The sequence below is a fragment of the Coloeus monedula genome, assembly GCF_965178545.1.
Source record: "Coloeus monedula genome assembly, chromosome: 9".
Lineage (NCBI taxonomy): Eukaryota > Metazoa > Chordata > Aves > Passeriformes > Corvidae > Coloeus > Coloeus monedula.
The window spans coordinates 30,693,836-30,977,845 of record NC_138789.1 but is presented as its reverse complement, the minus strand read 5'-3'; the positions used below and the strand labels follow the sequence as shown (position 1 = coordinate 30,977,845).

Below are 284,010 nucleotides of genomic sequence, written 5' to 3'. Positions count from 1 at the left end.
CGAGGGCAGCGCTCCTTGGGCATCCCGGGGTCGCTGAGCCGGCCGTGCCTAGGCTCATCCTGGGGTCGGAAGCTGGCGTGGATGGGGGCAGCTGGCTCAGGGTGACAGGGATTTGTCACGACACAGCGACTGATGCGATTTTTCCACCCGGGGGAGCAAGCAAGCCACTAAAGATCATGGAATTTGTTAGGCCGGAAAAGCCCTCTGGGACCACCGAGCCCAACCATTCCCTGGCACTGCCCAGGCCACCACTGCCCCGTGTCCCCAAGTGCCACATCCACAGGGCTCTGAAATCCCTCCGGCGTGGGCACCCCGGGCAGCTGTGACAAATGCCACACACGGCTGGCACCGCGGCTGAGCCCACCTGCCTCGGGGGTGCTGTAGAGGAAGGGGGGGCTCCAGGCGCTCCAGGGGCTGTGGGCGGTGCTGAGCCGGCACCTGACCTGGAACACGAACTGGGTGTCGCTCTGCAGCTCGTGATGCCAGCGGGGGCCCTCCTGTGCCACGCTGTGGCCCAGCTCCACCTGCAAGGCAAGCACGGGGTGCTGGGGAGGCGGGACCCAGCGGGTCCCCACTGCCACCGCCACCCCCCGGCACGGGGGAGGTCACCGCCTCCCTCGTCCCCACGGGCAGGGATGGGCAGGAGCCACCCTGTCCCCTCAGTGCCACACTGCGGGGCACAGCCAGAGCCCCCAGCCGGCTGCCACGCTGGGATTCTGCCAGCGCGGAGATTTTGGGGGCTCCTGTGGGAGCGGGGATCCAGGCTCAGCCCCTGCCGGCACCAGGGGTGTTTCCGAAGGGGCTCAGGTGGAGCTGCCCCAGTGTAGTTTTGTTTGGGGTGTGCGTTGAGCATCCCGGAGGATTTTGTGCCTTGTCCTTGCCGAGCAGGACATTTGGGAATATTTGGAATTCTGTCCCTTTGCTTAAAAGGCTGAGACAGCCCTGCCCACGAGGCCGTCTCCTCTCTCAGGTGGCATCAGCTCTCCCGCCCCCCCCCCCAGAGTGGGGGCTGCCTGTGGCCGGGGGTGCTCATTCCCCACCAGCACTGGAGAAAAGGGGTGAGTTTTGAATGACCCCAAATATTCCCATTGCCCACGGGGGTCTCCAGCGGGAACGGGTCTTGCACCTCTTTAACGGGGGCAGGTTGTGCGTGTGGGGGGAGGTCTGGGGGGTCCCGGGGGTCTCACATGCCACGTTGGGGTGCCCGTGGCTCTGTGCCTCTCCTCGCAGTGCACGTTCTGCAGCTGCGTCCGGCTCCTCCAGCGGGTGGTGGTGCTGGGAGGGGACGTCTCTGTCGTCTCGGCGCCGATGACCACGGGCAGGGCGGGGACCACTGTGGGGAGAGACGGGAATGGGTGGGGTGAGGGCTGTCCTTGTGCTCAGGGGGGTCCCCAAAGTGACACTGCAGGGCAGTGTGGGTGGCCATGCACAGCCCCAGCACACGCCGTGCTGCTCACGGATGGATGGAGGGAAGGACGGACATACCGAGCTCCTGCAGGCTGAGGTGCCGAGGCGCCGAGCGGGCAGTGCCCAGCGCGTTGCTGGCCTGCACCCACACCGAGTAGTGGCTCGCATTGTGCAGCTCTCTCAGCAGCACAGGTGAGTCTGCAGGGAAGGTCTTTTCTTCCTCCTCATCCTCATCATCCGCCAGCCTGGGAAGCAGAAGGCAGCCCCGTCAGTGCCCATCCCAGCACCACACACCCGCTGGCACGGCCACCCCGGCTCCTGAGGTGTCACAGCTCATGACCAGGGCATGGCCATCCCCCAACCCGGGGTTTGTCACCCCTAAAGCAAACTGGAAAGTCATTCCCTTCTGTTCTGACACCCCTGCTGGGGATTTGTGTTTTCCCGGTGGGAAGGGAACTTTCTCCTTCCTTTCTGGCTGTGTGGTTCAGTTTAGTCCCAAGCGAATTTAGGCAGGAGCTTTATCTCTTCACAAAGCCTCCATATACTGGGATTTAATGTCTTGAAAACTGAGTCAGGATAACTGAGAGCCTGCCAGGCTGATGCCACGGGGATTCAGTGGTAAGGAGCATCCGGGGATGGGGTGTGGCATGCCAGGCTGGTGCCATGGGGACTTTGGGGACAGGGAGCATCCCAGGGTGGGACTGTGGCACGGCACGCAGCAGCCAGCACCTCAGCTTCAGCTTCAGGCTGGCCTTTCAGTTTTGGGTTTTGGGCAGCGTTAGGTTCACCCTCTCTATCTTGGAGAGAGTCCAAGAAGCTGGACACTGCTGCTTCCATGTGGCAGGCGCGATGGAACGTGTGCCGGGTCACCGACAGAGCTCTGACCTGCAGAACGCACCCCGCGGGGAACGCGCGGTTCTCGGGCAGGAGGTGGCAAAACGTGAGCTGTGGGAAGTGGAACTGGGCCACGGCAGCTCCGCTGCCACCCGGCGCTGCCACCCGGCGCTGCCACCCTCCCGCGCCCCCTCCCAGCCGCGCTGCCCCGGGGCCTCACCTGCGCAGGTGGAGGCTGTGCTGGGTGGGCAGGTGAGTGTCCCGTCCTGCATCCCAGGCGCACTGCAGGCACTCCGAGCCCTCGGCGATGGCGCAGCTCAGGTTGCCGGGGGGGTCCGGAGGGTCTGCGGGGGCGAGGCCGGGTGAGGGCTCGGACACCCCGGGAGGAGCCAAACGCCACCCCCTCGGAGCTTGGCACGGGCTGGGGGCACGGGGGTACTCACAGCCGGCCCGGACCTCCGCGCCGCACACCAGGCGGTGCCTGTGGTTGCTGGCACAGAGGGAGAAACAGGCGACGGTCGCGAAGGGCATCCGGAAATCGCGCAGGCGGAGCCGCACGGTGCTGTCGTCCAGGACCAGCGGGGTCTCCTCAGTGCGGCTGTAGTTGAGGAGGATGAGGAGCTGGGCCGAGGGACAGTCCAGGGCGGACCGGCAGGTGATGGAGATGTCGGAGCCCATCCGCACCACCGGCGCGGGCTCGATGCAGACGTGCCCCCTGCACTCGATGGTTGCAACACCTGCGCCAAAGCGGGTGGGCTCGGGGCGTGTCCCATGGGAGGAGGGGGTGCCCGTGGGCTGCGCTGCTCGGCAGGGAGCTGCTCTGCATCTGGAGCCTGCAGCGAGGGGATTACACCCCGGCCCGGCCACCTGGCACCCCACGGGATGGGGATAAACCAGGGGTGTCACGAGTGTTGCCGGGGAGAAATTGTTCCCTGGGAGGGTGGGCAGGCCCTGGCACAGGGTGCCCAGAGCAGCTGTGGCTGCCCCTGGATCCCTGGCAGTGTCCAAGGCCAGGCTGGATAGGATTTGGAGCAGCCTGGGATAGCAGAAGGTGTCCCTGCCCAGGGCTGGATGAGCCCCGAGGTCTCTCCCAGCCCAAACCAGGCTGTGGCTCTGTGCTGAGCTCCCCGTCTGCAGCAGCACCCTGGCCCCTGGTGACTCATCCTGGCACATCAGAAACAGCCAGATTCGCCAGTTTCACCAATTTTAGGCATTGCTCTAATGTTCAAATGACTGCAGGGAAATAACCTGCACTCTCAAGAGCTCTGATCCCCAAGATTAGGGCAGCGGAGGCGCTGCCCTTCCCTATCAGATGAAGCTCTGCAGCAGCCCCGGCTCACAGGCGCTATCAGGCTCCATCTTCCCTTCCTGGAAAGGACACAACTGCACAGGGGCTGCAAGGAGCCTGAAAATAGCCCTGGGAGCCTGGTTATGGCTCTGGGAGCCTGGATATGGCCCCGTTCCAAGGATGTGAGAGGGAAGGAGAAGGAGCTGCAGGCCGTGGGATGCCCCCCTGCAATGCTCCCCCCAAAACCCACAGCTCTGTGATTGTCCAATTCCCACTCTAAACCCCCTGCAGGCCCAGGGCACTGCTCTGGTGTCACGAGGTGGCCGTGCTGAGCCCTGTCACAGTCACTCACCTTGGCACAGGCAGCAGAGCAGGACGTGGAGCACCAAAGCCTCGCCGGACCCTGCCATGGCCTGCACTGCGGCCGCTGCCCGCGCGTGGCATAGTCTGGGGGATAAAAAATGCTGGAGCAAATCCTCCTGGAAACCAGCTCCAGCACAGGCAGGAGGACAGGGAGGAGAGGGGAGAAGGCAGTGAGGGTTTGTGACAGGGAAATCTGAGCAGCCTTCCCTTGAGAAAATGGATTTGGTGGGGCAGGGGGTGCTGCCCCTCTGCTCAGACCCATCCCAAGTGTTGGCTCCGGGTCTGGGATGCCACAGATCAGGAGAGACATGGACACTCTGGAATGAGTCCACCAGAGATGCCTGAGGGTCAGGAGCGCCTGAGAAGTGTGGAAGGGTTGGGAGAGCTGCTCAGCCTGGAGAGGAGGGGGCTCAAAGGGGACAGATCCTTGGGAATGGATGTGTGATGGGGAAGTAAAGATGAGGGAGCCAAACTCCTCCCAGCGCCGCCCAGGGACACACAGGTGGCAATGGGCTCCCACTGGAAGTCAGGGAATCCCAGCTAAATGTAAGAAAAAGCTCTTTAAAGGTGGCCAGAGTGGGGCTGCTGCCCTGAGGGCTCATCCCACAGTCTCCATCCCTGGGGGTGCTCAGACACGGTTTTATGGGATAGAAATTCCCTGCTTCCATAAGATCTTTCCCTCAGGTCCTGCCCAGGCTGAGCAATGGCTCTGCCCAGCAGTGACCCCCCAAGACAGCCCCAAAACCCCAGGCCAGGGCTTCCCACCTGTCCCCAAGGAGCCACCCTTTTCCCTGCACCCCACAGTTGCTTAAATTCTTCCCTGCTCCCTTTGCCTCTCTCCACAGCCTCCTTGGAAGCATTCCCACAATCCAGGAAAGAAAGCCCAGCCCCACCAGCCTCGTGGGACTTGGGCTGTGGGGCTGGGAGGGCTTTGCAGCAACCAAGGCACGGATGGGTGAGGTGCAGGGAAATGCAGCTCCCGGGGGGAATTTCCTCTTTTCCAAGACAAGCGTCCTCCTGGAAGCAGCCAGCATGGCACCCCCCAGCCCCTGGAGCTGGGGTGACTCCAGCCTCCCCACAAGCCTGTCTGGGGGTGGGAGATGGGCACAGAGCAGCCCTGAACCAGCCCTGACACCCCCATTCACCTGCCCGGGGCTGAACACCCAGCAAAGCCCCACACGCCATCATTTCCTTTCCCCATGCAATACCTGCAGTCAGGAAGGGCGAGTTTCCCCTGCAGGGAGGCCAGAGTCCACAGCAAAAGCTTCAAAATGCTGTTTTTCAACCCAAACCAGGCCACCAGCAAGAGCGAGTGCTTCGGTGTATCTCGTGCGGGATGAGGTGACCTGGTTTGGTTTTGGGGCTGCTCAAGTGCTCATCACGAGTGAGTCAAATTTCAAGTGCCTCCCTATTACCTGACCTACAAAGAGAAGCTGTCGGTTCCCAAGTGCCCGCGAACCTTCTGCAAGTCAGAGCAAATGAAAAAATGCAATTTGGGTCCTAAGAGAAGAGCTGAAAACTCTCAATCTGCCCAGCTCTCCGGGGGATCGCAGGCTCTGCCTCCTCTGGGAATCACATTCGTGTTTTTATTCCAATTTAGAGGCGTCTGTAAACTCCAGAGCCAAAGGAATGAGACCGTTTGGAGATGCTGGGCTTTGATCTCATCTCTGGTAAAGTCTCCTCCTGCATTAGGCTAAAGAAACGTGAATTCAATAAAGAAGGGAAAAGCTGCTCCATGGTGCCAACCCAAACCACACGGAATCTCCACTGGCGGCTGTGCCAGGAGCGGATAAACACCGGAGCAGCAGGTGAGGAGCAGGAGCTGGGATATTTTGGGGTTAAATGCGGGGGGCTGGAAGCTGGGAAAAGCAGGGGTTCCTTACCTTGGCAGTCCTCAGGACATGTGGCACCGGGAGCCTCCTCCTGCCGCTGTGGCCGGAGCTGCCGAGCATCGGCAGCGAGGGCAGTGTGGGGCTGACCTACATAGAGCACCGGAGTTTCTTTTCCAGTCTGAGTCAGCCCGTGGGGAAACCCGGCATCCCTTAGAGGAGCAGCCTCGGGGGAAGGGGCGTCTTAAAGTTCTGGCAGGATTTGGGCACTCCCCGGTAAAGCCGAATCCATCCCGAACGGATCGTTACGGTCTCGCCGCTGGGTGTGAGGCGGGAGCGCAGCGGAGAGTCCCGGCTGCTGTCGCGGAAAGAACATTTTCCTGCCGATCCCAGAGGCATGGAATGGAAAGTCCTTAAGGAGCGGGGTTGTTCTCACCAGCACTGAGTGTCACCCCCTGTGCTTGTGCTGGTCCCCAGCTCCTCCCAGGATGTTACAGGCAGGGTTGGGAGGTCCAAGGCTCCAGGGATGCTCCGGCGCTCTCCATCCCGCCGGCTCCCTCTGCTGCTCCCAAACCCCGGCTCTGCAGAGCCCGGGGCTTCCTTTTTCGTGTCGGTTGAAGAGTTAAACCTCAAAAACAGTGTTAACCTCATTAGACAGTGCAACCACAGGAAACCCCGCACTGCTCCCGCCTCTGCCTGGCAGGAGGAAATGTTGGGGAGCAGAATTCACCCCCCCGGGGCAAGGCAGAGCCTCCCTCTGCCAGCAAGCCCTGACTGCTCCGGGTTTTGGCTGATCCACGGGGACTTTTGTGGAAGTGAGAGCAAGAGGCTGCCGGCGCCACGGGGTGAAACCTCGCTGGGTGGTGTGGTTATGTAAGGTATATGATGTATGGAACCTGTGTGGTTATAGGAACGGGTGGGTTTGTGCAGTTACACACACCCTGAGCAGGACTGCGAGGGTTTCAGTGGGAATTTTAGTTTGGGGATGTCCTGGGAGTGTATAATGCACGGGGCCAGGGCTGCACAGCTGGCGCTGGGGCAGCATGGCGAGCGTGCACATCTGCAGCCAGCTCATCCCGTCTGGCCAAGGACAAGCACATCTGGGCCCGGTTGGCACATCTGGAGCCAGGGCAGCACATCTGGAGCTGGCACAGTGCGGTGGGATGTGGAGCTGCCCCAGGACAGGTGCCAGAGCCGCTCGGAGCTGCTGGCCCCTGCATTTCCCAGGCCCCGGCTGCCGTTTGGCTGAGCTGTCCTTATCTCTTCCTGAGCACTGCGAGCTGCAGCTCAGAGCCCCGCGGGCAGCAGGGGAGCAGAGCCAGGGCTCACACCGGGCTCTTTCCCACAGATTTCTCTTTCCCGTGCTCAGGAATCTCAGCTGCTGTCGCCTTCCTCTGGGGCAGCTACACTGCCCCGGCCTTCCAACCCCCATCGTGTTTGGGGTCCTCTGAGGTTTGTTCAGAAATTCCTCAGAGCCTGATGGAAACTGAGGACAGGGATAGACGGGTTCAGGGAGAAAATCCTCCCTGGGAGGGTGGGGAGGCCCTGGCGCAGGGTGCCGGAGAAGCTGTGGCTGCCCCTGGATCGCTGGAAGTGTCGAAGGCCAGGCTGGACGGGGCTTGGAGCAGCCTGGGATAGCACAAGGTGGAACAAGATGAGGTTTCTGCTCCCCGCCAACCCGAACCATTCCAGGATTCCGTGATCCTGTCTCCAGAGGTGGAAACGCCTCTCCAGCATTTGGGTGCCCTGCAGAGAGTCCCTCCCGAGGCCGGCACAGCCCAGCAGGTTCTCCCAGCACAGCCTTGGGATCCAGTGCTCCCCAGCCTGGCACAGGGGTGGGGTCAGCTCCCTTCCCCCCCAGCAGCACCCAGGTTTGGGGGCACCGTGAGCCCTCCCCGGGCTGTGCCGTGCTTTCCCCGCCGCCCCCGCGCAGCCGATAGGATCTCCCGGGCACTTCCTCGCCGTGCCGGCGCTGCCCCCGCGCCAGCTCCCCACTGCCACTGTCACTGTCACCGCCCCTGTGCCCCCTCCCTGTGCCCCGTCCCTGTGCCGGGCTCCGGAGCCCCTTTCCCCTCCCTGGGACGTGCCCGCAGAGCCGGAGCCCTCAGCAGTTTGGCACGGAGCTGGCTGTCAGATGAGATGAGGATTAACGCGGATTGATTGAACACTTGTTATCTTTGGTGGGCACGCTGGGATCCCTGCCCTGCCTCGGAGGCTGAGGGCAGCAGGAAGGAAAGGTCGGGACAGACCCGGCCCTGCTGCCAAGAGCGGGGCTCTTGTGTCACCCCCGGAGCTGTGCCCGGCACGGGGGCCACGGGGGCCACAGACACGGCACAGGCACAGCTCGCCCCCTGCTCGCCCTGCTGGCACCGCTGCGAGGCGACACCCAGATATTTGACCTTAAAATCGCCGCGGTGGCTCCGGGGCCGGGGACGCTGCCCCATGGGGGCTTCCCTGTCCCCCCCCCCAGTGAGGGTCCCGGGGGACAGGGACATTCCAGAGGGAAGGCAGGGCTGGGAATCAGTGCCGCTTGCATCAGGGCCGCTGGCACCGCGGCCCAGGCAGGATTAGGTTCCTTTGTACTGCTGGAGCAGTAAATATTCCCAAGTCCAAGCTCCGCTGAGGGTTCAGGACAGCCAGGGCTCGGTGCAGGAACAAGGAAGGTGATGCCAATGTCAAAGGGGGTTCGACTGTGATTTTTGGCCGGGGTAAAAGGACACTCGAGATATGGGAAAGTTGCTCCCGGCCTTTAAAGTCAGTTTGTCCTTCCTGTGAGCCGTGCCAGGGAACAGCCCCAGCTCCTGCCCTGCGAGTGGGGCAGTAGCAGGGACACGAATAGGCCGCGAGAAGGAAAGTTTGGGCAGAGTTTGCTTTTCCCTGCGAGGGGAAGGTGCTGCGGTGAGCCGAGCGTGCCGGGACGAGCAGCAGCTCCTGCCCACGGGGCCACGATGCCCCATTTCCCTCTGCAGGCCCTGGCTGTGCCCAGGCAGGTCACGGCAGAGAGATAATCGGGAATGACGCTCTCCAAAAGGCGCTGTTTCCTCCGTGAGCACCGCCATGGCCACGGGCAAGGAATGTCCCGCTGCTGCCTTCCCTCCTCATGCTGGGAGCGATCCCCGAAACAATCCCTGGAGGGATTTAAAAGCCGTGTGGATGGACATGGGATAGGGGTGGCCTTGGCAGTGCTGGAATGGTTGGACTCCGTGTTCTTTGAGGGCTTTTCCAACTTAAATGATCCAAGGTTCTATGGAATTGCTGCTATTTCCGAGCTGAGGCTCATCCCACATCCCCTGCACCGCCCCCCAGGCCCACCCTCCATCCCCCACACCAGCCGGTGCGGCTTTCCCGTGGCTGCAGCTTTGTCCCTCCATCCGTGTCCCGTCCCTTGGGGGGCTCCAGGACACTTTGCCCCGTGGGCTCTGAGAGCTGTGACCAGCTGGGCTCTTCTCCCTGGCCGGGATCGGGGTGATGGGAAGCAGATTCCGCAGCAGCGACGGACTGAGCTGTGCGTGTCACTCCTTGTCCCCCAGCTAAATCTGTTCTCTCCACTGCGTCCCGTAGGGCGGAGGTGTTTTTGTGCTCCAAGCTGCCTTGTTTTGGGATTTTTCCACTTGGCAGAGCATAGCCCGGAGGGGAAGATTTAATCTCTGAAAGAGAAGGGCTGGTGCCAAAATCCTGCGTGCGGGGTCACCCGAGGGCAACAGCCGGCACGGTGCCGGGCCCCCGGGGCCGCCGTGCCAGCGACAGCGGTGCCAGCACGGGTCTGACCCCCCAGTCCTGCTGTGGGGACGGGTGGAAGGACCCCTGGCCCGCTGCCCAGATAGGGGACACGCGTCTGGTGTGCCCTGGTCCCTGCAGTGCCCCCCATGCAGTGCCCGGTGCCCCCCACCTCAGGCCCCGTGTGACCTCACCTACGCGCCCCTTCCTCTCTTCATGGTCCCCCGCCAGAGCCCGGGGGGTTCCCCTCATCAGTGCCCCCCATGCCAACCTCCCGTGAGCTGCCCCCCTTGCTGTGTCCCCTATCCCAGACCCTCGGCTGCTCACCCGCATCAGTGCCCCCGCATCCCAGCCCTCCCCGTCAATGCCCCCCATCCCAGCCGCTGTGCGGTGCCCCTCCATCAATGCCCCCACCCCGGATCTCTGTTCTATGCACCCGGTCCGTGCCCCCCATCCCAGCCCCCATTCAGTCTCCCCCTCCCCGGTCTGAGCCCCCTTATCCCAGCCCCCTGTGCGATGTCCCCCTATCAATGCCCCCATACCAGCTCCCGTGCCACCACCCCATCCCAGCCCCCTGTGCCATGTCCCTCCATCCCAGCCCCCTGTGCAATGTCCCTCCATCCCAGGACCCATCCCAGCCCCCTGTACCACGTCCCCACCCCCAGCCCCCTGTGCCATGTCCCCTGTGCCGTGCCTCCATCCCAGCTCCCTCTGCCATGTCCCCTGTGCCATGTCCCTCCATCCCAGCCCCCACCCCAGCCCCCTGCGATGTCCCCCCCATCCCAGCACCCGCGGGTCTCCCCATCACTACCCCCCCACACCAGCCACCTGTGCCATGTCCCCTGTGCCGTGCCTCCACCCCAGCCCCCTGTGCCACGTCCCCTCTGCCATGTCTCCTGTGCATGTACCATGTCCCCACCCCATCCCCCTGTCCCGTGCCCCACCCCATCCCCCGGTGCCATGTCTCCTGTGCCGTACCCCCACCCCAGCCTCCACCCCAGCCCCCTGTACCGTGCCCCCTCCCCAGTCCCCTCCCCATCCCTGGTGCCGTGCCCCCTGCCCAGTCCCCTCCCCATCCCCCTGTCCCGTGCCCCCTCCCCATGCCCTGTCCCGTGCCCCCTCCCCAGTCCCCTCCCCCTCCTCTGTCCCGTGCCCCCTCCCCAGTCCCCGCCCCGGCCCCGGGGCCGCTCCCCCGGCCCTGCCGGGCCCGCCCCGCGCTGTCCCCGCGGCTGCGCGGCGCCGCCCCCGCCGCAGCCCCGCCCCAGCCATGTCGGCCCCGCGCAGACGCCCCGCGGCCGCTGCCGGGGGGGGGCCCGAGGGGGCGGCCGAGGGGGGAGCCCCCGCCGGAGCCCCCGCGCCCGGCGATGCGGAGCGGGGCATGGCGGCCCCGCCGCTCTGCCTGCGCCTGCTGGCCGCCGCCTTCTACGGCCTCAGCTCCTTCCTCATCGTCGTCGTCAACAAGAGCGTCCTCACCACCTACGGGTACGGCCGCGCCGGCGGGACCCCCCCCCCCCCCCCCGGGATCGGGATAGCCCCTCTGGGATCGGGGTACCCGCCCGGGATCGGCGTGCGGAGCCCCCCCGTGGGATGGGTATCGGGACCCCCCCCCATGCGGGACCCCGCCGCTCACCCCCTGTGTCACCCCCCCTGCCCCGGGGTCCTTCCCAGCCCTTCGCACCCCCCCTGCACCCCCTGCTTTGGGGCTGCCCCCCTCCACCCACCCCACCCTTTCCGCTCCCTGGGTGTCCCCCTGTCCCCCTGCCCGGCCCCCCCGGCTGTGGGTTCGTGGCCTCCGGGACCCCCCCGGTGCGGGTGCCCCCCCTGATTTGTGCTTTCCTCCCGCAGGTTCCCGTCCTCGCTGTGCGTGGGGCTGGGCCAGGTGAGTGGGACCCCCCCCCCGTGTCCCCGCGCCCCGTGTTTTGGGGGCCCGTGGGGTGACCCCCTGCTCTCTTGCAGATGCTGGCGACGGTGGCCGTGCTCTGGGCGGGGAAGGCGCTGCGGGTGGTCAAGTTCCCTGACCTGGACAGACACGTCCCCCGGCGGGTGAGACCCCTCCCCAGCCCCCAGCTCCCTTTTCCAGACACGCAGTTCCCCTCCTCGAGCACCCAAATCCCCTCCCAAGCACCCAGCTCCCCTCCCCAGCACCCAGCTCCCTTTTCCAGACACCCAGCTCCCCTCCCTGGGCCCCTGTCCCCAGCTCCGGGGCTCCGTGCCCACCACGGGCTCTTTGGCAGCGGGATGCCCGTGCCCGTTCCCGGCTTCCCACGGCCACGGAGCAGCTCCGGGACACGTGTGTGCGTGTGGAGGCTTCCACGGCGGGGTGGGAATAATTCCGTGTCTATATTTATCCGCGGAGGGTGCTCTGGGGAGCTCCCCGGGCGCCTCGGGTCGCTCACGGAGCCTTATCCCGCTTCTTTCCAGACATTTCCTCTACCTCTTCTGTACTTCGGGAACCAGATCACAGGACTGTTCAGCACAAAGAAACTGAAGTACGGATGGGTTTCCGGCACAGGGGGGGTTTAAGAGGGCCTTGGGGGTTTCCAGGATTGCCGCAGGGTTTTCCAGGGAGCCGCTGCCGGGCCCCGGGGCTGTGCGGGCTCTGGGTGATCCGGGCAGGAGCCGCTCGGGGCCACGCACTTCCTTCCCTGCCCACGAGGGAATGTGCCACGTGCGAGTTCCCAAATGCTTCCCGCGGGCAGGGAGGGACACGGGGCTGGCCCTCATCCGTGGGGTGAGGGTCTGGGGGCGTCCTTGGGGTCCCCCACCCTGGCAGGGTCAGATCAAAGTGGGTGTGGGAGCAATGCCATTCCCACAAGGAGCAATGCCATTCCCATAAGGGAACGGGCAGGCCAATCCGTGCTGTTTTCCAGAACCCGTATCCCTGCTCCATTTGGGATGTGGGGAGGGGGGAACACCCTTTGACCGCGCTGCCCCTTCCTCCTGCAGCCTGCCCATGTTCACCGTCCTGCGGAGGTTTTCCATCCTGTTTACGATGTTTGCCGAAGGATTCTTGCTCAAGTGAGTGTCCCCAGCCCGTGTGACAGCTCTGGGCTCAGGTTCCGGGGCTGCCTGGCCGGGGTTTGGCTCCGGGCTGGGCTGGGAGGAGGTGGGTGCAGGAGCAGCTTGTCCCGATCCCTTTCCCAAGTGTCCAGAGGGAGCTGGGAGAGAGGGATGTGCTCTGTGTGCGTGTCCAGCAGCCTGGCTGTGCCAGCCCTGGTTCCTGCAGGGACCCCAAACCACTCCCAGAGTGCCCACAGCCCCTTCCCAGGGCTGGGAGCTGCTCCGTGCCTGGCTGAGCCCTTCCCTGCCCCAGGCAGAGCTGCAGCTCTCCCTCCATAAACTCCCAACTCCTCGAGGCTGAGTTCTTTATCTTCCAAAAAATCGCAGAGATAATTGGCTAAAAATGTCTTTACTCGCAGCTCCTGCACAGCTTGGTTTGTTTGGGGTTGGTTTGGGGTTTTTTCCCCCTTTCCAGAGGAGGAAAAGCTTCTCCCTGCTCTGTTCCAAAGCCCTCAGAGTATTCCCAAGGACTGAACTGTGGCTGATGCCGTGTCCTCCTGCCTCTCTTTTCCAGGAAGAAGTTTTCCTGGAGCATTCAGATGACAGTATTTGCTATGATCTTTGGTGCATTTGTAGCTGCCAGGTGAGCTGTCCCCATTCCCACATCTCCAGAGGCTCCGTGCTAATGGGAATCGAGTTCCACAGTGTGTCCCAAGCAGAGAGGGATTAAACACCGACTTTCCCCCCTCCAGACGTGCTCTCCAGTAGGAAAGAATGTTTTCCTGACCCAAATCCCAACCCCTCCTCCCATGATTAACTTTTCCTGACAACTTGCTGGCTCCACAGAAGGTGTAAGGACTCTTCCAAGCGTTGTCCCTGTGCAGCCCAGAGCTTTAACTCCTGCTTTTTCCCTTTCCCAGTGCTGACTTGGCATTCGATCTGGAAGGATACATTTTTATCCTCATTAACGATGCCTTAACGGCTGCAAACGGTGCCTACGTGAAACAGAAGCTGGATTCAAAGGTGGGGTGACCTTCAGCTTTGGGATGTTGGGATGTTGGGCTGGGCTTGTCACCAGCTTATTCTGGGAGGGCAAAGGGGGGAGGCTCAGCCATCCCTCTCCCAAAATCTCCTGTCCAGAGCTGGAGAGGGACTTTGGGCAGGGGATGGAGGGACAGGACACAGGGAATGGCTGCCCACTGCCAGAGGGCAGGGATGGATGTGATATGGGGAATTGGGAATTCGTGGCTGGGAGGGTGATGAGACCCTGGAATGGATTTCTCAGAGCAGCTGTGGCTGCCCTTGGATCCCTGGCAGTGTCCAAGGCCAGGCTGGAGCAGCCTGGGATAGTGGAAAGTGTCCCTGCCTGTGGGACTGGATGAGCTTTAAGGTCCCTCCCAACCCAGTCCAGTCTGGGATTCCAAGATACTTAAAAATTCCCACCCTCCAGCCCCTCTGTCTCAGATAATCCCACATGGATTCAGCTCCAGGCCCAGTCCCAGCAGCAATATGAGAAAGATTTTCTGTTCCCACTCAAACCCATGGGTATTTCCCATCTCCAGGAGCTGGGGAAGTACGGTCTGCTCTACTACAATGCACTGTTCATGATCGTCCCCACCCTGGCCATTGCCTACATCACTGGAGATGCACAGAAGGTAGGATTCCCATCCCAAAATCCATGGTTTTAGTGTCACAACTGTATGGACAGCATGGGGGGGCAAGGGGTGGGGGGGTCACTGCCCCAAAGCCACCTCAGCACAAAGGAACTGAGACTTTTACGTTGGACCCAAACCCCCGGAGTTGCTCCATTCAGGCATTTTTGTAATGCCTGAGGAATGGGGAAGTGGAGAGCGAGAAGAAAACCCGAATATTATTTAAAGAAGCTGAGCATTTTCAGAATCAATAAGGTTCTTCAAACTTTTTTTCTGCCCTTCCCCTCTCGCTGGGGCAGTTTTGCTGACTTGCTGTGTGGGTTCAATTTGCTTGTGGTGCCCCATCAGAGCTGGGGTCCTGAAGATGTGAAATTATTATTATTAATAATAATAATAATAATAATATTTTACTTCTGGTCCTGTATACATTAAATTCTTCCATTATTTAAAAAAAATTTTTTTTTAATTTTATCTCTGGTCCTGTATATGTTAAGTTCTTCTTTTTATTATTGTTATTATTATTATTATGACTAATAATAATAATAATAATAATTTACCTCTGATCCTGTATACATGAAATTCTTCCATTATGATTATGATTATTATTATTATTTCTCTGGTCCTGTATACGTGAAATTCTTCCATTATTATTATTATTATTATTATTATTATTATTCCTCTGGTCCTGTATACGTGAAATTCTTCTGTTATTATTATTATTATTATTATTATTATTATTAATTGTTGTTCCTGCTATTACTACCACTACTATTATTTTTTACATTTGATTGGTATTTTTATTGCACTCACCGATGTGCAGCTGGCTCTCCTGAGCAAGAAATCCCTTTTTCCTGCCTGTTTTTTCGGCGTCCCCCTCTCCCTGTGCAGGGGATTCAGATAAATTCCCTCCTCCAAAGGCTGGAGGTGTTGCCCACCCTGTGGGTGACCCTGGGGGGCCCTGCCAGCCCCCTCTGTCCCAGCCTGGTGGCTTTGTCCCCATTAGGGGCTTGGAGCCCCGGATACGGAGCTGGGATTAGCAGCGGGTGAAGGTGGCTCAGCCCCACCCTCCGGAGCGGCTCCGAGGGCTGGATTTGGGATAAAGTGCTCATTTAGGAGCGGGAGCTGAGCCTGGGCAGGGAAACGCTGCTGTGAGCAGCCTCTGTTCAGCCTGGAGAGAGAAATGGCCTTTTTTAATTTGCTTTTCCCCTGAATAAACTCCTTTCTGCCAGGCCCGGCGCTGCTGGACAAAGATGCGCTGTGTGCCGGGGCTGCTGCCAGGAAACTCCGCCTTGGCAGCTCCAGGAAAACCCCCTTGGGAAGAGCCTGTGCCTGGGGGGGGCTGGGAGCCTTTCCTGTGCCTGTGGATCTGGGAATTCTTGTGGTTCCTTAAGAGGCATCCCAGGGAACACATCCTGCTTTGCGAGCGGTGCGCTGGGGGTGCTGAGCAAAGCCCTGCGAGGAGTTCCTGGGGGAGAAGGGGGTGGATGATCCACAGGAAGGTCCCTCCAGGGCTGGAGGTCCGTGGCCCTGTGGGAAGTGCATTCCCAGCTGCCTGGCCGGGTTCTGGGTGCTTTGGCATTCCCTGTCTGGCTGGGAAGGGAGTGAGGGAAGCAGCTCTTGCCCTGCCCTGCTCGTGGCTGAGGCTGGCAGGGCCCTCTGGGGCGCCTCTGGTCCCTCGGGAGCAGATGAGGATTCCACTCGGATTCTGGCTGTCTCCAAGGGTGGAGACTCCACCACTTCCCTGGGCAACCTGTGCACCCTCTCCAAGTGCCTGCAGACATCCAGAGGGATCCTCCTGTGTGTCCGTGTGTGCCCCTGGCTCTGTGGTCCTGTCCCTGGGCACCTCTGGAAGAGCCTGGCTCCTTCCCCTCGGCTCCCTGGGTGAGATCCTGGAGCCTGCTCCGAGCTCAGGGAGATGCTCCAGTCTCTGCAGGATCTTGGTGACCCCTCTGGACTCTCCCTGTCTGTGGCACTGCCCAGCACTGGACCCAGCACTCCAGATGCTCCAAAATCCCAGGAAAAAAGCGCTTCCCTGAAAGCCAGGCTGCCTTGAGCCGCTCTGTCAGCAGCGTCTCCGGAGGTTACACCTCCCTTGGGATGTGCTGTCTGAGTGTTTGCAGTGAAGGAATTCCAGAGTGATCCAATTCTGGGTAACAGCCAGCTGGGAGATGCCTCTCCTGGTTCCTCTGGCGTGTGAGACTCATTCCCTGCTTTTTCCAGCAGGGATGAGCTGAGTGCTGAGGCTGGAGGTGATGCCAGTGGGGACCCCCGGCCTTCCCACAGCCCCGGGATGTCACTGCAGGCTGGGAATTGGGTTGGTTTTTCCTGCTGTGAGGTGAAAGCTGATGCTGGGGGGTTGTTCCTTGTCTTGCTGGGAATTCTGTGCTTCCCGAGGGTCTGAAGCTGGTGTTTCCTGCAGGCAATGGAATACCAGGGCTGGGCAGACACGTTCTTCGTCGTGCAGTTCACGCTGTCGTGTGTGATGGGGTAAGGACTGGGATGCTGGGCTGGGAGCAGGGAAGGCGTCTCCATTCCGGAAGTTGGGAATTTTGGTGCCCTTATATTATGAAAAATTCCTAATAAATCCTCAGTCCTTATAGGGATACCATTGCTGAGAGTTGGGGGGGGGTGGGAATTATCTCCCACCTTCCTCCAGGTGGTAAAAAAGTGGTGGGATAAATACTGCTGGAGAAAGGATGGGAATGGATCATGGAATGCTGAAATGCTTTGGCTTGGGAGGGACCTTAAGCTCACCTCATTCCCTGAAGGGCAGGGACCCCTTCCATGGCCAGGGTGATGGGATGAGGGGATTCCCAAGGCGTGTCCCTGATGGTGGCTCTTTTCTGTAGGTTTATTTTGATGTATTCCACGGTTCTGTGCACTCAGTACAACTCTGCTCTTACAACTACAATAGTTGGCTGCATTAAGGTGAGTGGCATTCCCAGGAAAGCCCCTCGTTATCCCTTGGGAATTGCATTAACCCCTCATGACAGCCCCCGTGTCCTCCCCGTTCCCCGCCCTGCATTCCCGTTTCCGTAAATTCCCGTGTCTCAGGCTGTTTGTTCCTCCCATCTTGTTCCTTTGCAGAATATTTTAATAACCTATATTGGGATGTTTTTTGGAGGAGATTATATTTTTACATGGATGAACTTCATTGGTCTGAATATCAGGTAAGATTATTTATGATTTGTAAGTGAAAATTGGGGTGAAACTGAAATGATTTGACTGATTTAATGGATTTTTTTCCCCAAAAACCCCCGCATGGAATTGGGTTCTTGTGCTTGGTCCCTGCTCAGGTTGTGGGATGCTCCCAGACTTGGCTTGTTTCAAAGCCAGGAGAATCCACAGGAGTATTTTAGCAGGAAAATTTGAGTTTTCCCAGAGTGGCCAATGGAATGAAGGCAGCAAAAGAAGAATTTTTGGGGTTCTTTCACCTGGTATTATTACTCACCTTTTGGAAAAGTCTCCCTTCTGGGCTGTGCTGGGGGAGTCTTCCCATTCCTTCCCTGTCCTTCAGCAGGATCCCTTTGGGGGTGGGATGGATCCAGCCCTAGGCTGAGAAGCGTTTGGGCAGGAATGAAACAAGATACCTGGGTTTAGGAGGAAAAGTGGCAGTTTCCATGGAAATTGCAGCAGATCCTCGTCCTGTGGCCCTGGCTTTTCCTGGGGCGGGGCTGTGTGGCTGCTGCAGGAGCCGAGCTCATTCCCAACGTGTTCCCTGAATCTCTTGCAGTATTGCTGGAAGCCTGGTGTATTCCTACATCACTTTCACCGAGGAGCAAATGAACAAGGAGTCGGATGCTGGCAGCAAGATGGATATTAAAGGGAAAAGCTCCGTGTGAGCAGGGAGAGGCTTTTTTTTGGGAACCAACCTCTTCCTGTTCACTTGATCGCGGGCAGGACGTGGGAAGGGATCCGGGGCGCCTGCCAGGAGCCACGGGCATGCTCTTAATTTGCACAGCCGAGATTGCTGCCTTCACAAATCCTTGGGAAGAGAGCGGCCTGCAAGGGGAAGGATGAGCCTAATTAAGTGTGATTGGGAGGAATTAATGGGTTTCTAATCAAGCTGGGAGTCGGCAGCGGAGATGGGCACGAGCAGCGGGCAGGGCGAGAGCTGGAAGACGTTCTGCTCTGAGGGATGTGCCAGGGGTATCCCTGGCTGGATCTGCTCCGTGGGATCCGAGGATCTGCTCCTCAGTGGAGGGATGCTGGGGCTGGCTCCGTGCCCAGCCCGCTCCCTCTGGAAGGGAGGGAATGCTGTGGCACCCAGTGGTGCCCGGCTCCGAGGGTGCCAGCACCGGCATTCCCTGGAAGATGCAGGATGCTCCTGGGCTGGGCCAAAACCTCTTGGATGAATGTTCAGTGCTCTCTGGACTTCAGTTTGAGCTGTTTTCTGGTTAGTTTCTGGTTTTTTGTTCCATTAACCCACTTTTCAAGCTGGGTTTGCCCTCCTGGGCTTACCAGAGCCTTGCATTCTCCTCTGTCTTTGTGAGGCTCGGGGACATTCCCAGCAGGAAGGTTTTCCCTGCCACTGCTGAGCTCTGCAGCCTCCCTCACCTGGGGTCAGAAAGCCTTGGATTTGGGAAAGCTGCTGGCCTTACTGGGAAGATCCACCAGGGAGAAGCTGCTGGGATCACAGGAGAGCCGAGGTTGTCCCACCTGGCACAGCACATCCAGGGAATCTGCAAAGGCTGCAGCTCCCACCCCTGGAAGAGGCACAAGGACTTAAATCTTCTTTTTTGGCAAGTACAGGGGGCCCCACAATTCTTGTGTTCCATGGAATGAATCACCCTGGGTTTGTGACCCACCAAAAGAATGGGAATTTTCATGCATTGGGTGGTGGTCACTGACTTTTAAAGGTTGTTTTACCCAGCACTTCTTTCCAGGTCCCCATGGGTTGTCTTTTGGGTGAAAAAGAATTGTTTTTAAGTTCGGTTAAAAAACTTTTGGTAAAATAATGTTTTTAGAGATTTTTGTACCCAAACTGCTTCTCCAGACACTGACATTGGGGTTTTTTGGGAGATACTTGCTCCAGCTGGAACTGCTCTCGGGCAAAGCTGCATTTGTTGGAGTTTTTGGGAAGTTTTTGGATGGGAAAGAGATTTTGTGTGAGGGTGCTGCTCCAGCCTGGTGTGCAGCGAGTGAGCTGCTGCCTGCTCCAACAATTCCAGAGCCACAACTTCCCCCTTTTTTTGTGGGATTGTGTGGTCACTGTAGGGAGTTGGGGTGTTCTGGAGCAGCCCCTCAGCGGCTTCCCCCTCAGAGCACAGTAAAAAAGCGATCCCTGATTATTTTGTCTCCCAAAATTCCAGTAAAACCTCAGCTTTATCCCAGGGGAGGGAGGCTGGCAAGCCCTTCCTGCTGTGCAGAAGCCCCCCAGTCCCAGCCCAGTTGGGGTTGCTGGTCCCCGTGCTGGTTCCCAGTATCCATGTGGGGCTGGGGCCCCTCCCACCTCCTCCTTCCTCTCCTGCAGCATTCCCAAATCCCTTTTTCCCACGTGTGCTCCGACTCCGCCGTGCTGAGTTCACAGCCAGGAGGTTGATTCTGTCAGAGGGGTTTTTTTATGATTTTATGTTTGTTTTTGAATCTACTGGTTAGATTTGGAGTCCTAACAGGGAAGTATTTTTAAAGCTTATTTTGTCCATGCTGGGATCCTGCTGGATCCTAAACACTGGGAAAGCCAAGAGTTCCTCTAACAGTATTTTCTATGCTCTTAATTGACTAAAAAAATGTTTTCTATAGAGAATCTATTTACAAAATGAGCATTTTAGTGCTGAAAATCTGAATGTCAGGCTGTGGATGTGAGCAATGAGAGCAGACAGGATTTATGTGCCTCTGTATTTTTGTATTTGCTTCCAATAAACCAATGAACCAAAGCTGCTCCTGCCTCACCCCTCCCTTCCCTGAGCAGCAGGAAAAGGCTGGAGAGGATGGGTGGATAAATCAGGGATTTAGGGGGCTCTGACAACCCCCCGGTTCCAGCAGGGTGAGGAGATGTCTCCTGGGTTTCCAGCTTTGAATATTCCTTGAGAGGGGATGTGGAGGACAACCCTGTTTCTGGGGAATGAAGGAAACAGCTGGAAGTTCATCCAGAAAGGGGGGTTTGTTCCCATGGGTTTCACTGCAGAGTAACAGAGTCACTGCTGCTGCAGCAGCCTGGGGCTTCCCATCCTCTGAGCAGAACTATTCCACCCTCTGGAGCAGAAAGAGTCAGGAATTTTGGATGCAGACAGTAAGTTTAAAAATATTTTAATAAGCTTTTCCAGAATTGCAGACAGGGAAGGGGAATAAGAGGAGGGAATTACTAACAGTGCAAAATACTGTGTGGGAAAAATGTATCAAACTGATCTGTAGGGTTTGTGTGTGTGTGGACATCCTATAGCACATTGAACCCTTTGGGAAGCCCAAGGATTTCCTGTTGGATTGCATTCCCAACTGTACTGAAGTCTTGGAAAATGAAGGCAAAGTTAGCAGATTTCCAGGGTTTGAAGTAGCTTTAGTAGTGCAATGACTTTTATCGAGTTCTAGTGGCTGCCGTTTGAAACATGAACAAAGTATTGTATAAAACACCAGCATAAACAAAAGGTAAATTAGAATTAAATATTCTCCAAGTCTAGCTGAGCATTACATAGTGGATTATGGAATGTCAGGTCTCTTCTACATATCACCAAAAGAAAAAAAATAAAGGAAAGATAAACAAAGCAACATTCCTGAAAATATACACAGTGCTGGATTTCACACACGAGCCTGAGACAATTCACTGGGAAACTTTCCTATGGATTTTTGGGAAGTATTTCCAAGTTGCAACCAAAAACAAAGAGCATCAAAATAAAACTGAAAATAGGATTGTGCTTGTGTGGAACCGTCTTTGAGCCAAGGGGAAACTTTGGGGTTCTGCTCATAACCAGAGGGGAGAGTTAACAGCAACCTTTGCCTCAGGCATTAATCACTGCATTCCTTAATTAACACAGGCCTTAATTAATGAACCTCACCCAGAGCCTCTCCAGGAACAGGGCTGGCAGGAAGAGCTGGGAACAGCAGGTTCCTCCATCCATAACCCATCCACACCCCGAGGATTTGGCTCACTCCTCATCACAAAGTCCAAGGGAAGTTCAGTGGAGAAGAAACCCAATCAGCCCAACCCCTCAGCAGTGGGGTTTGGGTTCAAACATGCACTTCAAACCATTCATTTCAACTGGAACCATAAACTTGAAGAGAAAAGAACCAGTTAAGGATAAACAGCACAGCTGTGAGGAGGAGGACACAGGGTTATCCATGACACAAAGGAACAATTTTCCCGGATTTTGGCAGAGTAGAACTGGAGCTGGGCTGAAAGAAACCAAACAAAACCAAAATGAATTTGGATTTAAAATGTTCCTGGCTGATGGATGTAAATCCTACATCCACAGCTTTTCAGTGGTGCTGCTGGCACGGTGAGCATCACCCCCTCCACATTTATTTATAAGCAATTTTTGGTTTTTACACTGAAATTAGTTCTCCATAGCTCAATCTTAAATTCCTCCTCTCCCTTCTCCAAGTGAGTGCATCCCTGTGCACCAATACACAATCCCAGGATTTACTAGGTTGGGAAAGACCTTTGAGATCATCAAATCCGACCTCTGACCTGTGTGTGCTGCTCCCACTGAAGCCATCCCTGTGGTCCTCAGGAATTCCAGTCCAGCACCAGTTTCCAGCTGCATTTCCAACCAGTCCAGCCACACTCCAGCCCTTGCTGTGCTCCCTGAAACGTGGCAGGTGACAGACTGGAAATAAACCAGTGGATAATGGACGGCTGAACTTGAAGAAGGTTCAGTAAACTCCAGAATTTGGCTGCTGTGAAATTTCTCCAAGTTCCAAATAAAGTGAGGAAAGGGAGAAAGAAAGCAAGGAAATGTGTGCAATGCAAGCAGCATGCTTAACAAAAATTTAAACATCATTATTTGCCATAAAAACAAGGAAAAAAAAACCCCCACGTTTCCAAAATCATCAAATGCCTTCTAACCATTCTTATGTTAATTATTTACCAGTTTCTGGGAAGAAAATTAACACGTTGGTGATTAATTTTTAACTCCATTGGTTTGGTTTGGTTTTTTTTTGTTTGTTTTTTGTTTTGTTTTTGGTTGGGTATTTTTTTTTAGAAAAGACTTCAGCAAAATAAAAGGAAGCTGACATTAGACTCAGGGTATCAACTCTCTCATAAAAGTTTACCAACTGTACAAGGTAAGAAAATTATACAAGCTTTTGTTTTAAGAAAGGACAGTTCAATCAAGACATAAGTACTGTAAAAATCTTTCAAAGGCTACAGAGAAATCTGGAAAAATACAGAATGTATTTCTTTAGCCCAGATAAAGAATATGGAAAGACATCATTGATGTCAACAATTTTACATAGACAAACCTGACCTGGTTTATTTATTTACCTTTTAAAACTTCTATATATAAAAATAGTTGTGCTCATAACTTTCAGGATTCATGAGGGTTCCTTAATGATGGGATGACATTTTCCTCTCTCCAGCAGGAGTGGAAGTCTCTGTGCCTGCTCTGTCTTGGCTTTTCCTGTTTTATTTTCACTTCCTGCAAAGCCCCAAATGCTTTGTTCACTTGTACACTGATTAAATGCTGTATTATACATTAAATGCTGTATTAACACATTCTTTAATGTATTAGGCTGGGAGTATTTTTGCAGCAACTTTCTGTTTTGTTCCTCAAATGTTTAAGGGCCTTTTATCCCAGAACTGCAGCTGCCAGCTCTGAGAAATTCAATATTCTCCCGCTGCTTTTCAGCACTAAAAAAAACCACCAAATCATCAGATCTTTAGAGCCAACTAGAAGGTCTCAGGAAACAAACAAAAAAAAAATCTCAGATTGTTTATGGAACTGGATTTTGTAAGGTAACCCATCAACCCTGAAAATTTTAGACACCCAAAATTTACTCCAAGGAATAAAATCAGCTCCCAGCACTCAGTCATCCAAAGTTTCTAGCTCCTCCAGCTTCCCGTGGGAGTTGGCTTCCTGGAAGAACTCTGAAGCACCTGGACTCTCCTTCCCATTGCTGTTAATTCTCCTTCTTTTCAGAGGTCTTTCACTCTTTTCTTCCAGCTCAGGGTCATTCCTTGAAGCTGAATGAGCAAGTTTGGGGTCAATGGAGAGGTTTTCAGGTTCATACCCATTGGTATCCAGCTCCGTGTGAGGTGTTTTCTTCCCACTGGAAGGTCCATTCACGTGCAATCCCTCGAGCTTTGCCTCCTCTTTCCCTGGCACCTCCCCTGGGCCGTTGGCAGAGACACCTGGGTGGGAGAGAAACCCCATCAGCAAAGCACAGCAGCATCAGCAGCAACAGAACAGCCTGGGCTGGGTCAGGAAAGCAGAACCTGAACTCAAATGATTAAAAATTCACTGTTTTTCTCCTTATCCTCACTGTGGGATTGACGTGCATACAAATGACACAGGGAGTTTGTGGAAGTCCTATAGAGGAGCAGAGAATGTTCTGGAATCCCAGAACTCCAGGAGCTGCAGGTGGACTCTCCTCACCTGGGCATTTTGTGCAGTTTCCAGGTGATTTCCACACTCTGAGTGAGTCCCTGAGCTCCTCCCTCAGCTCGGCTCTCCTCGCTTTTCTTCCTGGCTGCTCTCCCATTCCCAACTCCCTTCCAAGGCCCAGGGCTGGGGGAAGAGCTCCTGAGGAGCCCCAGGGAGCTGCCCCCAGCCCAGTTCCCCCCTCAGAGGCTCAGTGTCCTGCTCAGGACCCCTCCCAGCACTGGCATTACACCTCTCCACTGGCACAGCAGGGACAGGAACTCACAAATCACAGTTAACAGGAAATTCCAGGGGGGATTTACCTTCAAGACAAGGCCCCTGCCTAAATGCAAACACGGAGGGGTTTTGAAAAAACCAGTTTTAAACTTGAAGCTGGGAAAATACTTCAACTACAACAGGCTGTTTGTGTCTGGGGGTGCTCACCTGGAGAAGGGAAGGTTTTGGGAGAGCTCAGAGCCCCTGGCAGGGCCTGAAGGGGCTCCAGGAGAGCTGCAGAGGGACTGGGGACAAGGCCTGGAGGGACAGGACCCAGGGAATGGTATTAAACTGACAAGAGGGCAGGGCTGGATGGGAGATTGGGAAGGAATTGTTCCCTGGGAGGGTGGGCAGGCCCTGGCACAGGGTGCCCAGAGCAGCTGGGGCTGCCCCTGGATCCCTGGAAGTGCCCAAGGCCAGGCTGGACATTGGGGCTTGGAACAGCCTGGGACAGTGGGAGGTGTCCCTGCCATGGCAGGGGTGGCACTGGGTGGGCTCTAAGGTCCCTCCTGACCCCGAGCAGGCTGGAGCTGTGTGACTGTGGCAGGACAGGGCCCCTCTCACCGTTCTGGTTGCTGCTGCTGGTGGTGCTGTCATCCCTCTCGGACTGGCTGGTGCTGCTGTTGGAGGCGGTGGGCGGAGGGGACGGAGCTCTGCTGGAAGCAGCACTCTCACTCTCATCCAGGAGCCGATCCATGTAATCCCTGCACAACACACACACACACTCAGCCCTGGCTGGGAAAGCTTGGTGGTACTGGGGTGGAAATAGCCCTGCACACACTGCAGGCGTGGCCAATTCTGTGGGAAAGGCTTCCCAGTGCCAGAGGGCAGGGCTGGATGGGATATTGGGAAGGAATTGTTCCCTGGGAGGGTGGGCAGGCCCTGGCACAGGGTGCCCAGAGCAGCTGGGGCTGCCCCTGGATCCCTGGCAGTGTCCAAGGCCAGGCTGGACATTGGGGCTTGGAGCAGCCTGGGACAGTGGGAGGTGTCCCTGCCCATGGCAGGGGTGGCACTGGATGGGCTTTAAATTCCCTCCCAACCCAAACCATTCCATGATTCCAAATGTTTTATGTTGTGGCTGTGCTTCCAAGGTGATCCCTTCAGGCACTAAACCCTCGCAATTTGCTGAGTCACCAAGAACAAACCATTCCAGTAAATATAAATCACATTTGTGCACAAGGACCCCAAAGGGGTAAAGTCAAAACCAAGTGAAAAACTCCAGAGTTAAAGACATTCCCATCTGTGCCAGTGATTCCAGTGCTCCAGCTTAGGTCAGGAATGGAAGACTGAAACAAAGGGAGCTGGTGGGTAAAGCCCTTGGATGTGTGGTGGGAAGGCTGGATCAGTATCTCCTCACATGTCATCATGCTGGAATTGCACCCTGAATTCCCTAATTTTTCTGCAAAATCATTCAAGAACAGACAAGTCTGATCCTTAATGACACTGCTGCTGCTGCCCCTGCACAGCCAACTGCAGGAAGAGAGGTTTGAGTGATTAACAACCAAAAATGCCTCATCTGGGGAAAAATGGAAAATAGGGGAAAAAAAAAACCCAGCAAGAGATGGGAGGAGAGGAGGAGCCAGACAGTCCCTGCCAAGCAGTTAAGAAACTCTCTGTAACATCCACAAAGTCCCAGATGGCAACTCTGGGTGTCACACAGCCCTCAGATGTTTGGAGAAACAATAATATGCCAAGGAAGGATCAACAGAGGAGCCAGGAACAAATGAGGAATGAAAATAATAGTAAAAAAGCTTGGCAAGAGGCAGTGGAAAGAGTGGGACAGCCAGATCAGAGCTTTGGAATGAAGGGCAGGAGAACAAGCTGGATCTGAGCTGGGAATGCAGCTCTGCTCACACATTCCCTCTTTCCTCAGCAAGGACGGGAATGGGAAAAGGAGTTATGGATACCCCAAATGCCCTGGGACTTGGTGTTGTGCTGGCCAGAATGACTGACAAACAATGCACCACAAATTCCACCTGAAACTTGTGGTTACTGCTTTTGTACAAAACATATTTAATTAAAACAAGCATTGAAAAGAAAAACCTATTTACATTTAAAAAGAAAAACCAACGGAATTCTAACAGAACTCAAATTGCTGCTCAATGCAAAGTGGTGGCCTTACTCCAAATAAATGTATTTTACAGATTATTTATACACACCAATGACATTTTTTACACTTTGGCTGTTTCCTGCTGCAAATTCACCTCTGAACCCCTCAGTTTTCAGCTGAGAGCAGGATGAAATACAGATTTAACCCCAGCATGACAATGAAATGATGAAATCAGGCACATCTTACGTGACCCCGGGGTGCAGGTTGTATTTTTTCTTCCCAAAACGGGTCTGCTGAGCGAAGAAATCGTAACGCTCCGACTTCTTCCACATGTAATAGAAGGCCACACATTCCCCCACGGAGCGGGTCCGCACCTGGAACAGGGGCCAAGCAAGTCCTCGTGAATTTAAAGGCACTTCTGGGCCAAAAAAAAGCCAGCATTTCGAGCAAAAAGTGTGAAATTCCATGTCAAAGCTGCTTGGATTAGTGGACACTCTTGGCTCAGAATTTCAAAGGCCCAGAAATGGAAGTTAAGGGTGTTTCTAAAAATATTGGAGATGTCATGTAAGGAACAGCTCCAGGAGGAATATTCCAAGGGTGGCCAAAGTCTCTTCAGCCCAGAGCCAGGCTCCAGGGAGGCAGCTCTTCCCACAGGAGTTTTGCAGGATTTCTGCACTTCCACAGTTACAAATTCTGGGCTCTGAGAACCAATTTGGCTGCAAATAGTGGGAAAAAATTCCTCCCTGGCACAGGGTGCCCAGAGAAGCTGTGGCTGCCCCTGGATCCATCCCTGGAAGTGTCCAAGGCCAGGCTGAAGCAAGCTGGGATAGTGGAAGTGTCCCTGCCCATGGCAGGGGGTGGAATGGGATCTTTAAGGTCCCTTTCAACCCAACCCATTTGGGGATTCTGGGATTCTACAGCTAAAAATAAAATGATTTTGTTCACTTCTTTATCAAGGAAATTAATTTATTTACAATTATATGGTTTTAAAATGTAAAAAGTGAGAATTGCACTTAGAGTTTACCTTGTTTGCCTGAATCACATGGAAATCCTTGCCATAGACTTTCAGCCCTTGTTCAAAATTCCTGCATTCCTCTTCTGTCCAAACAGATAATTCTTCTATAGGAAAATCAAAAATAAAAATGCAAGAAAGACAATATTTAATTTAAAAAGCCACTAAAAGCCAACTGAAGTGACAGAAAACATCTGGGATGAGCAGGGTCCTTTCTCCAGCTGCTGACTCCATAGGAACCACCTCCAGGAATTTCACCTTTTAGTATAATAATGGGAATTCTCCCTTCTAAGGACAAGATAGGGAAATGTGGCTGCTGGCAGGAGCTGGTTTATAGGGACTGCTATAAACTGATTATGATCTGGCCTCATTGATTCTTCAGGTCACAAGTAAATAAGGTTTAAAACAGTGGGAGAACAAAGTAATCTCATTTCTTTGATCATTGCTGCCTCGTGACGTGCCCAGGAACTCGGGAGAGGTTGGGAAGCAGCACCAACAGATCAATGTGTGGGAAAACAGCTCCTGTCTCCTTCCCTCAGTTTGTTGTTCCTCAGTTTGCTGTTTGAGTGCAGGGATCAATAACAGCACAGGAAATGCTCAAGGCTCCCACAGCACCTTTAAGATCAGGGTTTTCAATGCTGCACTTGGTAAAAGCTTTATTTGCTCCTTCCTTTAGAATGATTTCATTTTATGTCTCACATTTGCTGTGTTCACTTTGACGACTGAAAGCTCTAGAAGATCACAATAAAAACACCTACAAAATGCACAGTTGAGTTGTTAAGAAGTCATTTTCAATTTTAAGTTGCTGCTGAAGCCACAGATATTTGTATCAAGCTCTATGGACAGGAAGTGAATTTACACATCTGCTGATTCCATTCTCCCAGAGAACAATGAGAGATTCACTGAGGCTGCATTTAAATGAAGCTTAAATCAACCTTCTCAGCCTGTTGACAGCAAAACCCCAAGCCTGGGTGAGAAATAAAATGAAAATTCAGGAATATAAACTCCTTTTCAGTGCACGCTCACCTCTGGCTGCTTTGACATTAAATCTCAGCCTTCGTAATGATTCCTCAGTATCAAAATTGCACTTCACCAGTTCATACAATGCCTGGAGAGAGGAAAATCCACACATTTAACACTCCAGAGACCACCCAAATTATGCTGTGCCACAGCAGCACACTCAGAAAATCACTGATACCTGTTTAGATTAAAAATAAACTCTTGGAATGAATGCAGTGTAATTTAAGATGTATTTACTGCGTCTAAATTCCCAAATCTCTATTTACATAACAAAAATATACCCAGGCAAAGCACTGCACCTTTTTCATCCACTACACACATTTGTAAAATTGAGGTAGGGTTTTTTTTGGGTATGAAGAAAAAAAAGAATAAATGAAGAAAAAAATAAGTGTGCATTCATAGAGAATTGAAAATTTCGTAACTGAAAAATTCTGTGCCTGAGAGAATTAACTCACACAGATTTATATAGAAAATAAAGCCTTGATTTTATTTACCTTCTATTATATATTTATTTTATATAAACCAGCATTAAGCCCAAGTCAACAGTTTAATATTCACTGAGAGGTAAAAACCTCATCGTTTCTATTTCCACAAGGAGCAATAAAACCATCTCAAACACAATTTTAACTCTTGGGAGTAAAATTAAATAAAAGGATGATTAATTCTATAAAATAATCACCACACTGTGGTTGTTTTTCTATACCTGTTCATTGTCTTTAATATGGGATCCCTCAGGAATTGCATCCAGGCCTTTCTCCTCTCCTGTGCGCCTCGAGGCTTCATTTAGGAATTCTATGACTTTATCCTCTGGTAAAAAGTCAGGATTCCAGAGCAGTTGATCATCATTTTCATACACTGGATAAACCCCAGGGAGAACACAAGAAAATCAAGTGATTATTAAGACATTTATTGTCTCTGATAAACCTGAAGATCACTGGAGCACCATTAATTGGGAACACACAGGTAAAATCTCCTGGATGCAGAGATCCAAATGACTTGGATTTTGTACTTTGTACTTCAAATCCCTGGCATAGTCTGGGTTCTGGATTATAGGACTCATTCTGCAACTCCAGAATTTTAATCTCCACCTCTTCCAGAGCCTCCACAGGAGTTTGAGAGCAGGGAAGCCACAGTAAACTGAAATTAATGGAGAAACGTGGGCCAAGTGAGATATCCCCTGATTATCTCCAAGTTTTATTTTGGAAGAGCCAAGCTTTGGATTGTAGCAAAATAAAGTGAAATTCTGGCTATTAAAGCAGAAAAATATCCAGACCTTGGCTGTGGTCTCCAACAACCTTAGAAAGGTCAGCAAGAAAGGAATTTGAACATTGATTCCAAGAGGAATGCTTGGGAAAGCATGGTCAGCACAGGAAGGGAGGTACAGAGGGGTTGAGAGATGAATCTCTGCTGGGAAAAAGTATTTTAACATGGAAATAAATACAAATAAAAACCCTCAAAGGGGCAAAGAAAATGATGAAGTGCCTTGAAAAGAAAGCAGCTTCATTTCAGCCAGGATACACTTTGGGAACAGCTCCCAAGAGTTTTCTGGGAGGTTTTTCTTTCAAAGGGTACAACTCAGTTGACTCAGTTTGGCTGCTCATTCAAGAAAAAAAGAGCTCTAGGAACCCTCAGAGAATCCTGGAACGGTTTGGGTTGGAATGGACCTTAAAGCCCATCCAATTCCATGGGCAGGGACACCTTCCCCTATCCCAGCTGCTCCAAGCCCTGTCCAGCCTGGCCTTGGACACTGCCAGGGATGGGGAAGCCACAACCTCTCTGGGCAATGAGATAATTGAGTATAAAGCTGGATTCTAGGAAGGCTCCTGGTTTTGTGCTGGTTATTTAAAAACTAAATTATATAAAGCTACAGAAAATCCATCCTCATTGACCTGCAGTGGGAGCAAATTCTTAGGAATGGGCTGAATGAGCAGGAAAATTGGCTTCCTTTATGTTCACAGCTGGGTTTAAACTGGATCTGCCTTTCCTGACAGGATCCAGCCAAAGCTTCTGGTTGAGACAAGGTGAAAAATTCCTGGGGAAAAAAAAAATCTACAAAAGTAGAACTTTTTATTGCTGATTGAAGAGGTACAAAACGTGAAAATCAAAGATGCTGGTACCATTTTGCCTCTTTTAATGTGCTAATCCAGTTCCAGAAAGACAATTTCTCCATTAGCTGTTTTTTTTCCCTAAATCTGTAAGTGAAGAGGTTACAGCTTGTGTGCATCACTAAATCAGAATCCAAGGGTTCAAGAGGCATCAGGCCAGGAATAAAATCCTTCTTTTCCCCTTCCTCTCACCCTCATGAAGTACAGGATGAGCTATAATTTGAGATGGTGGCTCTAATTGTCACTCATTTATTTATTGTCCTTAGCAAGGCTCATGACACCAATCACATATTTTTTTTCTCCTAATTAGACATTAATCCCAAACAGCAATAATGGTCAAGTCTCACCTTTTTCATTCTCTTTGTATTTGCAGGTGCCAGCTGGAATTTCAGCTTGAAACATAGAGCCCACCATGATTTCCTGTTTGGAAATAAAAAGAAGTGAAGCAACCCTGAGACTTTTTGTTGGCAAACAGGAGCACGACCACATCTTTTTTCCTCCCCTCTTAAAACTTTCCTTGTTTGAAATTTAAAAATGCAAAGAACAGCTCAAAAATCTCAAACAGCTACATGGAAATGGATTTCTGATTGTTTGGGGAGGACTCAAAGACTTCTCATTATCAAAACTCTCTTATTTATGGGGAAAAACCACAGAGGATTTGGGTGCTCTACAGAGCTCAGAGTTACCCAGTAACAGATTAATTTATTATCCATGAAATACAGGCTGAATATTTACCTTTTTCCAGTCTTCTGAGGGAATATAATCTTCATCTTCTTCAGATTCCTCCTCTATTTCACTATCTACAAGAAATTTTGCAGACATTGAAGCCAAGAAGAGCAGGGGTGGCAGAGGCCTCCGAGCCCAGCAGCCTCCAGCCCTGCTCTGCTCCCTCCCTCCCTCCTTATCTCTGCCCCACCAGTGCAAGGGACACTTTTGGGGACAACATTAATGGTTCAGCAGTGACAAGATTAAAAAACGACCCACCCACATTTGGATTAAGGTACACAACAGGCTCTGAGAAGTTCAGGCACAAATAAACACATCCCTAAATCGTGTTACTACATTTAGATTTCTTCTCCTTCAGCTTTGAACGGTGCACATCCAAGTTTATTCTAAATTTGTGGGAATATTTTTGCAGGTTTCAACCCCTTTTCCATGAGCTCCTGGCTTAGTTCCTGGTGCTCTTTTCCAGCTGTCAGGGAATTTAAGGCAGATCTCAGCAGGAGGTGTGAGAAATCTGGAAGTGTGTCTTCCTGGGATTTAGGATTTAGGCACAACAGCCCTTCCAACAGATTATTTGGGATAAGGATTGCCAGGAATGTTAAGCTCTTTATGATATAGGCCAGTTGCCTTTCACAAGGTGCTGGTTTATGTACAGAATGATAGAGCAACATTAAAATTATTTATGCATCAAATGACATTTTTTACACAGCTGAAAGCTGTAAAAACCCCCCAAACCTAATGCAATACACTTGAATTAAGTTAATTCTATGCTTAAAAATAGGAATTTATTGAAGATATCTGCAGTCCTCTGCACAGCCACACATTTGTTCATTTAAATTTAAAGGTTCCGTGGCAATTCTGGAGTTAAATAAACTCCAGATTAAAAACTGCATTTCTACAAAGTCATAACTAATAAATACCAAGAGTAAGGTATGGTGAGGAACCTTTTATTTGTTCAAACACAGAACACAAGGAATTCAAATACCAAAAGTCACTTTCATTACAGAAAGGTAAAATATCTGCTGTCCCAAGCAGCTCAAAAGGTTCAGATCCCACCAGGGGAGATTCCAGGGAAATCAGAGTTGCCTGAAGGGACAGCTACAACAGTAGTGGATGCAAAATCAGTTTGTAAACAAAGTAAGAGAGAAAAAGATCAGTTCAATGCTGGCAACAGAATCAAACATGGAATTCTTGAAGCAGATTTTCTTCTTTGTGACCCCCCTCTTCATTATTTCAGGGTTAACAATTCTTGGCCTTTTCCAGATTTTACTGCTTTTCTGTTTGTGAGGAAATCTGGGTTCTATTCATAGAAAATTTCAGTTTATTTTTCCCTTCAGGTAGACTCTGAGCTCATTTGGATGAGGACAGAGCACAGGCTTTGGCAAATAACCAGAGCACACCCATTAATTTTAATCTGTAAAATTTCAAATTTCAAACTTCAATTTTCCCCCGAATTTCATCCTCTCTTCTAAGACCAGAGAACATCTCCCCTCCTCACACAGAGTCAGCAGAGCACTCAGCTAAAACCAGGACTTTTCTGCCTTTTGTTTCGAGGATAATTCCCATCAACAGCAGTGGCATGAAAAGGAAAACTCAATATTTTTAGGGATCAACATGCACTTGTGGCACAGAATACTGGCTTAACTGGAGCTGAGCTTACCAGAAGTCAGTGATACTGAGATTTATTAAACTGGACTTACTTGTATCAAAATATTTACACCGCCGAGGGCGAATGATTTCCTGGGGGTCTTGAGAAGCAACAGATGGGGCTGGGTCATCATTTGAGGACTGGGTCTCATCTTCCTGCCCTGAGGAATCTTTTATGGTCTCCTCCTGACACATGGAAAAAAATAAACAGCAGCTCAGTTATCCCTGCTAGTGAGAAATGTGATTGTGGCAATATTTTTGCCAGGATTATCAACAGATCAACCCCAAATCTCTTTTATTTGTGGCCTGTCCAGGCTGAGCCACCACAAATGTACCATTTCAACGTGTGAACACATCCTGAGGTTATTTTTTGAGCAGGATTTGAAGCAGATCAATAGGACAGCCAGACTGTAACAAATCAGAAATATGAACCCAAATTAAATCTTAATCTTTGCTTTTTTTAATCTTTGTGGTTTTCACTGGATTTCATTTCACTTTAAATTTTACTTTGGTCTTGAAAGTCCTTTCTTATGAATTTTCAGTGAAAAGAGGAGGGATTTAGATGGAAATGGTATCTGCCATAAAAATTCATGTGCATAGAGTGGTTCAATTCCACAGGAACAGCAGGGCTGGCTCGGTTCACTAAGTCAAGATCAAAAATTAGAATCAATTCCTTTACGAGGAGATAAACCACCACAGCTCTGGGAATCATTACAAGCAGAGAAAACGAAAATCATAAATATTTTTTTAACAAATATATTTTTTTTTCTACTTCAAAGCATGCTGTTTGTGTCCTTGCTGTGTTTTATGTTGCACACAGAGTGGCTGCTCGTGGCCCTGGAGCATCAGGCCCAGCACACATTGATGTGCACCTTCAGCAGCCACCAGAGCATTGTCACATGTGCAGCTTAAAGCAGATTAAAAATAGAACCCAGCTAAGTGCAGGGGAGCTAAATAGGCTGTGCAGAGATGAGCACTTGCAGGGAAAGCTTCAATGATTTATACAATTATTCCACCCCCACAGCTGCATTTTGTGCCTCGGAGCTCTGAACTCCCAGCCCAGCCGAGCCAGCTCAGGGCCCAGGCACCTAAAATCCAACTGGGATGGACTGGGGAGTGCCTGCTCCCAGTGCAGGGCTGGGATGGGATGGGATGGGCTGAACTGGGATGGGATTGGGCAGTGCCTGCTCCCAGGGCTGGGATGGGCTGAACTGGTGTGAACTGGGATGGGATTGGGCAGTGCCTGCTCCCAGTGCAGGGCTGGGATGGGCTGAACTGGTGTGAACTGGGCTGGGATTGGGGAGTGCCTGCTCCCAGTGCAGGGCTGGGATGGGATGGGCTGAACTGGTGTGAACTGGGCTGGGATTGGGGAGTGCCTGCTCCCAGTGCAGGGCTGGGATGGGATGGGCTGAACTGGTGTGAACTGGGCTGGGATTGGGGAGTGCCTGCTCCCAGTGCAGGGCTGGGATGGGCTGAACTGGTGTGAACTGGGATGGGATTGGGCAGTGCCTGCTCCCAGTGCAGGGCTGGGATGGGATAGGCTGAACTGGTGTGAACTGGGCTGGGATTGGGCAGTGCCTGCTCCCAGTGCAGGGCTGGGATGGGATGGGCTGGGCTGAACTGGGATGGGATTGGGGAGTGCCTGCTCCCAGGGCTGGGATGGGCTGAACTGGTGTGAACTGGGATGGGATTGGGGAGTGCCTGCTCCCAGTGCAGGGCTCCCAGGGCTGGGATGGGCTGAACTGGTGTGAACTGGGCTGGGATTGGGGAGTGCCTGCTCCCAGTGCAGGGCTGGGATGGGCTGAACTGGTGTGAACTGGGCTGGGATTGGGGAGTGCCTGCTCCCAGTGCAGGGCTGGGATGGGCTGAACTGGTGTGAACTGGGATGGGATTGGGCAGTGCCTGCTCCCAGTGCAGGGCTAGGATGGGATGGGCTGGGCTGAACTGGGATGGGATTGGGGAGTGCCTGCTCCCAGGGCTGGTATGGGCTGAACTGGTGCGAACTGGGATGGGATTGGGCAGTGCCTGCTCCCAGTGCAGGGCTGGGATGGGCTGAACTGGTGTGAACTGGGCTGGGACTGGGGAGTGCCTGCTCCCAGTGCAGGGCTGGGATGGGATGGGCTGAACTGGTGTGAACTGGGATGGGATTGGGGAGTGCCTGCTCCCAGTGCAGGGCTGGGATGGGATGGGCTGAACTGGTGTGAACTGGGCTGGGATTGGGGAGTGCCTGCTCCCAGTGCAGGGCTGGGATGGGCTGAACTGGTGTGAACTGGGATGGGATTGGGCAGTGCCTGCTCCCAGTGCAGGGCTGGGATGGGCTGAACTGGTGTGAAGTGGGGTGGGATTGGGCAGTGCCTGCTCCCAGTGCAGGGCTGGGATGGGCTGAACTGGTGAGAACTGGGCCAGTCCCTGAGCTGTGGCTGCTGAGGGGCAGCAAGGCACTGGCTCTGCACTGTCCCCAAGGAGGGTGAGGCCCTGCAGGGGGACAGGGGTGGCTCCTCTGCTGGGACACAGGGACAGGACAGGCAGGGCCTTAAATCAGCCACTGCAGAGCCCTGAGGACACACAAGATGGAAGTTGTACCAGGAGGGAATTAAAAGTGAGGACACAGAAGGAAGTGACACGTCAGGAGCAGCACTGAGCACGACAAAACAAACATTTGTGCCTTAGCTTGATTCTGCACAGGATTACTGATGTTGGAAAAGCCCTCCAGGATCATCCAGTCCAAGCTGTGCCCCATCCCCACCTTGTCACCAGCCCAGAGCCCTGAGTGCCACATCCAAGTGTTCCTGGGACACCTCCAGGGATGGGGACTCCAGCCCCTTCCAAAGCCTGTCCACCCTTTCCATGAGGAAATTTTCCTGAAAGAATTCTCCCTGGAAGAATTCTTCCTGCATCCTTCATGTTATGTAAGTTTCTCCCCCTCTCCAGCTTCCTGAACCTTTCCTGGTACAATCTAACAATGGATCTTCCTTTTGAACTATTCAGCCCCCACAAATAACAACCTTCTCCAGCATCTGTCAAGGGAGCCTGTAAATCCCAGGAACTTCAGTTCCTGAATCAGATGTACCATTCCTCATCTCTGTGTGGCATTCCAGGGATTCTAAAATAGGTGAAGTACCAAAAGCCCAGAATGGATCTTTTTCAAAGCCAGATTAGGTAATGAAACCTCCACTAATGCCTCAGCGTTTGTGTCGCTGACAATGCCAAGGGGTTTGTATTTTAATGGAATTCAGGATGCAGTAGTGATGGAGAAGTTACAGCTGTGCCCATGACAGGAGTCTAAATTCCAAGTAGAAGAAACTCTCCTAAAATCAGAAAATTATTTGGAGAGAACACAGAAAAGGAGTTTGAAGATGCTAAGCTCAAAATTAAACATTTTGCAAAGACACTTTGGTTCAGTTAATTCAAGTACAACCATGCTGGGAAAATACAATTTAAACGTTCAAGTTGGAAAACTTGCAGGATTTCCAACACCCAGAACCACATTTAATCCAACTCCACCCTTGTGCAGTTTCAATAATCAGCTTTTCCACCTCAAAAGAAGTGTTCAGTTGTATCTCTAAAGGTGTCTGCAGGCATTTAAAATGTCAGTGCTGAAGTTCTGAAGGCCAATTCCAATCCCTTCTTAGATGCTGCTGCATCCATGTATTTTAAATTGCCTCAGTTTGGGATGAGAGAGATGGAATTAAGAGCAATTAAGAGAAATGCAGATGGGTAAATCAGAATAAACCTTATTAGTAAAGCAAGGTTTATAAAATCAACTCTATTACAGATTAGCCTGGGATATTGAGTAGCACATGCATGCAAGCCATGAATTTACATATGCAAATGAGCACACACTTACTTTGTTTTCCCCACTGCAGCCACTGTTGTCATCGTTATCAACATCATCATCATCTTCTCCCTCCTCCTCTTCCTCCTCTTCTTCCTCCTCCTCCTCCTCCTCCTGCAGGGGCACGGTGCCATCGTAGCCGTAGCGGCTCAGCAGCTCCTGGATGGGCATGTCGCTCTCCTGGGCAACAGCCAAACAAAAACTGGGATTTAACAGGGATAATGCCACAGGAACTGCTCTACAGCATCAAGGTGAGCACTTCTCCACCAAAGAAAAACGTGGGGGGCTTTTGTGCAGGATAATTTCTTTCCCAATCCTCGATTTATTTACAGCAGACCTCCCACACCAAGGGGATCTCCACGGGGCCACAAACCCATTAAAGGGGCTTGGTTTTACCAAACACCTTCAGTACCCACAGCAAACACATTCCTTACTGGAAGATTTATTGGTATTCCCTCCACTGCCCCAAACCAGCTGGGAAAATGGTGCTATTTAGTACAAATTTGTGGGGAAAAAGGATAAAATGGGTGTCAGCAGCAAGTGCTTCACACAGACAGCTGAGATCCTGCGAGGCAGGAACCTGTCCCAGCCCAAGGCAGGAATTCCTGCAGTGACTCCAAGAATTCAGCTCCATCAGAACTTGCAATACCTGGCTGGAACATGGCATTAGATCTTCTTAGGGGGAGTTGTGCTCCAGGGACAATTCCACAGAGTTCCTCAATGTTTGAATGTAAAATTCCACCCAAACTGCACCTCTCAGTGTTCCTGTACCTCTCCTTCTTCTGGCAAGGAGGGTTTGGATGGGGTGAAGGATCACCTGATATCCAGGGAAGGACAGCAGGAATGTTTGTTTCATGTTTATTTTAAGCTGGTTGGCTACAAACCCATCCTCAGCTGGAAGCAAATCTGCGAAAATCTTAGAAAATTTTATTTAAAAATCCTTAAAAAGCTGGTCCACTCTGAAGAGACATTTCAAATTCTACTGCCACTTCTCAAATTCAGAGGCTCCCAAACTCTTACCTTTATTAATAAAAATTACTAATTGCTGGCTCTGCTAATTACTTCCTTTACTACTTTTAATCCTCAGTGTCCAGCCTTCAGGACAGTCATCCCTAAGGAGATTTTTCAGAGCAGAAACTTTCAGGGATCATTTAAAAATTCTCTCTCAAAACATCAAATCCTTTGTTTATTAATTGGAGGTGTCTGCTTGCTCTAAATAGTTTTTCTTAGTATTTAATGCACACGTTGGCTGATAATCAGATATTTTTAGTTACTGGCTGACCTTAGACTTCCTATCTTAAGGCCCTGCACTGATCTAATTCCTGGAAACATCCCAACAATCCCAATGACAAGAGTGGGGTTAGCTGTGCTCTGTAAAAAGAGTGACACGGGGGTTATCAGCACTTATTGTCTGTGTATTGTATTGTATTGTATTTTATGTTATTTCATTTCAAAGAACTAAGCCATCCTACCACTTATTTCTCTACTCTTTGGTTAAGCTTTACTCCCAGTAATGCAAATAATGTGGAATTAAATGTTCTCCCCTTCCCTCTTGACTCCTTGGTCCCCATCCTGTCAGTGCATGGGAGGAACTCTTAGAAGTGAGGAATTAATATTTTACTGACACAGACAACATGAAAGGCCTGTGGTCTTAATTAAACCTGGCAGCACAGCTAGCAGAAAAATCGTATTTTAATTATCCAAATGTCCTCCAGTACATTTTGAAAAGGAATATCCTTTCTTTAAGTGCACCTATCCTATAGACCTGAGAATTAGAAAGAACTTTTACTGGAATTTGTAGGTATTTGTGAATTATGGAACAGGAATATTACTGACCCTGCATTACCTAGGAAAGGGGGGTTTGTATTTATAATATTTTTCTCAGGTAAAGCCTCTTAACTTCAAATAGTCCATTCCAATTCCCAGAGTTCCAAGGACCAGCAACTCTCCAAGAGAAAACACAAATTGGGATTTCTGTATCGCTTCAGGGTATTGCAAAAATGGAAAAGGTTAAAAAAATCACAAGGATTATCCAAGACATTGAAATTCCTTCTGTGGAAGGAGAGTTCCAGAGCCCCAATGTCCAGCCTGGCCTTGGGCACTGCCAGGGATCCAGGGGCAGCCCCAGCTGCTCTGGGCACCCTGTGCCAGGGCCTGCCCACCCTCCCAGGGAACAATTCCTGCCCAATCTCCCATCCATCCCTGCCCTCTGGCACTGGGAAGCCATTCCCTGGGTCCTGTCCCTCCAGGCCTTGTCCCCAGTCCCTCTGCAGCTCTCCTGGAGCCCCTTCAGGCCCTGCCAGGGGCTCTGAGCTCTCCCTGGAGCCTTCTCCTCTCCAGGTGAACAATCCCAGGCCCTCAAGGACCAGCACATTCCAGACCCACCAGAGTTTAATCCATGAGCAGGAAAGATCCCAACCCTCCTCCTCCAAGGGGGAGTTTTTATGACAACCACCAAGGTTCAAAAATGCTTTTGCAAAACCCAACTGCCAGGGCTGAACTGCTCCATCAGGGACATTCCCAGCCTGGGGAAATCTGAAATAATCCAGGTAAATTTTGGGGGAAAAACACAGGATAGCATTTATCCTGAGAGCAGTTTTGAGAATTAAATGGCCTATCACCCATGTCTGAAAAAAGATAAAATTATACAAACGTAAATAATATAAATTACGTATTTATTTAATATTTACCCACAACTCGAGGTAACCACTGGATATGAGGGGATAAACTGAAGAGTTGTAATGTGGTGAAAGAATTACACAAAATATGAAGGGAAAAAAGCACATTTTCAATTTAAACCCCATGTGACACATGTGGAGCTCCATTCCTCATTTAATCGACATGAAGCATATTTAGATTCACCAACTATTTATTTATCTTTATGTTTTCCAATTAATATCAACCTAGAAATTGAAAAATGATCATTTACACTGGAAATATAGATTAAATGGAGTAAATGAATTTAAAGCCATATTGGTAGAATCACTTAAGCTAAATAGGATTTGTACATCAAATATTCATCTGTGAATCATTAATGATCTGTTCTGGAGGCCAACAAGGCCACAGACAGCATCTAAATTACTTTGCATTTATAATGAACCTACTTGGTAATTTAAGAATATTATTCCTGCCTGAGAAATAATTTAAGACAATACAGAAGTGACAGCAGAACCTGGAATTGCCAGAAAGAAATGATCATTTCCACTGGAAATATTGATTAAATGCACTAAATTAATTTAAAGTGCTATTGGCATAATCACTCATGCTAAATAGGGCTTGGATATAATTTCCTCTGCATCTTCCTTTAAATGAAGATACTCCTATGGGCTCCACTAGATTAGACAGATATTTGTATCCAAATGCACAAGAAATGTAAAATTATGAGGGTTTTGGTTTTAAATAAAAATCTACAAGCACTACTCAGGTGCAGTTGGAATACACAAGTTTAGTCAGAGGATATCTTAATTTATATTAGTTCGAAAATGCAAATCCTATAGATGCAAAAAGCAACTAACCAAGCACAGCTTTATCCATTATTAATATTTATGTGCCATTTCTTTTCCCCAGTTTTTGATAAATTTATTCAGCCCCTTTCCTCCCTCTTTATTGCTTAGCTATTCAGGGGTTTAAGGTGATTTTTTTGGACAAAACCCTGCAAGTTTTGTGTGGGTCTGCTTTGGGATTCCTTCAGGCCACCTACCCTGTTAAGATCCTCTATTTCAGATCTGAAGTTTGTTTCTCCTTCCATCATTTCCTCCTCTTCTAATGTCCGTTCATCATCAAAGTCATGCACCAGCATATCAGCTGATGGGTCAAATTCATGGTCATCAGATGTTGCTGAACCTCCTGATGGGAAACATTTCCAACAATGGTTTTAGTTACACCACGGCCTCGCAGAGCTGAATTGCTTTAGTTGCTTCTTTAGGTGACATTTGAAGCAGAATTGTGATCAGAAATTCAAATATCGTCCCTCGCTCCTTTGGCTTTGCCTCATTATTCAGGGGAATTTCCTTTGTGGGGAAGAGATCCTGGCAGGAAGGACCAGGTCCCTCTCTCTGCACATCAGGCCCTAGTTAATGCCTGGAAAATTCAATTTGTGGTCATTTAACTCTTAAATAATCACAAACCTGCCCAAATCCAGTTCTACAGGGAGTAAAAATACTCATAAAATAAAAACTCCTTCATTCTTGGGCACCTTCCTCATTTACAACTACAAAGATAAACTTATACCTTCTCCAAAATTTCCATTAACCAAGTTTCCCAGTTATGCAGTTTTTATTCCTGAGTTATTTTCCCTCATCCCTTTTTTCCCCAGTTCTTTGGTTCCATTTGGTGACAATGACAAAGCAATGAATGGATGAATGGTTTGGCAGATGTCACGCAAATACCTGAGTTTTAATCCCAACCCTGCTCATATTTCCCCCTTTTTTCCTGAGTTTTAATCCCAACCCTGCTCATATTTCCCCCTTTTTCCCTGATTTTTAATCCCAACCCTGCTCATATTTCCCCCTTTTTTCCTGAGTTTTAATCCCAACCCTGCTCCTATTTCCCCCTTTTTCCTTGATTTTTAATCCCAATCCTGCTCCTATTTCCCCCCCTTTTTCCCTGGACAATTTAAATTCCATTTTCCAAACCTTGTAGCCACACTAAGGGTGTGACAGGGAGGGGTGACTCTAAGGTTTAATTATGAAGCAATTAATTATTTCTCTGAAAGAAATAAAACCTCAAGAGGCAACAACAATGCAGCTAAAGGAACTCCTGGAAAGCTTTTCCACTCATAGGATGCCAAAACCCTTGGAAATTATTAAAAATACTTACCTGGGCTTGAAGACTCAACAGAAGGCTAAAAAAAAAACAAAAGAAAGGAAATTATTTTTGCTATGTTGAACCTGTACAAATTCAATTATTCAGCTGATACAGAGCAACTCACTGCAAAAAAATATATTTATAAATAATAATCAAATTTATAAATAAAGCACCAAGGTAAATAGTACTTTAACTTTAGCTCTGATCTAACTCCAGGTATGATTCTCCCCTTCCACAACCCAGGGAGAACCCAGATTCCACTGCCAGTGAGTCCCAGTTTAAGAGAAATTATTCTTCCCATTTGAAGCTGAGCACAAATTCCCTGTTCTACTCCAATGCAGGGACACACTTTTTAAAGGCATCCCAAATCATAATAAGAATTCCATACAGAATAAAGCAAAAATCAACTTCATCTCCAACCCAGCTGCGAGGAAAAAACAAGAAACACCACCAAAAAATCTTATTTTTGAGATAGAGAAAATGAGGCTTCCCCAATAATCCACGTAACAGAGCCCCTCTTTGACCCAAAATTTGGTAACCTGATATTTATAACCTCCACAAACAAATTCTTTCATAAAATCCTGCTTTCCCTTGCTTATCCCTTTGCCAGTCTTTAACCTCCTGGGGGGAAATTTGCATGTCAGACATTCAAAGCTCATTTGTTTTGCTAATTCAAGCAAATGTTCCAACCCTTTTCAGGTCCAGAGTGATGAAATGTTTATTTCCAAGTTAGGAAAACTGACTTTTCCCTGTGGTGCCACAGTCCCTGTCACCTCCTGCAAACTCAGATACTGTTTGGCACCATGGATATTGTTATATTAATTAACATATAATGCTGTCTTCAGGGAAAATCTTGTGCTACTATTCCAGGATTTTTTAAAGGATTTTCCTTCTCCTTGCCTCCTTCTCAACTCGGCCTAGTGACACAGCAAAGCAAAATCTACAGTTGAAAAAATCCTGTGCAATTTGAAATTCTTTTATATCAAAAGCTCTTCAAAGTGAGAAGAAAGAAACCTTCTTTGGGAAAAAAAATTCACTTACACATCTGTCTCCCTTTTGTGGGAGTCTACAATGCATAAATGAACTCAAAATATGTCCAGCATAGGAAAAATACAGAATATACACAGAATTCCTTGCCAATCTCCCATCCAGCCCTGCCCTCTGGCACTGGGAAGCCATTCCCTGGGTCCTGTCCCTCCAGGCCTTGTCCCCAGTCCCTCTGCAGCTCTCCTGGAGCCCCTTCAGGGCTCTAAGGTCTCCCCAGAGAAATTCATATGAAGTGGGTAAGCACTACAAACATTTCTGTGGATTGTTGCACAACACCAGGGGAAGTTTTGCTAATCACTACACCCAAAAAAGTCTTTATTTGCAAAGATTATCTTAACAAATTCCAGAGTCCAGTATTACTGAGCTGGAGCTGAATATCAGGATCAGCCAGCAAGGACTGATCTCTATTTGGTGTTTTGTTTGTCTGGTAAACCTGGGTAATTAATAAAATGCAATACAGAATCATTAACACAAATTAACAAAGTCTTAATGTGTTTATTGCAGCAATCATTGGTTGGAAACCAAATAAATGCAATCTTCCCAGGCCAGGAAAAAAGCCATGGAGAGCCTCCCCTTTTCTCCAGGGAAAGGGTTGGAATCAGCATCCCTGGAAGTGTTCAAAACCAGGTGGAGGTGGGAACACGGATTAGTGGTGGTGCTGATGGTTTGACTCAATGATCTTAAAACTCTTTTCCAACCTTAATTCCACAATGAAAAATTATTCCAGAAATGACTCTGCCCTCCAAGGAACAGAGCTGGATTTAAAGGCCTGGAAGGGCCTGAGGAGAATTTATTCTGAGGGATAAAATATTTTCCTTAGTAAACAATAAATTCTGCAAATGCCATCTTAGAACTCCTCTTTCTGCCCAGCCATTAAAATGTGTTGTTACTGGGAGCCCCTTACACAAATTAACACTCATTTTGCAAAGAAAAAAAACCTTTTTCCAAAACGTTCCCAGCTTCCCTGGATAATTTTTGATGTAACAGAGGAGTTTTGAGGGGGTCTCAGCTGGGAAACAGTTTATGGATTTACAAACCAGTAGTGTTAGTCTTGGCTTCCTATTGGTAATCCTTTGGGAATTCTGGCTGGTCCATGCATGCACCAGGGAGCTGATTCACCTCAGCTCCAACCTGGGAAGGGAAGTTCTGGGGAAAAGCCTCAATTCAGAAGGAAAACCAGCACAGAAACCAGGGATAACAGGAGTCCAGGGAGCCCTGACTCCAAAATCCAGCCCCAAAACCACGGCTTTGCTTTCAGCCTATAGGAAAGCAGCCTCTGGGTCTCTTCCTCCCTCCCAAGCTTTGCCAACCACATCTGCCCTGTCTGTGGATTCTCCGGTCTGCATTTCCTGGGTTTCCAGTCTGGGATGAGCTGCCAATCATTTCCTGCTTCTATTTCCAGTCTGAACCCAGTGTCACATTCCAGCTCATCTTTATTACTGGCCAGCTGCTGCCAAAAGCAGTTCCCTGACCTCCTGCCACCACTCCCGTGCCTGTGCCACCTGTGCCAGGCCCAGCCCGCGGGCCACTCCACGTGCTGGGGCAGTAGCCCCATCTCCAAGACGAATGACACCACTTTTCCAGCCTCTCCCCAAGCCAAAGGACTTTATCCCGGGCCTCCACGAGTGCAGACGTGCTGCAAACAGTCCTGAGCAGGAGTTTGAGGCTGGACACGTGGAAAAGGGAGAGCTGCAAAACCCTTCAGTGCCAGTCTGGCAGCACAGAAGGTGAAGGAGCATCCTCTGATTGAAGAGCTGTGGAAGACAATTCCTGCACGGCCTGGTGAGCCCGTCTCATTCCGTGCCTCCAAGGGGTGGTGGCTCTGGCCAGGCTAGAACAGATGGCTTTGGGGGCATTTAATTATGAAAATTTCCTGGCACTGGTTAGGGATCATATGGCTGTGTTGGCATTGGCAGATCCCAATTCCTAAGGATGGCACGACCATGGAATGGGAATTCCCGGGAAAAGGCCACCCCTGTTCTTCAGTGGCTTTTCATTTTCTGCTCAGCCATTCCCAGGGAAGCACAAAGCACGATTTTGCCTCAAGGGCACTTGTGGGAACAAAGAGCTGCTATCTATCAAAGGATAATGGGATCCAAGGCTCAGGAGAGAAAAATATGGGATACTGACAATACACAGGCAATACGCACTCCAACTGCTCTGTGAATTGCACCATCAGCAAAGGTAACAGAGAACAGTCTGCTGTGAGCTCAAAAGAATGAAAAATCATCCATGAACTCCCAGCTCATGGACAATGAGGAAAAACTCCAATGACCAAGGATTCCTGCTGCATGGATACACCGAGGAGCACATTTGCTAACACTCCAGATGAACAATTTGAAGGAAAGCCCGGCTCTGAGGGGTGAAGAAAACAAACCTCAGGTAAAGAGAAAACGGAGAGACACTGAGCCACAAACCATCAGCACTATTGGTTTGTCACTGTTTTATTCCACAGGTATTTTTGGGAGTCTCAGGAAAGACAGGCCTTTCCCAAGGTTAGGGACACTTGCAGCAACAACCAGCCAAAAGATCCCATCCAGTACATTCCCAGGGTATGGATATGGGATAGATGGGACAGATCCCATCCAGTACATTCCCAGAGTATGGATATGGAATAGATGGGACAGATCCCATCCAGTACATTCCCAGAGTATGGATATGGAATAGATGGGACAGATCCCATCCAATACATTCCCCAGGGTATAGATATGGAATACACAGACTGAACTTGGCCAGTCTCCTTCAGACACCATTTAGTGCCAAGAGGCAAATGCAGCAGGGATGTGTCAAACATGGGAACACCCACAGTGTTCCCCTAAAACAACTCCCTGGACTTTGGGATCTGTCTTACCCCATCATTTGGGATGGAAATTAAATTATCCCACGGAACTGGCATTGTGACAGTTTATTTAATGCAAGCAGCCTTCAGGAGAGAGCAGCCTTGCACAGTTTATTCCAGGCAATTCCCAGTGCCGCACGCTGGCAGGAGATGGCCGGGTCTTATTCCAAAGCTTCAGAGCTGCTTGGAATGGACTGGGATACTCCAAAGCATGAAAGCTGGAGAAGGAATGCACTGAGCTTTCTCTCTTTCCCCTACAGCAAAAACACCTGAACAGAAGGGACAGGACACTGCACAGTTTCACTTCTACCCACAAAACTGTTGTCTTGGCTGACACCTTTCACACTGTTTAACAGAAGTGATTAATAATGAAACATCTTAAAATTTGCAGAACAATCTGCAGTGGCCACAAGACAAATACAAATCCTGTTCAAATTGACTCAGTTATCTTTAACAGCTCTTGAAGTGTTACATAAAACAATTCATAACTAGAATTAAATTCTCTTCATGTTGATAGCGATATGCCTGACAAACCCATCAGTTTGTTCAGGTCTTGAACTCTGCAACAGGAAAATATCCCTAAGTTAATATACTCGCCTCTAAGTTGGCCCTGGAGAAAAGAACTGTTTAAAATAGGGAATAATATCTTTTATTCCAGAGGGAATGTGTCCCTTTCCATAAGAGGAAGGCTACAGTCCCAGCTTTCCCTCTCTCTCTGTGTTGTGTTACAAATTAACTTGTGTTAAAATATATTTTAAAAGCCTCATTTTTACCTTGGGGAGAAAAGAAGAACATATTGAAGCAAGGGAAAAAGAAAAAAACACTTCTGGTCCTCTTTTACAGTTCTACATGTGAACACTTGCACAGCCCAAACTGTAGTGACATTCCTGAAAGGGAAGCCTTTACATCCACAGATTTGTACTTTTTTAGTTTGGTGGCTAAATGAGAAACTTCCTGTCCTTCCAGAAGACAAAGATCAAGTGCAATGTTTGAATTCCCAAGATCCCAAATGTGAACATTAAAACCTTGAAGATTCTACCTCAGCAAAGGTCCCCTGGCTTGGCCATTCCCTTCTGAGGCTTGATTCCTCTATAATGAGGACTTTTCCCAGTGTTTTTCCTTGGAAGTTTTCTAGACCAGACTGGAGACAGCCCTGAGTGAGCTAAGGAAACCTCAGAGCAGAGCCTGCTGTGAGCAGGTAGGACCAGAGACCTCCTGAGCTCCCTTCCACCCCGAATTATCCCTTAATGCTGACTTTTGAGATTTTTGAGAGAGCTACGGGTGTTCAGCCTGGAGAAGGGACCTTAAATCCCACCCAGTGCCATGGCAGGGACACCTTCCACCATCCCAGGCTGCTCCCAGCCCCAATGTCCAGCCTGGCCTTGGGCACTGCCAGGGATCCAGGGGCAGCCCCAGCTGCTCTGGGCACCCTGTGCCAGGGCCTGCCCACCCTCCCAGGGAACAATTCCTTGCCAATCTCCCATCCAGCCCTGCCCTCTGGCACTGGGAAGCCATTCCCTGGGTCCTGTCCCTCCATGCCTTGTCCCCAGTCCCTCTGCAGCTCTCCTGGAGCCCCTTCAGGCCCTGCCAGGGGCTCTGAGGTGTCCAGCAGGGACAGGGCAGGACAGAGAGGTGACAGTAACGTCAGAGTGTCAGGAGAGCTGCTGATCCCCCCTTGGATCTCTGCACTGAAGGACTCAGGTCCATCCCAGCCCAAAATCCCCTCCCAAGGGGAGCACAGAGCTCTGCATTCCCGCAGACCAGGGGGAGCTGCAGCTCTTGGGGTGCCCAGTCACAGGAAGGGACAGGAAACTTCAGGATGCTGAAAGCAGGTTCTGTCCAAGGTCCCACTCCAGCACCACAGTGCAGGGATTTTCCCAAGGGACTGGGTCCTCGGAGAAGTGCTGGTGCTCCAGGCTAAGGAAGCTGCTGCAGGGAGGCAGCTGCAGCCAAGGGGAGGCTTTGGCTGACAGGACATGATGCTCCCTGCAACTCCACCAGGAGAACTTCCCATTCCAAGAGAATTATGGAGCATGACACCACAGGCAATCAGAACTCCACCAGCCCTACCTGAAGCACACAGTTCCACACTTCCCCATTTTCTATTTAACATTCATTTCCATTACAAACTTCCTTAACTTCTTGTAATAATCTAAAATACCGTGCTAAGAAAACCGGGATTCTATGGAGTGATCGGATCCTACTACAGAATTCCAGAAGAAACCGGCCACAGTCGTATGCCAGGCACCACAGGGAAACATTCATATGGACAATTTGTAACGTGAATGGATTAAGAGGGAAATATTAATGCAGCCTGGGGCTTCTGGCCACGAAAAGGCTCAAAAAGAAACAACCTTACAGCAATTCCAGCGTCTGCCTGAATCCCTCTGCTGCTTTAGGAAGGATTTGAAGTCCTGAGCTGGAAGCCCACAAACATCAATATTTTATCATATGCAAAAAATATCCACAAAACTCTCCTGTTGTGACAAAATAAACCAAGGGCCACCCTCTTTTTAAGCTTAGAAATGCAGAGTGCCATTGCATTCTCTGCAATTTCCCAGAGCTTTCCCTTGAGAGAATACAACCCGTGACTATAACCAACCACTTTGGGGTTTATTCCCTCATCAAGAAAGGGAAAAAAGAGAATTCCCAGCTCTCTACTAGGTTCACTGATACTTCAGGGGAGTATTCTACAAACACTGCTCAAAATGACATAAAAATGACCCCCAATTAGTTACAGCTACGATCAAACCAGGAAAAATATGATTGACTGATGTCAGTCCCTGATTTTAATCATGATTTAGATCAGTAGGAAACCTGGATTTAATCTATTTTGACCTTGTTCTGTATCCAGGAGCAACTCAAAAACTCTGACTGTTCAAACACCTCAGTTTGCAAACACAGTGACTGTGTGAACTTTACTACTGCTTCCTACTACACCTTAGTTCAATAAAAATACTAAGAATGCAAAAAGGTTACTAAGAACAGTTATCAGAGCATGTATTTCTTCAGCATTCTGTCCTGAAGCTGTTTCAAAATAGAAATCAGGAAGTAATTTTCAAAATATGAAAATAGAATTCAGTGACATTCCCAAAGTTTAAAATCCCTCAGCTGAAAGAAGCAGAACATTGAGAAAAAGGGAAAATTTCCCAGACAATAGGAATTTATAGATGACTTCTTAAAGCACACAATGTTAATAAAACGATTTTTTGGTGGAAAACAACTAAACTTTCAGAAACTCAAAACCATTAAAGTGGACTCAAAGGAATTAGGTTGAGGCATGTAACTGTACACTGACACCACAAGAGAAATGCTCCTGCTCCAAGACAGCTCCTGCTTCTTCCCATACTTTCTTAACACCCTAAAATGCCAATCCAGATTTTTAACCCCCCAGAAATTCATTCTGCAGAGGCAAAAATTGAAGTTCTTATTTCAGCAAGTCAGAAAATTGAAGAACCCCAGTGATGGGTGAGAAACACAAGGAGCTGCTCAGCTGCCTGCTGGAGGTTTGGGAGAAACAGGAGTGTCTGTTCCAGCATCAATCACGGGGAAGGGAATCGTGGAATCCTTTAGGTTGGAAAACATCTCCAAGACCACTCCCAGCACTGCCCAGGCCACCACTGCCCCATGTCCCCAAGTGCCACATCCACATGGCTTTTAAACCCTGCCAGGGATGGGGACTCCACCCCTGCCCTGGGCAGCTGTGCCAGGGCTGGACAGCCCTTTCCAGGAAGGAATTTCCCCAATATCCACTCTGAGCCTCCCCAGCCCAGCCTGAGGCCGTTCCCTCTCCTCCTGTCCCTGTTCCCTGCGAGCAGAGCCCGACCCCCCCGGCTGCCCCCTCCTGTCAGGGACTTGTGCAGAGCCACAAGGTCCCGCCTGAGCCTCCTGGGGCTCTGCTGATCCCCAGGGCTGGTCCTGCTGCCCCATTCCAGCTCCAGTTCCTGTGGCAACTTTCCCTCAGCTGACAGAGAGGCTTCTCCTGCAGGAAGCTTTTAGGTTCTTAGCCAGGGATGGGCCAACTCATGGAAGTTCAGGGGCATTTACACAAAAGCAGCAGGAGGAGCAGGATCTCCCCTTTCCGGACCAGTCTGAGGACCGTGACCCATAACTAAACCAGCCTGCAGTTAACTCCAAGCTACACCAACCCAAAACCAGAGATATTTTGTCCCCAACGCTCGCACCTCACCTCTGACCACACTGACCACCTTCTTTGCCATGCAGCAGCCCTGGTACTCCTCCTAATTCACTGAAGAATAATGAAAAACCCCAAACCCTCATCTTCTTCCCTTTAGTTTTCCATGTTCAGTATCCTGGCAAGTGCCTGTAGCAACCGGATTGGTGCATCCCTTCACGGAACAAAGGGAACAGCAGGAATCTGGCACTTCTGGAAATTACAGCAGGTATTGAGCTGCCTCTGTTCAACACAAAAGTCTGACCCCAGCTCTTCCAGTTTTGGGATCAGAAGATCTCATTCTCTCACTTACATTTCACTCCAACATTACAAAGGCTGAATTAACAAAAAACATTCTCTTTCAGCTGCTAATCAAGCTTTTCAGCCCCAATCTTTTCTTCTCAGAAGGCATTAAAATACTTATTTTGGAGAAAATCTGTGTGTATCAGCATTCCCTCCACCAAAACCACCCCGTAAGCAGCTTAAAGAAGGATATTGTAACACTCACAAAGCTTCAGCTGATCTTAAGTTAGAGATATTTTCCTTCCAGTTTATGCCTGGAACAAACTTCTCACATGTTGGAATATGAGGAATCACATAAAAGTAAAAAGAACCCTAACAAAGGTTATTAATCCCAAATTTAATATATATTCAAAATATATTTTTTTCCTTTGTCTGTCCTGTATTCAAATCACTTCTGCAAAAGTGAAGCAGCACTTTTGGTGAATTTAGTTTCACTTTCTGGTCTCCCTCACTGACTACCCAGGCTCAGCCCTGCCTTCTGAAGAGCCTTCCTGTCCAACTCAACAGGTTTCAGTTTTATTGGGCTTTTAAGTTGGTGTCTGTAGCTAAATCTCTACACCACAACATTTTAGGATCGTTCCTGAGTGAAGGATGAGCTCCTGTGCGTCCCTTCAGGACGGTCAGCACAAGATTTTCCACTGGGAGAGGAGGATGGGAAAGAGGGCAAGAAGCACATCAGTCTTATACCTTCCCATCCACATTTTCATCATCTGCAGCTCCTCCAGGCCGTGGTTGACACCAGAGCTATGAGGAAACGCCATGCTAAGGAGAATTCCCACTCTGCTCCCTCTGTATTTCCTAAGTTCACAGAATCCTGGAAGGAACCCTAAAACCATCCAGTTCCAACTTCTTTCCATGGGCAGGGACACAAAGCAAGCTGGGAACTGTATCCAGGACATTGCTTCTGCTTAAATCACTCAGAGTATTAATTTTTTTTTTAATTGTTACTGTTTCTCCATGCAGATGCAACAGTTGCCTGCACAACTCAGGGGCTGGGAATGAACTCCAGGTGCTGCTGCTCCTAAACTCATCCACAAGTGGATCAAAGGCTCCTCCTGGCCCTTCACCTCAAACAGAGATGCCAAAACAGGACAAGGAATTCACCTTCAAAAAAGCAAAGATGAAAACTCCTGCTCCTCTCTGAGTGTGATATCAAGACTGATACGTAGCAAAGGCCTCACCCACTGGAACAACATCCATGAAGGGAAAAGCCAAACATGCCCAGCCCCACATCCCAGTGGGATCTCCCTGCCCTGGGCAGCACAAACCCCCAGCCCTTGGTGCTGTCACTGCTGTGACGTCGACGTGAGGACGTGACACCGAGTAGGAAGTTACTCATGGCTCAGCCCCACAGGACACAGCGCCGCGAGCCCGCAGAACAGCGGGATTTAGCCCAGGATATTGGGGTGAATTAACAAAAAAATGAACAAAATGTACAAAAACTCCAGCCAAAGATCCCGAATACTCTGATACCCGGAACACAGGCCCCCACTGTCTCTCCAACTTTGTAGAAGGCAGGAGTTTAATATCCACATTTTTTGGAATCACACGGGGACCAGACCCGTGATTCCCTCTCGAGATACAAAACCACACAGGCAGGTTCTTAAAACTCCTAAGATTAGCTCAGGACGTGTTGTCCCAACAACAGGAAGACTGGTCCATTAAAGTTTTGGTTTGGGAGGAAAAAATAAAATAATTTAAGGAAAAATCCCTGTACATTCGGGAATTCCAAGGGAAGAAGCGTCATCCGTAAAATCTTCTAATCCTGACACTTCCAGCTTGCCCTGAAAGCAACACCTGTCCCACAGATTTTACTTTTCCAAAGCATACTTCCCAAATTTTCATTTCCAACACATTTGTCAACACAGAGCAGCAAACAGCCTCGAGATTGAGATCTGGGGATAATTCGGGGAAAACTTAATGGAACATCCATTCATCAGCCCTAATTCCCCTCCTCAAACGGGAAGAGCTGATCCTATTGGGATGGGCAAATCCAACCCCCACCAATCCAACACTGCCATAAAGAGGCTTTTTACACATTTCCCCATCGTTATTATATTATATCCCCATTACATCCCACAACACAACCCCCATTATCCCCAAATAACACCCCCCCACTCCCCGCAAATCCTGGGAATTCCTGCGTTTTCCACCAGAAACCTCTCCCTCCCAGGACACCGCGCTACCTTTTAAGCAACCCCCCTTTGTCTTAACGACTACAAAAAGATACTTAAAGGAAATAAAGCGATGTTTTAGCATATGCGGTCCATAAAAAAAAAAAAAAACGGGAGGCGCCGCGCTCGGTCCCGCCCGTACCCCTCAGGGGCCTTCAGCCCCCGGGACGGCCCCGTTCGGGGCCGTCCCGGGGGCTGAAGGCCCCTGAGGGGTACGGGCGGGACCGCCGGTGCCCGCGGGCCTCCGGTCCCCACAACAAACTTGCGGCCCCGCGCAACAAGTTCCCGGGCAAGCCCCCACCGCTCTCACCTCAGCCATGATCGCTGGTATTCCCGGGAAAGGGTCACATCGCCGGGAAGCGCCGCCGGGTCCCGGTGGGAGCGGCGGGAGCGGCGGGGACGGGACCGGGAGCGGCGGGGCGGGAGGGGCGTGGCCACGTTACGCACGACGTCACCGCGCACCGCGGGAAGCGGGCAGGGTGCGTGCGGCCGCTGTCAGTCAGCGGAGGCCACGCCCACCTCGCCTGTCAGTCAACGGGAGGGCACGCCCCCTCGCATGTCACATAGCGCCGGCCCGACCTGTCAATCAGGGTGGTGGCCACGCCCCCTTCGCGTCACTCAGGCACATCGCATGTCACTTGGGGTATTGGCCACGCCCTCGCTGTCACTCAAGGTACAGGCAGAGCGCCTGTGTAACTCAGGGAGCAGCCCCCATCTGTCAATCAAGGTCTAAGGCCACCTCCTTACATGTCAATCAAAGCGCAGCCCGCTCCCCACCGCCTGCCATTCAGCGCACAGGCCACGCCCCCTCGCCTGTCACCGAGAGCACACGCTCCGCCTGTCACTCACACCGCAAGGCCACGCCCCCGCCCCGCCGCGGCCCCTCATGCCCTTATATGTCATTCGGCACAAGCCACGCCCCCTCACGTGTCACTCAAGCCACCGGCCGCGCCCCCTTTGATGTCATTCACTGCCCAGGCCACGCCCCGGCCAGCGCGGAGGCTCCCGCTCGCCGCGGCCCCTCACGGTCCCGGAGGTGCCCTCCCGCCCCGCCCGCCGCCGGCACCGGCTCCACAGCATCGCCCCGCGCCGCTCTCGCTCGCCGTGCCGGTGCCGCTGCCCCCCTCCCGCCCGGCCGCCGTACTCACGCGGGGAGCCGCAGAGGCGCGGGGGGTGTCTCATCGGCCGTGAGGCGAACAGGGGGTCCTCGGGGAACGGGGGCTCCTGCTGGGCGTGAGGCCCTTGGGTGACACAATAATAACTCTAGGTTAAACACAACCCCCCCCAAAAACCACCCCAAATAAGCAGAGAAAAGATCCAAAGCCAGTGGAAATTCACCGTGTCCTCCCTGCAGCCCCGGTGCCTCACCTGCCCGGCTCAGCGCTGTCCCCGGGCCGGCGCGGGGCAGCGCCCGGCGCGCCCGTCGGGCATCGCGGCTGCTGTCACAGCGAGGACACCGCGTCCCTGGGTTGTGTTAAACGCCTCGGCCGTGCCCCTGCAGAGCCGCGCGGCTCACGCACGCCCGGCGCCTCCGCCGAGGAGCCGCATCCCCAACCCTCACACGGTCCCTGCGGGCGGTGCCGAAAGAACCCGCGGGCGCGACTTTGCTGACTCAGGGGTGAACCCTCGAGCGAGGCGCTGCAGCCCCGCGGGAACGCCGAGCCGCCGGCGGGGCGGTGTCGCGGCGGGCGCGGGCAGCGCTGGTTCGGTGACACGGGGCGGGGGCGGGACCCGAACCGGGGCCCAGGGACGGCCCGGGGCTGCGGCCGCGAGCACAGCGCGGCCCGCGCACCGCGCAGCGACCAATCGGCGGCGTCCTTGCTGGCGGCCAATCGCCGCGCCGCGTCTTGGGCAGCGTTGTCATGGTAACGGTGCGACGCCATGACGAGCCCCGCCGGGCCGCGGCCTTCGCCGTGAGTGAGCGGCCGGATCGGGCCTAAACTTCAAAGTTATTGAAATCAAAAAGGCTTCAAAGCCTTTAAAATGCCTGGGAATAGAGGATAAATTATAATACAGAATCAATTATAATAGATCATTAGTTATAATTAATGAATGGAAAAAATTCCTTTATTATAAATGGATTGCGTCCCTTAAAATGCTGAGTAATAGATAATAAATTAAAATATGTAATAAATTATATGCTATAATAAAACATAATAATAAATTATATTTAATAAATTATATACATGTCCAAAACCCTAATTATAAATGGTTTACATCCCTTAAAATAATTGGCAAGATGCAATCAATTATAATATGCAATAAATTATGTTCTATTCTAAGGCATAATAAATGAATGGTAAAAAGCCTTTATTATAAATGGTTTATATTTTAAAATGAGTGGGCAATATATAATGAATTGTAATATATAATATATTCTATAATAAATTATAAGGCATAAGAAGTTATAACAAATAAATAGTCAAAAGCCCTTATTATAAAGGGTCTAAACCTTTACAATAATTAGTAATTTATTATTATTATTAATTATAATATATAATTATTATATATTAATTATAATTAATTATTATATATATAATAAATTATAATAAATGGCTGCAGTCTTTTCTTATAAATGCTTTACATCCCTTAAAATAATTTGTGATATATAAGAAATTATAATGTCTAATACATTATATTTATATTCTATAATAAATCATAATATCTAATAAGTTATAATAAATAAAGGATAAAAAGCCTTTATTATAAACGGTTTACACCCCTTAAAATAATTGGTAATATACAATAAATTATAATATAAATTACATTCTGTAATAAGTCACAATAGATAATGAGTTATGATAGATAAATAAATGATGAAAAATGCTTTATTTTTTATATTATTACATTTATTATGAAGTGGTTTACTTGCCTTGACATAATTGGCAATGCAATCAATTATAATACATAAGAAACTGTAAGAATCCTTTACTATCAATGGTTAAAATCCTTTAAAATAATTGGTTACATATAATAAATAAATGTATAAGAAGCTGAAAAAGTTCTTTACCATAATTGGCTACATATAATAAATGATTATGTATAAGGAGCTGTAAAAATCCTTTAAAACAATTGGTTACATATAATAAATGATTATGTATAAGGAGCTGTAAAAATCCTTTATTATAAATGGTTACATATAATAAATAAATGTATAAGAAGCTGTAAAAATCCTTTAAAATAATTGGTTACATATAATAAATAAATGTATAAGAAGCTGAAAAAGTTCTTCACAATAATTGGTTACATATAATAAATGATAATGTATGAGGAGCTGTAAAAATCCTATAAAACAATTGCTTACATATAATAAATGATCATGTATAAGGAGCTGTAAAAATCCTTTATTATAAATGGTTACATATAATAAATTGTATAAGGAGCTGTAAAAATCCTTTAAAACAATTGGTTACATATAATAAATAAATGTGTAAGGAGCTGAAAAAATCCTTTAAAATAATTGGTTACATATAATAAATAAATGTAGAAGGAGCTGTAAAAATCCTTTAAAACAATTGGTTCCATATAATAAATGATCATGTAGAAGGAGCTGTAAAAATCCTTTATTATAGCTGGTTTACATCCTTTACAATAATCGGTAGCACGTAGCACATTACAATAAATTGGGAGTGATAATAAGTAAACGGTGAAACCCTTTAGCTTCAGTTGGAGACTTTCTAAGTAGAACTTTGTAGAAATGTTGCCATTTTTAGGAACACGAGGTGCCCTCCCTGGCACTGGCCCTGCAGCAGCCCCACACCTGCTCTGCAGAGATGCTGCGAGTGGGGTCAACAGTGACATTCTAACCATGGCAGCCCTTTCTATTTGATGGCCCTTTCTCTTCAGCCATCCCATCCCGCTGTGTTTAGTGCAATCCTTCCCGCCAAGGCCCTGCCTGGGTGGTTTTTCCCGGTTTTTGAAGGTCCCTGTGGGTGATTCCAGGGCAGGAGCAGGAGTGGGATGTGCCCCCCTCCTCCGCCGAGGCAGCACCGGCACCAAGGCCCTGAATTCCCGGAGAACTTCTACGGCTTCCGAGGGAAAAGCCGCGCGCAGGGGGGTCCTGGTGGGCAGCCAGGGAGCTGTGCAGGTGAGATGATCCATGAGCACCCTTGGGAAAGGTGGGAAGAGGCCAGAATCCACCTGCAGGAAAACGGCACAACCCTGGCATGGCTGGCTTGGAGCTCAAAGCTCATCCCATTGCCATGGGCAGGGACAGCTCCCACCATCCCAGGGTGCTCCAGGCTGGCCTTGGACACTTCAGGGATCCAGGGGCAGCCAGAGCTTCACAATAATTAACACTTCTAAGCTGGAATTTATTTCAGCAGTAGCACCTCCATGTCTTCACCCAAACCCCAAAGATTCCCGAAAGATACAACCTGGGAATCATTTCAACACCTCACTGACCTTCCTACACTAAAATATTTTAAATGCTGTCAATAAAAAAATGTGTAATTGTTCATCTTATTTATTTGGCTGCACTGTTAATTGGACTGGAATAGTCAGAATCAATAATTCACCCTTGGTGGTCATTATGGAATAAATGAGCTGGAAAAGCCACAGGGAGAAGCAGGACAAGTGGGTCTGGCAATGACAGGAATGGGGATTTTCCCAAAGAATCCCAGCAAACTCCAGCTGGTCTCTGCAGGAAACCCCTTCCAAGTGCCCTCCCTGTTGCTTGGGTTGGGAACACAGGGAAATTATCCTGATTATTTAAATATTTCTTCAGGTTTTTGATGATGAAGGCAAGAATGTGACACCCCACCCCCTCTTCCAGCCAGACTCAAATACTGCTGTACCCAGGCAAGAAAAGCTTTATTTTAAAGTATTTTATCTGCTTTAGTGATATTTATTAAGTGCAGCCTACCTTTTATGCAAAATTTAAAAATGCATCAATTAAAATAGCAAATTAAAATATTAAAAGTATCAGTTCTACTAACAAAATATTGTTAACATAATAAGAATTCTCTGTTTTAATATGATTTAAGCAAGTTACCTCTGTGTGATTATGTGCATCCATCTGCAAAAATTCTCTTCAACAAAAAACTTGGAGTTAAAACTCCTAAATTGTGTTTCACTACATACTTTGATTTACAAAATCCAGCACAGAGGGAAAAAAACAGTCAGTGGACTTTGGGTTGACAAACTCATTTAAGTATTGCACAGAGGGTAAATAATTATTGGTGTTTTAAATGAAAAGTCCTGAGCCACAACATTATCAAAATGCAAGAAATAATTGTAATTATTTATGATTTATAATTACAATTGTAAATACTGATTTCTGGGATGAAGTGATTGCTGGTTTTGCCATGTTTCCCAGACTGGCTCTTCCAAAGGATAATCCCAGGGGCTGGGATATCAATCAGGAGCAAATATACATTTAAAATGACTTAAAAGTACAAAATATCTCTTGAAGATAAACACTTTTTTTAGTTTTTTTGGTGACAATTTCTGCTTGTTTCTTGTCCCTGAAGGACACATGGAAGCAGCACTTGGATATCGAACTTATCGACAACTGAGTTTGGTTTAGATGAAACAGAACCTCAACAAGACCCAACTTTGAGCTTGTCTGGTAAAGAACACACCCAATAATTATAAATTTAAACCGTTCTGGGATTTATGAGACCCTGAGCCAGCCCAGGGCCTTACAGCCCTTAGAGAATTAATTTGTCTTCTCTTAATTTAGAGCAGAAAAGGTCTTGTTTGTTGCCCTGGTGTTTCAGGTGTAGAAGCAGCCCTGACAGAAGCAGAGCTGGAGCAGAGGGTGGATATTTACCTGTCAGAGACAGACACGCTCTGGATGTTGGATCTGCCAACTGCTGTGCTGTCCACGGAGGCAGAGGAAGCTGGGAGAGTTCTGTAAGTCAGCTGGCACCCGTTTCTCTGTGTGCAAAGCCTCTTGGATGAGACTCCATTTCTTACAGCTCCACGTTCTTGATGAAATTCTTACTCCCTTCCACTGAAAAATGATGGCAGGTTAGGAAAATCCAGGGATGGAGGAGGGTGATAATTAAATTTTCACGAAGACAGTAAGAAATGTCAAACTGCTGCATTGATTCTTGTGTGTAGCTTCTAATTCTTTATTAATTAAGAAGAGTTGAACATAGCAGGCAGCTCCCCTGGGTCCTCCCTGAACTACCATAACTTTGGTGGAAATGCTGAAATAAAAAAGGAGAAGTTTCCTTTTTGTCTCTTGATGCTGTGCCTTTCCCTCCTGAGTGATGGGAGCTCTGAACTCTGCATTCCCCCAAAGTTCACAGGCAGCTGGAGTAGGGATTTTTGCTGGTTTTGGGTTCTGTTCTCCACAGACCATTCCTGTTTTAGAGCAGCATCACAAAGATCAGAAAGAGCTGCTGAAACAACATCCAGCAATCCAAAAAGCTGGAAATTTAAGACATGGAAAAGCCTCTCCTGATCAACTCCTGGTTAAAGACACTGAGAATTCCAGGCAAAATTTTTCCAGGGAGTCAGCTCCCAGTGTTTCCTTTGTTTTCCAGGGAGAGGAATAAGATTTATGTGGAGATTTGCAAAGCTAAAATTGACAGTGAGTACTTTGAAGAAAAAATGGTGCAAACCATCTCTGGAGCTGCTAAAACCAAGGAGGTGCAATGTGAGACAATCACCATGGCAGAGAAAGGTAAACCTGGGCAGGATACTGAGAAAAGGGATTTTTTACTTTCATCTCTAAGCAGGAGATGTTTCCTCGACTTTCACTTCCAGAGCTTTAAGTTCAGGCAGGACAGTGTGGTTTGTAGTGGCTGTTTCTGCCCCTCCTAAATCTTGATTTTGTTGCTGGAACACTGAATCCATTGCAATAAAATCGTTATTAATGCTCCCAGAGAGCTGCTGTGCTCTGCCTGCCTCAGTGCTGTCCAGCTAATCCTCACCTCTTCCCTTGAAATAGCAAAGGACACAGTTCCCTTTCTGCCTCCTTGACTTTTCAGGTTTCTGTTTCTGTTGGCCACAATGCAAAGAAGAGAACCTGTGGCAGGAGATTTAAAACCTTGGGGAACACAGGACACCTTGGCAGGCTCAGTGCAATTCTACAGGATGTACAACCTCAGTGCTCTAAAAACCATTGTAGAGGAATCTCTGAGTTGTGCACGGGGTGAGCTTTGCCTCACTGGGGGCATTTTTGTGTGTAAGAGGCCAAAAAAATTATGGGCAAAGCTGTTCCAAACATTTTGTGTCTGTTAATGTATGTAAAACGAGGGAATAAACACCAAAAGTAGATAATAATCTGTTTTGAAAAGATATTTGCCGCTTTTTTGTGTGCCTTGAGCATCAGCAGGGCTCATTCCAACCCCTGAGCACATCAAGGCTAGGTTTGGGTGAGAGCTGGCCCTGCTCAAGGGGAGCCACACCCCAAAAAACCCCTGATGGAGCTGCAGCAATCATACAACAGGAGGAGATTTAGAGAATTTTATCTGCTTTAATGATTTGTATTAAGCACAGGCAACCTTTTTTATAAATTTGTAAAATAGGGCAATTAAAAGATGAAATGAAAATATTAAATCAAAAACATCAGTTCAAATACCAACATGTTTGGAACCAGAGCTGGTTCCAAAGCCCCCCAGCCCAGCAGTTGGGGTGGAGAGCACACAGCAAAGCTTTGCTGGGCTGTAGGACCAAAACAAGAGACCTGTGTGATGGGGAAATTCATTCCCAGGGATGATGGTGACTTCCTGGGACTTTGACAATTCACTGGATGCCTCAGAAACAGAACCTACAGAGACAGAAGAACCCACAGACACAGAAGAGAAAAGCAGCAAATCTCCCACAGCTGAAGAGCACAGTCAGGCTGTGGCTGTCCCTTCTGCCAGAGGTAACATTTTACATTGCTGCTCTGTTTTCATCCTCCTAAACAGGCACATCCCCATGATTTGTGGGGAAAACTTCCAGAAAAACACGTTTGGCCTGCCTGGAACCTGCAAGAGAGTTTGCTAAAGAACCTTGGACAGGGTTGCACTTCTCTGTACATTGCCATCAGAAATTATCTTAAATGAAGATAAATACTCGGGGGTAAGGTTTGCTGGTACTCGCTTAAATAAGCAGAAGCAAAACACCAATTGTGAAAAATTCCAGAAGTATCTGAGCAATGAAAGAAAACAAAATTAAAGCAAGAAAAAATTCATAGTGAAAGTATTTTTTTTTAATTCTCTGCTTTTTGCAGGTGGAGGAGAATTCTTATCCCTTGATTTTTCTGTGTGAAGTTTTACCATGTTCAAAGCATTTATATCCCATTTATCTCTTATCAGGCAGCACAGGCCTGTTGGACCATATGATCCTTATGGATCCATTCCACCCTGGAATATGCCATGATTCTGTGATTCAACTTCTTCCATAATCATTCCAGAAAGTGCTGTTCCTGCCAGGAGCCACGAGGGGAGAGAATGCCTTTCAGAAGCCATCTTAACATCAGAAAAGCTGAAGCAGGATTTAGTTGTCATGGAGAGGATTCTCATGGAGAATATTTTTCAGCCCAAACTTGCAGTTTATCGGCAGATTCCTGTCCTTATAGGTTTGTTCCTTGCTCAGTGCCCTCTTTCCAGCCATAAATTCCTCACTTTCCACAGAAATGCTTCACTTTTTGCTGGGTAGCTAAACCCACTCATTAAACACCTGCAGCAGACCTGGCATGCTCCAGCCCAATCCAGATGTCTGCTCTGTCCCCAGCCACTTTTAGTCACAGTTTTAGAAGTTAGGATGTCTTAACTCCTCAAATCTTCATTTCTTTTATTTTCCCCTGCAAAATATTTGCTGAAAAGGCAAATTTTTCTTCTGGTGTGAATGTCTGGAGTGGGATAAGTGAAATGTTTCTACTCAGACTCTACCACATCTGTGCATTTTAGAACCTGATGTTACCTCAGACACTGACAGGCAAGAAGGTGAAGAGGAAGAGGATGAGGAGGAAAAGAAGGATGAGAAAAAGCAAGAGGAAACATCCTTTAAATCATCAGCTTTGTCAGATGTAAATCAAAGCCCAGCAGAAGCTGCAGCTCCCAGCCTGGAGCAGCTGTGGTCATACAGGTGTGATTTAACCAGTGGTCACAGCGTGAGCAGCATGGCTTGGAACAAAGTGAACCCTGTGAGTTAAAAAATCCTTCCTGAGCTGGTCACAAACTGGGACAAGCAATTGGTGGTGGGAATAAACTCCTGACTGAGGTGTGCTTTGCTGGGAGGGATCTCAGAGAGATGCATCCAACCCCTCACTCTTGCTGCCTTAATCTACAGGTTGCACTAGGCTTTCCCTGCACATGGATCACCACGGCTTTAATTGGCTCAGAATTTCATTGATTGCTCCAGTTTGCCCTGAACAGCAATGTTAATAGACTTAGTCTGGTCTAGAATTGAAATTTAACCCCTGCTGCTAAACTTTATTATCACTGAGGGAGTTTATTTCTGATAGTTTAGACATCACATCTTTAACAGTAACCTCCTGAAAAAGCAGCATTCCTCAAAATAAGATGCACAATAACAGCACAGAAGCCAAAACTTCTTTAATCTGGTCATGTAAAGCTCAGTTTTCCCAACAGAACTCACTTATGGCCAAACAAAAATAATGAATGGAAGAAAGGTAAAAGGCAGCTGAGGATGAGAAACAGAAACCCAGTGAGGGAAAAAAAGAAAATAAAGACCATTTCATACTTTCAGTACACCAGATCTCCAGATATTAAAAAGTTTAGACACATTTAGAGACTTCAGTTTGAGAACACGGGGCAAGCAAACAGCTCCTTTTAAAGTGTGAGTTTCACAAACTACTTGTTGAGTACAGGGAAAGAAAAATTAATGGAGCTGAAGGCTAAAGACTTGCTGCTGGTTTTTACTTCTGCCTGTGGAAAGCAATGAAGGGAATTCACTGGACTGTGGAAAGCTAAAAGCCAGGAATTTGAGGTGCCCTCTGAAGCTCCTTTTACAGCCAACCTTGAGAGAGAAAACCAGAAGCATTCTTATGTACTCCATTAAATAATGCACATTAGAATATGGTTATAGAACAACGTGTATCCTGTTGCTTTATATCCTGTGTGATTCTCCCTGCATAGGACAGGAGCTTTGTTGCTCCAGACTTTGCCTTGAGAGCTGCTGTTAACACAGAGGTGCCTGTGGAAATGTCCTGCTGAGCTTCGAGTTGAACTGACATATTCCTGTTGCTCTGTGCTTGCAGGATCTCTTAGCAGTTGGTTACAGAGAGTTTGTTTCTCAGGATCAGAAGGGAGGCCTGGCTTGCTGTTGGTCACTGAAGAACCCCATGGTAACGAGCCCCTTTGTTTGCTTTTTCTGCAATGTGCTTTTCTCTGCACAATTTCTGCTTTGTTTCCCTTTTAACTGCAATTATCTACTCCTAACTTCTCACAACACGGTCAAAAAGAGAGGAAAATTTATAGATGTAACATTTACACCTCTGCAGATCCATCTGAAAAGGGATCCTTTTAAAACCGGACATTAAAAAAATATTTGGAAATCTTAGTTACAAAGTGTCCCAGTAAAAAAACTCTGATTGCCATAAATGACAACACTTCAGTTTGATTTCTTCTACAAACTTCTCTTGGCCAAAACTGTATTAGACTAATTTAAACCAGGCAGAGTCAAATTTCTGATGTATCTTTACCACATCAAATACTCTCCTGATTCCCTGCTGTCACCATAGACATTTTTAGGTATTTAGTTTGGAGCAGTAGCCTCACCTACTTTCCAGTGTCATATTTCTGCACAATCTTTTTCCTAATTTTATCAGTTGCAGCAAGAAATACAAGGAGCCAGTCAGAATAGAGAATAATTTCGGGTCGCTGTGGCCACCACCACTTGAGTTTTCCAGCAGAAATTTAGTGCCCAGTGTTAAGAAAAGAGAGGTGAATAATAACCCAACTCACAACATGGTTGCATTTCTCTCCTGGGCAGTGGCCAGAGCGCATTTTCCGCTGCGAGCACGGTGTTACTGCTGTGGATTTTTCCCTGGCAAGCCCAAATCTCTTGGCAGTTGGGATGGCCAATGGACACGTGGCCATCTACGACGTCCGGAGCCGGAACGCCGCCGCGCTGCTGGACAGCAGGTCAGGCTGGGAGCTCCCACCTGGGGCACCTCTGAGCGAGCAAACCTGGGAAAGGGACAACAAAGGAGTCCTACTCCCTCATTTTTTAAGGAATTGCAGCAAGTTACCCCACCTATCATTTCTACTCCATGTCCTAACTAGGACAATCCAACCCTGGACAACAAATCCTTACAGGAGACCAGTGGTAGCTTTTGGTGCTTTCTCTCTGATCCCTCTTGCCAAAAATGGAGAGAACATCAGAATAAGTGAGGGGTGAGCAGGAATTAAGAAGAAAATGAGAGAGGGGATGGGAGGGTGATGAAGGAAACGCCCTAAGGGCAGCTCCCAGGTCTCAGGAACTCTCCTGCAAGGTGCAGGCTGATTTCATGGTGCAGGTGTTACTGAAAGGTGGCAGCACATAAACCAGTGCCCTGAAACTGATTATCAAATATGTTTAATAAAGGAGACATTTTCCTGGAGAAAACAATCAATGCTCAGACCATTTTTTAAAAGAAAAGCTAAACACTTCTGCCATAAGACTTAATGCTCATTACAAAGTGGAAGCTTAATTATTTTTGAAATATATTGCCTTGTCTTTGCTCATATATGATTTACCACATGCATTTTTTTTTTTTTGTCCCAGTGCATCCCTAAATAAACACACAGGTCCTGTGTGGCAGCTGAGGTGGGTGGAACAGGACAGAGGTGGGACAGGAGGTGACAAGAAAGAGAGACTGATGTGTATCTCAGGAGATGGGCGAATGACCCAGTGGTTCATACAGCAAAGGCTGGATTGCTTTGGTGAGCACCTGGAACTGCTCTCTTTGATTTCAGCTGACATTCTTCACACCAGTTATCCCACAAAACATTTAAGAGCTGCTGGGCACTGCAAAGCAGCGCGAGTTCCTCACACCTGTTTGACACAACCTTTGCTCTTTGCACAGATGTGATGACAATCAAGCGAACACAAAGCAGGAAGAAAAAATTACCAGGTGAGAGAGAAAGGAAAAGTGAAGCTCCCATATCTCAACAGGCAGCTGGAATGTGCTTCGACTTCCACCCAGAGGTAGGCTCAGAAAGCCCATCCTGGCTGAAGTATTACCCAGGATAACTGCAGCAGAGGAGGGATGCTCAGCTGGAGCTGCTCTAATGGGAACTAGCCAGGGACTTGGCACTGGTATTTAAAGCCTATTAATTTTGAAATAAATTGCTTCCTAGCTACTAAGAGCTACCCCAACTGGGTGAAATGGTAGAACAAGCCCTGTCCTCCCAGCCATGCTACATTTCCTTGGACGGGTCCTGGGGCACATTCCCCTCTGTGTGTTGGCCAAGGCTGGGAGAATTTGTTCAACACCTCCCACGTCCAGGACTCAGCTGTGCTTCTCTTCATCCAGCTGAGTATTTCCTCCACAGAGCACTCAAAGAATACATGCGTTTTCCACATGGATTGCTGAAAATCCAAGATTTTCAGGAGTCAAAAGCTCCAGCATAAACTGTACATTGATGGAGAACACACCCAGCAAATGTCCAACGTTGTGGGCCCCTTTAGCCCCCCCCATACAGGAGCTCCTCCTTGGCTCTGCAGAGCACTGGCTCTGAACTCATCCAGCCCTGGCTGATTTCTGCATGAGTGATAAATTCATCCAGCCTAGGCGCCTTTTCCCTTTCTTTCAGGACACTGATATTTTTCTTGCTGGAACAGAAGAGGGCCACATCCACCTGTGCTCCTGCTCAGGCCAGGAGCAGATTCTGGGGACATACAGGGGCCATAAGGTGAGTGATACACTGTAAACAAGGACAGCAGGAACTGTTCAATTCAGTTCAAAAATGTAACAGTTTCTTTGCTTATATTTAGTAAGTATATGTGCAACAACAGAAACCTAAACTTCTTCTCTTATATTAGGAATGAATTCCCACAGCATAAAATATCACAGTCTTACAGGATTACTTTCTACACTAAAAGGATTTTTTCAAATAACTCACTAAAACTGGTACTATAAACTGGTTTAAATCTTTAGTTCTGGTTTTATTTTAAGACAGCAATCAGAAATCTGATTGGCCTGTACAGTTAAATAATCTTATCTCTGGGTAGCTCTAGAATAGATTCTGTAGCTCTACAGCAACACCAAGTTCTGTTTTGTTTCTCTCCCAGCAGGGTCCCGTGTACAAAGTTGCCTGGAATCCCTCAAGCACGGACATGTTCCTCAGCTGCTCTGCAGACTGGAGTATCCTTTTATGGCACCGGGATTCCCACACCCCTCTTTTAACTTTCACTTCTGTCACAGCTTTTGTTCATGACATCAAGTGGGCTCCAAAATCAGCCCTCATCTTCGCAGCAGTGAATGAAAGGAGGGTGGAGATTTGGGATCTGAGTGTCAGCATGTGAGTAATGACTTTTCTCAAAGAAGATTCCGAAATTTAATTGGCACACATTGTTACCTCATCGGTGTTTTTATCAGATCATTACAGCTCCGAACTTTGCTTGCTCAAACTATTGCAGTTTGAAATACTCATTGTGTAAAAGGAAATGGTAGCTCCCAGAGATTTGGGGTTAGAAGAGGAGCTGGATGCCTCATGGAGCTGATAAAGTGTAAAACTGCCCTTTTCCTGCAGAAACCATGGCAGAGCTAGAAGGAAAAATAACAAAACTGAGCTGCTTTTATAAAGATTGGATGGTCTGAAGTTGAGATGACTCAGTTACCTGTGGGCTTGTCCAGCTGGTCTGGATTTTGTGTTACTGACTGTGTGAAGCCCTGGTGGATCCAGAGCCCTGCCACATAATGCAAATTATTCATATAATGAAAATATTAACCACCACTTTCCAGGTTAGGACAGATTTTAAGCAAGCAGGATATCTTAGTTAACAGCAGCTGGGATTTTTGTTCTGGCAGAGCCCAAACCAAACACTGCCTCACTTCCCGGTTTTTGAGATAATCTAGAAGACAGAAAGTGAGATGTGCAGCTTTTCAGCTGGTAAATGCATGGTACCTGTTAATTCTTGGGTTGCAGCTTCAACCCCGTGCTCTCCTGTGCTGCCAGCCCCGAAGGGAATCTCAGCTCCATCCTCTTTGCCAAGAACGCCGAGTGCCTGCTGCTGGGGGACAGCTGTGGGCAGGTGGGAGTGTGGCAGCTGCACAACCTGGCTGCTCCCAGCACCAAGGTACGGCTGTGCTGAGGGCCAGGGCTGCCCGGGGCCGCATTCCTCAGCAAGGCAATTCTGGGAAACACCCAACTAGGGAACACTGGAATAGGTGGGATCACAATTCCAGCACCAGGCTAAAACTGAGGTGGGTCCTCTGCTGCCACACCGCTGGAAATTCATTGCCTTTTTAAACAAGACACATGTTTGCATGCTGCCAAATAGGACAGCACAAATGCAACCCAACCTGGCCTGCCAAAAAGTGGTGTTTTCCAGGACAGGTGAGCACAGCATTAACAGAATTCCGAGGAAAAACCGGCTCCTCTTCCTCTTGTTTTCCAGGTTGGTTCCTTGTGTGACATCGTGTCTCCTGCTGGAGCTGTTTAACAGTAGCTGATATCCCTTCTCCTTTGGGAAACAGCAGGAAAGACTTGCTGTAGTATGAACATAAACTGGTTATCATCCTTTTTTAATCATTAAAATTTCTCTTTGAAGCACACTGCTTAGAAACTTCTTTCAAATGCCCTAAATTTCCTCCTGAAGTTCCCTCATTGCACTATCAGTGCTCATACATGGATGGCCTTCCCTGCAATTCTGATCATGGAAAGGTCTCGGCTGTCTTTCCTCCTGGGGCCTTTATCCCTTTCTGGTTTTCCCCCAAGGTCTTTTCTCCCCGGGTTGGAAGCAGGCAGCATTTGGCTGTCTAGGCTGGCTTTTTCTGGGGGCAGAGCAGAAGAAACAGAAAAAAACCACCCAGCTGGAGAATTTTCAGGAACTTCCTGCCCACAGGAAATAGGGAGCATCTCCAGAGGAGCGATTAAGCACAAGTTGTAGCCCTGCTGCTGAGCACATCACGTATGGAAACGTGTATTTTATAGATGCAGAACATCCAGCCTCTCTCATTATCCTGACAATAAACACCCAACACTCAAACACATCACTGAATTAAGGATCATTTGTGATGCATTAACATCCACTTCCTTCTGTGTGCTGCACATCTGACAGGGGACGTGCAAACTGCTCCCGACATAAAATTCATCTTGTTGTGTTTCAGAGAAAGACACTCGTTAGGGTGAATCATTTGTTAATCATTATTATAAATCTGACCAAAATACACCCTGTATTTTCCATCCATGCCCATGACTGTTTGCTCACTGCTAAAAAACAAGCTGTAACACATCATAACCCACCCTGCACACAGTGAAAGTTAATTAACTGTAACATTATGGTGCTGCAAAACCCTTGTGGTGCTAGGAAGGGCTCAAGATCTCCAAAGTTCCTCATGTATTTTGTCCTTAAACATGGAATTTCTGACCATGTAACTGAGAAATTTCCTCCTAAACCCATTGTATTGCACGGATTTTTATGGAAACGTAAAGACACTGAAGCCAACATTAGGAACCAGTAATTCGGACCCAACCCCTGCTCCCAGAGCAGAGTGACCCAGCTCCATGTGCTGCAGGATCATGTCCTATCACTTGGCACACTGGGAATCCTGGCTGGGATACCTATATGTGCCACAAACTCCCGCTCCAGAGTGGATTTTCTCAGCAGTGCCTGGTACTGGCAGGGTTTTCCCCACAAGCATCCACAGTCACCAGCAAACAAGGTGGGGAAATGAGGAGGTGCACACATCACGGGAAGGAGTTAGCTCCCTTTTTCTTTGGGATCATCAACACAAAGACCCCAGTCAGGACTGGGCATCAGGCTGTGCAACACACCAGTGTGGGGCACACAGACACCAAACCCATTAAGCACAAATCACGTCATAAACACCCTTTTGTTCTGGCAGCACACGCATTAACTGCATCCACCTAAGCCATACCCCATAAACATGCTACACCTCAGGTGTTCCCAGTAAAGCAGCTATGTAGACCTAAGAAATCTTTAATACCTGACTGAGATCCCAAAGCACTTCAAGCATGACCAGAAACAAGCAGTTTATTTGTTTTTAGCAAACATTGTCACCCTCAGAGTGAGCTGTTACTCAGCGGAGTGGATGGACCGTCAGTATAAATGGGAAGGTTCCAGCAGAATTCCCCACTCACTCCCTTCTGCCCTGCCCACACCCAGCTGGGAAGCACCACGTTGGCAGCATGAGGGGCACGGTGCTGGCACTGGCTTGCCTCGTTCTCCTGCTCCTGGCACAGGAAGGAAAAGGGGAAGGGAACACGGTGAAGCTCTGCGGGAGAGACTTCATCAGAGCCGTGGTCTTCACGTGCGGCGGCTCACGCTGGAAGAGGCACCTCACTGAGCACCACGACCTGGGGGGTGAGTACCAATTAAAGCATCCCAGGCTCATCCCTGCCCACTGCACCTGCATCCAAGGGGATCCAAGGGGACTGGGAAGCAGCACATCCCCTGCTCCCCTCAATCCGTGCAGCACGGGCTGTGCTGGGAGGCAGCCAGCGAAGAGCTGCAACTCCTCATGTTCCCTCAGCGTGCAGCTGGTCTGGCTCAGCTTCCTGGGCTATTTCGCTAAAGAAAAATCATTTAGACCAAGCTTTTCCAAGCTCACCTGAGCGACAGGATTCAAGGCTATCACTGAAAATCTCTCTGCCATCACAGTTCAAGTGACAGTGACAAGTTTCACTGAAGTCGGTGCAAGTGTCTTACTGTGGTCTTCATTTTCCCCACCAGAAACCAGAGACTGTATTACAACTTTAAAACATTATTACTAAAACATGTTGAACAGTTACTCTGCAATTTAAGTACCTTCACGTTTCTGTGTATATTTATACTTATTAGCACATTTTTTGATACTCAGAAAATTTTGATTTGATAGTCAGAAAATTCAACATGCACTGCTAGAAATTTGTACTCTGACAGATTAAAATAAATAGAGAACAAGAAAGTAACTGAGGCAGATGACAGCAACAGAGGCTTTCTGCACTTCCTACATCTGCATTTTTGGAATATTCTTGTGTAGCAGCAGCTTTAAACAAACACAAAATTGGTAACACGGGCAACCCCCTCCATAAAGTCTGTTGAAGAACCTTGCTTCTAAGAAGTGAGAACTGCTACACCTTTACAGACTCCACAAGGCCCAGCTGTACTGATGTGTTTCAACTGCAGCTGAATTGTAATTTCTGTAGAAACACCCAGAACTTTGAAATCCTGGGTTGGATGATACCTTATTGCATTTCCTGCATTTCAGGAAACCCACAGGTCCAGCCTCTGACACAGAAAATCACAGCTTTTCCTGGAGAAGCAAATGTATCAGTGTAAGACTCAAGGCAACACGTGACTCTCTTCACTAGAAATCCCTAAACCACTGGGTTTTACCACGTTGATCACAGATTGTTCCTCACACATCTGCTCTCAGTGAGGAGTCAGTGATGTGGTGCTCCTATCAGAGAGTAACACTCAGCTCCCTGGCTGTAGGTTGGCCTGTCTTTCTAGTAAAGATAAAAAGCATAAATTACTCATCTTTCCATGACTTCTAACTTTTAGCTTCTCGCTTTCCTGTGACAGAGAGTGAAAACCCCCAGCATTTCCCACACGAGGACAAGGGTGACGCCAACTTCTCATCACACCCAGAGCAGAGGCTGGGGATCCACAGCCAAGAACCCCAGGATGTCAAACCTGAGCAAGACTTGCAAAACACCAGCAAAGTTTCTGTGCTAAACAAGCGTGAGGCAGTCGAGCTGCTCACCACATCCTGCTGCAACGTGGGCTGCAGCAGGAGAGAGATCAGCTCCCTGTGCTGAGACGCAACAGCTCGGTGTCACAGCTCCCAGGGATTAAAATAATCATGACGTAAACCTCAGTTGGTTCAGTTGTGGTCTTTAATTGTAGCTTTACCCTTTTTGGGTGTTAAATGTCACAGGGCACACCAGCAAGTGGCTTCAGGTTGTCTGCATTTCACAGTGTTTACAGTGGGTTAGAGTTAAACTTTTAGTCATGAGTACAAGTATTTCTTCCCAACTAACTACTGTTCTGGTTTCAGCCTGGCACCTAAAATGTAGTAAAATAAGCAATTTATGACAGGTTTGCTCTCTGGCTCAGGAAAATCTAACAGCAGGTTTCAGCTGGGGAAATACAGGTAGCAAAAAGTCTGGTTTCAGAATCAGAGCAAGGTCAGCCAGACCCTACCTCAGTGGGGAATGGCTGCACCGGGAGAAACTTAGGACCATCAGCCCCAAAACCAGGCAGGCAAACCCCATGGTTTATTTCCTAATCCAGATACTTCCAATCATGTTTCCTGGAGAACAGGGAAAACATTACTTACAGGGAATATTCTGAAAATATTTCTCCTACAGGAAGAGTTTTGAAAGCAGCAATCAGGTGCAAAACAACATATCACAGACATCCACTTCCCAGAGAAAATTCTGGGAAAGACCCTTATTACATTCACCTAGAGGCTCTCATTTCAAAGCAGGTTAGAGTACCTTGGTCCTTCACAGATGCTTTTAACAACAGAGACAGGAAGAGTTAGGCTGAATATTCATTTTTCCTACTGTTAAACTCGACTACCTCCCTATTCAAAATACACACCATAGACATTTGCCACAGCAAACAGCGAGGTGTTCTTGAACACAAATGAGGAAAATGTGTCAGTCCCAGGATCCCAGAGGCACCTGCTCCCGATCTGCAGGCTCTGCTCACCCAGCTGCCCAATGTGTGTCACCACCACGATCTTGTACCTGGGCACCCCCAGCTCTTTGACCCGCGCCTTAACAACCTGCAGAGAAAAACAAGGTTAATGCATACATGTTCAAAGATGGGGATGGACTTACAGCAGGGCAAGGGGGAATGGTATTAAACTGACAAGAGGGCAGGGCTGGATGGGAGATTGGGAAGGAATTGTTCCCTGGGAGGGTGGGCAGGCCCTGGCACAGGGTGCCCAGAGCAGCTGGGGCTGCCCCTGGATCCCTGGCAGTGCCCAAGGCCAGGCTGGACAGTGGGGCTGGGAGCAGCCTGGGACGGTGGAAAGTGTCCCTGCCCATGGCAAGGATGAGGCTGGATGGGCTTTGAGGTCCCTCCCAACCCAAACCAGTCTGTAAATCTATTCATTAACTCGTATATGTCTGTACTGCCCTCTGAGCAACCCTTGGGGCATCTCGACAGCCGCCTCCAGCCTTTATTGTACACCTTAGCGGTATTTTGGGGGCACATCTGGGGAGCCCCCAAGGCACCCGTCGAGGTGACACCCCTGGAAGCACACGGGGAAGCACACATCCCCACCTCCGCGATGTCCCTGGCCGCCTCCCGGCACGGCCCCGCCTCGTAGCGCTGCTCCCTCAGGGCGCTCCCCACCACATCCCTCAGGATCTCTTCCACCGCCGCCACCGGGAAGCGCCTGGCAGGCCCTGGGAGGCAAAGCTCGGGTTTATGAGGGAAGAGCCGCCGCGCTGGAGGGTTTTTGGAGGGGGCAATCGAGACCCACCCGAGCCCAGCTCGGCGGGGCTTTCCCGGCCCTGCATCGCCCTCAGCCGCGGAGAGGAGGCGGAAGGGCGGCGGCGCCGGGAGCGGGGCCCGCCCGCCGCATTCCCGTTCCCCGCCTCTATCCCGCCGCATTCCCAGCCCCCGGCATTCTCATCCTCACGGCTTCGTGTTCCTGCGGCTCCCGCGGTTCCCCATAGTTTCCACCCGTCCCTGTGTGTCCCCGCAGCCCTCACAGGTCCCCGTGGCTACCACGGGTCCCCACAGCTTCCACAGCTCCCTGCGTGTCCCCATGGCTTCCACAAAGTCCTACAGTCCCTGGTGCCCCCACAGCTCCCTGTGTGTCCCTACAGGTTCCCAAGGCTCCCGCCTGTCCCCATGTTTTCCACAGGTGCCTGTATTCCTTTACAGTCCCCAGAGGGTCCCATGGTTCCCACATATCCCTACAGGTTCCACAGGTCCCCATGGCTTCCACAGGTGCCTCTGTGTCCCTACAGTTCCCACAGGTCCCCAGAGCTCCCACGCGTCCCCACATACGCCTAAAGATCCCGTATGACCCCATGGACTCCACATGTCCCCACAGCTCCTTTATGTTCTCATGCCTCCTGAGGGTTCCTGTGAGCTCTGCAGGTCCCCATGGCCCCACAGGTTCCCACAGCCCCCCCAAATGTCCCTATGGCTCCTATGGGTCCCTATGGTGCCCGTGGGTCCCTAGAGCCCACACAGATTGCCATGATCCCTATGGATCCACACAGACCCCACGTGCCCCTACAGCCCTGACATGTCCCCATGGCCTCCATGGGTCCCTCATGCCCCCCATGCATTCCCTAAAGCTCTATCCATCCCCATGGTCCCTGTGGATCCTCATGTGTCCCCACATGCCAACCTTGACCTGTCCCCATGCTGGGACCCTGTACATAACTCCAGCAACAATGATGGGTTTTGGGGCAGGGACTCTTTTTTGGGGCAAGGGACCCTTTTCTGGGCCAGCCTTCAATCCCTCTGCTCACTCCTCTAGGTGCTCCTGCATGTGGAAGCAAAACTCACTCAGAAAAAGAAATGTTATACTTTTTTTGTTTATTTTCAAGGAAAAAAAAATAATAATCACATTTAAATTGCAACTCAATTGGGTATTTCGTGTGGTTCTTATGTATAGAATGAATAAACTTTGTTCTGACGTGGGGATTTCTTTGTCACAATGCTCTGCGTGGTAAATAATTGCATATTTGAGAGTCAGTGAAATGGGTGACGGGGAGGATGGAGGAGAGACATTTATAAAAAACAGTATTTACAAAAATGATATCCACATAGTCGTACTCTAATCTATAAGGCAAGTAACATTTAAAATATGTTGTTTCATGATTATCTTCAACAAGTCAATACAACACATTCATATTACCAGTGGTCAAATACAAAGCTTCGCTGCAGTAGTCCCTGTGCAACAAACCTGTACGTCTTTTATAGGTTTTTTTTTTCTCTGAGAACAGTAGGAAAGCAGCAAAGTTTTCATCACAGACTAAGCAGTACCTAGGCCATCTTAGACTAAAGGTATATTATATCTCATTGCACGTTTAGGCAGAAAAGGCCAGCCGTTCATTAACTTATTTAACTTAAATCTTAAAAATAGACCTGTGTATCTTCATCCACAAATATTTATAAACATTTTATACATGAGGGAGTTCATTAAATGGTCCAGGGTGATACCTGGGGATATCTGATTCACGGCTGGAGTGTCACAGTGGGGTTGTCCCACACCCTGGGCCCTCCTCCCACCAGCCTTGGGAGCTTCCCGGCACATCCCGACTCAATTCCTGGCTCAGACCACAACACATCTCCGTTTGTTTTATGTCATCCAAGCATCCAGGGGATTTCATCAACCTTAAAATGTTTGGGAGTGAAAAACCCCTTCCTGCATGGATGAGGAACCCAACAGCAGGACAGCACATCCACAGCCATTCCCGCTGTCCCACAAAACCAGGGATTTCTAAGGGAGGAACGAGATATCCCAAACACCTCACCAGCACCTGCTGAGTTCCACCACATCCTGTTTGCCCACAAACCTTTGAAGAGCATCACCACCATCAATTTGTGGCTCCAAGAACCACTGCCAGCAGCATCATCCCTCCTAAAGGGACAAGGGAAGCCAGGCAGGAGCAGGGCGTATTCCCGCAAATCTTCTCCTTGCCTTGCAGTGAAAGAAGGATTCAGGTCCTGACTGGAATAATCCTGATTATCATAAAACCTCCCCAGCTATACACAGATTAATTTCCTTGGGAAGTGGTTAGGAAAAAAGGAACAGAAGAATTCTAGCTATGAAACAAAACCTTTGAGGCAGTAATTTCTAGCCAGGAAAGTACAACAGGATGATGTTACATATTTTTGGTCATGACAAGCTTCAAAATTAAGGGGTTTGACCAAGATATTTTCACATAAAAACAATAAAAGGGTAGGGAAAAAAGTTTGACTCTCTCCTCTTAGGTAATTTAAAAATCTGTCACCTTTTCAGTGCACTCCAGCCGTTTAAAAATGCTTCTGCTGGGAGAAGGGGAGGTGGTGACTCTTTGTGGGATGCTCCTGCTGGAGGAATCTTGGAGAGCAGCACGGGAAGGGTGGCAGGGGGCTCCAGCCTTCCTTTCCCATCCCCTCTCTGCCTGGTTAAAAAGGGATGGCATTCCAACAGAAAATTCCAGAGTTTCCCACCTATGTTTGAAAAAATAATAGATAATAGATAGATAAAGCCTGAAAAGGCAGAGTGAAGACAAATTAATTTAACTGAAATACTGTATGACAACAAAAATAACGGGGGCAGTGATATTTAAGATATTTAAGAACAAATGCAGACACCAAATGAAAAACTCATTATGTGGTGATTTTTTATACTATTGAGAGATTTCATAGTTATTAAGAAATACTGTTAAAGTAGAAAACTGCTCTGAAAGGTCTCCTGTGAGGAGCACCAGAAGCTGGCTGAGAATTGTGACTGTTTGCAACAAACAGCAGAAAGGTTGCAAAAACTTGACTTCCTGCTCCTACCATGTAAACTCCCAAGTCTGAGGGTGTCCGTGGGGAAAAACCCTCCTGCTCTGTCAGTGGGACCTTGGCCCTGCAGGTGTGGGCTGCCGAATTCCCAGGGGAAAATTCCTTTGGGAGAAGTTGCTGAGGACAACGTCTAAAGGGGAAGGTGCATGGAAGTGACGGAGCTAAAGCCTTTCTGTGCATGCATCCACATATTTATTATTTAATGCCTCCTTTATTTACCCTTCTGTTTACTCGGGTGCATCCCAGTGCTGCTGAGCTCTGGGGTGCCAGGGCTGGGCAGTGCCAGAGGGCCGACCCCCTTTCCAGCCTCAGTCTGACTTGGAAAAAGCCCTGCTGGACCACATGCTGAGAAACAGAGCTGTGGTGCTTCCCTCTGGGAATGCTCCAGGGCTGGAGCCCCTCTGCTCTGGAGCCAGGCTGGCAGAGCTGGGGGTGCTCACCTGGAGAGGAGAAGGCTCCAGGGAGAGCTCCGAGCCCCTGGCAGGGCCTGAAGGGGCTCCAGGAGAGCTGCAGAGGGACTGGGGACAAGGCCTGGAGGGACAGGACCCAGGGAATGGCTTCCCAGTGCCAGAGGGCAGGGCTGGATGGGAGATTGGGAAGGAATTGTTCCCTGGGAGGGTGGGCAGGCCCTGGCACAGGGTGCCCAGAGCAGCTGGGGCTGCCCCTGGATCCCTGGCAGTGCCCAAGGCCAGGCTGGACATTGGGGCTTGGAGCAGCCTGGGACAGTGGGAGGTGTCCCTGGCCTTGGCAGGGGTGGCACTGGATGATTTTTAAGGTCCCTCCCAACCCACACCAGTCTGGGATCTGTATGAGACCAGATGGCTGCCATTTCACCTCTGCTGCCTCAGCTGCTCTCAGAGTGGGCAGGGAGCTGCAAGCAGATGAATTCCCTGAAAATACACAGATTTTCCTGCCTAAAAGCCGAGGTGAAGCCTGCAGAGCATGAATGCCCTGAACACTCCAGGGCCCTCTCTGGAGCCAGGTGCTCTCACCAAACTGCCAACAAACCCAGCTTCCCTGGGGCACGCTGAGAAAACACTGTGCCAAAAATTGGCAAGAGCAGTATAGAAAAACCTGTCCCAAATCGCTGCTTTTGGTCCCAGTGTCACAGGGTTGGTGTCACCTGCCAGTGGCTGGAGCAGGGACTGTCCCTGTGGGGCTGGCAGTGCTGGCACATCCCCCATGGGCCTGCCAGCCAGTTTGTCCCAGAAATGGGACAAAATGTCCCAGACTGTTCCCATCTCTCTCCCCAGGCCCTGAGGGCTGCGTCCCAAGAAAGCGACCTCTGTTTTGTTCGACAGCTGGAATGGGATGAGCTTGGGAGCTTTGGGTTATGGGTTTTTCTGTTTAAAAAGCATTCAAAAACCCAATGCTAATGTAAACACCTTGTCTTTCAAATGAAATATAAAGTAAAATCTCTATGTTCTGGCAATATTTACATTATAAAACTGTTCTTTTCAGGCCTATGCCGTAGATCTCTTTTGGAAGGATGGCTTTGGAACAATTGTACACACCATAAACCTGATTCTTAGGGTTTGCCCTACATTTCTGTGTCAGAAAGGGGCGAGTTACACACTTTATACAAATTTCTAGTTCAGGGGGGAAATCATTAATGGAGTGGAACACTGAGGAGCGCACTCCCAAAATCTGCCAAGATGTGGGAAGCTGCAGGAGTGAATTGTGCTTTTCCTTTCCTGCTGCTGCCTTTGTGAACACACACACAGCTCACGCCCCTATCTCAGCCTGGCAATCACCTCACACCTGAAATATCCCCACATTTCCTTCTTTTCTTTTCAGATGGGCACAGGTCTCTGTTCTCCTACATCAAACTGCGCCGTGAGCAAGCAATTCCCAACATTCCCAAGCTGTTTTCCAATGTAAATGCACCACCCCAATCCTGGCAACACTTGTGACTGTAAAATCAGCACTTTTTGTCATCTTACACATTCCCAAAGTCCCAGCACTCTGGTCAGTGGATGCTCCTGTGCTCCTCTGGGCATCTGTGTTTAATTTCACAGAGATTCCTTCATTTTTTTCTCCCAATACTGCCAAGTTCTCCCAGCCACCAAGCTCATCTCGGCAGATGCAGCACCATTAATGCCACCAACGCTCTCACCGTGTTGCCAGGAGTAGGATGAGACCAGGATCCATGGGAACGAGCAGCACACAGTGGGACACCAGCTCCCAGGGAAAACACAGAGGGATAATATTTTGTCCCCCATCCTCCAGTTTAGCACTTCCATGTGTTTTCCCATCTCCACAGGACAGCTGCTCCCAATGCTGGCGAGCTGGCTCCTGCCCTGACTGCTCTCAACAGCCCCCATGCTGCTCCTGTTCCCTGAGGAATTGTTTCCCAGTGTTTTTCCGTATGCATTTTCCTGCCTCAGTGCTAAAATAGAGAAGCAGGTGCGGCTGCAATTCCTTAAAGCATTTTCTAAACCCGTAGAGCTTTCAAAAATGGGGGGGAAAGGCAGAAAAAAGCGAGCAAAGCAACATAAAAATGCAACCGAACATCTGGAGGCGGCTCGGAAAACACATCCTTAAAGCCAGCAGTGACATTTTATGCCAGTGCTGTGAGCTCAGAGCTACCACCCAGCCTCTTTGCTGCTTCTTTCCTTATCTGTATCCCTGCAAAATACATGGACACGGGGCAGGGAAGAGCTGCTGGGATTCCAACAGGGAATCTGCAGCTGTGAGAGAACACAGGGCTGGAAAGTTGGAGTAAATACTCCTTGTAAAAGTGAGATTTTCTTCCTGGGAGACTGTCCTAGGAACCTCCACCTTTCCAATGATATTTTTTTGGAGTTAAACCAGCTAAACCTGGAGGTTGAGCTTTTTATTGATCACTGTGAGACGTACTAAGGACTGAAGGAAAATTAAATCAGCCTGTGGGTTCTACTGAACTCTCTTTTGATGAGGCACCCCCTTCATAACAGCTACCAGTATTGTATTTAAATTGTATATATTGACAAAATGTAATCTACCTCTGTAAGCATTGTGCCATTCAACAGTACTACTATTAGATTTATATACCACAGTTTAAATTACATCCATTTCATGAATGGTAAAATGCTAAAACTCAAGTGTCTAACTGCCAAAATACAGCCTTACTGGAATGAGTACAATTTACAAATACAATAATTACATTTTAAAACCATTAACAATGTTACATCTAGAAGTAAATACTGGAGGACTGGTCAAGACGGTGTTTTCCAAGGAAAAAAATGCTGAAAGTTGTCGACACTTCCAACAGAAATGTCCCGAGTGCAGGATTTAGTTCATTTTCCTTAAACTGTAATTAAAACCCGTTCCACGCACAGCAGTCCTTGGGTATTTTCCATAGCATTTTCCATTGACTTGCATAAGCTTCCATCAGTTATCCGCCAAATATTTACCTAGAAACGGGATCAGAGATCAGCTGGGGGGAGGGAGCAGCCCTGATTCCCAGGAGTTCTTGCCCACCTCCACCAGCCCTGCGGCCCACGGGAAAATCCCCGTCTTTCTCTGCAGCAATGAACACAAGGAAAAATCCTCGTTACTCTCTGCAGCAATGGGGCAAAAGCTCTTCCTGGAGATGCCCTGGAGATCCCAGCCCTTGTCTTTCATGCAGGAGCAGGGATGAGCCATGAAATCCAAGGCTCTGGTGAGTGGCAGCAGGATTTATTTCATGCAGGGGAGCTGCTGTCCCTCTGTCCCCACCCGGGGAGCTCTGGGCTTGAGCAGCAACCAAATACACAGCACCAGCATTCCCAGCATCCCGGCACAGCCAGAGGGCACCTGCAGGGACACTGCCATCCCAAAGGAGCCGCTGGTGAGGCACCCACCTGCCGCAAACCTCTTCTTGATGAGGGAGAAGCGGTACCCGGCGCCCACCAGCTCGATGTCGCAGCTGGACAAGGTGCTGCCCTCGCTGGTGAACTGCACGGCCAGCGGGGCTGGGCTGCTCGGGCCCTCCGACAGCTGGAACCGCGCCAGCAGCGACCCCACGCCTGCAATTGGAACCCCAAAGGAGACCCTGATGAGCACGGAGGGGCACTCGGAGCGTCCCAGCACCGGCACGGGCAATGGGATGCCCAAAGTGCTGCAGGCAGAGACCCCGGGGTGAAATCCCCTCATCCTCCCAGCAGGATCCGGCTTTTCACACACCCCAGAGACAGGAACAGCTTCCCACATGGAAAACCTCTTGTGGGAGCCAGCAATCCTCCCAACAGGGATGGGAGTGGGGCCTCAGCCTTCTAATACAGGGGAGCAAAGGCCTTGGCAAACCACCACATCCCAAGCGGGTGTGTGAATGCCCCTCGTGGTGCCAAGGTGGTTGGCAAGGCAGCGCTGGTGGCACACAGCCCTGCTTTTTAAGCTCCAAACTTTAAATAGCTTTGTCCCCAGCAAGCCCCAGCAGGACTCCTGGAGTGCCTGGGCTTGTGTGCTGGCACCATCAGCGGGTCAGGGTCTGACTGAAGGATTCCGAGTTAATAACGTGCATATTTGTAGGATTACCTCCATTTTCTGACTTCTGGGAGATATCAGGGATCTTCCACAATATCCTTTGCTGTTCAGCATTCCTGCAAACACATGGAGAAGAGCATTTCTGTAAGCATCGAGAAATTGCCAAGGAGTCATTTGAATTTTGCTAAAGGCTGTGGAGGTAGAGGTGGGGAGGGAACTACTCTGGTGCTGCCCTCTGGAGCAGCAATTCTCTGGGAGCTTGGATTTGGGTTTCACCTGGTGGGTTTGGCAGTGCTGGGTTGGTGTCTGGACTGGATAGTCCTAGAAGGCTTTTCCAACCAAAAGAATTCTATGATTGTATAAGCTGAGCAGGAAAATGCTGTTCTTGGATTGCAGGAGTGATAGGTAACAGGCATGGGAATGTGCCAGTGGCTATGGCAGTGACAGCCACACATCCTTCCACAGCATCCCAGAATCCCAGACTGCTTTGGTTGGAAGGGACTTTTAAAATCATCTAATCCCACCCCCTGCCATGGCAGGGACACCTTCCACTATCCCAGGTTGCTCCAAGCCCTGTCCAACCTGGCCTGGGACACTTCCAAGGATGAGGCAGCCACAGCTGCTCGGGGCACCCTGTGCCAGGGCCTATGGCAGCAATGGCTGTGCATCCCTCTAAACCCTGGATAAAGCAGCCAAAACACAAAATAAGGGCTGATACTCTGCTGCCTGCACATATTCCTTCATCTCTGACCATTTTCTTGTGGGAGTGACAAGACAAAGGGAATCAGAGTGGTGTTTCATGTTTCCTCCTACAAGAGGAGGGCAGGTTTGGGTCCCCATCGTGGCCCCAGCTCCCACCCACAGACCCTCCTGCAGCAGGATGGGAATTCCAGGCAGGGACAGGATGAGCAACGCCTACCAGACAGCAGGAGGAAGCACAGCTTGGAGTTTGGTTACTCCTCCGTCGACGGGGACGAGGAACTGGACGTTGTTTAGAGCTACCGGTGTGGTCATTGCCTCTGTATTGTATTTGTAGTCGATGCGCAGGTCAGTGCTTGCAGGGTCACACCGCCAGCTCACTGCAAGGTTTAATGGAGTAGACTGAATACCCTGGGCAGATACCTTCCAAAATGACAGAAAAAACATTTAGTTTCCATAGGGCTGAAGGGAGAAATCCCATTTTACAGACGCGGACATCGCATTTGGAGGCAATACCTTGAATTCCCACTGAATTTAGTACTGGGCTTAAAGCCAGACAACCCAGTGCCACACAGAAGGGACAGTGGGACAGCAAGCCCCCACCTCACATTAGCTCCACTCTGCACTAGGGAAACACCATTTTTTACAGCTATAATTCCCTCTGGTGTTTTGGTTTTTTTTTTTTTTTTTTTGCACGGTTTTAGCTCACAAAAAAACCCCTACCTGGTATTTGAGCATATCCACATTGTAATAGGTGGCTTGAGGTTTCTGTTCCGATACCTTCTTTAGGTGAGTCATCAGGTTTGGCATGTTGACCCAGAACTCCTTGGAGCTGGAGTCACTCTGCACGTTGTCACTGCACAGAGGGAGAATGAACCCTTTGGACAAACCCACCTGGGCAGGAGAGAGCTGTTCTACACAGCACAGGGACCACACTCCATCCCACATCCCGAGGAATATTGGCTCCCTCCCACACAGCTCTGGCTCGTCCTGATCCGTGTGTGCTGGGAGTCAGAAACCCCCATGCCCTGGGCTGATCCCGCAGTGTGGGCAGCAGGAAAGGGGGGGATTCTACCCCTCTGCCCCACTCAGGTGAGACCCCACCTGCAGAGCTGCCCCAGCCCTGGGGCCAACAAGATGTGGAGCCCAGAGGAGGCCACAGGGCTGGAGCCCCTCTGCTCTGGAGCCAGGCTGGCAGAGCTGGGGGTGCTCACCTGGAGAGGAGAAGGCTCCAGGGAGAGCTCAGAGCCCCTGGCAGGGCCTGAAGGGGCTGCAGGAGAGCTGCAGAGGGACTGGGGACAAGGCCTGGAGGGACAGGACCCAGGGAATGGCTTCCCAGTGCCAGAGGGCAGGGCTGGATGGGATCTTGGGAAGGAATTGTTCCCTGGGAGGGTGGGCAGGCCCTGGCACAGGGTGCCCAGAGCAGCTGTGGCTGCCCCTGGATCCCTGGCAGTGTCCAAGGCCAGGCTGGATGGGGCTTGGAACAACATGATCTAGTGAAATGTATCTTTGCCCACAGCAGATAGGATTGGAGCTGGATGATCCTGATGATCTATCAACCCAAACCATTCTGGGATTTTTTAAAGTATTTAAGGTCTTAAGAGTTTCCCTCCCAAAACCGAGGAAGATACTTCAGGCCAAACTGCAAACACCCTGTTTTCCTGGAATCCCGCCTTCCCCTGGAATGCTGGTGAGGGAAGGGCTTACCAGCAGAGGAGCTGGGGGTTTGGCAGGACGTGCTCCAGCCTGTTGTAGTTGAGCACGCGGAAGGTGAGCACGGCCGGAGAGGGGTTGTTGGCAAAGTGTCGGGTGATGCCCGCCGGGAAGGACAGCACCATCTCCCCCGTGATCTTCACGATGCACCTGCAGCGCCCAGCACAGAGACCCAGGGGGGAGGAGACGGGGCTCAAAATGCAGCAAGGAGGGAGGGGCTGCACCGTGGATGGTGTGGGGACAGCCCCCACTGCCCACCCGACACATCTGAGCCTCTGGTGGCCTCAGAGAGAGCAGAAACAGCAGAAGGGCTGACTGGGATATTCTTGAATATCAGTGCCCTGTTTAAAGCTTCTTATTTTTGCTGTCATTCAGTATTTCAGTGAAATGAATTTGTCTTTGGTCTGCCCTTTTGGGTTTTATCTATTAGAGGGTTTTAAAACAGGGAAAACCCTCCAAGTTTCTGTTGGAATGCCATCCCATTTTGGTCAGGGCATGGGGAGGGAAAGTGCAGCCCCCTGCCACCCTTCCTGTGCTCCTCTCTGAGATTCCTCACACCAAGTCCTCACCTCCCTTTCAAACAGGGCACCCCAGCCGTGTCCCACCCCTGGACACCCCAACACGCACATGCCGAGCCCACATCACCTCCTGTCCCCCTCCCCATCCCTCACAAAGCCTCTCCAGCACCCCCTGCCTGTCCCAACCCCAAAACTCCCCCAGGGACACCCCGACCCTGGGGGTCGGCACCTACTTGTTGGGGTCGGCCCCTTTGAAGTACGCGTTGACGGTTTCGGTGAAGGCGGCGGCCACGGGCAGGGTGTCCTGTGCCCCCATGGTGAGGGGGCTGGGCCCCCGCGACGAGCCTGCAACAGAGCAAACAGCACCCCTTGGCACCCCCGGGCACCACGGCCCCGCTCCCCGGGACTGGCAGCTCGCTGTGCCCCCCAGCCTGACTCGATGGGCAAATCATCACCAAAAAAATCCCCCAGGCTTTGGATGAGGCTTTCAAAACGTTTGGAAAATGATTTTTTCCCCCCAGCTGCCAAAAGCAAGCAAAGAAAAGGATGGAGATGGCCAGGCGGGAGCAGCATGCGGGGCCCCCGGCGCGGGGGCTGCCACACGGCAGCTTTGCATGACAGTTTTTGCAGTCGCTTTTTGGGCCCCGCAAAAAGGGGCTGGGGGTGTTCATTGTGTCACCCCCGGGGAGCTCAGGCTGCCCCTGGGGATCGGGGTGTTGGCAGTGTCCCCCTGATGTCCCCCCAAGCTCAGGGGGGTCCTGCAGTCCCCGGCACACTCTGCTCTCCTCTCCTGCCCGCTGTGCCAGGAGCATCCTTCACACCCTGCTCGTTCCACAAAACCCTCAGTGTCCGACGGGAAATCTGCAAATCATCAGCAGCCTGGAAGAACAGAGGCCCTGGCACAGGGTGCCCAGAGCAGCCGTGGATGCCCCTGGATCCCTGGCAGTGTCCAAGGCCAGCCTGGACAGGAGCCACCTAGGATGGTGGAAGCTGTCCCTGCCCATGGCAGGGCTGGAATGAGCCAAGATTTAAGGTTCCAACCAAACCAAACCATTCTCGGATTCCATGATTTGAAAAAGGGGAAAAGTTTGCTTCGGTGGCGCTGTGCATCCATGGACACTCACCAGGCTCTGAAATAATTCAGCCCTGCAGGGTCACACACGGGTTTCCCTTGGCTGGCCAGGAATTGTTGCTTCCAAAAGACATTTGAGGATGAAATCATCACTGCAGGTGCCCCTGGCATGCTGGAAACCCTCTGTGGGACCACAAGCTCTGTGCCCACCACCAAGGGGTTGGCACAGCCAAGCCCTCACCTCTTCCCAACGGAAAGCATCCAAAGATCAGCCCAGATGTACAAGGTGTTGTACCACCCCAAAGCTCCTGGAGAGGTCACTCCCTGCCCTGGCAGCGCCCTTCAGCCTCCTCTATTTCCTGCAATGCCCCTTTGGAACCTTTTTTTTCTCCCACATTCTGTACACCAGGTGAAGCACGAGGATTATTTTGCCCCAAACCAGCTAAAAAGGAACAGCAGAGGACTCCAGAGGGGCACCTTATCCAGGGACCCCCTCACTCTGTCACTGTCATCACCGGGTGGGTGGAAGCGGGGATGGATCCAGCCCGGGGTTTGCTCGGAGCGTGTGAGCCCCTGCCAGCTCCAGCCAGAGCCGTAGGAATTCCAACGCCAGCCTCGGAATGGGCAGCACCTCCACAGGCAGCGGATGAGGGGGATGCAACGCCAAGCAAAATGTGCCACGTTCCTGGTGAGCTCTTCTGCTTGGGCTATCCTCAAAAATGATCCCTTCCCTTCTTTCTCTGCTGCTTCCCATTGCTGCCCCAGTAAATAAAAGGGTTTGGGGGCAGGAAATTGGGATTTGCAACATCTCCCGGGGGGAAGCACTTCTGTCACTTCAATTACGCTTTGAGTTTGGGTGTATTAATGGGAGAAATTATGGTTTTCACCAACAAGGAGGATTCCTCACACCTTTCCAAGGCACCCGTGTGTTAATGGATAAATCCTAAGTGCTCTTTCCTAGAGGCACAGATGAAGGATTTTCCCTTCCATGGTCTAATGCAGCCTAAAAGTGTAAAAAATGGATGCAGCCACACGTGTCCCTCTCGGTCACGCATCCGAAGAGGCTCAGGGGAATCGGGGATCCCAGCTGCAGCCCGGGATGAGGATGCTCAAGGAGCGTATCCGGCTGTTCCGGGATGGGCAGCTGCAACATCTCCCCCACACACACCAGACCCATTGCCACACACGCATCCATTAATTATTAATTAATTACCCTAACGAGCCCAGAGCCTCTTGCTCCCGAAGCCACAGCCCAGGATATCCCTCAGGGATTCCCTGATGGACATCCCACTGAAGGATAGACACAGTTCCAGATGAGGGCACAGGCAGCTCCCTAAAGCCACGGGACACCAAACCCCAAAGCCCCGTGACTGAGGGGACGTGCAGGACATAGGACAGCACATTTTCTATCAATCCTTTCCAAAGACACCACTGGGAGCAAATCCTTGCTCCCCACCCAGAGCAACAACCCCTCAGAGCATCACACCCAGCCGATATCCCGGCAGCGGGATATTCCCACTGCATCCACCTGGAAATACAGATGGGATTCCAAAAACATCCACAAAGTCTGGCTGTGGAGGGGGAAACCGGAGGTGTCACCAAGCAGAGGAGCCTCAGGCTCATCTCATAGGGAAGGCACAAGGAAGGGCTTGGCAATGGAATCATCATTCCTTGGAAAAGGAAAAGCCCACTTCCCAAATGTGCAAACTCCAGCTGGGTTTAGCCTGGACCCCGCACCAGGGTATGGAATGAGGGGCAGGGGTCTCCCACACCACCACACCTTTCTCCTTGTTTCCCATCTCCTCCTTTTCCCCTGTTTCTCTGCATCTGTATGAGATTCCTTGATTCTCCAGGATGAAAAATCAGGAATACACAGGGAGATCTCATGGATCCCCTGAGCAGGCTCAGCTGGGCTGTGGGAATCTGAGTCCATCCGAGCATCAGTAACAACAAAACATCCTCATTTCTAATTATCTAAAAATCATGTGGGTGGAATTGGGGTTCTTGGTTCCTTCCACTCTTCCCTCATGAATCCATAAATTCTTCTCTTCATGGCTTCAGAGAAGAAATAAATAGTGAAAACTCAGGTTTTCGCTACAAAAGAAAAGTATAAACTATTATAAGCATTAGAATTATTTTCCAGAAACCTGAGAGACCAATCCAGTTGCTGTGGTACAACTCCACCCCAAACTTGCCTTTTCAGCTCCTGCTTCTGAAGTCTTTTTTATGAACATTTCATTTGCACAAACGACCTGATAATCATGGAGACAAAAATAAATCCACTTTATGGAGCTTTGGATCCAGCCATAAGGAGCAGACCAGCTTAATCTGCCTTATTTTTCCCTAAAAAAGGTGGAAAATGCAGTTTTGGAGTAGCCAGGGATCCCAGAACATGACTCTGCATGAGAGCATCGCCACATCTCTTTTCACACAGGAACAAACTGCCCCATGTTCATCAAGCACATGGATCTTGCCACAAAAAAAAACCCCCCAAATCCAGACAGAAAGCATGACTTCCCTTCTGGCATTCCATGCCCTGAGTTCCAGACGCCAAACTCAGCAGATCTCCTCTCACTTCCCTGCAGATGAAATTCATCTTTTTTATTTTCAAGTTGGGCTTAAATATTTAGAGATAAATCAGGAAATCCAGCGTGTGGAAGTGAGACAGCTCCTTCGTGGGCTGTGGGATGAGCCCGGAGGCAGTGCCACAGTCCTGCTTTCTCGGGATAATCCCACCCCGTGCTCCACACCATTCACACCACCAGAACCAAGAATTGCAATACAAGGCTAATATTCCAAGGCACAAGAAGACCCCCAAAGGTGGGTGTGCAGTGCTGGTGCTGGACTGAGCGAGGGGCAGGAGGAAGCACGGAGCAGGGGGAATGTGCTGCTGGAATATCCGTGCTGAGGGATAACGCAGTCCCTGCTGCCCTCAGCTCTTCCCAGAGCTCCCAGCAAGCACCTGAGAAAGGAAACCCAAGCAGGGATTTTAGCTGGAAACAGCAAAACTGCCCCAAGCACCAGGAGGAGGCAGCTCCTCCACGACCTCTCCTGGGTCTAAACTGGGAGATGCCGCTGGAGTGGGGACATCAAAGTGGGAATTGCCCAAGTGGGGACCTTGGAGCCAAGGAAAAATGAGGAAAGGAAGGACCCAACGCCCCTGGTCACCACCAGCCTGATCCCTGCCTCCTGCTGCTGCTCAGCCATCACGGTCACCTGCAGGGGTTTGCTCTACGATCCCAACAACCCGTGCCAGGCAGTGCCACCCCAGGCCACTCCTTTGCAGGAGGGGACACACTTTGGGATCACACATGGAACATTCTCCGGCACGCCCCGTGCCAGCAGCACCCCCAGCTCTGCCTGCAAGCACCACAACAGCTCCCAGATGCTTCCCTGGGGATTTGAAGCTCCTCGCCCTGCTGCAAGCGAACCTCCTACTTTTCGTTCTTGTTGAAAGGATAATGTTGGCTCAGTGCCCGCGGGATGAAACTTCCCCCAAAGCCTCGGGGGACTAGCCACTCACCCTTTGTCCCCTCTGGGATGTGACACTGCTCGGAGAAGGTGCCATCGGCCCCAAACCGAGGGTTTCCCCTCCCTGCATCCTCCCCAACGCTCCTCATCCACCAGGGACCCAAAAACCTCCAGCACCTCCAACCAAGCACCCCAGCAGCACAACCTGGCAGCAGCGCAGGGGAGGTGCTGGCAGTGCCTGCGCATTCCCAGAGCCCTTCCTGCCGAAAACTGGGATGGGAGGTGGGGAGGAGGCAGCGAAGCCGACACCCTTTGGGTTTGAATTAACCAGCCCGCTCCGGGGAACGAGCAGCTCGCGGGGAGAGTGGAGAGAAGCCCTGGTTGACAGAGTCAAGTTCCTCGGCAGCGCAAGCGGCTCCGCTCCCTGGTTTTCACCTCCGTCTGGGAACATTCGGAATGTTCGTTTGGGGTTTTGGGTTTTTGGTTTGGGGCGGAATTTTTTGGTGGTTTTTTTTTGTTGTTGTTGTTTTGGTTTTTTTTTTTTTTTTTGAAAAGGGAATGAACGAGGAACAAGAGATCAGCGGGACAAAATGCACAAATCAAATCAAAACGATTCCGGTCGGACCGACGATGTCATCTAAGTAGCCATAGCATTCCGCACGGGAAGCTCGATTGGATGGAGCCTGGAAAGCTGGATTGGATGGAGCCTCGGAAGGGAACCCCGGGAGCGAGAGAGCGAGAGCGGGGGAGAGCGAGTGGTTACCGGGCGTGCTTTGCACAACTTACCTTCGAAAGTCAAATAAAACTTTCCTCTGTCAAACCAAACGAGGGAAGGCTGTTCATTCTCTGTATGGCCAGGAGTTGAAGCGGGATGGGAAAGGTCAAGGAGAGGGAGAGAGAAGGACACAGTGTGAGTCACAGAGCAGGTCATTAATGTCGCTACGGGGAGGGGGCGGGCGCTGCAGGGCGGTCACACGTGCAGGGACAGGGGCGTGACACCCGGGCGCTGGCTTGGGAGACAAAGCGGAAAGCAAAGCTATGGAAGCCCAGATGGAAGAGTCGTTCTGCCCGCTGGGTGAGCATTTTGGAGGGGTGCTCTCGCTTTCTTTTGGCTACAGTAGAAGAGGCTTTGTCGGCTCATGCATCCGTCAGCGTGTTCTGCCTGCGCGGAGCGGGGCCAGCGCGCCCTGCGCCCCTCAGCGCCGGCGCCGCCTCCGCCAGCATTCCCGGCGGGAATGCCACCCCGCAGGGACACTCAGGGACAGTGACACGTGGCTGTTTGCTCTCGCATCTCAGGACACGACACTTGCAGAGAACCAGACACACGCACACAGAGCAGCAGACCCTAGCTGGAATCTTCCCTTTCCCGTCACAACCAGCTCCCTGCACTCCCACCGCCTCCAAAGCCACCACGCTGGAATAACTCGGGATGGGGTGTGTGTGGGGGGTGGGGAGAAACAGCTTTTTGAGCTGCTAAATGAACCTTTTGGAATTTGGGAGGTGCCAACCTTCCACCTCCGAGTCCTTTGAGTCACTGAGAAACTGTCATGCAAGGTGCTGCGAGCGGTGGGTGCCGCTCCGAAGGCGGATTTCTTGGAAAACTCCCTGCTAGTACAGTACCTGCCGGCGTTTCACTGCGCCTTTCAAACGCGGGCAGTTTGGCAATAAAAGCATCATCCTCTGATAACACAAGCAGAAGAAACGCAAAGGAAAGAAAGAAAGAAAAAAGAAAAGAAGAACACAAAAAGAATGAAAACACGGATCCCAAGTGAAACCAAGCAGTGCACTTGTATCAACGGAGAGACAGAGAGATGACGGAAGGGGCACCGACACGGGAATAAACCAGCTCCTTGCTCTGCCAGGAATTGTCCAGACTGACACGCAGCCAACGAGGAAAGCACACCAGAACAGCACGGAGGACACGGAGATGGAACAACCCTTCACGTGCTCTTGGACAAACTCCGTCGGACTTTGCCACAGGGAACGGGGAAAGCGGTGGAGACGGACTCCAACCCCAGCTGCATTGGGGTGTCCCAGACCCCCGTGACCTGCAGTGCTCCCTGATCCCAGACCTGCCCATCCCTGCACACCTCCCACCCCAGCTTCTCCTCGTTTGGGAATTAGAAGTGCTCCCTCTTCTGCTGTGGGTTTTCCTGGATGCTCGCCCAGCACCAGCGCCCGACCTTGCCTTGGTGGGGACAAGGAGATGCTTTCCCAATGCAGATCCCAAACCCTGTCTGTCCCTGCCTGTCCCCCATCCAGCTTTTCCCAAGGTTTAGGTTGGATGCCAGCTGAAAAGGTTCCTCATCCAGAGGGTGCTGGGTACTGTCCAGGCTCCCCAGGGAATGGGCACGGCCCTGAGGCTGCCAGAGCCCCAGGAGTGTTTGGACAACACTGCCAGGGATGCCCAGGGTGGGATTGTTAGGGTGTCTGTGTAGGGCAGGAATTGGATCAGTGATCCTGGTGGATCCCTTCCCACTCAGCATAATCTCCGCATGGAGCTGGAGATGCAAAATGTGGGATGCTCCTCCTGGCTGCCCCATTTGGAGCTCCCCATCAGGGGTGATCCCAGAGCCCTGATTTTGGCTCTCCTCCAAGGAAACCCCCATGGAGGGGGTGGGACCCCAGTCCGGGACCCCAGCCCAGCAGCCTCACCCCCCTTGCTCAGCATGGGGAGGTGGTTAAAACACCCAACAGCAGCTCTTGTTCCCAAAAATGTATGAGAGAAAAAAATAAATCTAAACTGAGAGCCTGAGGCACCTCGAGAGGTGGGAGCAGCCCTCAGCCCGCTCCCATCGCCCTTCCCAGCCTCCTGCAGCCCCTGGGACCATCCCTGTCCTCAGCCTGGCTGTCCCCTCCACCAAAACCACGTCCCTGTGGCCACCGTGCCCTCAGGCACCAGTCAAGGCCACTGCCAGTGCCACCAGCGGTGGCCTGTGGCACAGGGGACGCTCAGGGCTGGCTGCCCCTCGCTCCAGGTGACGCTTTCCCCAGCGAGGTGCTGTGACAGTGACAAGAGCCGGAACAGGTACGAGCACCCACAACAGCTGAGAGTGAAGCAACGACAGGATGGAGACGCAGTCGGAGACTCCAGCAACCCCACGGGGAGGGCTCGGTGCCACCGGCACCGCGGGGACAGCGCCGTCACCAGCACCTTCCAGCTGCCACAGGCGGGGTTGGTGGCAATGCCACCGCTCCCCACGGTGACAGCAGTGGCAAACGCTGCAGCCAGCACGGTGGCCGAGCGCACGGGAACTCCCGCCAGGCTGGGTTTTCCAGAGGGTTGGGAAAAAAAGACAAAGGAGGAGGGTGTTCCTGGGAGAAGATGGAGCTGCAGGAAGCGAGGGGCAAGGGGCTGGCAGCCAGGGGGTGGCAGGGATGGAGGGGGGGGAGCGCTGGCAGCAGGGATGGGGGGACAGGAGGGGACAGGAGGGGATGGAGGCGGGAGGTGTGGGGGGACCCAGCGCCTGGAGCTGGGAGCTGCCAGCCACACTCGATTCCCACTCCTTGTCTGAGCCCCGGGGTTTTGGCAAACCCCATTTTTTTCAGGACGCTCCGCCAAGAGGAAACTGCAGCGTTTGGTTCTGCTCTAGGACGTGCCAAGTGGCTGGGAAGAGACTTTTCCAAGACCCCTTTTCCTGTTACCGCTTTAAGGGGAAGTGTGAATTTAAGACATTCCAAGAGACTTAATATTCCTGGATCCCAAGGTCTGGCTTCCAGCCCCACTCCCCTCCAGGCACAAGCATCCCCTGCAAGAAAAGCTTATTTTGCCCCAATTTACAGCCCAGAACCACATTTCACATTACAATTCCCTTGACTTTCACCAAACATCCATTTCCCACAACATTTGGAAAAACTTCCCTCACAGCATCACCCTCCTGATCCATCACCCCCCTCAAATCCCTGCTAGCATTTAAAACCCTGATGAAAGCTAACGAATCCAACCCCAAAGAACGATCTAGCGAGTGAAAAGGCCTCGGGAATTACTGGAGGACGTAGGAAAGGTGAAAGAACAGCAGTGCTGTGTGTGTTTACCGACGGTGGGAGTGGTGGCTGCACTCAGGGAATTGGTGGAAGATATGGAAGAAGTACTTTCAGCACGGGCTAGAGGTGCTATCGGAGGAGGGCTGGAGGAGTGGATGGGAGGGCTAAAAGGCCTGGACTGGAGAGAAACATAAAACAACACAGAGTTAAAGCAAATCTGCACAGAAACGTTTGCATCAAACCAATAAAGTTTTGCCTGGACCCTCAGAGCCTCCTGATTGCTCCACTGGTGTCCCAGAGGAAAAACTGGAATGAGTTCTTTTGGTGCCAATGGTATTTGAGCTCGGAGCTGGGAAAACAGATTATCCCCACCATCGTGTGGGGGTGAGTGTTTGAGATTCCCACCCATCCACGCTGAGGATGGGAGCCCCCAGGAGCTGTGGGATGGATGGGATGGGCTGGGCACCGGGAAGGGAGCAGTGCCCACCAGATGCCAGCTCCCCAGGCCCTCAGGGATCCTTTGGGATCAATCCTAAAACCCTCACACCTTACCTGAAGCAGCCGGGGGCGGCAGGACAGGACACCACGGCCCAGCTGGGTCCACCGTTCCCGGGACAGCCCGATGCGCTCTGCCCCGCCCCCAGACCCTTCCCTGGGGCACATTCCCATCTCAGCCCATTCCCTGCCTCTGCCACGATTGCGGACCGCGGTTTGCCCACGGTTGGCATCACCAGGCTGGCAGAGCAGAGGCGGGCACAGCCCTTCCCACAGGGAATTCACCCCAGCGGACAAATCCTAGTAAACAATCCCCAACACACCCATCCCGGTGACCGCTCCGCTCCACTGTCTCGTTCCAGACTGGGAATGCCACCCACCACCACCCCTGGCACATCCCTGCCGTGGCCCCGGTGCCCCCCACGTACCACGTCGCTGACGGGGGGTTTGCCAGGGGGCAGCTTGGGCCGGGACGGGGGCCGGGGCGGCGGCGGCGGGGGGGTGCCACATGTGGCCAGCGGCGTTCCGGGGCGAGCCGGGGACGAGGAACCTGCAACAAACGGGAGCTGTGAGCGCCCCACGGGCTGTGCCCCCACGGGTGCCCACCCCAGAGCCCCACGAGCTCCCCGTGACCACGGCACAGCCCAGCAGCTTTGCACGGAACATTCCAGGATTGCTGATGCCCACGGGCTCCCGGCAGGGGCTGCTCAGTGCCCGGTTCCCTCAGCAAAGTTGTTATCAGAGGAGTCGTACAGCTGTCCCAAAAAAACGGGGGGCAGCGGGAATATGGTGATGGATGAACCACTGCTCCAGGGGCAGCACAACCGGGAATTAGGGATCCTCAGCACAGGGATAAAGCTTTGTCCCAGCACAGAAGGGAAAGGGTGGAAGGGGAGGGTTCTGGGATGTGCTGGGAGCAAATCTCCCACACAAATCCCAACCCTCTGGAAGAGGCTCCCAGAGGAAGGGGTGCTGATCCCAGGGCTCACATGGGCCCTGGCCCTGCTGCAAAGGGGGATTTTTGGGATCCAATGGAAATTCCAACAGGTGTTTCATGGGAGATCCAGGAGGCTGCTTCACTCCACACACAGGAATTCCTTCCAGGAGGAGTCCAGCAATGACTGGAGCTGGACAGAGCGGGCAGGGGTGGCACCAGGACATGAAGGGCAGCAGAAGTGGGAGGGAATTCAGTCCCCATTCCCAGGACAACTGACCCAGTGTTTGCCATGAACTTCCATGGAGCTCAGCAGCCCCAGGGTTGGCTCACACTGATGAGATGATGACTTAGTAATTTTCCCACTTCCAAGAGAATAATTTCCTAAATCGTTTGGGTGAGACCCAGATTAAGGAAGGAGCAAAGCTGGATTTATAGAAATGACAGGAGGTGAAGGAAAGCAGGCTCAGACAAGAGAGGGCCTGGCTTAAAGGGAGTAAATTCCAGTCCTTCCTTTGCACAAATCCAACATTCAGGCCACTTTTATTAAAAAGCCTAATTTGGCAACCAAAGCTTGAATTTTCCCCTTCCTTATCCTAATAAAAGCCTGACAAAATAGGAAAGATTGTGGGAAAATATCCTTGTGAGTGGCACAGGGAGGGTTCTGTGGCCACCAGGTAGCCAAAGCCCTGCCAGATGGTGGCTTCTGTCCAGGGAATGGGTATTTCCTAGCACCAGAAACTGACAGCATGTGGAAATGAGCACGGAATCAGAAACCTGCTGGAAGGCTGGGCTTGGAGCAGCGTGGTGTGGTGGAACGGGGCTGGAACAAGATGAGCTCTGAGATCCCTTCCAACCCCACCCTTCCACCGTGACCCTGCACAGGGCCCCAGCCCTGCCTTGGGGACACCCACGGGAGCTGAAGGCAGGAGGGGATCCTGGCATGGCTCTGCTCCCAAAAACCGGCCTTGGGAGGGTGGAAGGACAGGTGCTGGGTCTGTACCACACCCCTGGATCAGCTGCCACGGGCTGCAGCTTTTGGAGGATTTGCACCATTTTTGGGTGCCTGTGTCCACGCTTCCATTTTCCAGTTCGCTGCGCTGGGGAATGCCGAGGTGCAACAGGATGCAAAGCAGTCCAGAACTGAGCCAGGAGACAATTCCTGGGGAGAAGGGATGTGGATCTTCTGGGACAGGCTGAGCAGGGCTTCTCCATCTCATCCACTCCCACATGGGGAGCCCCAGCACATCTCCATCCTGCACTCAGCTGGGAAGGGGCTGGAGAGCAGTGCAGGATGAATCCTGGTGGTTCCTGCTGCTGGAAGCTCCTAGAGAAGGCCCAGCTCCAGCAGTGGCAGCAGCAGCTGGACACTGCAGCCCCCACAGGGCCCCCCAGCCACCCCCAAGCCAGCACAGAAAAGCCACCAGCACTGAAGCAAAGCCACACTCACAGCACCAGCCACACTCGGGGGCCCCTCCGTGGAGGTGACAAACGCCCCAGGCAGTGACACAACTTCCAAGCTCCCGTGACGAGGGTGACAGAGGTGGGATATGGAGCTGGGGAGCTGCACACCCACCCCACCACCGGTGCAGGTTCCTCAAGGCTCTGTGAGGTGATTCCCTCAAAAATCACCTCTGGTGGGTGCAGGATGGGAACACTGGGCTGAACTGGGGTCAGGCCCTAAAAGAGCAGGCTCAGGCTGCAGCTCCTCAAGCAAGGAGGGTGAGGAAACCGAGCCTCCCCGAGCTCGCTGGCCCTAATGAACATTTCTAATGAAGCAGGTGAAGGCAGGCAGAGGCAGCAGGCTCTCCCGTGGGAGAGGCTCACCCTGGAACACATCTCCCCATCCCCAGCTGAGCATCCACACCCAGAGCCAGGAAGGACCAAGCACCGCTCAGACCTGTGAATAATCGGGGTGAGAGGACTCGATTTAAAACCCCCCGGGATCCGAGGCTCGCTCAGATGATTTGCCTGAAACACTTCTATTCCCACGGAGGACAAAACTGCAGCAACAACAACCCCGCGCCCAATTTTGGGGTGCGGGGGGCGGCTCCCGGGAGCTTTGGGGAAGCCGCCCCACGGGAGCGCAGCGAGGGGCAGGGAAGGACACGGGAGGCGCGGGACACACGCTGGAAGCACGGGACGGCCGGGCACGGGCACAGCCAGGCGGGAGGGGACGGCGGCGGTCAGCACGGGCACCCCGAAGCACACCCGAGCTCTCAGCACGTACCGCTGGTGCTTCCCGTGCTGGCGCCCGGTCCGGGGGACGACACCACCGCGCGGTAGGTGGGCGGCGGAGGGGGCGGCGGGGTGGCTCTTTGGCCCGGCCCAAAATCTTTGGGAGAGGCGACCGGCTCGGCGGAATCATCCTTAAGGTGGGGCTGCTCGGAAAGCTTCTTGGGAACGTCTTCGAGCTGCAGCGGCGAGGGCAGCGGGCGGGGATGCTCGGCCGGAGCGCTGGCCGGGCTGCCCGCGGCCGCCGGCGGGGACGGCGCTTTGTCCCGGGGCGACAATTCCGGAGGCGCGTTTTCCGGGGATTGATCGGAAAAATTGACCCACTTGTCTTCCGCGGTGGCAGCAACAGATTTGGGGGACGGCACGGGGCCAAAAATGCTGTCCAAGTCATTGATGGACGGGAGTTTGTCCCGTTTGGGCTCTGCTGCTGCCTGGTCCCCTCCTGTGGTCAGAGGAGGTTTATTTTACACCGAGCATTAAGCGAGGGCTCCGCTACTCTCTACGGGCTCTACTTCTACGGGAAAGGCCCTAAAACCACCTTTTCTTATTTCTATTTATATAATTCATGGGCAAGAACGTTTCCACCACAGCCATGTGCGACATGGAATGAATCCTGCGGGATCCAGAGGCTGGAGGAGGGAGCATGCACCACGAGCCAAGAATCCCAAATCCCCCCAAACTGACAGCCTTTTTTGCCCTCTAAACCACATCACGTCCTTATCAGCAGCTCGGAGGTACCAGCAGATACCAAAGGTGTGCACTCAGCGCTCTGGCACGCCCCGCTCTCTGTCTGAATATATATTTATAAACACTCAGGTATAAATATATATATTTCAACATGCTGCTTGGACACTGCTGGAGGCTGGACATGCAGCACAGGATGCACACAGGGAATGTATTCCAGCCACAGGGAATGTTATTCCAGCCACAAGCGGGTACAGATCGGGACTTCAGAGCTCTGCTCACTGAGCCACCACACACCAGCATTCCCACCTGACTCCAGAACCACCACAGATCCGTCAGCCAAGCATTTCACATCCAGGGAAGGGAGATCCTAACACTGAAACAGCATCACCCCATCCCTGCTCCTCTCTTTTGGGGATCCATCCACAGCTCTACATTTAGGGTGGAGGGGATGAAATAGGATTTTGCTGAACCAGACCTCAGCCACTTGCTTTACAAATCCACAAGACACAGCCCAGCAAATGATCCAGCATTTGCTGCTGGGAATGGATTGATGGATGGAGATGGACACCCTGCCAGCCTGGCTGCTCCCACAGACAGGAAAATTGGGATACAGGAGCACAGATGAGGTGGTGATGGACAGAGCAGTGAGGCCAGAGCAGGGGAGCTCTTCGTGGCAAAGGAGTTTCATCCCAAGGGGCTCTGACTGCCCCCACACAGTGCCCGATCCAAAGGCACTGCCTTCCCTGCTCACATCCCGCTTTTCCATCAGCCAGCACCATGAATTATATGCTTGGAAGCAGCTGATGTCCTCCGGCTGCATCCAACACCTTTCCATCCCCGCCCTCGGGTTGTCCTTCATTCCCAGCACCATTCTCCCTCCCTGCCCCGGGCTGCAGTACCAGGGGGGCTTTTCCCACCTTTCAGTAGGAATTGGGGGGCAGGGAATGCAAGAGCAGCTCCCTGCCCCAGGCAGAGCCTGCACACCCCATTATTTCCTCAGCACAGCCCATGCAGGGCTGCTCCAGGCAAGAACAGGGCTCTGGAATTTGGGAATATATCCCAGTTCTCAGCAGGATATTAAGGCTAATCCTGCATTGCATTCCCAGAGTGACTGATCCAAAGGCAGGGATGCTGTAAAGAACATTAATTTCACCAACTTGGGAGCCAAAAAAAAATCTTTGTGCTGCTTCTACTGCAGCATCCACTGAAACACCACAGAGCTGTGGCTGCCCCTGGATCCCTGGCAGTGCCCAAGGCCAGGCTGGACATTGGGGCTTGGAGCAGCCTGGGACAGTGGGAGGTGTCCCTGCCCATGGCAGGGTGGAGCTGGATGAGCTTTACACTCCCTCCCAACCCAACCCGGTGTGGAATTCTCTGAATTCCGAGGGAAGAGGATGCACAGGGACCAAATCCGTGTCCAAAACACAGCCACAGGGACCTGTCCCTCCCTCCAGTGCCACCCCAGGCCCGGGCCGGCGCTGCCAGGGCTGTTACCGAGTGCCAGGGGCAGGGGGGAGCCGGTGCGCGGCGGCGTGGCTGGGATGTTCTTCGGGGGGAGCGGCGGAGGGGCTGGAACAGAGCACAGAGGGGAGAAGTTCAGCTGGAGAGCAGCAGGAAGCATGGAATATTCCATGGAATATGAAACAGGATTGCTGGGAAAAGGGGATAAGGCTGCGATGAGCTCCGAGCCCCGTCCGAGCCGGCCTTGGGCACTTCCAGGGCTGGAGCAGCCACAGCATCTGTGGGAATTCCAGCCCAGCCCCTCCCCACCCTCACAGCAGGAATTCCTTCCCAACATCCCATCTATCCCAGCCCTCTGGAATTGGGAAGCCATTTTCCTTGGGTTTTATGGAATTTTTTCCCCCCATTTTTACATCTCAGCCCACGCTCCTGTTTCAAACCCCTAAATTAGCACTTTAATTAAACCTGGAGCCTCTGAGGCACGGAGCTGCCTCCACCTTTCTCCCGCGCCCATCCCACGTGGATCCAGGATGTGCCTAAGGGATGGGGAATGCTGGGACTAATTAACAGTGGCTAATTAACCAGCGCTGCTTTACAGGGGCATTTCTGCGAAGGAAATGGTTCCCCAGCTGCCCCAGGCAAAGGGAGAGCTGCAATGAAAATCAGGGATTCGGGGTTGTGCAGCTCTTCCTGATGTTATCTTGGAAAAACTGGTGCTTCCAACTTTTCCAGCCAAATAACCACGGCATGAACGTGCAGGATCAGGATCCATCCCTCCATCCCGTATCAATCCCACTCCCTCCTCCAGCCCACGGTGCTGTAACCCAAGTCAAACCAAGGGGAAAAAACCAAAACAACCTCTAATTTAAAATACTATGGAATTGCACAGCCCAGATGAGGAAAACCCAAATCTTTGACCCGATTTCTGTAGGTATTAATTTAGTTTTGTTGTCACTTACTTCCAGTTGGAAAAGGTCTTGGAAGTTTTGGGGACTCTACGTTTGCGTTGACGGGCTGGGCTGACCCCCATATCTCAGGCTGGTCCAGAGCAGCTGAAAAAAAATCAAAAATAACCATTTGAAAGCAATGAAAAACCCAAACATTTCCTTCCAAACACCAAAGCACGCAGATGAGACGCTGAGGCTCTGGGAAAAGAGGGACCAGACAGTGACAGAAACCTCATTAATTAAAGACAGGGGGTTCTGTAACAGTGGATAATTAAAAGCCTGTCTGGGTTTGAAGCAGGACGTGCAATTAGTTTGACACTCATGCTGCTTGACAAACAAAACAATGCCAGGGATGGATTTGGAGGCTTTTTATGGGAAGGAAAGCATTGTACTGATGGCAAAAACGGTCCAGAATTTCAGGATAGGCAAAAAAACCAAACCCCATCAGGTACTAAAATGAAAAGAGAATTGTATTCACTGGGAATAAAGGGGGGGGGGGAATTGATATTTTTATATAGAATTGAAATTTCTTGGAGTTTTTTATGCAGAGAACTGCACACAAACATTGCTTTGATGAAAGGAATTAACTGGAGTCATTAATGACAGGACATAATGAGGCTACAAGGGCAGTGGCCACTCCCTGAGGTCCTGGAGGCTCCAGGAGGAGGAGGAGGAGGGAGGGACAACCCGCTCCAGGGGGTGAATGAGGTTGGTTTTGGGGAAAACAAGCCTTGCAAGGTCCCTGTGCTTTGGGAGAGCAGGGAAAAACCAGGTTTGGAAGGAAGCAAAGTGTCTCTGTCAAACAAACACTGTTTTGGGGGGAAAAATGCCGTTTTTGAGGTGGCATTTCCTAGGAATGGAGGCGCTTGTCCAACAGCTGCAGCCAGAATCCTGGACGGAGTTAAACTCCCCCTGCTCAAGGGTTTGATGGGGAAGTCCTGAGTTTGGATATTCTTGAGCTGTTCCCTGTCAGGATCTCTCCCAGACTTCGTAATTAACTAATTGACTTAAGCCCTTGCTCTGTTTCCATCCAACCCGAATTAACCCCGGCCCGAGGCCGCCCGGAATGTGGCCACCCATCCTTCAACCCCTGCTTCAGCTTCTTCCTCCTCCAGCAGGAGGGCTGGGAACCTGGGAATCAGGGAATTGGTGAGCTTGGAAAAGCCCTCTGAGCCCATCGAGCCCAACCATCCCCCAGCACTGCAAATTCCACCCCGACCTTGTCCCCAGGTGCCACAGCCACACGGCTTTGAGATCCCTCCAGGGACGGGGCCTCCACCCCTGCCAGGGCTGGAGAACCTTCCTGTGTCCCTGCCAGGAGATGCCACCACGGCCCCAAACTCACCACGACCCCAAACTCGCCCGCCACAGCCCCCAAACTCACCATCCAACTTCTGCTCCTCAAACGCCGACTCCAGCGGGGGCCCGAAGAGCGGGGCCAGCGCCGCCGGATCTTCCCCGCTTTTCCTGCTGTGGGATGAGACAAGAACAGAGAATCCATGAGGGTCCTTCTTGAGTTCTGACCCCATGTTCGAGGCAAACACAAATATTTTCAAGGGATTTTTCTATCCCAGACCAACGAGGAGCTGGCCAAACACAGGATTCCAGGTGGGAAAAAGGGAAAGGAGAGTGGTAGCAGCACGGTGCCAACCCTGTGGTGCCACAGCAGCTGGGGGACAGCTCAAGCTGCTTTAGGATTAGTCCAAACTTCATGGGAAAGGACCAAAAAAAAAAAAAAAAAAAAAAAAAAAAAGCCTTGAAATCTGGGCCATGCTCTGGTCCAAGACACCTTGAGTCGAACCCTGGAGCTGCACAGGGCACGTTCCCAGTGAGATTTGGGGTTATTCCATAAAAACCTGCGTGTTTGCTGTCCTGAACCAGGATATCCCCGCCAAAGGTTGGCCAGCTCTCCCTATGGATCAGGCTCAAGGTGGCTTCCAGCAGGGAATGTCCTTGGTGCTTTTGGGGGAGAACAGGGACGGACACTGAGCATCCCAACCATTGTCAGCCCCTCAGTCCTGCCAAAATCCTGAAATGGTTTTGGTTGGAAAGACCTTAAAGCCCATCCCATCCCATTCCATGGCAGGGACACCTTCCACCATCCCAGGCTCATCCAGCCTGGCCTTGGGCACTGCCAGGGATCCAGGGGCAGCCACAGCTGCTCTGGGCACCCTGTGCCAGGGCCTGCCCACCCTCCCAGGGAACAATTCCTTCCCAATATCCCATCTAACCCTTCAATCTTCCCATCAAGCACAGTGCAAGTGGGAAGGTTCCAAACCCACACTGGGATGAGGTGCCTGAACCTTGGATGATCCCCCCCAGGGCTCTGGACTGACCTGGCAGGGTCTGGCGTGGGCGTGGAGCGCCGGGGCCGCGTGATCTCCTCACCTGCAGGTGGGACAGACATGGATGAGAGTCATTCCCATTCCAGAGCATCCCCCTGGGCCCCCAGACCCCGTGGTGGCAGGGGGGTCACACCTGGTGTCCCAGCTGCCCTGCTGGGGAGGTGCTGCCAGGAAAAATCTGCTTTGAATTCAGGTTTATCGCTGGAGAGAACAGAAGCAGGGAGCTGCACTGCCACAGGTATCCTAAGGATGTCCCCCCACATCCTTCTCCAAAGAAAGGTTTTTGGGAGCCACCAGCTCTGCCAGAAAACTCACTCATTTTTCCCCACCACCCTCCAAAACACCTCCACCAACTGCAAGAACTTATTTTTTCCAGGCTGCAGGAGATACTTACTGGATAAATTCCTTTTAATCGTGCCCTGGAAGGAGAAACACAAGAATAAGTGGGATGCACAGGGCCACGAGTGCATGGCAGGTGTCACCCCAGAAGCGAGGCAGCCCAGCAGAAGGGGCAGGAGTTGTCAGAGGGGACATTTACTGGACATGGCTGAACTCCAGGGAGCAGAAAGCCCTACAGAAAACCCTACAGAAAAGTTCTGAGCCACACAAAGCCACCACTGGCAGCTCCGCCTTCGGAGTTATCCCAAGTGCCACATCCACAGGGATTTCAAACCCCCCAGGGATGGGGACTCCTCACTGCCATGGGCAGCTGTGCCAGCAGCTTGTGGAGCAAAAGCCAAATCCCCCCAACCACAGGAGCAGGGACATCCCAGAGCAAGCGGGGTCTCCGGGGGTTCTCAAGGATGCAGGTGGAGAACTCCCATCACTGAGGGCCCTTTGTGTTATCCAGGTCCCCCCATCAGCTGGGATCACACAACGGGGTGTGTGACACCACTGGCACCTGTCCCCACGCCCTGTGCCCACCCCAGAGCCCTGGCATGGGCAGGGACCCCTCCGTGGCTGCATTCCTGGGAGCGGGAGGAGTGGAGTGGGTTCTTACCGGGCTGCGCCGCTGCGGTCAGCGAGAGGGGAGAGAAGAGACACCTGGTCAGAGAGCGACAGGTCAGCACCCCAGGGTCCCCAGCAGCCACCACACCTCCCGGGGGGCTCCTTCCCCACACCTCGTGGTCACCCTGGGAGAGCCCCCAGGGCAACCCTGATCCTGGGAAATGGGGGGGATTTATTTCCTCATCACTTGGAGAAACCCCGAGGGCACCACAGATGGGATTCCTGCCTTCTCCTACCTTTGGATGCACCACGGTCCAGGTAAAACCCAGCCCCTGCACACCTTGTCCAAATTCTTGGGCCCAAACCACACCCCCAGAGCACAGTGAGAGCCAAGCCCAGCTCTATTTTTAAACATCCTATTTTAAAATGCACTAAGTCAGCCACAGAGGAAATTAAACTTCCTTCTAGAAGGGCAGGATTTGTGATTTGCTTTTGACAGTTCAGCTCTAGAGACAGGACAAGAGCACATGAGGCTGGGTTAAAATATTCCGGGAGATAAAAACGGTGTTTCTTACCGGACTTTTCCTCTAAAAGAAGGCAGAGAGAAGAAAAAAACAAAGAGAATGAGAAGGTGAGGGGTTTTTTATAAAGAGGAGCCAAAGGTTTGTGTCAGGTTAAGGACATGGCAAAGCAGAGGGACAGCAGCGCGCCAGGGTCACCCATCCACGTGGGAGACCGGAGGGAGAGGAAATATAAAACGTTTGGAAATGTGAAAGTTGTGTGTGAGCCATCTCCTGGAAAGAATTCCATTGTTTTATCATTCCAGGCCCTGCTGGCCGTTCCCAGTCAAGGCACCAGGACTCCCAGTCCAGAGGGCTGGGAACAACAGGGACTATGGACACAGCAGACACAGGCCCTGGCACAGGGTGCCCAGAGCAGCTGGGGCTGCCCCAGGATCCCTGGCAGTGCCCAAGGCCAGGCTGGACATCGGGGCCCCTTCCCAGCCCAATCCATAGGATTTAGGATCTCCCACCCCACCGCTCCCTTCCAGCAGGGATGTGGTGCCGGAGCTGGTTTGGGAGAGAAGACAAGTCCAGGACAAGGGCAGGGACCTGGCAGCAAATCCTGGAATTCCTGTGCATGCCAGACTCCTGCAGGCAGCTCCTGCCCGGGGCTCTGGAGCTTTCCTGGCCCGTGCCAGGATCCGGAGCGGCCCCGCTCCCCGGCCCATCTGCTCCCTTTGGCTCCACACGCCGGATTTGGGATCCCCACGTGCAGCAGCAGCAGCAGGGATCCTCCTGCCCAGCCTGGCAGGGGCTTTTCCCTGAGCACATCCCGCAGGGAGGCTCCGGCTCCGGCCCCAGGGATCTCTCCAAGGCACAGCAGTGGCCCAGCCCAGCAGCCCAATCCCACAGCCCAGCCCACACAGGGATCCTCCTCACCCCTTCCCAGCCTCGGCAGGAAAAGCACCACGGCAAAGAGGAGACCAAACTCAGATTTAGGGAAATGCACATTCCATAAGAACTTGGTTTTCCTATTATTATTAATAATAATTATAATATTTCAATTGTTCATTTTGATGTTGTGTTTTTCCCCCTTTTTTTATGCTTCCCAAAGTGTCCAACTGCCATTTCTAATCCTTAAATGCCAACAGAAACTCCCTGCTTGGGAAGCAGAAATAAAATCCACGGGTTTTATTTCAGCTTTGCTTTGGCTTGGAGAGTCATTCACACTTCAGATCCAGGTTATTTATAAATCATGGAAAGCTCTGTCTGGGAAGACACTAAAGCCCACACTAAAACCTCCTGAAAGCCCAGAATCCAATCTTTTCATGGCTGAACAGATTGGGATGAGCCAATGGGAATCTTAACAAGCCTCAGGAAAAGCAGAGGGGGATGGTTTTTATACCAGGATGGACTAAGGAAAAACGACCTTTCCTTCCAGGAACCTGGACTCACCTCCAGGGTGAGAAACATCCCGCTAAAATCCCATGGAAAATTCTCACAGATACTTTCCCTGGCTTGGGAATCAGGGCAAGGCCCTGAATGATGCTGATTGAAAATTCCTCTTGACTGGAAATGATTGAAATTCCCCTTTTTCCTTGTTGAAAAATGAGACGGGGGAAGGGGGGGAAATCAAGGAATAGTCCATCCTGACCTCTTTTATGAGCAGGAAAGGGAATTTTTAAGGCGTTTTGAACTGGAAACATCCTTTCGACACATCTGAGCAACACCTGCAGCCACATCCCTACGGAGCAGACCCCAGAAGAAGGATACCAAAGCCAACCAGAGCATCAGCTCCCACCACCTTTGGGATGATCCCTGTGGAGCAGCACTGCTCTGGGAGCTCTGGGAGAGTGGGAAGCAGGAATAACTCACCACGGGGGAGGGAGACAGCGCGATGTTGCCTATGGAGGCCTTGAGCTCGTCCACGGTGGCCGCGCTGCGCAGGACGTCCTTGGCCTGCAGGGGCTTGATCTTGATGTTGAACTTCTTGTGCGCCTCCTCCTCCTCCTCCGACTCGCTGGAGGAGTAGAAGTGCTTTCCTTTGGTGGGTACAGCACAGTTAAGGAAATTCCCTTCCCTGGGGAGCTGGTGGTTCCCAAATGCTGACCCCACAGGCGATCCTGTGCCGTGCCCCTGCACAGCCAGAGGATGTGGAGCTGCTGCTCCCAGGGATAACTCTGGCCCTGGGTCAGCCCAGCAGGGGTTGTATCCATGTCCGGGTTTCGTGGAATTGTTTTGGTTGGAAAAGCCCTAGGAGACAATGAGGTCCAACCATCCCCCAGCGCTGCCCCGTGTCCCCAAGTGCCACATCCACAGGGATTTTAAATCCCTCCAGGGATGGGGACTCCAGCCCCTTCCAGTTCCTGACCAGCCTTTTCCATGAAGGAATTTTCCCAATATCCAACCTAAACCTCCCCTGGAACTTGAGGCCGTTCCCTCTCCTCCTGTCCCTGTTCCCTGGGAGCAGAGCCAGACCCCTCTGGCTGCTCCCTCCTTGCTGAGAGCCAGAAGCTCCTCCCTGAGCCTCCTTTTCCCCAGGATAATCCTAGACACGGTGATCTCCATGGAGCATCCCATGGGATGCTCCCACTCCCTCATTCCATAGCAGTGAATCAAAGAATTCAAATTGCCCTCTGCTCCAGAGCCTCAGGCAATTCCCTTGGGAATTTGGCTTTATCTGTGGAGTGCCAGCTCCAAATGAAAAGCAAAAGGTGGCAATAAACAGCGATAACAATTACTAAGAAATAATAATAATGAAATAAAGAGAGCCCGTGAACGCAGCTCCTGTTCCAGGCTGTAACCCAAGAGGCAAAGCCAAAACCAAAGGATATATCCTGGTTCCTCGGGTCGGATGCTGTATCCCTCCTCATCCAGCTCAGGTGAGTTCTGGATAGGGAACAAAAAAAAGCCCAGAAGAATGAGGAATGTCAGTTCCTGGAAAGCTGGAGCAGCTCTCTCCTCCTGTGGGGAGGGATGTCCTGCACTGCCCGAGCCCTGGGGCCACATGGACCAAAGGACACCTCAGATTCCACGATTATTTTGCAGAAGGAAAGGTTTTAATCCTTTTTTATAATCCAAGGTTTTCCCTGGGTAAACTGCAACATCCCTTGGGCCAGGACAGAGCTCTCCAGAGCCACCTCATTCCTGGGAATTCTGATTGACCTGCAGGTGTGGAACTGGGATCTGGGCACAACTGATTTCACCCCAAAAGCCCCAAATCTGTGTGGGAACAGCCTGGGATTCCCATGGGATGTAGCTGGACACAGGGAAGCTCTGGGGGGCACTTACGTATCTGTCCCAGTCGATCTCCGCGTAAAATCCATTCGGGGCTCCGTTGGTTTTCTTCTGCAAGGGAAAATTCCCACGGTTTAAGTGAAGGAACCCGGAGTGCAGCGCATCCCACATGCCACTGGGTGTTATTCCACACCCCCACGCAGAGATCCAGCAGCATTCCCCATCTCTGGAATTCTCCCATAGCAGAGAGATGAGAGGAGGGAGCTTTTTGAACATTCATTAGGTGAACATCCAACATTTCTTCAGGAAAAGCGAGGGAATGGCTGTTTCTCTGTGTGCTGGGATGCTCCAGCCCTCGGGAAGAGCTGGCAGCCGTGGAAGCTCCCAATGCCAGTCAAGCAGGGAAATTTATTGGGGTAAACCCCTTCCCCAAGAAAGGGGAATCCCAGGAAGGATTCCGATCCCATTATCCCGCATGCCAGGCGTTGTGAATTCGGGATGGAGCAGTGGGAAGGGTCTGGGATGAGTCAGTCCATGCCACGGGACACCAACACACAGAGGAATTGCTGCTTTGGATTGAGGGAATTCGGCTTGGAAGCGGCTCCAGACATCTGTCACCTCTGGAATCCTTTCCTGGTTGGCTCTGGGCACCCAAACCCATCCCGAGTCCCATGGCCACCACAGCCAGTGACCAGCGAGGCCCCCGGGGCCTGGCCTTGGGCTGGGCTCATGATTTTGGGCACCTAAATGGGATAATCCAGAGGGAGCATTCCCAGCCCAGCTCCCTGCCAAGGGTCTGACGGGATGCACTCCCTGATCCCCATCTTTATTTTAAGGTGAAATTCTAAAATCTGGATTTGCTCCAGAAATAAAGCCCAGTCTGAACCCAGCACATTTTGGAATTGAACACTACAGGGCCCAGCTCTAGCAGGGACATTTCAGTCTAACACCAGGGATAAAAGCAACAATAATTATTTAAAAAAAAAAAAAAAAAAAAAACAACCCACAAACCTCTCCTTGTTTTCAGGTTAATGTAGAAAATAGAAATAGAGATTGGAAACAGCTGCTCTGGCAATTGCCCCCAAACTCCTCAGCCAGCAAATCTGGCCCAAGCCAATTAGCAGGAGTGGGAAGGAGGATGAGGGACTGGGCTTTAGCAGGACACCTGGTCCCTCTGCCCCCGGCACTCCTCAGGCCTCCCTCAGTTAATATTTTTAGAGGAAACCTGGAATTCGTCTGTTTCACATGGATTTTTACATTTCTTTTCTACATTAAACAGAAAACTCGCTGAAATGCTGATGGTGGTGGAAGGGGAGGTAGAGGTGAGGCTGGAGGAGCAGAGGGCTGGGCAATACTCACGATGCCATCCCTGTCTGGTGACCCTCTGGAAAGAACAGAGAAAGGAGCTGTGTTAGTGCCCAAACTGCACCCAATTAACCCATGGAAATCGTTTTTTAATGAATTCATAACAGCAAAACCCAGAACTGTGGCATTATCAGCACATCCGAGTCACCTGCCCCTTGTGGAGCCAACGCAAGGACACCGAACTCTTTCCCTCACATTATCAGATGAGACATTTTAGGTTTAGCAGTAAATAAAGTGCTCCTGCTGCCACTGGGGCTGGCACTGTCCCCGCCAGCTCCTGCACCCATCCCACAGCCACATCCCTGCCCCTCGTCCCTCCTTTTGCAGCAGACAAAAATCCCATCTGGAGGAATTTCCAGGCTTTAATTCCGCCACAAGGACAGACCCTCCTCTGCTGAATGGACTGGGAAACTGCTGAGGCTCCTCAGGGATCCTAATCCCCAGCTGCTTATGGGATTTGGGATTGGGGCTGGGTCACGGCAGCTCTGCAGCCACATCCTGGCACTGCCCAGAGATGCTGAGGGATTTAGGGAACACGAATGTCCATGGAATCCAGACGGGCTCCTCCACCTCCCACACATTCCCGAGTTCCCTGCGCTGCCAGGGATGTGCCACCAGCTCCCATCTGACTCGGGGCATCATGGAAACCCGCTGGGAGCTGCTTGGTCTCACTGGGAATAACGCCTTTCCTTAAAGTTTTCCAATTAACCTGTGCTTGTGTCCCATCTCTCCTATTTTAGGCTTTGTCTCGTTGCAAAAAAATCCCTGAAATCCTTCGGAAGTGGCAAAAATCCCCTCTGCTTTAATGTTTCCTCCTCACTGCGTGATCCCAGCACAGGGGTGTCACCTCCCGCTGCCGTCCCAGCTGGAATTGCTGTGGGGACCCACCCGAGGGGGAGGAAGAGCAGCAGCTCCTTCCCCACAGCAGCTCCAGGGACCCCAGCGCGGTGTCCTGGGGATGTGGTAGCCTGGCCGTGGCCGGGGGTGGCCGCAGGGTGTGGCAGATGCCACCACTCGCCCCTTCTCCCGTTCCATCCCCGCTGCCGGCAGGGATTTGGAGAGCGCCCAAAGCCCTTTGGGCCATGACCGCGCCGTGACCCCGCCGTGCTAATCACGGCTGCTGCTAATTGCGGTGTCCTCCAGGGTGGCCTCTCTGCGACCTCCCCACCACCCCCGGCGCCCTGGGATCCCTCGTGTCCCCGCCACCAGCTTCCCAATCCATGGGAACAGCGGGATGGAGCCGTGGAAATCACAGCGCTGGATAAAGGCAGCGCCCAGCCCCGGCTCCAGCGATGTTCCCTGAGGAGGAGATGCCAAGGAGCCACATTCCCACCCAGCCTGGTAACACACACAGCTGGAGCTCCTGGTGGATGGATGCCACCATCCCTGGGGACAGCAGGATGACAGCTCGGGGCTGCACATCCCTCTGTTGGGATGTGCTCCATGTGTCCCCTGTTCTGGGCCCCTCTGTGCAGCAGGACAAGCCCTGCAGAGATGCCAAGGCCACCAGGGTCACCTGGCCTGGGTCACCTTGGCCACCTCCAAAGCAATTCCCACCAGGATGTAAAAAGGCTCAGGGAAGCAAACCCAAATGGAATGAAAGGAAAAACCCCCACATTCCTGCTGGCAGACATTCAACACCTGAGCAGCGCTGCAGGAGGGGACTCCCTGCTGCCTGTCCCCTGCTGTCCCCAGGGCGTGGTGGCACAGCCCCCTTTGCCACAGCACTTTGGGACATCCACCCCAAAGCCACAGCGGTTGTGGCTGGGAACCACGGAATTGTCTGGGAACCACGGAATTGTCTGGGTTGGAAAGGCCCTCTCAGATCATCAAATCCAACCATGCCCAGAACTGCAAAGGCCACCACTGCCCCACGTCCCCAAGTGCCACATCCACACAGCTTTTAAACCCTGCCAGGGATGGGGACTCCACCCCTACCCTGGGCAGCTGTTCCAGGGTAGGACAGCCTTTTCCAGAAGGAATGTTCCCAATATCCACCCTGCCCCTCCCCAGCCCAGCCTGAGGCCGTTCCCTCTCCTCCTGTCCCTGTTCCCTGCAGAGCCCGACCCCCCCCCGGCTGCCCCCTCCTGTCAGGGACTTGTGCAGAGCCACAAGGTCCCCCCTGAGCCTCCTTTGCTCCAGCCTGAGCCCCTTTCCAGCTCCCTCAGCCTCTCCTAGGGCTCCAGCCCCTTCCCAGCTCCCTCAGCCTCTCCTGGGGCTCCAGCCCCTTCCCTGGGCCGGGCTCAGCATCCACACCCAGCATCCCCCAGCAGAATTCCCTGCCAGCTGCTTTCTGGGCAGCAAAATCCCAGTGCAGCTCCAGCCCCTGCACCTTCCCCACCCAGAACCTGCACAAACCTCTGGGTAAACAAAAAGGAATTTGCGTCTCTGAGGGACTTGGGGCACGGGCAGAGATGAATCTGCCCAAGCTCCAAGGAGTTGTTTTCCACCGGTGCCCAAAAATCCCCCAGGGGAGGAGAGCTCTGCCCAGCTCCGAGGAGATCCCACACACGCTGGGCCTGCAAGGGGCAACAGCTGAGATGGGATCGCTCTTCAGACTCGCTCCAAAGATAACACCGGCCCGGGATGCCCCAAATTCCCTCTTTTCCTGGCACACCACAGCAGCTCCTGCCCTATCCCATCAATATCCCATGAGCTCTTCTCAACTTACGTGGAATCAGTGTCCTTTTCTTTCTTGCGTATGCCAAAGGCCTTCCGGGTACGTTTTTTCAGTCCTGAGGGGAAAAGGAACACCAAGAAGAAGGCAGTGTTAATAATATTATACATTATCAATAGATATTAATCGTATAATTTTATTAATTAAATGCAGTCTATATAAATATATAAATAGATGTATATAAAAATATAAGAAAAAATTAAATCTAGAAATATGCAAAAATATATTTTAAAAATATAAGAAAATACCTTGAAATATATTAAAATGCATCTTAAAAATACATATTAAAAACATACACATATTAAAAACATACACATATTAAAAACATACACAAAAATATTTTTTAAATATAAAACATATATATTTAGGAAATATAATACATATATAGTATCTATTAGAAATACATATTTTATCTATATATAAGTATATATATATATAAAAATATAGGTGTATATCTATATAAATAATATAACCCTTCCAATAAATCCTCCTAGAGGTTCCTCATTCCCTGGCCGGCTGCAATCCATAAATGAGGGGAAGACAGGGAAGAGCCAAAGCCAAGGGATCACAGTGTTAAGGAGCTGCCAGGAGGTTGTGTGGACATTTATTTATTTATTTGTTCATTCAACACCTATGAACTCCCTCCCAGCATGTGGCACTAATTCCCCAGTCCATATTTCCCAGTTCATATTCCCAAGCTTTCTGTCCCACTTCCTCCCTCCTTTCCTGTGCTGTTGGTGGGCACTGATGAAAAGAGGGAAAACCCTCCTGGGGGTTAAAACTCGATTTAACCCCGGAGGTTGGCCGTGCCCAGCACAGGTTTGGCTCTGCACCATTCCTGGGACCAAGGATGCTGGAGCCAGGCGGAAAGTCCTGGAATCCCAGAGCCCCCCAAAGCAGATGGAGGAGAGGGGGGTTCTCCAAGCTTTTCCCTCTTTATGCAGGATGCCAGCATGGTTTGGGCTGGAGAGGATTTCGATGCTTATCCTGTTTCACCTTCCCCTATCCCAGGTTTTCCAGCATACGAGATCCGTGTATCCCATAGCACCGGCTGGGAGTGCCGCTGAGCCCCGCAGGCTCATCCCGCCCCATTCCCGGGTGGCTCTGCTCTCCCCACATCCACCCTTTTCCCCATTCCCACTGCTCCAAGGCTCAGGGGAGTCATTAATAACAGAGCAACATTCCCATTCTTCTCCCCCCCTGGAAAATCCTCATCCTCCAAACCCAGAGCAGAACAAGGAGGGCTGAAAACCCCCAGAACCGAGCTGTTGTTTGGTCTCCTCTGAAGCAGAACCCAAGCTGGCTGAAATTTGTCAGAAGCCTTCTGCTGGGTTATGTAAGAGTTCCATCTGCTCGGAGTGGGGGTGATGGAGGGGAAAAAAGGGATATTTGGGAGCAGGAGAACAAAAAGGAGCTCTGCCTTTGGAGAGGACAGGGCTGCTGGGAGCAGATCCCCAGCAACTCCCCCGGTCACCCCAGGGCGAGGCAGCGAGGGTGACCCCACAAAGGGACACGGCTCAGAGGGGGACAGGGCTGGCATTCCCCAGGACTGGGATTTCCCAGGAGCTCCAGTGTCCCCTGACATGGGGAAATTCCCCATCCAGAGGTGCAGGGACTGAGCCAAGGGTTGGGATTCACACCCTCTGCGCCTCAAGTCCCCTGTCAGGTGGTTTTAGGGCTGAAGTACCCTAAGACCTGTCCTGGCAAGACTCAGCCTTACAAAAAGTAATCACCTCTTTTCCATAGAGGTCACAGCCTTCAGCCACAGAAATTCCATGTGGACTCGAATTCTCTGGACTGGAGATTCCAGCACTGCCAGAGCAGCCCCAAAGCTGAACCAACCCCAGTGCTGGTTCCTCTCCCTTCAAACACAAAGTCTCTCCAAATCCAGGCCATCATTTTTCCTGCTATCCTTAAGAATTCTGCCTGAGAAACACAATTCACCATTTAACACCGCAAAACTTCCTCTATTTTATTCTTGAGAATGACCAACATCATTTTTTGCACCAAAAGCTTAATTCTAGATGCAAACCAACCCTGTTCTCCCACATCCAGCCCCTCACCCTCCACCCCCAGGCTGGGGGAGCAGCTGCTGCCTCTGGACCCCTAAATATTGAGGGGAATTCCCTGGAGGAAAAATTTACTCACTGGGGAGCATGAAACTTCAAAGGAACTCTTACCCAAGAGGAAAGGTGGAGTTTTTAATGCTCTTTGTGATGATTAGAGCTTAAAAAAAAATGCTTTAAATTAATTCTACTTGGTCTGTGCACAAGGATAAACTTTATCCATGGCCATGACAGACCCGAGACCTGTGGGGAGCAGGGAAAGAAGGGAGGAGGAGGAGGGAGAGGAGGGGAAAGGTGAGATAATCGCTCCTAGGTTTGGTTTTTCTTTGCTCTGGGTGCAGGGTGGGGTTTTCAGAGCTGGATTTGAGCAACCTCTGCTTTCCCCACCACACACAAACCTGCGTGTTCCTGCTGAACTCCGGGGTGAGCCCAGAGATTTGGGAGCCTAAAGGAAGAACAGCCCTCCCTCCGCCCAGCACGGCAAGGCCAAAGGCGAGGCAAAGCTCCAGAAACCCTCGGTCATTCCCAGAGGGAAAAGTCTCCCAGGAAATTCAGTTTTGGGGCAGGGTAAAGCGCACCAAGCCCGAACTCTGTGCCCAGCTGCTCTCTCTGCTGGCTCTCTGAAGATCCCCACACACAGCAGCAGCCTGGACACCGCCAAGGCCATTCTGGCATAAAAATGGCCACTTTTGGTCCTTGGCACACCCCCAAATCCTCAACTTCTTCCCCCTCTGCACCAGAAAAGCCAAATCCCTGTGATCCCCTGTTGCTTTTAATTTTGGCCAGTTTTTGTGTGGAATTAAGTTAAGTTAATTAATGCCTTCCTAACATTCCAAAGGCTTTCCCTATCCCAAGCTCTGCCTCAGAGCTCAGGAACAGCCCAGCACTGCAGGGGTAACCTGAGCCCTCCAGCACAGCATTAATATTTCAACCTCCCTCATTTCCAAGTCTCGTTCCAGATCTTATTCCAGAGGGCAGATCCTGGAGAGGCAGCACCCAAAGGCTGGTCCTGCACAGCCCCGGGAGGGGTTGTGGCACAAATCCTTTGGGATTGGCCATGGTGCCACTGGGATCCAGCAGCAAATCCATCACCTGGGAGAGCTGGGATTGTTCACCTGGAGAGGAGAAGGCTCCAGGGAGAGCTCAGAGCCCCTGGCAGGGCCTGAAAGGGCTCCAGGAGAGCTGCAGAGGGACTGGGGACAAGGCCTGGAGGGACAGGACCCAGGGAATGGCTTCCCAGTGCCAGAGGGCAGGGCTGGATGGGAGATTGGGAAAGAATTCCTGGCTGGGAGGGTGGGGAGGGGCTGGGATGGAATTCCCAGAGCAGCTGTGGCTGCCCCTGGATCCCTGGAAGTGTCCCAGGCCGGGCTGGACATTGGGGCTGGGAGCAGCCTGGGACAGTGGGAGGTGTCCCTGCCTGTGGGATGAGCTTTAAGGTCCTTTCCAATGAAACAATTCCATGATTTTACGATTCCAATCCTCCCCAGGCTTACAGCTGTTCCTCCCCGCTGGAAAGCAAAAAAAAAAAAAAAAAAAAAAAGGAGGAAAGAGGGATGTTCCACCACTCTCAGCCAGAGCAGGACACTGTTGGCATTTTGCCCGTGGCTCTGAGGAGAGAAAACCCTTGGAAATCAAAGTGAGCAATGACAATCGTGGGCTCGGCTGCTGGGGCTGGGCTTCCTTGGGAAATACCAACAAATGCTGAGAAGTTGGGCCCTTACCAGAACTGTCAGTTGAAAGCACTGAAGGACTGACAGGGTTATTCCAGTGTAGGAATGAAGGATCTCACTCCAGCAGACAGAGATGATCCAAAATACCACAGCTGATCCCAAATCCAGTCCCAACCCAGCCCTGAGGGTAACTCAGTCTCTGATGAGGCTCAGCTCTGCCCAGGGGGGGTGAATCAACATCCAAGCCCTTCTCCAAGCTCCCATCCCATTCCAGTTGCAGGGTGGGAAGGAATCCCAGGATTCCACCCTGGGGTTTGGGGTTGTGTCCCCCCCTGTCCCAGAGCAGGATCCAGCCCCACATTCCCAGCAGGGTTTGGGCTCCCAGGACCTTCCCAGACCTTCTGCACCTTCCTCCCTTTGCCAGCTCCCCAAACACTCACGGCAGGAGTTGGAGTCGGGAGCTCCAAGGGCTGGGAATGCCGGAGCCCTGGGGTCAAACCCTGCTCCTTGCACAGGGAGGGAACACCACGGGCTGCTTTGGAATCATGGAATTGTTTAGGCTGGAAAAGCCCCCCAAGGTCCTCTCCAACCATTCCCAGCACTGCCAAGGCCACAACTGCCCCGTGTCCCCAGGTGCCACCTCCACAGGGCTGTTCCGGCCCCCCAGGGATGGGGACCCACCACTGTGCCAGGGCTGGAAAACCCTTCCCATGAAGAAATATTCCCTAAAATCCAGCCAGATATAAAAACCTGGGCTGGGCTTTAGCCCAGGCCCTTCACTCTGCAGGCACAGCTCAAGTAACTCAGGTACCAGGGACAAGGTTCCAGCCTTTTACTGGATGTGGGAATACACCCCAAACCACGGAAATGGTTTCTATTCCACATCGAAATGGGATAAATGCCACAGGACAAGGCCCGAGCCCAGAGCAAAGCCAGCAGAGAAAAGCCCTCCTTAAAATCCAGGGCAGCACCAGCAGGGTGCATCCCAACCCAACCCCAGCAATTCGTGGAGGATTTCGGGAATATCCAACAGCAGGAGGATGCAAATCCCTGCTCAAGGCTCCTCGGCAAAGCAGCTGCGGGAGCCTCTCAGCCCCCGCTTTCCCCGGAGATGGGATTTGTGACCTCAGCTCCGAGACCCCGAGCGTGCAGCGCCCGAGGGCCGGGACAATCCCTGCTCCCGGGGAATTCAGCCTGGGGACACTTGTGGCTTTCATTCCCGGCTGGCACCGCCACAGGAACGCCAGATGCGCTTCCAAAGGTTCCTGTGCTGTCTCTGAGGCTGCCCAGGACGGGCTCTCGCTCCCAGCTCACACCCAGAGTGCAGTTTTTAGGGAATTCCAGGGGTTTTGGGGATAAAAGGGAGGTGACAGAGCTCCCAGTTGCCTTCCCTGCACACAGCACATCCAGGGAAAACACCTCACCACCCCCTCCAGAGATCAATTTTAAAATGTTTATATATAAATAGCAATGTTAAACCCCCAGGTTGGCATCCCTCCCTCAAAAAAAACCCCAAAAAATCCCATTGGAAGCATCTTTTTTCCTCCATGAGGCTTTGTCATTCCGTCTGTCCCTGTTTTCCAAGGCATCTCCTCAAAATCCATCACCTCCACACCCCCCATGGATCCCCAGCATATTTATATGGACAATATTTATGGCAAAACCCACCGATTTTGGGGCTATAAACATAAAGATTTGTTAAACCCCACCTAAATCCTCGCCTAAACCAGCTTTTAGTCCACCCCGTGGTCAAGGCCACCCCAGTGACCCTCCAGCAGCTCCCATTCCCAGTTTTCCAGGTGGAAAAGGGAACACCCGGGCTGTCACAGCTTCCTTGGGGACAGCTCTGGGAAAGCATCCCTTGTTCCCAACGTGGCCACCCCCACACCTGCAATATTCCCATTTCCATGTGAAAACCGGGATTTACGGCCAAAACGAAGCATCAAAACCCTTCCCTGGAATTCCTCAAAGCATCCAGCTCCCGCTGCCTGAGGAGCACCTGGATTTTAAAGCAGTGATTAAGTCTGGGACTAAAAATAAGAGCAGCAGGCCTGACCTAAAGCAAGGTTTAATTTCCAGGCTGAGGGAGGTTTTTCCACGCTCCCCTCTCCCTGTGAGAGCAGCCAGGTAAACACGGAGCATTAATGATCTTGCTATTAATTAATGCTGCAGTATAAATTAGCTTATTAGTAAATTTAAGGCTGTTTAAGTGTCCAAGGCCAGGCTGGACAGGGCTTGGAAGAACCCGGGAGAGTGGGAAGTGTCCCTGCCCTGGCAGGGCTGGAATGGGAAGAGCTTTACGGTGTTTCCAAGCCAAACCATTCCAGGATTTGATGATGGTTAATTAGCTCTAATAACAAGCTGCACCTTTAATGATTTCCAAAAATCTGAATTGATGTATTTTATATTTTTTATATTATTTATTTCTTAAATTTTTTATATTTTTATTATTTTAAAAATTTTTAATTCTTTACTAATTCTTTTTTAAATTTTCCTTCTATTATTATTTTTCTTCTATTATTATTTTCCTCCTATTATTTATATTATTTTTTATTTTTAATATTTTATATTCTTTTAATATATTTTTATATTTATATATTTAATATTATATCTTATATTATTATTTTATATTATCTTTTTATATTTTTATATTATCTTTTTATATTTTTATATTATCTTTTTATATTTTTATATTATCTTTTTATATTTTTATATTATCTTTTTATATTTTTATATTATTTTAAAATATATTTTATATTATTTTTAATATTGCTTTTTTATATTTTTTTTTTTAATTTTTGTTTCTTTAATACATTTGTGGGGCTGCTTGAAATCCTTGATGCACTCAAAGCAAGGGCAGGCTGGGGAACCTCATCCTTCCCGGCCTAACCTATCCCAAAATTCCTGCAATTTTCCACAAATTAATCCCAATTTGAGGTTTTAAATTCTGACCAGGTGTAGGTGAAGAATTTTAAGATTTTTTTTCCCCTCAAAACATCACCTAAAAAATGAACTGAACACAAATGACACCCACAAAAAAGTAATAAATTAAAGATAAATTAAAACATGTCAATGGCAGCGGTGCTTTGCCAAGGCTGGGGATGGGTAAGGAACGTTTCCCAGATAATATGGGATTTAAAATACGCTTCCAAACAGCGTTATCACTGCCAGCCCTAATCCAGCGTAAACTGGGATGTGCCAGGGAATTCCCCCTTCCCAATCCCACCTCAAAACTCCCTGGGCAGGGGAGGAGGTGTCTGTAGGACGGGGCAGGAATTCCACGCTGCTCCTCCAGGACAGCCCCGAAACCTCTGGCTCCAGGAATGAAAATTGAAAAAAATAAAATTAAATTTAAAATTAAAAAAAAAAAACCAAAAAAACCCAAAAAACCAAAACAACAACACCTACAACTAAACTAGAAATTCCAAATAAATCATTTTGTGGGGCTCTGAGTGCACGACCCCAGCAGCTGGAACCGCTGCCAGCCTCGAGCCCCTTTCATTCCCACAGCCAGAGCAGAAAACCCTTCGGAAGTCCCCAGGAACAGCCGCCTGCAACGGAATTTGGGTTCTGAACAAAGAGCCGAGCTCCTCAATCGCTGGCAGAGCGCACAGGGCCACACTTTGTGCTCCTGAACCGCTCGGGAAGAGCTCATTCCCTAAAAAACCATCTGCACGGCGCTCAAGCGCTTGGATTTGCTTGGATTTTTCCTACCAAACCTGGGGGGAAAAAAAACCCCCATGCCCGGCCTGGGATTAAAGGAAGAAGTTAAGAAATCGGCTGGCAGGGAAAAGGGGAATGAGCTTTGCTGGGAGCCAGCTGGAATCGCATCCCCTGCGCTTCCCGAGGCTGACGGATCCTCCGCGACAGCTCTGGAGCATCCCAACGCTTCCAGGTCACTGCTCTGGGGAGGAGCTCTGCCTTCCCCTCCTTCCCACTTTTTCCTTCGTGTTCCTCCTCTCCAATCCCGCTATTGGGTCGGGATTCCTGCCACGAGCTCTGCATAAATCCCATTGTACACCCCCAACAGCTCCGGGGGCTCAGCAGCAGCGTTTAGGGCAGGATTCCCACCCAAAGCCACGTTTTTCCACCTTTAACGGATAAAACCCCGCCCTGGAGGAGGTTCAAGGTGAACACCACCTGACTTCACCTGGAATTCTTATTCCTCCAATCCTTAGAACAAGAGCAAGGCCGGTGAGTCACGCAGGAAGTTCCTGCCTTGGCAGAGAAACCCAAATTCCTGCATTTGCGCACCAGTTCCAGCCGCCCAAGGGCACATTTTCAACCGGGGCTCACTCCAAGGAGGAGTTTTGCCATATTTTTTTAGGCCTCACCATATTTTTTCCCCCCCCCCAAGTTTTGCCACATTTTCGACCTTTTCCGGCCCCAAAAAACCCCGTTTGGGTTTTGCTGCCAGCCCCACATCGCACTGCCCCTTGGAGGCTTTGCCACCTCCCTACTTGAACAACGTATTTGGTCCAAATCCTCAGCCCTTGGCACCCCTTGGGGTGTAACTGGCAGGAACCGGGTGCATTCCCAAGCATTGCCCCAATTCCCGAGGTGTGGGTGGCACCTTTGGCTCGGTGGGTGTTGGTTTGGAGCTCCAGCCCTTTGTCCCTCCTCTCCCTTCCCATGGAAAAACACCCTGCAAATGGAATAGAGCTGAGAAACCCAAAAGCTCAGTGGGAAGGGTGGGAACACCTGGAAAAAACTCCAGGTTTTGGGATGCAGGTCCAGCTTTGGGGCTCCCAGAGTGTGGGAGATGTCCCTGGAATCACAGCACCATTCCCTGGGCAGCTCAGCCCCAGCTTCTGACCCCCAAATCCAAGGGCTCCAGAGCTTTTTCCCACTTCTCTTCCAAGCTTTCCACTCCCAAGGCCTCATTTCCCCAAATTTCCTCCTTGACAGCTCAGACCCACCTGGATCAACCCCCCAAAAATATCCCAAAAGTCCTAATGGACATCTTTGGTCTTGAGAGTGGTGGCACGGCCCCAACCCTCAGCCCACCCTGGGATACAAGAGGAGCCAAATCCCTGGATCAGGCTCAGCATTTCCCTGGGCTGGACATGGAAAAGAGGGGGGAAAAAAAAAAAATCTTCTCCTGCATCCTGAAATGTTGTTTCTGCCTCAGTTCTGTAGAAAGGTCCAGCAGGTCTGGAAAAATCTATCTCAGAGGGCAAAGGTGGAGATGCCCAACCAAGCCCAAGCCCTGATTCTCCTTGGATCTGAGCTCAGGCACGGATTTCTGCTCAAACGCTGGAAAATCCAGCTCCTTATTGAGTGTTCTGGGTGTTTTCTGGGATGGTTTTGCCATCCATGCTTGAATTTATGATATTTCCACCAAACCTGCCCGTGGCTTTCTCAAAGGAACCCCGCAAATTTTCCTCCTCCAATCAAAACCCCCAAGTTTTCCTCACAGGCCATTTCCCTGCTGAGTCCTGCAGACAAGCCCTGAGCGCACTCAAACACAGTTTGCTGGAACGAGACCACCAAAGAAGAAAACAAAGACAATTTTCTATCAACCCAAAGGATTTTTCCAATGTGCCTTCGATGCCTCTGGGCCCAGCATTCCAAAACCAGAGCCCACCGAGGCTGAAAGACAACGCCAGAAAGATTTTCCCAGCTTGGACACGACCAGAGAGTCCCAGAGAATGGGTTGGGTTGGGAGGATTTGAAGGATCTTCTCATCCCACCCTTGCCATGGGCTTGGACACCTCCCCCCATCCCAGGTGGGACAGGACACTCCCATGGAAATTCTCTGAGCGACCAAACGTCCTGGTTTGGTGTAAAAAGCCTGGAGAAGAGGGTCAGAGACACTCCTACTCTGGGAAGGCTGCTGGCCCTGTTTGGGCTCTGGAGAAACACAGGGAAAGAAGGAACGACCTTCTCCAGAGGAACCACGGCTGCCCTCATCTTCCCAACATCCCAGAGCTCCTGCCTGAGCAGTGATTTCCAAACTTAATTAAAGCTCTGAACGCCCTCAGTGCCCTGGAGAGGGATCCCAAAAGGAGACAAACCCGTTCCCGTGCCCGGATGTTCACCTGCACCGCCTGCCCGGGGCACTCCTGAGGATTTCACAATCCTAGGGAACACCCCAACCCCTCTCACTCCTACAGCCACACGTGAGGGACCTCTCCAGACCCTCCTCTCAGAGGGGTTCAATCCCCATCCCAATCCCTGCTTCCCACCCAGCTGAGCGAAGCTAAGAACAACAAATCCATGGAATGTTCCTGCATCCCATCCTTCCACCACTTCATGGAGGCAGAGGAACATCCTCTGCTGGAGGCACCTGTGACACGTTTGGTGTCCTCCAGCAGGGATTGGGGTCTGGAAATATCTCCCACAACTCCTTTTGTTTGGGTCGCACTGGGATTTTTAGACATCCATGGAAAATAAACATTTTTCTCCCATCTCCCAGAAGAACAAAAAAATATTCCATATATTGAGTAAAATACCCATAACCAGCAAAAGTTGCTCATCCTGCACCATTCCCAACAAAGTGAATTCCCTTTTTTCCAAGGAAGAGGATCCAAAGAGGATCCTTGAGCCAGGTCCATCCTGCTGGCCATGGGTGGCCCCATGTCCGGCACCCACCCTCCACTCCCAGCGCAGTGTCCGGCATTCCAGCATGAAAACCTGTTCCAATAATTAATAATAATAATAATTAAACCCTTTTAAGGTGCTCACTGCAAGCAACTCTCAGTGTCTTGCACAGGTTTAAAAGTTTCAGTTCCAGTTAAGCCGAGCCTGTTAAAGCCAGTCTTAATATAAGGGGCCAGGGTTTCAGCAGGATCTTGGACTGAAGTTCCACTCTCCCACAAATCCAACCAATTTCCAGCTATTTCAAAACTCAAAAAAACCAGGAATTATTTCTGATTTCCTCACCTCTGTTCTAGGTTCACATCAACAGCTTGGGAAGCATTTCCAGCTCTTTAATAATTCACTTTTTATGATTAGGATTTTTTTTTTCCATGCAAGGCTGGGTCATGGAAGGTGATTCCACCTCTGCCAGAGCTCGATGTCCCAGCCCTGGATCCATCTCCACTGTGGAGCTGGGAAGTGACCAAAGCTCCTGCCAGGCCAAAATCCTCAAGGAATAAAACCAAACCCAAAAAATCCCAAACCCAAACCCCCAAATCCCAGAAGAGGCTCAAAACCCCAACCTACTTCCCCCAAGCAGACTCAAAACTGAATAAAATAACCCAAACCAAGACATACAACAAGGCAGCTTCAATTTATCCACATTAATTCCTCCATAAGCACTGGAATTTTGGGAGAAGTCAGGTTTTCAATGGCATTTTCCCTGCCATGACCTGCTCCTGCCTGGCTCCCGTCGTGGGATGGGTTTGATGTCATGGGCTAAAATTAAAACCACTTCTGCTTGTGACTCTCATCAGCATCAGGGAGAGCAGGGAAGGCTTTTCCTCGCATCTAAAGGACAACAGAACTCATTTCCTTCACACCAAAGCATCCAGAAACCATTCCTGGGAGAGGCCATTCCATGTGGCCACACACGGCCGTGACGACGCCTGAATTCCCGAGACCAGGGGGGATATTTTAAACCTGTACGAATCCCATGGATCCTGAGGCCTCTCCAGGTGAATTGGGGCAGGGGGGCAGCCCCAGATTTCAGGGATACACCGGGAAGCAGCCCAATTTCTGCCTGTCATCCCGGGAAGCTCCCTGGCAGCACCGAGCTTGGATGTGGCTCCACCAAGCCAGGCCCTGCTGCTGCCACCAACGGGCCAGAAATCCCCCAAAATTCAATAAATTCTGCTCCTGCCGGCCCTGAAGTATCCATTCTGCTGAAATATAACTAAATCCAAGGCATCCCTTCCCTGCATCCTGCTCCAGGAGGAATTAAAATGATAAATGATAAAGAAGAGCTTTACATATGGCTGAGACAGACGACAGAGGAGAAAATTCCTGTCATGCCCGGAGGCTTTTCCCACACAGGATCAGACACAGCCTCCCTGAAGCATCCTGTGCCCAGAGCCCATATTCCCTTCTCATTTCCTTCGCTATGCCCACAAATCCCGATCCAACATCTCCTCCTCCTTCCCCAGACCTGCATCTCCACGGCACGGCCAAAAAAAAAAAAAAAAAAAAAAAAAAAATCACCCTAAGTTCCGATTCCCTCGTTTCCCACTGGAATGATGCTCATCCATCCCGGGAAAACCACCAAACCCCATCCATCAGCTGCTAACCCCCAGATCCACCCTCTGCGCAGCGCATCAGGCTGAGGGATAAAATAACCATTTCAGGATCCCAATCCTGACGGATGCAGCCGGGTCTGGGCTGGAGGAAGCGGCAGATCCATGGAAAACCGGGCGTTCGCCCGGCCGGAGCTGCCTACACAGGGCTGGGGATGGAATTGCAAATAATCGGATGGGCTCGATATTAGATCACCACCCTCCCGCTCGGCAGAGCCTGGAATTGCCTGGGATTAGGGGGAGGGGAGGATTTGATTTAATTATGGTTAAAATAATAATAATAATAATTAATATTTAGGAAAGGATAAAACACCCCCCGGCGCAGGTTCGGCGCCTCCTCCTCTAAAAAGTCGGGCGCTCCCCGAGGAAGAACGCGCCCGGCTCATCACCTACCTTCCATCATGGTGGCAGAATTGCATTCCTCAATTTCCAAGGAGCCTGAAAAAATCCAGGAGAATACGATCCCGGTCAGCAGGCGCTCGGCGTCAGCCCTTCCCAGGCGGCGGGGAGGATGAGGAGGAGGAGGAGGAAGCGGGAATGCCGCGGCTAGGGGCAGGCCATGGATGCTGCTGTGCCTGTATCACCTCCAGGATGGCATCGCGGAGGATGCTCGGAGAAAGGGAGGACGAGGCGGGCTCGCCTCCCGCCCCGCACTCCTCACATGCGCGCTCGCTCCCGACACACCCCCCGGGAACACTCCAACCTATTTCCCAGGTTGTTGGGTTTTGGTTTTTTTGTTTTTTTTTTTTTTTTTCCCCCCTTTTCCACCCTCCCCAGCACCGCCACTTTCCCCAAAAGCAGAACCCCTGTCCGCACCTCGTGACGCACTTCCCCTCCCTTAATCCTATTGCAGCGCCCGCGCCAGCCCGATTAATTCCCGGCCACTGTCAGATTAGGAGCGTGCGGGGCTGGGAATCGGGGAAAAGGGATCAATCCCGGCTGGAGAAGGCAGCGCAGCCGGGTGCGAGCGCAGGGATGCGAGCTCGGCAGCGCCGGGCCCTCCTCGCTCGCCTCTCCCGCAGCCATCCAAGGGACAAATCCATCGGCTGACGTCACAGCGCCAGCAATTAGCCCCGAAAGGAGGATGCGGGAGAAATCTCTCCCCGACCGCTTCCAGCAGCGCCCGGGAATTAATCTCGCATGAAGGGAAGCCGGAGCGGGGAACAAAAGAGGCCGGGGAGGCGGCGGGGGGGCTGCGGGAGCCGAGGCCGGGCTGTGCCCCGCGGTGCCACCCCCGGCACCGGCTCCCCCCGGGGGATGCGCGTCCCTCACCCCCTTCCCGACCTGTTCCCAGAGCTGCCCCAAGGCCGGGGGGGGCTCTGCCGGGGGCACTGCCCAAGTCATGGGGGTACCGCCAGGTTTATCCAAGAAAATGCGGGATTTTAAATCGTTTCTGGTGAAATTGGCTTTCAGCAGCTCCGCAAGTCCGGGTGTATTTTTTTTCCTGGCAGGAAAAGTGCTCCGAGCCCCCTCAGGCTTCTCCTGAAGTGGTTCCCACGAGCATCCCCGGGATCCTCATCCCGCACAGCACCCGCCGGGACAGGGGGGACAGCCCGGGCTCCGTCCCCGGGGCCACCGCCGCATCCCAGCGCCCGGAAAAACCGGGATTGGCACTATCAGCACCCAGCTGCCGATGGAGGAGCTGCCTCTGCCCCTCCTCTGCCCTCCGGGCACAACAGCGGCGTTTTGGGGACAACCCGCGCGTTCCGGCGCTCGCGAATGTGGCTTTTCAACGTGACCGCGGAGCGGGGAGGGAAAACTTCCCTTCTGCCGCTCACCCCGCATCAGCATCTTTGGGGTCACCGCCGGCAGCCCCACGTGCCCGTCAGGATTTGTCCCTGCTCGGCGGCAATGCCCACATCATTTTCCCCATTGAAAAAAAAAAAGCAAAGCAAAAAAAAAAAAAAAAAAAAAAAAAAAAAGCCGTTTTTCATTAATGAAAATCAGATTTTTCCCCCATCAAAATTTCTCTAGTAATAAATAAATATAGGGGGTTTTCCCTTCCCATTTAAAGAGTAATCCCAAAGCCAAGCACCTCCAAGGGTCTGGAGACACCGGCGAGGGAACAGCGCCTCAGCAGCGTCTCCGCATCCGGCACGGCCCCGTCCCGTCCCAGCTGGTGGGAAGTGCCCCAGCAGCGGGCACAGGGACGGGATTATGGAACAGATGGTTCCTTAATCCCCGCAAGGAGCTCCTGCGAGCTGCCTGCAGCGCTTCCAGCACAGGGAAGGGAGCCCAGAGCCCTCGGGAATTGCGGCTGTAATCCCAGGTTGAGCACAACCCATGGAATGTTGTTCCACTGTCCCCTCAGCCCAGCCCTAAAACACCCCAGGCTGGCACACGTGGAAGGATGTCCCAGTGATGGACAGGCACCTTCCGTGTCCAAATTCCTCCTGGACACACCAAAACAACACCAATCCCCCAAAAACTCATGGAGCTGCTGCACAGCAGAGCGCGGCCCAGGATTCCCATCCCTGGGAGTGTCCAAGGCCAGGCTGGGCGGGGTTTGGAGCAATCCCAGTGGAATTCATGGCAGGGCGGGAATGGGATGAGCTTTAAGGTCCCTTCCAACCCAAATCTGGGGATTCTGTGATCCCACATCCAGTGGCTCCACTGCCAGCCAGGACAGACCCAGGGCCTCCTTCCCACAGCTCCAGAGGGCTGATATTCCTTAAAAAAGCAAGGAGAACTGGGATATCCCCTGCAAACCCCTTCCCAGGCTGGACTATGGATAAAAAACAGTCCTTTTCACCAAATCCCCTCATTTCAGCACCGGCTTTGGGCAGCCTCCCCGTCACCCCGGAAATCCCTTGGCTGCTGCTCCTCCCAGCGCAGCTCCAGCTTTCCCTGGATCCGTGGGATGCCTCCTCCTTATGAAACAGCTCCTGCCATGGGGCAAGGCCAAAACTCCCCTCCCTGCAGGCAGAACTAACCCCACACTCAGGACACCACAAAGCCGCTCCCGGAACAGGCTCTTCCCCCAAAAAAGGCGGCACAGGGAGAGCCGGGTCCCTGCAGGAGCCTTCCCGCGTCCCTGGGGAGGGCAGCTGCCACCAAACCCCTCTTTCCAAGGCAAAGCTGATCTTTCCAAATTACGGAATTCGCAATTTGATTTCCTAACGCCTCCCAACCCCACTGAGCAGCCACAGGGACGGTTCCCATGAAAAGCACTGGAAATCTCCGGCAGCTCCCGAAGGAGACGCGCAAGGAGCCGCCAGCAACCGGCGGCAGACGAAGTGGAGGGCCTGAAGATGAGAAAAAATCCAAATAAAAAAGGCAGAAAATGAGTCAGGGAGCGCATTACTCATCCCCGGCAGAGTCAGCCGCAGCTCCATGTGACAGCGGCGCGCAGGAGCCGGCCCGGCCCCGGAGCAGCGATGGGATTTGCTAAATAAAACCCCAATCCTCGGCCTCGGGCAGGACGTGGCCCTGGCAAATCCCCGGCATTAAAGCAGCCAGGGGTTGTTTACAACCCGCAGCCCTTTGGGTCGGCCATAATTAAACCTGGATGGGAATAGGCTCAGCCTTGAGCTGCTCCTGGCAGGAATGCGGCGGGAGAGGCCGGAGCTGCGGCCGCTCCTGTCCGGTGGCTCCCACTGCCACAGCCCTGGGCACTGCAGGATGGATTTCCCAGGAAGTTCAGCCGTTTGCCTCATTCCCTCTAAATCTGGGTTTACCGGAGCCACGGGCAGGAACACCTCCCACTGTCCCAGGCTGCTCCCAGCCCCAATGTCCAGCCTGGCCTTGGGCACTGCCAGGGATCCAGGGGCAGCCCCAGCTGCTCTGGGCACCCTGTGCCAGGGCCTGCCCACCCTCCCAGGGAACAATTCCTTCCCAAGATCCCATCCATCCCTGCCCTCTGGCACTGGGAACCATTCCCTGTGTCCTGTCCCTGGGTTGGGGCTGGGTAGGGATTCCCTAAACCCGAGCATTTGTGGGACCGAGCAGCAGGCAGGACACGGGGCAGGGAGGGTGGCACCCCACGTGCCAGCAGCTCTGCTCAGGGCCACCAAACGTCACATTTTGGCGAGCAGGGCCCCTCTGCCGGGTGGCAGCCGGGCGTCCCCGGGGCACGGGCGGGGTGGGGACGCTCGGGAGGATTTAACAGCCCCGGGGCCAGCGCTGCCTCATTTAAGGACTTCCCCGGGACCGGAGGTGACCGGGCCGTGCCCGGGGCACAAAGGGAGAGGGTCCCACACCCCCCTGGGAGCTGCTCCTGGCAGCGCCGCCGGATTCCTGCTCCACATCCCCACAAATCCCACTGCAGCCACGGCCGGGAACACCCCTTCACCAGCAGCCCCCAAATCCCAAAAGAACATCCCTGCGCACCCCGTCCCACCTCCCTCTGCTGCTGCTCTTCCTCCCCTGCACCAGGAGCTCCTCGCGGCCCCCACCCTCAGCCCTGATAAGCAGGGACTAATCAGGACTAATCAGGTTAATCAGCAGCACCTCAGCACCACCCCGCGATGGGGACGAGGTGCGGCTGCCCCGGGATGCTCCAGAACACCGATAATTGAGTCATCATTATTTTTTCGGGCTAGAAGGGATTCAGGAACGCTGGCAAAGCCCTCGTGCAGGCCCGGGGGGCTGCAGCCAGCACCCCCGCCTCTCACCATGTGCTTCATCCTAAATATTGAGCCCACTTTGGATTTGATCCCTGGGAGCATCAGCCCGGAATGTGCTTTAGGAGGGGAATGGATCCATCCCCCCGTGCCCCCGAGCCGGGCTGGGGGGTCAGTGCTACAGGGGTTTACCCACCTGCCCAGGCCATTCCCGTGGTTTTTCACTCCTGGTACTGGAACGGAGCTTTTGCCTCCTTTAGGTAAAATTTAGCAGCTGAGTAATGAAATAAAGAGAATTAAATCCCACCCCGACATAATCCAGAGCCTCGGAAACGTCAGTGGGGTCTTCCATTAAAATTTAAGGTACCTTTCGGAATCACCTTGATCATCTTTGGGCCTGTCTGCTCAGACCAGTGCCGACAACGAATATTTAATTCTCCTTAAAATTAAGTTATTCACAAAAAAGAAACGGGATGGGGAGGGGAGAGACGTGGGGGGCGGTGCTGGGAAACATCTGGGGCAGCAAAGGCAGAGGGATCCCAGTGCAGCCCTGGAGCCTCTGCGGGGATCCAGCTGTGCGGGGCTCCAGCTGTGCCGGGATCCAGCAGGGATCCAGCTGTGCGGGGCTCCAGCTGTGCCGGGATCCAGCTGTGCCGCCCTGCAGGGCACGTCCCGGCCCCGCGTGTCCCTGCCGTGTCCCCAGAGCTGACATTCCCCATTCCCGGGGCACTTCCCGGCTCTGGAGCGTCCCGTGGCCTGCGCGGCGCCGGGAGCTCAGCAGATGGAGCTGTGCAGCTGTGCAGGGACGGGACGGGGCCGGACAGATGTGCAGGGACGGGACGGGGCCGGACAGATGTGCAGGCACCCCGTGCACACCTGGCCCCGCCGTCCCCCCCGGGCCCAGCCCGCACCCATGCGGGCAGAGCTCTGCTGTGCCCCTCGTCCCCAGCACCGCAGTGACAGAGGTGGGGACGGTGGCACACCAGGGTGGCAGAAATACCTCAGCAGGGCAGGAAACTGGGCAGCGAGAGCAGGGCTTGGGGACGGGGAGCTCTGGGGGACAGGGAGACCTTGGGGATGGGAATTCGCAGGGATGGGGGTTTTGTGCCACCCCAAAAGGGACATTTGGGAGAGTTGAAACTCCTAAACCCATCTTAAACCCCATCAGCGGGGCCAAAACCTGCCCTGTCCTTCCTGGCCACCCCCGTGTGCCGCTGGTGTTCCCTCTGCCAGACTGGGGTCCCATCTCCCCTTCCCATGGAAGCTGCTGCTGCCGGGAGCCCTCGGCCCCGCTCCAGCTCTGATAAAATCTGGGCTCTGTGCGCCTGCCCCAGCTCCTTCCTGTTTTTGACTGCAGAGCTGTCGGTGCTTCCCATTTTCACTTCTCTTTTCTCATCTGCGGGACTTCCAGGTGAACTCTGACCCAGTGGCGCCCAAATCCCCTCGGCTGGCACGGAACTCCCAGCGCTCTGCAGATCCTCATGGCTGGATTAGACCTGGGAATGCTCCATCCCAAACAGAGGGACACGGGGCTGTGGACCAGGGACAGAGAAGTTGGAATCACTGAGGGTGGAAAAGCCCTCTGAGGCCACCACTGCCCCGTGTCCCCAAGTGTCACATCCACACGGCTTTTAAATCCCTCCAGGGATGGGGACTCCACCCCTGCCCTGGGCAGCTGTTCCAATGCCTGGCCACCCTTTCCATGAAGAAATGTTCCCAAATATCCAACTTAAACCTCCCCTTGTGCCACTTGAAGCCATTTTGTCCTGTCCCTTGTCCCTTGTTCTGGCTCTGTCACACATCCCTGGGCAGGTGGGAACATCCACGCTCGTCCCTAATTCCCATGGATTGGGGGGAAAAGGACATGGAAATCTGGCTGCACCCCCAGGAGAGCAGGCTGAGCTGGGAAAAAGCAGCAGGGCTGGTTGATAATTTTATTTCTCTGCATCACAGTTTCTGTGAACAACGCTGACCTCCGGGTCAGAAGTTTCCTGGCAGTGGCAGGGGCTCTGTGGGACCCTTGTCCCCACGCCCTGGGAAGGGCTGGATCTGCTCCCACTGCTCATCCCCGGGATTGATGCCCTGGGTGGGTTCATGGCTGGTGGAAATCCCCCTGAAATCCCAGCTCCACGGCCTCAGTGGGAAATTATGTCCTCGGGGACAAGGCCAGCTGTCACCCAGGGGCTCTGGGTGACATCCATGGTTAATGCTGGCAGCACAGAGAGACAGATCCGCCTGCATCCCTGAGCGTCCCTGTCCCCGGAGCTGCAGACCCCAAGCTGGGGTCCCTCACCAGGAGCTGCTGGGAGTCACTGGAAGTGACTGGGGGACCACCAGGGAGGTCCCCGCTCCACAGCAAGAAGGAAGCAGCACGTCCCTGCTCCATCTGACACCTTCCGATGCCGAAGGAATCCGGGCGAATCCCACGGGAGCTCTGGATGTGAGGATGGCGAAGCAGAGCCACGGGGAATCCTCATCCGCTGAGGAACGAGGACACTGAGCCAGCGAACCTCCCAGCACCTGAACTGGGATTTCCACCCTAAAACTGGAGGGGAAACAGAAGGGTCCGGGTTGCATTTGCCGTGCAGCGGCCGCTGGAACATTTTCCCTGCTGCTGCTGCGGGGAAGGGGCAGGGAAAGGCGGCTCTTCCCGGCTCCGGAGCTGCGCCGCCGCGTGCCTGCGATCCCGAGGAAGCTGCCTGGCAGAACTAGGTCAGGGAAGGGACAGGAATGAAGCCAGCGAGGGCTGGAGGGGAGGGCACCCCCGCACCCGGGCACCCACCCTGGCACCCGCCTGCCCCTGTCACAGGGGGGGTGCTTCCCCTGCAGCCCCAGCGCTGCTGCTCTCTCCTGGTTTGGTGCTTTCCCCCCGGAGGTGCCGGTGCTTTCCCATCCCAATGACTCCTTTCCCATCCCAGTAACTCCTTTCCCATCCCAATACCCCCCTTCCCATCCCTGCACATCCCCGGAGCCACGGGCAGGATGCGGCTGCCACAGTACAGGGACATGGAAAGGATGAGTTTGGGCTGAATGGGGGGGATGGTTTAAGCCAAAAGAGGAGATATTTGGATTGGAAATTGGGAAGGAATTATTCCCTGGGAGGGTGGGCAGCCCCTGGCACAGGGTGCCCAGAGCAGCTGGGGCTGCCCCTGGATCCCTGGCAGTGCCCAAGGCCAGGCTGGACATTGGGGCTTGGAGCAGCCTGGGACAGTGGGAGGTGTCCCTGCCCATGGCATGGGTGGTGCTGGATGGGCTTTGAGGTGCCTCCCAACCCAGACCAGTCTGGGATTCCATCAATCCACTGGGAAAGACAAATCACTACTGGCCCTTCCAAGGAGTTTCCACCAAGGAATTTTCACCAAAGAGTTCCAGAGGTTCAAACTCTGGCCAGGAGCTGGGAGAATCCCCCAGGATCCCCTGGCTGAAGCCCCTTCTGCTGGGACAGGAGGGATGTGCTGGAAGGTGGCCTGGCAGGCGCTGCTCCCACGGATGCTGGGCTGGAGGGCGGGCGTGGGATGAGACCCACACTTGTTCCTGTGGCTTCCCTTCGGAGCCAGCGAATCCAGGGAACGCCTGTGGAGCCCCACAGGGAACAGCGCCGGTGTCACCCGCGGCGAGGGCGGCGCAGCGGCCCCGCTCTCCTGCAGCTCCTGCCCTGGCACAGGATGTTTTTTACTGGAAAGTCGCTTGTTTTGGGTCAGGCCGGGACATGAAAGCTCCCGCGGGCCGGGCCGTGCGCGGCCACCGCTTCCTGTCTGCGCTCGCCTTCCTGGCGCCTGCGCTGCCACGGCCCCGCAGGAAGGACGAGGTCCCAGCCGCGCCACGGACGGTGCCCGGGGCCCCGGGAGCGCTCCTCTGCCCGTGCCCAGGGAGCGGCTCCGCTGGGGCCACTGGGAATGGGCCACGGGAGGCTCTGGGGTTGGGCTACAGGAGGTTCTGGGTTTTGGCCACGGGAGGGTTTGGGGTTTCAGCTCCAGGAGAGTTCCGGATTTCAGCTATAGGAGGTTCTGGATTTTGGCTATTGGAGGGTTTTGCATTTTGGCCACAGGAGGGTTCTGGGTTTCAGCTGTGCGAGGTTCTGGGTTTTGGGCTGCAGCACGGTTCTGGGATTGGGCCAGGGGAGGGTTCTGGGTTTGGAGGGTCCCATTTTCTGTCCCCTGAGCACTGATGACAAAAGCCTCCCGAGGAGCCACAGGCTGGGTCATGCTTTCATTTATTCACTTCATATAAAAATCTCTTAAGAATGCATCTGAACACAATATAGAATACTATAACATACATCGTGTGAAACTCTGGGGAACAATAAAATAACCACCTGGAACAATGCAGTGTTCAACAGACAAACAAACCCATTGATCATGCACAACTGTGCTATTGTCATGAACTAATCAGTCACGAGTTGGACCAAAAAGCTTGAAACGTATTTTACAAACTGAGATTGACACCGCTCACGATGCCGGACAAGCTTTGTCAGAGGAAGTTTCACAGCACAATTATTACATCAGTTCACATTTTTTTTTGTCATAGAGATTCACATTGGGTTGTTCAGAAATTGGAACATTGTGACATTGAAAAGCCGGCCCGGGTGTGGGGAGTTCTTTGTTCGGTTCCCCCTCTCTGCGTTCCCGGCAAATTCCCAAATTTGCTGCCCTGGGATGCAGTGTTCCCTCCCCACGGGCGGCTGCCACCCGAATGCCCTTCCTGGGTTGTGTCTGTCTCTTCAGCTATGTTCAGGTTCTTGGACTTTATGCAATACAAAAGGTTACAAGAAAAAAAGGCAACTCTTATTCCGAGTTTTCTACCCCATTAACATCGCCGCCGACAGGCGATGCTAATTCATATAAATTAATAACTTACAAAACATTACAGTATGTACAGTAGGTAATAAATACACTGTTATAAACAGTAATGGAGGTGGTAGAGCTCGAGGCAGTGCAGGAGGAGGAGGAGGAGGATGGTGGACCTAAACCTAGGGAACGTGGACGAGAGGCCAGAGAAACACAAATATCCGAGCGTGCAAATTCCAGGGAGCTGCCGAGGGGGAAGGCGTGTCACACGCTGCCTTGCCTCGCTTACTCAGGGATGGACTGAGCTGTGCCAGGGAAAAAAACCTGCCCTCTGTCCTGCTCACCACAAACCCAAACCCCGGGGTGGAAAAAATCCTGCTGTTCCTAGCGAGGGAACGGTGCACAGCGGCACCAAGTGACTCCCAGTGGGTCACCGGGGCGATTGAGAACACGTTAAAGGTGCAGTAATGCAAAGCAGAGGGTTTCCCCTTCTGTTTAGTCTGTCAAAGTGATTAACTGCAATAAAGTGACAGGTATTGCCCATGGAAAAAAAGGAAGACTGCTTCTGGTAACAGGAAGAATCCAAAAAGGAGCCGTCAATTCTGAAACACTTTGTGTCGCTTTTGAACTACCAAACTCCGTGTGTTGGACTGAAAGACTCTTGAAAAGACATGAAAGTGTTTACAAAGAAGGCACACAGGTCTGCAGACAGGTGGTCGGGTGGACAGGTTGGATATGAGTTATTGATCAGTAGTTTCTATCAGTCTAACCGGTATAAACTCCAGAGCTAACAGTATAAAATCTCTCAGTTGTGTGTCACCGCCGCCTCAGGCCCGACCCAAGCCAGCTCCAGGACACCGTGATGCTCTTGGCTGACAAGGCTCAAACCACAACGCCAATCACCCGTGCATTTCCTGAGCAATCATTCCCTACCCCATCTGTAACCCTGACTCCAATCTCAAGTAGCTGGAGGATCTGTCACCCCCGTGGCAGAGGCCTCAGACCCGGCCTAAGAGGCTGTCAGAGGCCGCTTGCAAGAGCTCCGCAAGTGTTTAAAAGCCACTCCCGCGGGGCCGGGCCATTATGTGTCCACAGGAGATGTGTCTTCTGTCACAATTTCGATGGTTGCCTCCCTCTGGGGCTCCTCCTGCCCTGGCTGGGCCATGCAAAGCGTCTCTGTATTGCTGAAGTAGCCGAGGCTCTCGCCGTCCTTCTCCGGCCCGTCCGAATCCTCCTCCTCCAGCGTCAGTTCGAACTGGAACTTCTCCATCAGGCCCTGGCAGTCCTGGCCCCGCTCCTCCAGGGGAGGGGATGGGCTCTGAGGTATCATGCTCTGGTACCAGTTCCTGTTGTCCTCCAGAGTGTCCAGGATGTCCTGGGCGTCAGGCTGCACCAGGTCAGCCCACGTCTCCCAGAGCGGATGGACGATGTAGTCAATGAATCCCACCTGGAAAACAAAGGGACACACCCTCAGGGCAAGGGAATAACCAGGAAAAGGTGGATGTGTGAAAAGTTCATATTGCATTAATTTTACAAGCAAAATACCAGGGGCAAGTCCCCAAACCAGCACAGCCTAACGCAGACACAATCATCTGACACCCAGAGCTGCACCCACCCACAGCTTTGGGTTGGGCTGACGTCTTGTCCAAAACCAAACCTTGGATGGAAGTTTCACTAAAAGCTGAAGCCAGCAGGAAACTCAGCACACGGAGCCCTGGGCTGATCCCCAGCGTGGGCAGCAGGAAAGGAGAGGGGGAATTCTGCCCCTCTGCCCCGCCCAGGTGAGACCCCACCTGCAGAGCTGCCCCAGCCCGGGGGCCAACAGCACAGGGATGTGGAGCTGCTGGAGGAGTCCAGAGGAGGCTCCGGAGCTGCTCCAGGGCTGGAGCCCCTCTGCTCTGGAGCCAGGCTGGCAGAGCTGGGGGTGCTCACCTGGAGAGGAGAAGGCTCCAGGGAGAGCTCAGAGCCCCTGGCAGGGCCTGAAGGGGCTCCAGGAGAGCTGCAGAGGGACTGGGGACAAGGCCTGGAGGGACAGGACCCAGGGAATGGCTTCCCAGTGCCAGAGGGCAGGGCTGGATGGGAGATTGGGCAGGAATTGTTCCCTGGGAGGGTGGGCAGGCCCTGGCACAGGGTGCCCAGAGCAGCTGGGGCTGCCCCTGGATCCCTGGCAGTGCCCAAGGCCAGGCTGGACATTGGGGCTGGGAGCAGCCTGGGACAGTGGGAGGTGTCCCTGCCATGGAGCTGGACCTGGATGGGACTCTCAGCATTGAGAGAGTCTGCTCCTCTCAGAATTCCCAGGGGACTGGGGACAAGGCCAGTGCATTTATGGCCTCATCCCAGGGTTGCCACGTGCCTGGCAGCTGGGAATAGCCCAGCGCTCCCAAGGGGAGCAGCCTTTACGGGCTGAACTTCAAGCTTTGGGTGTATTTTGCTGCGGGGTGCAGTTTGTCCCTGTTGGGAGCTGCCCCACGATCCTGCACTTTCAGCATTCCCGTTTTCCTCCTGCCCTGTGCCAAGCAGCCTCCGTGGTTCTACGGAGAGGCAGTGTGCTCATCCCGGGAATCCTGCCCCGGCCCAGGGCGGGGGGGAGCCGCTGCCTGGCCCCCTGGAGTGACGTTGCAGCGGTGGAAAGAGTGAGGGATGCGCTGCTCCGTCAGCCCTTCCGCTGAGCTCAGCCCTCCTCCTCCTCCTCCTCCTGACTCAGGGAGGAACCACGTCCAGGATGGAGCCGGCGGAACGGCCATAAAGGGGATTGGAATTCTTCCGTCTTGGCAGAGCCTTTCCCTGCTCCCTGCCCTGCTGGATGGCTTTGTGTGGAGCAGGGAAATGGCTCTCCCAGGAGCCGGGCTCAGCGTGCAGATGTTTGCTTTGGAATCACAGCCGGCTCCCTCAGACACAACAGGATGTCAATAGCACCGTGACCATCCAGTTGGAACGGGCTGGGGAGGCAGCTCCAGCAAAAAGGTGATGAAAAGTTCCTGCTGCACAGGGGAAAAGTGGGGAAAAAAAGGGTTTGGGATGGTTGGAACCCAAAATGCTCCAGGGCTCTACGGCACCCGTGGATAAAAATCAGCGCTTGTTAATCACTGTTTCTTTAAAATCGTTGTTTCAGGTCACTGTTCCTTTCAAAACATCCCAAATCCTGGAATAATTGGCCACACGGCTCAGCACTGATCCTAAAATATTTGCATGTAAAGAGGGGACATCTCAAGCTTTGAAATATTTGCAGATGATTTTGCAATCCACTCCTTGTTTCCCTCCAGCATGGACACACCACCTCCCTTTCTCCCGTGCCATTCCATGATGGCCATTTTGTGCAATTCCCATCTTTTTGCACGGCAAAAATGCCATTTGGAAGCCTCTGGGAAGTGCAGATGTGGAGCAAAGAATGAATTGGAGCTCTTGTGTGGAGCACACAGGCGAGCCTGGCTGGAGGATTCGTTTCTTGGTAGGTTAAGGAATCAGATTTTTCCAACAAAATCACCACGCGCTTGAGTGAATAATTTTGAAACCACTTGGCTGAGCCCAAGAGGACATTTGGAAATAATTATCATCAATTTTGTTACTTGTTCAAGCTGAAAAACCTCAGCGATGACTTGCTGGAGTCATGCAAAAACAACATTCAAGACAGCATTATATAAAGGCTGGAATCTGTTTGGACAAACGTAAATTCCTGGTTTCATTCCAGACTATCCGGGTGAAATTTTATGGCCTGTGCTACACAGGTCAGAACAAAATCTGACCTTGAAACCATTTTATGAATCAGAACTAGGGATGAGCCAGTTCATCCCAAAAAAGGGGCAAATCCAGCTCGTTTTAAGGTTTGGATGGACACAAATGAGTATTTCTGGGATTCACCCCACACAGGGCAGCTCCAAAGGCCTCTAATTCAACTGGATACGTGCACTGCAAAATTGTCCTGGATAATGAGTGACATCCAGGATTTTCCAGGGTCCTGAGGTGGATCTCAGCAGGGAGAAGCTCCCAGCCCTGCAGGTCAGTGGGGCTGGCAGGGGTTAGGAGGGTGTGAGGGCAGGACAGGCCTGGCAGAGGGTGGGCAGAGCACAACTGCCCTTTTCCAGCCTGGGGAACAAAAGGACCCAGCTCCCTCTGGAAACTGGGACACAAGCAGGGAATGAGGAGAGGCTGAGGGGGATGAGAGGAGCTGGGAGAGCCTCTCCAGCCTGTGAGAGCCCCAGGCACAGCTGGGTGTCAGGGTGGATCTGAACCCACGCTCTGAACCGCTGGCTCCTCTCCTAATTGTGCTGCAAAAGCAGCAGAATTCTGTCTCTGCTTTCAAGTCCCAAGCTGAGGCAGGAAAAGCAGCAGCTCAGGGCCAATTACCTGGGATTTCTCCACGGAGGCCGTGTGCTTGTCACACATGGGGCTGATTTCCATGCCTCTCTCCCGCTCCTTGTCTCCCTGCTGGAAGAACTCCTCCATGATCCTGTCCGTCCACTGCCGGTACAGCTCCAGGGACTTTGTGGGGTTACTCAGGTCTGCACAATGCACCATATTCCGGAGAACCTGCAATTACATCCACCAGGAAACTCAGCACATCAGCCGCAAAACCAGGAGGGTTTCAAGCTGTATCTGCGGAACATCGCACCAGAAGAGTCTCTGGTTATGAAACAGACCATAAAAATATCAAAAATATGGTACCACGTTAAAGACATGGAACTGCTGGAGCAAGCCCAGAAGAGGCCCCGGAGCTGCTCCAGGGCTGGAGCCCCTCTGCTCTGGAGCCAGGCTGGCAGAGCTGGGGGTGCTCACCTGGAGAGGAGAAGGCTCCAGGGAGAGCTCCGAGCCCCTGGCAGGGCCTGAAGGGGCTCCAGGAGAGCTGCAGAGGGACTGGGGACAAGGCCTGGAGGGACAGGACCCAGGGAATGGCTTCCCAGTGCCAGAGGGCAGGGATGGATGGGAGATTGGGAAGGAATTGTTCCCTGGGAGGGTGGGCAGGCCCTGGCACAGGGTGCCCAGAGCAGCTGGGGCTGCCCCTGGATCCCTGGCAATGCCCAAGGCCAGGCTGGATGGGGCTGGGACAGTGGAAGGTGTTGGGGTGGGATGAGACGAGTTTAAAGTCACTCCCAACCCAAACCAGTCTGGAATTGTGTGATTCCATCTCCGGTGATGAGCTCAGCTGCCACAGCCCCAGGTCCAGACGTGCTCTCTGGTGCTCACACAACTCAAGCCTCACACCTGGGGCAGTTGTGGAAGTGTCAGTGATATCACACAGGTTTGGTTGGGAATGCAGCTGCTTCCCACCATTCAAAACCTACTTCCACGCTCTTGGGGAAAGAGGTTAAGCGCTCCCACTTTATGGAATGAGTAATATCCCTTCCACACACACATGGAAGGGGCCTGACTAAGCAGCCACAAGGATTTAGGCAGCAACAGAGTGTCTGAAAAAAAGATTTAAAGAGTTTTCCCAGGAGCCTGGCCTTAAGAAGCTGGTCATCAAAGTGAGAGCAGAGCAGGATGTATCTTGTCCTGCTCACTACACATCCCTGTTCCAGCATTTCCTGGTCATTTCTGCTAATCAAAGGTTGAATTATTTAGGGAACAGCCTGTACATCAGTAATTCCAGTTCCCTCTGAGTTGCTTCAGATATGGGAATTCTCCTGTTGCAACAGGAGAAACAAAAGGGAGAAAGCAGCAGGGAAATTTAGGAGCCCTCAAAAACTGACCTCAGAATGTGCCAGGTTTGCAGTTCCATGCTCCAGGTGTTAAAAAAACCCCCTAATTCCCTTCCCCTAAAAAATATGGGACCACCTTGTAGTTCTTTTAGTGCAGAAGAAAATGACTGCTGAGAATTTCTCTATAGGATCAATTCAAAAGCCACAGTAAAAAAACCAGGAGTGTGGCTTCTTCACCCTGACCAAAACACCCCAAATCCAGGGAATTTGGCTGCCTCACCTGTATTCTGTCTGTGTAGTTGTCCAAAAGGAGAACTCCTGAACTGGTCACCTTCTTCGTTTCCACCATAGTCTTCAGATCAGCCAACAGACTCATGTGCTTGGACATATCAGTGGCCAACACCTTTCCAGAAGGGGCAAAAAGAGGATTTCAGGAGGGGAATCCACAAAGTGAGCATTTTTGGTTAAGAAGAGGCTCAGGGAGTGGCCATACCATGTCAATCACCATCTTCCTGAGGGTCTGGCGCTGCTTCTTGGTCAGGTTCTGGAAGATGTCACAGTGCTCCTCCTGGAGCAGTTTGAAGCCCACTGCAAGGTGGTGGTTCTCCAGCACGGATTCGTCGTTGTACATCAGGGCCAGCTCGGAATCTGGGGAAGGAACACCAAACGTGGGACTCCAGCCCAGGAAATGTGGGATTTCCAACAGCCAGCACTTGTCCTGGCCACTGAAATGTTTTAATGGGGGAAAGTTTCCTTTCCCCATCCCTGGAAGGGTCCAAGGCCAGGGTGGATGGGGTTTGGAGCAACCTGGGGTAGTGGAAAGTGTCCCTGCCCATGGGACACTGGATGATTTTGGGATTCTGGGATTCTTTTTAGCTGCATGAGTGCCAACCCCAGCACTTAACCAGCCTTTGCTCAGTCCTAGTGACAAAATAATGCTCAGTCACAAATCACTGACAGCAGAATCCTGCAAAAACCCTTCCCAAAACACGACAATCCCCATGTTTTGGAGTCCAGATCCGTGCTCAGCCTGTGGCAGAACACAACATGAAGCCCATGGCTTCCAGTATTTGGCTTTCTGGTTGCCAGTAGCAATAGGGTTATTTATCTTATCTTAATGGGGAAGTTTGCACCCAGGGCTGGCAGAATTATTATGTGGTAGCAAGTAGTAAATACTGACTTTACAAATTGTGCTACAGTGGCTGCCTTTGGCAGGGATTCCAAAATGTCTCCCTCGTTTACTGCACGATATTCTGAGAGGGCAGCACGGGCTGCAAGTCATCATTTGTGGCATGGAAAAAGCACTCCCATTGATTTCCAAGTTGGTGGGTGAAATTCTGAGTGATTCAGAACAAAACTCACTTGTGTTGATCAGGAATTGATTGGAGACCCCGGGGTGATCCACATCGTGGATCGCAGCTGCAAAAATGGCAGCGAGGATTTCCAGATCCGTGAAGACGGCCTAGGATGGAACAACAGGGATCTGTCAGAGGGGTTTTACCTCTCAACAGCTGGGGAAGCTGGTTTAGGGACACAAATTGTGCTTTTTCAGTTGGTTTTCTGAGACAAGGAGATAAAGCAGAGATTCCAGATGCTGCTGAGATTCCCGAACAACGAAGGCCCTGGAGCGAAGCGAGCGCTCGGAAGAGCCACCAGTGCCCACCCCACGTTCAAAACCAAGCCAAGCAGGGCACTCACATCCAGGGCAGGGGTGGAGAGCAGCACGTGGGTGGACTGGGCCACGTCAGCAGCGTGGAGGCTGTTGTGGTAGGCCACGTCCGAGTGGTAGTGATCCTCCAGGGTCATCATGTACGTCACGAACGTGTCCGACGAGATCTTGAACGTTTTCAGCAGATCCCGCTCCTGTGGGATCAGAGCACAAGTGAGTGTCAGAGCATGCTGGACAGAGGCAGCGAGGCAGAGAGGAATTAGGGATGAAAACAGTGCTGGAAGCAGCAGGTTCAGGCTGGGAATACACACCTGGAATATGGCGTACATGATGCAGGTCAGCGGGCGGTTGTGGGAGTACCTGGCCACGTTGAAGATGTTGAGGCCCCACTTATTCAGGTCTTCCAGCTCCTTTGAAGGGCACAAAAAGAGAATGGTTTCATGTTTTCCCAGGCAATTCTGCATTTCCCCAAAGTTCACAAATACGCAAATTTCACGATTATTGTAATTATGTAAGTGCCGAATGTGTGAATTAATGAACACAGAACAGCTGTGAAGGGCTGATTTTGTGTTTCATAATTGCTCTCCTCAGCCTTCATCACCTTCTTCCTTTTTATTTCAGGGCCATTTTCATGGATTTTTAAATATAAAATATGCTGTTAGGGCCTGCTACCATTAATTACAGCATTTCTAATGGCCACAGCATTTCTAATGGCCACAGCATTTCAGGGATAATAATTCCAAGGGGGAACAATCCATCCTCAGCTTCCAGACTCTCCCAGAAGAGCAGGAATCCCTCATACCTTGGCCAGGTGATCTTCCTTTTCTGTCTTCACCCCAAACCGGGAGATGCTGGTGTTGTTTAAGCTGGAACTGTGCATTAATTTCTTCACCCCACTGATCTGGGTCATGAGCTGCTGTTTTTTCTTCTTCTCCCTGTCCTTCTGGGTGGGAGAAGGAATCTCCACATCGTTCTGCTTGTCTGGAACAGAACAGGGGGAAATGAGTCAGCACAACGTGAACTCCCAGCACATCCCCCAAAAGCTACCCTTGAGCTGCTGCCTCTGCAGCCCTACTCAAAGCCAGGGGTTTCTGCTGAGGGTCTCCTCATTTTGGGACCCAAAAATTAAAAAAAAACCCAGTCCCAAACTCTGTGGTTGCTCTCTTGCAGCCACTGTGTGGTTTGGGGATACAGGACATGTCCAGGAATGTCTCTCTGTGCGTGGATGTGGCACTTGGGGACATGGATTAGTGCTGGGAATGGCAGTGCTGAGGGAATGGTTGGACCCCGTGGTTTGCAACATAAATGATTCTTTGATTTTCCATGCCAGAAGGGCACCAGGTTCTCCTTAGGGAGAAATCCCAATTAATTTCATTACCTATTTTCAGGAAAATAAAAGATACGTCCAAACAACACATTTTTCCTGAAAAAAGTAAAAGCACATATATTTTTGCTATTTTCACTTTTTTAGGGTCAATACCCCCTGCTCCTAAAACCAGTAACAAACGAGTGTCACTGATTTATTAAAGGTTTATCCTTCACAAATATATTGGGAATAATATCCAAAGCACAGGCCGAATTCCCATTGCCATTCTCAGGGATAATCACAGTTTTAGTGCACATGAAGAGGCCCAAACTTGGCTGTGGAGATGTGTTTAGTAAATAAATGAGCCTTAAACCCATGGGTTATTTACAGCTGATTTACTGAAGTGCAGATCCAGTGGCTCATTACTTCCTTCAAACCATTTTTCATGGATTTCACCATAACCTCTGTGCACCTTGAGGACCTCCAGAGGGACAAGGCTTCCAGGCATGAGTTGCTTTTGCCTGGACTTAATTAAACCCCTCTGAAATCCCAAGCAGCAGCACCACAATTAGGAAAGGAGTCATTATTCACAGCAAAGCCTGGCTGACATCACTGGGTGTTCCCTGGATTTTGCTGAACCACTCAAGGACTTTCCTCTCCATAATCTCCTTAGCAATGACTAAGGCAGCATCAAATGGCCATTCTGGAGCAGAAATCCCTGATTTGTTCCATCCTGGTGGCAGCAGCATGGCTCAGCCCTCAGGCCAGAGCGTGTGCCCCGAGGCCAGCGTGATCAGTGGCCAGTGTGAAACCTCTGCTGGCCATCTCTGACCTTCCCACGCCGTGTCCTCGATGGATGCTGCAGGGCTGGACCCTCTGCTCCTTCTTGGAGCCTTCTCAGCTCATTTCATCATGGAATTACACAATAAGTTGGGATGGGAGGGACCGTAAAGATCATCCAGTTCTACCCCCTGCCATGGCAGGGACACCTTGGACTGTCCCAGGCTGCTCCAGCCTGGACTTGGACACTGCCAGGGGTGTTGGGCACCCTGTGCCAGGGCCTGCCCACCCTCCCAGGGAACAATTCCTTCCCAAGATCCCATCCATCCCTGCCCTCTGGCAGTGGGAAGCCATTCCCTGTGTCCTGTCACTCCTTGCCCTAATAAAATCAAAAGGCTGAATGAAGTCACATGATGTGGGTTTAACATCTCTGAATTATCCCCATCTCTGGAGATCGATGAGTGTCCTACCCACAGATTTCTGTTTGTTTGTTCCTTCAACCTCCTCACTTGCAGACTCCTGTTATTTTGTGTGTTCATTTAATTTCATTAAATTTTAGGCAGGAAAAAGCTAATTCATAAAACCCATGCAGCACGACTTCCTGGAACAGCTGATAACCCTTTTAAAAGCTTCCCTCATTTTTTTTTAGCATGAGCAATCAGGCTGCAATCTGGCCCAAACTGGAGAGCCTGCCCCCCTCAGCAGTGCCAGGGCCCCGAGTGGCCTCACACTGCCACCCAACACGGGGCTGTCACCAGCACCAGGCACGTGAGGAGCAGCAGGACAGCGATGGACAGAGCCTTGTCCAGCCCTGCCAAGGGAAACGGAGCTGCCCAAGCACAGGGAATAGCAGGAATTCAGACATGGAGCTGCTGGAGCAGGTCCAGAGGAGGCTCCGGAGCTGCTCCAGGGCTGGAGCCCCTCTGCTCTGGAGCCAGGCTGGCAGAGCTGGGGGTGCTCACCTGGAGAGGAGAAGGCTCCAGGGAGAGCTCAGAGCCCCTGGCAGGGCCTGAAGGGGCTCCAGGAGAGCTGCAGAGGGACTGGGGACAAGGCCTGGAGGGACAGGACCCAGGGAATGGCTTCCCAGTGCCAGAGGGCAGGGCTGGATGGGAGATTGGGAAGGAATTGTTCCCTGGGAGGGTGGGCAGGCCCTGGCACAGGGTGCCCAGAGCAGCTGGGGCTGCCCCTGGATCCCTGGCAGTGCCCAAGGCCAGGCTGGACATTGGGGCTGGGAGCAGCCTGGGACAGTGGGAGGTGTCCCTGCCCATGGCAGGGGTGGCACTGGATGATCCTTTACGGTCCCTCCCATCCCAAACCAGTCTGGAATTCCATGGATAAAACAACCCCCACAGCACCAGCAGCAGCTCTGGCTCGTCAGCCCCTGCTGGGATTCAGGCCCCATTAACCTGAGTGTTTGTGGGGTTTATTTTTGGTAGCCACATAGGCAATTCCTGCTCAGCACATCCTGCTCCACACTCACGTGGCTGCTGGGAAGTGCTGATCTCCAGCCAAATCCCTGGATTTGTCCCTCTGCGTCCCTGCCTTGCTCCTATTCCCTGTTTGAATCCATGCTCTGGATGTCACGATTTAGCTGAGCAATAAGCCCAGTGCATTCCCACAAAGCAGCTCCAAACTTCCATGGATTATGGATGCTGTGCTGTGTCCTAAATGCAGGCAGCAGTTCCAGTTGCAGCTGGCTATTGGGATCACTTTGAAATCCGTAATGGGAATAATTGTGTGTCACACAGGGAACGCATTCCGGGCCATTCCAACCTCAGGGCATGAATCCCCACGAGCACCAGCACCCACAGCATCCACAGACACTCAGCCTTCAGAGCTGTTGGATTCAGGGATATCTGTAAATATGAGGCTGCTCATTTTCTACACAAATGGTCACAAATCCTAAAGCTGCTCCCTGAGAAAATCCCACTTCTCCTAACAAAGGTTGACGCAGAGAATTCATTCATGTCTGGAGAGCTGTGAGCTCCGACACAATGAATGAAATGCAAAATATTCCCTTTTTTTTTCTGACTTCTGGTGCAAAATGAGCAGATTTACACACAGTAATGAATAAAACTTTGGGAATGGTTCAGTCTGAACCCCATCTCTGAAGGGGAGATGCGCCTGAGCGAGGCAGAGGCTGCAGCGGGGTTTGTGTGACTTTGTCCTTTCCATAAGGTCACCACAAACCCCAGCATTGCATAAGGCAGCCACCGCCAGCCCCATGGAATCCTCCCAGAAACATCCCATGGCTCGGGAAGGAATTCCTCTGTGGATACACTTATCCAAACACCATTCTTCCCCTTCCCGCAGCCATTTGAAAGTGAAAACCCAACAGGGAAGCTGTGAATGGGGGCAATCGGGCTGCGTTAACCCTTCCCTGAGCCACGAAAAGCTTGGGATGCATTCCTTACCCAGGAAAGTGTTGGAAATGTACTCGGACACCTGGTTGCCAGAGCGGCTCATCTCGGACAGGTGTGTGAGCTCCCGGTTCAGCATCCTCTTGAACTGCAGGGGGGGAAGAGCACAGACAAAAGCGGCATTTTTATGGAATCCTTTCCCACATCCACGCAGCGTTCGCGCGGGAGACTCCCCCAGCGAGCAGAATTCCGGGGATATTTGGGATGGAGTCAGCGGCAGATGGTTTCATTTCCATCCTGCTCGGCAGCACCATGACTGGATATTTCTTTTCAGCCCACGGGATTGATTTCCTCTAAAGATGCTCATTAATTGTTGCTGGCACAAGCGAGGAGAGACCGTTTCAGATGAATGTCTCTGAAAGCTCAGATTTTTACCTCAGGTTGAGATTCCCCATCCCCAAACCTTCTTTTGTTCTGGATTTTCTAAAGTTGCTCCATTTTGTATGATACAAACACACAGCTGCACATCCAGAGGAGAAATAAGCCCTAAATCTGAAGATCACACAGCAAAATGTGGGATTCGGGCATTATTCCCTTAGATGTTCACGCTGTGATGCTCCTGCTTTTATAATCCAACATTTTCACTGCTGCATCATTTTATCCTGCAACAATGAATTCCCAAAAAAATGACATCCATGGATTCTGCATGCACACTACACACATGATTAGCCAGAACACACAGAAATCAGCCTTTTTAAAGCAGATTTTCCTCACAGCACCTTTCTCCGAGCAACACAGCACAAAAAAAAAAAAAGCAGCCATTAATAATTCGGGAATTAATAATCCTGCAGGAATTAAACCCACCTTAATGTAACCCCAAGACACAGATAACAAATAGTTGGCTTCAGGCATTTTGGAAAGCTCCTTGCAAGCCAGCACAAATCCTCCCGGAGAAATCGCCGCTCCGACGGGAGAGCTCCTGGGGCACACGGACCCTTTCCCAATCCCAAAAAATCAGCGTTCATCCAAGGCAAAGATCCCGCAAAAGCCGGCAGCTGCTAATCCCAGCCAAAGCCCAGCCTGGCAGCGCATCCTTGCCGAGGCTGCCCGTGGGTGGATGCGCTCGCCGGGGAGAGAGGGATGAGATCCGGGAATGCACAAAGGAACGGGAACGGATCCGCACGGATCCAGCCGCGCGCCTGGAGGCGCTGGGGAATTTGGGATCGTGCTGCTCGCTCAGTTCCTGAAGGGGGTCCCCACTCCACATGAGCCCGGCTCAGCTGAGCAGTGCCAGGAAAATGATGCTGGTTTCGGAGGGGCTGCCAGCTCTGCTAACACAGCCATGTTTTAAAGGGGAAATTAAAATGGAGGAAGCTCGGGAATATTTAAATAAGGGAAAAGCAGGCAGCAGTCTCGTCTCTATTCCTGCTTTGCTTTAATCCTATTCCTTACGGGATATTTGAAGTATTCCCAGCAGGATTTTTCAAAGCATTTTGCACATTTTCAGTGTGATCAGGTTTTTCCTCCTACGCGGTAAAGGGCAAAATGCAGCAACGCAGCAAAATGTCCTTTTCCAAACTGGAAATATCCTTCAGCTAAGAGGCATGAAAAATAATCACCTTAAACCTGTAACTGCAATTCACAAATTCATACATTCATTCTCGAAAGAATGCTTCTGTAATGTCCCTGCCCGAGGCAGGGGGTGGAACGAGACGAGCTTTAAGGTCCTTCCCAGCCCCAGCCCTCCTGTGACCCACAATCCAAATTTCAAGACTGAATCATTCCTGCAGTTTTTCTTTCAAACGGACAAGCAATCCCGCTGTGAGGAAGCTGGAGCTGTCCTTGACATGGAATCCAAAGACAATCCCTTGTGCCGTGCCTGCGCACAGCTCCCAGCACGGGATCACCGGGATGAGCAGCTCTCCCGCTGCTCAGGACGTCCTTGCTGATCCTGCCGGGAACACAGCACATGCCAGAGGCCAGGATTCCCAAAATAAAAGGGCCATCTTTGCTGTGAAACCTTCTCCTGTCTCCAGCTGCCTTCACAGCTATCAGCCTCTCCTGGAATGATGGCACGAGGCGTCCCCACGTGCTGTGGGACACGTGAGGTGTGGGCACTGCCTGGAATCCTGGTCCCTGCTCCCATGGACAGCCCAGGCTGGCCAAGGCACGGCTCCAGAACATCCAGATGGGATTCCAGCTCAACCTTTGGCCACATGGAGCGAAGGAAGCTGTGACCCACCTTCTCCTCTCCTTAAACTCAGAGGTGAGAAGCTGATGGCACCTCCCTTTCACCTGAGCAGCCCAACGGGGGGGGGGCAACCTGCTGGGACAATGCCACCTCTGTGGCTGCTGTCCCTCCCTGCCCAGTCCTGCCAGTGTCACTGAAACAGGGAATCCTGGAATGGTTTGGGTTGGAAAGAACTTTAGAGCCCATCCCATTCCACCCCTGCCAGGGGCAGGGACACCTCCCACTATCCCAGGCTGCTCCAAGCCCCAATGTCCAGCCTGGCCTTGGGCACTGCCAGGGATCCAGGGGCAGCCCCAGCTGCTCTGGGAAATCCATTCCAGGGCCTCCCCTCCCTCACAGGGAAGGATTTCTCCCCATTATCCCATCCAATCCTACTCTCACCATCACATAGGGAGGCCTCACTTTCCAGGTAACTCAAGCAGCTTAAATCCTATCTCATGGGATACAGAAAGAAGAGGGATGAGAAGGTTGGTATCCCATGGGATACAGGAAAGAGCAGGATGTGAAGGTTGGAATCTCACGTGATACAGGAAGGATTGGGATGTGAAGGATTCTGGCTGCCCAGGAACACATCCCACAGCGCTGGGCCATGGATTTTGTCCCACAGAGTCTCCCCTGCACATCCTGCCAACCACGAGGGACAAAAACCCTTTTGAAACCACCAAGAACAACCTTGGAGGAGGTGCAGGAGGGGCAGCAGGAGTGAAACCCGAGGCAGGGCGAGCCCGTGGCAGGCGAGGGGAGCCCTGACCCCATCTCTCCTCCCAGTGACGTCTTTGCAGTGGTCACAAGCGGCAGCCAGGACATGTGAGCCCTCCCACGGCCCTACAGCCAAGCATGTGCTGCAGCATTTCCCTGCATCCAGGCCTTTATCCGCACCGGGAAAACACCGTCAGCAGATGGATCACGCAAACCACGTTTGAGCACCCTTGAGTCACTCGGGTTTCCTCACAATGGCCCCTTTCACATCAGTGAGCCTGAGTGGCGGTGGGCAAACAGCTGATAAAAATGGCTTTACCTCACAAGTGGTCCCACAAAGCACAAAGGGTGGCCAGGGCCTCTCCACAGAGGCACAGAGCAATGAACTGGCCTCCACAGGGTCACCCGAGCCATCTGCAGCAGAGAAAAATCCTCGGGATTCTCGTATCCCATCTGGAAGTGGGAATCTGTCCCCCACAGTCTTAACCTCCATCGCTTTTCCAGCCCTTTAATCAGCAGCCTTTTACAAACACAGGCAGCAGAGTCACAGCACTGCTAAAAGGACTGGGAGGCTCAAACCCAGCTGAGCTTCCTGGAGCTGTGGGAATTCCCATAGGACTTGCAAAGTTTTTTTGGGATTTGCCATCCCAACCATGTTGGCACCTAAGCAGGATTTACTTAATCACACGAACCCCTTTCAAAAACAGGGAGGCATCCCAGCTGTTCCACGGCTTGTGGTGGGTTTTTGGGATTCTTCCTTGATGTCAGGATGCTCTGGAGCAATGCTGCTTCCTGAGAATTGCGCTGCAGGGAGCAAGCAGGCTGCTGCCGCTGCAGGGATCAATGGCTGAGGTCATGAGCAACCCCCCAGCCCCGCGGCAATCCCGTCCTTAAATCGGTGCGACAGCGACGGGGATATCAAACGGATTGCAGGGAGAGAGGAGAAAATTCCAACTGCTCCACGTGGAGCAAACGCAGGGATTGGGGCTTTGGAGTGCCCCGCGTGCAATTACGGTAACGCCCGGCAGCCACGCGGGTAATTACGGTAATGCCCATTAGCAGCACGCGGACCCGTGCTGTTATTTTCATTAATTTTCGTAATTAATAATCATCCCCGTGCCTTTTCCAAAGGAAATCAGCACAGATAGGCTCGCTAAGAGATGGAGTGCATCAATGAGGAGGGCATGCCTGCCCCAGCTCCAGGGGGTTTCCCTTAAAAAGAAGAAAATCAGGAAATGGGCTCAGTGCTTCTTTCCCCCCACCCCAAATTCTGCCCACAGGACCACGCCATGGACACCTTTAACCAGTGAGAGCAGTGCAGAGAACACAAATAAGATGAAGCCCAAGTGCCATGTGCCATATCCAAAGGCACGTGGCAGCTCAGCCGACGTTCCCAGCGAGTCTGGAAGCATCTGGAGCGTTGTGTGAGAAGCGGCCCCGGCATCGCGTGGAGCCTTCCTGTTTTGTCTGACTGCAGAACTCATCTGCACCAAATTAAGTCTCCCAGAATTGAATCATTCCTTGATTACCAGCAGTGACCCTGTTCCATGCATCCTCTGCTCCAGGGAATCACAGTTCCTTTCCAGCTTTCCAGCCGTGTGTGCGGGCGGGAATTTCCTTGATTACCAGTGGGAAAGTTTGCTCCTGGTTCCCTTCCTGCTGCCCACACCAGGCCCTCGCTGCTCAGGGCTTCTCCCCACCTTTATTCCTTTGCTGAGCTCTGCTTCCAGACGTGGAAATCCTCAGTGAGGGCCCGTGGGAGGGTGGTGACGCTGCCACCAAGGGCACGGCAGCTCCTGGAGCCCCTTGGCAGCTGCCCTGGCACCTCATCCTGACCAAGTGTGCTTCATTTTTGTGCAGAGGAAGAAAATTTGGCCTAATTTATGACTGAATTCGCCAGATTTAGGAGCCCAACCATGCTGGGGGTCCAGGGTGACCTTGTCATGACCTTTCAGGGCCTAAAGGGGCTCCAGGAGAGCTGCAGAGGGACTGGGGACAAGGCATGGAGGGACAGGACCCAGGGAATGGCTTCCCAGTGCCAGAGGGCAGGGCTGGATGGGAGATTGGGAAGGAATTGTTCCCTGGGAGGGTGGGCAGGCCCTGGCACAGGGTGCCCAGAGCAGCTGTGGCTGCCCCTGGATCCCTGGCAGTGCCCAAGGCCAGGCTGGACATTGGGGCTTGGAGCAGCCTGATATTTTGGGATGAGATGGGCTTTAAGGTCCCTTCCAACCCAAACCATTCTGGGATTCCATGCTATGACCCAGATGGGGATTGGGAAAACCTGCCTGATGATTTTTGTGTGGAAATTTCCACTCTTCTGGCTCTTTATGGAAAGAACTCCTAAGTTCCCCTCTTAAGGACAGCCATGAAGAAGCACCCGCAGCTCTTGGCCTCTCCAGTCTCACACTGACTCCAGTGATGAATCCTGCTGTTATTCCTGTTCCCATTCCCTCTGGAGCTTGGAGAGGTGTTCCTGGCGCATCACAGGGAGAATAAAGACAGGAGCAGGGATCTGCTGCTGATGGAAATCCTTTGAAGTCGATTTAGACCAGCTGGGGTTCCCCGAGGCCAAGAGTCCTTATGCAAAGAGGCTGCTTAAAACCAGTCGGAGTCATTTGCAGGAGCTGAGGGCGATTTGGAGATAAAAGAGCAGCTCGGATGCTCTGGGGCTCCGGCCTGCAGAAGCTCTGGAGAGAGGGGTCCCACCCCAACTTTGATGGAGGAATCTCGCTGCAGATCTCCAGTGTTTATAAACTCTGTTCCCGACCCACCCTTCTGACGCAAAGCTGCCATCCCTGGCTCTCCCAGAGCTCCTAGAAATCCCTAGAACAAAAGGATTTGTGGGCCGAGGGTTACTTTCGCTGAGGCAGCCGGGCTGAATCCTCCTCGCTTAATTACCCGGGTAATTACTGCAGGTCCAGAGGCGCAATTAAAGCTTGGTGGGACTCTGATGAGCAGCTCTGTTCCTGGGAATCGCGGGATGCCCGGCTCTGGGAAGAGCCGCCCCTCACCTGCCCGAGTGCCGGAGCAGGGACGGGAGTCCCGTCCCGTCGGAAATGATTTACACACAGGGGAGAAATTACTCATCCGTGCAATCGGCAGCGGGCTCAGACAGGGAATGTGTAATGCCTTTGTCTGGGATGGGATGGATGTGACGCTCTACTCCAGGTTAAAAAAAAAATGGGACTAATAGCACCCCATTGAAGGAACATTTGTTATTCCCAGCCCTCTCTTCCTGACATGTCATTCCTGCGTTGCAAAGAGGCACCGAACCCAACTCCTGGGTTTTGGAAGTGTGGAGCATTTCTTCGAAAGTTTGGAAGAGAAGAGTTAAAATTCCTGGATTTGGAGGAGCAGTAACCCCGCTTATCTGTGTTTTCCTGCTGTTACATCACTTACAGAAAGGACCATGGCAAACAAATTTGCAGCTGTCCTTGTTACTTCATAATTCCCATTGATTTTCCTTCCTGGGCACTCCATGGAGAATGATGGGAGGTGCATTTAATGCTCGAATTTAAAAAAAAAAACCAACACAAGCCTGTTTTACACTAAACAGCACTAAAGGAGAAAGTTTCCAGCCATGTTTCAGTGCCTGGAGAAAAGTGGAATGGTTACAGTCAACTATCAGTCATTAAAAAAATCAAATTTCTTTTGCAGCTCTTTCTAGTTCTTATTTCCTAAAACAATATCGCATTTAATGCGCTAGGAACTCTTTTTAATGAGATACAAAGTACTGTTTGTTTTTTTGGGGTTTTTTTGTTTTCCCTTCAGCTGATTTTTGAAACCCAAAAGTAAACAGAGGCTTATGAAATCTCCAATTTCACATCAAAGCAGCCTTGATTTATAGAGATGTTCAAAGGAAGACTTTAAAGGAGCAACATCATGACCAACTTGTTGGCCTGATGTTATTAGAATAATTTAGGAATCCACAATGTAAATGTTGATAAATAAATAGCAGGTTGCCATAAATCAGCATGTGGCTGCTCATGAAAGCAACAACATCTATCTGATGTAGACAGAACAATATTCAGATTTTCCCCCGTGAAGTTTAGCATTTCTGAGCGCAGCAGAACCTCCCCTGGGTGGGACGGGATTTACGCAACACGGGGCTTTAAAAAAAGTGATGAATTGGAAGCTCGAGCTGAGTGTTTGCAGCACTGGGGCATTTCCAGCTCATTTCTAGCCAAATGAGACTCGAAATATGCAAATTGCTCCGAATGCCGGAAAGGAAAAACTCCCTACAGGAGCCTGCCCAGGGAAAGCGCCGGGGGTTTGTGCTGCTCCACTGCGAGATCAGATTTCTCCACTCCCGAGCAAGCTCCGGGTGTTACTCACTGCGGAGGAAAATCCCCCTCAGCCGCGGGGGAAGGGCTCAGGTCATGGAGAAACCAGCGCTGTGCTTCCCTGAAAATCGGTGTGTCATGTGTGGGCAAGGTGAGCCCGCCCGCCTTTGTGCTGGCACCTGGAGAAATCCCCGTGTGCCCTGCGGGGCCAGATCCGCTCCTGCCTGCTCCTGCGGCCACTGCCGTGGATCCCAGCCCTGAAGTGTCCAGCACTGCCTGTGGATTCCAGGATCCAGCACCACTGCCGTGGATCCCAGCCCTGGAGTGTCCAGCACTGCCTGTGGATCCCAGGATCCAGCACCACTGCACTTGGATCCCAGCCCTGGAGTGTCCAACACCACTGCCCAAACCCTCAGGTTGGTTTGTCTGGATTGATAGGAATTACCTGGACTGACAGAGTTTAAGATCTCAGAGAAGCCCAGCCTGGTTTGGGTTGGATAGGACCTTGAAAACCATCTCGTTCCAGCCCTTCCACCCCTTCTGCTATCCCAGGTTGCTCCCAGCCCTGTCCAGCCTGGGCTTGGACAGTCATTTCTCGCTGTGGGATGTGACAAAGCACAGACTGTTTGTCTCCTTGGGTGGAAAAACCCCAGCAGGGAGGTTTGGTCCAGTCTGAAGCTTTGGGATCCTTTGGAAGAAGCTCAGGTTGGTTTCTGCTTCATCCAAAATGCTTTTCCAATATCCAAAACAGATCTCTCCTACCAAATTATCTTGGCAGCTACACCTGGAGTCTACAGCGCATCAGGTTGGATTTTGTATGGATTTCCTCTCTCTCCCCCACCGAAAGGTGCATTTTATGACACAAATTGCACTGTTGGGAGGAAGAACCACACCAAAGGCACATCCAGGCCAGGGATAACTCCCCACATCAGTCCCACCTTTCCCAGAGCAGCACAGTGAGTGTCCACACCAATTTCTCATCCCAGCACTGCTTTTATTCTTCCCTCTGGGGAGAGGAGAGCAAATAAAAGCAGAAACAGTCCAAAACACTTGTTCTGCAAAATCATTTTTCGAACAATTTTACCAGCTGGAAGAATGTCGGTCGTGTTGAGAGCAAAAGGAGGCTGAGGAAGGGAAGCTGCTGAGAACCAGCCGGTGCTGAAGGTCAGGAAGCAGCACAAAATGCAAACCTCCAGCAGCTCCTTTGTTGACACAAAGTTGATTAAAGCAAGCCCTGATGCAGCTGACAGCATCTGTGGCCCCGAGAGCAGAGAGCTGCAGGAGCTGCAGATCTCAGCCCCAAATCTTGTGTCAGTCACACCCCTGCAAACCACAGCGCCAGGGCCTCGGTGCCAGAGGAGGCCAAGTGACTGCGTAAGGGGAGCCCACAAACCAAAGAGTCTCCCCTGTGCTCACACAGCCGTCCCTGCTCCTCTGGGGAGCCAGGAGATGCTGGGAATTTGGGTGGAATAACCTGGATTATGCCCTCAATCAGAAACAAACACCCCCAAAATATCAACTAACAGAGAGGGAAGAGCATTTGTCATTTAACAAGAGAGCCATGCAATTAAACATGGGATTTTGTTAATCGTATGAAGCAGCAATTTAAATTTAATTTAAATTTGAATCAAGCTCTGCAGTCATCATTTAGGCAAATCCAGCTGGGGTTTTACCTGAGTAGGAGAACAGGCTTTGGAAAATTCAAATAACTTTGTGCCCTGAGATGACTTTTCCAAGATGCCCGTGTTGAAAAAAAAAAAAATCTGGCAACTTTGAATCAACAGAAGTTTGTTTGCTTCGGAAAACACAGAATAAAGACGGAGTCCTGGGAAGAGGACAGTGAAAATCCTGGGAAGAAGTTGTTGTAGCTCAGCATCCCCCCAAAGCTGTGACAGTTGGTCCTGCCAAAAGGAAAATGAGCCTAATGCAAGCATCAAACCCATACAGAAGGCACTAATTAACGGAGATAAAATGAAATTAAAACTCCTTCTCACACAGAGATAGGCAAATGCTCCTCAGAATCCTTTTGCTGCAGTTGGCCCAGCTGTGCTAAACCAGCAGCAAGGTGAGGCACTTCTGGTTTGTTTGCTTTAAGCCAGGCTTTAATCGGGGGAATCTCTCCCTCTCAGAGCTCTGAGGGTGAATCTCCATCCCAATCCATCTCCACAACTTGTCCTGCCTTTGATAACTCAACGACTTTCAATGAATTTCACTCAATGCAAGTATTTGCATCGGCAGCTGCCCCATGGAACACAGCTGGGGAAAAAAGTTAGGGTTTGGAGCCTGTGGGAAATGGCCTGGTCCAGAAAATCACTCAGACTCAAGGGCGAGGATTAGGACTGCACTGAAATCCTTCTCAGTTCCCTCATGCCAAGTGATGCCGCTCCTCTGGGATGTCACATGTCACCAGTATCCTTCACTCCGGAGAGGTCCCTGCTCCCAGCATTTAGTCACTCTCCAGTCCTGCCCTCAGCTCATGATTCATTTTGAACCTGCCTTTGAGCTATTATTTATTTAAGCCCCACCCTGATGTGTTATAACGTAAAAGTCTGAGAATGCAGAACTTTTAAAACCCCATCACGTCCCAGGAAAACCAGAATTGGTTAAAGGACACGCTGGAAGGTCCTGGGCACCGTTGTGGCCCGGAGGATGGGTGACAGATGCCAAAAGATAGATTTGAACCAAAATTCTACCCCCAAAGCCTTGATCTCTGCACCAGCAGTGGCCAAGGGATCCCCCCAGGAAGGGCTTTTTCCACACATTTTCCACAACACCCCAAGAGATGGGAAATCATCCAGCACTCAAAATCCCTTTGCTCCAGGAGGGTATCCCAAATGGTGACACTGTCTCCTAATCCCGTCCCCACACATCCCACAGCCAACACTGCAGCTTTCCAATATTTCAGTTTTTAAAACACTTGAAGCAGTTTAACCAAGATGTCTGGACAGACAGCCCAGAGGGCTCGCAAGAACAAAATATTAGATTGTTAAATGCGTCTGGCCCCAATATCCCACCCCGCTTTTAGGGCGTATTTGACACCCCCAGAATGATTTACTTTGGAGGGCAATGAGCACGGGAGGAGGAACGGGATGGATACAGAGACAGCCACCCTAAAGTCCATTTATGACGGTGATGAGACTGATACACAGGAGCTGACTGGGACCAAGCTCCCCAAATCCTGAGGGCTTTCCCAGCCCGGCTCAGAGCCAGCATCCCGAGCTGTTCCCTCCCTATCCAGCAGCTTTCTCGGGAAGCTCCTGCTCACCCCTCCGAGCGCCTCTGTTGCAAACCCCGCTCCCGCAGTGCCCTGTCCTCTAGCACAAGGACATCCCCAGCACGGACCAAACCCATGCGATAACACCCAGCTTGGGGGGAATATTCCCAAACTGAGCCAGAACCAGCTCCTACCTCCTGGAGCATGCCGATGGCGCGGGGTCCTGCTCGGCAGCGGCGGCTGCACGGCCAGGGAATGGTTAAAGAGCGACGTCAAAGCGCCACGATGTGCGCGGGGCTCTGCAGGAGCGGCGCTGCGGGGAGCGCTGCCAGCGCTGCTCCGCGGCTCTCCCGGCCCCGCCAGGGCGCTCCGATCGCCGCTTCCCCAACGCAAATCCCCGGGCGAGCGAGGGGAATACCGGCGCTCGGAGCTCAGTGATTCATCCCGCCTTGGAAAAACAGGAGACGTGGAAGTGTCTTTGTTCCGCCGGCTGCCGCAGCGAACAAACCTCTCTTTGTGCGGCGATTAAACAAAGGAAGTCCCAGCGCAAAGCCAGGGGAAGACTAAACAGCTCGGCACCACTTAAGGGAAACATCACGTAGGAAGGGGACAGGGCTGGGGGCTGCCAGGCTGGCAGGAGGGAGGGGACGAGCGGGACTTTGTGCAGCCCGGCACATCCACCGCTGGCACTTGGCCGCGACCTCCAGCGCGGCCCCGGCAGTTTACATTAATGGCCAGATGTTTATTTAGCCACTCTCTCCCGAAAGCGAGGTGCGGCCTTGCTCCGCTTTTCTGACCGAAATGCCCTTTGAAATCCAGTCAAAACGAAATCAGTTGTGTTCATCTTGTGGCTCACAAGCGAGAGAGGAGCACGGAGCACTTGTGCTGCTGTCCCGAGCCGCTGGCCGGACACGGCCTCGGCCGGCAAGGCTTGAGTTGGGTTATCCAGCACTTGGGAATAACAGAGACGTCTTTAAGAGTTGCAATAAGAGAGTTTAAGGATTTGCAAGGAAGGGTCCCCCAGGGGACAGTTTGGGTAGAGACAAGAGGGTTTGCAAAGTCATCAGAGCACCCGGCAGGCTGAGGACACCACTCACACTGTCTATTTAAACTTAGAATATCCCCAGAGACCAAATTCTGCTCTCTGGACTCGATGGACTGCAAAAAGCTCTGAATTAGCCTGGTCTAATTTAAGGAGAGGCAAAGGTGCTGCTCAGGTCCATGCAGGTACCTCTGTTTGGGCTGCATCCCTCACGGACAGGCAGCTCTGCAGAAACAACCCATGTTCTCCATGCCTCCATTTTATGATGTGATGGCCCCATAAGAACCTGGAGCTGGCAAGCCCAGCATTTCAGCTGGGAAAAAAGCCTGCTCCTTCTTATGATCCAGGGGATGCACTGAGCACATCCTGCCCCAGATCCCAAATTAGGGACTAGAGCAGGTCCCATCTGCAGGGAAGCAAGGCTAAGGACAGCAGCTTAACGCCAACACAACCCCACACCAAGAGAGAAAATACCCCCTTCTTTATCATCACTGACTCACAAACCCTTCTGACACAGCAGCTGCCTGAGCTGGAAGCTGGACAGGGTGATAAATGCAGGAAAAATAGAGTATATATGTAACAGTAATGTAAATAAGTGTGGTTTGCTCCCTCAGGCAGCACCGAGTGCCTGCAGAGCTCCTCACAGGTTACTCTGCTCCAGTGCAAAGCTGCAGGGCTGTATCAGCTACCAGCAAAAGATGTTAGGAAATTCAGTGTTGGGAAAATAAAATCCCTTCATGGCAGCTGCAGCCAGGTATTTTCGCAGGTTATTTTTCTCTCTAAATCAGAAAGGTAAGGCGCTGTGCATGGTGAGTTCTGCAGAGAGCCCGGGCTGGTTTGTGCATCAAGCACTGCTCTGGAAACGCATCAGGACTCACAAACCCCGACAGCATCCCAGGGAACAGAGTTCCCTCTTTGCCATCATTCCGTGGGATCCCTGCGGGTGGCACTGCGGGGTCCCTCGGCTCCCTGATGTCACACAGCCCTCAGCCCGCTGCAAGCTGAGCCGCTCATTCCCTCACTCTCCTGTCATTAACTCCCGGCTCAACGAACAATACGCACATGTTTAAAGCGCTGCCTTCCGAACCCCATCAGCTCAAAGCCCGGCTGCCGTCCCGCATGGCTCTTCCCCCTCCGCTGCCTCCTTTTTGCCGCAGCGCTTCCGAGAATCCCCCTGCGCACACGGATGCCGAGAGCCTCCCTCTCCGTCTCTCTCAGTGCTGTTGTTGCAACTCTGGATTTTCTAAACTACGTCTGTCAGGAAGGAGACAGGAAATTCGAGTCACACTTGCAACAGCTGTGCCATGCCTACTATCAGGCTCAAATGACGTAGTTTGGCTTGGGTGGCGCGGGGCCAGGAACTGGCGAGAGCGGAGGTCAGGAAGATAGGTCAGTGTTTATTCTGCTCCTGCGCTTGGGAGCATGCCGAGCCTATTTGCTTTCTTCCTATCTAGACTGTTTCTCTTTCCGTTTTTTCTTTAATAATGCGCAGCCCCAGCATCCTGTTTTCAAAACATCTGCCGGGTTCGCTATTTACCGGTGACAAATGGAGATGCCTCGGAGCGGAGCTGGCGGTGGGACGGGATGCTCGGAGCAGGGAAGGGCTGCCGCAGCCTCCTCCTGAAGATGCAGGAGCGACCCAGCAGCTCCTTGCACAGCCAGACCACTCTGCACATTGTCTGCCACCAAACCCCTCAAAAAGCCACGAACCCCCCAAATCACCAGGCATTGAAACGATCTTCAGAGTCCTTTCCAGCCCAAACCATGAATTGTGACAATATTTACAGCTCCAGAGGAAAGGAAAGTGAGGTGTGAGGCCATTTTATGCTTCTCTTTCACAGCTGAAAACTGTGAAACTGGAAGTTGACCAAAAAGTGCAGACATTTCAGAAACGGGTTATGAAAGAACAAAGTTTCAGGAAACTTTTGCTCGAGCCAGCTGCAAGCCATCTGCACCCCGAGTAATCGCAACTTTGAAGTGCTACGACAAGCAATTTAGTTTCACCTTCACGAGGCCAGATTTGTCACTCAACCTCAAACTGAAGGGCATCGCGTTCACACTGGAGGTGCAGCCTGAACCCCTCTCAACTTTCATCCAGGGTTCCCTCAACACAAACTCAAACGAAAAAATAATATTTCTTTCTTGAAAGCTCGGTCTATAAAACTTTTACTGCTTCCTTTGCCCCTGCACACCGTGGTAACCACTACCAGCAGAGGAAGCTGAAACAACACGGGATTTCTTTGCTCAACTTTTTCCATAAATTCAGTTTCTGATTCAGCATTTCTGATGACAGTAATTTCCAATGAGGGGAAAAAACCCCAAACAATAACAACATCGGAGTGCTGTAGAACTAAGTTTAAAACCGTCGCAACTGGGCAAAAATGTGGATGCGACGGGCACTGGGCTGGGAATTTGTGATTGTGACAACTCCAGCGGGCACCGCGGGGCTGGAAGGGGCAGGAGCGGGCTGGGAGCTGCCAGGCTGGCCCGGGGCTGTGCCCGGCTCCGCTGCAGCCGCGGGCAGCGGGCAGGGAGGCGGCCGGGCTCCGGGAGATGCTGGAGCCGAGCTGGGCTCAGGCGGACTGGAACAGCAACTCCCAAAAGTTGCACACAGGCGCTCAGAACTCGCGTTTCGCTCTCTGCTGCTTGTCAGGATAATCCTGGCACTCTGCTCTCCTGCTTCCCTGACTTTAAACACAACGGGCTTTTCTTGCTTTACTTCAGCACTTTATTCTGTGCAGACAAACTCGCAACTCCTCTTTGCTCCCCCGGAAAGCTCCGGCAGAGCAGCAGCCCCCGGAGCTGATTCCCTGTGCACCATCCCTGCTGCCCACCCTCACCATGTGCCGCCAAGCGCTGCCGAGCCAGCCCAGGGCATTAGAAACCAAATTAAAACGTTCCCGAAAGCCAAAACAGCCGTAAAACACCGGACCACAATGTTTACAGTTCGCCGTTATTACGGCCAGACAACAATGAAGTTAATTGACTCCTGGCGTGATGATTTGCTAAACGCGGGCGTTTGCACACTGTTCCTGCTCATATCGGCTCCAAGGGACCGACGCTAATTGAAACCACTTTAATTTTCGGAAATGAGCCTGCGGCAGCGATCGCTCTCCCCGCTCCATCCCGGATCGCGCTCCCCACGCCACCCGCCGCGAGTTCTCCCTGGACGCGTCTCCGCGGGGGAACCCGCACCCCCGTCACCGCAACTGACTCGGAGCCGCTGTCCTGGACAGACGCGAAGACGTGTCGGGATCAGGCTCAGAGCCCCGCGCCTCTCCGTATCCCCGTCCCGCATCCCGGTGCCGCACGTGGGCTCACCTTGTTGGATGCCATCTCGCTGACGGAGCGGTAGGTTTGGATGGTCTCCAGCTGATCCAGGCACCAGTCGAGCTCCTCCAGCGTCTCCATGGCCAGCTTCTGGTAGGGCTCCTCTGCGAAGAGGCACACGGACATGTAGTCGGGCTGGCGCTGCGGCCGCCTCTCCATGGCGGGGCCGCCCGAGCCGCCGCCAGCGCCGCCGGAGGTGCCGCTCCGCTCCTTCATCACGCGGCCGCCGCTGCGCTGCCCCGGCCGCCGCCAGCGAGTCCCCGCCCGCCCCCGCCCCGGCCCGGCCCCGGCCCCCGCCCCGGCCCGCCCCGGCCCTGCCCCCGCCTCACGGGGGGAACCGGGCGCCCCCGGGGCAGGGCAGGGCTGAGACTCGGGGAGCGTCATCCCGGCCCCCTCCCGCCCCGGCTGCTGCGGGGCTCGGCCTCCCCCAGCGCTCGCGGGATGCTGCTCCTGCTCCCCCCAACAGTCCCGCTCCCTGCAGCAGCCAGAGCCTGCACCCCAACAGCCCTGAACCCAACAGCCCTGCTTCCCACAGCAGCCAGAGCCTGCACCCCAACAGCCCCGAACCCCAACAGCCCTGCACCCCAACAGCCCCGAACCCCAACAGCCCTGCACCCCAACAGCCCTGCACCCCAACAGCCCTGCTCTTCAACAGCCCCGCTCCCTGCAGCAGCCAAAGCCTGCACCCCAACATCCCTGCACCCCAACAGCCCTGAACCCCAAAAGCCCTGCTCCCGACATCCATTCTCCAACCCCTCCAGCCCTGCTCCTCAACCCCAGTCCCTACCAGCCCCACTCCCCAGTCCTGGCCCTGTTCCCCAATCCTGGCCCTGCTCCCTGTCACTCCTGGCTCCCCAGCTCTGCTGGCCTTGTCCCCATCAGCCTCACACCCCACCAGCCCCACTTGCCACCTGTGCTCCGCAGCAGGCCCTGCACCCCAAACCCACCATCCCTGCTCCCTGCTCCCACCGGGCTCAGCTCCCTGACCCTGCCAGCAGGACACCGCGCTCCCCAGCAGCTCTGGTGTAAAAGTTAAGGTTTCCACAAGCGGATACAGTGAATCATAAAATCTCCCCATGAATGTAAGTGCTTCTCATAATCCCGGTGACATATGCTCATCCCATAAATCTGTCAGAGCTAATGGGTTCAGCATTTCTACTGGCAGGTACCAGTGACATCACAGGGCAGGACTGCTCAGACACACTCAGCAGCTGAGCTGGAGCTCCAGACGTGTCCCCCTGCCCTCCCCACCTCGTGTCCCTGGTGTCCCAGTGTCCCCAGGGGAAGCAACTGCACCCTGTGCTGGGATCTCTTCCCAGGGACAGATCCTCTCTGTCACTCACCACATCAATAAAGCATCACTGGATAGAGACCTTCCATTAAACATTTGAAGCTGCACCAATGTAAAATAAACCCTGCCAAAGGGTAATGCAGCCGTAAACCTGGCACAGACACCTTTTGAAGATTTGGTGAATCCAAATCTTTGTGGTGTTGGAAGTTAATGGGGTTTTTTTCTGAGCTCCAAACATGGGAAGTCATCTCATTTCTGCATAATCAAAAATCAGGTGAAAATAGCCAAAATCACACAAAGCTTAGTGTATTTTCCTTCCTACCACGAGCGTTCCCTCTCAACTATTTTATCATGTAAATTAGTTGACCTGGAAGGGCTCAAACCCCTTGTTACAGAAAATGTTTGGATCACTAAAACCAGCACAGGCAAAATTATGAGTTTAGGAATAGGTAAAACCCATCTCCTCAGCCAAACTAAACCCCATATGTTTCAATAGAATCCTGAGTTCTTGTGCTGTTCTCCTGCTCTGAGACTCCTCAGGAAGCACAGCCATGGCATGTGTGCATTCCTGGAGGAGGAGAAGGAACAGGTTCACAGAGACTCTGACACCAGACCCTAATTTTAGCCTTTTGGGGGATTTCCAGCCTTGCCCAGGTCGGCAGGACCCGCTGCCACTGTCACTTCACTTTCAATCTTCCCCTCGGAAAGAGCCATCAGGGCAATGCAGGATCAAGAACAGAAATCTACTCTTGATATTGAAGGACTCATAATATCAGTTAATAATATCAGTTCCCCAGAGCTGATATTCAGGATATCTCTTTACTTTGTATCTGAGTTTTATGTAATAAAAGGGAAAAAAAAGCCCCAAACAAGCAAAGCTATTACATATTAAGGAGATTGAGGTGAATTAGGAAACTTCAGGGCTTAGAGGGTTTGGCTGTAAGTATTTTATATTTATTTTTGGGCTTCAGAAGATGAGCTAAATAAAGAGTGACTATTTTACACATTTGCAGTGTTCCTCAGAATTTTTAGCAGGGTGCATCAGGACTTTCCCTCCCTCTGTTTCTGCCTTCCTGCTTCACTCCAGTGAGGTTCCCTGAAGGAATCCTGGGAGCAGCGGGGATCCCTCCAGGCTGCAGGGGGTTCACCCATGTGAAACACGAGCATTGGCACCTGCCTGAGCCTTTGCACCAAAACCGCTGCGAGGCCAACGGATTCACGATTTAAATGTGGATATTTTGAAAACGGCCACTGAAGATACCTCAGGTCATTTCAACAGCAAAGACACAAAAAAGTGAGAGCAAACAGCTCTTGCTAAGGGTCATTTTAAGGAGAAAAGAGTGAGTTCTGTGGCTGCTCCAGCGCAGAAGTGGGTTTTAAAAAGCACCATGAACTCTTTCTTTCAGAATTTGCTTGTTTTTGGACATTGCCCAGCCTGCCCACAGCTCCCTCTGGTCTTGGCACCCAGCGAGATGCAGCACCTGCATCCCTGTGCAGCTCTGCTTGGGCTCTTTGGCTTTTGACTCATCTAAACCTTGTTTTCTCACTCATTTTCTCAAGTAAACAGTGGTGAGATGATGCTTGATGGCGTGTGTGCCTTCCAGCTCCTCCTGCCTGCCCTCCGTGGTCACTGGGCAGTCATTTCTGAACCTGCTGCCGAGCTCTGGCTCCTTTGCTCGGGCAGTAAGGACGTCACAGATGCCACATTCCCACTCATTTCACGGAACCAGGCAGGCAAGACAAGAAGAGTCACTGTCCTTGCCCACAGCAGGAAGGGAGCCCAGTTCAACCCTTCTTAGAAACTCAGAACTGTCCCTAAAGCCACCGAGTGACGCAGTCTGAGCCCAGCACCCCGGAAACCCCAACTCTTATCAAACCAGCCCTCCTTGGCTCTGTGCAACTCCACGAACTCTCGGTGATGAACTTGGGACTATTTACAAATAAATTATGAAAGCAGAGGCTCCATTCCCACTCCTAAAGCTAAATTTGCTTTTAAAACCAGCATGTGAAATTAAAATATATCCTCCAAGTCCCCCGTGAAATATTTTAAGAGCCACAGCTACCCCAAAATAACAGCCAGATATAGAATCCATTAGGAGTTGCTCTTCTACCAATCTAAAAACTTCATGTGGGAATGATCTTAAAATAACAAATATTTTCTGGCTTTCTTCATATTTAATATTCATGGATATCAGGGAATGGTTCGGGCTGGAAGCAACCTTAAAGCCCATCCAGTTACAGGCAGGGACACCTTCCACTATCCCTGGATGCTCCCAGCCCCATCCAACCTGGCCTTGGGCACTGCCAGGGATCCAGGGGCAGCCCCAGCTGCTCTGGGCACCCTGTGCCAGGGCCTGCCCACCCTCCCAGGGAACAATTCCTGCCCAATCTCCCATCCAGCCCTGCCCTCTGGCACTGGGAAGCCATTCCCTGGGTCCTGTCCCTCCATGCCTTGTCCCCAGTCCCTCTCCAGCTCTCCTGGAGCCACTTTAGGCACTGAAGGAGGCTCTCAAGAGCCTTCTCTTGTCCAGGCTGGCCACCCCCAGCTCTCCCAGCCTGGCTCCAGAGCAGAGGACAGGGATGAAGTGCCCTGGGATTGTCTCCCTGAGTGGTATCTGCTGTTGCTACAGCGACTCGCACAAACAGTAAACACGAGTTTAGATGCTCCATGACTTGTTCTTTCCCTGAACCCAATGTGAGCGTCCCACTGACATCAGCAGAGCAACTCCCCCTGCCAGAATCGCTCCTAAACCCCGGCCAGGGGCTGACTTCGATCCCCTTCCTGGTACAGCCAAGGCACATGGTCACTTACAGAAACACCCTGCAATTTCAGGGTCTGGGCTCCTGGAATACTTCAGGATGCGTCTTCAACTGGCTCACATTTCAGTTTATATTTGGGGGTTGCATAACCCAAACCCGTAAATCATAACCGTGGTTTGCTCATGTTTTCTAGGGCCCTGCGTGAAATCATTGCTGACACAGAATAGGGAAGTGAGGAACAACAGGAGTTTCAGTTTTTAAATCCTACCCAGTGTTTGTGCAGGAGGGTTGGTGCTGGTGGCACTCCAGCAGGAACTGAGGTGACATTTCCTCACAAGACCTGAGCTGCTGCCAGTCCCTCCGAGGACAGAGGCAGCCCTCGCCTCGTGCTTCTCCACTGGCACCTGGAATGCTCTAATGTCCTGAAATGCAGCTCCTTTACGTGCCAGGATTTTGCAACAACTGCATTTCTGGTACGTTCTGCCATCTGTTCCTTTTGCAGCTCTGGAAGGTGATGGCACACATGGAATCTCTCACTGCAAGGTGACTTAGCAGCCCCTTTTATAGAGGCTTTTTCCCACTTACTGACTTTCCATGCTCTCTTTCTCTCACACAATTGTTTGGGTTGGAAAGGCCCTCTCAGATCATCAAATCCAACCATGCCCAGCACTGCCAAGGCCACCACTGCCCTATGTCCCCAAGTGCCACATCCACATGGCTTTGAAATCTCTCCAGGGATGAGGACTCACCCCTGCCCTGGGCAGCTGTGCCAGGGCTGGACAGCCCTTTCCAGGAAGGAATTTCCCCAATATCCACTCTGAGCCTCCCCAGCCCAGCCTGAGGCCGTTCCCTCTCCTCCTGTCCCTGTTCCCTGCCAGCAGAGCCCGACCCCCCCGGCTGCCCCCTCCTGTCAGGGACTTGTGCAGAGCCACAAGGTCCCCCCTGAGCCTCCTTTGCTCCAGCCTGAGCCCCTTTCCCAGCTCCCTCAGGAATTCTCCAGCCCCTTCCCAGCTCTGTTCCCTTCCCTGGACACGCTCCAGCCCCTCCATGCCCTTCTTGTCATGAGGGGCCCAAAACTGACCCCAGGATTTGAGGTGTGGCCTCACCAGTTCTGGGCACAGGGGAAAAGTGAAAGCTGCTCATCAATGTGGACTTGAGGCCTTTTGTGTTTCTTCAGTACTTGGAAAGTGAAAGGTTGTGCAGCACATCCTCTTTTCTGGGAGCACTTCAGTGTAAGGGCAGGCACACACTTCATCAGGAGGCCCATGAAGTGTCACAGCTGGGAAGGGGGGTGAAAGGGACAAACACCCGTGGCTCCCCCCAAATCCCATCTGTGCCATCCTTCTCCCAGCAGAGCTCCAGCCCCTCGGTGCCCACAGAGATCTGAGCACGAGGCCAACATTATCTGGAGCTGCAGAGTTCCCCTCTTAAGCCACAAACTGTCCCCATCCTGTGGCCAAGTGCCACAGCGAGGCAGGATGGTGGGCAGAGTCCCCAGTCTGCAGGAGGGATTGGTGGCCTCGCCCTCGACTGCCGCAGGAGATGAACCGAGTTAGGAAACGTTTTGAAATGAGATCCAAATGCCAAAATTTCAAGTGGGGTTTATTTTCCCTCTCCTGATTCCCTCATGGTTCTCTCTTGTCACCCCAGTCCCGATAAAGAAAAACATTAAGATTTCTTCTGGAGGAAAGTGCAAAGGCCATAAAGCTGTAAGAGTTTTAACAATGGCCAAAATGCCACATCCCAACCAGGTGAGTTAAAAACCTTGGAGAGCAGTTGCAGTTCCCTTTCCAGCTGCCAAATAACTAAACTTTCCATAACCTAGGAGGAATATTCCCAGTGGGATTGAGTTGTGAGCAGATTTTCCAATCTGGTGGACAAGAAATGTTGAAGACAAATATTTGCCAGCATCTTTTCAAACTCAGCTCTCCTTAACTCTTAAAGATCAAATTGTGGGCTCACTGTACTGGTAAAAGTCTTCATTTCTACTTCTGCAAGGAAAAAGAGTAATTCCTTCTAATGGATCACAACTTTCCTTGTAAACCTTGGGCATGTGGAGCTTAAGACTTAAAAAAAATCCTGACAGACTTTGTCAAAACACGCTGTCCAAAAATTCCAAGAGAAACTTTCACAGGGAAGGTTAAAAGCAAGGCCCTGCAGCTTGCAGCAGTTTTCCCAACTTTACCCAGTCTATCCATCCTATTCCACATGCACAGCATTTGTTTACAGCGTCATAAGACATCTTCTAAGTTATTTACTTTTCATTGCATCCTGGCTGCAACAAACTGGGACTATTTATAAAGTTCTTCAGTGTTTGGGGCCATCCTTCCCACCCCAAGCTCCAGCTGCCTTTGAAGCAACAACAGCTGAGACTCGAGGTCACCAAAGTCATTTTCCAGTGATTCCAACTGAGTTAATAAAATATTATCACTCTATCTAAACCCTACCTCAACAGTTTAGACTCAGGATCAAATCTGTTCCTCTAAAAGGAAAATTAATAAGAGCAGTTGCTCCCTTTTGCCTTGGTAGGGTTTTGATGCTGGATTTATTCCCAAATCTAGTGCGGACAACATGGAACTGAAATGCTCCCCCAGTGTTGGACAAGCTGATCAAATTCAACAAAACCTAAAGCAGACAAACACTCATAAACCCCCAGAGACTAAAATCCAACTATTAAATGGGAAAATGCTTCCCTCCCTCCAGGAGGGACAGGGAATTGGGTGAAGAGGGAGCAGGTTTGGGAACCGGAGCTCCACCACAGCTCTTGGGTGAGATGAGGATTTTGGAGTCCTCGTGTCCTTGTAGGGGAAGGTGGAAATGTTTATCCTGGTGCATGAAAACTCTGCTTTAGGAAAAGTCTGCCAGCACAATCCCAGACTCCCAACCGGAAAATACACTGAGGGTGTAATTTGAAAATGTATCTAATTCCCAGGTGAAGGCATAGGATACAAGCCCAGAGTTTGCATTCATCAGAGGACCTTAAACCAGCCCATTTTTAATTATTCTCTATTTATTATAGTTATCCTAATTGTTGTCATTATTGCAGATGACACAAAAGATTCAGAAGAGAAGGCAGATGCTGGAGCTGATCACGTGAATGGCAGATGATTATTTGGGAGCTGATAGATCTCATTAATGTCACTGAGGGCCTCGTTTGCATTCCTCACTCCTTGGCTGCTCATGACTAAGAGCTCGTGTGGGGGGAAGGTGGGAGAGGGCCTTTCTGTGGGAGAGTCCATCCCAACTGATCCAGCAGCTGATCCCACCTGGGCTTAGCTGGGAACAGTGGGATCTCAACTCCTGAGGCCGGTGAGAGGGGAGGAAAAGGAAGGAGAGAGAAAGAGAGGGAGAAGAGAAAGGGGAGGAGAAGGAAATGGAAAAGAGATGGAGAGGGGAAGGAGAAACAGCAGAAGGAGAAGGAGAAAAGGAGAGGAAGGAGAGGAAGGAGAAGGAGAAAGAAAGAGGAGAAGGAGATGGAGAAGAGACATGGAAGGGATAGAGGAATGAGAAGGAGAAAAAAGGAGGAGAAGGAGGAGGAAGGAGGAGGAAGGAGAAAAAAGGAGGAGAAGGAGGAGGAAGGAGGAGGAAGGAGGAGGAAGGAGGAGGAAGGAGGAGGAAGGAGGAGGGTGCTCTGAGCGATTTACCAAGGCACCCATGTGGCCATGGCTCAGAGAGAAGTCCCACAAATCCAGATGACCAAAGGCCCTCCCGTTCACCAAAAGCAAATGGCTCTTTTACCTTCCCAACGCCAAATTCATTAGCAGGAATATCACCCCATGTTAATTACTAACCAGTGTCACAAAGTGCCTATTTCACCTCCACAACATGAGGTTCATTAGCAGCAATATTGCCCCACGTTAATTACTACCAGTGCCTAGCATCACTCTAAAAGCCAGGAGCACGTTGGGTAAAACAGGTTTGTCAACAAAGGACATGCCAAAACTTGATGGAAAAGGGCCTTGTGCAGGCTGGGAGCCATTCACCCTTTGCCTTCCCTAATGGAGCTGTGGTTGCTCACGGATCGTGTGGACATGTTTACATATTTATCCCTCACAATGCCGAGGGAATAACTGACACCGAGTGATTTATTTGTTTAATGTATCCTGTTAGTGCATTCTGAGAGCTGTTTCCTTGAATTAAAGCATTGTTCTACCAGATCTAGAAAATATTCCCGTGGAATTCCTTCTGTTAGACGGGTTTGGAAATTCACGTGGAAAACAACCAAAGGCACAGAGCACAACCCCCGGGATTCACTTTAAATCTGCAATGAAATGTCCAAATCTTACAGCACCATCTCCCAAACTGCAAGCACCAAAAAAACCCTGTAATTGCAGCTTTCTTTTATAGATCCCCCGTGCGCCTTCCAATATCCAGGCAATCTGTGGAACAGACTCCCAGCCTTTTTTCCCAGCACAAAAGCCACACAAGCACCTGAAGAAGATGTGACTGAAAAGCAAGCTGCATCCAGCAGAACCACCCAGCCCCACACGTGCCCGCAGCGCTGCCAGAGCCCTGCGTGTTCCCTCTTGCAGCTCCTTCGGACACTGCGCATTCCTGATCCGCCGGACCGCAGGGCTGGAATGAGGAGTGAACTAAAATCATGGGAACCACGGAGCCTTTAGCTGCACCTCCCCTCCTCCCCACTGTCCCATTGTGTGCAACGCAGCCTAATTATATCTTTTGCAAAGATAAGTGCAGATGTGCCAAGAAAGGCACAAAGCCCCAGCGCCCGCGGAACAGGTGGAGCCACGACGCTCTTGAGCAATTCCCCAACAAATGGACGAGCCTGCCCTTCTCCCCTCGTCGTATTTTTGGGACTCCAGTCTGACCAGTCACTCGAGCTGTCCCCTCTCAGGTTTCTCACACCTGCAGCCTCCCTCCAGCGTGCAGGGGAGGTGGCAGTGAGAGGAAGGGCTCTTTGTTGGCTGTGGAGTGGGGCCAGAGCTCGGCAGGAGCTGGGAATGCTGCAGCCAGAGCGGGCTCGGGCACTGCATGCAAATGAGCATGGAGTTGTCTCAGAGTTATTCTTCTAACAAAAAAATACTTTGGAAATGTAGCTTTTCTCTGTTACCCAGCGTTAATACATGAGATGTGGGCAGGAAGGCCTGGGAAGTGAAATCCCTGTGGAGAGAGGCGATGGGATGAACTGGCAAAGCCACTGGCAGGGGGTCACTGAGGAGGTGGCACTGGAGGAGATCCAGCTGTGGGATAAAATCCTAACAGGAGCTCCAAAGCAGCAGGAACAATGGAGCCTGTATTCAGGCTGGGTTCAGAGATGAGAGGGGAAGATAGAGACAAAAAAATGAAACGAAAGCTTTCTACTGCTAATTGCGAAAAATGCCAGGAAATGAGTGAGCTGGAGCTGCCAGGAATAATGCGGGAGACTGAAATTGGGGATGAGAGTGTTTGACATGAGCTACAGCCTCTGGTAAAATCCAGCCAAGATTTTGGGGGGATTTTTATTTTCTTTTCTCTTTTCCAAACAACAGGGAGCAGGAGAAATTAACTTTTTTTGTTGGGTTGCTGAGGAGCCTGGCATTCTAAGTTCCCTAATTAAAGACAGCTCCTTTCTGGGACACACCATTCCAGCTGCTGGGAAAACTCAGCCCCAAGAAAAACGGCTCCAAACTGCTGAAGACGTCATGGCAGTGATTAAACAGCACTCGCCAAGAACGTCCAGGACACATCCAGGTTCAAACTGGAAGATTCTGGGAAGCAGGAGGAGATGTCTCACCAAGTGAAGGCACAGGGAAGGAAAAGGAGAAGGAAAAATCTCCTGGATGCAGAGAATGCCACAGAACAAAACGGTTGCAAGAAGGAGCCCCAACTCCGGTTATGACGGGGAATGAAAAGGAGAAGGGAAAACCTCCTGTCTGCTGGGAATGCCACAACACCAAAGGGCTGCAGCATCCCAAGAAGGAAGAAGGCCCAGCTGGGAAGCAGAGGCTCTGAGCGAGGGCAGGAATTCCTGCAGTGTGACTCGGCTGGGCCAGAAGAGCAGCAGAGCTGAGCAGCCGCTCAGTGCCATAGTAGCAGTGATGTTTCTGAGTCAACAGCGAGCCCGAGCTCTGAGCCCCGGGCCAGCTGCGGGGTAATCTGAGCAGGAATCTTCGCCTGCAGAAATGTCACTGCCGTGGGGGGCCCAGCTGGGCTATCTTTAGCCAGCCCAAAGTTAATCACCTAAGCTCCCCACGCAGCAGTGGAAAGTGGCTAGGAGCTCCAAGGGGTGATCCTGGTCTATTCTCAGCACCCTGGGATGGGCTGGATCACCCTCCGGAGGTGCTGTCGCTCTCTGCCCCAGCCACGGGAAGGGGCCCCCAGAGGTCACCTGTCCCAGCCTCCCACCCGCAGCAGGACCATGCCAGCTGAGCCCCAGCGCCAGCCTGATGCCTGAGTAGCTGCAGGGCACTGCTGGACACCCCACAGCCTCCCTGTCAGCAGCTGCCACGTGGGAATGCTGTGGGAAGTGGTGCCGAAGTGCTCCCTGCACACCCACGCACGGCCCTCCATGGCCCCAGGGCCAGGCCACCCTCCAGCCCTTGCAGGAGGAGGTTGGGCCTTTGCAACACAGTATCTTTGGCAAGTCTGCATCTACCATTCCCAATTTTCTTTCTTGTCTTTCTCGTGTTTGGAAATAGACTCCTGGACACCCTCCGTGACCTCTCGGTGAGGAGAAGAGTCTGACTGGTCCATAGTTCCCCAAATCCGCTCCACCTTTCTCAAAGATGCACCTTCTTCCTGTTGTCACAGACCTTTCTACACACCACAATTTTCATGAGCGACTCACACTGACCTCACAGCTCTGACCCTTATCCAACGATGTGGACTTGGACACCTCCACCTCCTCTAGGTTGTCCCTAACCCGCTGCTCCCTCATTGTCCTCCATCCCTTATCCTCCCAAGCAGGTTGGGGGATGAAGACTGAGACAAAAAAACCACTGAGTATTTTGGCCTTTCCAGTACCAGTTATCATTAGGTTGCTTCACCCAGGGACCAACACTTTTTTCTGGATTTTCTTTCCCTACTCCATACCCACACTGGAGTCCCCTCACCACTCACAGCTCCATCAGCCTTTGGTCAGCCCAACTCACCCCACATGCCCAAAGCTTTCCATGCCTCCCTTGTTCCCAGTTTTTCTCACTCTTTGCCTGCTCTCTTGTTGCATTTTGACTCTCGGAGAAGCTCCTTGCTTCACCAAGTTGGCTTCCACTGAAATTCCTGATCTCCCTGCACAACAGGATGGTTTGCTCCCGAGCTCACACTAGGTTTTCTTCAAAAAGCAGCCATCACTTAAGATTGGTCTGTAATTTTCAGGTGGCTGAAGTGAGGTGAAATGAATCTTATTGCAATGACAGCCAGTCTTGAGAGCCAGCAGGAGTGGAAGGCCTGGGCAGCAAACAAAGGAGTCCTTGCAGAGCCCTGGTGCTGGCCAGTCCCAGTTTGATCCCAGCTCCTTAACCCACCCCAGGGTGCACAGCAGGACATCAGCCATGGGGGCCCAGCTGCGGTTTGGAAGCAGAACTGAAGCATTTCCAGGGAGCTCATCCCAAGAGGTCAGCCCGGAGCGGGAGCCAAGCCCCGAGGAAGCCGGTTAGGGCAGAACTGGACAAACCTGCAGAGTCCTGACTGTACCCACCAGTACTGGTTGGGGTGGTGGATCACCACCCAGGTCATGAGAATCGGGTCACTGAGGCCACCACGGGCTGGCAGCTCACTGCCAGCCCACTGACTGTTAGAGGAGCCAGGATTGCTCTGCAGTTAGGGCACAGTACGGCGACTGCAGCTGGTTATCTCCGGAGCTGGAGAAGTCCCCGGTTTGGCCAGGCTTGGCGGGAACGGTGCTTCCCATTGGAGCCAGTCCTTCAGTGGCAGTGGTCAGGGTCCCCCAGGGTGGGCAGCAGGGCACCTACAGTGCCAGCAGCATGGCCCCTTCTGGGAGAGGATGGGAAGGCTCCTTCTGGGAGAGGAGGATGACATGGAAGAGGCAACCAGGAGCCGGGACATCACCTTGGATAAGGCCAGCTGGAACAGTGCCTGGCCAAGCACCACACACCGAAGCTCTGAACCGACAGAGCCCACTGGGGCTTCAGCTGTAGTTTTTCAGGGACACCCTGGGATACCCCCCCAGACACCTTAAGAACAGACTGAAGAATGGAGAGATGAGGCTACTCAAGTATTGTCTTTCCGAGATCTGGATGTCCCAGATGTTGCTGGGAGTGAAGGACCTGAGCTTCAATGGGCACTGCAGAAGATATTTCACCAGGAATCTTCATTGCCACACAATGAACAAACAACACTAACATCTCCAACAGAGCATTGGGAACACTTGGAAAGGACCAGCTAATAAAAAGTCTTCGTCCTGAATTAAACTAAAAAGGCACTTTTATATCTATTTTGTGTGTTTTAATGTGTCCAACTCTACGTCAGCCGCATAAAGCTCAGCTTTGAAGATGCTACAGGAAGAGATGAAAGCTCCAGATTCCCAAAGCAAAGCTCCACTGCACCTTCTGCATGACAATGAGGTGAAAAAACGAGGTGTGAACACCAAGAACACCTAAAGGTGGCTGATAGAAGTTGATGAAGCTTCCCAGAGAGGTAATTTCTGATGTGGAGATAAGCCTAGAGGTTTAATCTGAAATGCTAACGAGGAAGGAGAACTGGAGACGTTCTGAGGAAGGATTTCGACTGGAGATAGCATCTCCTGTAGGGTGGGATGGAGCGTTTTACCACAAGGCAATCCCGTTTCCCACTGTCCTTCCCCCCGGAGGGAACAATGCAGCAGAGGTGCCACAAATCAGAGCGGTAAGTGACAGTGCTTTTATGGTGCCAAATGGAAGTAACAAAATGCAGGAAGCATCCTGTCAGATGTCACTTAGCAGCGCCATCACCGGGGAATCTGGGAACGGGATTTGCCTGCATAGTAGGAATTCCCCGGTTCACCGAGAGGGAGAAGCAGAAATGGCAAGAGGGGCAGAATCTAATCTTGGCCTGTTGGATGAACGGGAAAGATTCCTCAGTTCCAACTTTATCTCAGGGTTTGGCACGTTATCCTCTTACTGACCACACCGATTCCTCATTGCCCTGTAGGACTCTTGCCTTAATCATAAGACAGGAGGAAAAATAGGAAGCAAGAGAGGAATTCTCCTACTGAGGGTCTAACAATGAGTGCAGAAGATGGACAGTGCACACAAGGGAGGGAGCTGCAAGGAGAACACTGGGGATGATTTTGTAGGGAATTTAACACACTTTGAACACATTTCTGAAGACAGAATTTCCAAGGTCACGATGAATTTTTAAATTCAGTGAATCCCCATCACACCTTTACTCCACACAGTCCTCGAAGAGCAGTGAAAAGAGCCCAGAGAGCTGCAGGCTGGGATGGAGATGTCCATTATCTTGGATGGGAAAGAAGCCTCCAGCCCAGCCCCGGAGCTGAGCCTGAGGATTTCAAATCCCAATCCCAGCTTCCTGCAAATCACAGTGTGCCCACACTGTGTTTTTGTTTCTCTAACTAAACGAGGCCAGGCTGGGTCACAGCAAGAACATTTTACTGTGTGAGCAGAAGTGTTTTCTTCCCGAGCACACGTGAGTGCAGGAGTGTGAGAAAGCCCTGGAAAACTCAGGATATGATGATGCAATGACCTCGGTACCCACCTAGGATTTACCTGGGCACTGCATTATCTCATTTGCTCCATGTGGGCCGGCTCCGGGAGCGCTGGGGAGCTCACACGTGCAGGGAAACCAACTTGGATCCTGGAAGCAACATCCTTGTGCTAACGAGGTGCTCCACCTAAACTAATTAGCCCTGCCTTTCAACAGCCTTAATTAGGTGGGGCACCATCCTGGGCTGTTGTGGCTGGATGGCTTCCGGCTCTGGAGCTGGCTCAGCCACAGCCCGGCCGAGGATTCCTACTGGGAGCTGGCTGTGCTGGAGAGGGGCTCTCCCCATCCCCAACTCCTCCATCCTCACATCTGTGCAAAAACACACCCCTGCAGCCGCCCCAAAAACTCCTCCTCTGAAAGCTGACTTTCACAAGAGGCCCACAGCACGGAAGGAACTCCTCAGCCAGACCACACAGCAACGATCTGAGTTCAACCAGAGGAAAAACAACCCCAGAGTCTGAGAGGTGCAGAGGATTAACTGTGCTCTGTGTCACTGTTTCACAAGAGTTTGGCAAACCATGAGCAGAAAGGTCCTCGCTTGCATCTGCCCCCGAACCCAGGTGTTGCTTTCATCCCCAGACCTGTCTGGAGCTATTAAACTGGGTTCTGAACGGGGTTAACCTGGAGACAGTAAAATAGATGGTCTAAAGAGTCTGTCAAGAGTGAAAGTCCTTTGTAGTGAAACAAATGCTGGAGTAGGAAATGGAGAAGGAACCTCAGGGATGAATCCTGGAAGTTCAAAGCACGATGCTGGATCTACCTGAAAAGCTCCACTTGGCCACTGGCATTGGATGCAAAGACAAAGTTTATTAACAATCCTTAGCTCTTCAAGAGTAAAATTATGCAGAAATGTTAAAGAAGGGTCAGAGCAAGGCTGCCCACATCACCTCAGCCACGTGAGTAAAATGTTAGACCTGTTTAAATCAGCTTCCTTGGCTCCTGGGAAGGTTAAAAGGTCACAGTTTAACACTAAATTGTCCTTTACTTCCTCTCAATTTAATTTCATTTTTCAATATGAAAGAGTGTCTTTCTGGAAGCATCCCAGCTATAATCCACAGGAATTCTTTAGGATACATAGCACCCTCTGTGTCCCCATGCCTTGCTCAAGCCATGATTGAAAGACAGGACATAAAGTCACCCCTTACATTATGAGTGAGCATTTCAATGATATTAATTATAAAATATAATGAAATAGTGTTTTTTTTATGGCTAAGCATAATTACTTGAAAGCATTATCCTTTAGGATGGCAGCTTAAAAACCTGCTATAGTTTGGAATTTTCATCTGTTTTCCTCCAATAGATATTTTGTGTACCCAAGGGGAAATGTCAACCTCGCCGATTCACCTCAGCTGAACTCTGTGCCCTCGGTTTGCCTCTCACCGAGATGCCTGGGACTGTCATCCCCCAGCTGAAATGCAGGGATATCTGCACGGAGCAGAGTCACCCAAGAATGCAGAATGTTGCAAAAAATGGCCTGTTCGGACCTCGTGGGTTGTGAGGTGAAGCCGTGAGTCAGCGCTATCGGCGGATCTGGGATTGCAGCGCGGGACACGGCGCGAAGTCAGGGAGCAGAACCAGCACAGAGAGCTCGGACAATCTCACAGCACGGCAATTAAAAGCTGTTTCCTAATCCACAATCCTACAGCTTTTAAAAATGCAGAATATTTTGCATGTGAAGCCAGACAGCTCTCTGGTGGCTCCCCGAAACACACAGCTTTTGCCACTCCCACACCGTAACTCTGATTTTGGGGTGAGCCTCAAGTCCCAAACTCCAACTCCTCAGTGGTTGACAGCAGAGCTAAAACATCCCTGTGCTAATCCTGGGTATTCATCTCCCTCTGTGCACAGCTTGTGACTCACTGGCCTTTCTGTTTCCCCAAGTGCACGTAGAGCTTTTGGAATAATCTGCTGAAAATCACAGAGTGAGTCCCACGGGGAACGGGGTGGGGAGGAAGAGGGAGATGGCAGGATCCTACAAAGCAGCATCATTTGTTTTGACAGCTTTTAATGTTCCATATTAAACCTTGCACGTGCTGATCTCCACCTGTGAGCTGAGGCCAGCACACCCTGGCATTTTAAAAGGGGTGTTTGGGACATGGGACCATATTTTCTCTGAAATTACCAGGAAACTACATCAGATTCATTCCCTGGTTATCCATGATCAGAATTTGATATTATAGAACACCAGATATTAATTTATTTATAGGTTTTTTTTCTATATCTGGACTATTTTAGCCAAATGTGAGGGTCTGAGTCCTGTATGACGACATTCCTTAAACCTGGGGTCAGTCCTGACCCAAATGAGGTTGTTTACACCACAGAGATGCCTGGAAGGGGCAGATGGGGACAAACCTGGCCCAGTAATGACAGGCAGACTTGGAAGTGTAACCATTCCCCAGATGGCTGCAGCCAGCAGAGGTAAGAACAGCCTTTCACTCTCAAAAACCATTTGATTAAAGCCCTCAAAAATACATTTATTTAAGCACCTCAATCTGAGTTCAAGGAAATCAAAATGTCAGCATTAAAAGCACCTCTTATTAACAATCCCAGCTCAAATATCAGATTGAACGGACATGGAAATGGAAATGTTCCCCACTGAAGGTCAGCTATGGCTTGGCCTGCAGGGGATTATCCCAGGAGTTACTTTTCCTGCTCTAAGTCTTATACTCTGGGGCACCTTCCAGAAGTTCTTACATTTAGCAGCACAAGAGGCACCTCGTGTCAGCCTTGGCCAAGGTCTCTGCACTGTCACTCACGCTGTCATTAATTCAGCGCAGTAAATTCAGCACAATCCACACAATTTCTGTGGATTTTAGGCAGCACACGACTCCCCACTCCAGGCAATGTGCACCAGGAGCTGTTCCAGCAGCACTTGCAGCCACATCTGGAAGTGTTACAAAAGAGGGAGCAGCTGCTGCTGGAAAATGTGGTGTGAGCATCATCTCTGCTCACGTTCCTCCTTCCTGATCTGGAGAGGGTGGGGAGCAGCTTTTTGGCTTTTACCTGCACAGGACCTTCCCACTGGAAGGGGATGGAAATGGCGAAAAGCTCCATGCAATAGAGCTGAAACCCAGGAAGGTGCAAACAGTTCAGCAACAGGAATTTTGGGAAATACCCTGCCCAAAGAGCTGGGATTCAGATGAAGGCCCTGCAGTATTTGAGGAGGAGCTGGATGGGGAGCATGTCCCATAAAGTCTAAACCAGAAACACTCCAGTTCAACTGGAAACTTCTCCCTGGAGTTCTCTTCTTCAAGAGGATCTTTGGGAAGAAAAGGGAGGAAAACATTTCACAGCTGTCCAATGCCAGCAAAGTCCATTTGCAACAAACCCTGCACTCGTGTGTGTTTATTCTTGGAATTTTCTGAGCAGGACTGGCCCCACGCTGTGCTCAGTGACAATCCCCATGGAACAGCCATTATCCCACATCCTCCTGGGCTGTCCCAGATCAGCACAAATGCTCCCAGCATGGATCCAAACGTCCTGTTCTTGAGTCAGTAAGAGCAGGAACATGATTTTGGGTCACTTCTTGTAAAATTTATCCAGGGAGTGAGGCAGAGAGGGAGGGAAGACGTACAGGAAAACAGGCTGGCTTTTCCACTTTCCAGAATTCTCCCCTGGTTTTTCAGAGAACACAAAGATTGCTCTGACCAGCTCCTGCTTTTGTCAGCCTAATATATGGTATTTAAAGAAAAAGACATTGCTTGTAAAATGTGACATTTCAGAAGCATTTTGCGATGAAGTGCTAAGCTTGTCAAACCTCCCTAAACACACGCTTGAGGCATGAAAGGTCTGACTGGATTCAACTCACTTGGAATGAAAACATTGGGGTGTCTGGAATATGCTCCAAGGGACTTGGCAAGCTGCATCCAAAGCCTCTCTCCAAATGCTTGGAACCTGGAGGCTTTGAGATACAGGGAAAAAGTCTGTTTCAGAAAGCTTTTGAAGAGTGTGAAGGTGTGGTGGAGGAGTTTAGCATGCACAGATGATTAATTTGCTCCTGGAAAGGGAGATTTCTGACAGCAGGATATTTATACTGGAATATCTACATTAAAATGCACAGTTCCTTTAAAATTCCCTTTAACCATGGAGTTCCTTAGCACCAAATAATGGACCGTGGATCTCAGCAAATACCCGAACCTTGGGTCAGATCCTGCTCCTGGCTCATGTTTGTCACTTCCAGAGGCACAGTCCTGATTACAAAATCAAAAGATATTAATTGTCAAATCAACACCCTGCAGGATTTTGGAGGGGTTTTTATCCTGAATTCCTAAAATGATTCGGTGCTTGAGTGCACAGCAAAGCCAATCAATGCAACCTTTAGATGTGAGAATATATCCCACAGGGAGAGGTGTATTTAAATAGTTTTAAAAGGCTACTGCTTAAAACATTTAAATGTTGGTAATCATACATATTTACAGTGAACTGAATGAACTTTGAATAAACTGACAGGTTTGATTAATAACCATAAATAATTAACAGCTGTTTCCTTTCTGTCAAAAAAGGTATTGCAATTATAGCATCCTTAAGGCTGTCATTTACAGGCACTTCTTAGAGCAAATATTACAATGAAATGTTTCATTAACTCTTGGTGTAACATTCCTGCCCGGTTGCACAATGACGGTTACAGTAATTAGCACATCTTGCCTGGCTACAGAAATCATTTTTAGTCCATCAGGAGATGAAACTGGTGATAAAACCAGAACAGTGCTGGCTGATTTGAACATCGAAACAATCAATACGTTCATTGTTCAGTGTCATTGTTTGGCAACTGCTGAGTGTGAATCACAATGGACGCAATTCCATACGGAATAGAGGGGAAAGTTCCAGAGCAACCCTTTGCTCCCTCTTTTAATTCTACCTTGATTTTAATCTACCTTGATTGTAGAGTTAAGTTTGGTGGGCAGAATGTCCCTGCCAAGGACAGCAAATTCCAATTCTGTCCATCAGGAACAGCTCTTTCCCCTCTGTATATTCCCCTCCAACCTGGAACCAACCCCTGCTCCCACCAAGACTAATAAATACAAAAAAACCATTTGGGAATTCCTGCCCAACTACGAACCAAACGATTTGGCTGCTGAGAATCAGAACACAACGTTGGAAACACTTTTTAAAACACAAGAAGAAAGCAATTTCCACTGGGAATCAGATCCTGCAGGAAGACAAAGGTCTGGCCATTGGGGCTGGCTCTGGGATTTGAGCAGTGCGTTTCCCTGGGAATGTCTCCACACGGATTTTGGATGCAGCCTCTCCCACTGCCGTGGCCGGCTGTGCTGGGGACACAACGCTGTGCACTGAGCTCAGCCTCGGGGAGGAAGGAGAAACTTCTACAGAGCTGTGGGGCCGAGCTGCTGCTGAGAGCTTTGGGGAGCTCTCTCCGGCTCCCCAAATGGGGATACCTGGAACTGCTGTGACATGGAAGGGGCTCAAGCAGTGGGGCAATGAAGGACGCTGCTCATCCCTAAGGCATGCACAGACTGTGCCCCGCGACCTAAACAGTAACCTAGCCTGCCAGAGGTTTGGTTTGGGTGGTTTGGTTTGGGTTGTTTTTCCCTCTGACCGAGGACACATCTCTCATTCTCATCTGGAACTGATTCAGGGTGCTGAGGACTGCGCTGTCAAAATCTCCCCCCAGCAGCCCTGATCATTCTGTGCAGCAAACAAAAGAGACACAGATTTTATCAGCTCTGATATCAGCGATGGCAGAGCCCAATTGTCTCCGCAGAGCCCTTGCGCAATGCAGCGGGACGGGAGCGGAGCGGAGCCGCAAGGGCCTGACCCGGCCCTAAAGAGCAGAGTGGAGTCAGGGACACAACGCGGCCGTGCCACCCCGAAGGTCCCGGCACCGGCACCGTGGGGCTGCAGCTGCCTGGGTCACTCCGAAAGAAGCCACCCATCAGATAAAGCCCTTTTAATAACCCGGACTGGACTGATGCTTTATCCTACGTAGCTGCGGGTGGGATCATCAGTGAAATGACAACCGCACCAAAACCTAGAGGTTTGGCTCTGTGACCTCTTCAAAACACAACATACCTGCTCCTCCTGGCAAAACAAAGCTGCTTCCTGCCCCTGCCTGAGGATGTGCGTCCTCAGGGCTCAGCTCCCAGCCCCTCGGGAGCCTCTGTCCAGAGCCATTCCTGACCAGGCGAAGGGACCTGCACGCCCAGAGCTGCCTCCAGCCCTGGGTATCTCCCACGGGGGGTGAACGACTGTCTCAGGCAGCCCAGCCTGCCTCGGGAATACAGCAGGACAGCGGGAATGCTCAGGGAGTCCCGCTCACCCACGGCTGCAGGAGGCAGCTGGCCCCGGGGAGTGACAGGCTCTTGATGGCAGCAGCACGTGGAGCATCTTCATGTGACATCCACAGGTGGGGCGGAGGGGAAAACAGTTTTTATCCGTTGCTATGGAGTCATGATTAGCTTGTGTGTCTTCAGAGCCTGCCGAGGAGAAATGAAGGCTATTTTCTTATATAGATGTCATGAAATCAATCCTGGCAGAATTTCGGGAGTCAAAGGCTAAGCAGGTTTGCCTGAGTGCCTCCTGTCACTTGATACACAAATAAATCTAGCCAGGGGACCTGAAACAAGTGTCACTTGTCAGCCAGAGCTGGTCACAAAAATGACTTTTTAGTCTCTTTTGGAGCTGTTTATGCACACAGCAACATCACAAACGTGTGTTCAATAAAACACAGCAATTATCTTCACCGAAAATGAGCCTTAGAAAATGAAGCAAAAAACCACCCTTATTGCAAAGGGTGACTTCAGAAGAAACTTTTCCCTTATTCTCTCCAAACGCTAAAAGCAAACCTGATGTTCTTCTTTTAAAATGTGTCTGCCTCTAGGTCTTTGGCACAGGTTCGCCGCTGGGAGGGCCGGCAATCTATTTAATGACTGCATTGACGTCAATAGCATAACTGAAATACTTACTAAGATGCATGAGTCCAACTTTCGGGGGGTGTGTTCGAGGCAGGCAGGCGCAACACGCGGAACGGACTCCAGCGGGAATGAACTCCCCCCGGAGAGCCGGGAAGAGTCTCGGGATGGCCCCGTGCAGGCTGGAGCTGCATCAGCCCCAATCTAAAAATCGCTTTGAAACGCTCTTTTAACCTGACAAGCAGCAAGAATCGCTTCAGCACTCACCAGCCCTCGTTTAGTCGCGTCATTAAGCTCATTATCTACCTGATTTCTTACACGGTTTTGTTTAGTTCCTGAATAATCTGCCTCGTGCTAGCACTGCATCCTTTTAAAATCGTATCTGTAGGTGCTAACAAGCCTCCATTTGTGCACGCAGCCAGTTACTCTGAGCTCAGCTGCTCAGGAACACGCGCTTCCTCTGAACTCCTGTAAAAGCCCAAAGCACCACAAACACTTGACTTTTACAATCGCTCTCCAAATCAAAAGGTCAAATCTTCAGCCAAACTCCCAGCAAAGAAACAGAATTTCAAAATGAATCCTCTACTCTGTGTGCACGTGCCAGGCAGAGGAGGATGGTGCAAGAGCAGCAGCTCTGTGCTAATTACCCGGGACTTAGAGATATTTGTAACCCAGAGCTCACTTGGATGCACAAGGCTCCTTAACTCCTACAAAAAGTTGGGGCTCTCAGTAGCACAAGCATTATCCAGTCTTTGTTTATGCTTTATACAAAGGTTCGTGCAGGAGTCTGTGTACATCCTACACCCACAGGAATAATGAAAGAGTACGAGTTTGGAGGTCGTGTAAAGGCATGTGAGAGGTGCAGACAAACGTGCCGAGGTACAGGAAAGCAGAGCTAAGGCACAAGCAAGAAAAACACCGATCCTTCCCTCCCATCCCCAGAGAGGAATTTGAACAAAGCTTTAATCCCGTGAGCCCTGAAACGCTGTGGGTGAATATCCCAAAGGGCTACACCCCCCAAACCTGGGGCTGCAATAAAATATTGCAGGCAGATCAGCGATATTTTATCATTAATTGTGAGGAGAACTGTCATTACTGAGTGCTGAGAGTATCCAAGGGGCTCCTGAGAAGAGTGTCTGCAAACCCCCTACAGCCTGGGAAGAACCTGGTGCTGTTTGATCCATAACTCTGTGCTTTGCTCCTGTCACCACTGGTGACATTAAATGTGGCAGTGGATCAAACAGGAATGGGAAAACACTGTCCCTCCCAGGATTGATGGTGTGGCACATGGGCCAAACAGACTGGGAAAAGTTTGTACTAAATTTGTGGAAGAACGTGAAGCTTCGACTGATGGTGGCAGCCAGCAAAAGGCGATTTAATTCAGAGGGAATAAGGGTCACTGAAGAGAATAAATATGGAAGAAGGAACAAAACCAAGCAGGAAAAGCCAGAATTGTTGCTGGTTAAAGATGTTATTGGTTGAATCATTGGGTAGGAACTGCAGACATTTCGCTGGGGCCAGGGGAGGGGAGAGCTGGATGGAGAAGGGAAGGCGCGGATGGATTCCTGAGCCCAAGGTGGCACAAAGGTCACCCAAAGTAACTGTGGCAGAGGCCACACTCAGCAGAAACAAAGGGAAACAGCAGAAAGAAACATCAGGAGAAAGAACCGTCAGGGACACTGTGTGACACTGTGTCCCTCATTGTTTCTGTAACCCAGACGGGGCTGAGCAGCACCGCTCCTGCCCCGGCCCTGCACAGCTGCTGGGGATGCCACACGCCACGTAGGAACCCCACAGCATTCCCATCATCCTGCCCAGCTGTGGCCTCACCAGATAATTAGGGATTGCTGGACTTCTGCTATGGCTTTGTATTTCCACGTGATGGTTTCTCAGTTAATTCATAAAAGCAATTTTGTGCGTTCCTGTGAGCTGCAGTTATAACAAAATAACAGGAAAAATCTGCCAGATTTACTTCAGCTGATACCAAGGACAAAACACAGGATGTTCAATCCATATTCCCCTTCCTTCTCTGGCTGTGCTTGCAAGGTTAAGAAAGCTCTGAAATTCACGGTGACACCAGCAGTGCCTTTCAAAGCCCTTTGTCCCAGGAAAAACCCGGCCAGAAGTTTTCCTACTTTGAAGAAAATGAAAGCAAAAAAGAATTCCCTCATTTCACCACAGCTCATTTATTTCACCACGGGCCTGGGTCCTTTGTGATGCAACACCAGCAATAAATTTGGCTGTTGCTGCTTGGAAAATCCTGGAATATTCCAGCTGGACTAAACAGCTGGCATGTATTCCTTGCAGTGCAAATGCTGGATATAATTTGCCTCCCTCCGGGGTAATTTTATTAATGCAGGCTTGTTTGCTTTAAACCATGGGTTCTGTACTTCTCAGAACAGGATATAAATCACCCCACTAATGACAAATCAAAGGAGACATCCATGAGATGCTCACAGTGATGTCAATGAATTGTGGTAAAGCCATGAATCAATGGGTGACACTGGAGGGTTAAAATCAAATTCCAAGCTTCAACAAATCTAGAGAATCTAAACCCAGTTCATTCCAAACACAGTCTTTCATCTAGAGAGATGTGAGGCAGCCTAGTCCCAATCAAAACACGACTGCTTCCTTCTGCAAAACCTTCAGGAAAAACACTCTGCATCCTCTCAGCCACTGGCACAGAACCGCAAGGGTTCTGATAGGAAAATCTCTCCTTCCGTCCATAATTTCCAAAGCAGAAGCCACCAAGGATAAAAAAAAAAGGTGCAAACACTGAAAAAAAATTCCTTAAAAATCTCTGTTCTTGCTGCATTTACATGGAAACTTCCTTAGAAAGTCAAGGGTTGTGATTTTTTTCTGCTGCCTGGAAAGGAGTTACAGAGTGTGACAGTGGCTGTGAAGAGACAGAGGAAGGCAATCACCTGAATTTAACCAAGGATCCCAGGATTTTCTACCAATAATGCCAATATTGGCTGGTTTGACGTACGAAATAACATCATTCTTATTAATCTCAAAAATGCATCTCCTTCCTACCCACAAAGTGTCACGATTTACTTAAATTGTAATGATCCAACTCACTTCTTAAAATTTTATTTGAAGGTTTCACTTAAAAGCAGCTAAGATTTGTGGTTAAAAACCCATTTACTTGAGGGGCTACAAATCCAACTTCTCCATGGTAACACAAAACTTGCTCTACAATTTTATGTGTCAAACACTTCATTCCAAAAGGAATTTTCATGTATTCCCAGCATTAGAAGCTTGGATCAGCTAAGAAGTACCAAGTGTTCTACAGCTCACGTTGGAAATACTGTAGAAAAATATCCCTGAAGTGTTAAAAAGTTGAGAGCAATTTTTTCCACGGAAAGTGTTAAGAAAATGAACCTAAAAATTCCTGGAAGGGCATTCTCTCCTCATTATTAGATTCTCTGACTTACATAAACAGATCTGTGGAAAGCCTAGGAAATTTTCCATGATTTTTTTTTTTCACACAGGCACAAATTCAAAGCCTTGCTAGACCCAACTTTAATTCAGGTGATGAGCTGCATTCCTGCTGGCTCTGACAGCAAGACAAGGAGTTTAAGATTGTGTTGTCCAGTTTTGTTTTTGCATCAGAGGTTTCCACCTCCCATTAACAATTTTGGAGGAACCGAATCGGGAAGTGTCCAGGACTCTGTGTGTCCCTTGAGAGCAAATAACACACAGCAGGAAAGGAAATGATAGCTATCCAGGCTTCACACGCTGTAAAAATTAAGCTTTATTAGTCCCTCCAAGCATGTAATTATTGGAGAGGCCGAGATTAAACCTTACAAATGGGCACTGCTCCAAATCTTATCTCCTTCTTTCTGGAGCAACCTTTGGATTAGTGCAAATAGGGCCAGCTCTGATCCTGAGAGGGGTTCTACAGACCCTCAGCTTGGCTCAACCCAGCTGTTAAAATGAATAAACCTGTCCTAAGTAATCAGCTTCTACTGCTCACCCTCATCCTTCCCCCTGCCCGAGCAGCCCTCCCAGTGCTGCCCACCCCACCTTGCCATGACACCCCCTTCCCAGCAGGAAGCCAAGGAAGTCTCACCCAGGAAAGGTTTGAGTACACAGATTACATGGAAACAAACTGAAATAAACAGAATAAAAAAAAGATCCAGCTGTGTCTGAGCCTGTTCAAGGCTCGTAGGCTGGGGCTTGTCCAGGCCTGTGCACACAGGGACTCACAAGAACAGCAGCCACTGTGGCCATGACTATCAAACCAAAATCATGTTCATCTCCTGTGCTAATATACCAGTAGAAACCCCAAACCAAACAATTAAAATAACAATATTTGGAGCCTGATAGTTCTCTCCTATTGGTTTTGCAGGAGGAACCCAGAATTGCACCGGGGAGGGGGCAGAGAAGCAGCTGTGAGCAGAACTGTGCAATGAATGTTGTGTGCATTTGGCCTGGCAGCCGATTCCCAAATCCCACACGTACCTTGCAGATTCACTCTGGAGACAGGGGGCTGACTCGTGGCTGGAGATCTCCTAAAAGGGATAAAGAATACTCTGTCAATAGGTAGGATTTCATCCTTCCAAACCCTGCCAGCTCCCTCAGTTAAAAATCCTTTTTCATTCTCCCAGAGAAACCCAAACACTTCACAATGATTTGTTGAGCAGTATTGATCGATGTGTTAGGAAGAGCCAGAGATGGCTGTTCCCTGCCTGTCCCATGAGCTGGAAATGAGGAGAAATGTGCCACCATCCCATGCTGCCTTTGCAACGTTCTGCTCAAAATCTGCCAGAAGGCAGCAAGGGCCAGGCTCTGGTGGCTCCCCCATGGTCAAGGCCTTTTCTCACAAAGCTTTTCCCTACAGAGTCTGGAATGGACCCTGAAGTGATGTCAAACTGCTGCAAGGCAGTGCCACAGGTAAGGTCAGAAATGTGTCTTTATATCTCCCAGTTAACACTGGAATTGCTCCTGAAGCGAGGAAGAAGATGCTGCAGTCACTGTTGTTTAGCTCCGAAACAGCTGAAGGACACTTTTTGGACTCTGAGCAACAATTTCAGCAGCAATTCCTGGATTTTGGAGGGGCCAAAACCTATTTGAAAAAATTGGTTCAAGTCAAGCCAACAGGGTCTGACTGGAAAAAGGTGCAGATCCTCTCCATATGTCAACACAGTTCCCTGTGAGACTTGCCAAACAAAACTGTTAATTTTTCAAGCTGAAACCATCATCAGAGACTTATTTTTTAAAGGAGTTTAAAAGAGTTGACACCAAAATCAAGATACTTCAGTTTGGACTGACTGCAGTACTTCAGGCTGACCAAAAATGAAACTTTGGGCTTCTGCTTCCCTAAGAAGTTTCAGATCCATTTTAACTGAAGCCAGATTTCCCCTCACTCTCCCCTCGCCAACCTCCTTCCTAACCCCAAATTTTGGAGTCAGCCACTGAACTGCAACATCCATTATTCGCCAGCTCTCCTTTGAAGCTTGAATCAAAGCAGGCAGAGCGGCTCAATTGTGCTGCAATTGTAGCTCCGGGGGGTTCTTCAGAAGTGTTCTGGGAAGGCCTCGCTGCCCAGGTGAGGTCTGCGTGAAAGGAGTGCAATTCCAGCCCTGCTTCCAGCCCTCCGTCCCGACTCCCGCCCCAGCGGGCTCCACAGCCGGCTCCCAGCAGGAGCCTCCCTGCGATTCAAAGGCTGTGCTGGCAGGATGTGCAGGACCCAGGTTCTCTGAAGGGTTCAGCACAGGGCACACACGTTGGGTGCTGAATTCCCTGCAAATGTGCCCCGACCTGCCTCTGCCGAGCCTTTTTTGAAAAGCCAGATCTTGAAATCTCTAAAAAACAGAAACTCCCCGACAGGGACACCACGCCACGGCTGCAGCACTCCCAGAACCGAGGGATCCATGCTCCAGGGATCTCCAAACCCTGAGCTGCACAGACATGACTTTGGGGGGGTGGGGAGGGATGAGCTGCTGTTCTCTAGGGTATTTCCCGCTCCACAGCCGGCATCGCTCCCACCATCCTCAAATCCATGTCCTGGCCCTGCCCATCCTGTTTTCCAGGCAGCCAGGGAGCAGGATTGGAGATGTGGATTTTGACAGCACTGTCCCTTCTCAGCCACCACTGTGCTCCAGTGGATAAGGCTCCCGCTGCCCGCTCCTTCCCTCCTGCCGCAGGGGATTACAAGGAGCAGGCTCCGGATGCTTTCTGACCGCGTCCTGGGCTGCAATTGCCAAACTCGGGCACTCCAAACCCATTAATCATCCTCTCCTCTTTTCCAATCAGGAAACTGCCTCAAGAACCCTGACGTTAAAGTCCAAAAAATATGACTGCCAGTTGTTTTCTTTTCCTCCAGGCCTTAACATTCATATTTTCCAGCAAATATGTGGGACAGCATCCTCTTTTTCCTTGCTTGGGCCAGGAGGGGTGGAAGAGGAAAAAAGAGTGGAGAGGAGGGGTTAAAGAAAAGCTGAGATTCTCATGGTCCCCAGAGCAGAAGTTGAAGTCAGATATCACATATCATGAGACAGATGATAAAATCATGAGCTGGCAGCATGGCTGTAACCCAGCAGAGCTCTTTGGAAACTGTGCAGGAAGTTCCGCGGCACCTGGAAGCACATTCCGCCACGGACTGGGATGTTTGCCATAGGATGGTTTAAAAATTTAATGACTTTTACTTTGGCCGGGCAAACAACTTTATACCTCAATCAAATCTGGGAATGTTTTCCAAAGAACACTGTAAGATGCCTTTGTGTCCTACAGGTTACGCCCTCACTTCCTTCTGGCCCTGTCCAGTTTCAGATTCCTCATTAGGAACTGCCAAAATGACCGAGCTGTCCAAAAAAGCAAAGCCTAAAAAAAAGGAATATTTAAGCCATCTGGTTTTTCACTAACCTCCATCTTGGAATGTAGCAGTTCCTTCCCATCAAAATTTGCCAATGGGAATCAACAGGAGGAAAACTTCACTCCTGGATAAAATGCTGGGCTTTATGTAAAATAAAGATGGTGAGCTGGTGGTGGGCACCAGGTGATGCCACTCACACCTGCACCTCATCCTGCCCTTCTGGAGCCAGCGGGACGCTTGGTGCGAGCAGCGCCTGCCGGTCCCAGGGTGGGATCAGTGGGATGGGTGGGTGCACACCAGATCTCGCCAGGAATGAATGATGTTGGTTTGAGGCAAAACAGCTCTCCTGGGGCAAAGCAGGCCAGAGGATGACGATGACTGGCTCAGTATAAATAGCCAAAGGAAAGCGGTGGTTCCGGACAAAGGCATAAAAAGGAGTTTGTTTGGTTTCTCCTGTTCAGCAGGTAGAAAAAACAACATCCTCCTCCCGAGTGCATCACCTTCCTCATTCAGAGCAATCAGTGTCAAAGGAAGTGATGTGGGATTCAGTTCTCGGGTCACCCCCCTCAGAGCTGAGCTCCAGGATGCTGCTGCCAGTCCTGCTGGGAAATCCTTGTCCCCAGAGCCTCACGCTTGGGATGCCCCCTGCCTTGGCATCTGCCCTTTGGCCCTGAAAACTCACATGAGATAAGCTCAGTTGGGTAGAGCCTGGTGCTGATAACACCAAGGTTGCGCGTTTCATCCCTGAATGGGCCATTCAGTTAAGAGCTGGACTAGATTCTGCTGGATCCCTTCCAACTTGGACAATTCTGGGATTATTATTGCTCTGGGAAGCAGTGGTGGAAATGCAGGGCAGGACCATAGCTTGAACAGAGATGATGCCTCTGCTCGGAGCTGGGCACCTGTGGAACGCCTGGGACAGCCAAGGTGGCAACGTGATGAAGATCACAGAATTGTTTAGGTTGGCAGAGATCACCAAGTCCAATCCAACACTGCCCAGGCCACCACTGCCCCATGTCCCCAAGTGCCACATTCACACGGCTTTTAAATCCCGCCAGGGATGGGGACTCTACCCCTGCCCTGGGCAGCTGTGCCAGGGCTGGACAGCCCTTTCAAGGAAGAAACTCTTACTGATATTCAAATAAACCACCTCTGGTGCAACCTGGGGCCTTCTCCTCTCATCCTGTCCCTGTTTCCTGGGAGCAGAGTCCAACTCCCTACTGGCTGCCCCCTCCTGTTAGGGAATTGTGCAGAGCCACAAGGTCCCCCCTGAGCCTCTTTTCTCCAGGCTGAGCCCCTTTCCCAGCTCCCTCAGCTGCTCCTCGTGCTCCAGACCCTTCCCCAGATCCATCCCCTTCTTACTCTCCAACCCCTCAATATTTCTTTTGTGGCACAGGGCCCCAAACTGCCCCCATGATTCGCAGCAGACATCACACAAGCCAAAACACATCGCTCGCTCCTCAGGGAGGACCAGAGGGCTGAGGGGACAAGGGGAGGAGGGGATGAAGGGATGAGGTGACAAGGGGATGAAGGGATGGGGGGGACAAAGCGATGAGGGGACGAGGGGACGAAGGGCCGAGGGGACGGACGCCATGAGGGGAGAGGAGATGGCGCCCCCTGGCGTCCCGCGCGAACGCGGCGGAGCCGTGAGGCCATGGCGGAGCTTGAGGCACCGCAGCCGCGGCCCCCCGGCCCCCGCCGCCCCTGCTCAGCCCCCGCCGGCTCCTCTCGTGAACGAAAGGAGCTTAAAAAGCCAGGCTTACTTGTTGGAGGTGCCGTGTAAATTGGTGAGGAGTGTGAAGTTGTTCCTCACGCTTCTTAGGCTGGCCAACACCTGAGGGAAACAAAACCGCAGGCATCAACCTTCTCCACGTAAGTGCTTTATAAAAACTATTTTAGAGGCCAATATGCCACCAACTCACCTGGGCGAAAGGTGTGACAATCAGGTCGTCACCATGCCTAAGGAAAAACGGAGAAAATGTATAAATTTCTGCATAAATTTACCTTCAAACAGCGAAATTCACCTCAGGGAAGGAGCGGTGTCCTTAAGGGGTTTTCCTCATGAATGAACCCATGCAGCGTTTAGTTAACACCACATAAAAACTTGTTCCTAATGGAACGGTCACCGTCTATATCCAAAACAACCGGCGGGAGCGAGCGTTAGGACTGGGAACGCCAAGCAATAAAAGCCAGGAAATTCAGAAGTTAAGGCTCACGCTTGCACCGCGGCGGAAAAAAACCAACCGTAGTGGTGCGGGGAAAGGTCACCTTTGAATTTCCTGGCTTTTGTTGATCTCTGTCGCAGTCTTTAATCTTGTTCAGACACCGGGTTTTGTCTGGCTGTTTTCATCATGGAAGATTTGAGCAGAAGTTCTGAGCAAAATACACCACTGCCAGCAATAAGAGGGATTTTTTTTTTTTTTTCTGGTATTATATACGGTACTTGTGCGTGTACGGAAAATCCTTTATGATTCACCTAACTGAGAGATGGCAGAGGATAGAATCATCGAATGGTTGGGGTTGGAAGGGAGCTTAAACCCCATCCAGTCCTACCCCCTGCCATGGGCTACCTTCCACTGTCCCAGGCTGCTCCAAGTCCCAATGTCCAGCCTGGCCTTGGGCACTGCCAGGGATCCAGGGGCAGCCCCAGCTGCTCTGGGCACCCTGTGCCAGGGCCTCACCTCCCTCTCAGCCAAGAATTCCTTCCCAATATCCCAACTATCCATCTGGCAGTGGGAAGCCATTCCCCCTTGTCCTGTCCCTCCACTCCTTGTCCCCAGTCCCTCTCCAGCTCTTTTGGAGCCCCTTTAGGCACTCTTAGGAGCAATGTTGTAGACAATTCTATTATTGATCCCATAATCAATAACAGGATTCACTAAGTGGGGGCAGCAGAGTCGGCTCCTGGCTGCCACAGGACCCTTTGGAGAGGTGTCCTGCAAAGAGGAATTGTCCCTGCTGTGCTGCCACAGAGCTCACCCCCTTGTCCTGCCTCGGGTATCAGTGCTATTAAGTCCACAACTTAATTAAAATTGTCTCCACACTGATGGAGACTCTCTCCCAAGTGCTAACAGAGCCTCGATGCCCACAGTGGATGGACACTTGTGCAGAGAGCCATGAATTTGGGGGAAATTATGGGATTCCCCCGCCCCTGCACACTGCCGGGAATCGTTACAACCCACCGTTTACACCAAACACTATTTGCATAATTTGAAGTGGTTCCTTCAATAAATATTTACTCCATTTTAACTCACAGCAGGGATATTTTCTTGCCAAATTCTCATGGATCTGGCTAATATTCAGATTTCCATTCCGTGACAAAACTTTCACAACGGTTCAACTTCTTTTTATGAGCACTTTTTTTATCGCTTAATGGCCACTTTGAAACTTTAAATTGTGCCTTTCAAAATAAAGAGCTGGGAATCCAGGACTCTCTGTGGGCACTGATCCTCTCGAGCTCAGCCATCTGTCTCGGCTCGTTTTCCACTCAGTTCTAGGGAACAGTCCCCAAAACAGGATGGAGTAACAGCAATCCTGTAAATAACAGTACAGCACAACTTCTCTATTATCCCAGGATACGGCTTTGAAAGCTCTTTTGCTAAATTCTGGAGAAAACAGGAATATTTGAAGGATGGGAGAGGATGTTGGATCAGCACCTGTTTTGTGCATTCCAGCTACGAAATGTGTGTGTACCACCCATAAGCTCTTCCTAACAGAGCTCTAAGGATGAGAGCAGCACGGAAAGCTCTTAGTGAGTGTAAAATGTGAGCTGAATTGATGCTTACTGTTCACTGGGGAGGGAGGAGTTCCTGGACATGGTCTTTGGTGAGAGGTCATAGTCGCTGTCGGATCTGTACAGGAACGACTCCCGGCGCTGGCTGTGGCCCGGGAACGTCGTGTGCAGGACGAGTCCCGACGAGGAGCTGGCCTGCGGGTCCAGCGGGCTGCGCCCTGGGGACGGGCCATTTTCCACATCGAAGCTGCGAAAGGAACACAGATGAGTGTCACACGTCTGCCACAAGAGGGCTATCAGGGCATGTGTCACCTCAGCGCGGCTCACACCGTGTCACCACCGGCCTGCGGTCACCGCCTGCGGTCACCGGAGCCGCCCGCTGGCACGTCTCTCTTGTGTGCAAGCAGGACTCTGCGGGACCGTAAACATTTACCCGGAGGCTCCTGTCCTCACTGCCTCCTCACGCTGCCTTCAGCATGAATTTCTCCCGGCTCAGCACAGCTCTCAGCATGACCACACAGCAGCTGAAGAGGGCAGGGTTAGATGAGACATGACGGAGAAATTCTTCCCTGTGAGGGTGGGCAGGCCCTGGCACAGGGTGCCCAGAGCAGCTGGGGCTGCCCCTGGATCCCTGGAAGTGCCCAAGGCCAGGCTGGACATTGGGGCTTGGAGCAGCCTGGGACAGTGGGAAATGTCCCTGGAATGGGATGGGCTTTAAGGTCCCTCCCAACCCAAACCATTCCAGGATTCCATGCTTTTAAACACCCCACTCCACCCTCAAGGCCGTTTGCACAAGCCCTGAGGTTCAATTTGCCAAACCTCACTCCAAGCCTTACAAGCACAACAGGGACTAAAGACACCACAAAGTGACACCACCCTCCAGCCCAGCCCTGGAGCCAAGCCTTTGAAATCCTGCAAGATGGGCGAGCACTTGGCAGCTGTGGGAGCTGGATGCCCAAATCGTGTTTTAGCCATTCAAGGTATCAGTTCAGTGAATTTTAAACAGCTGGGCTGCAAAATGAAGGGCTGTTTAAAAACCAAAAAAAAAAAAAGCACTAAACTTTCTGTCCTTTTCCATTTTACACCCACTTCCTTGTGGTTTCATAACTTGGCTGCTGCAACCTGTGGCTGAAGTCACCCTGGCCACTCTAGCAAGTGACACCCCTCGTAAACGCTGCAAATGAGCAGGCGGCCTCCTTTGCCTGGGCATTTGGGCCTGATAGAAACACCAGCTGTGTGAGCGTGGCCCAGCGAAGCCAAGTGAGGTACGGCCACGCTCAGGAGGAATTTCCTTGCCTTTGGAAGTCAGGCTTTGTCTCCTTGCAGTAGGAGCTGAGTGCTTGCTCCAGTGCCTCTTGCCATGCCCGATGCCGTTCCACCAGGACACCAGGCTTTGGTCCCTGCCATGCCTTTCTCCATCCCTCCACCCTTTAATCCAGAAGATTCCCTGAGCACAGTTGCAGGGAAGACCCCAGCTCTCCCTGCTCTCCCTCCTCTGCAGAGTGCTTTAACCGTGGCAGGAAGAGCACATAAAGTATTAATCCCTGAACTTGCCTGAATCCTGCAAGTTTTCCACATTTCTACAGCACTGAGATGAGCTGGACACATCCAGGCTGCCTCAGTGAGACGCCTGGCACAGCCAATGCCCAGCTGGGAATACTGTGGCTGCTGCAGCTCCTGGCTGCCTGCTTCCCGTGCTCCCTGTTCCAGCACCTGGAACGCTGCCGTACGGATCACGTGTTTAATCCAACTGAAAAGTGCTTTTATTCCTTTCCTTAAGTTCAATGTGCAGCCACGCCAGCGTTCCTCAGGCTCTTTTTCCTCGGCCTTGATCCAGCACTCAGCCACCCATGTGCTCAGCCAGAAGTTAACAGATAATTCCCCAAAAAGTGACAGATACCAGAGTTTGGAGTTACCTCTGCCAGGAGTATTCCATGTGAACAGGCACTCCCGCAGGTAGAGCCTGTGAGCAAGATCCTCAAAATCCAGGAATAACTCTGCTGCCATGGCTTTTTAATAGTTACAAGAAGTGGAATATGGGAAACTATTCCCCTTGGATGATCCAACGTTAGGAAAATGTGACCTGAGATACACAGAGCAAGAGCTTAACCTTGTGTTTGTCACCAGTTGCTCTTGGTGCACAACACCCACCTGGAACTGTGTTCTGATGCCAAAAATATCCCCCAAACAAACATTTGCTGGAATTGGTAAGAATTGCAATTGGATTCTAAAGTTGCCCTCTCAGACCTGCATTTCCCGCTCTTTTTTATTTTTTTTATTGGAAGTTAACTGCTGAGCTCTGCTGGAAAAACTTCATCATCATGTTCAGAACACTGCACAGACTGTGAGGGTCCTCTCCAAAGTTTGCACACCCTACAGGCTTTGTCCAAGTGGAAAAAAAGCTGCATTTGCCTACTTTAAAATAAGGATGGCAGAGTACAAAGCACCAAAAACCCCAAAATTTCCTTTGCAGTTTATCTTCAAGCGACAGCACTCACAGCGAGACACCCCATTTGTGATATAAACTGTGTTATCTAAACATATGGGCCAGAAATGTGGTATCTAAGGTCCCTATAATTCCTTCTGAAATCCCAGTCTCTGTAGCAGATCTCTCTAAGACACGTGGGAGCTGATGCCATTCCCTGCCTGCCTCCAACCTGGGTTATCAGATCTGTTTACTAACGTTTCCTAGTGCTGGGACACTCTCGGGGTGACCGTGTGTCTGGAGGCCACCAAGGAATTCCAGGGAATTGAGCCCTGCCAGAGCCAAACTGGCTCCAGAGGAGGAAAGGTGACAGCAGCCCTGGCACAGCTGCCCAGGGCAGCAGTGGAGTCTCCATTCCTGGAGGGATTTCAAAGCCGTGTAAATGTGACACTTGGGGACATGGGGCAGTGGTGGGAATTGATGGATTTGATAATCTCAGAGATCTTTTCCAAACTAAGTGATTCCACAATCCATGTGGGATGGGCCTTAACCCAGCCAGTGCCGTCTCTCAGCACAGCAGAGCTGGGAAGAAAGGTGGCCTTTCCCTGGGTTTCTCTCCAGGGACTCCACATGCAGGTGTCTGCGATGCCGGTGGGATGGTGCAGCAGGGGAGGCGCAGGGCGGGCAGAGGCAGCAGCAGGGGCTGCACAGCAGCGCTCAGCCCAAGCCGCGGGGCAGCTGCAGCTCCATTCCTCTATCCCTCAGCATTCCGAAGCAAAGCGGGATCTGAAGGAAGCGAGGAAGGAGGAAGGAGACAGCAGGTGGCAGGAGTTAGCTGCGAGCGAGCACCGGCCTTGGACCCGTGCAAAGCTGTGCTGACACACGGTAATGAACAGACAACGGCGAGCCAGGAGAAATCATTGTACAACACAGCGAGGCTTCGTGAGTCACTCTGCAAACAAAGGGAATCATAACAGCAACCCCCAACTGTTCAAATGCTGCAGCGTTACCGTAAAACAGCTACAGCATCAGAGAATATCCTGAGCTGGAAGCGACTCGCAGGGATCATGGATCCAAGTGCTGGTCCTGCACAGACACCCCAATGTCCAAAGGCTCCTGGAGCTCTGGCGGTGCCCAGCACCCTCTGGGGGAAGAACCTTTCCCTGATATCCAACCTAAACCTCCCTGGCACAGCTCCAGCCGCTCCCTGGGATCGCATCCCTGGTCACAGAGAGAATCAATCAGTGCCTGCCTCTCCACTGCCCCTCGGGAGGAGCTGCAGACCCTGCTGAGTCTCCCTCAGTCTCCTCCAGGATGAACAACCCAAGTGTCCTCACCTCTTCCTCATAAGGTTCCACTCCAGACCCCTCACCAGCATCAGGAGCTGATGTCCCTGGACTAGCACTGCGCACCAGTAGTCTTGGAACATGGCAAAACTCAGCAACAAGACTGAGTAACAGGAATGTGCCATGATTTGGATGTAATTCAGAGTCATTTGAACAGTCAAGTGCAAGTCAAGTGGTTTCCATGAGAGCTGCGCCGCCCCACAGTTTGTTCTGGAGTATGAAACACAAACACATCTGAGCCCAGCAGACCAGGCAGGCTCGTGGATCTTTGTTTATGTTGGGAATTTACACTTTTCCCGAGCATGACAGCACTGACTCTCCAAGAAGCTTCACCATCTGCTTTGCCTTCCCAGAGTCATTCCTGAGGACATCACTCCCCATCTCCAAACTACAGTACCACCTTTATGATATCAAGTACGTTTTCAAAATATTTCCAGAGGTTTGGGCAGACTTTGTTAATTATAAAGATCCTTTTTGAGATTCGTGAATCTTACCAAGACATCCGTCAGGATTCTTAAAACCGTAAGCAAGGAAAAATGCTGTTCCTTCCACTGCCTGGCCGCCCTCTAATGGTGTGCACCTGTTCCCCATTATCAGAACAGCTTGCTGCTTTTCCTGAATAATCTTCCATGTGGAAAGGGCTGAGCTTGAAACCATCAGCACTTAATGGCCCAGGGTGGGACACACAGAGCTGAGCACAGCCCTGGCATGGGCTCTCTGGGGTGACAGCTCACAGCTCCACAGGCATTATTGACCTCCTTCCCCTCCTTAGGGAAAACCTCATTGTTCTCAGAAACCTCTTAAGAGTTCAAATCCCTCTGCTGGATTTGTCCCTCATGTGGCTCCTAAGTTTTTTATCCAGGCAATTCCCCACCTGCAGAGCTGCCTCCAGCCCTAGGGTCCAACACCAGGAGGATGTGGAGCTGCTGGAGAGAGTCCAGAGGAGGCCCCGGAGCTGCTCCAGGGCTGGAGCCCCTCTGCTCTGGAGCCAAGCTGGCAGAGCTGGGGGTGCTCACCTGGAGAGGAGAAGGCTCCAGGGAGAGCTGCAGAGGGACTGGGGACAAGGCATGGAGGGACAGGACACAGGGAATGGCTTCCTGCTACCAGAGGGCAGGGCTGGATGGGAGATTGGGAAGGAATTGTTCCCTGGGAGGGTGGGCAGGCCCTGGCACAGGGTGCCCAGAGCAGCTGGGGCTGCCCCTGGATCCCTGGCAGTGCCCAAGGCCAGGCTGGACATTGGGACTTGGAGCAGTCTGGGACAGTGGGAGGTGTCCCTGCCCATGGCAGGGGTGGAACGGGATGATTTTCAAGGTCCCATCCATCCCAAACTGCTCTGTGGTTCCAGGATCCTGCAATCTCCAGAGCTCGGTGTCCCCACCCAGTGCCAGCAGCCCCTGCAGCCCCTCCCTGTGCTGTCACAGCTGCCTGGCACAGGAACCCGGCAGCACTGACTGAAGTGTTTGCAACAGAAACTGTCAGCTGCTGCTAAACACATCATTAAGCCTCTGCATGTATCCAGAAGCAAAAATATGTGTTTACTTGACTTTGTAATCTCTGAATAAAGAAGTTCAAGGCCAGGTCGGACAGGGCTTGGAGCAGAGTGGGCTGGTGGGAGGTGTCCCTGCTCTTGGCAGGGGGTGGCACTGGATGATCTTTAAGATGCCTGCCAACCCAAACCATTCTGTGACAGTAATTCACTCTGTTGCTGTTCTCCTGCTCACTGGGTACAACAGAGGCAGAACAACCAGACCCCCTGCCCTGCTCCCACCCAGAGCCCAAAACAGACCTGAGAGCTGCTGCTGCTCCCTGTACAACCCAAATCCACCTTCAGCAGAGCCCCAAGATAAAAGTGAGTCCCCAGAGCCCTCGCAGCTCTCAGAACTTATCAGCAGCACCCTGGGGAGGCTCCTGGTTTACACAGCAGATGTCAGGGATTGCATCCAGCACTGTGCCTGGTTGGAGCAGCCACCAGGAGATGGTTGGAAAAGTACAGCGGGAGGTGAAAATGAGTTTGGATTCTCTCTTAGCACGAAAGGTTCCAAAAAATGTAATCCTTTTCATGTTTACCACAGATAAGCAGCTTGACACTATCCTGTAACAAGTGAACATCATGGGGTTGTTTAAGTCCCCCAGAGAAGGAATACTGAGTGCAAAAATCCAGTTGTTATTTTTCCAAATGTACACCCTGGGCTATTTTATCCTCTTCCAATGGTTCACTGCCATTAATCTCTGGAAAATGCAAGGCACAGTCAAACACAGCAGACACCAGGCACCCCACCTCTGTTTTTACTTCCAGAGCTTGGAAAGACATATGGATGTGAGAGTGATCATTCCCAACATGGGCAGCAATGCCATTTCCTAAGGGCTTTTTCCTCCTGAAAATATTCCAGCTAACAACTGATGGAGCAGTTGCTTCCCTTCCTGCCCAGCTAAGGTATAACAAGGTACAACTGGCACAGGGTGCCCAGAGTAGCTGGGGCTGCCCCTGGATCCCTGGCAGTGTCCAAGGCCAGGTTGGACGGGGCTTGGAGCAGCCTGGCACAGTGGAAGGTGTCCCTGCCCATGGCAGGGGGTGGGATGAGATGAGCTTTAAGGTCCCTCCCAATCCAGAGCACCCCAGGATTCTCTGCTGCCCCTCCCTGTGCAGCACTCACAGCTCTCCTCACCTTCCAGGTGTTCCTGCCCAGCACCCTCCACCCACCCACAGCTCACCAGGACCAAATCTCCAGCACATGAGCCGTGCTTTTGCTGCATGGAAGAACCCAGCTGAGCCTCCCCAGGGGGGAAACTGCCACTTTTCCCTGCTGGAAAGTCTGGAATGGCTTGTGGCCAGTGGGACAGGTGGCACAGGGACAGCACGGTGCTCCACATGCTGGATTTTGGCAGCACCAGCTCTGTGAAACGCCACTGTCCCATGGCACAGATGTTTCCATGCCAGCTCCAGGGCAGTGTTTATCCCAGCCTGGCCTGGCTGCTCTGCTCTGTTCAGTGTCACTTCAGCTTTTCCAGCTCTCCCAGCCCCAGCTAAGCCCTGTAGCATTTCTCAGACTGCCTCTCCTGATCCACAGCACACAGATGTTGCCTCCCGTGGAGGAGGCTGCCCATGGTGGCGTGGCTCGTGTGACAGAGACACTGGTGCCTTCTGGTGGGGCTCCAGGACACCTTCCAGCCCTTCTGCCTCTGGACAAGCCCTGCTCCCTGCCCAGAACCAGCCTGGGGGGATAATTCCACCCAGCAAGTGGGAACACGGGGTCCAGCCCTGCCTTTTCCCCACCGGGATATTACCAGCAGCAGAAGGGGAATCCCAGTCCTATATCCCATCTTTTATTGATGCATCTTCAAGTATCTCCTACCCCTCTTAAGTGCAATCTGCACTTAACTCCCTTCCCAGAGTACTTATGGCAAAGCCAAGCCTTCAGCAGGGGTCTCAAGGGTCCCATCCACAAATGACCTCTGCTTCCAGCACTCAGGAAAGCATTCCCGGATCCGCACAGAGCCGGAGCATCAGGAGGCTGCTGGCCAGAGCCAGGCTTTATTCCATCCTGCCCTTAAACAGAGGATCTCCTGGCATGAGTCCAGAGGCACTTCTGCCTTTTCAAGCAGGGGGGAAGCTCAGAGCTGCTTTGCTCTGTCCGGCCCCACTTCACAGAGCTCCTCTCATCTGCTGTCAGCCAAGCTGGAGACAGGAACAAAGTGACAACCGTGCTGACAACTCACAGACGCCACAGAGTTTCCATTTTACCTGAGCTGCACAGGCAGCCTTTGAGGTGGAAGATTTACACATTTTCTGCACTAATGTTTTAAACTCCCCCCAGCCCTTCCACAGTACCCAAAAGTCCAGCAGTGAGCGCGTGGAAAGCTGCTGTGCTCGGAAATGCATCCAGCCTTTCCACTTGATTCACGGAATAATTATTTGACCTGGTTTTTGGATTTATCTCCATAATTGGGATCTGTGGAGCCTGTCAGTAAAAAGACAGTGAAATGTCCTAAGATGGTATTCAGATCATTAAATCCTTTGGAGACTCAGCCTTTAACAAGAATTAATCCAGTCGGGTACATTTCAGCAAAATTTTCCTTGCTTCTCATCTCTCAAATGCCTGCACTCTCCATCTTTTCTATCCATGGGAAAGGACACTGCGATAGCAAATGTCAGAGCCCACAGATGTGATTCCAAGGACAATCTTTTTTATAGCTCTCATTGATCATTTCAGGGCCAGCAGAAGCTCAATGCACAAGATGCCTCATCTAAATCATGAGCAGCTGCCACCTGGTGCTGTTTGAGGGCACAATACTAAGGATGGAAAATCCTGGCCCTTTAGCATGAAGTGTTTGCTCTGTCCGAGGGGTTTGGCACATGGATCACAGGGATGTTGGGAATGGCACCTGCTGTTCCCCCAAGGAGGCAGGTCACAAGTGCCAGCGGCACAGGCCACCAAAGCAAACAGGATCTTCATGCTAAAGGACAATGCTGGTGTGAAAACAAGGGGGGATAAAATGGACAGGAATAAACTGAGGTTGGAAATCGGATGGAAATCTGTGCCTCGAGAGCAGCCAGAGCAGTGAACAGCTTTCCCGTGGGAGTGATGGGGTAAACACCAACTTGATGATATTCCTGGTGGGATTAATAGCGTAATTCATGGAACATTGCTCCAGGGAGAGCTCAGAGCCCCTGGCAGGGCCTGAAGGGGCTCCAGGAGAGCTGCAGAGGGACTGGGGACAAGGCCTGGAGGGACAGGACCCAGGGAATGGCTTCCCAGTGCCAGAGGGCAGGGCTGGATGGGAGATTGGGAAGGAATTGTTCCCTGGGAGGGTGGGCAGGCCCTAGAACAGAATTCCCAAAGCAGCTGTGGCTGCCCCTGGATCCCTGGAAGTGTCCCAGGCCAGGCTGGACAGGGCTTGGAGCAGCCTGGGACAGTGGGAGGTGTCGCTGCCCGTGGCAGGAACAAGATGAGCTTTAAGATCCCTTCCAACACAAACCATTCCATGTTTCCCCGATCCTGTGAAATGCCCAGCCCAGCTCAGGCGAAGGCAGAGCCAGGGAACACAAAGCCTGCCAGGCCCTACAGTATTTCCATAAATTTGCATTTTTCCTACCGCCAGTGAGGCGGAAGGGACCCCTCAGCAGGAGGCGGCAGGGACAGGCTCTGCCTGCCCACCTCCTCCTCAGGCAGCTGCAAAACAAAAGGGAGGGAAAGAGGGTCAAGTTAAAGCCCAGATTTCGATTTTCTGCTATTAAATCATGCGGTCTGCGATGAGCTTTAATCACTAAGGACAGCAAACTGGATTTAGCAAAAGGAAAAGCTTCCTCAGCGTGGAGAGAAGACAGAGGTGGTGAGCATCAGAAACAAAACCTTCTAAAGGAATGATTGTGAGCCCAAAAATCCAGGCAGGGCAAAACTCCTGCAGCACATTTCATGTGGTTCGTGCCAAATGGTGGGGTCAGGCAGTAAACACAAGGCCATGGATTTTCTAGGTGTGCTCAGGATATCGATCTTTGCAGGTCTGACAGCTACGGAGCACTTCAGGAAGAAGGGAACACGATCACCCCACACACACATCCCTTATCTGCTTTCATTCCCCCTGAACCTTTCCAGCAGCCTTCCAGCTCCTCCATCCAAAGCAAATCCTGCAAACCCTGCTGGGAGCCTGGATCACCATCCTCACCGCAGTTCTGCCACTCTCCCTGGCGTAGGAATCTCCGCTCCACTCCTGGAGTGCACACACCCAGTTTGCCCCTTCCTCTCCTCCCAGTTTCCCAACCACCCTGTGACTCCTCCAGAACACATCTGTGCTGGCAGCAGCCCCCATCTTCTCCCTGCCGAATCATTCCTTGCTCAAGCCCTACCTCAGGTGATCATGGAAAGGCTCCTGCAGCCTCCTCACACCCCACCTCCACCAGCTCCTAAAAACCCTCTTGGGAAGGGTTGATTTCGCTGATGTGAAAGCAGATAGAGAACTGCTGGCACCCAAAATAGCATTTAATAACACTGCTAATGTTCCCTAGACCTGCAAAACTTCTCCAGACCTGCTCCAGGGCTCATTTTGATCTTCCTTAATTAATGATCCTTTAGAAGCTCTGTTTCATGTTGAAAATCACTTGCTGGAATCACTGTTTTGGAGTCACTTCCTCCAAACCATAAAGCTTTTCAAAAGAAATAAGAGATGTGGGGGCACTGAGCGAAATCACCCCAAACCTAATATCTGAAACAAGTCATCAAGTCCAGGAACTTCAAACAAGGCAACAAAGCAGCAACAGCCATTGGAAATTTGGAATAAATATGAGCAGAGCACTTGCTACGATTAATTACTGCTTAATTACACAGAAGGTGAAGTTTGCAGTGTGAATAAGCACAAATGTGTGGGCCTGGCACAAAATCATTGTATCTGATTGCAGTTAAAGCTTCCTTCCTGAGCTAATAAGAATTGAGCCATCCTGGGTGTTTCAGGGTATTGATAAAGGGTATTGATAAAGGGTTTGACTTGAGCTAATGAAGAATAAGTGGGAAAAGGTAATCAATGACCAAAATGGATCCACTTAAAAATATTGACTCACTGTGTGGAAACATTCGGTGTGGTGAAATCTGGAGAGGAGGCACTGAGGGGTCACTCCCAAGGGGAGGAGGAGATGTTTGAGTTCACTGATGGAACAGAGGAGAAAAAACACATTAAATTAGTGAGGAGTTGCTGGAAACACCTGAAACTGGTAAGGAGCTGATAAAAACACCTGAAACTGGTAAGGAGTTGCTGGAAACACCTGAAACTGGTAAGGAGCTGATAAAAACACCTGAAACTGGTAAGGAGCTGCTGGAACAGATGGTGCCAGATCTTCCAGAGGAGCCCAGCCACAGGACTGGAGTAATGGCCCTAAACTAAACCACAAGTTCTACCTGAACATAGGGAAGAGCTTCTGTACACTGAGGGTGGCAGAGCACCGGAACAGCTGCCCAGGGGGATCATGGAGTTTCTCTCTGGAGATATTCCAAACCCACCTGGATGTGTCCCTGTGTCGCAGCTCTGGGTGACCCTGCCTCCAGCAGAAATCCATCTTCTTTTCCTTCTGGGGCCAGCTTTGGGTTCTCGGGTCAGGAACCCTTTGTGGCACTGTGTGGTTATCCCTGGGGCTGGCTGCTGGCCAAGAGGCTGATCAGTGCCAGTCCCAGCAGCATCTGGGACCCATCAACATCCAGAGCCAGGGTGGGAGGCAAACAACGGGATTCTCCTGATATCCCTCAGCCAGAACCCAATGTGACACTCTCTATTAATACCCCAGTGTCACCCAGCAGAACATCTGAGCAGGGGACAGCAAATGCCACGCAGATAGCCAGGGCCTGCTGGCGATCATGTGAGGAGCAAACAAGATAAGCTGGGTGGCAGGAGAGGCAACAAAACCCTCGTGTCAAAGGCTTCTGTGCTGAGCACTCAGCCCAGAACTGTTGGGGTTTTGCCTTCTGCCAAGGTGCTGCCGTAGTTGGGCAGGGAGGCTGCGCAGGGTTCAGTGACAGCAGTGAGGGGGGAACAGCGTGTGCCAGCCTGGGGAGCTGTGCTGGGCTCACCCTGCGTCGGTGAAAGGTTTATTGCTGCTCACAACATGCTCATGACAGCTTCTTACTGTGCTTTGTAAGGAATGTTCCCTGGGATTGAATCTAAACCCATCAGTGCTTCTCTGTGTGCCATTAACTCACAAACCCCTAATTCTGGCTAAATTCATACCTGCAGGGAGCAAAGGCACAATGAACCCCAATCCCTTCTCATGAGGGGGAAGCAAAAAGCCACTGAGACAGCCAGAGAATGTAACCATGGACACACTGGTTACAGTCTCATCCCCCCGTGACTCTCCTGAGGTGGCAGAGAGGCAGCAGTGCCACCTCAAGAATCCACTGCTCTGACTGGGTGAGGGCTGATGGAGCAAAGTTCCCTGCAGGAGCGAGGGCTGAAACCTGGATGTCTCCAAGACATCCAGCGCTGGCCTAACTCCCAAAGCACAGCAGATGTGTGGAGTAGAAAACATAACCGAGCTGCTGATTGACTTGAGTGGGATGGATGAGTTAATAAACCCTGGTACTCCATCCCAGCAGAGCATCCTGCAGTGCTCCCTCCTCACAGGAGCTCCACAATCATCTGAATAGGATGCCTGCTACTTGAACCTCTTCCCGGCTCAATGGAGCCATTGAAGCCCAGAATAGCTGGGCTGCCTGTGCTGCATCTTCACAAGAGGATGAGATTCTTGCTGCAGTCTAAGAAAGAAAAATCACTTAGCACAAATCAGCTCTTTTAAAAGCACTGATTAAATAGATATTCACAAGACAGAGCACAATGGTTTGGATGGAGCCATTGCAACCCATTACACAGCTCCTCATTCATGCCCAGGAGAGCTTTTCCTTTGCTTCCCTAATAACAGCAGGGAAAATGAAGGCACGGAGGAGATATTAAATTGCATAAGAATAGGTGAGTGGCAAATGCACAAACTCAGAGAAGCAGAGAGACACGGGATTTGGGCTGGCAGTGCTGGCTGCCACTGTCCCCAGCTGGGAGCCCGGAGCCTTGCAGCACTGCCCTGAGAAATTCCACCTCTTTGGGACAGAGGATGGAACTCAGAGTTTATTGAAGGGTGACATGAGGGGCTGGTCAATGCTTAAAACTCCATCTCTTATTCCATAAAGATACAAGGAGCTGCTGCAGGGCTGGAGCCCCTCTGCTCTGGAGCCAGGCTGGCAGAGCTGGGGGTGCTCACCTGGAGAGGAGAAGCTCCAAGGAGAGCTCAGAGCCCCTGGCAGGGCCTGAAGGGGCTCCAGGAGAGCTGCAGAGGGACTGGGGACAAGGCCTGGAGGGACAGGACCCAGGGAATGGCTTCCCAGTGCCAGAGGGCAGGGCTGGATGGGAGATTGGGCAGGAATTGTTCCCTGGGAGGGTGGGCAGGCCCTGGCACAGGGTGCCCAGAGCAGCTGGGGCTGCCCCTGGATCCCTGGCAGTGCCCAAGGCCAGGCTGGACACTGGGGCTGGGAGCAGCCTGGGACAGTGGGAGGTGTCCCTGCCCATGGCAGGGGTGGCACTGGATGATTCCATGATTCCATGGATGCTCCCCCCTGCCTGTGCAGCCCCAGCCCCTCCCAGCCTGCATGAAGAACGAGCTGACCTTTGTCAGCCTCACACAGTTGCTCCCTCCACAGCTGCTGTGTGACACATCAGGCCTCACGGAAGGTGACACTCAGAGCTTTGGCAATTTTCTGTGTTTCCTCAGGAAAACAGTTTTTTTCCTGCCAGAATCCGTTTTTTCCCACTTTTAATCTGAAGTAAATCCATAATGTTCCATCTGTCATCAGCTGGACTTTCTTTCCTGGAGTTAAACTGGTCTGGGGGAGCAGCAGTGAGGGCAGAGTTTAATGGAATGGTTCTTACACTGCACAATTTGAACGCAGCAAAGCAAAAGGGGGTCAGCTTGTTCTTCCAGCCTCCACTCCAAACAATTTCCTGTCTTTATGGATGAAAAATGTCGGCAGCCTTTTGTGATCTGAGGGAAACTGGGACATTCAACCCAGCCCCACTTCAAGCCTTCACTCTCAGACCTCTATTCCTCCAGCCAATATTTATTCTCTGGATTTTCCAGAAGTCCTTTTATGCACTTAAATGGAGAGATAGAGACAGAGCCTCTCCTTCAGTGCCACTCTGGCCCAGTAAATCCCTGTCCTCATGAGTGTCCCTAAGTGCCAACAGCTGGGATCCAGCTGCTCTCCCCAGCTCCAGTGTCCCACAGCCCCGGGAGCTCCAGGGCCCCGCCGAGGTGGTCACAGGGGACTGGACAATTCATCCAGCACCAGGATCGATGTGGGACCACAGAGCCACAAAATCCTGCCTGCTCCTCGTTCAAGGCCACCAGGAAATGTTTGTTTGGGAGATCAAGGCGCTCTCAGCCCCAAAACCAGGCTCAGATCAAACTGAGACACACACGGAGCCTCTCTGTGCGCTCAGCCTTTCCCTGCCCCGCTTTGCAAGGCTCAGCTCAGCCGCCCAAGCCCGGAATTTTCCCTGGCGTCACCCTCGCAGTGAATTCATTCCCCATCCTTGTGATGTCACCGGGCTCCAACGCCCCCGGGGCTTTTGCCGGAGCTGGGAAGCGCTGACGTGTGTGGGAAATCTCCTTTTAGCTGACACACGGATGAGTTAAAGAAATTCCTGCCTGCGCTTCCTCCGGCTGCCTTCAGGATCTTTCCCTGGGGGTTTTTCCGGTAAAGTTTGTCCAGGGCTCAGCCTGCCCATGGCTGGCCCTGTTCCCATCCCCCTAATCCCACCCCACACAACGCTCAGCCGAGGCCAAGGAATGTTCCAGGGGTTTCTGGAGCTGGGACACAGGCGGGCAGGGGACACTGAGCCACTGATGCCACGGCTGGGATAAGGGGCTGGCAGAGGGAATGGCTCCAGAAAGAACAAGAGCTGGGATCAGCGACTCTGAGACCATCAGGACTGGGATGGCTCATTCCTTACCCACCTCGGATATTGGGAACATTTTTTCATGGAAGGGGTTGTCCAGCCCTGGCACAGCTGCCCAGGGCAGGGGTGAGTCCCCATCCCTGGAGAGATTTAAAATTCCTGTGGATGTGGCACCTGGGGACATGGGGCAGTGGTGGCCTTGGCAGTGCTGGAAATGGTTGGAGCCGATGGTCTGAGAGGGCTTTTCCAACCTAAACAATTCCATGATCCTACATGATCTTGGGAAAAAAACTAGTCTAATTTGAAACACCCAAACACCCAACACCCGAGACAGACCCATTCCATCACTGCCTTCTGATTTTGGATCAATCTCCCTTTCCAAACCCATTGCTAAACCATCTTTACACGTCTCTTCCTGAGAGAGTGATAAAAATTGACCAGCAATGTCATAACAGAGCACAGAATAAAGATTAAAGCCAAATTATCCACGATCACTGTAAAAATAACAGACTTCCCCAAGATAACCAGACCCTAGAACGTGATTTAGAGCTTTCCAAGAGCTCTGCCAGCTCAGCTTGTGTAACTTCTGGAATACTCAGGCTGTGATGAGTTTATTGCACAGTTCTGAGCTGACAAATAGCAGGACGTGGCTTTCTTCTTTTTTAATGGGGATTACAACTAAGAAATATTTATCCAACCCCTCAGCAAAGCACGAGTGCAGCCTGTCAGGAGCCAGCGCTTCGGTGAGGTTCAACAGATCCCCAATTCCCTGCTTTCAGCTCTCCTGGATGCCCTGGAGCAGGATCCTGATTCTCCTGAGCATCATCAGAGTGGAGGATCTGCTTCCACCCGGCTGGAAAGGGACACTGCAGGCTGGGAATGCTGCTCCAGAGCTCCCCTCCCGCTCCGAGGGCTGTGGGTGGCACCAGGAGCATCCCCAGCTCGGCTCCAGGCTCCCACCACGCCCAGGCTGTTCCAGGAGCCTCGGGGAGGGTTTCACACCCACTTCCCTCTCTTTTTTTAGGAAAAAGGTTTTGCCAATAATCTTCCTCTCACTTCTGGGGAGGAGTGGGGATGCTTTTCCTGGGATGAGCACGTACGGGCGATGCCGGCTGTTTATGGAAACAAGGACGGCTGGGGGAGGGCAGCACACCCTCCCTAGAAACTCCTGGATCCGCTCATCCCTCTCTGGGGAGAGCCGGCATCTGGGAGGCGTAAGGACAACTCCTTACAGCTCCAGCCCTTCTCCCACCCAGCGAGCCGGGAACTCCCCCATGGAATTCCCCTCCTGCCAGTTTCCAGAGGATTTCACCCCGAACATTTGTTTCTAAACTTCCAAACCAGGAAATGACGAGTGAAAGTTTCACCAAGCAAAGGTGAAGTTTGTGCAACACCACCACAAACCCATCCCTGCCAAACAAAACAAACACAAACGAGGGAAGATCGAATCCCTCCCTTCTCCTCACATTAAGTCATTCCCAGGATTTAATTTTAAAATCCAGGAGTGTGCTGCGAAGATTTTGTAATTACAAACCAATAAGAGAAATCATCCAGGAGGAATAATTACATAACTCCGAGCTGAACTCGCTGCTCAGAAGAATTCACAGCCTGGAAGAGCTGTAATAAATAGCTCCTCATCTCCTTGTGCTGCTGCAGCTGATGAGTCACCGCTGTTCCCGGGATCTGATCCCAGAATAGTCCTGCTCCTGTGTGTGCTGCATGGAAAATCAGCCAGCAGGGGCTCACTGTTCAGTGCAACAGCTCTGGGGTCAGCACTCGTGTGGCCGTGCCATAAAAACAGAAGCTGGGCAGTATTTCGCTGGGATGCAGGGCACGGGGCACGCCCCACCCGCAGGCTTTGCTGCCCATCCCACACGATTGGAACGGCTTAAACCGACCCCAGGGGTTTGCAGGGAAGGATTCCCGATCCCAAAATTCGGTCCTGCACACAGCAGCTAAAACCACTGAGAGAGAAAAACAATCATGCAATCAGGGAAACACAAGGGAACAAACCCAGGATGGGATACAGGGAATGCAAAAGGAAGAGACTGTCGAGGCTGGGAGAACTGGGGGTGCTCACCTGGAGAGGAGAAGGCTCCAAGGAGAGCTCAGAGCCCCTGGCAGGGCCTGAAGGGGCTCCAGGAGAGCTGCAGAGGGGCTGGGGACAAGGCCTGGAGGGACAGGACCCAGGGAATGGCTTCCCAGTGCCAGAGGGCAGGGCTGGATGGGAGATTGGGAAGGAATTGTTCCCTGGGAGGGTGGGCAGGCCCTGGCACAGGGTGCCCAGAGCAGCTGTGGCTGCCCCTGGATCCCTGGCAGTGCCCAAGGCCAGGCTGGACATTGGGGCTGGGAGCAGCCTGGGACAGTGGAAAGTGTCCCTGCCCAGAGTGTCCCTCCATCACGGGTGGAACTAAGTGACTCTTAAGGTCCCTTCCAACCCAAACCAGTCTGGGATTCTGTGATAATGCACAGGGAGAGGAGTTTTATTCATCCAAAAAAGAAACTTTGGATGTTCCCAATGTTCTTTCCAGTGAATATGTTGGAAGGCGAAGGCTGCAGACGCACTTTGAGACGTGCGTAAACACCAGGAGATGAAAGAACAGAACCTGTTTGGAAATGAGGTTGTGAAGTCAGGTGGGGAAAGGCCTTTCTGAGTCCTGACATTCTGTCAGTCTCCCCCATGTGGGGATCTGTCCTACAATTCCCAAAGGCTCCTGATATTCCCTGAAAGTGGCAAACACACTGGTGTGGCACATAAGGCCAGAGAACACTTACAGGTGGCTAATAGCTAATTACACAGGGACAGAGATTTTAACTGGGTTATGGAATCCCAGAATGGTTTGGGTTGGGAGGGACCTCAAAGCCCATCCAGTGCCACCCCTGCCATGGGCAGGGACACCTCCCACTGTCCCAGGCTGCTCCCAGCCCCAATGTCCAGCCTGGCCTTGGGCACTGCCAGGGATCCAGGGGCAGCCCCAGCTGCTCTGGGCACCCTGTGCCAGGGCCTGCCCGCCCTCCCAGGGAACAATTCCTTCCCAATATCCCATCCAGCCCTGCCCTCTGGCACTGGGAAGCCATTCCCTGTGTCCTGTCCCTCCAGGCCTTGTCCCCAGTCCCTCTGCAGCTCTCCTGGAGCCCCTTCAGGCCCTGCCAGGGGCTCGGAGCTCTCCCTGGAGCCTTCTCCTCTCCAGGTGAGCACCCCCAGCTCTGCCAGCCTGGCTCCAGAGCAGAGGGGCTCCAGCCCTGCAGCAGCTCCGGGGGCTCCTTTGGACTCTCTCCAGCAGCTCCAGGTCCTCCCTGTGCTGGAATCCCGAGGCTGGAGCAGCTCTGCAGGTGGGGTCTCTGAGGAGGCTCCTGCAGGTCCCCCCAGCCCTCCCCACGCTGCCTCGTGCTGGATCTGCCTCGTTTGCTGCTCCCAGCCCTGAGCTCCTGAGAGCTGCTCTGCCTTCCCAGGAAAGACGTCAGTGCTGCCCCAGATCCCGAGGCTGCTGCTCCGAACGCTCCTTCCCAGACTCCACATTATTTCTCACGTTACTCCCAGCAGTTTTGGGTTCATCCTCGTTTCACCTTTCCCGCTACCCACGTCCAGCCCTTCCCAGCTCCCTCTCCTTCTCCGACACGCAGCAAACCAAGTGTTTATTTCTCGTTTTCCCACCTTCACACACTGAGGGTCCTGCTCACCCCCCTGCACGCCCGAATTCCTCCTGGCGGGGTGATCCCGGGCTTCCTGGAGCAGCCTGTCCCTGCGGGATCCCATGGATGCTCCGGGATCGCCCACTCTCATCCTCAGCTCCCAGCCAGAGCTCTCCTGTTGGGAGCCTCAACTCGAGTACTCCGAGTTGTATTTTGTGCTCTCCTAAAAGCCAAAAATATCCTGTCTGCCACAGCCAGCTCCTCTCCCAATTCCCCGACTCCCAGAAACAATCCCACCGATCCCAGCTGCTGTGCTCGGCTCCTGCTGGGGCTTCCCAGCGTGGGCCAAAGCCCCAAAATCCAAACACTCCCGAGCCAGGGAGGCACCACGGAATCTGCTGCTTCCAGTGGGGCAAATCTGCTTTTTTGGGAGCTATCCATGGCAAAGTTTAATCCTGTGGGAGCAAAAGTCCACACCACTCCCTGGGCATCTTTTCCAACCATATTTTCTTTTGCCAGTTCTCTGCTTTTTCCTGTTCCTACCCAAAAACCCATCAAATAATGCAATAATCCCAGGAGTTTTTCCTATCGACCCATCATGTTTCATCCATGGCTTCTAAAAATATTTCATAAAGGAACCCAACCCTTTGGATTAATTCACCTCACTCTCATTCCACCAGCAAACCTACACCTACAGCCTCCATCTAAGGAAACAGGGACAAACATCAGACTGGAATATCCTGGAGCTTCCAGGGAACACTGAGCATCATTCCCTCACAATGAGCAGGAGCACAGCCTGGGACATTTCATAGGATCCCCCAACCCCTGTGATCCAGCAGCTCCCAGGGAAGCAAAGGGAGACAGAAGGGAATTGTCCTAATCCCAAATTCCACATGTGCCACTTGATTACAACCCCAGATTTCCTGCTGAAGTCCAATCCAGGCAAACCTAAACCACCAGAAAAGGAACTGTGGGAACCTTCCATTGGAAAAGTGGGAATTTTTAAGAAGTTTCAGAGCTGCGGTAACCCCCCCCCCAGAATTAGGTTTAGTTCTGTAGTTGCTGCTCACCTGAATTGTTCACGTTTATTTGGAATTCCCATGGAAATACCTGAGGGAGACACAGCAAAAACCCCCTAAAGCTTCCCCCTGCAATCCCAGGGGTGATGCCGGAGCCGGCCAAGCTACCCCTGCTTGGGATGGAATGTGCCTGGGAAGTTCCCACAGAACGGAGCTGATTTCGGGAATAAATCCTGGAATGTGCCTGGGAAGTTCCCACAGAACGGAGCTGATTTCGGGAATAAATCCTGGAATGTGCCTGGGAAGTTGCTGCACGAAGGGAGCTGATTTCGGGAATAAACCCTGGCGAAGCTGCAGTGCCCCAGCCCCCCCTGCTCCCTGCAGCAGCCGCGGCCTTTGGATTCCTTTGTTTTCTCTCCTGTAAAGGTTTCATTTTCCACTCGGCAGGAGAGCCCCGGCAGCGTCAGTCAGGAGCAGCCTCTTCCCGGGAAGAACACCCGGGCTGACTCACGGATGGTCTTTTGGAAGGGAATCCAAGCCCCGGGCACCGACTGGAGCCTCTTCAGCATTCCCAAGGGACACTGAGGAGCCCCAGGGAAAACCAGGAGCACCCCGGGCTGGGCAAGGTGTCCCTGCCCACAGGATGAGCTCTAAGGTCATTCCCAAGCCGGACCATTCCAGAATTCAGGAATGCCTTCCGAGGGTTTCATCCCAGCCAGGGGTATCCGATGGATGCTCCCCCAGCTTGCAGAGGTCTCCTGATGCCCTTCCCTGCTCTCCCAACTTCTGTATCCCGTTTTCCTTCCCCTCATCAGCAGGGTGAATAAACCTGGGAATAGAATTTTCCGTAGTGCTACGGAGAGTGAAGATCATCTGATTTCTTCCTACATGATTTCCCTTCCCCGCCGTGCCCTGAGACCTCATCCCGGCCACGTTTCCCCCACTAATTCCCGTTTCCCCTGCTAATTCCCGTTTCTCCCGGCATTTCCCACTCCCGTGCTCCATGGGGCCTGAGCAGATGTTGTCCTGTCCTCAGATTCAACAAGAAAGGTTGGATGAACTGGCACAATCCCTTAAAAACCAAAGGATCTGTGGGATGAGGCCTCCCAGCAGGAATTCATCAGCTCAGTGTCATGGGTTGGTTCCCTACTGAGCTCCTTCGAAGCATTCCCAGATTGAGACAATTAACACGTTTTTCCCAGGCTTTTCCTCCCAACAAAAAGCTAAAAAAAGCGAAACTGCTCTGAAAGGCTCGCAGGCATTTTCTGTCCTAGAATTTCGAGTTACATAAAAACCCGAGACTTCTAAATAAGAGTTTACATTAAAAAAGCAACAAAACCATACAAGTATTTGGGGCTGGGGAGGAACAGACCCTGTAAAATGCTGAATAGAGCCTGTAAAATGATTATTAAACCCCTTTTTAAGCCAAGCAACAATTTTGTCACTTTGGAATTTGCTTTTTTTTCCCCCGAAAACATGAAAATCCCAGCATTTAACGAGCAGCTTCAGCACTGTAACACATTCCTCATCTCACCAATGTTAATGGTACTGGACGGAACCGATTCCCTGGGTGCCGGGGAGGGTTTTTGGGAGCAGCCCGGGGCTGGAGCGGTGCCAGGGCAGGGCTGGGATGTGCGGATGCTCCCATTCCGCCGCTCCATTGACGTCAGTGGGAGCTTTCAAAGCAGCCCCGCACGTCTGGTGAACTCAGCAAGGAAAGGCTGCAAAACCTGGCGGCTCCTTCAGCAGCAGCGAAACGCGGCGGTTTTCTCTGCCCTGAACCTTTGGCGGGTTTGTTTTCCTTTCTCCACACCCTTCATCGAGTGCTTAAATCAATCAAAACGCCATCGGAACAAGCAGCGAGGGCCGGCCCTGCCCGTGGTGGGGGAATGGGGCGGGAGGGGTTTCGAGGCTCTTTCCAGCCCACCCCAGGCTGGGGTTCTGTGATAAACTGAACCAAGACAAAGCAAATGCTGTGAAGGACACTCTGTGTGCTTCCAGAGGTAATGGAGTGGCTCTTTTTACTGGAGTTCTCAGGGTTTAGGGAGTATTTGTCCAACCCTCATTAAAAATCCCATTTCAGAAAGCATGGAGTGAAGGCGTTCTGTGATACAGGCTGGGCTTAACACCCGGGGTCACTTCCAGCTCAGTTCTGTCATGCCAGGATATTCCAGGATTCCATGATTCTGTTATTCCATGATTCCACAATTCTAAGCTCCAGAATCTCTGTTTTGTAGCTGCTGCCCTCAAAATGAGCAGCAAAGAGGTTCCCTGCCTGGTGCCAGAGTTCTTCTCTGGTGGCATCCAGGCACCGAATCCTTCTGCCACAATCCAGAATTCGCGGGGCAGTGAGACCAGGAGAGGGATGATGATGATAGGTTTGGGGTTGCAGTTTGGGGAGAAAAGTTTTTAATCACACCTGGATTCCTTGGAGAAGTCCTGAGGAGGCTCCTGTGGAAGTCAGGACAGGGAAAAGCAGCAGAAAATCCTTTGTTTAGTTCTTAGCATTAAACTTGGGCTGAGCTTTGGGCCTGGGGAGCAGAGGACAGGTCCCAACATCCACCTGCCCTGCTCTGTGTTGGGAAAGGAAATCGGACACAGGGAGCACCTGGATTTTTCCTGGACAGAAGAACTTGAGCACAGCAAGTGGCTGGAAACATTGCCCAGCCCCTGGAAAAGCTCCTCCATTATTCCCCCGTTCAAGGGGATAAATTGCAGGGGCCTGGCTCAGTGGGAACGGGGAGCTGCTCTCAGGAGGGCAGAGCTCGGGATCACAGGCTGTGCAGGCTGTGTTTAAACAGAACAATTCACTCAACTTCTGGAATTCTTTGCGTGGGACAAACCCCAGGGCAGCAGGAAGCCCAAATTTCCTTTATTAAATTTCGCTTCTTTCTGCTGGAAAGAAGAAAAGAAACCCCTTTTCCATCGTGGTGCTCACTGAGCGCCAGAGATTGCCTCATCTGCCAGGCAGTTTGGAGCTAAAAGAAATCCACATCCCAGTTATTAGCCCCTGGAGAAGAGGGTTAGGAAAGAAATCCTGATCAAGCTTTTGGAACAGGAATCTGCATCCCTAATCCTGCTAAGATGTGAGAGCAGGAAAAGCCCCGAACTTCTTAGAAATGCTGAGAGCTGAGTTGGTATTCACAGGATCCTGGAATGGTTCAGGCTGGAAAAGACCTCAAGGATCATCTCATTCCATGATTCCAACCCCCTGCCATGGCAGGGACACCTCCCACTGTCCCAGGCTGCTCCAGCCTGGCCTTGGGCACTGCCAGGGATCCAGGGGCAGCCCCAGCTGCTCTGGGCACCCTGTGCCAGGGCCTCCCCACCCTCCCAGGGAACAATTCCTGCCCAATCTCCCATCTAACCATTCATTCCTGTCCCTCCAGGCCTTGTCCCCAGTCCCTCTGCAGCTCTCCTGGAGCCCCTTCAGGCCCTGCCAGGGGCTCTGAGCTCTCCCTGGAGCCTTCTCCTCTCCAGGTGAGCACCCCCAGCTCTGCCAGCCTGGCTCCAGAGCAGAGGGGCTCCAGCCCTGGAGCAGCTCGGTGGCCTCCCCCGGATTTCTCCAGCAGCTCCACATCCTTCTGGAGTCACATGAACCCAGAGAAAGTCATCCTGGGGCTTCCTGCTCATCCCTGGCTGTCACTGTCCCAGGGGATGCTCACTGGAGACCCCCAAAGCCAGGCTGGGGAGCAGCTCCTCCATCCAGGCTCATCCCGAGGGTCTCTGCAGTCAGGGAGGACTCGGACTGCAACTCTTGGACAAGGCAGGGAGGAGGAGGAATAGCCTGGAAAAACATCCCTGTGTGCATGACAGGCAGAGACGTCCATGAACGTGGCTGAGAAGTTTCCCATCCCAGTGAAGCTGCCCAGATCCTCTCCCTGGAAGTGCAGATAATGAATGGAAATATGGAAATGTAAACACGTCAGGAGCAGCCCCAAACCCTTATCTGCTGCCTTTCAAAAGCAGCAGGAAAACACAGCCAGGAACAACTTGAAAAGCCCCAGCCTGAAGAGAAGGGAAAGGTCACGAAATGCCAACCCCATCCCTCCACCGGGATCCCTCCGTGTCCAGCTTCCCACCCAGCCGAACGCTGCCACGTAAATCCCAGCATTTTATCCCCAATTCCCTTCCAGGCAGGCATTGTCTCTGCTGCAGACACAGTGAGTTCTTTGTGCTTCCTCCAGGCACTTGTGAGCACAGGAGAAATATTTGGCCTCTCCTTCCTAAATTGTGCCTACAGATTTCAGAGTTCTGTCTCTCAAATCTACCTCCTGCACATAAATCATGGCTTTGTTGGAAATCCTGACTATTTATAGGAGGCTGAGGAATTAATCCTTGAGGAAAACCAAAATGGTTTAAGATCCAGCTAAAATCCATGGAAATAAGGTGACTGGAAGGTTTAACCCACAGGTTTGCAGAGTGTTAATTCCCAGAGCAAACCTCGAGTATTTCGAAACTCAGTACAAAAATCGAAGTGAAATTTGGCAGTGAAGTGAGGGGGGGGTCGGGTTCTTCTCCCGGGGAACAGGGACAGGACAACAGGAAACAGCTTCAAGTTGTGCCAGAGGAGGTTTAGATTGGATATTTGGGAAAATTTCTTCCTTTCCAGCCCTGGCACAGCTGCCCAGGGCAGGGGTGGAGTCCCCATTCCTGGGGGGATTTCAAAGCCCTGTGGATGTGACCCTTGGGGACACGGGGCAGTGGTGGCCTTGGCCTTGCTGGGGGACTCAGTGGCCTCAGAGGACTTTTCCAACCTCAGTAATTCCATGATTATGGTACCACATTATGGAAAACCCCTCCAGGCTCACACCCACCTGCAACACCTCAGGCAGACCCAGGGGAGGAGAGGGATCAAGGTCAGGGTGACTCCCGATCCCGTGGTTATCGCTGCACTGATAACTCTGTTTGTGTTCCAGGAGGACCTGCCACTCCAGCTGCTATCTGGGAGCTGTGGAGCACCTCTCCAAGATTCCTGAGCTGTCAGAAATCCTGGGATTTGGTCCCACCACTTCATATCAGGACAGAGTTTCTGCTCCCTCCCCTCCCCCCCCCCCCCCGCCAAAGTTCAGCCTCTGCAGCTCCAGTGCAGGGGCCAGGCCTGAGTTTGGAGCCATCCCTGTGAACAACCACGAATTCCCACATGTCTCCATGGTGCAATCCCAGTTTCCATGTGCCCAGAACGTGTTCCCGAGCCCCATTCCCAGCCCTCAGCACAGAGCAGAGCCCTCCCCTCTGCACCCCAGAAGCAGCAGTGGCCGATGTCCCCCACTGTCCATGGGGATGGAGGGCACAGGCTCCTCTCCTGAACTTGGGGGACAGCATGGAAGCTGAAGGCCATCCATGGAGTCCTGGAATGGTTTGGAAGGGAGCCTGAAAGCTCATCTAATCCAACCCCTGCCATGGGCCCGACACCTTTCCCCAGGCCAGGGTGAAGATCCAGGTAAAAATTTCCTTTTGGATGATGGGACAGAGGAGGGAGAAGCTCCAAAGAAGCCCAAAAACTTATTCCAGAGGAAAGAAATCCCTGAAGAAATTTCAGCCAGGAATGAATGAGTCTCACCCACGATGTGGGCTCTGAACAGCAACCAGGAGCTAGATTAGCAGGTCAGGATTAGCAAGGCTCAGTCTGACTCAAGCTAGGCCAGCACAGGGTGAAAAACTGACTTTGTTTCCACCTGGGCACAGGTGAGGTGAGTTTTTATGGGGTAACTTTATCCCTTCCTTCCTTCCTAAATCCATCCCCTGACAAGGCTCCCTTTGAGCTGCACAGCTTCCATTACCCGGAACTTCCCTGACTGATCTGACAGCTCTGATCTGTCCCAGGCCCCATCCCTGCCAACCTCCCCTGCTGGGATTTCGGGGCTGCTCAGTGTTTATTTCAGTTCCTGGAGATAAAATTATTTCTGTTCTCTTGCAACCACAGAAATGGGGTTCTCCTTTGTTCTCCTTTCTCCAAAGGAAGCGCTTTTTTCCTTCATTCCCTCAGCTGTCCGTAACTCATCCCCATGGTCTCTCCTCTTCCCTTCATTTGTAACTCTGGTAAATTAATTAACATTTCCCACCCAATATTCCTCTTTCTTGGCTTATTGGGGCTCCTCCTCAGGAGGAACTTCCCAAACCAAACCAACAACTGCCCCTGCAAAACATCAAGGGGAAGCCGTGGGAAAAATTCCAAGATGGGTTGGGTTAGATTGGATGTTAGGAAGAAATGTTGCGAAGGAATTGTTCCCTGGGAGGGTGGGCAGGCCCTGGCTGCCCCTGGATCCCTGGCAGTGTCCAAGGCCAGGCTGGAGCAGCCTGGGATAGTGGAAGGTGTCCCTGTCCATGGCAGGGATGGAATGAGATGATCTCCAACCCAACCCATTCCAGGATTCCATGACTTTAATCCAGGCCCTGCATTCTCTAAACGTTTCCCTTCCCGTTCTCTTGTCCCTGGAAGTCCACACAGGGCTTTCCCTCAGGAGCAGGATGTGCTCTGGAGAACCCAACCCAGCCCCGTCCCTCCCCAGCAGCATTCCAAGGCTCAGAGCCTGGATATTTTTATTCCTACCTACAAATATCGAGCTGTAGTTTCATCCCAGGGTGAAACGACTGTCAGCCCTAATGAGACCACAGAGAATGAATTGTGTGTAAAACCAGAGTATCTGTGCAGAGGTGAGATCCCAGAATGCAGGATTTGAATGTCTAAAATATAAAATTATCTCCCTATTCTCACAGATTCCATAGATTATCCACACTGGAAGACCACACGGATCACACCACCCAAAGACTCCAGCCCTGAACTCCACCAGCAGATCTTCACCTACAAAACGATGTTTTGGTGCTGTCTCCCAACCCCAACCTGGGAAATGCCTCTAGAATTTCCCTGTCCTCTCCCTCTCGTGCTGCCCTGGCCGGAGCAGAGGCAGCAGCAGCTGCTCCATCTGCTCATTACAATGCAACAGGGGCTGCCAACAGCCCGGAGAAGGTGCCGAGGTGGCACCACGGAATTGCTCCCAGGAAAGGACATTTTGGGGACTCATTAATTTTTAAAGGAAAACTGAGACTCATAAACACCTGAGAAAGAAAATAAACCAGGACAACAGGAAGTTTCCCATCCTTTCCCCACCCTGTCCCCACAGTCCCCCTGTGGAGGCGTCGCGACGGCGCCTCAGATCAAACTCTGAGCAGGGAAGATCGGAGAAGAAAATATTCAGCAACCCCATAGCTCCAGGAACCCCCTTATCCATGCTCCCGTCCAGCAGCTGCTTTCCAGCCAGGAAAAATCCTGATTTCCAAGCTTTTGTGCCCACCAGAACTGCTGCGATCCAGACAAACCCATGGCATACTCACCAAATCCACGAATGGCGGCGGTTGGGTAAAATATTAATATTTAACATCTTCCCGGCTGATCCTTCCCTTCTATCATCCGAGAAGAGTCAGGGCACGTCCTGCTTATCCCAAACTTGTGTCTCTCTGAAGTTGCCTCAGTGGCACGCAGATGTTTCCAGGAGTTTTTATTCTTTGGGATTACATGGCAACTCCCATTGCAGGTGGATGTCACTTTCTAGAGGAGGAACCAAAGAGTGGGGGTGCCTGTGGAGCAGCCTCTATGGACTCCCAAATTTCTTCATTTCTAGCAGGAGAAAGAGAAAATGAATCTATTTCTGGCACCCCCCTGACGGCAGTTTCCTGCTCTCATTCGTATAATCCCTTCCAGTGATCCTGAGACACGGGGGGAAAGGCTTTTCCAAGCTGCAGCAACATGCCCTTTTTCCTGTTTCTCCTTTCCAGGTCACATCCCTCCTTCCTTGAGAGCCGAAAGTTTTGTGACGCTGCAGAAACTCCGCTGGCGGGTCCCTCCCGCGGAGCATCCACAGGGATGAGATTCCCGGGGTGCAGCAGGGATGCGGCTCCAGCTGCGGGGTTACAGGCAGCCGGGAGCGGGGCTTGGTGGGAAAAGGCCTGGATTTTCCATCCCGCCAAAGCGGGAGCGGCAGGAAAGCGCTGCCAGAGCTGCCAGCTCCCTGCCAGGGGTCACTGCGAGCGGCGAGCCGAGTGCCCTGCGCTCCTGCTGTCACTCCCGCCGTCCCTCCTGTCACCCGGCAGCGGGGCTGTGCCTCCGCACGGGCTCCCAGCCCTGCCCATCCCTGCCCGGCTCCAGGTGCCGTGCCTGCGGGAAAATCCCGGGAGCAGGGACCAGCCGCAGCCTCGCCCCGCGCAGCGCCGGCGGATTCGCGGCTCTGTCTGCATGAAATGGAATTTTACAAGATTTACAGGATCCGAATCCCGCCGCTCCACATCAAACCCGCCGCGGCTCCCTGGTGCATGGAGACGTCAGGGGTGGGTGGGAATGGGGCTGCATCCGCCCGGGAGCGGCTCCCGAAATTCCGGCCCCCCCCCCACCCCACCCCGCGCCCCCGCCGGAGCCGGGAGGGGACCCCGGGACAAAGGCAGGGCTGGGAGAGCCGAGGATGGAGGGATGGAGGAGAAGGAGAGCGTTCCAGCGGCGGCGGGCGGTGGATCGGGAAGGCTGGCAGGGAGCTGCCCACGCCGCCCTGCCCCGCCCGCACCTTGCGGGGCTGACAAAGGGACGCCGATGGGGCCGCGCGGCTGCGGCGCTTCCGCAGCCCGGGGAGCGCAAAGTTCAGGGGCACCGAACGCGCCGCGGGCACAGCAACATTCTCCCTTCGCCGCGTTTGGCTTTGCCCCTGAAGTCTCCAGGCGTTTCACCTTGACAACCAAGGGAAGGGATTTTATCCATCAGCTGGAATCGGAGGTGTCGGGAAACGGGCAGAGAGGGGAATTTTATAGGTGATGCGTCTGTGTAGGTGACGGATAAATGGCATTTTACAGGTGATGTGTGAGCGGGATTTCTATAGGTGATGGGTAAATTCCATCAGCCATCAGTGATCCGTAACATTCCCTATTCCCCAGGAAGGGGTGCCAAAGCAGCAGGAGGGGACAGCAGGGGACAGGAGGGGACAGAGCAGGGGTCACCCCGTGGATCTCAGAGGATCCACAATCCAAGCCCCGCTCCCTGCAGGTAACTCCGAGCAGGAAAGGAGGAATGAGGAGCTGTTTAAGCAACTAAGATGCCAAATGCAATTTAAAAATACAGGGAAGGGGGAGAGAGACAGTGTCATTCCATCCCCACTCAGACTCCCAGGCTGCTCCGACGCACTCAAAGCTGAGGAAAGGCTCTTCCTGACTGGAAAAATGGTGTGGTTCTCTCCTCTAACTGGGAGATGAGACAGAAATCTGTATTTTCCTATTCATTATTCATTTCTATTCATTATTATTCATTTCTATTCATATTTTTCTATTGATATTATTTATAAAGATATAAAATATTTATAAAAATAGGGGCAAACTAAAGGTATAAGGAAAAGGTCAGGATGGAGTATGGATAATCCACGCTCTGAAAGTTTGCACCACTCCTTGGCCTTGCTGCATCTCCAGTCTGGTTTGGCAGGAGCCAGTGTTACTCTCAGTGGTGAAGAATTTTGTGGAGACCATGGAATTCTGCATCTTATCCATGGAAAAGGTGCCAAACATCCATGGATGGAGGTAAATAAAGAGATACAGAGATGTATCCAAATCATGGAATGGTTTGGGATGGAAGGGACCTTAAACCCATCCCATTCCATGGGCAGGGACACCTCCCACTGTCCCCGGCTGCTCCCAGCCCCAGTGTCCAGCCTGGCCTTGGGCACTGCCAGGGATCCAGGGGCAGCCACAGCTGCTCTGGGCACCCTGTGCCAGGGCCTGCCCACCCTCCCAGGGAACAATTCCTTCCCAAGATCCCATCCAGCCCTGCCCTCTGGCACTGGGAAGCCATTCCCTGTGTCCTGTCCCTCCATGCCTTGGAAAACCCCACCCTGAGGAATGAACATCTGCCACATTGGCCACCAACATTCTCCTCATTGTTCTCAGAAAAAAAGCCCAAATTAATTCCCTGCTAATTCTGGAGCAGACAATTCCATGAGCTGTTGGTTTTTCCTACCCCACCACGCTGAGTTTGTGTGTTTCCCTCCCCATTCCCATTTTTTCTGGCGTCTCCCTTCACAATCCAGCCTTTCCCTGCATCCAGCATCCTGAATTTGACGTGGCTAATTGCAGGGAGCGTGGCAGTAATCACAGGGTGGCTGGCTGGGAACGATAATAATCATTCCCTGGGATTTTTCTCCTGTAGTTTCTTAGACAGTTCAATAATTATCCCGAGTGCAAACGCAGGAATTGCAGGATCAACAGGACAGAAATGGATAAAACTCCCAGGGCTGGGATCAGAACCCCCTGGGCCTCCCTCCCTGCCACTCCCACGCGCTTCCCAAATCCCCAAATTGTCCATTTGGATCCGAAGGCGCATCTCCAGATCCCATCTGTTGATGAAGCAGCCTTCGCAAGCTGCGCTAACGAGGAGCCCTCCTCCCACCGGGCCAGCCCGGCAGCCCCAGCACTGATGCTCCTCCAGGGAAACTTCAGACATTGCCTGAAAACTCGCACAAAACCGGAAAACCAGCCCGGAACGGGGTTTTTTTCCCACATCTTTCAGCAAAGTTACATAAGGCAGCCCCTGCTCTGCTGCTGCCGCCTTGAAACTCTCCAGGCCCTCAGCGCTCAGGCATCTTTACTCCCTCCATCAGCAGCAGGATCCTGTGGAGGCTCAGGAATGCTCCCTGTCCTCCCAGCAGCCTGGGAAGCAGCAGTGGATATTTTGGGACTTTCGAGACAAACCAGAAGCAGAGAATATAAAACCAGGTGTGTATTCGGTGCTCTGTCCTCCCTGAGGAAAGACCTGCACTAATGGAAGATGGAGCTTTCACCCCAGATAAATAAATCCCACATTTGTTTTGGGCCATGTTTCTCTTCCTCCTCGTTGCTAATTACGGAATAATCGGGAGAACACAACCAGCCCGGCTGACACCGAACACCACCCCAAAGGAACCTCCCCACGCTGCTCCTGGCGTTTTACTCTCTGTTCCCTAGGGCAGCATCGACCCTTTCCCAAATATCGGAATTCCTGGGTTTTTTGCCCCATGCCAGTGGCACTCTGGGAGCACAAAGCCATTGATTGGTGTGGGGAGGCAGCGATTGCTGGGGCTCCTGAGCAGCTTTTCATTCATCCCTCCTTGCTGGCCACGCTGATTGAGGATGATGAAATCCTGATTTGCAATTCTAATTCCCTTCTTTTTCCTGAACAGGCTGCCCAAGAGCTCCAGGAATATTATTTTGCCAACCCTACAATAAACACCCCCACTCTCCACGACATCCTGAAAAACACACTCATTCCAGCTCACAGAACACAGACCCACTCACGGTAATTCGCTCACAAACTCTGATTCTCAGAATCGATTTTTTCCAGAAATTTTGGAATTCTATCCAAAGATCAATGAGCTGTACCTGCTGTAGGGTGGCTTGAAACCTGCAGGAGATTTGGTGTGCTGGGTGCTGAATCATTAAATCCTGGAATCCTGGAATGGTTTGGGTGGGAAGGGAACCTAAATTCCCATCCCATTCCATGGGCAGGGAAATCTTCCACAATCCCAGCCCTGTCCAGCCTGGCCTTGGGCACTGCCAGGGATCCAGGGGCAGCCCCAGCTGCTCTGGGCACCCTGTGCCAGGGCCTGCCCACCCTCCCAGGGAACAATTCCTTCCCAATCTCCCATCCAGCCCTGCCCTCTGGCACTGGGAAGCCATTCCCTGGGTCCTGTCCCTCCAGGCCTTGTCCCCAGTCCCTCTGCAGCTCTCCTGGAGCCCCTTCAGGCCCTGCCAGGGGCTCTGAGCTCTCCCTGGAGCCTTCTCCTCTCCAGGTGAGCACCCCCAGCTCTGCCAGCCTGGCTCCAGAGCAGAGGGGCTCCAGCCCTGGAGCAGCTCCGGGGGCCTCCTCTGGACTCACTCCAGAAGGTTGTTCTCGCTTTATGGAGCTCTGGATAAAAACAGGCAGGAGGTGGCACAAGCACTTGATGTTCTCCAAAAACGGGATCCCTAAAAGTCATTTTTCAGCAGGAATTTGCAGTTTCTGGAGTGCTGCTCCTGACCCAGCCCTGATCTGTGCTCCACAAATCCGACCCCAAAGTGCCCCCAGGACCCTTCATCTTCCCAAAGCCGACACATCCCCAGCATCTTTCTCACCAACACTTCCCTTCCCCTCTTCCCATAAATAAAATGTCATTTTCCGGCGGGTCACGCTCTATCCAAGGAACTCAGCGTGGAAGAGGAGGCATTTCCAAGCAGACTGAAGGTTCACCCAGAGGGGCTAAACTGAGAGACAGAGCCACCAGACTGGGGGGGGAGCGGGACACAGGCAGGAAAAGCTGTACCAGGAGCAGAGGGAACGAAAGCATGGGAAGAGAAGAAGGAAAATCATCCCTGCAAAGTTCCTGAAAATTTTCCAACCAAATGACTCAACAGCGGCAGCTGCTTTGAGCAAAGGGGTCTGGGAGTCGCTGAGCTGGCAATTAATGAATGTTTGGATCTATTTTCCATCAACACCAGCTCTGCTGACATCCTTACGGATGACGGGAGCACGGCAAACCCGGGAGCTGGGAATGAGCAGCGCACGCTCCCGGCAGATTCCCAGGTTCCCATCTGGATCAGATCCTGACCTCCCATTTTATTGCATCTTTTATGCTCCACTTTGGCTCCTTGCAGCCTCTGGAGCTGCCGCAGGTTGTGGAGAAGCTGCTGCAGGGATGTGGGTTCCCAGCATGGAAGTGATTCCTGGAAAACCCAGCCCCCTCCACCTGACAGGAGCAGAAACCACCACGGACCTGGGGCCTGAAATGAAATTCCTTTGATGCTCCACATCTTTGGAGTGCAGATATTCCCTCAGCTGGAGGAGCAGCAGTGCTGCCTGTTCTCTGCGTGAAACTAAATGAAGCAACAGGGAAAAGTGCTGGAATTCATGGAATCATTGAGGTTGGAAAAGCCCTTCAAGGTCATCGAGCCCAAGTTGTGCCCCATCCCCCCCCTTGTCTCCAGCCCTTCCTTGGACACCTCCAGGGATGGGCACTCCAAACCTCCCTGGGCAGTTCCAAGGCCTGAGCACCCTTTCCATGCAGAAATTCCTGCTGCTGTCCACCCTGAGCCTCCCCAGCCCAGCCTGAGGCCGTTCCCTCTCCTCCTGTCCCTGTTCCCTGCCAGCAGAGCCCGACCCCCCCGGCTGCCCCCTCCTGTCAGGGACTTGTGCAGAGCCACAAGGTCCCCCCTGAGCCTCCTTTGCTCCAGCTGCAAATTCCCTGTGGATCAGGATCCCTGTGGGATGATCAGGGATGAGCCACCTCTCCCATCCGGCATCCTGAGGCTTCCCAAGCTCTCCAAGCCCTGACTCTGGGTCCCCCTCCACCAGGGAAACCATCTGGAAAAGCAGCTGCTGGAATTCTCTTTCCTCTTCCCACTCCCACCTGCAGGCCCAAAGGGAAGCAGAGCCCCTGGATGTTTCTGGATGAGTAAGGAACCCCCACGAACAGCCCTGGGCTCTGACACGGCGTTTCCAGCCCGGAGCATCCAAAGCTGGGCTTGGATTCAGGTCCCAGCACAAAGATCCGGATCTCCAGCCAGGGCACAAGGAGCAGGATGGGGGTGGGAAGGCCCTGAGCATCCCCAAACATTCCTGGTTTCCCTGCACCTCCTCCACAGCGCTGAGTTATACGGGAATAAAATCACTGCCTCTGGAATAGGTCATAATATTGTGATTATAGCCCTCCACAGTTTTTTTCTCCCTGTCTCCAAGCTCTCTCCAGAGCTTTCCCATCTCCTGGAGCGAGGCAGGGCTGGATTTTCACACATTTTGTGTTAAAACAAGCAGCTGACAGTTTGGGTTTCGTGCCAGGACCGGGGAGAGCAGTGCTCTGCTCCGGCTCTCCGATTGCTCCTTCCTGCTCCATCCCCCGGTGTTCGCTCCCACCGGAGCTCCCTCCTCGGAGCACAAACCCATCCGCACGGAAATGTTTTCCAACACTTCCCGTTCCCTCGGATTTTGTGGTGGGGAGGAAGGTCCAGAGCAGACAGGGGAATTTAATCCCGTTTTCCAGAGGTTACTCCTTATCACTTAAACCTCCACAGCCGCCTCGGCCATGGTGATCCCAGGGGAATCCCAGGAGGAGAAGATCCCAAGGCTTTGCAAACGGCCCCAGCAGCTCCTGAAGGCTGCCTGGTGCCGCCACTGTCCCGTCCCTACAGCATCCAAAGAAAAGCTGGGAACACGAGGACAGAGGGAAGGGTCCTACTTCCAATCCTAAGGACAAAGCTCTTCATCCTCCTTTAGCAAACACTCCAAGCCCTGATCTTCTCTCTAAGATGGCTCCTAAGCCCTGAAAAGTTGGGAATCTTCTGTTTCCCAAAGCCTTTCTGACAACGGAAGAAGTGAAAATACTGGAAAACCAACCAACACTGGGATTTAGTTCCATACATCCTTCGGATGATGAGGGTGGATGAGGTTGGAATGTGTCCCTGCCCAAGGAATGAGATCAACTCTGAGATCCCTCCCAACCCAAACCAGTCTGGAATTCTGGGATCATTTCCCTGACACACTGAAGCTCCCCTCTCAATTCTACCTTAAATTTCTGCCACAAAATGAACTTCTCTGGACAGCAGTTATTTTTCCATGGAAAATAATTCCCATTCCAACCCCCAGCAGCTCATTAATATTCATTTCTCCGTGCTCTCAGCCAAGCCAGGAGATTCTGGCACGCTGGGAACTGTGAACGTTCACAACAGCACTAATTTTTAAATAATTTGGGAAGAGTGGATGTGCCAGAACATTTCCCAGGCTTAGCTGCACACAGTTAAGCTGAGCTTTGTTATGCAGAGCCCGGTACAGAAAAGCAGAGCCTTGGAGCTGCTCCACTGGGAATAAAAGTGGATATTCCTTCAAATTCCACCTGTTCTCCGAGGAGGTTCAGCAATAAACTTCCAAGCCACAAAGGAATGGCTTTGGGAAGTCCCTCTGCAGCTCTCCTGGAGCCCCTTTGGATCTGCTAAGGAAGGGCTGCTCCCAGAGCAGTTTCCAGGGAGAGGTTCAAGTCCTTTGAGGGATTTAATCCTGATTCCCAGAATATTCCACATGGTGAATGTCTGAATTTAACTGCAATTCCTTAGCACTTACATTCCTTCTCCTCTAAATACCCCTAGCTTGGAACAGGGAGAAGAGAGGCTCTTCCCAAAGTTTTCCCAAAAAACCCCTCCACTCACACAAAAACCGTTGGACTTTGGCATCTGGACTTTTTCCAAGGTGTTTGCCCATTCCTGTGATTTTCACACTGGTTTTTATTGCTCCCATTTCCCTGATTTTCAGAGGAATGGGGATGGCATTGGGAAGCCTCTCCCCTTGGCACTGCTCTGCCAAAGGCACAGTCCTGTACCCCTGACAGCTGCAACACAGAAAAACCACCATTCCCAAAATCCTGGAATCCTGGGATGGTTTGTGTTGGGAGGGACCTTAAAGCTCATCCTGTTTCAACCCTGACACCTCCCACTGTCCCAGGCTGCTCCAAGTCCCAATGTCCAGCCTGGCCTTGGGCACTGCCAGGGATCCAGGGGCAGCCCCAGCTGCTCTGGGAATTCCATCCCAGCCCCTTCCCACCCTCCCAGGGAACAATTCCTTCCCAATCTCCCATCCAGCCCTGCCCTCTGGCACTGGGAAGCCATTCCTGGTGTCCTCTCACCACGCAGAAGTGTAAAACCCCTCTGACTTCCTTTCTGTACTCTGGAATTTACTCTTCCATGTGAAAGCAGACCTGGAATCCATGCCAGGGGTGTCATTCCAGCTGTAAACGATGCTCCTGCGGCCCCACATCTCCCAAGAGCCCTCGGAGCAGCAAGCGACCCCACGGACCGGGATTGGGATGGGGCCACCACCCTTTCCATGCAATCCCACCAGCAGCTGGAGACAAGCACTCCCAGTTCCCGGGAAATCCCCAGTTCCTGGGGATGCAGGAGCTGTTCAAGAGGTGATGCCACCTCCCAGGCCTCCCCTCTCCCGGGAGCCCGGCGATGGCGTTTTCCTGCAGGAGCCATCGGATGCACGGCGAGCGCAGAGCATTTGTTTCCTTGGAAACAAAACCCTTCCAACCTCCAGCGCACACAATCCTCGGGAAAAGAAAACTCTGTAATTAAAGCCAAGGCCTGGCTATTTTTAGCCCCCGAGATGTGAAATCCCAACTGTTTTATTAGGAATGGAACCCAAGGAAAACACACTTAGCTCAATTATTGGAGGAGGGAATCTTTGTATCCACCCAAACAATGAACCCACGGAATTGTGCTACGGAAAAGAATTGCTTGGCCCTTTGAAAATACGAAATAAATTGGGAGATTTGGATTTTAGGACCCTCTGTAGCATGGTTAAAAGAAAAACTTGAGGTGACAAACCTGAAACAACCAGGAGGGAAAATCGATTCATTCCCTGGAGCTTGGGCTTGATCCTGGAGCTCTTTTCCAGCCCTAATGATTCTGGGATAACGGAATTAGATCAAGGAATTGGAGAGTTCAACTGACAATATGTTGGCCAATCCTTTTGTGCTGATGATTCCTTGCTGGTTTTCCTGGAGAAAACCTCTGTAGCACTGCAGTTAAAGAGATGCCAATGGAATTCTACTCAAAAACTACCTGGAAAGATCAATTTAGACGAATTCACTCTGGAATTTACAAGAATTCACTCTGGAATTTACAAGAATTCACCCTGAAATTTAAAAGAATTCACCCTTTGTGGAGTAGCAATTTTCTCCTAAGAAAGTACCCAAAGTCAGGGAATTGTTTCTTCCACAAATCTGTAATTTTGGATCATTCACCAGCTCCACTGTTGGGTTGGATCCTTGGGTACTTTTATAAATTCCAGGGTATTTTTGCTGTGCTCTGAGCAGATCATCAAACATTTCTGTTCAGTTGCACTGCTGGGCTGCTCGGGGAAATCAAACATTAAAAACAACTTTATCAAATTAAAAACAAGCAGAAAAACAACAGTTCCAAAATCCCAACTTCGTGTTTTACACAGCAAAAAAAAACCAAACCCAGGAGTGAAATCCTTCCACAGCCCTGAAGTTTGATTTGTTCTCTGGAGATTCTTCCCTCGGATTTGGATGGATTTTCCTTTTCCTTGTATAAATGTTTGGAAATGAGGAAGATTTATCCTCTGCCCATCACGGCTTTGGAGTAAACATCGCATTTTAGGGGTTTTTTTTCCACCATAAATCGAGGAATTTTCAATCAAAGGAAGCATCCCGACACTTTTGAGTTGAAGCAGTTGAGGTGAAGCAAAGGGCAGGGAATTTCAAGGCTTTTATGGGTAAAGATTATTGTGCTGAATGTTGAAAATGAGCTGAAATTTCTTGTTAAAACCGAGTTTTAATCTCTTCATCACCAAAGAAATGCCCTGGGAACCATCGCAGCCACTGAGAGGATCCAAATCTGGAATGACCAGTTGGAAATAGAAAACTCGACGGAAATTCGGAATTTTTTGGGGCGTCTGAACTGTCCTTTTGAAGGAAATTATTGGGTTCTGACTGCAGCAAAAGCCCTCAAATAATTCACAGAAAACCAGAAGCAGATCTTGGGTGGGCAACTCACGGGAGGAAAAAAAGGGAATGTTCATTCATGGAAATCAGGGGAGGGAAGAGGAGAAAAAGGGATTTCAGGCTAAATTTCACCTCGTGCCATCCACAAAAAATTGAGTCAGCAAGGAGTGACTCCACGGGTGGGATTTGGATGTGTCCCCCCACATTATCCCAACCAGCAGCAATTTTTACTCCTGTTGAGCAGGAATGAGTTTTTCTCCTATTTAGGACAATATTTTAGGAGCTTTTGGGGCAGAAAAGCCTCATTAGGGCTCTTCCAACTGAAACCATCCCAGGAGTTTATAACCTTATGATTACAGGGACAAGAAGATGATGAGAATCCCCTTGAAGATCCTACTGGAAAAGTTATGGAATCTACTGTTCCTGGAAGTTCTGGATGACTGAAACTGCCACAAGATCCAAGAAAATCGGAGAGCCTGGACAGAAATCTGCTCATTGCTCTGATCTTCTCAATCCCACAGAGTTTGGCCTTTTAAAGACCAGGATTTGGGGTTGCAAATCCCAAATGTCCCAGGTTTTGTGCCTTGTGGACTGAAGCAAATCCCTGCAAGCCAAGAATTCCTGGTTTTTCTATTGAAGTTGATTTGAGGAGGAGAAATCCTCTCCCTTCTTCATCCAGTTGTGTTTTCCCTGAAAAGGAAGGGACTCAGACACTGCACAAACCCCAAAATCCCAGAACTCCTCAGCTTTTTGGGAATTATTTTTTGGGGGGGATCTCCCTGCTTGAAGCAAGACAATCCCAAATATCCAGGTGTGACCCCACAGGTGTCACCCCCCTCATTCCTGCCATTCCCAGCCAGCTGAAACCCCAATTATCACAGCAGGATGGGATTTATTGGTGCTTCCCCCCAAAGAGCAGCTTGGATATGGGATTTTCCCTATTTTCTGAAAGGATGGGCACAACACAGCAATCCTGGGATGGTTTCTGTCCCCTAAAGGAGAGAATTCCCAGCTGACCCAGCACATTTCTCTGCCTGCCCAAGGAATGCTTTGTTAAGATCCAGCTCCGCTCCCACTGCTCCCAGGGAAAAGATCCCATTATTCCAAGTGGGGCTGGATCCTGATTCCATCCCTGTGCATCCCTCTCCTCCTGACCACGGTGTTGCTCCCTGCCAGAGCCCCTCCAGCTGCTGAGCAGGAAACCTGCCCTGCTTCTCATGGAACTCCAGAGCTGCTGGGAAAAGCGTGCTGTTGTGAAGGATGGGATGCAGAGCTGCTGGAATGCCTGCCATTCCCACAGTCCTCAGGGAATTTTAGGATCTGTTGTGCCACAGATGGATGACAAGGAAGGCTGGAGTCACATGAAGCCATGGATATGCAGGGAAAGGAAATGTGGATCCCTGGGAGCACAGAACCAGGATCAGTTTGTCTCAATTCCACCACTGGAGCTGATTCTTGTCTAAATATCGGGAAAAATCCCTCCCCCCGAGGGTGCTGGGCACTGGAACAGCTCCCCAGGGAACGGGCACATTCCCAAACCTGCCAGAGCTCCAGGAGAGTTTGGACAACGCTCTCAGGGATGCACAGGGGGGGCGGATTTTGGGATTGTCCCATGGCCAGGAGTTGGATCAATGATCCTTGTGGATCCTTGCAAGAATATTCCCTGATTCCACCATTCTTGCACATATTCCACATGGATACCACCCACATTTTCCAGAGGCTCCCCCAAAACCTCCAAGGTGAAGCTCTGAAAACCTCTGAGGATTTGCCACTCCAAGGGGGCCAGACTCAGCTGCAAGGTTATTCCTGAATTTAGGAGAACAAAAACTTGGCCTGAGCCTGATTTTTTCCCAAGTTCTCCACACGAGGAGCACACCTGGAAAACCTCAGCCTCCTATATTGGTGCGTTTCGACTGGAAAATCGGGAAAACGCAGTTTTTAGGCCCGGGAATGTTTATTTTTTTGGGATTTGGAGAGCAACTGGGAATTGTTTTGTCTGGAAATGGTCCCGAATGAATAAAATCAGAATTAAAAGAGTGGGAATCAGAATCCAATGAAGGAAATCAGAACCAAACAAATGGGATGTGATTCCATAGGAAACAGTCAGGGCTGGATTAATGAGCTGCTAATTGGACACGGCAGGAATTCCACCCAGGGGGCTCCAGTGGCACTAACGAGGCTGGGGGGGGGTAATTAATTAATTAATTAATTAATCTCCCTGCAGCCCCTCCCTGCCATTGCAGATGTCCATGAATAATTCAGCTGGTTGGACAAATCTGCCTTTATATGGATTTTAGTCCCAGTTTTCATAAGGAATTTTCTCCTCCCCGTGTGGGAAATGGAAATGCGGGATTTGTTCCGATTCGTCGGGATTTCAGCTCCTCTGTTCCCATTTTCAACTCTCTCCTTATCTGAGGGAAGCTAATTCATCCAATTACCTTTGGCTCCAATGAAATCCTGTTAGAATATCAGGGAATCTTGGAATGGTTTGGCTTGGAAGGACCTTAAAGCTCCATTCCCGGCCCAGGGACACTTCCACCATCCCAGGCTGCTCCATCCTGGCCCTGGACACTGCCAGGGATCCAGGCAGCTTCCCTGGGAATTCCATCCCAGGGCTTCCCCACCCTCCCAGCCAGCAATTCCTTCCCAATATCCCATTTAACCCTTCAGTTTAAAGCCTATCCCTGGAAATCTGCCTCAGGAAGGCTAAAAATTAGGGATTGATCTCTCAGGAGCAGTTGGAGACCTGGCCAAAGGCAACTGCTGGGATAAACTCCTGCTTTCCTAAAAAATAATCCCACTGGATCACTGGATCCGTGTCTCCCAGCCAGCACTGGGGCAATGAAACACTGGGTAATAAATTCTGCTTTTCCCATTTAATTCCAAGCCCGACTTCCCCACCCACATCCATGGAATCCAGCTCTCCCTGCACCAGAGACAGGACTCACTGACAGCACTGGCGTTGCTAATTGCCCCAGCAGCTCGTTAGGGAGTTAATGAGGAATCCCACCCAGCGAAACGCTGTCACTTCCAATTCCAATGTCCACAATATCCATCCGTGACACATAACGTGCCAGGAATGTCCAAAATATTCCCGAGAACAGCTCCTGAAATGGATGGAAATCCAGGAAATTCAGTTCCAAGAAACTGATCCCCACAAATCTGCAACTCCTCTTGCCCAGGAATGTTCACCTGCCTCACCTCCTATTCCTGCATCCATCTGGAACCTCTGGACAAAATTCCCACCCCAATATTATGGGATCCATGCATTTGGCTTCTCCAGCCTGGCAGCCACTCCCAGGATCCCATGGAATCTGCCAATTCCCAACGTTTGGGATGAGTTGCTGCACTTTAAACAGGAATTTTCAGTTAAATCTAAATCAAACCTTCAGTCAAACCCAATAATAAACCACAACCTCTCCTGGATTTTGGTGGTGACAATTTCATGGCATTCAATGGATCTTTTATATTGATTTAAATCAGTATTTTCTATTCATTTAAATCAGTATTTTCTAGTCATTTAAATCAATATCTTATATTCATTTAAATCAGTATTTTCTATTCATTTAAATCAATATCTTATATTCATTTAAATCAGTATTTTCTAGTCATTTAAATCAGTATTTTCTAGTCATTTAAATCAATACCTTATATTCATTTAAATCAATATCTTATATTCATTTAAATCAGTATTTTCTATTCATTTAAATCAGTATTTTCTAGTCATTTAAATCAATACCTTATATTCATTTAAATCAACATTTTCTATTCATTTAATTCTTTCAAACCATGAAATTCAAGATAACATTATGGAAACCACACGCAAGGAAAGCATTGAAACAACTCCTAAAGCCCAAACCCTGCTCTTCTATCCCAAAGTAATTTATAAATAATTTAATGGGAACTGGGAAGTGGGAGGTAAATCCAGAACCAAACAACACTTCAATAAATTTGACGTATGAATATTTATATATTGATATATTGATTTTATATATTCTGGGAAAGACCAAATATTCAATTCCAAGAACTGACATCTAAAATCAATTTAGAGCCTCTTCCAATCCAATCCCAAAATCCAAAAATCCCCTCACTGGCAACTCAGATAACAGGATGAAAACCAAATTCCTGGCTTTTTTTGGGGATTCCAGGTGGATTTGCTCCTGCTTCCAGAGGAACCTGCTGCATTTGGGAGGCACCAGCTCCGTGTGGGAGGCAGCAAATGGAATTGTGATGCTTCTGTGCAAACAGGACACAAAGGAATTGAAGTAACAGCAGCGATGGATGAAGTGCAGGAGCTTTTTCTTCCCGGTGTTTTTCCAAGAGGGGATCGGTTCCCAGCGGAATAAAGCTCTCCTGGATGGCATTTTTAATTTGGGAAGATCCTCTAAATAATTACAGCCTCTTCCAAGGAGTGGGGGTTCTGTATCCCATTAACTTGGGGGAGAACAGGAGGAATATTTTCTCCAGCTTTTTATGTGGAAATGAGAACAGGTGGGATCTACCGGGCTTTGAGGTGGCAGGAGAGTGGGATGAGCTATCCCATAACCCAGGGGTTCTCCAGAACACCGTGGAGGAAGGAAACTCCAGGATAGCATGGAAATAATCCAATTTTCGCCTCGTTTTTACCACGATTCCCTCCAAAAATCCCACATTTGTCAGGCACCCAAGTGAAACACTTGGAACATGGAATAATGTGGATGCAGCAGAGTATTCCACCTGCTTCATCCCCCTCTTCTCCTCTGTTTTTCCCTCCTCTTTCCACACTGGTGCTGTAGGAAGATGGTCCTGGAGGGCTTTTCCAGCCTCATTGATTCTGGGATTCTGGAATTCACAGACAGCATCCTGAATTTTTCCAGACATTCCTTCCAAACGAACCCAAAATAACCCCTCAGCTGCCAGGGAAGCAGCAGCTGGGACAGCTGGAGATTAAAGGGTTTGCTTGGCGTTTCAAACATGGAATTCCAGCTGGGCTTCCTGCAGCACAGGGCTGTGGGAAAGGGCTGGAATTCCAGTGGATTGACCCCATGGAATGATGTGGAAGCGAGTCAGAGTTTGCTCTGCACCTCGCAGGGATATTTAATCATCTCTTTCCATAAAAGATGGAAGAGTTTCAGCTGGAGATTAAAGACGTCACCAAAGACCTCAATAATTAAAAAAAAACCCCTTTCTTTTCCACCTGACATTTCTGATCCTGGAATTCTGCTGAGCCTGATGAGGGACACATTCTCTTTTCCAAGAGAAAATGGGTTATTCCTCTGGATATTGGAATATTCACCTCAGAGTTTTCAGAACAAACAGGAACGGCTGGGCTTTATAAAAATGGGATTTGCTGGGGCCGCTGTGACAGAGCCACCGCTGCTGTCCTTGATTTGATTCAGAGAACACCAAAATGAGATTGATAACATGGAGAGAGCCTGGAATGACAGCTCAGCTCCAAAGCCTCGCCTCGTTCCCGTGCTTCCACAGATCCTGAGGGCAGAGCAGGTGGAAAAGAGCCCCCTCCACCAGAAGCAGTGATCCCACGGGCACTGCTCCAGAATTCCAGCTCTTTGGAGCTTCCCAGGGCTTAAAGAGGCTCCAGGAGAGCTGCAGAGGGACTGGGGACAAGGCCTGGAGGGACAGGACCCAGGGAATGGCTTCCCAGTGCCAGAGGGCAGGGCTGGGTGGGAGATTGGGAAGGAATTGTTCCCTGGGAGGGTGGGCAGGCCCTGGAATAGAACTCCCAGAGCAGCTGGGGCTGCCCCTGGATCCCTGGCAGTGCCCAAGGCCAGGCTGGAGCAGCCTGGGATGGTGGAAGGTGTCCCTGCCCATGGATGGGATGAGCTTTAAGGTCCTTCCCAATCCAAACCAGTCTGGGATGGAAAATCTCCTGATTTTCCTGAGATGGAAAATCTCCAACTGCCAGAGCAGAATCTGAGAAGAAACTTCCCAAAGCCACCAAGAATTACATAAAAATTTGGAACACTGGGCAGGAAACTCTGCCTAAATTGGGGATAAATTCATGGACTGAACAGGCTCCTTCCCAACCAGCTCCTGCTTGCCCAGGGCAATGTTTGTGATCAAAGCACAAATTCCCAGCTGGAGATTTCCCAGCTCTTCCCCTTCTTGGGGCAGAGGTTCAGCTCTGGGAGTGGAAGGAAACCAACACATCCCCCTGGGCCCACAAGAGGCAGCACCAGGGAGCAGTGGGAACGTCCCGAATTCCAAGGCTGATCCCTTCCCCGACTCAGTGAACTCATCAGCCCAAACCCACCCCGTACCCCGGCACAGGAAACCTTCTGCGTCCTCCCCATATCCATTTGTTTGCTCTTCTCCAGGAAAAAGGACATGAAACGGGAATGTTTTGACTCGTTACGACTTTCCCAGGCATCTCCAAGTCCTTCACTCCAGGTTTCCACCACAAATCCCAATTTTCCCTGCAGATCTGCAGGGACAAACTCTGCTTCCAGCCCCACGTCAGCAGCTCTGCTTCCTGCTGCCAACTCGGGGCTGAGCTGGGAATTCGGGAAGCAAATCCCTGGGCCAGTGGCAGGTTGCAGCTTTAAATCCCTGCCCTGTCCCCTCCACCCAGCCTGCTCCATCTCCTCTGATCCCCATTTTCTGCCAGCCCACACACTCGCGGATCTTCCCGCTCCCGGTTTTCATCTGCTCCGTCACGCTCAGCTTTTCCTGGATCCTGTCACTACCCCCTTCCTCTTGCTCCAGCAGATCTGCTGTGTAACGTAATTCCCATTTTCCCCTCAATTCCAAAATTAAACACGGAGTATTCCTGCTTTTATCTGACGTTGGATGGGGCTTGGAGTAATCTGGGATAGATAATGGGAAGGTGTCCCTGCCCATGGGATCATCTTCAAGGTCCTTCCCAACCCAAAGCACTCCAGGATTCTGCATTCCAAAGCAGGGATTGACTCCATAAATCCAAGTACAAACAGAAACAACTGGAATCGAAGTCACAAACCCCAGACATTCCTGACAGCACCAAAAAGGGCAAAAAAAGATCTAAAACCCCCTTTGTTTTGTCTCCACAGCCGGACTATTTCCTGCTGAAAAGGAGGAGTTTGCACATTCCTGTTTATGGATTCTGGCAGGGAAATTCCCAAAGCCCCAGCAAGGTCTCCCCCTCAATTTGCATGGAAAAAGGCTTTAAAAGAGTAAAAAAGAATTACATTTAGTCTGAAAAACCTGCAATTGTTTTACAGCTGCCAAAACAATCCCAATCCTTCCCAATGCCATTTTTCCTGCCTACATGGAATTATTTTCCTTCAGACTGACGAGTTTTGCCTTCAATTAGCAGGGAATTTAATTGATGGAATGTTTAATGTGGGATCGAGGTACTTATTTATATCACACTAAATATTTATCAGCTCTGGTGCTGCTGAAGGGAACCAGAGCACCCAGACAGCGCACAGAAAGCAAAGGGTTTGGGGATAAAGCAGGAAAAAGATTGGATTTGCTGGGAATAATTGAGATCTAAACATAAGGAATGATGCAGAGCAGGGCGGGGAAGTGAGGTCAGCTCCGAACCTCCGACTCCAAAAGGGGAATTATGAAAATCTCCCTGGTGTCTGGGGCAAAAAATGGATAAAAAGCCGTAAAAGCAAAAATCAACTTCTCAGTATTTAGCTAAATATAAAAAATCTATTCCCAGGCCATATTTTCCAGGGGAATTCCTGGTTTTCCAATGGAGAGGGACTCATTGAGTCCGAGGGAGCAGCGCTCCTTTGTGGGGTACATCTGGCTCAGGTTAAGGTGGTGAAGCTGAGCCCAGCTTAGAGCGGGCTCCTAAAACAATTCTTCAGAAATCCTGATGTGGGGAAATCCCAATCCCAGGGATGGGATCCCAGGAGGTCACTGGGCCAGGAAAATGAGGATTTAGGGATGGTTTGTACTGGAGAGCTTTGCCTGGGGACCTGGGAACAGATTCAAGGCTGAGTCCCTAAATGTCACCCAGCCTGGTTTGATCCTCCCAAAAATCCCTTGGAAACTGGAAAGAAATAGGGGAAGGTAAATGCTGCTGGATCCGGGATTCTGGAATGAGAAATCCACCAGCAGGACATGTTCAAAGCCATGTCCCACATGGGGATTATTGAGCAGCCAAACCTATCCCAGAATGTGGGAAGTTGGGAATCCAGCGGGTGGAGAGGAGCCAGGCAGGAGGAATATTCCCTATATCCTCATGTTTGGGCATTCCCAGCATCCCTTCCCTTCCTGACACCCCTGAATGCCAACCAAGCCCAAGCAAAATGGGAAAACAACCCCAAACTCCACCTCCTTTCCAGTCTCTCTGCTAAAACTTGGGAAAACTTGGCCACACCATTGCTGTCATCCACATCCATGGTTTTTTCGGAGCTCTCTGGAGGCACAGGAAAGATCCAGACCTGGCTCAAGGACATGGAATTCCAAGCCCTGACAGGACACGCAACCCCATCCACCCCTGACGTGCAACTTAAACAAAATTCTTCCATTTCCCAGGCTTTAATAATTCATTCCTGTCTGCTGGATTAAATAAACCTCTTCCCATGGCTTTGGACCTGGAAATCCCACCAGGAAGAAAATTAACTCTGCCCCAGCCAAACCCAGAGTATTTAATTCCCGTTTTCCAGCCTGGCTTTCTCCTCCTTTCCAAAGAACTTCCCTATATTGGTTTGTGTGGCCAGGGCAGGGGTGGAATTCCCATTCCTGGAGGGATTTAAAATCCCTGTGGATGTGGCACTTGGGGACATGGGGCAGGGGTGGCCTTGGCAGGGGTGGTTCAGCTCCATGATCTTGGAATTTTTTTCCAACCTTAGTGCTCTGTTTTTCATGGAATTCTTTCATGCAAAGCCCCCCCACCTTATTCCCCAAAATGCAGTTTTTTTAGTGATATTCCCTCTGGGAAAAGGCTCCTTCCAGCACCAGGAAGATCCCTAACCACTGGAATTCTGCACTATTTCCCAGAGAAATCCAGGAGAATCAGGTTTGGAACACATTTATCCCTTTGTTTTCCAGAAGTGAGATTCCACCTCTTGCCTCCCAATCCTTTAATGTCAAAACTTGTTGCAATTCCAGGAAAAAAGGAGGAGGTGGAGGGATTCAGGCTGGGAAGAGCAGACCCAGATCCCAGGATTTACTGCCAGGAAGGGGAACACAATTCCACCCACAGCTCATCCATCCTGGAATCAAAATCCAAGAATTGACCTGGCTTGGAATGATCCCCATCACCAGGAGAAGGTGAATTAAATATTCCAGGAATAAGGGAGCTGGTTTGGATCCAGAGATCTGGATAGAAACTTCCCAAATTAAGTTTATCTGGATGAATCTCCTAAAAAATAACCACTGGAAGAGACACTGGAGGGAGAAAATTGTTTGGAATTCATTAAAAAAACCCGAATTAAATTAAAGATTTGGGTTGAATACGTTAAAAAAAAAGGAAACAAAGCCAAAGATTCGGATGGGAATTCACAGGGCAGGATTTAATCAGGATTTCCCTTGGCTCCAGCATCCCAGCCTGCACTTCCAATAAAGCAGTGCTGCCTGATGATTCCCAGAATTTCCATGGAAATGGCAAACACAGTTTGATTATTGTAATAGAAGAAAGGATATTTTCAAATAAAAATTTAAGATCATTTAGTGCTGCTTGGAGATCTTTTCCAACCTTAATAATTCCATGATTTTATGACCTAATGATGCTGGTTTCCTCACAGAGCTTCTTTCCCAGAAAACAGAGAGTGGTGTCCATAAAATTCATGAAATCAAAAGCTAATTAACACTTCATATTGATTCCTTTAATTCCTAAAGGTTGGACTCAGTGAACCTAAAGGTCTTTTCCAGCCTAATTGATTCCGGGATTTAGGATGGCTGGATTCTTTTATTGGGATTATTTTTTAATCCCTAAAATTTGGAGAGTTTTTCACAGTCTAAGGGATGCAATCCAGGAGCAAGACAGGGAAAATCCAACAGCAGAAAGGATGTGTTGTGCTTAATTAATACTTAATAATAATTAATAATTATAATAATAGCAACAACTTGGGGCAAAGCCTTATCCAGAAAATCAGAAAATTCAGGAGATTTCTTTATCCCTTTGCATTTGCCTCTTTTCCCAATTTTCAGCTTGCCATGAAACTCCAGTAATTCCCATCCACGCGCCACGTGGAATTCCTCAGGAGGAGGAATACACATTGGATACCCGTTTTCCTTCTGAAAACCTCCACTTCTTCCCTTGGAGAGGGCATCAATATTACATGGAGCCATGGAATTCCTAACGTTGCACAAACAGCTGGGAAAACAAATTCCAGCAGAAACGATGGCAAGAAACATCCCAAACCCAACTTGCACTGCTGAAAGCAGCGATGTGTGAAAAATTCCCAATGGAACTGAGCAGGGACAGCTCTGGGAGCAACAGCACAGGGATGTGGAGCTGCTGGAGAGAATCCAGAGGAGCCCCCGGAGCTGCTGCAGGGCTGGAGCCCCTCTGCTCTGGAGCCAGGCTGGCAGAGCTGGGGGTGCTCACCTGGAGAGGAGAAGGCTCCAGGGAGAGCTCAGAGCCCCTGGCAGGGCCTGAAGGGGCTCCAGGAGAGCTGCAGAGGGACTGGGGACAAGGCCTGGAGGGACAGGACCCAGGGAATGGCTTCCCAGTGCCAGAGGGCAGGGCTGGATGGGATCTTGGGAAGGAATTGTTCCCTGGGAGGGTGGGCAGGCCCTGGCACAGGGTGCCCAGAGCAGCTGGGGCTGCCCCTGGATCCCTGGCAGTGCCCAAGGCCAGGCTGGACACTGGGGCTGGGAGCAGCCTGGGACAGTGGGAGGTGTCCCTGCCCATGGAACTGGATGAGCTTTAAGGTCCTTCCCAACCCAAACCATTCCATGATTCCATGTTGGAAGGAACTTCCAAGCCCATCCTGTTGCAGACTCATCCATAAGGATTTGGATGTTCCAAGGGTTTCCTCTGGGCTGTTTATTCCACTGGGTTTCTAAATCCATTTAAAAGCTCCTGTAAAGTATCCACTGGTACCAAACCATCCAGGGAAAGGCTTGGAATGATTTCCAGGCTGGCAGTGAGGATGGGTTATTTTCAAATTTTGGGACTTTTCAACCAGAGATGTTGTGGAGTCTCTGGATCCCTGGCAGTGTCCAAGGCCAGGCTGGACAGGGCTTGGAGCAGCCTGGGACAGTGGAAGGTGTCCAGGGTAGCAACGAGATGGGATTTCAGGTCCCTTCCAACCCAAACCACTCCAGGATTCTCTGATTCAAAGTCTGAGCATCCAAACCATTCCTGAAACAACAAAGAATCCCTTCTCCCATCATTTGTCTGGAGGAATTCCTGAAGTGCCTAAAACATCCCCAGCAACCGAAGCCGTGCAGGTTCTGAGGGGAGCAATAAAATATTGAAATCAGAAGAATTCAAGTCCAACCCCAGCTCTTCCCAAACCAAATCCAACCGGAGGAGCTGAACTCCCTGTGCCACCCAGAGCTGTCCCAGGTTGGGGATTCCTTTATCAATCCATTAAAATCCTACAAAATGCTACATTCCAGAAGGAAAAGACCAGTTTTGGACCTGTTTTCCCTGACAGTTAATGATCCAATTCAGCTCCTTTTCAGCCTGAAAAACACCGTGCAAATGATGCAAATCCTTTATTTTTTTTTTAGGAAAATCCTGTTCCAGACTTTTCCTTGCGATATAGGAATGATATTAAAACAGATTATCAATTACACAAACAAATGTAATTAAAACCACAAATTATTTTCAACTGGACCAGAAACTTGCTCCAAGGAAAGCCACAATCATGCTTTTCTTAAGGAATAGAAAGCTCAAAATGTCCGTGTTTCCATGGAGACAACCTCTATCCTTTCATGCTTCCTAATCTATCCTGGGCAATCAATACTTTATGGTAATTGTTTCCATGGAAATTGCAACCAGAATAATCCTCTTTTTCCAAGGAAAAGCAACAAGAAAACAACTTGGGGAAGGCAGAGTGGGTCTGCAGCAGTGACAGCAGAACGAGCACCGGGGTCTTGAGGAAAAGAGTTCAAAATTTGGGTTTAATTAACCCAGTTCAACAGTTTTGGGGAATTTTCAAAGGGAATGTGAGGATGAGGATGGAAAGCTGGGTTTTCCCAGCACTGGGATCAATCCTGTGCTTCCAGGCCCAGGAAGAACCACGCAGGGGTGGAGCGGGACAGGAACGAGGTGGTGCCAGTCCAGAACATCAGGGACAAAAGGAATGTCACAATCATAAAATCATGGAATCTCCTGAGCTGGAAGGGATCCACAGGGATCATCGATCCAACTGCTGGGCCTGCACAGCCACCCCAACAATCCCTGTGCCTGTTTTCCAAATGCTCCTGGAGCTGTGACCATTCCCTGGGGATCTGTTCGGTGCCCCACCACCCCCTTTCCCCAATATCCACCCTAAACTTTCCCTGGCACAGCTCCAGCCTTTCCCTGGATCCTGTCCCTGGTCACGGAGAGGAAGGATTGGCACCTGCCCTTCCATTCCTCCTCAACCAACCAGAGCTGGGGAAATTTTGCAGGGTTTATTGCCACCCTGGGGCTGTATGCAAGCTGCTCATCCCGAGGATGTGCAGGAATGTGGGTATCCCCCACGGAGCACCAGAGGGAACAGCCCCGAGCCCATTAGCTCAGTCATTAACTTTCAGAAACGGTAATTAAAGGCTCATTAGCATTCAACTAAAATCATAAAATAAAATGAGAATGCGAAGTTCACTCTTCACATGAAATTCCAGCCCCAGTCGACCATGGAAAACTTCCAACACAACCACAAAAAATTCCATGTGCAGGAAAATCCTTTCTTGGGTTTAAATTGATGCCAAGAGACCTCCCTGCCAAAGCTTTTCCACACTTTGGGAAAAGGTAACTCCAGGTCAAACAAATGCCATCAAAATTAGCAATTAGCACCTGGATCAAGAGGGAATTACCCGGAATACTTCAGGAAAATCCTCACCCTGAATTAGGAGCATTTGAGCAATCTTGGATTGTTTTCCATGAGAACCAAGGAGAGCAGCAGGATGGGAATTCATTATGTTGATGATGGACTTGATTCTGGGAGATTAAAAAGCATTCCAGGAGTGCTGATCCCATGGCAGCTCCCAAAAATCCTCTGCCAGGAAAAGGCAGCAGCTCAAGAACTCCAGGATCCTTCCCCAGCTGTTGTAAATGCTCCCATTTTTTTTCCAGGTAAAATATCCAGAAAAATGGAATGTGGCACTCCCTGCTTTAGCATGGACTCCTGGAATGGGTTGGATTGGGAAGGACCTTAAAGCTCATCCCATGCCACCCCTGTTCCATGGGCAGGGACACCTCCCACTGTCCCAGGCTGCTCCAAGCCCCAATGTCCAGCCTGGCCTTGGGCACTGCCAGGGATCCAGGGGCAGCCACAGCTGCTCTGGGTACCCTGTGCCAGGGCCTGCCCACCCTCCCAGGGAACAATTCCTTCCCAATCTCCCATCCAGCCCTGCCCTCTGGCACTGGGAAGCCATTCCCTGGGTCCTGTCCCTCCAGGCCTTGTCCCCAGCCCCTCTGCAGCTCTCCTGGAGCCCCTTCAGGCCCTGCCAGGGGCTCTGAGCTCTCCCTGGAGCCTTCTCCTCTCCAGCCCAGAGGTTTAATCCTGGTGGCATCACTGGTGACAGAGAGGGTGCCAGCAGCTCTCAGCCCTCACACAACATTCAGGTCCCCTCAGAACCACCACCTGTGACAGCTCCCAGCCTGGCTGACTCTGATGGAATCCCACTGGAATAAATCCAATCCTACACCTGGATGAGCCAAAGGAGCCCTGGTGCCACGTCCCAAGGACACCTCTGACCCCGTGTGTCCCACAGGGCTCCAGCTGCTCCGCCTTTTCCATCAGCTGGGAACGCTGATGGATGTTTTAAATCACCAACTAATCCATAGAAATGCAAAAAAAAGGGAAAGTTCCAGGGGAAAACGGCAGGAGGAAGACCAAAGGGGAATTGCTCTGTACCAGCAGCTCACCTGCTTGCCAAGGAAGCTCCCAAGGAAGCCCTGAGGCCACGGAGCTGCCAAGTCCGATCCATCAGAGCCGGCTGGGAGTGCTGACCCCCCTGAACCCTGCCTGGATGTGCAGAACACAACATTCCAGAAAAAACACGGGCACAGGGAGAACTGGGAGCCATTTCTGGGACGGAATTCATGCAGATTTTATAAGCCCTTCTCTGAGACGGCCTAAAAACGGCACAGGGTTTGTTTTCCCAATTGCTCCCGTGACTGAGGGATGTTTTTCCCAAACAGCTGCATCCTGGCTGTGCATGTGTTTGTCATTCCAGGATTTTAGATCCATATTTATATATTTATATGTATTTTTTATAGCTACATAGAAGAAAGTAGCACCTAGTTATTATCCTATATTCTCCCAGACTTCTCTGGGAAGAAACTCAAGGAAACCACCAAATCCCATGGCTGGCAATTAGGAAGCTTTCCATAAACGTAAGAAATTTGGGAAAAACACTAAACACTATATCAAGTCAATAAAAGCATGGATTTCACATTTAGGATGAAAAGATAAATCTGTATTTTGTGAGTGGTTTGGGATGGAAAAGGAGCTGAAATCCCATCCCATTCCCCATCCTGCCATGGACAGGGATACCCCCCACTATCCCAGGTTGCTCCAAGTCCCATCCACCCTTGAACACTTCCCAAATACATTTATTATTTGAATAATTTATTGAAAAGCTCTTTCCCAAAGCCATTTAAATCCTCTAAGAGAACAAAACATTGAATTTTAGCTCTTTTAGTGTCTATGGATCAGAATCCTTAAAAATACAGGTCTGGAAGAGGATAAGCAGATAAAAAGCACCACTGGAATTCTGTGGCAACACCACTGTGGTATTCCCTAGGCCTGGTATGGATACTCCATGAATCTTTGAAATCTAAATTAAAATGAACTCGGCCGCATTGTTTACATTTAATTAAACTTTTGTTTTAAAGGCTTTAAAAAAGCTCGTAAATTTCTGGGAGAAAGCCAGGAAAGAGGAAGGAAAAACCTGGAAATGCTGAGGTGGAAAGCAGAGGAATCAGGAGGTGGGAATGCAGCTTTGCTGGCTGTGACCTGCCATCCAAAGGGAATTTTTTTTGCAAAGGTGGAAGCCAGGGAAAAACTGTAAGTGGCAAAGAAAAATTCCCAAAGGATCTGTTCTGTTTCCAAACCCCATCCCTGTAACTCCACCTCACTCCACTTGGATATGGAATAAAAACAGCTCAGTGTGAGTTGTGTAACTATGCTGGAAGTCCCCAGTTGTTCCATTACCCCCCAAATCCGTACAATCCTGTTACACTTAAAAATCCAGCTGAGAAATTCCTGGGTTTTTATCCTAAATTGTTGATTTACGAGGGAAGAACTCCTGCAAAACTCCACTTCCCTGATGGAGGATCTACCACAGGAAGCTATTTCAGTGCTCCCTGTTTTCCATTCACATCATCTTGTTCAGGTCCAATTCAAGAGCTGTTCCCTGTGCCTTTTTCCTGGGAATCAGAATGCTTCCAGCCCACTTTGAGAGCTCCACACTATTAAAAAAGAATCCATCAAATTCCCAAGTCCATATGTTTGTCTTCCCAAAGCTCTCCTTATTCAAGTGCATTTCTCTCCCTCCTCCTCAGGTAGCAGATGGAGTAGTACAAATCCCACTTCCACACATCCCAGCGGAAGGATTTGAGTCAATCCAGCTCAGCTTTAAAGCTGTAGACACCAGGAATATGGGATCAGGAGGATGTGGAGCTGCTGGAGGGATTCCAAAGGATAGCATGGAGCTGCTGCAGGGCTGGAGCCCCTCTGCTCTGGAGCCAGGCTGGCAGAGCTGGGGGTGCTCACCTGGAGAGGAGAAGGCTCCAGGGAGAGCTCCGAGCCCCTGGCAGGGCCTGAAGGGGCTCCAGGAGAGCTGCAGAGGGACTGGGGACAAGGCCTGGAGGGACAGGACCCAGGGAATGGCTTCCACTGCCAGAGGGCAGGGCTGGATGGGAGATTGGGAAGGAATTGTTCCCTGGGAGGGTGGGCAGGCCCTGGCACAGGGTGCCCAGAGCAGCTGTGGCTGCCCCTGGATCCCTGGCAGTGCCCAAGGCCAGGCTGGACACTGGGGCTTGGAGCAGCCTGGGACAGTGGGAAGTGTCCCTGCCCATGGCAGGGGTGGCACTGGATGGGCTTTGAGGTCCTTCCACCCAACCCATGCCACGATTCCACGTTTGCCCTGCAGCCTGGATGCTCCTCACTCCAACGCCTCCTGCCAGGCTGGCACAGGGCTGGCAGGAATCCCTTTGGACAAGACACCCAGCACAAATCCAGGGCTGCATCCGGCCAATCCCTGGCAGGGAATCACTGCAGCAGCCCCGTCCTTTGCTCCCAAGTTTCTGCCTGAGCTCATCCCACCCATCCTCTCTTCCTGCTCCCTCCCGTGGCTCGCTCCAAACTCCACCTTCAGGGATTTGCAGAGCGCGAGGGAATTATGGAAAACTCAGCCATGATTTCCAGTGAGGATAAATTATGGAGAGAGGAAGCTTTGATCCCAGGACACGGCCCCTTTGATGCAGATGATCCATGATTTTGGCACGGCTGGGAAGGGATTTACCTTTCTTCTCACGCTGGGATGTGTTTTGCCAAAGAAAACTTGGAATCCTTTGATGTCACCTCTTTTCTGTTGGATTTATTGACTCGAGTCTTTGTTGTGGCAGATGCCAGGAGTGCAAAGTTTTTCAAGATATCCTTCCTTTGAAGGATGGTCCAATATTAGGGATGACTCAGCTGAGGATGAGTCAGACCCATCACTCCATGAAGAGGGACTTTGAACTACTGCAGATGATCTGGAAGCCCTCAAAACACAGGGAAAAACTTCCTGAATGATGGGAGAACCCCAACAGCAGCAGCCTCATGGAATATGGTATGGATTGTAACTACTTTAGGATTTATTGGATTTTTTTACTGGGAAAAACATGCTTTTTTTTTTTTTTTTTTGCTTAAAAGAGGCAGGAGAATCACCCGAGCACAGGAATGTTCCTGACTGGGAAAGTGATATCCAGTTTTTCGACTGGAAAAGCCCACAGGAATTAAAAGAAATCTTAATTTCTCCAGGATTTCTACTGAATTTATTCCCTAAAGTGAAGTAAATCTTCCCTGGACTTCTCTGAGCAGCACAAAAAAAATCCAGGAATTTATTCAAAACTTCATTTTCCTCTCACTACGTCAAGAGATAGAAATGTTCAGTATAAATTTATTTCCTAACAATTAATTTTAAAATTAATTTTAAATGGATAAACTCCATCTTTTTTAAAAGGTCAAATATCCAAAATAATAATGAATCTTCCTGTTAATTAGTTTTGTTAATTACCAGTAAAGCTTCAGTTTTCATGGGAAAAGAATTGGGTATTATTGGTAAACTTTCCATTTTCAAGGGGGAAAAAGCCCCTGTTCCTTGGAAGTGGGTTTCATATTTCCAGGGAGACCCTGTCAGCCTGGATGGACACCTTGGAATTCCCTTGGAATGATTTCTAGCTTGGAAGGACACCTGGGAATTCCTTTGGAAGGATTTCTTGTTGCTCTGACCTGCTGCCAAACAACTCCGCTGCGAACGAGGCAGCATTTCCTTTTTGGGCATTTCCAATGGGATCATTCCTGTTTAATCCCATTATTTTTTTTTTATTCCGCTCCAGGGGAAACTGGAACAGAACTGGGAGGCCTTGGCACAAACAAAAAAACCCCCAAACTCCCTGTGAAGTGTTTTTGTGACAAATCCTAAGGTACCAACACACAGAAACCCTCAGGTGCAATGTCTGTACCTTGTTAGGCTCTTCCAGGTGGAAAATATCCCAACCACGGCCTGGAGCGGCTGGGAAGAAGAGGGAATGTGCCTCCAGCAGGGCAGCAGGGCTGAGGGAAGCCCCACATTCGCAGGAGCAGAGGATCCATGTGCATCCAGAGAGGATCGTGCCTATGGATGCTCCCAGAGCTCCTGCCCCCTTCCCAGCTTTTAGGGAAAACCAGGCAGCAGAATGGAATCTCGATGGGACAGGGAAGAGGAGGGAGGTCAGATCCCAGAGTCCGAGCTCTGCTGACGCCGTGCCCCGCTCTGCCTCCCTCCTTCCTCGCTCCTCCTCCAGCTTCCATCCCCTTGGTCCTTCCCTCCACTGGCATTCCTTCATCCCTCTCTTTACCTTTACACTGTCTTTCTATCTGTTTCCCCCCTTTTCCCAGCGTTTTTATTTACAGGGTCACTCAGGGTCCAACGGAGCCATAAAAATGACTTTAGGAGCATTTCCAGGGCTCTGATGCTTTTCCATCCCAGCTCCCACCAGGATTATTCCAGAGAGGGCAGGACCAAAGCTGCTGAATCAGCAGAGTCAAAGCATCATTGGGAATGAACCTGCCCAGTCCCCATCCCAACATCCCTCTGGAAGCACCTTCCTGAAACCTGAAACGATTCCTGTGGCTCAGTTTGCAGCTCCAATTCCAATTGCTGAGCAGCCAGGGAGTTAATCTATATGCAAATGAGCGGCGTGCATATGGCAGCGCTCTGCCGAGGACCCTCAGCTTTGTTCCACAAATGTTCTCGGCGCTATTTTCCCGGGATGACGTCCGTGGAGTCATGGTTACAACAATGCCGCAGGAAGCATCCCTCGCCTCTCCTGCTCGGGAACAGCTGAGCCATGCACAGATCCCTTCCCCAGGCTGAATCCCACATCAAGGGCGGGGTTTGGAGGGGGCAGGCGGTGTTTTAATACCCTGGGAAGAATCCACAGGAAATTTGCCCCCATACAGCAGCAAATAACGGGATGAGGCAGGATGAGGCAGGATGAGCCCCCCCCCTCCCCTCGCCTTCTCATTATATTTTAATGGCTTTGATTATTAAAAAAGTTATGCAGCAATTCCAAAGGCTCCCGAGCCGGCTCCGAGCTCTCCTGAATATTCTGTCACTTGTCACAGTCCCCATTCCGTGCCACAAAGAACAACAAGCAATATTCCTGACTCGAGGGACACTCAGCAATCCCTGGAAGCTCCAGGAGAGGCCTTTGAACCTTTTCCCTGTGAGGTGTAATTCCAGCCTGCTCTCCATCCCATTTTCCCTCATTTCCAAACCCGCTCACTTTCCATCTTGCCAAGACATTCCTGGAATTAAGACCCAAATAACAGCTCTACAGTGCAGGTAAGAGACCCTTTTCCAGGCAGGAATCCCCACAGCTAGGTTTTCCAGCAGTTTTTCCCTCACAATATTTGCTTGTATCTTGGGCCTTGTGTCCACTTGGAAATTTTCACTGGGATTCCCAAACATTCCTGGGATTAAGACCCAAATAACAGCTCTGCAGTGCAGGTAAGAGACCCTTTTCCAGGCAGGAATCCTCACAGTTAGGCTTTCCTGTGATTTTTCCCTCACAATATTATTTTGTACCTCAAGCTTTGTGTGCAATTCAAAATCTGCATTAGAATTCCCAAACATTTGGATTAAGACCCAAATAACAGCTCTGCAGTGCAGGTAAGAGACCCTTTTCCAGGCAGGAATCTCCATGGCTGGGATTTGCAGTGGTTTTTCCCTCATGATATTTTCTCATATCTCAGGCCTTGTGTGCAATCTGAATTTTTCATTGGGATTCCCAAACATTCCTGGGATTAAGACCCAAATAACAGCACTGGAGTGCAGGTAAGAGACCCTTTTCCAGGCAGGAATCCCCACAGTTGGGATTTGCAGTGGTTTTTCCCTCACAATATTTGTTCTTTTCTCAGGCCCTGTGTGCAAGTCGAAATCTTCACTGGAATTTCAAAACATTCCCCCTTTTCTGTTCCCTGTTGGTCCTTCCTGAGAAGAAGATTACTCCTGTCAATCCTCTCCTTGTTATGCAATTTTCTCATTTTTATCATTACTGAATTCACCTGTAATTTCCCCATTATCTGTTTTCAAAGAGGCTGCTTTGGGGTGTGTTGTTTTTTGGGGGTTATTTTGGAGTTAATGACTCCCACCTGTGCCTTTCATGGCAGAAGGCAGTAATTAAAGTGCAGGATTTCAAGCATTTTCTTGACACAAGCGTTGCTTTCCCATTATTTCCCAGTTTTTTCCCCCTCCACCACTGTTTTTAAAGTGATGAGCGAGTGACAGACATTAAATGTCACAGGGAACTGGAAATGACAGCAAAAGATTTGGGATTGAACCTACTCCAAACCACTCCCTGCCACAGCATCCACGGAATTCAAACCAAATTTGGTTTAAATTTGGTTTAGTTCAAATTTAAAACAAATTTGAAAAGGCCAACTCCCAAATCTTTCTGTTTTCAGCCATTTTTTTGCTCTTTCCACCTTTTTTGGGGGGTTTTAATCATCAGATGAATGCCTGGGATGTGTCTGCAGTCGAAGATGCTCAGCCTTTGGCACAACTAAATTAAAAATTTAAGTTCAATTCAACTAAAACCCCCCATTTTCAGGCGAAGTCTGCTTGAATTCCCAAGTTCTGACACTGATAGCACCTTTCTCAGTAAATCAGTGAGGAAGGCAAGGCTTCCACTGAAATAAAAGCAGGGAAAGATTCCTTGGAAAAACATCCTGACGCTGCTACAACATCCACATCCCTCACCTTAAACCTTTAGAGTTCCTACAAAAACAGGTTTTAAGATTCCAGCAGAATTGTTTAGGTTGGAAGAGACCTCTGAGAGCGATTCCAACCAGGAGATCCTATGGAAAAGCCCTGTCAGAAATGAATATTGTTAGACTTTAAGTAAAATCTATTGATTCCTGATGATCAAAGAGGAGCAGCTCCTGTTTCTTCCAGTGTTGGAATAACATCCAGCATTTCCCTAAGTCACCTCAAACTCAAACACATCCAACTGCAGGACAGAATGGAAACTTCCACCCATGGAAATGCTTAAAAAAAGGAATTCTTTTAGTGGTGGGAATTTATTTTCCTTTATTAGGCTCTGCTGATACCATTTCCCTAAAATAAGGATGATTTTTCTGCATGCAATGCCATCTTTGGGGCAATTCAACCCAAAATCAGTAATTATTTCTTATTTATTTACAACTGAACAGGATGTGGGTGCTGGCACCTCCTTTAATGTGTGCGTAACACCCAACAAAGGAAAGAAAAATCCCTGTTTGATTTAAATATCAAAAAGACAAAAAAAATGTGTGTATTTAGAGGTCAAAACTCCCAGCGCTCCCTCTTACAAATAGCACTGAAAATCGCTTTTTTTTGTGTCTGCTTTGAGGTGTCTGGAGCATTTTCCCCTAAGAATTGGTGCTTGATGGTGAAGGAGACCCTCAGAAATTGCTCTTAATAAAGAATCCACTTCAAATCCCAATTCAATCTCCCAAACTACCCTGAATTAGTCCCCACTATTGCTGACCCAGGGAATTATCCAATCATTTCCTCTTGTTCTGGATTTGTTGGCACTGAACCTTGCTCCATATGCAGGCAACAGGGTCCTGCCAATCTGGGAATGAGGGAATTAGTTACAAAATAAGGATCTGCATCCACAGCAGCAAACAGAGAAGGGCAGATTCCAGCAGAAAGGATTCCCAGTACTGGGAATTGGACAGCACTCAATGATTCTCTGGAGCAAAGAAGAAATTCCCAGGAACAGGACAAAATTCACTCCCTTCCTAAATGAATTCTGTCATCTCACCATGAACATGGAATTCCAGACTGGTTCAGCTTGGGAGGGGCCTCAAAGCTCATCCAGTTCCACCCCAAGCCAACCCATTCCACGATTCCATAATATCCTCACAACAGAAATGACATTTTGAGGGATTTAAGAAGAGAAGCCAAAAGAAATAATCTTTATTTGAATCCCTGCAAATGGTCAGTAATTGGCGTAACAGGATTAACAAAAGCTAGATTTCTATTATTTTAGCGTGAATTCCATGAGTTCACCTCACTGAATGAACTCCTGGGTGAAGGGACAAGGTGTCCCAGGAAGCAGAGCAGCTTTTAACCTAAGACAAAGTAATGGCCAAATAAATTAAAAATAAAACAATCAAGGAATACACTCCAGAGGTGATACCTGAGTGGGAACACTCATCCACTGCCACTAAAATGCTTTAAAAACAAAATAAAAGCTTATTAAGGATGTGATGTTCACATTCTGGGTAGGTCTATCCAATTGTGTCCAGAACAGAGTGAGGGATTATCCATTAAATTCTAATTAACCTTGGATCCAGGTCCTGCCTAACATAAAGGGCTGCTTTTATTCTGTTCTGTAAGACAGAAACCAAGGAATTGGATTAACAACACAAAGATTTATACTTCAGTAAGAAAGAAGTACAAAATTAAATCCTGCCCAGGAAAATCCTGCAGTGTTTTGGCATCACAGAGTTGGATACACAAAATTTGGGAATACAGGCAGTAATTGGCACCATTTCCCACCACTGCAACCAGGTGAAAATTCCTCTGGAAGAGCTGCACCATTTGCCAGCTCCTCAATTCCATAAAAAATGGAATTAAATAAGAATTTCCCGGATTTCACAGACCATTCATTTCGATAATTGGAATAAAGCAATCTCAGCCTCACTCCAGTGCTGGACAAGACACAATTCCAATGGATTTTTTTAAAAATTCCATTCTGGTTCCATGAAAACATGGATATAGTTCAGGGGGACAAGACTTTTAGGGAGATTTCCTGCTTGGGGGATGTAAAGGTGGCAGCAGCACCACCTCCCCACAGAGAGGGCTTTGGTCTCACAGGGAGAGGGATGCCCACAGCGGAGGGGATAATGGAATGCAGCTTTTCCAACAATCCGGATACCAACACTTGGAGAAGGGAGGCAGGAGAGACACAGCTGCTGCTCCAGGTTAAACAAGGAAAAAGTCCTATAAATAAAATGAGTTCACTGAAGGGACCTGGAGGATTGGAGTCTTTATGGAAGTCAATAATCTGCTGGGAACAGTCCCAGTGAGGATGGGAATGTTGTAGGACTAAAAAATCCTGGAATGGTTTGGGTTGGGAGGGACCTTAAAGCTCATCCCATCCCACCCCTGTTCCATGGGCAGGGACACCTCCCACTGTCCCAGGCTGCTCCCAGCCCCAATGTCCAGCCTGGCCTTGGGCACTGCCAGGGATCCAGGGGCAGCCCCAGCTGCTCTGGGCACCCTGTGCCAGGGCCTGCCCACCCTCCCAGGGAACAATTCCTTCCCAATCTCCCATCCATCCCTGCCCTCTGGCACTGGGAAGCCATTCCCTGGGTCCTGTCCCTCCATGCCTTGTCCCCAGTCCCTCTGCAGCTCTCCTGGAGCCCCTTCAGGCCCTGCCAGGGGCTCTGAGCTCTCCCTGGAGCCTTCTCCTCTCCAGGTGAGCACCCCCAGCTCTGCCAGCCTGGCTCCAGAGCAGAGGGGCTCCAGCCCTGCAGCAGCTCCGGGGCCTCCTCTGGATTTCTCCAGCAGCTCCAGGTCCTCCTGACGTTGATCCCATGGCTGGGGCAGCTCTGCAGGTGGGGCCTCACCTGAGCAGGGCAGAGGGGTAGAATCCCCCCTCTCCTGCTGCCCCTGCTGCTGTTCCCTGGTAACATTCCTGACACGTTTAACATCACACCCTGGGAGTGTGGGAATGAACAAAGTGGGATCCGTGACTTTTGGAACTGCAGCCATCAATTTTCCAGCGATTATTCCCCTCCCTGACCTGCAGTTCAAACAACACTCACAGAAATCAGGGGCCTTTTGCCTCCCCAGGGAGGTTTAGGCTTTAATTAAGTGACTAATCAGCCTGGGCAGTGGAACTGTGACACAACACATGCACCAAAACCATGGATTCTTATGGAAAAAAACCCTCCAGTCAAAGCAGGGATGTGACTGCTCCAACCCTCCCTTCCCACTGCACTCTAACCCTCTCCAGCTTTTTTTTAGAGCAGATCCAGCTTTTACTCCTTCGGAGTCAAGTGGGCCAACAGAGCCCGGAGAGGCACAGGTGGGAGTGGAGTACAACTGACAGTGCAGAACATCCTGGCTCTGCTGCCAGAGGCTCCTTTTCCCTGGATTTATGGAGTACAATGAGATTTGTACTCACCTGCATTAAAAAGGGGCTTTAAATAGATAAATGAGTAATGGTTTTCAGCAGAAATGTTCTTCTATGCTCAGAGCTGTTGATTTACTACTTTGTACTACACTGTTATGGGGAGGCCTTCCAGGGCCTAAAGGAGCTCCAGGAGAGCTGCAGAGGGACTGGGGACAAGGCCTGGAGGGACAGGACCCAGGGAATGGCTTCCCAGTGCCAGAGGGCAGGGCTGGGTGGGAGATTGGGAAGGAATTGTTCCCTGGGCTGGGATGGAATTCCCAGAGCAGCTGTGGCTGCCCCTGGATCCCTGGCAGCACCCAAGGCCAGGCTGGAGCAGCCTGGGATGGTGGAAGGTGTCCCTGCCCATGGTGGGGGGACTGGATAATCCCTGAGATCCCTCCCAACCCAATCTGCTCCATGAATTCCACCATTCCCCACAGAAGTTCCCTGGAATTCCCACCGTACCTCTGTTGTGAACTGAAAACCACCCCTGGGAGGCGTTTCCAGAATGTTCTGATCTCTTCCCACCATCCAAAGCTGGTCCTAATTAATCCCAAACTTCCCAGCCTCATTCAACAAATGGAGCTCAGGACCTCCCAGCCTGCCCAGGGAATGGAGCTCAGGCCTCTCCATCCTCCCTCCAAAGCTTTTCCCTGTGCCCAGATCCTGATTGTGTCCCTTGCTGCACGTCTTGCTAATTATTCCTTGCCCTAAATGGGAAGAAGTTTCCTTCTCCTGCAATTTTCATGGAACTAAGAGAAAGTAACTGCCTGAAGAGTAAATAATACCAATTTTTAAATCTCCCCTGATGTTTTGCTATTTCTGCCTTTTTCTTTTCTGATGAAAATCTGACTTTGCTTCTGCCACACTTTTTCACAGCAAAATTCTGTAGCATCTCCTAAAGTTAACCTGTGAAAATGCAAATTATTTGCTCTGAGGGGGTTTCCTCGGGCTGCTCTGATGTTACATTTTCCTTTCTGGACACAGAGGTTACAAATGAAAATACTGCTCAGCCAGCCAAATAAAAAGATGTATTGCAAGAAGAAGCAAATTGTTGTTGTGACAGATTACAAAGCACAAAACAATTCTTTTTTAGTGCTGGAGGCAAAAATATCAATCCTCTCTGCTGGCCTAAAATCAAGATTTCAATGTGAAAGCAGCTCAGCTTTCAGCACAAGGCCAGTGCTGAAGTGTGATGTGCACACGGAGATCATCCCCATGAAATTGGCTCAAAACCCCCGAAAATTAATTAACAATTATAACTGGGAAGATGCAAGCCAGATTAATGAATTCCAATTTGTGTTCTGGATGTTTTCTGCAGTAAACAAGCAGCACCAGGAGCAGTGTGGTTGTGATTCCTTGCTGGAATGCCTACGGAAAGCAGCCGTGAATCATCAGAACAGTCATGCTCCTCAAAGGGAAAAATCAGCCATGAACATGCTGAAATAATGGGGAAAATCAATCTCTCGTGACTCCCGGCTTCCAGAATTCCCCACAGCTTCCAGGTGGTCCTTGGGTGGTCCTTGGGTTCCAGGTGTCCTTCTGACACAGAAGCAGCTTCACCTGACAGGTGTCTGCAGAGAGTCCCAAAATCCCATGGAAAACAACAACAGGACGGCCACTCCTCCAAGCAGAGGAAATTCCCCAGGCTGGGGAGGATCAGCAGCCAAGATGAGGCAGCAATCTCCACATTCCATATCCTTTCCCTCTTTTTTCCCCACCATAACTTACACCAGAGCCCAGTAATTGTGGTTAGGTCAAAGAGAGCTTCCACAAACCTTTTTTCCATGATTTTGACTGGAACACAACAAACCAGACACACTCAGTCCCCACAAATCCTGACTATACTACTCACTAAAGTCCCTCAGATACAAATAATTTCTACCTGCAATATTAATTATTCCATTAGGGAAGAACGACTAAAATCCCCCAAAAAATTAATGGGATGACTGTGAACATCCATAATCAGAGAACTTCAAAATGAAGCATTTCAAGGAACCTGCAGCTCCCCTCGTGCTGTGCTGAGTTCAAAGCTCACCCATAGGCACTGCAAAGAACCCTTGGTCAACTGGGGTTGGAAGCAGAACAAAGAATTGGGATTTCTGTTGGAAATTCGTGGTTTTCAGCCTCGTTTTTATCACAGGTTGACTGCCCCCAACCACACAACTACTCAGACTTTGGACTGGCTGAATTTCCAACTCTTATTTCAACAACAAAACTGGAACCATCTTCACTTGTACTCCGTCAGGACACTCCGTGGATATTTTCAGCCATTAAAAGTTAACGCATTAATTGAAGGAAACTGGAAGTTGTTTTCCCAAACTCATAAAATCCAGCTCCGCAAAACCCAAAACACTGTCAGGGATCACAGGTTTAACCGTGGTGGTTCCACACAAAGGCATGCTGAGAATGAAGAAATAAAGTGATCACACTGCACTTTTCCACAGAATTACCCACAGGGAGCTTATTAAGGCACCAAAACCCAATTAAAAACAGGAGATGAACCTAAACATTTTTTGGGCTAATTGCTGGATTGGGTCTGCTACTGCTTCAAACACAGCATGGTGCCCTGGAATATTGGTTTGCCAGGAACAGAAAACCCAAAAAAACCCTACCAACAGAACCTGGGCTAAGTTCAGCTTAAAAATACATAATAAAAAAAGGGAATTTAATCTCTTCTCACTGATTTGCACTTTGGGATAATCCCTTGAGGACTCCAGTGAAATCTTCAGTGCACAGAAGGGGATGGATGGGCTCTAAGGTCCCTTTCCACCCAAAGTGTTCCATGAGTCTGTGATTTAATGATTCCCATGCCAAGCTCTGCAGAGGAACAGCCTGGCACAGCTCCTCTGCACCCCTGAGCTGGCAGCACACGATGGGCTGGGCTGGAAGGACCTGAAATCCCATCCCATTCCATGGGCAGGGACACCTCCCACTGTCCCAGGCTGCTCCCAGCCCCATCCAGCCTGGCCTTGGGCACTGCCAGGGATCCAGGGGCAGCCACAGCTGCTCTGGGCACCCTGTGCCAGGGCCTGCCCACCCTCCCAGGGAACAATTCCTGCCCAATCTCCCATCCAGCCCTGCCCTCTGGCACTGGGAAGCCATTCCCTGTGTCCTGTCCCTCCAGCCCTGTGCCAGGGCCTGCCCACCCTCACAGGGAGGAATTCCTTCCCAAGATCCCGCCCAGCCCTGCCCTCTGGCATTTTAAAATCGTTCCCCCTTAACTTAAATCCTATCTGAAGTGTGGCTCCTTCCCTCTGCCACCAGCCCCCCTCTCCCTCTCCATCTCCTCTCCCTCTGGAGCTCCTCCTCACGCACATCCAGAGTGACCACTGGTCTTGCTCCCAGTTCCCAAATACCCACCCAAATATCCAAGCCTGGACCCGAGGGATGAGCCAGCTCAGCGGTGATGCCTCAGGCTGTGGGATGGAATCCCACGGGAGCCAAGAGCCGCTCCCAGCCCTGCTGCTGTCCCCTGCCAGTGCAGAGCAGTGCCACCGCTTCACTGGGCACTCACACCCCTGGCTTTGCCTGCCAGGACTCCAAACGGGCCAGGGAAGAGGGAGAGCAGCCACTGCCTGGATGCTGGTGAAGCCCCTGAAACTCAGAAACATCCAGCACAGACAATGCCTCCTGCTCTGTCCTCAGGAGACTTCAGCTTGATGGCCTGGAGATTAATCTTGTGCAGGGAACGTAAATCCAAGGATAGCGGCGGGAGGCCCACACATGTCACACCAATCAAAAGCAGTTCAGCGAAGGATTAGAGCAGTCAAACGAGGGAAAATGCTTTAAAAGCTCGAGCCAGGGCCTTAAAAATATTGAAAAATATGAAGATGCACCCCATCGTTCTAAAAACTGAATGCAAGATTAGAAATGTCACATTTTTCACCTCAGCTTGAGTGCAAATTCATCCACTCCCTACAAGGCCCGGCTTGGTAAAAGCAGGACCAAAAATAGATGTTACAGCTGATTAAATCCTCAGCTAAACAAATTGTCTGCAGGAAAATGCATTAGAGAGATGTAAGAGCAGCAGGACACTCAGATGAAATTGGATTCTTTGGATCATGTGTCTGAAGCATTCAAAATTCCCTTGTTTATCAAGAAAAATTAGCACAATATGGATACTCCAGGCATGGACACTCAATGCTCACACCTGAAATGTGTGGGAGAAACCAGATGGGTTTGAAAGGAAATTAAAAAACAGCATTAAAAGCCCACAGGATTAGAATATAGAAGGATTTAGATAAGAAAACAGCTCTCTTTTAGCTAAAGTAGTTATGCTGATTGTCAACATTTGTTTGCAGGTATTAATACAAAAAAAGAAAAAATCATATTAGAGTGGTAGAAGATAAAAATATTACCAGCAATAATGGAATGAAATGCAGAACAGAAGTGTGGATTATTAAAAGAACCTTCTAGACCACAGTGTTTACTAAGTATGAATAGTCCTGATAATTCGGTGTATTAAAAATACATTTAAACACAGGGTAGATATTAAAAAATATAATAAATGAATATTATTGTGATAAATCCTTCAGTGTTTAGCCAGGAATGACAGACTTTGGGATGAGGGGAAGGAAAACAAGAGAAGTAACTCTGAGTTCCTCCAAAGATGGTAAATTCTCTATTTATATTATATCCATACTTCCTATTTAACATAAGTTTCAGGCTGTATGGAAATCTGATGGATCATACCCAAAAATCACTTGGTGGTGGTGCTGAAAGGATGACTAAAAATGCTGACAAATAATGCAGCCTGAGAATGAAAACAGGATCTTGTTCCTATGAGACCTGTGACAATTTTTCCAACCTGGAAAATACATTTGTGACAATTCCAGAGCAGGAATGGCTGCATCAGGTCCCTGTTATTCCTTCTGCTGTGCACTCATCAATCTCCAATTTTTTCATTGTGGCAGCGAGCCAAAAACCCTAAAACCAAATAACACCCCCCCAAAAAATTATATTTTTCAGCTCGATAATCGATCCTTTGTGACCAAACCATGAATTAATCAAGATCACACTTACTAAGCACTAAGAAGCTTTTAATCTTGGTTATTCCTTTCAGCTGAGTCATTACTAGAATATTTTCTTGCCTTCCTGAAATGATTAATGGTGGTGACCTTTTCCAAATTGGGCAGGATCTTCCCTGCATGCAAAGTAAACCCACAAAAGCTTAATTTAAAGTGCAGCCCCAACCCAATCTACCCAAAGAATCTCTGTCAACAATTAATTGAACATTAAGGAAGTCAAATAAAAAGGTGTGGTTGGTGGTGCTTTTGGTTTGAATTCATTTGTCCTCTTTAATATCCTGCTGGAGGCAGGAATTATCGGTGACAAAACCAGGCACAGTTCTCACACCAATTGAATTCAGAGCACGGAGCTGCACAGATCGATTTGCCAGCACCACGAAATCCTCCCAGCCCAGCTCCCAGATCCACAGGAAAGCCCTACGGAAGAGCAGATCCTCAGAAAAAAAACCCCAACACATCCCTGCTGCGTCTTCTAAATAAACAAATCAATAAAATTACAGCCAAAGCCACCAGTGGAGCAGCAAAAATCAAGGAAAAAGGGATTTCCAGGAGAAGTCTGTCCCAAAACAAGGGCACTGAAGGGACAGCTCTGAAACTCTGACTGATCACTGCTGGCTTTTTGTCTCAGGTAAAATTAGCTGGGATTTTGGGAGCAGCTCTCCCTTGGAGTAGCAGCATCCACTCAACTCTTACAGGCTACAGGATTCCCAACCCAGGGAGATGGCAAATGGGAATATCAAGTAATTCCCTACACTGGGATCACACTGGAGTGGGAAATGAGGGGTTATTTGTCAATGGGAAGATCAGAGTATTCCCTACGCTGGGATCCCACTGGAATGGAAACTAAAGGGTTACTTTTCAAGTACAACAAACACTTTCCAGAGATTTCTGCATTCCTGTAAATCCCAAATGCCTCCCAACTGTGTCTGCCTGGAAAGGTGACATATGTTACAATCCTCTGTTCTTGAAGTCTCAGGAATTCTTCCTTTGCCTTTGAAATGCAGCATTTCAATCCTGAAAAAGCAGATCAAGAGATCCAGGATGAAAATGGGGCACTTGGAGCTGGGAAAAGCGTCTGGATCCGTGTGTGCTGCTCCCAGGATTGAACACTGATATCCCCGCTTTAATTCTTGTCCCTCTTGGAGATTTGCTTTTATCTCTCCTATCTCTTTTTAACCTTTCTCTGTGGTAATTGTATTTGTTAAGTCGTGTTAATTAAGGCTGCGAGCTCACCAGGGAACATCCTCCCCTTTGTTTTCCAGCTCCCTATCAGGCCTGGCAGAGGGACAGCAGCCTCAGGTATTTGGTTCAACAAATACCCATGGAATTATGGGATAAAGATGGAGCTCCTGAAGTCCCCCCGTGTGCTTGGATCCAAACTTTTCTCCCCATAAATCCTGGTGCTTTAGGAATATAATATTATGGAATCAGAATTACAGCTTCTGGGGAGAGATTTTAATATTGACTAATAAAAAAATCCATGCTAATTAAATTGTGCCTCTCTCAGCCAAGAGCTGGTGCCCTTCAAAGGTCCACAGGCTTCAACCCCTGAATTTGTTGTTTAGATAAATGCTGGGTGTTTATGCTCTTTGTTTACAGCCAAACCCGCTGGATTTTCATCTCTGTGACAGAGTTCCTAAATTAGTGACCCTGAATTATTCATTAGCTATTTAGCCAAATGCTCTCCCCAAACCCCCAGTCGTTTTCAACTAAACAGAACCACATTAAATATTCTATTTTTCTCTCTAAACACCGCAAATTTTTTTCCCAACGATTCCTTAAGGCATGCCTGTTTTTGCCTGGAGTGATCCTAGGCTAAAAGGCACATTTAATAATCTGTTCCACTTTCTTCTCCTCCCTTTCCTCGAGCCATGAATGGAAGCAAAGCAGAAATGGAGCTCAGCTTGTTATCTTTGCAAAATCAAATCCGCCCGACAGCGGCTGATTTGCCTCAGGCAATGCCATTCCCGGTTTGTGTCACTGCTCCCCGGGACCATTCCCTTTCCAAGGAGGGAACTGGGATGTGACAATGGCTGCTGCCACTCATTCCCAAATTGCTGCTTCCCCAAGGAATCGCTTCCCACCGCAGGACACCTGAACGAACGAACCCCGGGTGCTGATTGCACTGTGAACGTTTTTCTTTGAAGCCTTGAAATAATTCGAATTTTTTTCTCTTTGCCTTCATTAAGAGAAATCAGAAATAATCTAAGACCTGGTTTAGGAGAGCAATTTATCCTGAACAGCTCGAAAATTAGATTTTTAACACTAAAATACAGTGGGAAGCACTAAATAACTACAGAACCCAACCAACAGAACGAAATGCCTGAGATTTGAATCTCCAGCTTGACCTCCCCAGTTGCCCCCAGTTTGGGGGCCCAGTTGACACCAGTTCTGACTGTCCAGTCAATGGTTTTGTAAATTTTAACTCATAAATTCCATCTCTTCGAGATCTGTCAATATTTACCTCATATTGCCACGCACAGAACTCTAAATGAGTATTTAAAACATCAACCCCAAATATTTCTGAGCTTGTTTCCATCCCCATTAATTACACCATTAACAAAGCAGCTCTAATTACTGTGCTTGGTTATTTTCTGCTCCTTAAAACCACAGAACCATAAATGCTGGAAAAGACCTCTAAGATCAAATCCCACCATTGCTGTTCCTCTCCCACCCTCCAGCACTGAAGGAAATCCTGGTTTTCCATCTAATTGTGCTTTGGAGATTCAAATAATAAAGGAAAATAAGTTAATTAACAGCAAAATGAGTAAAGAACCTGGTCTGAAATTTGAGTGTGAGAGGTATTTGAGTGTGAATGATGTCCAGTGACAGAGGTGATGGGCAGTGAGTGATCCAAACCAGGACTGACAGAATTCTCTGATAATCCAATTACCAGCCCCGCCCACGGGGAGAATTCCTCCTATTTCCATCTATTCTTACACAATAGATCCACGAGCTTAATTCACAGTATTTTTCAAGCTTTGCTTTGTGATTAACATCAATTTAAATCCGTTTAATGAAATTGAGCTTATTTGGGCCCAGCATTAAGCCCAAACCCGTTCCTCAAGCCCAGCTGGAGGCGATTCCGAGCGAGTTCCCTCCAAAGGGAGGGAGGGCCCTGTCAAAGGTTGTTAGCGGGAACATGTGAATTCCCAACAATACAAACACCACAAAACAAGCCCTCAGGAGAGATTTCCATCCCACGGAGCTCTGCCTTTTTTCCTTAACCTTCCTTGGAGACCTGGCTGCTGTTGTTGTTGTCAGGGAATGCCAGGGGTGTGGACTCCCCATGGAATTGTTCAAGGATAGGCTGGATGGGCAGCCTGGCATAGCGGAAGGTGTCCCTGCCCATGGAATGAGCTTTAAGGTCCCTCCCAACCCGAACCATTCCAGGATTCTGTAATTCACAGAATCCATTACATCCCAACCCAAAGCTTCAAGGCAACTCCCCAAAGCTCCCAATGCATTCCAAGCACGGCTCAGGGTTATTCCCACTCCGTTCACCCCGGGCTGACCAACCAAAGGCATTTACAAGTTGCTACAACAGCTTTTTCCCTGTAGAACAACAACGGACAAGGCCAAGACAAACAGGGATAATGGACTCCAGCGGATCCCGACTGCGGATGCAGATGGCAAAGCCAGAGCTGCTTCCTGGGAAAGGCTGTAAAAATAGCAAAGGCTGACATTTCAGGATTTTTCTCCTTCCTTCTGGAGGCAGCCTGAGCAGATTTCCATCAACCTCTGCTTGAAAAACCAGAGCAAAGTCTGAGGTCTGGGTGACTTGGGAAGGTGGTGTTGGAGGCAGGGTGGGAGAAGAGAACCTGATGTTTCTAGGGAAGGAAAAGCTGGAAAGATGGCAGCAGCTGAGTCTGGATCCCAGACTGGAGCTTGCCAAGACATGGTGCTCCAGGGAAGCGCTTCCAGGTCAGGTTTGTACAGAGTGGGGCTGCCCATCACCCCAATTCTCATTCCACATGCATCTTCCAGTGCCTCCTTCTCCATCCCATCCCACCTCCTCCCTCTGGTTCCTCCTTTGCCATTATCCCAGCAGGATCACCTGGATCTCAGTACCAACAGGATGGTGGAGACATCTCCTGAGACAGCAGGATTGTTCCTCATGGATTCCCCTCAGTATTGATGGATCTTTGTCTGCCCAGTATCAGTTACACGACAATGGAGTTGTCTGACGTTTTTAGTGGGATTTTTTTCTGGTGAGGACATAATTCCTCCCTTGTTCCCAGCTGTCTTTGAGAGGAAAACCAAATCTATAAATGCTGTCCCTGGCTCTGCCTCAGAAATCCATTTGCTGCTTTTATCCATCTCCTGTGGAGCCAAAGGAGGCTCCAGATGAAATTGGTATCAAATGGTATCAAACCCAAAGTCGTAATTTATGAGCACGCTCTTGAGCGTGTTTACAAATGGATCCAGGGGTTTCATCCAACGGGAAACTCCTGGAAAAGGGGAACACGGAGCCCAGCAGCAGCTGGCAGCAGCTCCATCCATAGGGGGATGACACCAGGGCCATTTGTCCTCCTGTCCCAGCCCTGACCTCCAGCAGCTCCACAGAACAGTTCGTTCAGAGGAGCCAGTCTGACAAGCCCCATTTAAAAGGACACATTCCCTAAGGACACGAGAGAGCTCTGGAAAACAGCCGGATACTCAGCTCTTGCCATCATTAATTTATAGCCATCCCAGTTCTATAATTACCATTTGCTTTCAAAACCTTCCTCCTTCAGTCAGCCACTAAGGAAATGCTCAATATAAAACGCTGTCCAGCACTCCAATACCCACCAGCAATTCCAGGATAAAATGCCAGGTTTGGAAGAGAAGGCGGGATGAGGAATATCAGTGTCTCAGGCCATGAATTTTGCTTATTTCCCCAAAGCTTTAGGATGTATGGACAGCACCAGGAGCTGGAGTTACTTGCCCTTCTCCCTTTCTCTCTTTGCTTTGTCCCGTGCTCCTTGTCAACCCCTTCCCAAAACCCAACATTTCATATTTGAAAGTTTCCCATTCTTTTTCCACCTTCCTCAGAAAAAAAATACAAAATAGAAGAACCCCTAGATAAGCAAGAGGATTGTTTATCCAAGCAGGAGAAATTCCTGAGCTGGAAGGGACCCACAAGGATCATCCAGTCCAACTCCTGGCCCTGCAGACACTTCCGAATTCCAGCCTGTCCCAGGGAGCGCTGTCCATGTTCCCAAGGCTTGGAGCATTAACAACTCCAATCAGTAACACATAATTTGACTTCCCAAGCTTTTTTAAGGAACAGAGATCTGAAAACACCCTTGAACCTAAAAGGCCTGGATGTCTTTGAACGTTGCTGAGGTCCCTTAAACCTCGTTTTTGTAGGATGAGCTCCAAAATACATCAGGCTCAGCTTCCCCAGTCAGCTCAGGAATAACGAACCCAATAACATGGAAAAGCTAATTTCCTGTTATTGTTAGGGAAGGAAACTTTCACCTAATGAAGTTGTCCATCACTTGGCAGTTTTTACCTGCAGGGCTCGTTAAAGCTTTTGGAAATGGAGCTGCAGCACAAAACATTTTAAGAATATACAGAAAATCCTAGGGAAAAAAAAAAAGGAGGAGCAAAGGAGGCTCCGGGGGGACCTTGTGGCTCTGCACAAGTCCCTGACAGGAGGGGGCAGCCGGGGGGGTCGGGCTCTGCTGGCAGGGAACAGGGACAGGAGGAGAGGGAACGGCCTCAGGCTGGGCCAGGGCAGGCTCAGAGTGGATATCCAGGTAATTTTTTTCATGGAAAGGGCTGTGATCCATCGGAACAGGCTGCCCAGGGCAGGGGTGGAGACAGGGCTTGGAGCAACCTGGGATGGTGGAAGGTGTCCCTGCCCACGGCAGGGGGTGGGATGGGAGGATTTTTAAGGTCCCTCTCATCCCAAACCATCCTGGGTTTATGAGTCCACGATCTCCTGACCCCTGTGGAACCCATGAGGCGGCGCCGGACAACCCAAGTAAGACCTTGGGATTAGTCAGAACCAAAAAGCTGGAAAAGACTAAAAAAACCCAAAAAGGGATCAGAGAATGTCGAGATCTGCAGTGAAGCCAAGCCACAGCACATAAATTATGATAAACCAGGAATGTGTCTGCCACAGTCTGTCCTGGCACCCAAGCGGAGCCCGGGAGAAGCCAAGAGTACATCCCAAAAACACACAGTCCAAACGCAGGGATGCTGCCACTTCCACAAGGGAAGTCCCACACAGCAACACTTCCAACAAAGCCAAATCCAACAGGAAAACCTCCTGGAGAAACCATTTTGCCACAGAAAATTTCATTTCAGTTAAGCCTGTGCGGGAGGGTTGGAGGTCAGGGATTCTCCAGGCAGGCCTCAGCCACCACAGATCCTCTGGGATTGTTTATTCCTCAGAGATCAGGACACTGCAAACATTTAAAAACTTACTTAAAGGGATTAAAACTTATTCAAAGGTATTAAAACCTTGAGAAATAATTCCTCTGAGAAGGAATCTCCTCCCCTCCCCTCTCCCCTTCCCAGGGAATGCCTGAATCCATCAAACTCCAGTTATCGTTAATTCAAAGATCTGTTGTATTTTGCTGGAATTTTGAACAGCTGGGCACTCTTTTAACACCATCTTTTCCCACATATGTGGCCGGGGGATGAAGGAAGTTGCTCCTTTCTGTTTTCCATGGGTTTAGCCAGGGCTGGGAGCCAATTTCCCTGGAGAGAGCAGATGCAGGGATGGCACAGCTGGTTCTGTGTTTGTTGTGTGGGCTTGTTTCTGTCTCCTCCTCACCTCCGTGTCCTTTGCAATCCCTCCTCCAAGTGCTGAGGCACTTTCCTTGGAGATGGAGACAGATGGGAGAACATACTCAGCTGAGAAAAAGTGAGGAACCTTCTGCTTCCCCCCCATCCTTTTCCCTGTTCAGCTTGTTTCTCCTGGAACTTTCAGTGGAGAACTGAGCAACACACTGTGTCCAATCCCAGCCCCGGGCTGGAAGAGAAACTGCAGGAAGCACGGGAATCATCCTGTTTTTTCCACACTGGGAAAAGAAGCTTGAAATCACATCAACAGAGGGTGAGAAACACAAGCAGAGCAGCTCATCAAAGCACAGCCAAGGGTGTTTCCAACACTGGGATAGGGAATGCATCCTGCTAAATATGGAGCGGAGTGGAAACGGCTCCAACAGCACATCCTGAAGAATCCTGGAATCGCCGAGCTTGGAAGAGACCTCGGAGATCGGCATCACCCAGCACTAGTGACAGACACTGCGTTTGATCCAGCGCGGGAATCGGCTCCTCCCCGCCAAATCCTGGGAGAAGGTGCCCAGGAGAGCTCAGATTTGGGATCCTGGAATGCCAGCACAGGGCAGGGCCACCTCAGCAGAGAGGGACACGCAGGGGTGGCACAGGGAGCCACCAGCAGCACCTGGGTTCCTCCAGCACCTCCAAACCACTGGAGAAATCCATGGATCTTATCAGCTCCAGGGAGCCACCAACAGCACCTGGGCTCCTCCAGCACCTCCAAACCACTGGAGAAATCCATGGATCTTATCAGCTCCAGGGAGCCACCAGGAGCACCTGAGCTCCTCCAGCACCTCCAAACCATGGGGGAAATCCATGGATCTTATCAGCTCCAGGGAGCCACCAGGAGCACCTAAGCTCCTCCAGCACCACCAAACCACAGAGGAAATCCATGGATCTTATCAATTCCCATTCTCCTCAGCAATTCCAAGTAAACACTCTCCAAAATTCCATCTTTCTGAAGCACATTCCATGGAATTCTCTCCTATTTGGCTCCATGATCATAAAACCCAACACGATAATTTGATCATTTCCAATGCCTCCATTAAATTTTGCAGCTTCCAGGAATTCAAGAGCTCCATTGTTACTCACCAGGCTTGGAAAAATCTCAACTGGATTGCGCCATCTTATTGAACTCCCTGAATTCCAGCACGGGAGATTGTTGTGCCATGAAAACTGAGCACGTTTTCCAAAAAAATGATGGATATTAAAAAGCAAATTCCTGGCGGTGTTTTGCTGCACTGAGGGATAACCAAGAGGAAAAGCAGAGCAAAATTTCCTAATATTTAATTTCTGTTCTGTAGTTTCTTCATCAATGAGGTAACAGGTAATTATTAAATTAACGAAGCTAAATGTGAATTAATTTGGGGAAAAACCCAAAAAAGTCTTAATTAAGAAAAGACAATCAACATCATATTGTAGAAATCCCTTCTTTAAAAGCCCAGCAGGGCCTGAATAAATAAAAACTGAGTAAGTGATTTAGGCTGGATAAGTATTCCCAGGATCCCAGGAGGATCAAAGGGACCTTAAAGCCCTTCCCATTCCCATGGGCAGGGAATATCCCATATCCCACGTGGCTCCAAGCCTGTCCAACCCAGCCTTGAGGAAGTATTTATAATTTTGAGGATAAATCCAGCAAAACAAAGGAATCTGTCTTATAAACTGCAGAGTGCACTTGGGAAACGCTGAATTTTGGGATCTTCCAAGCTCTTCCTCCTGGGAAGGAGTTTGCTATGGGTGTAAAACGGATGATTTAAAGCTCTTGCTTGGCAAAAATAAGATGGAAGAGGTGTAAAAATCAAAGATATTTTTAAAACTATTCCTTTGGAATCCTCAAGATATGGATGGGGAGAGGGAGAGGAGACTGTGGGCTGTGGAATGGGAATATACTGGGATTTGGCTGGCAGGAGAAAGCCCTGAGGACCATCTTGAAGAGATGCTGTTCCCTCTCCAGTCACTCCAAAGGAAACTCTCCATGCTCAAAATTTCCATGGCTTCTGCCTGCCTTTTTCCCCAAAAAATCCCCCGAAAATGCACCAAGGGATATGAGGGGAGTTATCAAAGGAAGAAGGAGCATATGGAATTCTGGGATCTCTGAGGCAAAACTGACAGATGCAAGACAGCAAAGAGACTGGCAGATTGTGGTGGAGGAAAATCCCAAAGGCTACCGAGGTTTTGTGCTGTTATTTTATGGGAATGAGGCATTTGGAGACGGGATCCAGGGCTTGGAGCAGGCAGGGATGAGGCTGACACAGGTTCAGAGGTCACTGTGGTGACATGTGGATCGTGGCCAGCGGGCACTGCCTTTCCCTGAGGAAAAGAACCATGTGGATCGTGGAAACACTTGAATCATGGCCTTATTCTTAAAAAAAAACCCCTCAGCATTTGCTTTCCTTTTCTTTTCTGGGCAAGATCTGCTGACTGGATATGGGAGCAGCCTGTGGTGACACAGATTCCATGAGCACCAGCAGGAGAAGGGAACTGCCGTGTACGCAGTCCTAAAAGCAGGAGAAGGCCTGGGGAAAGGCAACTATTTCAAAGGGAACGAGGAATGAGGGGAGGCAGCAAACTGAAAAGAAGAAAAAGGAGCAGAAGATTCCTCCCACAACGGCGTCGACGGGGTGGAAAATGCTCATTTCCCACCCCAAAGTGAGGAAGTTCCCTGGTTAGGAGGCTGTAAAAGTCAGACATTCCAGAAAATCCAACATGGATTAATTCCCTGGCCTGGCACTGCTGCGTGCTTGGTATTTAGTGCCCGTTTACTCCCGAGGCGATTCCTTTGCTCCCCAGCTCCCACAAAAGGGCACCTTATGTAAGTGGCATTTGGTTGAGCACAGGTGAGGCTGCTCCATGCCCTGCATCCCAATCCCACAGCTCCTCACAGATCCAGGGGCTCAGCGGGACCCCCCTGCCCACAGCACACGTGGAACAAACACCCTCCAGACTCCAAGGAAATGCTGGAGCACAGGGAAATATTTCATTTAAACTGAGAAGGCAGCTGGGCTTGGCGTGTGGTTTGTGCTGAGGGTGTGCTCACACTCAAACATTCTTGGAACCTTTCAAAAGGTGATTTTCTCCATTTCTACAATTGTTTCTTTCTTATCTAAGCTTAACTGTTCCAAATCACCTGAGATTAAAAACTTCTAAAAACTGAGTAGAAAACCTTCCCTTTTTTTCCATTTGGAGGGACCTCACCTCCTTCACAAGTTGATCCAAGTTCCATCTCCAAATGAAAGATCCGAATTCTTTTTTCACCAAACAATACAGATGCTCAGTGCTGAGCCTGGCCACATCCTGCTCCCCTCTAATTCCCATCTGGACCATCTCTCCCTCATTTCTCTGGATAGGCTGCTGGGATCAGATGAGCTCCATGACAGATGTTCCAGGGAATTAATGTGAATAACCCTAAACACCAGTGACTCCAAGCAATTAAAATCCCGAAGAACACTCTGGAGCTGCTACAGCTCATAACCAGCTTCAGGTCGTTATTACTGCTTGGATTTAAATAAAAAAAACCAAAAAAAGCAGGGAATCTGCATGATTCCAGAATTCTGAAGGAATGGGAAAGTAATGGATAATATTAAAAAATTCACATTACCCAAAGTTTTCTGGTCCAATTCCCACACTCAACTGGTGCATATTTAAGGAGACTTTTGGGATTTAAGAGGTGGATCATGCAAGGCACATCCAGAGGAAATTTAGGAGATGAACCAGTGAGATCCTCATGGATTTTCCTGCATTTTATCTTTTGATGGCTGTTTATGGTTTAAGGAGGATAAATGACCCTCAGGGGCAGCCCCAATCAGCTGGAATGGCACCCAAATTGACTATTTGGGGTTAGAAAATGGTGGGGAGGGAAAAGAAGACTCTCAGCCAGGATTCCCTTGGAAAAAAGGTGGAAAGGAGGGAGATCTGTAGCCAGCAAAAACTGTCTCAAAGCCTTTGCCAGGATTTAACTCCGAGAGTGCCCTGCTCCAATCGCCCTGTGCTGAGAGAGTGACGGAAAAAACGCGTGCTGAAGGCTCTCAGACGAATTCCTGGGCTCTGAAATGTGTTCTGAGATGGATTCATGGGTCCTGAGATGAATTCCTGGGCTCAGAAATGAGTCCTGAAATGAATTCATGGGTCCTGAAATGAATTCCTGGGTTTGAAATGAATTCATAGGCTCTGAAAGGAATTCATGGGTCCTGAAATGTGTTCCAAGATGAATTCACGGGCTCTGAAATGAATTCCTGGGCTCTGAAATGAATTGCTGGGCTCTGAGATGAATTGCTGGGCTCTGAGATTATTTCATCGGTTCTGAAATGCACTGATGGGCTCTGAAATGAATTCCCAGGTCCTGCAACGAATTCCCGGGCTCTCACACACAACCACACCGCGCCTGGGAAAGTTGCCGGCTGCTGCCTTTGTTCCCGGGAATAAAGGGCTGGATTTCTCCGGCTCTCAGGAATACAGGGCTGGATTTCTCCCGGAGAACAGCGGCTGAATGACAACGGTCAGGCCCTGCATTAAACATCCCCTGGCTGCCTCTCTGCTCTATTCACTGCCAGGAGAACCCGTGAGCAACCCGCGGCTCGTCCTCCCCAGTTCAAACCACAGCTACACTGGTGTTAAACCCAGTTTAAACGCAGGTGACGCCCGGGAGACCTTACCAAGTGTGTGCCACCGTGAAGCGACGGCGCTGGCGGATGCTTTTATTCACCAGCAACTTTCTGAAAAAGCAGGGAGAGTTCCTGGGCGAGCTGCGAGGAGAAATCTTTGGCGACGTGGGTCTGTTCCCGGGCAGCTTGGGCAGCTCCAGCTCCAGGTGCATCTGCTCTTTGAAAGTCCTGATGTAAACCTCGGCCTCGGGAGTGGCGAGTTCCCGGGAAGGCTCCCTGGCCGTCATCGCTGCGGCGCTGGGCGAGCTGCGAGCGCTCAGGGCTCGCCACGAGAGCGCATCCCCCGAGCCCCGCTCATTCACCGGGCTGCGCTCCAAAGGCAAAGCCCGCCTGGAGCGGCATAAGCGGCAGGGTGATCCGGCAGCGCTGCCGCCAAGCCCCGCTCAGCCCGGCTTTCCTGGGAGGATGCTCCCGGTGCTGTTGTGTCAGCGCTGGCGGGGCCGCTCATGCAAAATTCATCCCTCCAGCATCCCGCCCTCCCCGAGCGGGAGAAGCGCGGCGCTGTCAGGAACGCGCTCCGGGAAGCGCGCAGCCTGCGCGCCCCGCTGCGCCCGAGCCTTCCATTGAGAATTAGTTTTGCCCGCACCGCCGTGGCTCCACCCGAGCCGCGCTCATTGGCTCGGGGTTATTGTGACAGCCGGACTCTGTCCTGCCCTGCGGGGAGCGGGCGGCGCTCCCAGGGAATTTTGAGGACCTGTCCAACGTCCCGACGTTGCTCCCGGGCACACCCGGAGAAATCCCCGGTTCTGGGAGAGATGGGAGAGCGCCAAGAGTGGAGAAAAAGGCTAAAAGGGAACAGAAACAAAGGCAAGGAGTACTGTTCTGCGGGAACAAAGCATGCAGGAATTCCTGCTCCATGGACAGGCTCCACTGTTCTGGGATGCAGAGCCGAAGGGTCAAACCAGTGCCAGATCAAAGGATGGGGAGCTGGCGAAGTTAATGCCAATCCATTTAGGATTCTATGTGTCTAAAACAAAAAACCCCAGGAATTTTAGCTCTGGATGTAAACACAACAAAAGCAAGTTCTACTCTTCCAAGAATAAAAAGCAACATTCGGGGAAGGAAGTCAAAGACCAGAAGCTGAGTGTAAGAGCACAATAAATCCCTGAGGGAGGGGCAGAGCACCTTTTAAACTGGTCAAAAATAGGTGATGAAAAATTCAAATACAAGAAATCTTTTCGAAGCAGGAGGAGACAGGGAGAGCATGTGGGGAAAGTGCTCTGATTGCACAGTGCAGGCATCAATTCCACAGCAAATCCCTGTCCATTCCAGTGGGTTTTCCCTCAAATATCCCAAAACACTTGACAGGAACACCAGCCTGCCTTCCTCAGCTTCCAGCAAAGCTTTATCACAGAGAACTTCCCTATAGAGGAGCTCCCAGACATCCCACCCAACCTGCCCTATTCACCATTCCCCGGTATTACAAACCCAAATAAACCAAAATATCTGCCCAAGCCTCACTCAAGGGCAGTGGAACTGCAGCGGGATTCAATCCTGACAGGTTCGGGCAGCAGCAGAACGGGAATATTGGATGCTTTAGGAATTATGACGTGGTCGGCTGGGATCTGTTACTGACACGCAGGGAGAGACAAAGGGAAGCTTGGGAGCTGAAGGGGGAATCAAACTCACACAAATGTTTTGAAGCTGGAATTCCCAACAGAAATAAAACCTGGAGTTCCTAACAGAAATAACAAATGAACTTTCTAACTCTGATGGGATATTGGAGAGGGTTTCTGAGGATACACCTGCCTTTTCCTAAAGCTTTTCAAAGGGCAGGGGGACAGAGGGAAGTCATCCTTGAAGAGCACTAAAGGTGTTTTCCACCTAACAGTGCTTCCCATCACCTGGACATCCATCAGCTGGTAATGAACTGGCAGCCCCACAGCCTGGACGAGGTCCTGTGGTGAGATGGGCACAGAAATGCCAGCAAATGGAGCTGATGAGAAGGGAGAAGGAGCCTGGGGGAGGAGGAAAGGCTCCATTCCCTTGGGAAAGCAGAAGGAGTGGGAATACCAAGCGCCACCCACCCAGGGAGCCAGAATGCAGGGGTTTCTCCAAGCTGAGGTTGCTTGGAGCACTTTGAATGCTGACCCTGAGCAGAGGAGGTTCCTTTTTTCCAACATCATGCAGCTCCTGGTGCCAATGGATCCACATTTCCCCGACAAAATTCCCTGGGAAAGGTCCTGGCACAGCTCTCCTGGTGCTCCAGCTCCCACCCTCACGCTGCCAACTCCTGGTGTTCCACACACACAGGACCAACCCTGCAGCCAACAGCTCCGTATTCTCCATGGATTTACAGCCTGGAATTCTGGCCAGACACGCTGCTTTACTCCAGGATGAGCCAAGAGGAGGTGAGAACCAGACACTGGAGCTGACTGGCAGGAAAGCCTGGGATGTGAAAATCCTGGCAGGAACTCCCACAAAGGAATTTCCTGTGTTTGCTGAGGTTACCTCCAGCAACAGGAGAGATGGCAGATGTTCCCTGAACACCCCAGGAACACCTGGGACTGGAATACCCTGTCCATCAGCACAGATTATTGTCTGCAGTCCAAGATTACAGTTCCATCAGAAAAGGGATCAGAAATATGAAGGAATTGTTGTTGAGGAGGAAAAGATAATTGCAGGGAAGTGTCTGGCAGGAAAATGGGACCACTTGGAAGAAACAGGACAACCAAGGAAACTTTCAGCAGTGTAAGAGCACTTGGGTGAGATTCCATACACACTTCCAAACTCCCTGAAGAGTCTGGAAGTGCTGGAAGTTTTAATATATTTGATTAAAACAAGTGATATGGTGGGAAACAACATTTCCAAGCCCGCAATTCCTCAACAAAAGCTGATCTGGAGTGTGCTGAGAGCAATTGCTAAGCAACTAGAACACATCTTTTTTTTCTTTAGCAGCACCATTATTTACCTGTTCCCAAGTCCTGATAGCCAGGATGGAATAAAACCCCAGGGAAAAGGGAATTGTGAAGTGTCCTACACGCTCCAGTAGCAAAGGAAAAGCTTTTAGTTGACTTTTCACAGCACTTTCAGCCAGGGGCACAGTAATTGGCCAGAGCACATTTAGATAAGAACAGTCAGAAACTCCGCTCTGTTGCTCCAGTCATTATTCCATCCATCCCAAAGGCATCCCAAAAAGATGAATCCCACCAACCCCACTGCAAATTAATTACAGAAATCATTTAAGAAATTATTTCAAGGGATTGTGCTTTGCTGGTGCTGCTCGGACTTCTTTTTCCAAGCAAGGAAACCCAGGGAAAAGATTTTTAATCAAGTACAAAGTCTCCTGTCCAGAAATCCTGCCTGGTAGAATTCCCTCTTTACCAGGAAAAATAAAATCCTTATCAAACTTTGAAATAATTTGAAAATTAAGATTATTTTTTATAAAATATAAACCACAGATTCTCTCTGGGTGTTTTAATTGCTGTTCAGTAATTTGTTATTTAATCCATGCAATATCCATGTGCTCCTGGAGCAACAGGGGCTGTTCCTTCATTAGTCCTGGAAGGGCTTGGAAGGTCCCTCACCCACATCAGATTCTTTGGCTTAAATCAGGCACAGGATTGGAAGGCCAGGAGAGATGGACAATTCCAGAACATTTACTGAAGCTGAGGATGCACAAAGGAAGGATTCAAACCCTTAAAATCCCTTCTAGACTAAAATTAGACCACATTTGATGGGAAATAAAACCATTATTGGGCCAGGACTTTATGGACTTTCACTGCACTGTCCCTACTTAATGTGGATTTCTGCCAAATGGGTTGGGAAAGGATCCACGATGGATTTCCAGGAGAGAAACTCCAGGAGCCAATCAGCTCCATTAGCTCTGGGAGAGATGAACGTGAGCCTAAAGAGGAGGCAGGGAAATCAGCCAAAGCACATTCCCATTAGGAAATAAAAGGAAAAGAGGAATGTCTGGCTTTGGGAAGGGGTGGAAGAACGAGATTTTGAGGAAAAGGGGAAAAACAAACTAAGCTAAGGCAGGAAAAAATGACAACTTTGTCTTGGACTAAACCCACACAGTGACTGGAGAGAAAGAAGAGGGAATGAGAAGGAATGAGAGAGTGGAGAACACGGGAACAGTCATTTGTACTGGAAAATAACTCAGTGCCACAGACGGCAGCAGAGGACGGAATAAACGAGCGGTGGAAATGTCACAGGACTGACAGGGATGTGATCCTCAGCTCAGCCCCTGAGGCGGCAGCTGGAACTGCCAGGATGAGCCAGCACCGGGAATAAATCACAGCAACCCCGGGAATGGGAGACAGGCAGAGATGTGAGGGGGGAAGAAAAAGAATCAAGGAGAGAAATGTCTGCAGGGAGACAAGGAGAACATCAATGAACTGGAAGCTGGAGAAGGGAAGCAGCCAGGAAAGGGATGCCAGGGAATGGGGCTTTAATGGGGAACTGGAAGTGGATGAAAATGTGAAGATAGGGAATGACAGGCAAGGCTTGGAGTGCGAGCAGTGGCTGGGAGGAGAGAGCTGAGAGGTGGCAGCGATGTGGAAAGGAGAGCTGGGAGCAGCACTGCGAAAAGCAGGAGAACATTCCAAGGAAATCCAAAGCTGGAGGGAAGGATGTGCTTGTGGCACAGAACTGAAACCCCTGCAGAGATGGAGCAGCTCTGGAGACACAACAGGAGTGGAGGAAATGGAAAAGAAAGGAGAGCAGCACGGAAGGGACTGACACAAGAGAAAATGATACAAAATAAATTCATTTTTCCCTTATTTCCCTTCTGTCACATCCAAGAGATGCCCTGTGTCCATCACACTGGTGACTGCCACTAATTCCATCTGAGACAGATCAGTCTTGGTTAATCCCACTCCATCCTAGTCCCAATTTTACTTTAGCTCCCTCAGAGTAGCAGCAAACCTACCGCTAGGCTCGACTTAAACACGAGACTGGCATTTTAACCACCACACCGAACTGTGGGGGTTAAAACGGTGATTTCACCTGAAAAACAGGAATTCACCACTGGAATTTGAGCTGCACTGGATCAGCCACATCCCCCTGCAAGGCAGGAAAGCAAAGCCCCCCTTCCAGAACACACAAACCAATCCCAGGGTTTAACAGGAATAAAAAGGGAACAGGAGAGAAACACCTGGGAGCATCATCTCCTCATCTGTGACAAGAGGCTGAGGATGTTTCCCAGAGATAATGTGGATGTCCCATCCCTGGAAGTGTCCAAGGCCAGGCTGGACAGGGCTTGGAGCAACCTGGGATAGTGGGAGGTGTCCCTGCCCATGGCATGAGATGAGAAGATCCTTAAAATCCCTTCCAACCCAAACGAGTCTGGGATTCTGTACAATAAAATCTTCAACCCTCCCTTCATAACCTCTTTTTAACAGAAGGCTGAGCAAATCCCAGGAAAATCTTTCCAGCCCAAAAGCAGAAGGTTTCACAGTGCTCAGCTGGTTAATTTTTAAGGAAAAAACTCCCCAAAACCACCTGCCTTTGCACCTGCTGCCTCCCAGGCTGAGCTCCTGAAGGATGGCTCCATGACAGGAAACTCGAAATTACATGTTTAGGATTTTCCTCCTCCTTGCCTGAAAGTTTCCTGCTGCATGAGAAGCAGGAATCCATCCCTAATTACAGGTTTATGTGACAAATTCCCCACGTTTTGAGAGGCAAAAAAAATTAATAACAATCCACTGTTTTTAGATTCCTGTTGGGAGATAAAGTTTTTCTGTATTTAATAATTTAAAATGACATACTTTGGATCTCCATTCCCACAGATGATGGGGAGTGTTTGGGAAGGCAGCCTCTCCTTATGATTCCGTAGCTTTTCCAGTATTAAAACACCCAGTATCTCAACAAGGCCAAGAGGACCCAGAATATTTCTCAGATCAGTCCCAAAAAATCAATTCCATCTTTAGGAAACATTCCCTGGGAGCTGGGAGTGGCTGGGTGCTCATCTGCTCACCCTGAATTAATTCCCTATGTCAGCCAGGCCCTGGTTCTGTTTGAGCTGAGCTTTACAAGGCATTCCCTGGCACAGGAAAATTATCTGCATTCAGAACATGCATGAAGGAGTTAGGAATAACAACAAACCTGGAGCTTTTCCCTTTCCAGTTGTCCTAAACTGGATTTGGAACAGTTTTTTCCATATTAAATCCCCCACAAAACACAATTTATCTGCCACAAATTACTATTTCTTACCACACTGCAATGCCCCCTTTTTCTTACAGGTATTTCTGCTGTTCCCTCCTAGTAACTGAGAATAAATTGATATTTACAAATTCATTATAAATTTATATCATTTATACTTTTATCATCAAATTACATAAGCCACCAGGGCGTGATGTAAGAAGGGAATTTGCTTAGCAACTTGGGATTGTGCCTGATTTATTCCCAGAGAACACTGAAATGCCTTCTATATATCCAGAGTGAGTAATCCCATATGGCAGAGCAATCTGTATTAATTGTGATTATTTCCTCATTTCACAGCTATAGATTCATCTATTACAAGTTAAGTAGAGGAGGAGATATTTGTAATATATTACCCAAAAAATTCAATTTATTCCTCATGGGCAGAGACCTCCGGGGTGACTCCAGAGAAAGGAGAAGCCAATGGAAAAAATTCCGAAAATTTCATACATGCTGATGAGAAAAGGCTTTGTTCTAATGCAGAGATGGAGCAGGGAAAATTCCTTTATGGAAAGGGTTTTCCAGCCCAGGGCAGTGGTGGAGTCTCCTTTCCTGGAGGAATTTAAAATCCATGTGGATGTGGCCCTTGGGGACATGGATCAGTGGAGGCCTTGGGGAATGGGTGGATTTGATAACCTCAGCAGCTTTTCCAACCTAAACAATTCCATGATTTTTTAATACAATGACAAACACAAAAAAACCCCCAAGTATTGCTCTGCCATTTCTTGGTACTCCCAAACAATCCCATGGATCTAATCCAGGCACCCACTTTGCCAGGCCATTTTTGCATCCTGCCATGGATTCCCATGGAAAACTGCCCAAAAAAAGGGACAAAAAGGAATGTTTAGCCTTGGAGCACCCTCCTCTGCCTTGCCACAAAATGACTGAAATCATCTTCACGAGCCAACAGATTTCTCTGATATTGGTCTCACAATGGCTGAGGAACAGAAAATTCCACCAGTAATCCAAGGTTTTGTATCTTCCTCCTGCTTTTCCAGCCTCTCAGTTGATTGACAGGATATAATTCCAGTTTCATTCCAGTTATTTTAATTTCTTTGTGTCTCAGATCATCACCCCCTTGTCAGCTCCCTCGGATTAACCAGGATCAGGTTTATAAGGTGGATTTATTTATAGTTATTTTTCCCTAAGGAATTCCAGGCAAAATTCCCTGTTCAACAACTCCAGCTTTGCCAGTGCCTCATGTTTGAGAGCTGGGAAAGAGCGGAATTTGCTCAGTTGTCAGAATTCCCAGAAAGCTTTGTCCATTATGGCTTAATTAAAGCAATAAATCCACAGCCAAAAATCCTCGAGAGCAGCTCGGGGCCACTGCCAATAAAAACAGGGTCAGGGAGGAGGTGGCTGTGGCCTGTCCAAGGACATAAAAAAATTCCATGATTTTTTAATGGATAAGAAGTCTCCAGTGATGGGTCAAAAGCCTCTGGAGCTGCAGTCGGGGTGAGAACGTGGCTGAGGCAGCAGTGCAGGATGATCCCACATTCCCAATCCTCTGCTTCATTCCAGTGACATTCCCAGTGTTATCCAGGCTTCTGTTCAAAATATTCCAGCAGGGAATTGCCACAAAAAGTCTGGAAATATTCCAGATGTGGGTACTGAAAGCACAGAAGGAAAGGTCCAAAGGCATCGGAGCCCTCCCCAGGACCAGCTGGAGATGGACCACGAGGAATTTGGGAAACCAAGGGAGCAACTTGGCCACAAGTGTTTAAAACCAGGATTTTTAAGTGGATTTTGGTGAATTTTGCTTGGGAAATCACAAAATCATGGAATCACAGAATCATTAAGGTTGGGAAAGACCTTTAGGATCAGCAAATCCAACCCTCAAGCAGCAGCACCTCCATGTCCACCAGTGACCGTGTCCCCAGGTACATCCACGTGCTTAGGAACACTTCCAGGGATGCTCACTCCAGCCCTTCCATGGACAGCCTGTCCCAGTGCTTTGCACCCCATTGCAGGATTTTTTCCCCAATATCCAATCTAAACCTCCCCTGGCACAACCTGAGGCCGTTTCAGCTCATCCTATCCCTTGTTCCTGGGAGGAATGAGAAAATCTGGGTGTGATAAACTCCAGGCATTCAAACTTCCCAAATGACAACACCCAGGAGAGGCAGAGGGGCTGTCAAATGGACATGGAATGATGCTGGAAGGCAGAGGGAGGAGCAACCTCAATATATTCCCTAATTCCTTGCCAAACAATGTTGGACTCCATGGGTTTCTCCTCTATGGCAGCGTGAGGGAGGAGAACACAGGTGATGGTGTGCAGGCCAAAAACTGCACAAAAATAACCAAAAACTGAATGAAACCAACCTAAAACTGGACAAAACCAACCAAATCCTGAACAAAAACAACCAAAAACTGAATGAAACCAACCAAAAACTGAACTAAATCAACCTAAAACTGAAGAAAACTGAGGAAAAACTGACCTAAACCAACCAAAATTTGAACAATATGAACAAATTGAAAATTGTTCAATCCAATATTGAACAAAACCAACCAAAAACTGAAGGGAAAGAATCAAATCCTGACCAAAGCCAACCAAAAACTGAAGGGAGAGAATCAAATCCTCAACAAAACCAACCAAAACCTGAAGGAAAAGAATCAAATCCTGACCAAAGCCAACCAAAAACTGAAGGGAAAGGATCAAATCCTGACCAAAGCCAACCAAAAATGGAACTGAAAGAATCAAATCCTGACCAAAGCCAACCAAAAATGGAACTGAAAGAATCAAATCCTGAACAAAACCAACCAAAAATGGAACTGAAAGAATCAAATCCTGACCAAAGCCAACCAAAAACTGAAGGGAAAGAATCAAATCCTGAACAAAGCCAACCAAAAACTGAAGGGAAAGAATCAAATCCTGAACAAAGCCAACCAAAAACTGAAGGGAAAGAATCAAATCCTGACCAAAACCAACCAAAAACTGAAGGAAAAGAATCAAATCCTGACCAAAGCCAACCAAAACTGAACGAGAGCCATCTAATCATGGAGACATGGCACAGTTGGGGTCGGGAGGGCCCTCAAAGCTCAGCTCGCTCCGAATCCCCGGCCTTGGACACTCCCCAGGTTTGAATGTCCTGGATCAGCTGAGACCCAGCGAGTTCTGCAGGTAAAAACAAACTGGGTTTGCTCTTTCCTTTGAGATGAGTTATCATTAGTCAGAGAATTCTGTCAAACTCGTGTCTGATTCAGCTTTTCCATCAAGTCTATTTCCATAATTTTCATTTATTTTCTCTTCGAGCGAGGGTGAAGTTTGAAGAAAATATTTCAGAAGCTTCGTTGTCTTCTGCTGATTAACAGTGACTCATTCCTTCCCGTTCCACACACACCCCGAGCTGTCTTTTTGCACTCAGGGTTGAGGTGTATAATTAAAACTGAAGCATTAAAAGCCTTTTTTGGTGTGTGCCTCTGTTTTCTACCACTTTTATCTCCAGGCAAATCGTGCAGCTCCGAACTTCAGGCTGATCCTTAATAAAATTATTGGGATCACCTTGCAATTCACACAAAAAGGGGGTGTTGTGTTTGGAGCATTTAGAGTAAAATTCAATGAATTTAATAAATGTAAATGGATTAAAAGATTAGGTGGCAACAACAAAATAGAAGTTGTGGCCAAAAAGTGATTTCGAAATAATGATAATTTTAATTCATGACCTATGATTAATCCATCTTAAAATCCCTCTGTGCAACTACACCTGGTATTAATCATAGGTATTTTATTTAGGCCTCCAAGGAAACATAAAGTTTTTGGAAGCTGCAAGAGCTTCAGAAACGGATGGCACCAGCCAAAATCTAAATATAGGCAGACAAAACACTTCTCTGGGTATTTTTAGCTGGGAATTAACTGCAGAGCTAAGTCAGAGAGAGCAAAATCACCTTTTTTCCCAGGTTTTTTTGGGATAGGTCGGCATTTGGACTGACACAGCAGCAGTGACCTCTGGATATTCAGGGTGCACACGGGTTTTTCTGGATATAAAGGATTTTTGGGGTTTATTTTTATAAAAGAACTCCAGGATTTGGGGTGGGATGTCAGATGTGACCCCCCCAAACCCCTGTGAGTGCCATGCACCACCATGGCTTGGGTTCATTGCTCTGACTGAGCCTCTGTTCCATGTGGGAGTAACCCCATCCCAAGCAGTGCAGGAGATGGGATATTCCCTGTGGGAACACTTCACAACATTGGGAATAACCCCATCCCAAGCAGTGCAGGAGATGGGATATTCCCTGTGGGAACACTTCACAGCGTGAGGAAACAACAAATTTTGGAGAAGTCGTTTCCCTAAATTCTCCATCACCATTTCCTCCTCCAGGTCTCTGTGAGGTGTTAAAATGGCAGCAACAAGGATGAAAAATCCAAGGAATTGCCTCTTCCCACACCAAACCAGGCCCCTGCTTCCCACCTTGGGCTTTTCAAACGGATTCCAGCTTTGGTGCCCACCTGTAATTTTTATGATCCACCTGCAGACAGCCCAGGGACTCTCATCTCCTGACAGAACATTCCCAGCTTTTCCCACTGGCCTGAGGGATTCCAGCACTCCAAGCTCCCACCAAATCCAGATTCCATTCCCAGGAACAAGCCCTGAACAGACCAGGAAATATTTGCACCAACTGAAAACAAAATCCCAGAGCAGACAAAATCCTTCAGGGCTGTTCCCAGATTCCTCCAAGACATCTTTGATATTGGTGGGAAACGTAGGAAAAACCCCAGGAATTCTGAGTTTCAGGATTAGGTTTCCACAGACATTTCCCAGAAACAGCAAGGAGTAATTAAAACCTCTTTTCCCTGTGGATTATGGGATGTTCTGAGGAGCACCACTGACCTCCTTTTCCAAGGGAAGGAAATGCCCCCCAGAAACACGGAGCAGGCTTTGGAAATCCAGGAAGGGTGTTCAAGCAGAATAATTGATCCTTCTCATTAGCACAAAAACTGATGGGATTTATGGAAATTATCCATATTTTGAACCAGGTGATGTCTATTCTGTGATTTAAATCATTTTAAATAGTGGTATAAAAATTAAAACCCCATTTTAAAGTCTTTTTTCCTTCAGGTTTTTGATTTTTCACACCACATGGGAAGCCAGCTCATCAATTTTTTTTCCTGTTCCAAGCTTGCAGCACATTCCTTCAGTTCTCATCTACGGGAATTTGAAATTAACTACAAAATAAGACTCCACTTTCTCAAGGTATTATCCCAAGGTCTGGAACAACATTGAAAAAACAAAACAAAATTTAAAAAAAACCCCTCACACTTCTCCAAAACATCATTTCCTTCTGAATTTCTGGGATTCATCTTACAATTCCTGTTAAAGTTTCCTAAACATTTCCTTTCATCCACAGGATTTACAGACATGGAAGGAGCATCTGCTTGGTTTCCCAGCCTGATTCCAGCTTTATTATCCTTAATTCTCCATGCAAATCTCATCCCCTTTATCATTCTAACTCTCCTTATCTAGCCCTCAATTAATCCCCACTTATCTATCCCTCAATTAATTCCCATTGTATCAATCCCTCAATTAATTCCCAACAGCTTCACAGGGACTTCACAGACGAGACGGCTCTGGCTGAAGCCAGAATTCCCGAGGAAGGTTTGGAGTCACTCAGTGCCCAAAACTATCCCGAATTTCGGTTTTATTTAGCTTTTCACACTGTTTTTAATTTGCTGCCCACCACCACCATCTGGAGAACAACGGGAGTACTACAGGAGTAGAGACTGAGTAGATTTATCCCAGTTCCAGGAAGGTTTCCAGGTGGATGTGGGGAATAGGATCAATCCCTTCATATTTTCCTTTTAGATTCTCATCCCCAGGCTCCACAGTAAAATTATTCCAGAAGAAACAGCCCATAAATGAGGGGTAACAAGGCAGCAAGTCCATATTTTAATAAGGCATTTAATGCCATATCCTAAGTATTTACCAGACCCACTAAATCCTAAAAAAGTGCATATATTTAATATTAAACCAGATCAGCTCCTCATGGAATTCCTAAAGCCTTGATTTCCTCATGCTTTGGGATTCACCATAAATCCCATTTTTGTTTCAACATCAAGATCTGCTGCAAACCCTTCAAAATATCAACATATCCCCACTCACCTGAGGGAAACCTGGAGAAATGGTGGGAATGAGCTGCCAAATCCAACCCAGGAGATGCTAAGGATCAAAAAAATTGGGAAGAGAACTCTTTTGGATGCTCCAAGTGCAGCTACAAATTTATTCTTCACACCCTAGCTCTTCCCTCCTGCCTGGATTTCTTATCACAAAGCTGGAGTTACAAAATATGGAGCAGGATGGGGGAAACATTGGAACAACTTGGATGAAAATAGGGACAAAAATTGTGGAAAAGCAGCTTCCAAGATTTCCCCACTCAGATCGTCACCTGAGGATCTCTATCCCATATCCCTCCTGCCTTGCAGCATCCATAAAAGCTGGTTTGTGTGACTATTCCCTTCCTTTTCCACACAAAATATTATTACATCACAGCTGGTTTGGAATTATTGCTTTGGGATCAGCCTCCCTTTTTTTTTTTTGGCTGGTTACCAGCAGCTGTCTCCAGAAACATTTTCCATGTTTTATCCACTATTTTTTTTCCTTCAAATCCTCAATTAATTTGGTTTTTGGCCATTGATAAGCACTGAGCTTGCAGTTTTGTTGGACTTCTATCCCATATCCAGGATCATCTCCAACCTCAACTTTCCATGATTCCACAGCTGTGCTCCCTGAGAGGATGGGCAGGCCCTGAGTCACTGGGAATTCTATAGGGAAGAACTGCCTGGAATGGGGTAGAGCTCAGTGCTAACCTGCTCCAAAACTCCTCAACGCCTAAAACTTAAATAAAAAATGGGAATGTTCAGGCCAGTTCTTTTAGGATGGGCCAGTGTAAGTGGTCAGGGAGGTGAGGATTGGGATTAAATAAAAAATGGGAATGTTCAGGCCAGTTCTTTTAGGATGGGCCAGTGTAAGTGGTCAGGGAGGTGAGGATTAGGATTAAATAAAAAATGGGAATGTGCAGGCCAGTCCTTGTAGGATCAGCCAGTGTAAGTGATCAGGGAAGTGAGGATTAGGATTAAATAAAAAATGGGAATGTTCAGGCCAGTTCTTTTAGGATGGGCCAGTGTAAGTGGTCAGGGAGGTGAGGATTAGGATTAAATAAAAAATGGGAATGTGCAGGCCAGTCCTTGTAGGATCAGCCAGTGTAAGTGGTCAGGGAGGTGAGGAGGATGCAGAAACAGGAGCTGGGACAGTGCTGCATCCCAGTCACACCAGCAACTCCCAGTTCCTATGGAAAACTGGGAATCTTACAGCACTACAGAACAGCAACAACCTGAGCAGTGCTGTCAGGGCTCCCTGGGATCGGCACACACCGTTCCAGGAAAATCCCCATCCATGGATTGTGCTGAAACGGAAAAGAGGAGCAGCGGTGCCCTCTTGTGTTCCAGGGAAACTGCTGCTAAATCCACGGCGTTTCTCCCAAACCATGGACAGAGGCACATTCCAAGCTCTGAGCGAATCCATCCTTCCAAGTCACCCTATGGAAAGGCTCCCGGCTGGCCTGGCAGTCGGGAATACAAATTCCTGCCCCACAAAAGGGAACATTTGCACAATGCCACAGAGGTGAACCAACCCTTTTATTGCCAGAATTCCCAATCCATCTAAAATTAGGGAACTCATGGCTCCATTTATCCCAGCAATTAAATCACAAAACCTGGACAAAAGCTCCTGCAATTCCTCTATCTCAGCTATCCAGGGCAGTTTAGAAATCCTATTTTCAGCAGGAAAACTCTTTCCAAAGGACTTTAACAAATGGATTTGGGATGTCCTCTAGAGCTGCTCGAATGCAAACTGCAGAGTGCTGAACTTAACAGAAACCCAGATTCCAGCTTGGAATAATGATGGGAATGTGAACCAGCAAATGGAGCTGAGAGAGGAAAGTTCAGAACCTAAAGCTGACTCTAAACCCAAAGCTGAGAGCACAGGATTTAAGGTGACATTGACATCATCTCCACGTTCCTACAACAAGCAGGACACACATCCTTCTTTTGCCATAAAATCCAGTTCCAGCACAGGGACACTCAGGGCTTTGCCTTCCTCCTCTCCCTCTGGATTAATTCCCTTGTTCTGGCACTTGGCACCAGCTCCAGTTTTGGAACTCACCCTGGAGCGACCCCCTTGTATTCAGCTCTCTGATGGTTTCTCGGGGACTTATCTCGAGCTTAACTTTAGATCCAGTGGGGTTTTTCCCAAGCCTTTTTCCTCCCACAAGAGCCAGAAACATCCAGAGAGTTAAAGCCTTTTCCTCAACCATTTGTGGAAGTTTACCACCACCCCGAACTCGTGTGGGTGCCAAGTCAGGAACAAAAATCCTCCAGTCAAGACTGGAATCAGAAGTTTCAGGAGAGTTTTTTTAACAAAGTAGAATTTCAAAAAAAACCACAAAAATAATTTGCTTCATAAACTTACATCCACGCTACACCAACATTGATCAATCAGACGACAATATATCATCTGTGTGTTTAAAGTTAAAAACGGAGGAAAAATCCAATTTGAAACCAGAAAACAACCAACCAACCAACCAACCAAACGAATTAATTCCTAAAACCACAATTAGATGAGACTGATAGGACCTACCAGTCGTGGTAGGTGGTGATGGCAATGCTGGGAGGCGGCAGCAGGGGCAGGGTGGTCGGCCTGCACACGATGTCCCTGTCGGGTGTCCTGGCCCTCTCCGTCTGCCGCTGGGACAGCGGCGGCAGCTGCAGATTCCCCGAGCAGCACCTGCGGCCCCTCCACAGGTCAATGCCCAGGGTGTGGCTGGAAGTGCTGTAGGATTTGCTGAGCCCACATTCCAGGTAATCCAGGGAGTTCTGCAAACACACAGAGGCCACTCAAGTTCCTAAATTCTGCGAACAAAGGATTTCCTCCATGAGGATAAACCACAATTCTCCAGCCAGAGTTATGGCAGGAGATGAGAACTCCACAGCTCCAGAACCTGGCACAGCGTGACTGCTCTGCTTTTTATTGTATCATCATCAATGCTTTTTATTGTATCATCATCAATGCACTTGGAAATTCACTCAGAACTCATCCAAGCTAATTCCAACCTCACTGAACACTTCCTCTCGAGAGAGGAACGTCCAGCTTGGCTCCCCTGACACTGCTGGGAGAAATAATCCCCAAAAACCCATTTGGATCCTTCTCCACACAGCCCAGGGACTCTCATCTCCTGACAGAACATTCCCAGCTTTTCCCACTGGCCTGAGGGATTCCAGCACTCCAAGCTCCCACCAAATCCAGATTCCATTCCCAGGAACAAGCCCTGAACAGACCAGGAAATATTTCTACTGACTGAAAACAAAATCCCAGAGCAGACAAAATCCTTCAGGGCTGTTCCCAGATTTCTCCAATTTGATCTCTGTTTTGATCAGTTGAAGCTTTTCCCTCTTCTAATTCCTCCTGATTTTTATTTGAAACACCCCCATGATCTCAGAGTGGGCTGTCAGTCTCCCAGAAGCTCATCCAGGAGTTCTCCCACAGCAGAACAGCTTTGGTGTCACCCAAAGAATTCAGCTCCTCAAACAGAGTTGTCCAAAATAAATGAGGTTATTTTTGTATTCCATGTGATGAGCTTTCAGGAGAAGCTGAATTTAATCACAGAATATTTATCTTTATGGCCACATTGATCCTCTTCTTCTACCTGCTCCCGAATTTTGATTTTTCCAAACCCTAAATCCCTCTGTTCACTTTCCCTATAAATCCCATTCCCAGCCAGGACTGGGGACCCAGAGAAAATGAGTGAGGTTTAGTTATCCATCATCACTTATTAAGTCCTTCATGACTGGTTGGACTCCACGATCTTGGAGGTCTTTTCCAACCTAAATGATTCCATGGAATGCAAAGCACGAGCTCTCCATTGTCTTTCACAGCCCAAAATCGGGTGGAAAACACTCCTGGGAATGGCAGGAAGGAAAACCCCTCTCCTGCAGGAGGATCTGGCTCCACCTGCCTTTTCCAACAGGCTTTGGTAATTATTTGTAATTATTTGAGAAGTGCCCAGCAGGGTTTTGTGCCTTCCCAGCACATTTGAGATGGTTTTCCATGAAAATCAGGACTGAGGACTGAGCAGATCCAGCCTCGTGCTCAGGAAAAGGGCCCATGGAGCTGTGCAAAACTTGGAATAAGAGTGGGAAACAACACTTATTTACTGGAGAACTGCTCCAGGATACCCCAACCCTTATTTTCCACTCTTTTCCTAAACATTCCAAGTGATTTCCCATTTTTTGGGAGCTCTATGACAAACCAGCCAATTGAGGCTGTGGTTATCAGGCCATCATTCCCAACGGAGACATTTCCCCAGGGAATGGGATCTGGGGTTCAATTATTTGGGAATTTCCATGGCAATTAGCAAAGGTAATAATGAAATAAAAAATCCATCATCATATCAGGTGTTGAGTTGTTGAAATACCAATATATTTATACATAAAAAAGGTGGGATCCAGAGCAAATACTCCATAAATCCCACCAACATTCCCTGCCCACAGACCACCAGCCCATACAAAACCTGTATAAAACTCCTCTAAACCTTTCACAGGTTCCTTTTTTAATGTGCTGGGCTTATTTTCTGCTTATTATATAAAAATCCTCCACGATGATCCGTCAGCAATCAAAGCCAAACCAGATTATATTTAAAAAATGAGACAAAATCAACTTTTTAGCTCATTTTTACTACGGAAAAAAATGGAAAAGGAAAGGGAAAAAAGGAAAACTAAAACTTCAGCAGGAACTCACCTCATCTGCAGTCACTGTCATGACACTTCTGCTTTTCTTCATTATTGAGATTCGAGTGCAGCCCCGGATAAAAAAACTTCTGGTGAATGCAATTTCTTCTGAGGGGCAAGCTGAAAGAAAAAAAACCAACCTATTTTTGAATAACCAGCTGGGTTTGCTAGCAAATGAACTGCTAAATTCAGAGCTGGTTTATCCCTGGCTCCCCATTCGGATAAAATTATTGAATTAAGGCTGGAGAGAAGATTTTTAAGCTCATCAAGTCCAACCCTCAAGCAGCACCTCTGTGTCCCCTACTAATCTGTGTCCCCAAGTGCCACCCCCACGCCAGTGCTGGCTTCCCACACTTCTGTTTCCCACTCTTATCCCAAGTTTTGCACAGCTCCATGGGCCTTTTTCCTGAGCACGAGGCTGGATCTGCTCAGTCCTCAGTCCTGATTTTCATGGAAAACCATCTCAAATGTGCTGGGAAGGCACAAAACCCTGCTGGGCACTTCTCAAATAATTACAAATAATTACCAAAGCCTGTTGGAAAAGGCAGGTGGAGCCAGATCCTCCTGCAGGAGACAGATTTTCCTTCCTGCCATTCCCAGCTGTGGCACTCCCAGTTGTTTCCATTTCCTTGGGCTTCCTCATGCAGCACTCCCATTTATCCCTCCCTGGCAGCCAGAGCATTCCCAGTGCTCACATGCACACCACGTTTGTGGATGGTGCTGCTGCAGCAGTGCCCATCCCGGGGCTGTGGGATCTGTGTCCCAAAGCACCTCCCCAGCTTCTCTCCACACAGGGATGGGCAGGGATGAGCCAAGGACAGCAACAAGGACTCGGGGATGCTTCCCCCAGGATCCACGGCCCTCACCAGAGCCAGACAGTGGGAAAAACAGGAGTATGGCCTGGTGGAACCCTGCTGTTATGGTAAGAACCCACAGGAATGACCTGCACAGCCCCAGGGTGGGTTTAGAGTTAAGATTAGGGTTAGGTTTAGAGTTAGGGTTAGGGCAGGACCTGCACAGCCTTCACGGTGAGTTTAGAGTTAGGATTAGGGCCTGACCTGCCCAGTCCCTAGGGTGCATTTAGGGTTAAGATTAGGTTTAGGGCATGACCTGCACAGCCCCCAGGGTGTGTGAAGGGTTACAGTTAGGGCAGGATCTGCACAGCCCCAGGATGGGTTTAAGGTTAGGATTAGGGTTAGGATTAAGATTAAGGTGTGACCTGCACAGTCCCCAGGGTGGGGTTAGACCCTGGAGCAGCGGAAGGGTTTTTAAAACCCCAAAACGTGGCAAAATTCCATCTCCACAAACCTCAGCTGGCTCCTCACCCTCAGCACATTTAGGAGTGAGAAAACTCATGGAATCATGGAATGCTACCGTGGAAGAGACCCCAAGGATCACCTGCTCCCACCTTCCTTGGCAGCACCCCTGTCTGGACGAGCCCCAGCACCCTCTGCAGCTGAACGTGTCCGGTGCTGGGAATGCACTGCTGGGAATGAACTGCTGGGAATGCACTGCTGGGAATGCACTGCTGGGAATGCACTGCTGGGAATGCACTGCTTCCCTGGGGAATGATCTCAGTGGTTCCCTGCTCCCATTGTGACCAATTCTCCTCCTGCCTCCAAGAGCCTTCGCCCTTCCAGCAGCACTGAGGTCGTGCTCAAGGGGCAGAGTCGAAGTTTAGATTAGGTTGAATGGTTTTATTGATCTTCAACAATGATGAGAAATTAAAACCCTGTTACTAAAAGGATTAAATGATCCATCCCCAGGTATCAATGTTAAATATTCCTATGACATGCACACAGAGGGATAACATGGGATGACTGCTTGCTGCCAGAAAAAAATACGGATTCCCCTTTAAATGTTGGCAAAATCCATGGAAAAACCTAAAGGAAGCAGCAGAATTGTGTTTAATGAAGTACAATTTGGGCTTAATAAAGCCCAGTTTGGGGTGTTTGTCACTGCCCTGCTCTACAGGGATTGGGATCCCAACACAAACTGCATTTCCTTCCTGAAAATGTGCAAGTTCACAAACTGGCATGGAGAAATAAGCAAAGACAAAATAAAGAAACACCCACAGAAACAAATATCCAGGGAAACTTCTGAGAATCATGGAATCATCAAGGCCAGGAAAAGACTCTAAGATCATCAATTTCAACCAGCACCACCTCCATATTCTCCACTAAACCTCAACCCACACATTCTTTGGGAAAAAAAAATCTGGAGGAATAAGAGTTTAAGAATATCTCCAAAATTTTGCTGAACTCCAGGATCAGGCTGGACAGCAGGAAATGGGATGTGGAGGGATGGACCAGGCTGAATCACCTGGAAGATCATTTCTGTGAAAATCTGAGGCTGCTCACACCACAGCTTTACAAATATTTATCAATTTGTCCAAGCAAATTTAAGCAGGACACGGATAAAGACAAAACCCAGCTTTTGTTCTGTGGGAATTGCAGGTCTGAGGCCTGAAGAAAACCCAATGCTTCCTTTAGTCATGACTAAATTCCCATTAAAATCTGACTCATTCTTTCCTGTGCCTTCCCAGGAAAATCTGACACTTGGGATGAACATTTAAGGGGAGAATAAACCAGAGGAAAACACTCCAAAGAGGCTTCCTGGGAATTTTTTCCTCATGCACTTTTTCTCATTGATGCAGACTTTTATTACATGCAACGAGTTCCTCTCCAGCACCCAAATCCTCCACAAAAACCCTGTATCCCAGAGGATTGGTTGGGTGTGGGAGCAGGGAATGCTGAACAGCAGCAAAGCTTTGGATTTGTTATTAATTTGTGAAGAAAAATCAGTGCTGCAGTTGGGTGTAAACTATTTTCTTGGAATATATCTCTACATGGAATATTCATTTTCTTTTTAGACCTGAAGATTTTTGTGTTCCATGCCCCTGTGTTTCAAAACTGATGGGAAAACGCTCCAGCAATTCCAGAGGGATCCAGCCAAAGTAGGGATTACAGGGTTCCCAACAGGCAGCTGACAGTGGTGAGGATAAAATCCCATGGATGCACTGGTTTTCCTGATTTTCCTACACTCTGGTTAAAAACAGCTACCCAGCTCATCCAGTGGGAAATCCTCTACTTAGAGAAATCCCTAAAACACATCCTCACACGCAAGTTTGGGAAGGTTTGGAATATGAGGCTCACATTCCATCATGGTGCCGTTCTCCCACACATTTGGGCTTCTCCATGGGCAGGATTAAAGCCAAAGGGGGATGGGAGGAGCCCATTGATCCCCCCACCCCTGAAGATCCTCCTCTCTCCCAAAACACAGCCAAGGCTGGGTCAGAATCCCATTCCTGCTGCTCCTGTGGAGCTGTTCCCTGGATGAACAGCAGCTTTTTGGAACAGCAGCTGTTTA

At 50.5% G+C, this 284,010-nt stretch overlaps 8 protein-coding genes across 14 annotated transcripts in view; 3 read left to right on the top strand and 5 right to left on the bottom strand.

Moving 5' to 3' along the window:
- Window positions 1–3,939, bottom strand: part of IL23R (interleukin 23 receptor) — a gene marked incomplete at both ends in the record, with an annotated part of 11,114 nt that extends 7,175 nt beyond the window's left edge. Inside the window, 6 exons of the mRNA XM_082287412.1 lie at window positions 365–524; window positions 1,188–1,333; window positions 1,486–1,652; window positions 2,462–2,585; window positions 2,685–2,978; window positions 3,882–3,939. Of these exons, the coding sequence (XP_082143538.1) occupies window positions 365–524; window positions 1,188–1,333; window positions 1,486–1,652; window positions 2,462–2,585; window positions 2,685–2,978; window positions 3,882–3,939 (949 nt within the window). The remainder of the gene's footprint in view (window positions 1–364; window positions 525–1,187; window positions 1,334–1,485; window positions 1,653–2,461; window positions 2,586–2,684; window positions 2,979–3,881) is intronic.
- A 6,765-nt stretch (window positions 3,940–10,704) lies between these two features.
- Window positions 10,705–20,170, top strand: SLC35D1 (solute carrier family 35 member D1). Its single transcript, XM_082287297.1, has 12 exons — window positions 10,705–10,920; window positions 11,284–11,317; window positions 11,395–11,481; window positions 11,860–11,927; window positions 12,385–12,456; window positions 13,013–13,081; window positions 13,359–13,461; window positions 14,001–14,093; window positions 16,510–16,577; window positions 16,940–17,018; window positions 17,178–17,260; window positions 17,824–20,170. The coding sequence occupies exons 1-12, from the start codon at window positions 10,706–10,708 to the stop codon at window positions 17,930–17,932; spliced, it is 1,080 nt and encodes a 359-aa protein (XP_082143423.1). The 5' UTR covers window position 10,705; the 3' UTR covers window positions 17,933–20,170.
- A 152-nt stretch (window positions 20,171–20,322) lies between these two features.
- MIER1 (MIER1 transcriptional regulator) lies at window positions 20,323–53,279 on the bottom strand. Of its 3 annotated transcripts, none has more exons than XR_014226659.1 (14): window positions 51,927–52,199; window positions 41,092–41,116; window positions 39,974–40,119; window positions 36,286–36,453; window positions 32,492–32,624; window positions 30,804–30,868; window positions 30,416–30,488; window positions 28,667–28,818; window positions 27,970–28,051; window positions 26,956–27,050; window positions 26,178–26,305; window positions 24,446–24,585; window positions 21,715–23,376; window positions 20,323–21,419 (listed from the first exon to the last, which is right to left on the bottom strand). XR_014226659.1 is itself a non-coding variant. In XM_082287296.1 (14 exons), exons 4-14 carry the CDS (start codon window positions 40,070–40,072, stop codon window positions 23,051–23,053), a joined length of 1,461 nt encoding a protein of 486 aa, XP_082143422.1. In that variant the 5' UTR covers window positions 40,073–40,119; window positions 41,092–41,116; window positions 52,765–52,857; window positions 52,985–53,279; the 3' UTR covers window positions 20,323–23,050. The 3 variants fall into 3 exon arrangements, 2 of the variants coding, with proteins under 2 accessions (XP_082143422.1, XP_082143421.1); XM_082287296.1 differs by lacking the exon at window positions 51,927–52,199 and adding exons at window positions 52,765–52,857; window positions 52,985–53,279 and having other exon boundaries at window positions 20,323–23,376; XM_082287295.1 differs by having other exon boundaries at window positions 20,323–23,376.
- Window positions 53,280–53,497: 218 nt separating this feature from the next.
- On the top strand, window positions 53,498–66,169 carry DNAI4 (dynein axonemal intermediate chain 4; the record flags this gene model as incomplete). The annotated part of the gene is made up of 17 exons (XM_082287411.1): window positions 53,498–53,529; window positions 55,559–55,703; window positions 56,343–56,416; window positions 57,103–57,185; window positions 57,337–57,472; window positions 58,111–58,250; window positions 59,283–59,438; window positions 59,970–60,134; window positions 60,466–60,701; window positions 61,779–61,865; window positions 62,513–62,664; window positions 63,287–63,444; window positions 63,588–63,709; window positions 64,318–64,416; window positions 64,799–65,025; window positions 65,653–65,803; window positions 66,125–66,169. The coding sequence occupies 17 exons, from the start codon at window positions 53,498–53,500 to the stop codon at window positions 66,167–66,169; spliced, it is 2,208 nt and encodes a 735-aa protein (XP_082143537.1).
- A 1,709-nt stretch (window positions 66,170–67,878) lies between these two features.
- On the top strand, window positions 67,879–69,492 carry INSL5 (insulin like 5; the record flags this gene model as incomplete). The annotated part of the gene is made up of 2 exons (XM_082287410.1): window positions 67,879–68,053; window positions 69,257–69,492. The coding sequence occupies 2 exons, from the start codon at window positions 67,879–67,881 to the stop codon at window positions 69,490–69,492; spliced, it is 411 nt and encodes a 136-aa protein (XP_082143536.1).
- Window positions 69,493–70,262: 770 nt separating this feature from the next.
- Window positions 70,263–71,273, bottom strand: DYNLT5 (dynein light chain Tctex-type family member 5; the record flags this gene model as incomplete). The annotated part of the gene is given in 4 exon segments (XM_082287561.1): window positions 70,263–70,466; window positions 70,970–71,094; window positions 71,172–71,223; window positions 71,226–71,273. Coding segments are annotated over 4 exon segments (429 nt in total).
- Window positions 71,274–77,578: 6,305 nt separating this feature from the next.
- Window positions 77,579–124,663, bottom strand: SGIP1 (SH3GL interacting endocytic adaptor 1; the record flags this gene model as incomplete). Its single annotated transcript, XM_082287409.1, has 25 exons — window positions 77,579–77,601; window positions 78,031–78,195; window positions 78,704–78,768; window positions 79,572–79,774; window positions 80,075–80,207; window positions 81,059–81,214; window positions 81,816–81,927; window positions 86,912–86,971; window positions 87,746–87,805; window positions 90,161–90,287; window positions 91,033–91,154; window positions 93,769–94,215; window positions 95,955–96,029; window positions 96,881–96,973; window positions 98,253–98,338; window positions 99,205–99,256; window positions 99,608–99,632; window positions 100,725–100,748; window positions 102,540–102,715; window positions 103,499–103,553; window positions 103,956–104,012; window positions 105,261–105,285; window positions 107,938–108,001; window positions 120,286–120,330; window positions 124,651–124,663. 25 exons carry the CDS (start codon window positions 124,661–124,663, stop codon window positions 77,579–77,581), a joined length of 2,463 nt encoding a protein of 820 aa, XP_082143535.1.
- Window positions 124,664–128,650: 3,987 nt separating this feature from the next.
- PDE4B (phosphodiesterase 4B) lies at window positions 128,651–280,693 on the bottom strand (the record flags this gene model as incomplete). 5 transcript variants are annotated; one of them, XM_082286910.1, is made up of 16 exons in its annotated part: window positions 128,651–130,688; window positions 133,586–133,768; window positions 135,158–135,280; window positions 135,371–135,525; window positions 136,240–136,339; window positions 136,576–136,740; window positions 136,858–136,956; window positions 137,349–137,527; window positions 141,047–141,140; window positions 155,803–155,915; window positions 180,862–180,911; window positions 184,978–185,048; window positions 185,137–185,173; window positions 186,997–187,191; window positions 278,495–278,730; window positions 280,652–280,693. In XM_082286910.1, the coding sequence occupies 16 exons, from the start codon at window positions 280,691–280,693 to the stop codon at window positions 130,323–130,325; spliced, it is 2,208 nt and encodes a 735-aa protein (XP_082143036.1). In that variant the 3' UTR covers window positions 128,651–130,322. The 5 variants fall into 5 exon arrangements, with proteins under 5 accessions (XP_082143036.1, XP_082143037.1, XP_082143038.1 ...); XM_082286911.1 differs by lacking the exons at window positions 278,495–278,730; window positions 280,652–280,693 and adding an exon at window positions 263,709–263,944; XM_082286912.1 differs by lacking the exons at window positions 180,862–180,911; window positions 184,978–185,048; window positions 185,137–185,173; ... (1 more) ...; window positions 278,495–278,730; window positions 280,652–280,693 and adding an exon at window positions 175,556–175,955.
- Between the last annotated feature and the right edge of the window lie 3,317 nt (window positions 280,694–284,010).

Coding starts and splice junctions, on each gene's coding strand:
- SLC35D1 (XM_082287297.1), top strand. CDS start 10,706: ATGTCGGCCCCGCGCAGACGCCCCGCGGCCGCTGCCGGGGGGGGGCCC. Junction 13,082..13,358: donor GGTGCATTTGTAGCTGCCAG/GTGAGCTGTCCC, acceptor TCCCTTTCCCAG/TGCTGACTTGGCATTCGATC. Junction 14,094..16,509: donor TCACTGGAGATGCACAGAAG/GTAGGATTCCCA, acceptor TGTTTCCTGCAG/GCAATGGAATACCAGGGCTG.
- MIER1 (XM_082287295.1), bottom strand. Junction 30,489..30,803: donor CCTCAGAAGACTGGAAAAAG/GTAAATATTCAG, acceptor ATTTCCAAACAG/GAAATCATGGTGGGCTCTAT. Junction 28,052..28,666: donor ATATTAAAGACAATGAACAG/GTATAGAAAAAC, acceptor TCCTCTCTCCAG/GCATTGTATGAACTGGTGAA.